The sequence below is a fragment of the Acanthopagrus latus genome, chromosome 8, assembly GCF_904848185.1.
Source record: "Acanthopagrus latus isolate v.2019 chromosome 8, fAcaLat1.1, whole genome shotgun sequence".
Taxonomy (NCBI): Eukaryota; Metazoa; Chordata; class Actinopteri; order Spariformes; family Sparidae; genus Acanthopagrus; species Acanthopagrus latus.
In genome coordinates, this window is record NC_051046.1 from 13,386,206 (window position 1) to 13,674,563 (window position 288,358).

The window sequence follows — 288,358 nt, forward strand, 5'->3', positions numbered from 1 at the left end:
CAGAAATGTTGATATTGCATGTCGCCTATGACACATACAAATGTGAAGGTATGAGGAGCAATATTCATCACATGTGGATAACTTCTGTGAAAATGAACCCACGAGCATGTTTTAAAGAGAGCCAGCAACTGTCCCCCTCAAGATCCGTACTGTATACTCTCTGCTCCTGGTGTTCACGCATGCAGTGTTGGTTCATGCTGCAGACACTCTGCCAGTCAGTTGACTGAACCTGGCTCTCTGAGCTCGCGTTAACCAGCAGCTGTTATGAGAGCTGGAGAACCACAGTGTGTGCAACGAAGTAGCTGATGCATGCTGAAAAAAGTCTTGTATTTTCCCCTTTCCTGTAAAAGTTAACAGTATTTTCCTTTGTTTATCCTGTGTTAATACAGCTCACAGCAGTGCCCTGGTTACACTGACGCATAGATAATTTCACGTGAAAGCGACGGACACAAACAGAAGATAATAATAAACAACCAGAGTGCAGGCTCAGTTAGTAGTATAGAGTGTTTTAGTTACAGAAGAGCGTTTTGACTTAAGTGTGCTTACAGTAAAAGCAGTCTCTCTCCTTTCTTCTACAACGGGCTTCTAAAGAATCAGCCAGTTGAAGGAGCGAGTTAAGTATGGACCAGAGTTCCAAAATGAGATATAAGATGGCAATTTTCTGATGGAAGCCTTTTAGATAAATAAATACCAGTGGTTATTACGTCTCTCAGTCAACCGGCCTTATCATATAAAAGTCAGTGGTGAATGTTGTTATTATCTCCAGTAATGAACTTGAGAACAGACAGTAAACTGGACCTCAGGGCATAAATGTGGACAAGGCATCGTGTTTATATAATCATGTCCCCATAATTCAGAATTGAGAGGAAGATGCTTTCAATAATCCTCTTTTAACAACTTAAAGGAAAGCTGCCTCTGTTTATATAAAGTTTTTTTTTTTTTTTTTTTAAAGAAAGTTTACAATTAGTTAATCTTATGAATTGTAAAAGTCATCTTTTAGTGTGTTTAGGTTGAAGCACTTTCATGGTTTTGCTGCCCATTAGAAATGTTGTCATAATCATAATCCATACATGGATACATGGAAATTACTGTATTATGGATCTTGGGATACGCAGAAATGCTTTATCATTTTTTAAAATTATTTATTTGAATTGAGACTAATAAGAGCCACTTGGCGTGCAATAAAGGAAGGCAAGAGGCAAGTTGTCAGTCAAAAATACTTATTGATACAAATCAATTGCACAGTATGTATGATTTTCACCCGAATTTATGTTCAGGTATGAAGAAGAAGATGTGTTCCTCAATGGTGCCTTTGAACAGATGTGACTGTTATTAGTGATGGTATCATTGTCGGTGTAAATAGTGGACAGAGCGTCACTTTCTTAAAAGAGAAGCCAATGCAGAACGTGCCTTACTGTGCATCTTAATTCTTTCTAATGGCCAGCAGGGGGTGCAAAGGAGTCACATTATATGTAAGCTTATGAGAAAATGACCCTAATTCTAACTTGATTTATTACCTCCGTAAATAGTTGCCTAATGAGTTTATGCTCTCAATCGCTAGTTTAAAGTCTACTTCAATACAGCGTGATGTTCATTTTGTGAGTTAAGCTCCCATTTAGAGTGAAATAGATGACAAAGGTATGCTTGAGAATGTGGCTACCTTGTGATTAACAATTCTCTACCACAGTGTGCCCTCAGGTTCTCAGTCACATTCAGCTCCACCCCCTCGTCCAGACAGGGTCAGTTTTAGCACAGAGAAAACCAAGATGGAGACGCCCATAATGTCAAACTCCATACTTCAAAACAGGAAGTCTAAACTCAGATGGGTACATTACAATAGGCAGAGTTTTTATTTACTTCTAAATCACAATTAGGACTATGTGTAATGCCTTTGTACTTGCATTTGTGTATGGCAGGAGTGTATGGATCCCATCTTTTCTGACCGCACTGATGTTGAGCTGACTGTGAGCTCTTTCGCACTCTTGACAGCGAGCTGCATTTTTTGTGCGCTTTGATTGAGAATGGTGCCGACATGATCAGGATACCAAGTGTTTCTGTTACACCCCTACAGGCACATCTTTTTGACCTGACCGTCTTCAAAGTGTCTTTGTAGTTTGTAGTATGTAGCTTGAATTCAGGCACAAGGAAGCACCCAAAGCTTTCAAGTGCACAGCTGACCGAAGTTGTCAGAGCTTGTGCTCGGCCTGGACGACTGCGATTTGCTCCCGGCTAGCACGCCTGCATGTGCTCATGAAGTGCAGCAGCCCGGCTGGTCTTCTGCCTACCTTTAAAAGAAAAACAATGCTTATTTTCTCTTATTCCACGTTGTCGCATGTGAATCAGTTCAGCATATCTGATGAAGTTTGATGTACGTGCGTGATCCCTGCAACTGTTGGCCTGTATCCTCATGGCTGAATGCACGTATTATACTGTAAGTCTCTATGGATAAAAGCGCCAGAGTAAGTTCTTCCCAGATGGTTTGCCAAACATGACGTGCACGTGCTCTCAGCTGCACATACAAACAAATAGAAAATGCTCTCACACACATGCAAATATAGCTGCAGCTCCCGGTTTGTCACGCACATTCATGGGTGCATGCCCACACATCCTTCCACGGGCATATGTTCCCTTAACTTAATCTTTGGATTCCTGAGTGGTTAGTTAGTCACAGGCTTATCTAGGGGCAACGTCAGAGTGCTTGTGTGGAGGAGGGAGCACTTTCCACATGCACCAGAATAATAAGAAGCTGTGCAGGTTTTTTTTTGTTCTTGCCGAGCGCAGATTAGATCAGAGCCAGGGCCTGATGGTTTGGTCTTCCTGAGTGCTCCAAGACTTCAGCTTTTACCACTTGGACTATGTGGAGGCCCTGTCCCCCGGGGAACAGTCCAGTTGAGGCCAAGCAGAGTAGAGTGCTGCAGGGACCGTCCAAGTCCAACACACAGAGGTCTGCGCACCAGGAAGTACAGACAGGAAATGACCTGGGTCTTTGGAAGTCATTAAACCCTTAATCTGATACCACAGGGATAGGACACACTTCAGCAGCTCCCACTGCCTCCTGTGGATGTTTTATTCAGTCTTTCCAGTGAATTTTTCAGTTTTCAACTTGCTGCATGGTAGAGTGTGTTTGTTTCATTTTATTTCTAGATTGACAATATGATAATTAAATCCATTAATTTAAAAACAGTGTGTCATGGACAAGTCAGAGACTTCATTATAAGACTAGAGGTTGTAAAATTCTAATCAAATTGTTTTATGATTTTATTATTTTATTTTGTGTCTTTTGTTTTTTTCAAATCCCACTTTGTGTGACAGCAATGTTATTCCTTTATGTCATCTCTTCAAGTTTCCTTATGACATATGCCCCATGACCATCAAATTAATAGGACAGTGAACAGGAACACTACAGTGCACAAGTCTGGCAAAAGGAGGGCTGTTTAAATTTTTAAACGTATGCCATTTTAGCAGTTTAATTATTGAACGCCCCCAGTGAGGCGTGAATAACTTGTGCATAATGCAAAGCCAGAGAGACGTTTCAGCACCATATACTCTGAGACATTTGGCTCAGGTCGGCATAAGAGTTCCCTGTAAGAGGAAAAAAAGAAACAGTCAGGGGTTGGTTACGTCACAGAACTTGAAAGTCAGCTTAATGTTTGGTCAACATGAATACAAATTCATAGCTGAAGACGACCTTGACTTAAGACTTCCTGATTTATTCATCAGGCCTCCTGTAGTTGAGTGGAGACCATTGTAAACGCGTCGCGCTGATAGAAAAGCATGTCGGCACAGATTACAGAAGAAACGGAGGAGAATCCAGGTGCAGCTGCTGCCCTTTGTCCCACATCTACTGACTGTGATGTCATGTATGTTGAGGGGAGGAGCACACGATTTTTAGGGGTTAAATTTATGCTCATTGACATTAGATATATCGCACTAGAGCTGAGATGTTTTGAATGCATCACAGACTAAAACAAACGTCCATCACTCAATAAAGTTGGCGATATGAAGAAAGTGGCAGCTGAGCACACACTGCACACAAACGTGAAGATGGAAGTGGACCTAGTGAGGACAGGTTATTATGGATACAACTGCCTTCTCTTGCTGATATTGTTTAGTATCAGAGCCCTTTGGGTAGAGAGAGTCATGCCATCTGCATTTACTCCAGTGGAACATCGTGGAGCCTCTCAATACTTTGTGGAAATTATCAATTAATCAATCAATCAATCAATCAATCAATCAATCAATCATGCATTAACTATGAACTGGGGAACACCATGCTTCTGTCTCTCTGTATTCATGCATTTAAATTGCCTGCTTAGAACTTCGTGGAACCATCTGAAGTCTCTGTGAATCACGTGACGAACAGCATCTTGAACTTCCGTTGTCGTGGCTCTCTCTAATGGAAGATGGCAACCAATCAGAGGACGTCTCTCACACGTGGAGTGTGATGTCATTCTCTGTTCAGGACGGCATTTATTCCACTATGTATTTACATAGCAAATAGCCGTTTGCTGCCAAATTAATCCCCATGTTTGTAGTTTATTTCAGATCTGCTGATTGCTTTTTTTTTCAGGTTTGGGGGGAAAACTGAGACCACAACTCAATGTGCACACCTCTTTCTCAATCATTATTTTAACAATAGCACGTATCTCTGCTAGTTTTGCCTTTAAAGGGTAACAGGGATCTGTTGGTACAAAGAGTCTTGTGTATGCACCCGGCTATTATAAACACTCCTGACGCGGGCTAATGTTCAGTGTATCCTGGGGCACACACAGCGCTCTGTGAATTGTATCAAATCTCTCTTGCTCTAAACAAAAAAATGAGTCAGACGAAGCTTATCATCCAGTCAGAGGGAAAGAGAAATATTACAGCTTTGACTGAAGATATTTAATATTTGTAATTTTATGCCTTTAAATATTGAAATCAAATCAAGGCTTTCGTGGTAAATTAAACACACGTCCTCTCTCTGCGCCAACTCTGGAGCTCTGTTTAAACAATGTCAGTCAGAGAGATCCCTATTACCAGCAAAGCACCACATTTATAGATTAATCCAGTGCAAATGCTTCAGCTGAGCTGCTGCTAACTGACGGTATTACATTTATGTCAATTTCCATGGCAATCTAGTAAACATGTTCAGGGGTTTAGTACTGACTGAGAGCGACTTGACACGAACATGCAGAGAACAAATGTAGGAAAACGCGGGGAGAATAAAGTGCTTCGGCGTACAGGGGAAATGTTTGCATTGTCACCGCCATCAGTTTGGCATCGTGGCCCGAACGTCTTAAATGTCTCCCTTTTCCTGGGCAGCACCTTGTGGGTTTTGGGACCAGTAATGCTTAGTTGGCAGAAAATGTGAATATGGGAAAAGTAGATTTTTCAGGAGAAGCAAAACTTTGCTGTTTTTCCTCATGGAGGAAATATGAACTAAACGGAGGTAAAAGCCCTTTCTCTCTCTGCTCCTTTTCTCTTCAGCACATCTGGATTATCAAAGCTTGTTATTCATATTTTACTGCCGGGGTCTGGCTTTCACTTATCTCCGCTCGGAGACTATAACAGGGTGTTAGGGTATTATGGAGAAAGAAGAATGTCAAGTCTGTGTTAAGACGTAAATCATCAATATCTCTCCAAAATTCTGCCTCATTAAAGCTCAACATACAGCACATATTGTAGTCTGCAGAGGCTCATGAGCAGCAGCGATCATGTACGATTTTTTCCCCCCAATGTTTACAATGCTCAGGCTTAACAGAATGACAAGTGTAAGCTGTTAGAGAGGTCTCTCATTTTTGTCAGTTTACTTAAGACAGCCCTTCCTCCATTAAATGACGTCAAACAGCCACTGGAAGACTAAATAGGGCTTTTTTTAAAGTCTGTTGCCGTCTACACAACTTGTCCTCACGCTGTTCTTAATGGGAGATTTTAAGTCCCTCCTCCTCGGTTTGATGAAGGGAGAAAAGTGAAGGGGCGAAGATGCTTTATATTCTCAATTGAAGAGGCAAAAACGTTGCCTTAAAAGTCTCTGTTTAGGGTATCAACCGTGTAGGTGTTTCCCATAAAATCTTATTGACAGAAGAGGGATCAAGTGTAGAGAATGAGAGTTTGTAAATGGAGGCCTCGATCTGCCAGCTTCCTCTTGAGGGACCACACGCTTTATGGATCGCTTCCTCCTCTTCTTTGGTCCGGGAGCGGCCTGACGTGTGTCGGCGCCATGCTCTGTGATGGCAACCAGGATAAACGGCACAAACAGCGGGGGGATACATGGCAGCTTAAAAGCCTCTGTCCCAAATAAAACTTACAACAGGAAAAAAAGAAAAACAGAAACAGGCAGAATGGGGCTGTCAGAATCTAGAGATAAAGACCAGCCATGTGCGATGCGAGCTGATTGGTCGGAGCCGGGACGAAGCCGAATGTGCCGCCGCTGCTTCTCAGGGACAGGAAGTCTGCTGTGGTGTCCTGTCTTCTCTCCGGCTGTTGAGGTGCCAGTTCGCCTGTCTGCCGTCTTTGTCTGTGTGCTTTTTTTCTGAGCGCCAACCCTCCGCAGGTCAGCCAGCATCGGCCCGACTGTCTTTCCTTTTCATCACAGGGCTAAATCGTGTTTTACAGTAAATCACCTGACAAGCGATTCAGAAAAACTGACTTTTATGAAAGTCTGCTGGAGTTTGTAGGATTTGGCTTCAGGAGAGGAAAGTTGACTTGCATGCTTCAGTGAAAGCCCGCAGCTGCTGGCTGATTCCGAGTGGTACCCTAAATTGTTCCGTAGCTTTTCATCCTTGATGATTGTTTGTGTCTGGCATTTATAAGACCAATAGCATGTACTTCAGATTCCTCTGTGTATGGAGTCCTCCCTAAGCAGCCAGACACATTCTCCAATAGCATATTTACGCCCCAGGAGAATAAAGTGGTCTGCCAGCCTGCAATGTCACTAAATTATTACATACAGCCTGGAATCTGGCTTTCTCTCTCCTGATACTGATTCTGATAGCTAAACGCTGGGCCAGACAGAGAGCTGATACCACTGCTCACTTTCTTCCCAAATTAAAATCTATAAACTTCGCTGAATGCCTTGTCTACAAGTGCTGCATGTTGATACGCCGCTCACCGTCCTCTTGGCCTGAGTTTAAACTGCATAAACTGATGTTGTGGCCACTCGTGAAAAGCTGAAACAGGCTGCAAACCTTTCAAGTTGACATAGATAAACAAGGTAGCAAACTGTTGCTTATTTACACATCCGACAAGACATCAGAAGGCAGCTGGACTCGCAAGATCAAGTCCATCCTGCCAGGCTTCAAGCTATTTGCTCGTGGCCAAAAACACAAGAGAATCGAGCGGCACTGACAGCTTTTCTCAATGAAAATTATCCTTTTGGCTCTTCTCTTGTCTGGCTTTGGTAAGGGTTTGATTTACCAACTGGCTACGGCGGTGGTACCACTCAGCGACTGTTCAACTGATTTGATGACGGTAGCCATAGAAGGTGATAGACATATGGTTAATCCAATCACCTGCCAAGTGTTTTTGGAAAGTGTCTGCCTTTTTTCCAAACTGTTGCCAAACAGTTTCCAAGGACCGAAGGTTGGGAGCAACACTATCATTCATTTGGAGTCAAGTTTCTGTCTACCTGGCGAGTCCAATAGTCGCTCTCTCCCTCCTGGTACAGTTTTTGATCTCAGCCGACTCTTCAGGGAATATCCGGCTATTTAGCTGATAAATGCTCCACTGTGCTCACCGGCTAGACTGCCAGTCAGTCAAAGCAGCCTCCTGATGCGAGCAGTGAGAACCAAGGCAGTGAAGTTGTCATGCAGACAGTCATTAACGACTGCTTTAACAGTACAGCCTGCGATAGTTCATGACTTTGATATACTTTGATATGTTTGCAAAATATCAATTGGAAGTAAGTAGCTGTAGCATACAGGCAAGCAGAGGAATATACAGGGGTTTTGAAGAACTTTGATGATGAGCTGATCAAATGCCATTTTTGCATGTTGCTAACACTGAAGATTACCGGCCGTGAATTCACTCTCGACAGTTGTCTCCTCAATTTACACGTGCTGGTCACACTTAGGACGAGGGAGCTGGCAAATAATGCAGACATTTGTGCTCACACACACAGCTCATCCAGGTAATAAATCCAGAGTTATACTGCATGTGTTAATGGAGCTATATGGTCCCGAGCCCATCTGATGTAATAAGGCTGGTATCGGATCGATACATCCCCACTTTTATTGCCGTATGTCTATACCCAGCAGACTGTGAATGTTTCTAGGAACAAAAATGCTGTTGTATAGCAGTAAGGAAGGTCATATTTGCCAACGCCAACTATAAATGAGGCATTTGTGTGTTGAACGGGGTCTCAGATGATCTTATCAATCACATTTTGCTGCTACAAAGTGAAAACTTTAGCCTCCAAAATGTCAACCGCCCGAGGCCTGAAAAATAGCCTTGTTTCTAACCTGACAGTGGTGCATTTCTGACTCCATCCAGCTAGCTCGGAAAGAATTTCATCGGCGCACTTGTCATGGGATTTTGTCATCCCATAAAGCTCCTTGTGATCTTTCAAAGCTGGAGTCGCATACTTTCTCCCAACACTGACAACTCCATTTCGGGCTTGTTTCCTGCTAATTAGTTATTTAAACATACAGAACAAGGTCGATGTATGTTGCAGTCAATAAGAATCTGTCTGATTGTTGTTTGTGATTACTCTTTTTGGAAAAGGTTGTCCATTACCCCCATCCTTTTTCCTGACTGGAAAGTTGCCGTGAAGCACTTTACCCATGACCCCCTGTTTCCCTGACAAGTGAATGGAGCCTAAGGATCTGTTTCTGGGCCTGAGCTCCCGACAGCATTCCTCATGTTTAGGAAAACATGTAAACTGACGTCGAAAAAATAAAAGTGAGCAGTCAGCTCCCTTGGCCTTTCTCGCCTGGCCCAGATGCCCATATGAAAGCTGACTTTTGTGTGCTGGACAACTCTCATACAAGGTGGACGACCGGTGTTTTTCCTGGCAGGTCTTGAACAAACACAGACCAATTACACTGGACTGCCTGGTGTGTCAAGTCATGATCTACAGTTTTATTTTGCATTATTTGAAAAGGCTTAGGAAGTAAATCTGTGCTCCGCAGAACAAGAGAGACAGAGATTTATAATAGAAGTTCCTGCAGTTTCCCTGGGTTAGCATAAATCCTGGGCTCAAGCAGATATCTAGTGTCTAAGACAAGCAACGCGTCCCAAGCCAGCTGACTGGCACATGGTCTGAGCGAGCTGCGGTGGCAGAGCAGCTTCGACATCTTTTATCTGAAATATTCCAAACTCTTACATGCAACTTTTCTAACCCCCTTGCATATACATGTATATGAGATAAAATGTGTGGCTCCTTTCCCACTCAGACCTTGGGATTGCATTATTCATCTAAGGCAGTGTTTCAACTTCCTCTCTTGCTCTGCCGGCAGAGCTGCCACCCACACCACTGAATTAACTATCCGTCCTCTCATTCATCCTCAGAACAAGGGGGCAGGCAAGTCTCCAGAAGGACCGCTAACTGCTGCTGCCGTTAGCTAGTTGGCTTAGTTAGCTAAGTTAGCTGTGCAGCAAGTGGTCCTATTAGCTGACACAAGTATGCGCAGGCTGTGAGCAAAGGAGCCTAGGACAGCCGAGGCTAGCTAGTTAGCATGCTAACATCAGTAGATGTCTCGTCGGCACAAAACATAGACCTCTCTGACATCACCTCAGCACTAATATTTCTTCACCTTCTGTTGACAATCTTCATTATTTTTTTAATGTGTTACAGTACAATTCTTACATATTGCAACTCTGAGTAAAGTGCAAATGTGCAGGTACTTAGATTGCGCCACTGATTGTATGCGTGTTGTGTGACTGGACTGAAGTGGAGCCAGTTTGACCTTCATTATGTTGACAGCCATCATCATAATAAAGATTTGTCTTGAAGCAGCTTTTGCTTCACTGTTTAACAGACTTTCAGCTGCTGTACTTTTCAAATACTGCTGTACTTTTCTACCACAGATAAGAGCAACAGTTAAGAAGCCGAACATCAAAACCAGGGCAGCTACAGGCAAGCTTGTTTTTATCGGAATCAGCCCTCAGAAATCCATCTGTCAACCCCCTGTGTGTGTACTGCGTATGGTCACTTGTTTTGGTTTGACATTATAACTCTCTTAGAGTATGTTACATTCAGAGTCAGCAGTGGTATTTACCAACAAGCACTGAAGGAGGGTGTCAGACAGAAGTTTGTCCTCTTCAGCAGTGGGCCGTAGCGAACTGTAAGCAGTCGATTTTATCCATTTTCTGTATTATTTCAGCCATCATTTGGGTCTTTAAAACCATTTACAATACTGCGAGACTTTATTGCTTATAGTCTAATGTACTGTCGTCAACGATCTTGTTCTGCTGTTCAACAGCCAAAAACCTAGATTCGGTTAACGATAATGTAAGACGAGGTAAAGCAAAGCTGGGACCGTACCAGTTTCCATTTATAGTATTGGCTTTGTCTCATCAGCTTTGACTTTAGCATTTTAAATCAATAGCTTATAGCATTCATGAAATTATATTGAGACAACTACACCCTGTGACCAATAGATCCCTTTGGGATTGTACAGAGCTCAGACTGGAATATTGATGGGAACAGTTTGGCAGATGTAGAAATCGGTGACCCAGACTCATACATAATTAGGCTCTGCTGTAGGTTCCTGCTCCATTTTTGCCCTGATTGTATAAAACAAGATTGCGTGGACTTATCGTGGCTATTATTATACATGGCTTGTTGATTCCTCAGGTGTCAGAGGGTCAACTGCTTGCAACTGTGTGGACACACACACACACGCAAGCAGATAAATGGCTGTTAGGAAGTGTGTGCACGTGCATGTCTGTGTATATGATGGTGCTGGCATTTGACTGTGTGTGTGTGTGTGTGTGTGTGTGTGTGTGTGTGTGTGTGTGTGTGTGTGTGGAGATGGATGTCCATAGCACCTCAGTGGAAACTTGGCGGCGAGCCGACCGTTGCCCATGAGGGCTGGTAAACACTCCGTGATGGATCTCACTCTGCACACAAGTGCCAAACATAATGTAAACTTGTTTCCATCACTCCATTCAGCCTCACGCTCTTCTCTTTTTCCTTCTGCTCCTTCTGTGTCTCTTAACTCTGAATCGCTCTGTATTTGATGTGTAATATGCAGAAAGATGCATATAACATATTGATGACATGCCTTCTGTTTCCCAAGACAATGCCCAGCGAACATCATAACAAAGACAGCTGCTCTTGGTATATTCAAGACTATACTGAAAGCTGTTTGCAAGCACGTTAAGTCATCAGGTCATTTTCATGGCGGAAGCGAGGAGAGCATATAGGGGCTGCAGGGCCGAGTGGTTTGGCGGTAAACAACTCCGTAGGTAACCAGCCTTTGACATTCACACTTCCTGATTATACATCAGATCTGTCAGCCGCAGCACCAGGGGCTGAGCGAGGTCACATCAGATGACCGGCCCCCCATGCATCATCCAAACCAGATGTCTGATGAATAGCTCCTCATAAAAGGATTCCTCTTTTACAATGGGCCGTGGCATTGCCTAATAGGGTAATATTCCCCCCAGTTGTTAAAATTCTTACGGGTAATTCAGAGTGGCCCTCTAGACGTGTTTTTAGAGAGAAGATTTCACAATGACCTTGTCCTGAGATGCGGCTGCTGCTGCTTTGGACTGTACTGATTTATCTCCACCACATCTAAACTACAGAGCGAAGCTCTTCATTGGGGAAATACGCACATTTTATGACAAGTTTCATTCTTTCTGGCCATTGACAACTTACAGCTGCTGGTTTTCATATTTGATAGTCCACATCTGGCACAACTGTAGTGTTTCTCTTGTTTTCCAGGCTATAGCATGATCTGCATTACATTACCACACACAGATGTAATTATTTTGGATAATCTTTTGCCCTCCGTGTGATGGATTTGCCTCTGAAATGTAAAAGGGGACAAACGATGTCACAACATGAGAGCACCACAGTATCCTACGGGTAAAACGACTGCCTCTGTAACTCTTGTTTTCTGGCTGACTTCAGCTCCTTTCTCCTTTTGTCTGGCTCTTATCTTCTGTTTTTGAAGAGGGAATGTTTCTGTTCCTGTCTCCCATGGAATAAACCCATCAGATGAAACAATCCACTCTTCCAAAGAAAAAAAAGTTAGCCATGGGCTCCGATAAGGTGAAAAAAAACAGATGTTATTGCAAAAAAAAAAACCCTGCTTGCACTCGGAGGCGGCTGCCGTCCTGTGTGACACGCCGCATTGAAAGGGATGTCTGGCATTCAGGGAGCATGTGCTGAGAGGTGATGGACAGGACCTGGCCTCCTCATGCTCCTATCGCTCTGTGTTAGCGCTTCTTCTCCTCCCGTGCTTCCCGCTAATCACAACTGACAAGGGGGACGCAGGACTCTGGATGGAAAGAGTCGTGCTGACCTGTCTGGGGGAATGAGCACAGGTAGAGAGAGGAGAGACGGGTGGGGGGGGGCTAAACAGCGGTTTCAGGAACATCAGCACCACAGTCCTGCTAAATATGCTGCCTCTCTGTTTCGAAAGGCTGCAGGATTTCCATAGATTAATGAAGGATGTGCGGCTGCATAAAAAAACAAAACAAAAAAAAACTTGAGCCTGGCATGACAGAGCAGAACGCTTTGTCTTTATTTAGGTGCTGTGAGAAGACCAGATGTTTGAAAGCCTCAGGGTTAAATGTACAGTATAAAACAGTGTGTGTGTGTGTGTGTGTGTGTGTGTGTGTGTGTGTGTGTGTGTGAGAGAGAGAGAGAGAAAGGAGAGCTGCAGAGGCTGACGACATGCTCAGTCTGCACGTCACCTTACTCTTTTGTGTGTGCATCAGCAAACGTGAGCGAGTCTGCATGTGCTCTGCTCGGCCTATACGTGCAGTCCCATGAGAGCATCGCACGGACATGTGTGCCTCCTGGACTGTGAACACAAGTGCTTATGCATGGGGGGGGGGGGCACATCTGCATGCTGAAACATTGATGGAGGCCTGTGATGCAACACATCATCAGTGACACTTAGAGTGTGATGAATATTTCAATGACCCGGTGGAGCGGTGGACATTAGGAGTCAAACTAGAGGGCAACCATGGGGCCTGTTCTGGGGGTGGCGTCACTGCAGGAGAGTTTGAATGCAGAGCAGCCGTTTATTGTGTGTGTTTCTTCCACTGGTCAGCATCTCGGGACTCTTCTTCTATGTTAAAAATGAATTAATGTCGAGGCAGTTGGTCGCCCCTGGTGTTGTTCACGTTGGGATGGTAGCCTCGCCTCAGACCAAAATACTGCAAATGAAAATGCAAGCCCGCTGAAATGTTTGCTCCTAAACACCATGTTGTTCCATTCAGAGAGGAGCTCAGCAAGCAAATATAGGTCAACTACATTTATATAGAAAAAAAGGGGGGGGGGGGGGGTTGCTGCAGTTTGAATAATAACAATAAGAAAAGATATTTATGAAAAAAAATAAAGGTATTTAAGGAATTTTCAAGAGACAAAAACAAAAACAAAAGTCTGATCTGGTGAGGACAACGCCTGATGGGCTGGCTGAGGAAAGATCTGGGGGGTTTCACTGCGGCTGCAATATCTTGCTCCCCTGTGTGGAGTCGGAACTCGGGGGTGTGAATGAGCTGAGACTCACGGCTGGTTGGAGAGCTGGTGACAAACACTCCGGATTTGCCCCCCTCCAAACGCCGAGCAATAACCTGACGGACACTCACTGAAACAGCTTTTAAAAAAAAATCCTCAGCAGTGCTGATCCTCGAAAGTACCAAAGAAGAGGAGCCTCCGTGATTTTAAGGAGAGACCGGGAAGGGACCAAACAATGGACACAGGGAGCGCGTTCCATCGCTGTATGTTCACGAAACGGGACTGACGTTTCGCTGCGCGGACCGGGCCGCGGCGGAGCCTCAAAGCGAAGGGAAGAGAAGGGACAGCAGAAGTCAAGAGAGAGACGACGCTCAACAAAGCAGTGCAGAGCGGGACGCGTGTGTGCAGGGAAGCGGTGCCCTACATCTGTAACATCTGAGTAACTCTGTCACTCAGGCTCCTTTCACGCCGTGTCGGGCAGCACTTTTCTCAAACCCCCGCACCTGGAAAAACAAAGATAATGTGTTCAGTGGCAGCAACATCTCCATGCGTAAATGGAGACGCATCGGTGCGTATTCGCTGTACTTTTTCATTATGCGTGCAATAAATGATGTTTGCTTTTTGTGCCACGAACTCGTGCCTGTCCCATGACCACGCTGCTATAGATGCATTATAGACTTCCTCATACTTCATATCTGCCATGAGTGATGGCGATGCCTGCGGAATCTGACAGCGCCGGTGCGCAAAGCAGCACTCGTGAAAAAAGCTTCGGCGCACCGGATCGCAACGGTTATGTGAAAACATGTGTCGTCCCACTGTGCCGTGACCGAGATTACGAGTCGTGGGTGAGGCTAATGTTGACGAAAATATGGAGTTCCCAGAGACTCCGGAGTGCGGTGTGTGCGGGGTCGCTCTCGGTTTTTCTCGCTCTGTTGGTCAAATGTGCAGACTGGAGAGCTGGAGCCAGCAGCAGCAGCAGCAGCAGCAGCAGCGCTGACAACAGACTCTCGCATTCACCGTCCCCACTTCACTTCGTCTCAGGCTGCGCGGCGGAGCTGTTGCAAACTTGCTGGAGTGTGCTCTCGCCATTGTTCACCCTCGTATGTGCCTTCTTCTGGGTCGGGGTCTACCTGATCCGCTGCGGGGTCCTCATCCAGACCGCCCTCTCCCTCCTGACCTTGTGCCACCTGGGCGAAGCGGCGGCGTGGTCTCTCCTGGACGGGACAGATGAGCAGCTGTTCTCGTTCACGACAGCGGCCGCGGTCGTGCTCGTCTGCGTGGCCACCGGCGCACTCATGGTAGCGCGGCTGAATCAGGGCATATCCGTGGTACTTTTCATCAGCATAGTCAGGACTATCTCACTTTTCTCGCTGCACAAGGTACGGGCCACTTGGAGACCGTACGTAGCGTACCTGGTCGGAGTGCTGGGCATCCTGCTGGCGAGGTATGCTGACAAGCTCCTTCCCAACCAAGGGAGACACAAGGAGGGCTGCACCCCCGTGACTGGAGCCAGGGAAGAGATCCCTGTATTTAAAAGGCGCAGGAGGTCCAGTTCTGTGATAGCCTCAGACATGGCACACAGTCAGTCCAACAGTAAGTCACATCGCCGGACCTCTCTGCCATGCATCCAGAGGGACCAGGTAAGAAGTTTGTGTCCCATTCCACTTTTTTTCCCCTTTATTTATTTATTGATTTATTTATTTATTTATTGTAATTATTTCTGGCATGTTTTCTCTCTTTTGAGTTTCATGTTTGAGGCGAAGAGGAGAAAGGAGGGAGCAGTGAAATGGCACTGAAATCAGGAATGTTGGCCTTCTAGGACTCTGATGAGAGTTTTCACGATTATTCTACTCTTACTGAAGCAAAGTATATATATATATATATATATATATATATATATATATATATATATATATATATATATATATATATATATGAAAAAAAATGAGGATCACAGAGTTTATTTAAAAAGAAAAACACGTGTGCAGTGTAATACACAACAACAACATCAGCAGTATGAATACATACATGTTATTATAATTATAATAATACAAGCTTACATGTTCCGGTCCTCTGGTTGTTCGGGTGTTTTTGTTCTTGTTGCCTGGATCATCTTCACCCTGATATCTTGTCATTCTATAGAGCCACCGACAGGAAAACATGCAAATATAACAAATAACAATATTTTCTTCTACATAACCTTCACAGTTGTTTATGGTTAAAAAATTAGAATGTTTTTTCTGAAAGCAAAGAACACACTCATCTCCGTCTAAGATTATGAGCTTTCGCCAAAATGTTCCACGTTTTCTCTCTGAAAAAACACTGCACCTGTCAGACCAAGGTGATGAATTGTCTCATGCAGACGCGCACAGTTGAGTTGCGAGTGTTGCTCAACAACAAAGTGCCAAATTTGGTGCTTTGTCGTTAGAGGGGTGCTATTTTAGAGACAGCTTTTAAGTGCTGATGGGAAAGGGAGGCTGATGATTTGATGCCAGTGATTCATCTCATTCCAGTTTATATATGTCAAACATTTTCCCCAGAGGATCTCCGATCATCGCGGTGTTTTCGGTCTTCCTCATGCCCTGGTACTTTAACACCACTTGCTCCCTCATGCTGTCCCTTAAACCCCAAGAATGTTGCATCTCTGGGCACCCATACACATGCGTACCTGTGTTGAAAAGAGGGGGGCGAGGGGCGAGGAGAGAGGGGTGTTGGTCGTACAGGCAGACTCGTATCAGCTCTCCTTCAGCCCCCCTTGTGGAAAATCAATGACCGCGCCGAGCATGCGAGTGGGAAACAGACTTTTCGGAGTGATCAAAGCTCTCGTTGTGACCTGTGAGTGCGCTGAGGTGGGGAGATGAGGGGCCGCACTGTCGGCCCCGGCCACTTGAAAGATGCCCTCAGCTCTTAGGGCTAGTTAGCGTTGTAGTGTGCTTGTTTGTTTTTCTTTGTGGTCACACACACACACACACATACACACACACACCAAATATGAAAAGGCTCTCAGATATTTTACAGTTTACACCTTATTCAGAAGCAGGTTTGATGTGTCAGTGCTGCAGCGGTGGAGCGGGGCCGCGTCTTTGTTTCTGACGGCGTGATGAGCTGGAGCCTGGCCGCGACCTGTGAGCGCGTGGCTGTAAACAGGCGCGCGTGCAGATGATTGTTTTGCAGAGCTCGGTCCTATAATGTATTTACATTAAGGGTGTCACGATTTTGTGATATTCACGATAACCTTGGGGGGTGGGGGGGGGGATAAATATTGATATTGTGTTTATGATGCATGTGATAATATTTAAGAGTCTATAGAGGGATGATCGCTGTAGCTCATCTTTTGTTTATGAGTTCACCTGGCTGCCTTTTTAAAAAAAAAAAAAAATTAATTGCTCTTTTTAGAAAATTTTTTTTTAAAGAGTCACGATAACAGTTGCTCTCTCCACCTCCCTACACTGGTGTTTTGAGGGGAAATTAATTTTCCAGAAATACAAACAAAACGCACTGTAAACAAATTTAAATATAGGTTTGATTGCCAGCATTAAAACAAAAAAAATAAATCAAATTTCTATAGACATTGGTAGACATCAGTGATTATATTGTCACAATCCTGTAGAGAAAATCTGATATCCTGAAAGTGTTGATTAACACAAATACACATATGTATACATTTTGTTTATATCATTGTTATTAGCTTTTTTCTGTGTGTTGTTGCATTGATTAATGAAGTTATGACATTAAAAACAAGAAGGAAACTGTATAGGGAAAAAACAAAACAAAACAAAACAATGAATTTTTAATATTTTTTCCACATCACAGAAAAGCTTTTCGATATTAATTAATAGTGGCGAACGTAGACGACAGAGAGCCGAGCTGTCAAATCGCTTCTTTTTTTCGAAAGACACTAAAAGCACAAGGAAACAGAAGAGAATGGATAACATTACACTTGGATTCAGGCTCCATTACTTTAAGACAATCAAGATGGAGTTACTTAGAGAACAATAAAAAACAGCCCCAAAATCGAGACATTAGTCGTAAACAGCTCTCACTGATGCAACTGCGGCAATAAACACGCTTTTGTCTGCCGTGTCCCAATAAAATCTGAGCAGGATGGAACTACCAGGCAAACAAAGCAGGCAGTAACAGGCAAAATGCAAACTTTTACTGCATGTCTCCCTCTCCTCTGCTCTGTCAGCTCGGCCCGGCTGGAGCCCTCTGCTGAGAGATCATCTCTACTGCATGTTTTTGTCGTCGGCCTCACAGACAGCAGTCCTCGCGCTGTCTTGATGTGAAGGTTCAGAGTACGATAGATTTTGTGTGTTTTCACTCTCATCTCTGGCGGCGGTGCTAAGCAGTTGACCAGTCATGGCCTGCCTGTAATTGAGACACACATGGCGTACACATGCTGTCTTAACCGTGTCTTGTCTGTGTGGTCTGTTATGTGTAAACAAGCCCATGCTGACCCGCTCTAGTCATCACCTCGCTCACATGGGGCTCTGGCCTCCCTGAGGGAGGTCAGACGCACGTTTTGGGGCCGCAATGCAACCGCCACATGGTGACGGGAACGGCAGAGATGCCAGACACCGTGAAGTGTCTTAACTGACTCTGCCTGGAAGAGGAAATACAGGCTAACAGTGATAACAACTCAGCTGTGATTTTCCAGGTACGACTGGTACCTATCAGGATGACCTTAAGAGGTTGAATGATGTCCCAGCAGCTCTGCCCTTTTGCTGTGTTCACCAGAGTTATGATGTTTTTAAGAAGCGGTAAGAGCGCCGTGACAGGGAGCAGATCTGCACTTTGTTGGAGCGGCGATGTTTGCATCAGCACTGTGCGTCTGAAGTGTTTGAAGAACAGCGCGCGGCTGGATGAAGGATTACAGTTGATACTTAACTTTGTTTTTCTCAGGAAGCTTCTCCCACAGACCTTCGAGTTCTTATATAAAGGCCCTTCAGACTGATAGTCAGTGTGTAAAAACTGTTTATCCCGAATATAAATAGAGCGAAGAGGGATCCCTCTGTCTCTACTTCCAAACAAGCCTTAAAAGCTGCCATGCTGCCCTCGGCCACTGTGCCAAAGCCATCCTCCGAGGCAATAGCTTCAATCTGCATGACTGTAGATTTAATAAACAGCCATTTCCCCTCCTTTTTGATCACAAATTGGCTGCCAGCATCTATCAGCTCACTAAGTAGGTGCATTTCGCAACACTGGGGTCGTCCTTCCCATCATCAGCTTAATAAAAGAAAGTCATTATCAGCTGATCTGATAGCGGTTAGAGGGGGCCTCTGCGGGACAGTTCCTTCTTCTTGGGTTAATACAAAATGACAGGCTGGTCTTCTGTATTTCAGCTGGGGATATTGAACTGGAGGAAGAGGTGTGGAGTTGTGGTGTGGATCGCTTTTCACAGCGTGTAAGGAAATTTGAGTCCGAGGCTCTCCTGCTGCAGACATCAGCGCTGTCATGGAACTTTCTCTCCTCTCCAAGCGCAGGAAAAAAGCAGTCTGCCGTGTCGCCAGCGCACATCAAATGTTTTCAGCCCAAACCCACCTGAGCTGCAGAGAGGGCATCAGCACGATTTTCTGCTTTTTAAAAAAAAAAAAAAAAAAGATTCTCTCTACGAGGTGTTAGAGGCCACTCCCTTTTCCGTCAGTAACTCCTCCCCTCCTCCTCACAGCGCTCTGCTCTCTGTCCTCTCACTGACACCAACACAAATATTATCCCAACCAGAGGAGGAAATTCTTCCTCAACTTGGCTGATAAAGATATTCTTTAAATCTATGGTAATGACTTCCTGTGGAATGGGATCCAAACACAATTACTGTTGCAGTTGTAAATGTTTCCTGTTACTCTATTTTCGCTGCAGCGTCCATAATTGAATTGTATTTTGGATGGAGGAGGTTGTTGATAGCCTGCAGGGCAGTGATTTACCACTGGGCCACTGTGCACTCTCATCCCGAACAGCTTGTTTGTATTCTAAACACATAGCCTCGTGGGATATGATGTTTTTTTACTTTTTTCTTTTTTTTTTTTTCCTGTGTGTGTGACTGGACTGGCCTCTGGGTTAGAGACGCTCTCATTGAAAGCCTGCCCCTTCATTTTTGGAGAGGAAGCTCATATCTGTATGTGGCTGTGTGTCTTGTGATTGGCTGATCCGCTTCACACTTCCAATCCCCATTCAGTCCCAGTGTATTAGCGGCGCCGTGCATGTGTGAGGAGGCAGAGGGGTTGAGGAATTGGGGTAGGAATGAAAGTAGGTCATTTGAGGTTTTGTTTAGTAGCCAGGCAAAACAGCAGGCTTACTCTTACCCCCCTGAACGGTGGAAGAGTCCTGCGTTTGACTGATGCAGCACAGCAACTCTAAGCGTGCTTGTGCTCCAGATTTGTTTGTGTTACCTCTGCCATGTTGGCGAAGCAGTGTGAAGCCACATTACACAGGCTTTTTGGTCTGTGGCGGCATAAACAAGAGCTTCTTGGCCGCATTATTTTTTTTTGTTTCACCAAACAGACAGGTTCTGGACAGAGTGCTGCGATGGCCAGCTCCCAGCTGTTCAAAGAATAATTTGGGTTGATACAGCCGGGGTCTTATTTTCATAGTTTGGCCAATCATTTCAATCTGTTATGATAAGGTTTGGTAGCGTGGCGACATCATTACAACAAAGTGTGACAGGGCAGCGGTCAGTAGTCAAAAAAAACGATGAGAATGTTGTGAGAGAAATTCTCAAATGTCCCCTCTTATTTTGATATATTGTGCTTACATGTGAAACTGATACAGTGCTTCCAACAGGGGTTATGTCTTGTGATACCTATGTGGTTGCAGAGTATGAATGGATGTATTCATGTATTGTATGTGGGTAAGTGTGCCATGAAAATGAACATGAAGGAACTTTGGTGAGGAGTTCATCCTGAAGTGGTTGATGAAGCCTCTTCGGTGTAAAAGTGTTTTGATCTTAGGGTGACACATGACACACAACGATGGTCAAAGTGTATAAGAAGTGCATGTGTATCATGAGATGGAGGGGGAGATGGTTGGAATAGTGTTTCGAGGGAGATCATATGTAGTCTTTCGACTGTTACAAATTGAATGTACTGTCCCTAATTATTAGAAAGGCTGAGGAAAGACCACCACTCTTCAGTCAACATCTATGCTCCGCCGGTGTGTGACACTTGCTTGCAAGCAATACAGAACGTCTAGGAGAAATATTGTGTAGGAGCTTGGTGTTTGATCAATTCTCATTTGCACTAGACATGTGACTGATTTACAGTTGCCAGGACAATGTGAACAAAGCATCAGTTTAGTCAGATTATCTAAACCTCTGTGTTTGTGTGGGAACACCTGGAATGCTGGTAATAATCCCTCATTGCACAGGAAAACCAAGAAGTCATCTGTAAACTGTGATAAGGGACATTTCAGGTGACAGTGTTACCATTAGCCTTTATACTCTCTTCTTGTTTAAAGGAATAGTTTGACATTTTCAGGAAATACGCTTTATTGACTGCTCTGCAAAGAGATGGATGAGAAGTAAAATACTCGTCTCACGTCTGTACAATAAATATGAAGCTACAGCTGGTTAGCTTAAGTTTGGATAAAGACTGAAACAAGAGAAAAAAGCAAGCCTGGCTCTGCTCTCATTTTGACACATTAATTTGATATTTATATTAAATGTATATGAATATATATATAATATATATACATTTTATACATATTCATTTTGAGCTCAGCCAAGCTAGCTTAGTTGGCTAGCCTGTTTTCTCCTGCGTTCAGTCTTTATACTATCTCAAGTTAATCCTCCATTGGTTGTAGCATTTATGACATTTAAATCTTGACAAACAAAGGAATGACAGTATTTACAGTTAATGAACTGTTCTACAATTGATATCCCTCTCGCAATTATGCAGCGAACGTGCAGCTACAGCTGGTTGGCTTAGTTTAGGATAAAATCTGAAGCAGGGGAAAGAAGCTAGCCCATCATCAGAGTGAGCTGTTTTTTCTTGCTCACTGTCTTTGTGCTAACACAAGCTAGTTAGCTGTGAGCTGTAGCATGTATGCCTTTTGAATCTCAACAAGAAAGGGATGAGCGTATTTCCCAAAGATTAGATTTATTAAAACCTGATCTATCGTCTAACCACCCCCTTGTGGCGCCATCTGAACACTGAAGGCCGTATCGCAATAACAGCAGAAAAATGGTGGCTGATCTACAGTGTGAAGATCTGAGAAATCTGCCATAACTGATGAATTTTACAATATAAAGTAAAACATGGTGTTTTGACCTATCTGATATTTCTGCTATACTCACTACTACTTTATGTAACATGTTGCTTTGCTAGCATCTCAGATATCTACCCAACAGCGCCATCTTGGACTAACTGCTAGTTTAGGATAAACGGGTTATTAGGTCTCAATCTAATCTTACTGAGATATGATAATGTCAGTTATTCATTTTACATGAAAAAAGACAATGGAATAGTATGTAAACTAATGCATGATGCGAGGATAAAGGAAGCAGAGTTATCCTTTAAACTCTGTATTACATTGCTCACCCATCTGTGTCCAATTCTTTCATTGCCTTCGTTTCCAATGAGAGCAGCTCATATCCTGGTTCTTGCCCTGCGTCTCTGATCACCTGAGCCAACCAAACCAGAGGTCCAGGACTTAGCTGAGCACCCCTCTCCCCTCCGCCCCTGGCATGACCACGATCTGGCCGACTACTGATTACCATGGAAATTATGGAAGGACGTCTGTGTGAGCATGTGTGTGCATGTAAGAGCGCGTGTGTGTGTGTGTGTGTGTGTGTGTATGTGTGTGTGTGTGTGTAGCCAGCAGCTTGATGGCTGCCAGCTGCTGCAGGCTGAGAGGTTGAATCCGCTCGGAGAAACACGGAGGGCCTCAAACCACAGACACAACCCAACGCAGCTGGAACTGCTAGACAGGCACAGGCCTCCAGTCCTGACACACAGCACACATATTAACACCTCGGGATCCTCATAACTGCTGCACATTTGAATAGAACAGCAGAATCCGAAGCGAGTTGTGACTTCTTCTGTGTGTTGAAGAGGCAGATTACACGCTGTACTTTCTTTCTCTTCTGCTGTCTGTTCTCGACTGAGGCAATTATGTCACTCAAGTTTTTCTGTGTTACCATAAGAGACCGACTATTTCAGTGATGGAGGTGAACAGAATGTTCCTGGCAGAAATGTGTGTACGCGTACGTGTGCGTGTGTGTGTGCGCTTGTGACTGTGTGTGTGATAGAGAGAGGAGAGAGTGTGTGTGTTTGTGAAGCACTTACATATGCGCATATGTTAGGAGTGTGTGTGAATAGAGCCGCGCATTGTATGACATTCTCTGATACTCTATATGTTAACTAATGTGATACACCAGTTTTGGTAGTTTGGTAGTTTTGGTAAGTCTTTATTTAAAGTCTATTTCAGGTACATTATGCCTGCTTCAAATTGTCCTTACCTCTGAAAACAGTTAATTACGGTAACAATGACAACTTTAATTACCAAATCAATTATGATTATCAAATGTAGTCAGTTTAAGTAAATATTTGCACCTTTAGTAACAGAATATTGCAGCAGAAATGCTGCTTATTCAAGCCTCGAAAGACGATATTGCTTGTTGTGGAATTATTTCGATGGGGACCTTTTCCAAGTGTGTTTCTGCAAGTTCAGACTGTGTGTTTCTTTATGTTGCAAGCCACAACTTAACATGTCTTTAGGTTCAAATGTTCTACATGAATCTTGTCACAACGCTGTGCTTATGCTCTGGTTAGGTTTAGGGACAAAACCATGTAGAGGGAGGCATCATGATTTGGTGAAAAATGCCTGTTTTGGTAACCGCAAACATGGCTGGAAATGTCTCGAGGTCTCCTTAAAAACAACCAGTTCTGACGCCACAATTACAATTACAATTACATCTGGATACTTTTGGTAAAAATATATCCAGTGCAGTCCTCCTTGCAAATGTTGAAAACACTGTGGTTCCTCATCACAAAACATCCAGTTTTTTCACCTGCAGACTGAAACTGCCATCACCAGATTTGTAACCTTGTAGCCTGTCACTCCGCTCCACATCCTGATGTCAGGTAGTCAGGTAGTAAACATGTAATGTCATGTCATGTCTGGCTAACGTCACTGACATTGCTGCCAGGATTGAGCAGCACCAGAGGAGGTACTGCGTAATTCATTAGCGGCACATTGCTAGTCTACCAAAGAAAACCAAGTCACTGTATCTGCATCTTGAATCCTCCAAGGTAAATCTGTTGCAAGCCTAGAGAAAGTGAGAAGCAGCCCCTAAATAAAGAGGTTTCCCCAAATGTGACACTGATCACCTCCAAATCCATCCAAAATAATGGAGTTCGAGTGTGGGGGAAAAAAAGCAATGTTTTCCGCTCTTTAAAGGATGAGCAGGTTAATAGGTGCCAGTGCGCATCCGGTGCAACGTCACTTTGGGGAACTGAGCGCAACACATTTGGCTTTCATCTCTATTTATCCTCCTGAAGGGCCTTTTCAATCACACACAGGAGCTCACCTTAAGACAGTGATCCCTTACATGAGGGGACATTCCTGTGCTTGCCCCGGCGCTAAATGAACTGGAATGTGCAGGTTGAGCAGACCCTGAAGGACAGGCCTGTGGGCCCGTTCACCCAGCCCTCCCCTTCCCGGACCCTCCTCTCCCCGCACACCCTGACCTGAGCCAACACCACCATCCTGGGCTGTCACCAGGTGTGCAGCTGGCCTCTGCCGAATGAATAGACACTCTCACATCTCCCCGGGAAGTGTGTGCTCCAGTGTGTGTGTGTGTGTGTGCGTGTGTGTGTGTTTGTGTGTCCATGCATGTTTTTGAGAGGGAGGTAGAAGCAGGGAGAGGGGGAGAGTAGCGCGAGACGTAAATAGCAGCCGTCGGTAGAACGTGTGAAAAACAAATGGGAGAAACAACTGCTAATCTCCGCTCTCGGAGAGCTCACAAGCACATTTGATACAGCGGTGTCCCAATTGTTGATCTCATGGTCTTAGATCGGTGTCCGGGTTCAGAGAGGAAGTGCAGCTAATCCCTCAGGTCCAGTCTGGCCATTGTGTCTCTGCTAGAAACAGAGCTGATCACAGTCGCCACTGCTGCTGCTGCTGCCTCAGCCATGATTCATTTCACAAGCAGGAACATTTTGAACCCCTCTGACTCGGGCTGTCCAATAAATCCAAACATGGTCAGCTATTAATTGATTATATATTTCGAGAACATGACAAGGAGGGCTGTTTTTCACTGATGGATGGTTTGTATTTAGTAATCCACTGCCTGGCTACATATTTTCGAAGCGACTGCATGTGTTTTTATTCGACTCAAATTATTCATGCCACATACATTTTCCTCTAAACATCACAACCTCTCCATTTCACCACAGGGCTGTTGCACATTATTTCCAAAATACCAGTGGTAGAAGAAGTGATCGGATCCCTTGAAGTAGCATTACAACAATATGAAAATGCTCAGTTGCAAGTAACAGTACAGAAATTTTATCAGCTGATAGTCCAGTATGAAACACAAACAATATCTGTTATGCAGCATTTGAATTTGGCACCTAGTTTGATGAGTTAGAGATGATTTTTAACATGGTATCACTAACCCTAAGACAGTTACTCTGTAGTAATGCATTATTTATTTATTTTACTTTGTTTTACAAATTTTACTTGATGTAATGTAACTGAGCACATTTACTCAAGTACTATGCTGTTCTTTTCTTGAGGATTTTCATTTTCTGCTACTTTATAATTTGGGAGGCAACTGTACTTTTTACTCTACTATATTTTTTTTCCATAACCTTAGTTTCTTGTTACTTTGCAGATTACATGCTGCATCAAATAAAAAGCAGCACATTTTTTGAATTATTGATTTTTATCTGTGATTGAATTTAATACAATTATATATTTACATCATGTATATCATAATACGAAGTACCATCGTATAGAGTATATAAAGACATGGAAACATATGTGTAATTTACTTTTACCTGTACTTTGATACTCGAGTTCTGTTCATATTGGTTACTTTCACTTTTACTCATGTAACATTTTAATACTATATCTTTGTTTTTAGTTAAGCATCACTTCCTTTCAACAACACTGATGTTTTGTCTAAAATCCTGATCTGCTCGGTAAATATTGGCCGTCACTTGAGTGTTTTGGAGTGTAAAAGTAGAATATTTCCCTCTGTTAGCAGGCTGCATGTCCGTCTAGCTCGGCGGCGTGGTACGAGGAAATGTGTTATTGTAACCTCTGCCTGGTGAGCCCTCCCCGTCCGTCCAGCCCGCTGCCTCACTGGCTCGCCATGAGCCTGTCTGTCCCTGCAGCCAACAAGGCTTCTGCTGTTCCCAGCTCAATGCTATGTTTTACTCTCTAAATATGTTTGAGAGAAAAAAAAAAATCTGTCTGTACATCTGTCTGTCAGTCAGGTTATTTCACCCGGTGCAGGGGCGAGAGTCTTAGGGTTTGGGTTAAGGGCTGTTTTTGCACAGTCACTTTCAATTAGCCGGATATTAAAAGTGCAAATGTATGGCTTTAGTGCTGCGCTGAGGTTGCATGGTGGTGTGTGATTTAGATTTTTATGGACGCGCCGTGTACGAACAAATAAGAATGTTGGAATGCTGGTCATGATGCAGCGTGAAGCCATTTATGTTCCACTTTGGTCACATCTCTGAATCCACCGTGCAAACAGAAAACGCTAATGGTCAGCTCAAGGAAACAAGTTATTTTTGTTGATCAAAAATAGTAATAAATAAGGAAAGAAGTGAAAAATTTGAAAGCAGTCAGTTGTTTTCTTTTTAAGTTGGAATCATCTTTCCTGGTAAGGTGCTTGAGTGTCTCTGCTTCATACAGATACTTGCATTTTAATGTTGTGTTTTTCAAGGTTTGAAAGATGCTTGGATTTTGGATGAGGTGCTTGAAACAGAAACATGAAACTTTCTTGTTTTTCACCACTCTGTAGAATTATACCATGATACACAATTTTGGTTGTTTAAGGACCAATAACATCTGATTTAAAGTGATGAGGTAAAATAATAATTTTCAGTATATATCTGTATATATGTATGTTATTTATCACATACGTCAGTTGCAGGAAAAACTTTAAAATGCTCCTTAAAAGTGCTTGAAATGTTCTTGAATTTGGGTTTGCAGCAGGTGTAGAAACCCTGTCTATTGTCTAATATTCCTTGAAGAAAACGGTGTGTTTTTGTGTGTGTGTGTGTGTGCGTGCATGTGGAAAGTGTGCGGAAGTTTATCACTTATTAATGTGGGACGCTATGAAAAGGAACATTTTTTCCCTTCAATGTGCGAGGCGCAATCAATATTTAATCTTATCTTTAAAGTTACGTGAGGTCGTTTCAAGTTAACGTTCACTTGTTAGGTACGTGATGAGGACAAGGCATCCAGAGGGCATTGAGATATTCCCCACGCTTTCAAGAGTTCAACTCCACGCTGTATTATTCAGTTTGAAAGTGTGAGTCTCTGCTCATTCGAGAATCGGTGAGACCAAGGCCGGAGTTGTGGCTCGTCCTCTGTCGGTTTTTTCCAAAAGAATCCCTGCTCAGTGCTTCAGATTTCTGTCCGTGGAGTGTGATGAAGTGATGTCCACCTCCAGTGCGTCTATTCTATACACTGCAGATACACACACACACACACACACACACACACACAAAGACACGGTCCAGCAGACTGGCCAGGCAAGGTCTCATTGATTTGTTGCCGCTATGCTCTGCATTGCCCGGAGACACTAACAATGTCAGGGCTGACGTGTTCTTGTGTAGGTGACATCCGTTTATTCTCAGCTACAATTGATGGCTACGAACAGCAAGCTCTTCTGTGCATATGTGTGTGTGTGTGTGTGTGTGTGTGTGTGTGTGTGTGTGTGTGTGTGTGTGTGTGTGTGTGTGTGTGTGTGTGTGCGTGCGTGTGTGGTCAAGACACATCCTGTGTCGTGCAGATAGTGGTACCAAGCGAGCACCTCTTTCTGCCCAAGCTCACCAGCTAATTGCTTCACGTAGCACAAACAAACCCTGATCCACTGAACCTGGTTCGTGTAATGTCTTCTTCTGGAAAACAAAAAGTGAGAAAAGACATGCCGCGATGACACGTGAGCCTCGTTGATAAGACGCATCGCATTGTTTCGGAAAACCTTCAAATGAGTCCCCCGTCCGCCTGGATAACACATAGTCTCACGCTCTGTGTAAACAGAGGGAGAAAATTGAAAATGAGGCTCACAACTATGTGTTTGAGGTCAGAATAGGCGCACTGAGCCTTTATTTTAATGTGCATGTGCCTCGGGGCTGCCTCAGATTTCCCTCTCCAGAATGTTTTCCTTTAGCTGCTGTTCCATTCATACTCTCGCTGATCCCTGTGTTGTCTCCGGCAGGACTGGACAGCTTTGGTGTCTTCTCTTCCCTCCGTTTTTTTTTTTTTTTTTCTCTCCGTTGGCAGCGTTTAGTGTCAGGTCTTCAGGTTCAAGGCAGTTTTAGATCCAAAAGGCTCAAAGGGCTTCAGACTAACTCTTTTCACCATCCCGGAACCGTCCTGCAAACCAATTTTCACCATCTTGAAGTGAACATAAACCATCCCAAAATCCAAACGCCGTTTCTTTACTTGGTAATTATCATCTATAGTTATTGGTGAAAAGTAGCCTAAAGACACTATCCAAAGTGTACTGAGCTGAAGTACTAAAGTACATTTATTGACTGTAAACTTGTGGCGTTGTTGTATTAAACTGCAAGTCACTTTTTTAAGGCCTCATGATTGTCTGAAAAACTCACACTTGCCAATCTTGAGACCTCAAAAACAGGGAGGAAACCAAAGTTTCCAAATTATTTGAGATTCAAGGACTGTGCAACCGCATTTTTTGTGCAAATAATTTAAATTTTTCACAAAACAACACAGAAAAATTCACCCTGTTGCGTCAACTTGTATAAATCTGTGGCATCAAGTATCATTTATCACTTTTCAATCATTCGTTTTTTGCCACTGCCCTGTTTGTCGGTCTCTCAATGGGGACTGATGTAGCGCAACTTTTTTTCAGGTCTTTTGTTCCCATGGAATGTCTCTGTTCATTCAAAAGCATCTTCCCTAGTCAGGACGGCAGCAGTCTCGAGCAGTGCAGCTGACATTGTCCATAATTCGGCAACTTTTTTTTGCCTCCATCTTATTGGTCTCCATTTTGAACAAATGTTATGAATATTTGCTGAACTTCTTTTATTATCACAAATCAACCTCTCACCTCATGTCTGTCAGTCATGGTCAGACCCGCTCCCGTGTTAAGACTTGAGAATTGTGAGAGGTCTGGCAGGTGATTCATCAAGGCTTTTGGAGAGAGCGTTTCCATTATAAGGACGAGGAATGGCATGTGGTGGTTTTGGCAATGCTCCACAAACTGGAGAGGCAGAAGGACTTTTGACGTCATCGGGAAACGTGACCCACTTCTCAAGAGGCGAGGAGCCTTGGGCTGGTTGAGCAGATGTTGCACAGATGAGCCTGCGTTCACCCACACACACACACACACGCACACAAACACACAAACACACATGCGCGTGTGCACCTACCCCGCATGCACACTTTCTACTCCTGCCTTTATTTTCCATTAAACTACCCGCAGAAAGAGAATCAATGGTGCAGGAACTTTAGCCGGGTCTCATTTGGGTTTGTGGGCGTGCACAGGCGTGAATTGATGTGGCCGTCAGAAAGAGGGTGCAGCATGACAAAAGGGGGCGGCGTTAGTGGGTCATTCAGGTCATATCTGCTCCCACAGTACACTTCAGCTACGTTGCTCCTGTTATGTAAGGTGGATGTAGGGAAGACAAAATGATGGTGGGCCCAAGAGAACCACTGGTCCGCTTCTTCTGCCGGCTCCATTCGGCTCATCAGCCAGGGGCTCCCTCTCCTTTCTGCTGTCACTCTGCAGCTTTCAGACATTACATAAAGCTTTTTTTCTTTCTGGTCTGTCAGTTAGTTAGATGTGTTACAATAGCAATAGGCTCTCTTTTTTTCTCCCCGCAGTGCTCACTGAAACTGTAAAGATGCCCGTTGAGGTGCTCGGGTGAGATCGGGTGGATCACACAGCTCCGCGCTGAGTACCTGCTGGAGCAGCACACAATGCAAACTAAAGCCCTCTGAGTTGTGTTTCTCTCTGTTTTGCACAATTTAAACGGTGACGATACAGCAGGTCAGTGTTGTATTAACACAGTTGATTTTCTTCTTATTCTTATCTTAGGTTTTCTTTTTAGTCGTTGTATCGTTCTTTTCGTGTGCCACCACGTGGAACTGAACTCAGGCACTCTTTGGGAGATGATAATGTTTCATCTAATCTGATTTCACTCTCTAAACCCGATACATAAGTCACGATTTGTGGTGTAACTGGTCATCTGCATCATTTGTGGTAATGATGGGAAAAAAAACAACAAAAAAAAAACTCACTGGCATTTTACAAATTTTAGTCTATGGAATCACATCACAGATGGAGTGTATTCACTATGCTTGAGGCAGTGCTTTGTCAGAGCAAGTAGCTGACAAACAATCTGGCCGGCAATCTGAGAGTTCATGTGATTTCTGCGTGAGTTGCCCTCTGATTCATGTTCATGTTCCACTGAATCTTTGGAATACTGGGGACACTTTGAGAAGATGTTTTTGGATTGCATCTGTAGGTTGTTTAAGTTTCTCTGTCTCTATACGGTCAGAGCATTTTAAGATTTTCTCTTCCATTACTCAATTTTCTATTGAGTTTTTTAAAGATGTACATAGCACATCAGCATCAACACAATAAATAATAATAATAATAATAACAATAATAATAACAATAATAACAATAATAATAATAACAACAACAACAACAACAATAATAATAATAATGATAATAATAACGTAGATGAATAATAGAAAAAAATAAGAATGAGTAGTTGTCTGGAAATCTGTGTTATGTCTCATAAAAATGTTCACTTTGTTTTCTTTTAAAATGTGACTCTCAAAAGGTATGTCAGCTTTTTCCAAAGCCAAAATGTCTTGGACACTGTTCCTGTTTTGGAGTTTTGACATCAAGCCAGTTTTGGCAATGGCTTTCTTACTAGCTGCAAGTAAAACTTCAAGTAGAACTCTTCCCTCACCACACAATCCTAAATGTCCCCAGGATACATTAGCCTACAGGGCAGGTATCTGGGACATTAACATCCCAAAACAACTGCAGCAGCTGCGTTAATATTTCCCCCAATATGACCATGTTTTTCTTTGTCTTGTTATAATTCATGAAACTATGTGGGTTGTCGGCCTCTATCATTCCACTCGGCCTCTGACAGTGTGGTCGTGCAGCATGTTGCCTGATTTTTTATTTTGGGTGTTATGAAAAAGCGAGCGAACATTTTTCCATTTCAAAAAAAACTTACATCGCTGCGCTACCTGCCAAGCCGCAGCTGGCAGTCACTTCCCAATTTCTGAGAAAAATCTGCCAAATTTCCCAGATCTTTGGAAAAGGCACACACCAGTACCTATTGATCTAAATCATAAGCTTGGCTGTGTGCTATTTATATGTAGATATAGTTTCCTTTTTAATCTTGCTCCATTTTGGCAGTCGCTTCCTCTTCATTTGTTATTTTCCCCCCAGGGACGAGTTAGAGTCTAAATCATTTCAGGCAGATGTTTGGTCCTTTTTTTTGTTTTTTTGTTTTTTGTTTTTTTGTGTTCAGAATTCATAAAAAGTCCATCAAGCAAAATGGTGGCTTCTCCAGCGAGAGGCTGCTCGCACTGTCTGTGACAAGCTCATTATTTCTGAAATGTCAGTGGTAATGAAGATTGGTCACCTTCAAGAAGCAACTCAATTTACTGTGACGGAGGTCTTTACGTTTCTCATCATGCCTGGCTCCTCACGCTTGTAAACTCTCGTGCTGAGGGACGGGCGAGCTGGAGAGCATACCCCGACAAGATTACGTGCTTATAAAGATTATTCCTGCTTCATTTCACATGCGGCGATACTGTCGCCTGACGCCAGGAATGCGCTTGGATGTTGAAGAAAGTGCAAGTAGACAAACATGCATATACACACACCTGCATAAAAAAAAAAAATAATAAAAAAAAAAAAGGCCCTGCCTGGAGCCTGCATGTGATGTTGCCACAGATGTAATAAGCACTCATTCATTTCCATGTTGGCAGAATGTTAAGATTGATTCAGGGGCCGGTAGATGAAAAGGTCAGTGGGCTTGTTTTGAGTGAGTGTAAGATTTCCATCATCACGCCGCACGCTCTACCAGGCCCAGTCCAAACTACACAAACAGTGTCTCTGAAGCCCTTGACAGCCTCGATTCTGCCATTAAGTCAATAATCTGCCCTCACTCTCTCCTCCTCCTCCTCCCTCCCTCCCCCTCCTCCCCCCTCGCGTCTGACCCGCTGTTAGTTTACGTACTTCCCTTTTTACTTACCCTCAACAACGCTTGTCCAAACAGCGGCATAACTTTCCCCCTTATGCGTTTCCCTTTCTCCCACCGTGCCATTTTCCACAATTTATCCACTTTGTCTCCCCTCCTGAATTCTCTCACCCAGCACCTTTCATTGTTTCCAGACAGTGGTGAAACATATTGAGGGAAATGTGTGGAACGTTAGAGTCTGTTTGCACGGAGAGAGACAGGGACACACAGACGCACACACACACACACAGGAGGAACTGTTCCAGGAAAGTGGCATCTGTGCAGCCCATTAGACAGAGATTCAGTGGACCTGTGCGGGCCTTTTACATATGGTGGTCAGCTGCTGGAAAGGAACTGGAACCAGGGTCACATTTGAGAGAAAACATTAGGGGAGATGATGCATGTTGGACACACACACACACACACACACACACACACACACACACACACACACACACACACTTCAAAGCACTGTATTGCCCTTCACCGTTGCCCCCCGTAGCATTAACCTGGCCACGTCGTTCATATCCGCAGGGCCTGGCTGCAGGTCGCAGCAGACAGCCACCCTGCGGGCTGCAAATTAACCCTCACACTGCTCCGAGATCTGGAGCCTCAGCAAATTCTAACACTCATCCCCTCGTGTCGTAAGCCGTGAGAAGTTTGACATTTGTTCTTAGGAAGTCTGGGGATCATGAGAACAAGGGGGTGAACTCACAGAAACCTCTCATCAGTAGCAAAACTGTTATTATTGCAGGGGAAGTCCAGCATACTGTAATGATTGCTGAAATGTCTCTCCAGAGGTCTGCGTTCTTGACTTTACTGAGGGAAGAGGAGAACGTGTGGAACAAAGGAGAGGAGAGTGTTTTCGCAAAGGTTTTTTTTTCAGGAAAGTAAAGCAAAGGAAGAGGCAGCTGTGATTCATTAGTTTATTTGTATTGCTAGGTCTGAGCTGACCTAGCCCAGACCAGGCCCGGATACTTCCTACCAGGCCGACTGTTCTGCTCCTATATCTTTGAACTTTTATCAGTCTGCATGGAGGCATTTCTGTTCACTGTGTAATGCCTGAAACATGATTGTATTGCACTGTATATATGGCTCTTACATCTTACTTTTCCTTTTCCCCACATCCTCAAAAAAACAAACAAACAAAAAAAATTTGAAAGCAAAAAATCCTGGTGGAATCAATTTATTACCATTCAGAGCAGAGGGATTCTTTAGTTTTGCTGCTTTTTTCTTTCATTAATTATTTATGATCTTTTGAAGGGCTCTGACTGATCATGTTAACAATGTCTTTAACAGGAGGACACACAAGAGGTTAGACTTAAGATGAAACAAATCTAATAGTAAAAGTACAGATAAAAAAAATACATTAATAATTCTGTAAAAACAATTTAGGGCGGCTTGTTGCTCACGTGGTAGAATAGGTTTTCCATTAATGACCGGATGCTTGGTTTGATCATGGGTGCTCTTGTCTGCATGCCAAAGTGTCCTTGAGTAAGGTGCTTAAAGGTCCAGTCTGTAGGATTTAGCAGCATTTACTTTTGAGCTGCAGATTGCAGCCAACTATTTAAACCCCCCTTGCCTCACCCTCACCTACATGAAACATGAAGGTGCAAATATGGCTCTGTGGAAGAGGATCTGCTCCCTGTGTAGATATAAAGGACTCATTCTGAAGTAATGAAGACACAGTTTTTAGTTCAAAATGATTATACGCTAATGAAAAAGATCCCCTTCAATCCTACACACTGGACCTCTAAAGGCCAAGCTGCTCCCTATTATTATAATTGTTGGTATTATTATCATAACTAATAGCTTCCTTATATTTTTAGTATATTTGGGTATATTTAATCATGTATTTTGCTTTATATGCTGAACATGGAGCCGGGGAACATGAGGAAGGACTTTGGAACTATGGCGCGGTTTTGTTTCGGCTATCTGATGCTGTGACGTTGCTGCTGTGATAAGAAAATGTCTTGTGAGGTGACTCATGGTGATGTTACAGTCTTTAGCTGAGCAGATGTCTGGCTTGTCCATCCACTGGTTTATGATGATAGTTCTTCAGAAAGACATTTTGTCTTGAACGCTCGACCCATAAAAAGCCATGTGCAATAATAATACATTTTCTGTGCAACATTTCTTAATGCATTTTCAAGGAGAAAATGAATTTGCTCTTGCTTTAAATCGCCCGAAAAAGAGATGCTGTATATGCAAACAAAGGGCCCTGACTAAAGGTCGCAGACATAACTTCACATGTAATGAAGTCACATGACTTAGTAGTAGTCACTGGAGTACCTTGAATCATTTTACTGCCATGAAATTGGAGTAGATTGCGCATTTAACTTAATATGCCACATTTAGAAATGCAGTTGAAAGCAATTTGATTATGTGCAATGTGATTACACTTTTCAGAAGTTAGTCAGTAATAAATTACATTTGCAAAGTAACTCAATTACCCTGTTTCTGATCATGTTCTGAGAGCCTCCCTTGTTTTTTTTTAAAGGGACTTCTCGTCAGGTAGTGTCATTCGAACCAAGTTTTTGAGAGAACTGCTCCTTCTGGGTGGTATATTGTCGGTCACGGTGAAGTTACGAGGGCTGCGGCCCTCCGGGAAGATCCTACTCACGTTGTTTGAATATGTGTTGTGTCGGAGCACCTGGTCAAAGCCTCAGGCAGCGGATGTGGCTGCACATGCTGCATGAATACGAGACTCATTAAGTTCACCGGGCTGCCAGGTGGACTGCAGCTTGTTTCAGCACATACACACACGCACATGGTCCACACACGCCTCCCTGAATATACACATGTGTGCTCGCTAATAGGGGCGCAAATGAGACACGTTCACACACTTTGCAGGGATGGACGGAAGGAGGGAGAGGGGGAGCTATTGGGCCTCTAATCAGATCAGCTCAGATATGGTATCATCGTAACCAAATTAGTGATGCTACAGAGTATAGTATATCATGTTTTGGCCAGAGCTCAGTCACATTTGTAGCAGAGAAGTGACATGGAGCACTTGTCCCAAATGCAATCACTGGACTTGCGTCATGCACATTAAGGACAGGTGAAAGTAAAGATACTGCAGAGGAGGGCTGACGCTGGATGTGGCTCACACGTGCAACTTTATTAGCGAAAATACAGAGTGACGGATACTTCTGAGGTCACTCAGCTGCAGTCACAGCGTGTCTTATGATCAGCGCTCATCTGCCTCACTCACAGCAAGAACAAACAGCGAGGACTGTCACAACAGAGAGAGTAATCAGTTTAAAGATCTGATGTGTACATTTATAGAAAATAAAGCTCATCGCTGGAATAGCATTTATGTCTTGGCGAGACATTTTCTCATATTTATAGCTCTTTATTTTTATCTTATAGTTGAAAATGGGAATGTTTGACCGTTTCTTATAAAGCAAAATAAGTTTTGATAACCATCCATAAAATCCTCTTCCTCGTTCGTATTGTTACTTTTCAGGTCACTGATGTTCTCCAGCAGTGGCATCACTCCATAAGCACCAAATACGATTAGCATTCCCGTCCTATCAGAATAAACCTGTCATGGAGCATTTACCTAATGGATTCTTTGCAAAAAAAGTACTGTAGCAGAGAGATGATACATGTTTGATGCCTGAAAACATCTTTGCGTAGCTTTATGGTTGTCAAGGAAACGTAAGTGTGCCGCTGTTTTATTGATTGATTTATTTAATGTTATGTTCTGTGCATCACAAAACCTAAAAGTCTTTTTCACCAGCGATACAAAAGAAACGTTTTGGATGAAAAAATAAATATGAGCGCTGCTGAAACTACTGGAGCCAGTCTTGACTCTTTGACTTCTGGTGACTTGCCCTTTGTCTGGACTCACCTAATAGTCTTTGTGGTGGGAATGCGTATGGCCACAGTAATGGAGTCTGGATCACATGTTTGTCTCGACATACTCGTCTCTGATAGGCCCGTGGTTCTTAATTACCAGAGTGACTGTTTATCCACAGTGTTTGCCTGGATCCTTATCAGCCCTAACAGTGTTTTAACTCCCAGTGGAGAATGTGTGGGAGATGGCGAGAGGAAGTGTGTTTGTGTGCGTGTGTGTGTGTGTGTGTGTGTGTTGTGACGCACAATAGTGTGCATGTCAGCGTGCACGTTTGATGTACTTTGTCAGACATGGGTCAGAGTGTGAGGAATGCAGAACACGCAGATTCAGCCTGTGATATCCTGGTTGTGGTTGTCGCTGATGAGGTAGTGTTTGCGCTCCTCGCTGTCGGGACGGCGAGTCACGCTTGTGGTCCGCAGTCACTGAGAGGCCACTCGTGTTGAGGTTTCAGCGCCGCGCTGTTCAACGTTATTGCCTTGTTCAGCGCCGAGGTTATCGGGCAAACATTGAGGCTGCACATTTTGCATTCCAACTCGGGAGCACTTGTAAAATTGTGACGAATTTCCTGAGTCTAGATTGTAAAATTGTTCACGCAGTGTGTAATCCGTCTGCTTTTTATTTAAGGTGGCGCTTCTAGAATGACTTTGTGTGTGTATACATATGTTTTTTGTTTGTGTGTTGAGCGTGAGTGTGTGTGTGTGTGTGTGTGAGTGTGAGTGAGCATGTGTGTAACATGAGCTCTGGCCATCTCCCTGTGTGTGAGTAATGGTCCCTGTTTTATTGGCCCGCTCCTCAACAGACTCTATGAGTAATCACATAATGCCTGCTCTGACGTCAGAGCTGTTGCCATGGTAACACAGTGCTCCCCACTCTGGGGAGGTGCGTTCATTTTTTTTTTTTTTTTTCCCTTCTTTCCCCCACATCTCGTCCTATGTGTGCGCTCAAAGCTCCGGCTCCGGATGGAGACATTACTCCTGGAGCTTAAATCACCTCCCCCTAATCTATAGTTTCACATGATTAGAGAACCTCACTTTGCTCTATTTTACCTTCTTCTTCTTCTTTTTTTGTTCATTTCATCCCCGTCTCTCCGTGTCTCACTCTGAGCCTCTACCCTCTCGCACTTCGCTGTCCCTATTTTACTCATCCTCCGTCTCTTCTTGCCTCCCAGCTCTGTCTCTTTCATGATTAGCCCCCATTTCACTCTCTGTCCTCTCCCTTCCCGTCCCCTTTCTTCTCCTCTCCAAACTCTCTAATGCCCGATGAACCACCTCTCCTATTTCCATGCCAGATGTATTCATTTTTCTCCCTGCCTTTCATGCACTGTTGAATTCCACTGAACGGCCGACCCCTCTCCTTTCTACAGGCTCTTCCTCTTCACAGTTTTGCCTTTTCCTTTCTCTCTCCTCGCTCTGGTTGAGACGACAGGCTCGGGTGAAAAGGAAACACGCTCGTTTGTGTGTCTGTGCCCCTATAAGATTAATGAGGCTCCATCCATCCGTATGGTGCCGGGACAATGAAGCAAGTTCAGGTTTAGTTTTGTTTTTAAAAAGTAGTATCATGAAAAATTATTGTTGCTGGATTTTACAGGCTCTATGTTAATTCATGTGTAATAAATCCTGCATTAAATCAGGTACATTTGGATGCACCTCCCCAATAACTAGTGTAATTTAAAGTACTGCAAAAGCTTTTTGAGCACCGTCAGAGTCTGTGTTCCAAGCGTAAAACACCATCAAACTGTCAATAATCAGGCCAGCCTCAATCTCTCGCTAGCAGCGGCCGGTCTGTCTGTCTGGCTGGCCAAACACTCTCACAGTGAATCCGTTAATGGCTCTGTGTTATGTCTGTTGTCATTGCTCAGAGAGGCCGGGGCTGAAAGCATTACTCTGCCCATTTCCAACCCATTTCCTTCCCTCATTCTGAGTAGTGTATCGCCACTGACGAAAAGGGGTATCGCTGTCTCCCAAACCGGCAGTGATGTACCGCCGCCTCTATGTCATGTGGATGCTCCGTCACTCATCCAGTCAGGGCTGTGATTGGTGGCCAATGGCGAAGACTGACTGCTCGTCCGCGTGATGTAGTCGGGACTGGAGCAGGACCGCCGTAATAGACTCTGCGTGTCTCATTAATCAACAGGGCTTGGCTCGTACAGGCGTCCATCTTCATTTTCCAATCAATTATACCCCAGTGGAAAACAGGCCCGTCTGACACAGGTGTATGTGTGCGTGGAGTTTTCTCTGCGGATGTGTGGATGTGTGCGAGAGAGGAACACGAGGCAGACAGAGGACACACAAGTTCATGAGTGTGTGCGATTCTGTACGGTTTGCCAGAAAGGCAGCCATACCAGATGACGGCCATAAAAAAGTGCCGCCTTGTAGCTCAGCCTCGAGTCATGGCCGGGTTTCTGGCTGACTTGGCCCTTGACAGAGCCGGACCCATTAGTCAGTTGCTGCAAATGACTGGGGGTTTGACCCGAGCCCCTGGGAGCACTATCGAACCATAACCCAATGAGCCTCGGTTGAGGGCGTAATCGCCTGAGGCACGGCCCATTTTGCCAGCAAAGGTCCCCTTATTGCCCGCAGTTTCTCGTGGCACCGCCAGCTCAGCAGAGGGATCGAATTCAGTCAAGGACGAAGACAAGGTGAGAGTCTGAGCCAGGCAGGGTGGATGCAAAAAATGTTTGGAATCATTTTCAAAGAAATAGTTTAACATTGTGGCAAATACAGTCAGAATCAGAATAGATGTCATTCATGTATGTGTGCACATATAACAAACTTACATTTCTCTCAGAAATAGACACACAGTGAGAAAAAAGGGCAACAAGAACTGGGCAATTAGTTTAAAAATGCAAATAATGATTAATGGTGCTTGACAGAACTGTACAGTAGCATTTGCACAAAAAATAGGTGCATATGCAGTGTTTCTGAACAACACCAACCAATTCACCTATCCGTTGTTCGCCCTTGTTGTCAAGAGTTAGATCAAAAGATTAATAACACTTTTATATTGAAGATGATGCTATGGCTAGCTTAGCTTAGTATAAAAACTGAAAACACGGTAAACAGCTAGCCTGGCTCTGTGTGTTTACCAGCATCTCTTCCCTCATTTGTTTATTCACACAATACATTTACTTATTTATGCTAAGTAATGATCATGTACTCTCATGCTTTTTGCCTGACAACGATTAAGCCTCTGGCATCATCGGCAAATAATATCCGGGCCAAGGCCTTCCCCTTCCATGCACCGGTCATTGTTGCTGATCAAATTAGCAATTTAAGATGCAAGAATGGTGTTGGAGTTGAGACACACCTCTTGACTTATCTGCGTTTGAATGAAGATCCACTTTTGAAAAAGCTACAAAAAGCACTTGAATTTCTTTCAGTGCGTCTGATCTGCACGCAACCAAAGCCAGCTCAAAGGTGATTGGTCAATATTACCCAGACTACAAACAAACTACAAATGGAAACCAGAATGTTGCCAGTACAAACATCTTGTGTCTTGCCTACAGTTTTGGCATTATTTGCACAAATAAGGTTTATCTCCCAGAATACTGAACTATTCCTTTAAGTGGACCCCCCCTCATCAGCAGTGCCACCTTGTTACAGCCCATCAGTGTTAATCTACGAGTAGATATCACAGTGTATAAAAGACTGGGATGAAATGTGACACATGGAAAATGAACCGTTCTACTAAAACAATCTCCCTCACACCTGACAGGCGTCATTTAGCCGTTGGTCTCCAGCTTCTGACAGCTCATAATTGTTGCTGTGATTAGTTCTTTTAATCTTGTGATCGCGTACAGTGAATGTGTTGGATGCAGATTCAGGTTGCGTTGAGGACTGCCTGCGGTTTATTCCCTCCACTGTATGTTCAAGGTTTTACAGCAGCAGCGGTGGCCAGATCTGTGAGCTCTCCGTTCTTACCCACCCCCTCCTCTTTATCTCCGCTGGTTGTCAGCACCAGATCCATTAGGTTCAGGCCGTTGCAGCTGTATTAATCAGGTTATACGGGGGAGAACTAATTTGTTTCGGGGTCTGTTTTCCATTAGATTAATGCGCACATGCAGATAATAAACATGCAGATTTTTCAGATGGGGGGGGGGAAGAACATTTGCACAAGTTTCCACTGTTTTTTTTCCTCAAGGGTGGCCATTTTGTATTTACAAGTCCCATACAGTAAAGCCTTATCAACCGTGCAGTTGAAGCTGTTTATGGCTCAGTTTTACGATACCTCTCTTCTAGTCTACCTCCCTAATTAATTGAACTACTTCCCATTATACAGGATTATCCTTTCCAATTGGGCATTTTTTTGCCAGCATTGTGAAAACAATCCTGGCTGATGGACGTCATTTATCCAGAGCTGCAGCAGACGTTATTTGTTTCTGCTTTTCCATGGTCTACAGAAAGTGCAATTACAGCAATTGCAGATGAGGAGTCACACTCGCTTCGGGCTACAGACCCATTTTATCGGACGTACACGGGATGTGAATCCATGCCGAACACGATCTTAAAACCAGGATTAATCATTCTTTTCGTTGTTTGATTAATTATCCTGCCATCATTACTGATTGGCCAATTAAGCGAATAACAAATGAGGATTTGGACGGTGTAATGAGTGAGTGAGGTTAAACACAGCCTCCATCACACTCTCTCCGTCGTGTTTTCTCTGCTTCTTCAGATGGTAGCAAGATGAGCCTGCTGCTCTGTGGTGTCTTTGGACCGTGTCGTGGGGAGCAGAATGTGAGAGGCAAAGGTTTCAGCTAATTGTTTCCTCAGCTGTGCTGCAGAGTTCACTGTTTGGGGTGGGCTAAGAATTCAGAAGCCCATTTTTAGAGTTATGTTGTTTTAAACTTCCTCTGTTGTGAGAGTTTTTGTGGCTCTCAGCAACTGGATGTAAAAAGTATGAAGCCACCATTTTGTAAAGGAAGTTATTTTCCTTACAACAACAAAGTGACACTGTGTGGGGTTTCCTGTGGTCAAGGGCATAATCCGATTTTGCATTCACATGCATCTGACTATAAAGCAAGACATCTCTGTCTGTCTGTCTGTCTGCTGTTCACATATCTCAAGAACCGTTCATCCAAACCACTTTACACTCAGCAGGTTTGTTGCTGAGGACCAAAGGAAAAGCAATCTTAAATTTGGTGAAATTTGGAAACATTATTAATACACTTTCAATGAACAGTGTTTTGTGCAACAGTGGGGGCCTGGCTTCAGCACTCCAGCTTCATGGCTGAAGCCTGTGATTTCATGGGGAAGCAGACATAAACAAATTGGGGATTAGTGTTGCAGTAATGACGCGTTGCAGTGAGGGTAAACAAAAGTGGAAGGCTGAATGAGATCGGATAAAATCGGAGACGCGGTTTTCTATTCTTCAGCAAGAACTGGATGTGAAATGTAAGGTTTCTGTCAACAACAGTATGCTGTAGCCTCAAGAGCAATAACGTTTGCCGTTGTTTGGCAGCTCTGTCAGCTGCTATGGGATGCCTCTCTCATTGTTTTTTTTTTGTGGTCCAGCCTAGAAAATGCCAGTGTTAATCATCTAGATTTTAAATTGTAAAGTACGAAATGGGCCTGATATCATTGGGGTGGCCCTGGATGAGTCTTTGTGTGGTTCAGGAAGCTTGAGACTGGATCCGTAAACCCCTCAAAGTACCAGATAATCTGACATAATAGACCCTTTTCACAGCTGACATTTGGATGTTAAAAATGTCTCCATTCTGGTCTGGTAGTTGTCGAGTAGCTGTAACTGTAACAAAAATGTTCGCCGTCCTGCTTGCCTTGGGCATCTGGACAGTTTAGTACCTCAAGATTTATATACTGTACATTGCTATACATACAGTGCACTGTAGGATCCTCACTGCCACTGGTGTCCTCTATAATACAGGAGAAAATTAATTCAACAATAAGTTCCAAGCTCCACAAGCGAAAGCACCAAAGAAAACATACTGTAGTTTAAAGCTGAAGTATTCATGCATATTTATGCAGTGAGTTGTTTGTATCCATCTCTTGACGGCAGTTTTGCAATTATTTATGGGTTCCACGTTTTAAGTGGAACAGGAAGGCTATTTCAGGCGATGGCTGTTCACGAGCGCACAACTGCTCATGAAAACGGATGGCAAACACAAAGTAGTGCTTATTTCTTTTATCAGGAAGAGATAAATATAGCAAACACAGGCCCCGGTGAATGATTGCTGCTTTTATAATGCATGATCTCTGCTCCCTCTGTTCCGCAGCATCTGAGACAGTATCAGTGAGAACTGAGACAGATGAATGTGTGGAATGTAGTCTGACGTCACTGGATGTGCCGTAGCTTCAGTCACATGGCTAGGTAAACACAAGTAGCCTTTTGCTATGGTGTGTGTGCTTGTGTGTCCGTGTGTGTGTGTGTGTGTGTGTGTGTGAGTGTGTGTGTGTGTGTGTGTCCGTGTGTGTGTGGGTGGCACCGGTGGCTCTGATCAATAGGGTCCAGGAGAGTTCTGTGTTGTTGAGTGTGAAAAAAGAAACAAATGCTTTGAATATTTTAACTAGGATTCCTTCCATGTTCAAACAGCAGACTAACAGTGTTAACAAGGTTTTTTTTTTTTTTGTTAGCTTGTGGTTGGCCTTCATGCTGTTCCAGATCCTGAGCACACATGATTACATGGACACTGCCTACACATGGGTAAACACAAAGACATATGACGTAAACACACAAGACTGTTATAAAGCCATGACACCACATTTATCGGACACCTGCATTTAGCTACAATGAAGATCAGGATTTTGTGTTCAAAATGTATACTACAATTATAAAGACAGATGCAAATATTCAAAATTAGCCCCATATCAATCACAACTATCAGTGAATCAGTAACAAATAATCTGATAAAATTTGAATTTTGGAAACACATCATGGTGCCACTTATTTCATCTTCTGTTGCAATGATCACAAAGTAAACTGTAGACATTGGAATTGGAATTTGTCGCCCCCTCCCCACAGTTTCTAAGTGCAACACTGCTGTCGTAAACACAAATCCCACGTCTGTGACAATTTGACAGACATAAAGTAGCTGCTAACTGTAAGCCAAACTCATTACATTGTAACACTGTCATCTCCCTTGTATCTCCACTTGTATCTTGAAGTAAAATATATATGTAATGCCGTGATCCTACCCTCTCACTGAAGTCACATAGTGCAAGTAAAATTGACAGGATGGCGGAGTGGCTTAATATTTTTTTGTATTTAATCAATGCAGTTTGTAGGAATAAATATAGACAGTGAACGTTTCTGCTAACCATGGATATGTTGAAACTTTCTCATAACTCTTGTCTCTTAACTTCATTGTCATCCCCTCTACTTCCTGACATGAAGATAAGGTCAGAAAAAAACTGTAAAGTAAACATGATATGACAGATTTGAGTGTGTCAGTGGTTTGCAGAAACGTTCATGGCCCCATTTCATTCCAGTGACAGGGCTGTGATGATAGATCACATGGCTTCAGGTAATGCAGAAGGTGTTGTTGTTTGCAGTGAAGGACCCACAGAGAGTGACTTCCTGACCTTCCGCAAACAAGCTCTGATAAAAACACTGTGTGCTGTCAGCCAAAAAACAAATGGCACACGTAGGAGGGGAGAACCAAGCTCGTGAACGCGGTGTAGCGCTTGCCAGGTGTAGAAACCAATATCACCCCCAGAGGTTGATGAAGACCAAACCGGAGCAAAGAAGAAAGAAGAGTGAATGTTATATCCATGTCGCCTGACGTGCATCAAAACATGGATCCAAACATGGATCCAAACATGGTTCTCCGTTGCTAATGTTGCTCCCTGCTGTGTCTGCAGGGTGTTTTAAATCTGCGGCTGTTTTTTAAACACACATAAAGCATCATCCACTCGCACATTCACAGTTTGGAGCAAATGTGACTCGGCAGCGGGCCTGTGAATAATCAGTCTGGGTGGTCCAGTCACAGAGCTGTTGTCACTTTCCAGTAGAGCTCAGCTGAAACCATACTTCATGATATTCCTTTGCCAAAGGCGTAACTGCTGCATGACACAGTGACAACATATTATTACTACAGCGTCTTTGGTTATTATCACATCATATATCATTTAAGCAAGCCGGGCAGAGAGCTTTAAGATACTATATACTGTATAGTGCTTGCTGAGCCCCAGCGAGGGTGTGATCGAATAAGATAGTTTTCTGTCACTCATGGAGCCTGCCGGCTATTTCCCCAGAGGACAACCGGCATCTCTATCTTATCCCCCTGTTTACTTTGCTCTAAGCCAGGTTTCCAGGATGGCTATCGGCATGATGGCTCATTCTTAATGGCTTTGTGCCTTGCCTCATGGAGCAAAGCCCACCAGAGTGTGTGAGGGAAGGCCATCTCTTGTTCCCTCTGTACCGTTATGGTCCCTGTAGACCCCTGCATTCCTTCTACTTGGGGAACTAGAGCCCTCTGTGAGTTTCACTGATAAAGCAAGCGCTTTAAAGGGTAATGGTGGAAAACCTGCCCATGGGGCTGACCTGAACCTCCCCTGGGGGCACAGATTCTGTAATGCAAATCCTTCCACCTGCAAAAAAAGAGGAAGCAGAGATTTATGCCCCCACACAGGTGCACATGCTGTTTATTAGAGGTCGGCAGTCACACACTTTCATGCATGCCCACACATGCTTTGAGTACATCAGTCGGCACATAGGTGCTGTCCTGACTGTACATTTATGTTTCTACCTCAGTGATTTATAAAGGATGTAGGGATGTGATTTAAAGGCACATGCTTGAGCGGGCAGTCGCTGTCTGTTTGTTGACTGTAGTCCTGTGGGAATCTTGATGGGATTGTAAATGTTCTATGTGTAGCTGAAATAGTGGGGGAGATGTGTGTGTGTGTGTGTGTGTGTGTGTGGTCCTCTCTCTGATGAGTACAGACAAAACACAGAACACAGACGTTGCTGAGTCATCCCTGTGAATAAACGATTGAATAATGTATGCACTGGAGGCAGCATGCATGCACAAATTCCCATGCTACTTTCATAGCAGGGCCTTTGACTGAACTCTGCGTTATTAGATTCTCATTTCCTATTCTATGAATTATCTTATCACAGACAGACCGGTGTTATCAAAAAGCAGATTTCCACGTCGCTTTTCAGCCAAAATTAACATAATTTATGGGCCTCATTTATAAAAACAGACTCACAGTTTTTTTTTTTCCAAAGCATGACTTCTGCGAAAACAATGTATAACCTTACTTTGATGTGGAAATGATCTTATCTTTAAGCAAAGTCTAGACTTGACTTAAGTGATTTTCCTGCCCCTTATATAGGGATATTGCAGTTTAGGACACATACAGTATGCACCCAACTGACCCAACCCTGTGGTTAACTTTGCACGAGCTTAATGAACAGTGTGCAGCAGTGGCACACTCTGACGTCGCTTGTTTGTCTTTGTTTCTCAACCCACTTTTTAGTCAACTGAATAATATGTGTCCCCTTGTCTACCATCCCTGTAATTTTTTCTTCCAAGAAGTTTCGTTTTGTCTGGATTCATCTGTTTTCCTGATTAAACCCCTTGGTTGTGCTGCATTACATGCGGGGAATAGCAAGGCAAGGTGTGGTCAGTTTAAGTTGATTTAAAGGAGACACATTTTTTGTTCAGTTTCAGGTTCATAATTCTATTTTGGGTAACTACTGGAATGGATTTACCTGCTCTAATGCTCAAAACATGCACCTGTCTGATACTTAATGTTTTAGCTCCTGTCTCTGAATGGGCCTTCTACTCAATACCTGGTTTCTTCTGATCGGTCAGCTGACATATGCCAGAGCCAGCACGGCTCACTACATCTATAGTCAGCTCAGCCCAGTTTTCAGCTACCAGTTAGCTTAATTGTTAGCATGAATACAGGCATATATTATGCAAATGTGTGACACGGTGATATAGTGTGATGTCACAAAGTCATCGAATTAAAGGTGAAATTACTGACAAGGTGCTTCAGGAGCAGTGTCTGATGTGGGAGAGAGGAGCTCCCGTTGGCGTGGATGAAAAAGCATATTAGTTCTCCTTTAAGTTTAAGTTACAAACGGGATTCCCAGAACCTTTTTTTTTTTTTATGCTCAGCATCGTTTATGAATCAAACTTAAGCACACGGTTGGAAATGATCTTAAGACTAAGTTCAAGCATAAATCCTAGAACATTTTTTATTAATGAGGCCCCAGGAGTGAAAGTGTGTTTGCTTCAGTTCACATGTCATGGTAAGGTCCAAATGGTTTTGTTATTCAACTGTTCATTAACTTTGAAAACCCCTCCTGACGTAGATCGACTCCTCCAAAAGAAATATTGCCTCCTGTCCCAGTCAGACTTATGGTTTCATAAAAACATTTTACAGTGGAACTGTAACACCCAGCCCTGTTGTCTGAGACCTGCACTGTGCACCAAACCAGCACAAATCTCTCCATTTTTCATTGCTTGAATAAGTCCTGTGGGAAACAAAATAGGGAAAAATGTGGCTTAACCCTTTTTATCAGCCTGCACTCCTGATTGCCTCGCCTTTCATAATTTAATTCATAAACGCTACAGAAAGTCTTTAAGAAGACATATAAATCAATATTACCATTTCCATTTTGTGATGAAAGCTCAGCTGGAAAATACCCAAGCGGCTCAAGCAGACTGAAGGGCTGAATCACCGCGTTGATGGATGATGGGGAAATGCACTCTTTATCTCAGTGCTGTCTATCTTATTTGATGAACATAAAGCAAGGGCTAGTAACACACAGAAAGCACATACGAGGGATCAGGCTGTACACTAGATGTGGGTCTAATTAGCCAATTAACAGGCAGGCTTAGTCACCTTTGGGGAAAACGTATCGACCACAGGATGAGTGACAGCACAAGCTTAACGTCTGAATTTCAGAGGCAGGCAGGTTAGCTCAGATTTATGAAATGAATTGCGGTGTCAGGGCCTATTTATTCTGACATAACTCTTCCAACCAAGTGCCCATAGAGTAGCGGCTGTTGTTGACACACTGTACATCGCCTGAATCGACTGTGAATTAAACCACACAAAGCCCACTGGCACCTTGCAGACTGAACAGAGCGAAAGGGCTTGTAAAACAAACAAACAAGTGAGTACTGTGTTCCCCTTCTCAGCTCTCCAGGCCCCGGCAGTAATCCTGACTGGACCATTATACACTAATGGCGTTGGCATGCTGTTTTGAGGCGGGCTGCCAGGTCTACCCAGCCAGATCCCCTCTTTTTCACCCATCTTTATGTGCGGAGCTGGGAACCGGACAGCTCGAGAAGGAGTCGGCCAGAGCCCACAAACGAAAGGAGCAAGAAAAAACACTGCGTGTGCGCAAAAGTTGTCGCCACAAAATAAAATGTGATGCTTTTTAATCGTGAAACCACGTGGATGAGGCTTGAGGGATACTTGAATACTATCCATATAGGCTCTTATGAAGAGATTTTCGCTTTGTCTGTGACACTTTTCATGCCACCGCGTTTGATAGTTTTTGAGGTCAGAATATGGGGTACTCCCACTGAGGTTTGCTCTGGGCCACGGCATCCTTGTGGCCTCTGCTTTCGCCCTGGGAGGCTGACAGATCTATCTCTAGCTGAGAGATACGCTGGGTTTCCTCTAGGATCAGGCTAAGTCTCTCCCAGGAAACGTAAAGACGATAAATCCAATTAGTCACACTTCAGAAATTAGAAGAGTCTTAGTGAGAAAGTGTGAAGAGTTGAGGAGGGGTAAACAGAGTGCAGATTCAGTGCTGGTGTGTGAAATACATCATGTGTTCTTATTTGTGCACCGTAGCCTTTTTTTTTTTTTTTCTTTATGCACATGCAAGTGAGATTTGGTCATTAAGTGTGTGTGTGTGTGTGTGTGTGTGTGTGTGTGTGTGTGTTTGTTTGCAGACAAAGAATGTGAGAGGGTGCGGATGCCAAACAGCTTTTAGGTGTGCGTGTGCTAATCTCCGCACACACACAAGTGTGTTCCTCATTCGCCGCGCACGGCCCCCACCGCTTTGGCAGCCCACCTCACTAGTTCCCTTCCCTCCGGCGATGACGCAAATGACCCACGATGACTGACCCCCACGGTAAAACCTGTAAAACATTAGCCAGCGTGAATAGGAACGACTCTCCGTACTCTCCCCTCAGCAGGCGGGCAGGGAAGGATTTATGAGTGTCCTCCCAGCGGACGGCTGCCGCGCTCGGGGTGGATGTGGCGGAGGAGAAGGTGCGGCGGAGTCACAGGGACAGAGAGCCAGACAGTTTGGGTCAGAAAATGTGTGTCTGCCTGGACCCGAGCCTTTCCACACTCTGTTCCTGCAGTTTTACTGTATACAGTACACACCCCTATTAATTCTTAGCACTTCTGTTGCCCTGTGTCCAACTAAAATAAAGGACAGTTTATGAAGATATTTCCAGGAGGAGGATGACAGTATAGTTAATGAAAATGGGAGAGAAAAACACATGTGAGAAAGTAAATACATGGATTAGAAAGAAGATTACTTCTCATGTCCATCTACTTTCTGCGTCATTGACTGTTTAGATACAAAATGTCATGCTAACTCTGTCAGGCTGACAGTCCTGAAGAGAGTCTGTATCTTTCTGCTCATCAGAGTAGAAATAAAGAGCACCAGGTAGATCCCAGGCTTATCAAAGCTTTCTGTGCTCGAAGCTTAGAAATGAAAGCAGATTTTTACATTCCAACCAAGCAAAACTACATTTGCCTCTGGTGCAGCATCATTCTTCCATTATACGTGAAGGAAATCTTGTAAATATACAGCACAATGTCATTATTCTTGAAAAAAATATCATCATAAAATAAAAAAAAAAAAAATTAAAAAACACAGCTTTCCAAAGAGGAGCCCAAGAGAAAACAGCTATATAACACTAATCATGAGAATACCTCCACCTGGGGGTGCAGAACTAGATTACAGCTCATTCTCAAGGCCGTGATGAGTAACACAGAGTTTACTGTGGCTGTATCGCCCGTGAAACGGAGTACAGGGATCTTTGATTGTTGCCTTGATGGCGTCCTGACGAATAAGCCGCTGTCATTTCTGAAGCCTTTACACGGAGAGACTTAGCAGCATCTGACCTACTTTCTTCTTTCTTTTCTTTTTTTTTTTCGCCGGCTGAAATGAAACTGAGCGCGGGGATGTCTGAGTCAAGCGCAGCAGACGTCAGAACATCTCTGACAGAGAGCCGCGATAAAGGAACAAAGGAGGAATAAGTGAGAGAAATTCGGAGACCTGGAGGCAGCCGGTGTGAGCCCGGGTGCATGTGTGTGCGTGCGCTTAGCAAGCAGGCATATGTGTGAACTCATGACTGTGCAGGCCCGACTCTCAGCGCGAGAATAGTGGGTTTAATTAGACCAAGAGGTGGTGCGCAAAAACCCTTGGGTCAAGCTGATTGGAAATCCTGCAGTGTGATCTCCTGGCCCCTTCCACACTGCCTTAATTAACCCAACCATACTGTCAAATCAGCAATCTCTGTTTTTTTGTTTTTTTTTCTTCCCCCAAACAGAAGATCTCTAGTCCGCATTTCTTGCTTGCCGTGTCCTCAATGGACACTGAGTTTGAGTCAGAGTAAATCCAGGCGCTAACAAGATAACGCCGCAACTGAATATCCGAGTCGACACACATCAACTCCACTCGCATGAAGCCAGTAATGAGGGACAAAATAGGACGCGAGAGGCAGAGAAAGAAGAATGAAGGCCTGATCATGAATGAATGATTAAGAAACACTGCTAGCGGTTAAATCGCACCGAGCTATATTAGGACAAGGCAGTTTCCGCTTCTCTCCCCAGACAGATTTAGAAAAGTACTCTGTAGTGAGCCGATGACAGTGGGTCGGGCTAATTACGAGGCTTCAGGTCGATCGGTGTGAAAGGTGAGCTGCGCTATGGGTGCCGCCGCCGCTGCAGCTCCCACCACTTCACACCCACAGGGAAGTGGTTCTCAACTGGTTATTGGTGGGAGCAGGTCAAAGCATATTCCAGTTAGTTTGTTTGTGCTTTGACACCGTGGTGTTTACCCAGCACCTCAGAGGCACAGCAGCTTGCTGTGGGCTGTGGCTCGGAGCCATGGTGGTGGACAGGGCATGGCTGCATACTGGCATCCACACTGCTGCCCTCTTAACACTCTGGGTGAGAGGAAGGGTGGGAGTTTACTTGGCTGGCACTGTTTTGAGTCATGAGAGTGCAGCTCATTTGCAGAGGGCAGTGGATATGTTATGGCTGGCTGCTTTCTTTGTATCGCTGACATTTTCATATCATCCGCTCACGAGCGTCCCTCCCGTTATTTACCTTGAAGCAGAGAAATGTTTCTAAACAAACTGTCATCGAGCCGGACAGCACGAGGCAGGATGTCTTACGCCCAGAGGTTCAAATCTACAGACTGTGATACATTCACATTTGTACGTGTCAAAGGCTACATACCATTTTGACATTTCAATAAAAACGTGTCCTATCATGTTCACATTACGTGTTCATGTGTCTGGAGGTGGAGGGAATTGTTACAGGCAGTAAGTAACATCTACAGCCATGTTTGTGGCGCCAAAACCGGATATTTTTGATGAGACATTGTGACATCTCCAACCGTGTTTTTGGTTACAGGACTAGCTGTTTTCCAAGAGACCGCAGGACAATCTGCAGCCATGTTTAGGGCGACAAAAACGGGTGCTTTTAATAGACCTTGGGACATCTACAGCTTCTTTGCAGAGACAAAAACGTTTTTTTTTAACAAGACTTATGGACAAGTTTCAGCTGCAGTCGTGGTGTTCAAAACAGTGTTTTGTTTTTTTTGCCTAAACCTAACCAGAGCATAAACATAGTGTCACGAGATAGAAATAGAAATTGCACGTAAATAAATATTGCATCCTAAAAAGAAAAGTTACATTTCAACATACCAGTGGTTTGCAGAAACACAGCCAACATTCATTCTGGCAATTGGGTTGTAACGTTTCCAAGCACTGAATCACATGATGGACGGTACGAAAACGCGAAGAACCGAAGAAACACAACACAGAATATCGCCACGTCGTAATAAACAAGCAGAGCAACGGAGCTGAACACATGTAACATTTGGAAAACACTCACTCTAACTTGGCTAACATAGAGTTAGTCTCCTTCTAGTTAATCCAAACACACACAAAAAAGTATTTCCTCGCTTACTTCTTGTCGCATCCAGCCCGGAAGATATCCGTTGACGTCGAAATTTACGTCTCCATCCTGTTACAGCGAGAGTGAATGGAATTTTGTTTTTGGTTCGAATCATTCTAAATTCAACAGCAACATCTCTTTCCAGGAACAATGTGACTCTGAATGTTCCACCGGCCTCACTCGGTACGGGCTTCATAGGTGGAAAATAGTTCCAAAGTAAACTGTTGACAGTGAGGTTTGTGGGTTATCCACATTGTTCCTGGAAAGACACATCACAGTCAAAGTTTTTTTTTTTTTTTTTTAAATGTGATTCCATTCGTGGTTACGGTATCGGGGTGGAAGCACAAATCAAACAGATGTCTCAAAACCAAAACCCAAAACTATCTGCATGGATAGAAACCAGTTACCGGCTCAACAAGCAGATTACCACCTCAACACCATGCGCTGAGATCGGTGTTTGAATTCAATTTATCGATTCAATCGTCTTATTTGTTTCTTGAGAGGATCACTCTGGATCGTGAAGGTACAGTTCGTGTCCAGAATGTGTTCACAACGGAGCCAGAGTCCCATAAAAATGCCTCAGACCTTATTGAGTGTGTCATGTTACTCTGGTAGCTGCAGCGCGGTGATTGAAAGACTTCCACTTTCAAAGACACAAAGCATTTTTTCCTTCTGAGGACTGCTTTCAGTCTCTTTATAAATCACAAGTATTGCTGTAAGTGATGGAAAGCCACTGCTCGTCCTGGCTTATTGTGAGTTACAGGGCGGCATAATGAATCTCGCAGAGGGTGAAACAAAGGGCATAACTTCTGCAAAGTTGTTATTTTTCCCAGTGGGTGCACTGGAGCTTCAGGACAAAAACAAATCCATTTGGAAATTTTACTGCTTCGGCTGCGTAGTGCTGCCTGGAGGGCATCCATGAAAAACCAGGAGATATCTAAGAAATCATTCATGTGTGGTTTTAACTCTTCAGACATAATATTGACAGTGAGCTGTCACATGTTTTGAGTATAATCTTACGCTGTTCTGCTCCGTCCTGCCGAAACAAAACAAGGTCATAAAGCTTGAACTAGTCTCCTCTTGTTTTTTTTTTTGTTTTGTTTTGTTTTCATTATTGTGTGTTAATGATCAACTGGCTTTAACAGAAGATGTTTAACCTCTTTGTTATGTTTATGTCATATGAATTTTGATTTCAGTGTGTTCATGTTTAGCCTTTGTGAGGTTAAAATCTAGTTCTGTATTTGGACCAAAGTTGGAGCAGTTTTGTATGGAAGCCCTGAGAGGCCACTGAGAAAAACAATTGTGATCATTTTTAATGTTTCATTTTTATTTTTATTTTTTTTTATTGATGGTTTGTTGTTTGGCTAGTTGGTCCAGAATAGACCCCATAAACTTAGATCCGGAAACTTTTTCCCCATATTCTCTAACACTGTTTAAAGAAAATGCAAGATTTTTTTTTTTTATTTTTTTTTTTACATTTGCGTGGCATATTAAGGGAGTTTGTATCTATGAGTTAGAACAGTTTGTTGCAGATCCTAATGAAAATCCAGATCTAGCAGATTTAAATGTGTATTATTTGATACTGGATTACAATCATATTGTATTAAAGGGGGCTTTCGGGCCCTGGGATGGAGGTTTGTGCTCTACAGAGTGCTACCTTGTGTTCAGAGTGCATGGAGTAATGAAAACTCACCTGAAAGAAAAGAATACTTTTAGCGATCTTTAAACTCTAGTTTGTCTTTGAGTGATTGACGGTTGTTTGTGGTTCAGCTATTCCATGTTTATTCTAATGTCGGTGGTTTGAAGTTTTAAAGAACCAACACCAACGTTTTGTTTCCCAATTTTCCACTTCTGGTTAAAAAAAACAAAACAAAACAACAAAAAAAACAGAAACAAACCAAACATTTGAATACAGTAACACAAGACTGCATCCAGTGCGTGGTTTAGTGTTTGCTGATCGAACTTTTTGAGCGAGTTTTAGAGGAAAGAGAGCTCTGCAGTCCGTCTGTGCGCTCGAATGTTTCATGCCCGGCTTTGATTTTGTGTGGCTTTTTTTTTGTTTTGTTTTTTTTTGTGTTGGCACATCAAAGGGGCGCATGTAGACTTCTGTGTAGTCTGGGCCTGTCTGTCAGAGTGTGGAGATGAAAGGTTGGGTTACATAAGACCATAAGTCGAAAGGCTGTTTACGTGTGCGCGCCTGGAGAGCCTCACTGATACTAGGACCTTCTAATGGAGCAGGACTGTGACCACGGCGGAGCTGCTGCCAGCTCGTTTACTGAAAAAGCAAAAAAGCCCTGTCATCAGATCAGTGACGAATAAGACAAACTGCTCTCTGCCTGGCTGATGCTATCATTTACAGTCATTTATATCCAATACACAAGCCTTTTACACAGCCGATTGCTCGTTGACGTCCTTCCCCGTCTAGTAATGCATGAGAAGCTTCGCGCACGCTTGATGGAGCTTTGAAGTGACTCACAGATATTATCGCGTGAAGGATCAGAGAAGCCAGGCTCTTTGTAGCTGCAGCCCGAGTCCAAGAAAATGGAGGATGAGAGAGTGAAGATGCTCGTTGAGAAAGGGCAAACCCCCTCGTGTTGCTCCTAAATGTCAAGCCGTGGAAAAAAGCGGTCGCACTTAATGAATGGGTGTGCGTCGAGATGTGCGAGTGTTATGATGACGACCTTGTTCGCGTTATTGTCAGGGCCACCGCGTTCCGTGGAGCGTCACCCATTGTTGCCAGGACCTTGACCGAAGGATGAGGTGTACAGCAATCTTCCCACAAAGTTGCTGACAGACCAGACCCGTGTCTCCTGCGGCCCAAATGGCACACTTAACGATCAAAAACGAAAAAAAAAAACACACACACACACACACACACACACACAGTCTTCACCTCAATTCAAACCACAGGATTTCAATCTGCTTTGATTCCCAATTTAAACTACAGTACAGCTTAAGGCCTTTAAATGCGTCAGAATGTGTAAGAAAGAGCTTTCTTTTCTGCAAAAGTTGGAACAGTTGGAACAGGTTTCTGTCAGTCTGCTCCCGTTTTTTCACCGGAGAAAGGGATTTTTCAAACTTTAGCAATATTTCAATGAAAACAGGCAGGATGACAGCTGAGGGATTCTTTGTTTATGTCAGCAACTGCCAGTCAGAAATGATCAAAGCATGCCCACACAGTGCAAATGGAGCTCAGATTTTGATTGTTATATACCCAATAAACTTTTTTCCCTCAAATATTAGTTCACTTTGTTGCTTTTTGGTTGATATTTACCATTCAAAAGTGCCAGGGATTTGTTTCGGTTTTGTTCATTACTTATGTTTCTGCGTATGTACGTTTTGGTGCTTTAAGCAACACAAACGCATTTTTCCATTCACCTCCATTGAATTTGGAGTCGGGGGAGAGACAGCGGAGCCAGATATCGTAAAACCTCAGCTCATAAAACTCTCTGCGTGGTCAGACACCACCAGAGGTACTGTAAATGAACCACAAAAAACCCCATTCTGCAGTCTTCGATTTAGTATACAGTACAATATACCTGTGTTTTTTAAAGTGATAAATGTACATGCTGAACAACCTCATATTTACGGGAACAGTAACTTTACTGTTGTGTTTGTTAAGAACGAAGCAGCTCTGTGGGAAAACTCTCTGCGTGACAACGCTGCTATCCAGAAGACCCACTGTTTCCCCAGTGTTTTCACTCGCAGCGTGACCCAACTCAATGACCTCCACTGACACAGTAAATTGCACCTGAATTATCAGTTTGGCTCTTACGCTGAGCCCCTTGCCTCAGTGTGCGCAGCAGCAATTTGTCACGGCGACATGCTGGGTATCTCAGGGTTTCTCAGTTCGGGGCCAGAATGCTCCAACAGAGGGCAGGGAGGGAGGACGGGGTGTTCAATGTTGACTTGGCTCTCCTGCAACGCGTGTGCACCCAAAATCGGTGACAGAGCTGCAGTGATGCATTCGGTGACTCCCCGAGAAAGTGGAAAACGGGTTTACGAGGCCTGTGGGAGGACACAGTGGCTGGTAATTAGACAGCATAAAAATCCTCAGCCTCCACCAGCCCCTTAGGCGGTGAATTGGAGCTAAAGTAAACCAAAACCTGACTGTGAAATTGCATTAGACGTCTGCGCTTAATGGAAAGTGAAAAAAAAAAAAAAATAGACAAAACCCATTTCTGCATTTATGAGCGTTTCCATTCCCCCCCCGACACACACACACGTCCTCGAGTCTTTGCATTGCCACTCCCGCTCCTCCTCTTTTCCCGCAGTATATCTCCATTACGGTGTGGCCTTCGTGTAGAGGCAAAGTTGTGGGATGCTAACAGAAACAGGATGTGCAGGACTGTGGTTTCAACATGTCTCTGTCTCTGTTTCCCACAGATGCTCCCCCGCTCAGACTGGGACCACAAGAGAGGCTCCCGAGGATCACAGGTTAGCACAGTGCACAGAGCACCGCAGACACACCACTTATCAGCATGTTTTATATACTTTTTGGAGAAGCATGGCGAAAAATGTTCATATGGTTTGAGTACAGCGAATCGATTGCCAGGCGCTGGTACACAGCTGACAGGAAAACACACGCACCAGCTTCCTGATTTCTGTCACTCGCCTTCACATACACACCTTATAAATGACGCAAATAGCAGAAATCCTACCACTAACAGGCCTGCTCAGCCGCTCGTTTTAGCCGTGGTTAAACAGCATGTCCAGAGGTGTTACTTCCCACCAGAGTCCTTGTTGTACTCTGTGAGTCTAAAGGACGCAGGTCTGTGATTTGGCTGTAAGGCTCTGCGCAAGCCATTAAAAGCTGGGGAATTGAAACTAGAAGGACACGGCACAGAGGGCACAGCTTGCAGAGGGCAGACGCACACAGCCACATCCTTCAGATTACCTTTCCCATCTTTGAAAGAGCGTGTGCATGTTTGCGAATTGATGTATCGGGCCGCAGTGGAGCCACAGGGCAGGACTCCGGAGTACATAAAGAACAAACAATGCCCTTGGCGTTGGCGTGGCCATATACAGTATGCGTGCGCTGCATGCGCTGCTATCAGGAGGATATCCTTTAGAAATGAATAGACAATGCCTTTGCGCTGACAGTGTATGCTCGGGTAGAAAGAACTCCAAAAAAAGTTGTGGTTGGAGGAACATTAGGGGATTTTTCATGAATAGTGATCCTAACATTGCAGCGCATGATTGGGCCTGAAATCGAATTACACACTAGATGATTTCCTAGAGATGTGAAGATGCACGGCGGTGGTGTATCAGTTCCTAAAATCAGCCGAACAGAATTATGCCCTCAGAAATGTTCTAATGGCACGTTACCATCCTGAAATTTTCTCCAAGGCTCATATCAATTTGTTATGTGGGGTTAGTAGGCAAGCACATATTTTTTGATTGATGCGTTCCCTAAGCTGCCATTTAGACTCAGTGGTCAGCTCAGTGTTTTTTAGTTTTTTTTTTTTTCTTCTTTTTGTGCTGCGCGTTCGTCAGTGGAATCCTGTAATAGTCCAGAGACTGACAGGACGTGTAAGACGCCGAGGCTTATGTTGGCATCCCTCTCCCATCTCGTGGCTGTTTTCCCTTGGCTCTGCTCTCCTGTTGGTTCCGAGAGGCTAGTAGCGCCTCACAACGGTGCGCATGGCACCTTGTAGAGGGTGTAAATCACACGCCCCGCTCTTTAGCCAGTGACCGGAGCGCTGCTTGATTGATCTCTACGGTGTCGTATTCGCCAACATGCACACATTAGCAGGCTCATTTTCCAAACCACTTTTTTCTTCTTTTTTTTTTTTTTTCCCCCAGTCCAAAGCTTGCGGTGGATGTTTTAGCTTAGGAATTGACAGTGAAGTTATGTATGGAAAGAGCTATTTAAATATTTGTTTTCGACTTGAAAACACATTGGTTTTGGAACATTACCCGCAGAGATTATCGGAGAAAAAGGGTGCTTGTAGGCCCGGATCTGGTGACTGTTATTCTGAATTACAGAAAGGCTGGAAGAGCAGTCTGTGAGGCAGACAAGCCGTGACATTGCAGTCATTTTGAAGATTTCTCAAAATCACAGCGAGCGCTTCAAACACTCGAGATCAGACTTCCTAAAACTGCGGCTTCGGGAGTCGCAAAAGGTCGCCGGCCTTTCTCTGGTTGGTCCCATCATGGCAGTCGAGTGGAGTATTTTCTCATTAAATTGGGTCCTGTGGCAAGACTAAATTTATGGCTGACTGCGACTGAAAACACACTCTTTCGACCGTCCTCAGCCCGGGAAATAATTGGATCTGCCACAAATGATACGGAGGCATTAGCAATTTTCAAGCTCCTACTCTTTTTATGATGTGCAAGCAACAGTAAAACACCTCTGAGCTGGTGTCATTTCTCTGAGAGAAAGCTGAGGAGTAGAATGACACTTTAACTCGGGTTTTATTTATAGTACGCTCATTCAGTTAGTAAGACTCATGACTGCGCCCGCTGCGGCGCTGATGCGGTAAATCCTCGCCCGCTCATCGGCCGGCATAAGCCATCTGTTTTACCTCATGCATCCCTTTTGTTTGCCCTGTACTTTATGCCAGCATATTCACGCTTCTCCACCAGTCTGTTTGTCTATCTCTGTTGGTCAGATGGGATGGTGGCATGTTTGGGGTCAGTTGTCTTGACCTTTCCCAGTAAAACTTTAATGAGGCAGTTATTCCTTTTTGTTTTGTTTTGATCCCCCCCCCCCCCACCACAACACACCCCCTTTTAATAAAATGTGTAATAGCGCGTAATTGTATCCTGGCTGCAGCCGAGGACCTGGCTCAGCACGGCTTTGGTCTGAGCTGACGGAGGTTGTGAGGGGAGCTGGGTCGCGGTGGGGGAAGTGGGAAGTGCTGCTTGGGTGTAGTTTTGGCTTTCGGAGCTGAGGCAGGGAGCGAGGAGTGTCTCTGCGGAGTTTTGTGTTACTGTTCTGCTGTGATTCGCACCGTATCACCGCTCTGTTATTTTAAATAGAGAGCATCGGCATCTCCCGGGCTCCTCTTCAGCTAATCCATCTCGGAAGATGTAATCGGGCCCATTACAGTCACTGCACTGCCACTGAAATATAAAGCTGCGCAGTAATGATTTTTTTTTTTTTTTCCGGGGGTTCTGTGTAAATTCAATCGTGAGAAAAAATGATGGCCAACCCTGAGTGTGTTTTTTTTTTTTTTTTTTTTTTTTAAATATATCCCTAGACGTCTTGCTCAGCGCATTCCTGCATTTCTAGGAGTGTGAGGATTAGGACGAGGGGTTAATTTCAAAATAAGCACTGGATTGTGTTTATCTGTGTGTCTTATGAAGAGCCAGAGTTGCTTACTATAGACAGCTTCTTAATGGACGAGTTCGCCCAACATATGAAAATTCACTCATCATCTACTTACCCATGTGGCGATAGAGAAGTTGGGTATAGTTTAGTAATCCACCAAAACATTTCTGGTGTTTAACAGTAAATTCCTGTCCCAGCATTCTCCATAACAGCTAATGAAAATAGGGGCTTGATTTAAGAATGTCATTGTTGGATGAACTTATCCTTTAAATGTGAGGATTTGCTGCTTTTCTGTGACATTTATGATAGTAAATGAAGAGTTTTGGACTGTTGGTTGGACAAAAGAAGCAGTCTGAAGACGTCACTGCAGGCTCGGGGAAATTATATTGAGCATTTTTCACACTTTTAATTTCTTTCCTCTTTTTTTTTTTTAACATTTTATAGACTAAACGGTTCATAGACAATTGTCAGTTTCAGCTCCAGAAATGTGTTTACTAAGACGATGAAATACTGTTCTTTCCTTAGTTGGCCCTTGAGGCATTTGTCCAGTCTGAAGCTCTCCTCCAGGATACATTATATTCTCACCATTGCACAATTTAAGAAGCCCACATATCACTGCCCTTTTACTGGAGGCTGAGACGACTGTATGTTTAGACGAGAGAGCCGAGGGGTTAAAAGTGCACCAAGTGGACCGTCTCAGAAATTACAAAAATGTGACCTCGGTCTGTGTATCCCATTAATAATCATCATTAGACAGAAGGATCAGGGTTTTGTTTGTTGCATCAAATGTGCTCCATCTGTCCTCTGCACAGTTACTGGCAGAAAACATGTGGACACAGCAGGAACACCAACAGTCATGTTTCCACTGCTCAGTGCTGTTGCAATGGTTGATGGTGTTGTTTGTGAAATGTCTCGTGTGACAAAGGTACGTTTTGTGCGAACACAGATCTGACGTTCATGGGTACGGTTAAAAAAAACCTGGGCAACATTTATTATGTGTGTTTTTTCATGTCATGGATGGGTTAGGTTTGAAATTCAATGTTTCTTCATCATCTTGAACGATATCAAGATTTAAATCAGCAGTCATTTTTTGCAAATAACTTTTTGGTGCACATTTCTGAGCCTAAAGCTACACACAGCTAAGTATGGTCTTGAGTGCAGAGACGCTGTGTGGACAAACAGCTCTTCACTCTTCTCTGGTGATTGCTGGTTTGTTTTGACTGGCCCTTCATTTGGTTTACATGAGCTGCTGCGCGGGTGTTAATCTATGGCATGTCTATTGATGTACTGATCCAAACAGGCAACTAAGACCATTGATCATAAACGTCGTCGTTTTTCATTGTAAAATGTCATAACAGAACGTTTGAGCGTGCTTTAGTATGCGACTTGGCTCGTCGAGGAGTCATAAAGACTGTTTATTGATGCCGGTAGTCAGTTTTATCAAATGTAGGATGTCGACAAAAGCTGGGGGCTTGTGACCAAATATCACATGGATTTGTGGTAATTTTTGTGACTGGGCTGCTGGCACAGTGGGCCCAGCTTAGAGGGATCAGTGGGTGTGTCAAGGGCTGGCATCAGTCAAATCACGAAATTTCCTCCTTTTAAAAGCAGCATGTCTCTTGCCAGTTAAATGCAAAAGTTTGGCACACCACAAGTGACCTCACTGTCACTGTGACCAGCTCCCCTCACAACACACACACGTATATATTAAATAATTAAGTATAAATTAAATCAATAATTATATTATATAAAAACCCACTGAATTGACAGGGAGAGTGTGGCCGTTTGTTCTCAGTGTAACAGGCTATCAGACGAATGGGCCTTCTGGTCCAATAGCACATCTATCAGACTGTCACGGTTACATGATGGTGGCATGGCATCTTGCCACAGCCAGGCTAGCTGCTTTCCACTGTCTCCACACTTCACGCTAAACTAACCGGCTGCTGGTGTTTGCTTCACACTATTTACTGTAGAAGCATGAGAATGGTATCAATCTTTTTTTATCAAGCTCAAAGTAAGAAAGCAAACAAATGGATTTCACAAACTGTCAAACTACTTTTCACGCTGTTTTACTTTCTTTCAGTTTTTTTTCTAAAATCTCTCAGTGATCTCATCCAGTGTGCCAATGAATTAACCAGATGAGGGTTTGTCAGTTTGTCACTTTTCCAACAAGCAGGCCTGCTGCTGTTTTCATGGCCACCGACCGTGTGTGTGTGTGTGTGTGTGTGCGTGCGTGTGCGTGTGTTTGTGTGTGCGTGTATGTTCCCTTTTAAAAAGAATTACTGATCCATCCATTTCACTGATCCCCTTGGAAATACAGGAATGATGAGTCATTTTCAAACTAAGGAAGCTGTTGTTTGGGTGATCAGAGACGTGACATTTCTCTCGTTGCTCTGTGATTTAGAGTAGTAGCTCCCGTGTTCACACGACTCTCCGAGGTGCTGGATCCCTCGCTAATTCTGAAGGGCGCGTTTCTCAGGAAAGTCTCCACAGAGCTAAGTGTGAGCTTGTGACAGACGGTTGTTGACAGTTCCCAGATGTGAATGTGTGCTACTATTAATGTGATGGGGGGGCAGCAGTAAAAAAGGAAAAACGAAAAAAAAAAAAAAAGGAGCATGTATGCTTAGGGAATCGTTTAGAAATTAGTCATAAAAGACATATACAGCCTGACTGGGAGGTTAAAATATGATTTTAATCACTGCCTTTAATGGAATTTACAAACACTGCAGATGTGTCCAAGGTAAGAACGTCTACGCCAGCCGCGGTACTTTCACAAAAATATTAAGAGTTTTGAAACGCTCCATCATAACATCTGTCCAGTAGCTTTTTTTTTTTCTGTAATACTCTGCGCATTTTCCCAAGCAGGGGTCACAATGTGGGGCTCGTCTGAGATATATCCTCTTAGAAAGTGAGGCCCGCTGCTACAGAGGTGGCCACGGCTGATGAATGAAAGTGATCATCTAACCTGACAGGAAATGCTTACATAACCTGATGATATTATGTAACTCGCAATTTGATCTGTTACAGGATGTCTATTGGTGATTCTTGAGTTTTAGGTTGCGGATTTTTGGAAGATTAGAAAAATCAGAAACTGTCTTCAAGCCGAGATGAAGGGAAGTTAGACGCTTGAGCCAGGGATGGTCGGGACTTTGCGTCCTTTCTCTCCCCTGCAGTCAGCTTCGTTTAAATGCTCGAACTCTCATTCCTCGGCTCACAAACATGTAGAGAGGCTCAGAGGCAGGGTTTTTAAAGGTAGATATATTTTAACAGCACAGTATTTCTAAGGGTAATGCCTTACATGTGGCCGCAGACAGGTGTAGTCATTTTTTTCAGGTCAATATGAAGCAAATTTAATGAAAGCAAGATCCCCGCTGCGTCCCAAAGCTCGTGTCTCAAACGCTGGCCGTGCACCTGGAGCCGCTCGCCAGACTTTATTTTTCATGTCAAGTTTTGGGCATTAAGTGGCTTCCTCCCAGTGCAAAATGAAGCCCAACACATTCATCATTCCCTCTACTTTTATGGTCCTCTACAGGCTTGGGGTTGGTCAAGCTGAGTGACACGATGCTCAACGTCGTTTACCTGGGTGCAAACTAGGGGTGTCACGATTTTGATTGCAGGATCATCAATTCTCCTCAGTATGTTGTTATTCCCCCTGACCTGGCCTATGTACGTGCCTCTGAAGAAAAAAAAACAAAAAACTTCAAAGACGATACAGCTAACTTAGTGGTAGCCAGCAGCTGCACTTACTTTTGCTTTCTGAGATCCTTTATTAATTTGTTTGGGAAGGGGGGTTTACATTTAGGAGGAGAACTGAGCCGAACAGAAATGATGGCAGCCAGGGATGATTTATTGCTTCGTTTGAGGAGAGGGGTTTACTCCGGACAGATGTGAGAAACAGAGCTTTTAAACAAGCTGAATTTCTATCTTTTGTTGTTTATTGTTGAATCCCGAAGCGTGGTACTTTTGGTGACTGTTTTTTCAACTTGCTCAACTCAAGCTGCAGTAAGTCACCAGGATCGAGTCTGGTGTATGTTGTGAAACAGCCCCGTCTTTCTGGAGAAGAATCTGTGAATATAGATGACAACTGTCAGGGCATAAACCCAGTGATCTTTTCATATTTACCAACTCCAGATGTGTTCATTTGACAATGGCGAACTGTTGGTTTGAAGAATTGTGACACCACTAGTGCACACACCAGTCTCTGTGCTGCGTGCTCAAGACGATGCCAGTTTGATTAGTTTATGTCCCAAGGTATATTTACATTGACGTCTTTGTGAATGCGACTGGTGTTTTCAGTTTTGAGTTGGCTGTGCTTCGCGAACAAGGAGTAAAGTTTGTAAAAGTCACTTTGTGTGTGTGTGTGTGTGTGTGTGTGTGTGTGTGTGTGTGTGTGTGTGCGTGTGTGTGTGTGTGTGTGTGTGTACACATGCATGTTTGTTGACACTGAGATGAGCCAGATGTTCTCCAGCAGCTTCGTTCTTCTTCAGCCCCCTCTTTAGAAAAGCTCCTAAATCAGCCCGTAAATGAGTTGAGAGACAGGTGTTTACATCTTATCCTCACAGCATGCATTAGAGCACAGTATAGGAGAGGGGGGAGGGACGAGGAGGAGAAGAGGAGATTTGAGGGAGAGGAGGGTAAGAGGAGTACAATAGTCGTCTGTCCAGACATGCTCCGTCGGCCGTCCCCGCAGGACGTCTCCTTCTCTGTAAAATAGATTGGCTCGGTCCCAGTGCTGGTCATGTGACAGATTTATCAATAAATGCGTGTCACCGTGAAGGAATGCCCTCACACTCGGCGAACACACGCCCTTTGTATTTTTGCAGATCAACAGGAAGATTGTATAAATACAGCAACTTATCTGATACGACTGGGAAAATAAAAAGCGAAACCCTCACTGTTCCCACAAGTGGAAATGCATGAAAGGCGCTCACACATGTGTTGTTCAGCTCAACCTTTTGCCACTTAGCCAGTGTAAACAGAATAATTCTGGGTGCCTGGCAGCTGGTGTCAGAGTCAATGGGACATTGGGGGAGAAAAATCTGATAACATTCTTTGGGGGGAAAAGGGAACTGGTGAGCTTATTAGATAAATTCGCTGGCAGCCAAGACTGACCTGTGTTTAGTTGTGGTTTGTTCCGCGGCTCTAGGCGCAGCAATTAAGAGCGGGCTGTGAACTTTTCACTTAGCTCTGCAAAAACAAAGGCCCGGCTCACACCACGCTGGTGCCTTCAGAGCTGTGGGGCAGACGGGCAGAAACAGACTGCGGCTGTTGACCGTCTGAGGGGTCAGGAGCGAGGAGGTCCAAGGTCGGAGTCCAGCTGAGACGCGGCTAATGAATCCATTCATTAAAAGCATCGAGTACAGCTGCACAGTGTCGTTCAGAGGTCTCAGACGGTGCAAGTATGTCAGCTGCTACTACTGTGGCGCACCGCTCCTCGCTCGTCTTCATGTTTTTGCTTCCTCTGAGCTAAAAGGAGCCATATAAGGTATAGAGCAAAGCCTTTGATGTGTGAGTGGATGGTAGCTTGTGTGCAGCTTGATGTGATAGCGCAGACATAACGCACTTTACACAAAGCTCCTCAGAATCTCGGTCGGACCCGTTAACAGCATTGCAAAATCAGTTTTTAATTTGTTTCATTTTTTTCTTGTTTCTCGATTGTTCTGTGGGTGGCTTTTTCTTTCATTTTGTGCCATATTGTTGTTTTCCCCAGCTAAAATCACTTTTGAAACATGATTTGGTTATGGCTGTGTGTGCTTGTCATTGTTCGCATACAATGTGTTCTCTGTTAACATGGCGCAAAGCATTTGATGGATAATTTTAATCAGCAAAGACAGACAAGTGGTAAGAGAAGTATTCAGATCAGTATTAGACGCAATAGAGCAATGTCAAAACAGTTGTAGTTATAGGCAGAATGGCCCTCATCAGATTTCTATTATTATATAATTATATACTATCATATTTGATAGTTACCACTTGCATTAATGTGTAATCTACATTTTTTGTGTAACTTAATTTGCAGCAGAAACAAAAAGGCTAGCCATGCGCTATATGTTGGTGCTGTTCCTGGAAAATTATAATTAATGATTCTCCAGGACCATCATTGTAACTCAACAATCACATTTTTGTAACGTCATAGCTTAGTGACTCGGGGGAAAATCACGAGAGAGGAGCGGAGTTATCCTTTCAGACATCCAGACCGTGTTTTCTTGAACGTAACCAAGTATTTTTGCCACCTAACACTAACCAAACAGTGAAAGAAAATGGAAAAGAAACAGAAATGACGAGTGAACTCAATCATAATTTGTTCCAAGAGGGATACAAACTCTGGTGTCCTGAGTGAGAGTCCTGTACTTATCCCAGACTTCCTCTGAACACAGACTTCATCACGTTTTCACAAGTTGACATTTTGTTCCTGGAGTTGAAGCTCACCGGTTAAGCATTTTTATACACTGCTGCAGTCCAGTAGAGAGATTAGATTTAGAAAGTAAATCATTAAATTAAAACATTAAAACCTGCATTGGTCTCTCTTTGGCTCCTTGGGGGCAAAACAACAAGTTCTATAATAATATCATAATAAGATTATTAAGTTGTTTCTGCTAACACATTATCTAAAAGTGGCCTGTTTTCATATCATGAAGTACAGAAACAGACTAGAACAGCGTGGACCTAAATCCTTTTAGATCAGTTTTGGTCTCCACCCTCTGCTGAGAAGAACATCTGGCCCCCATCGGCTAAATTTGCCTCCGTTGTTCAGTCTGTGTTTTGGTGCTGCGTACAGTGGGTTTACCTGCTGTCTGCCTGTATGAGCAAAACTTTCCCATCACATTTCCCATCACACATAGCAATTCGAGCCATCACTGACCTTAAGTTGACTGCAAATACCTCCTCAGAGCTGAGTAAATACCATTTGTCAGTTTCCACCAGTGAGAAAATTGATTACTATTATTATTTGATAAGAAGTAAAAGATAAACTAGTGTATAACAGACACAAGGTTTAATGTGCAGCTGATAGGAAGTGATGCCAATATCACCGCTCAGCTTATTATATCCTCACATCGGAGCTGCTGACGTGGTTTACACACCTGCTCTTCACGCCTGCCACCCGGAAGGTGCATGCGGCCGTGCTGTCATACCCGGCCATTGATGAGCATCACCTCCCATTAGCCGCAGCAGCCGTGATGTTTATTTCTCGTTTCTCTGTCTCCCTCTCACCCCACAGTCGTCAGGCACCACCGTCATGGTGGACATAGCGGTGATGGGGGAGGCCCACGGGCTGATCACAGACCTGCTGGCCGACCCGTCTCTGCCCCCCAACACCTGCACCTCCCTGCGGGCTGTCAGCAACCTGCTCACCACCCAGCTCACCTTCCAGCCGCTACACCGGCCACGCCCTGCTCCCCTGCTTAACCCCAGCGATTCCTACACCCTCTCCGACTCAGAGGAGGGACCCGAGAAAGGAGAGAAGACGTCCATCCACAAGGTGAGCAGATGAAAGACCAAAGACCATTTGTTGTGATTTACATTTGACAGTGAGGATATTTCACCCAAGTCTCAGAGCTGTTAATCAGGAGTGGTCACGAGCCAGATGCATAAAATTTTGTTTTGGAGATGGCTGGAAATAATCCTTAGATGGAGATGCAGTCCAGTTTATCGCAGCCAAATGATTTACACACCGCGCTGCGCTCCACACACGTGTTAATCTTTCAGCCCATGTTTCAGCTAATGAGTGCTTCCTGCTTTCAGAGCTTTTAGCATCAAATGAAGGAGTGTATTTTCACAGAGTTGAGTGAAGAAAAATTGAGCGCGTCTACTGCTCGGAGCACTGTTCTCTCTTTCATAGCCACAGCTGTGTCAACATGACAGATGTGCAGAGCCAGACAGTGTGTATGCGCACATGTGAGTCGAGTAGAAGAGGAGAGGCATGGCGAATGTGAACTCGCTGCTCAGACGGTAACAAAGACGGAGGAGTGTGTGTCAACAAAACTGGACCCCCACCGCGATCACTACGGTTATTCATCTGGGGAAGATATCCATCGAGTGCGTGGTGGATGGCTGCCACGCCATTGAGCCAGTCGCTTGGCTGACAGGTGTATTTTCACATCGCCTGAACTTTGTAAAAGTAGCTAAGACAAACTGCGCCCGTTGAGTGGCAAGTGAGGCTGCACTCATTAAGGACTCTGCTCCCCAGAGACGCCGTGCCCGCCTTGTAGCTGCCCGGGAGGAGAATAGCAGGAGGAGTGGAGGTGGTTAATGCAGGAGTGGAAAGCCCTGCGCTTGCTTTTCTGCCTCCTGGCTAAGAGTTTGATGTTCGCCGTGGTGCATGCTGATGCCTCTCAAGCACTTTTCCCCAAACTCATTTTCTGTCCAACACAGGGCATGTTCTCTGCACCGCGAGAGAGCCGCTGCGTCAGAAGCACGCGCGGCGCAAAACACAAAACACAATCTTATCTCGACAGTTAAAGGGCCAAGTCCAGTCACAGATTTGTATCTGCGCTGACAGCAGCAGGGATCAGCGTTTTTCGTTCTCCTTTGTGTGAGGATGGCCTGTTTTTTGGTACTACGAGTGTTTTTCTGGCATGTGTGTGTTTTTTTTTTCTTGCTTTTTAGTGTGTCTGCAGGGCATTCATTAAGGAATGGAACTACGGTGCTGGAAAATCGTAGAATAACACTGCTGTTCCAATTTCACAATCGGGACTTGAACGCGTATTTTCATGCATTAGTAATCTGCGGATCTCGGGCAATTTCATGTGCATAAATGTGTCATCGCTTGAAGTATGCACTGATTGCGCGCCGCTCATTCGGAGGCATGTGTGTTTTCTTACACTCGCATTCAAAAACTGGCTAATCTGCAGCTAAAGTCAGCACATACTTAAATCAGAAGCGTTCCACTGTGAATGTTGGTCAGTAAAAGTGTTCACTAAGGTGACCTAAACCCACGGCGTGTATGAGTTTGTGTGTGTGTGTGTGTGTGTGTGTGTGTGTGTGTGTGTGTGTGTGTGTGTCTGCTCTCTCACTTGGTGTATGACGCCTTGCTGTGAATGGACTCATTCAGGATTCTGAGGCGATCTTTTACTAGGTCACCCTGCAGAAGGCTGTGAGAGCGAGAGAGGCTGCCATGTTTTCGCGCTGCTGTTCCAAGCTGCTGCTGCATGGCACTGAACAGATGGAGGCATCACAAGGGCACAGACCACTGGGAATCCCAGAGAAAGAGCAAAGAGAAAAAGGCAGATAAAGAAAGAGACTGGGAGACCGAGACAAAAGAGACTCTGGGAGAGAATTGGAAGCGGAGAGGCTGAATCTCGATGATGAAATGTATCAGTGCAATGCAACACCGACATTGTGTCTAAGAATAACCACGAGGGGCATCGCCGGCACAGCTGCCTGCCAATATCCTCCAGTCAGTGACGACTGCAATGTTGATTCTCTCTGGATTCTGTGAAGACAAAGATTAAAGTGCAACCAGTCATGAAAATTGTTCCAGGTTATATTCTGGAAAAACAGCTGTCTCGACTAGAAGATCCATTCGACTGCAAACAAAGCAAATACACATTAACAACATGTTCTTGAAGACGATTAAATGCCAACACAATTACAGCCTTGTTTTTTTAATATCTTCAGTTAGTTATGGACAATGTTTTTATTAATTTATATAAAAGAAGAAAAGGTTTTTCCAGGAGTGTTAAGGAGTGTTAAGTGCCTCTTTAGTCGTAATTATGCTTTTACACGAAGGTATGACTCATATACATTCACAAAAAAAGCCTAGGTTGCTTTTTGGCAAGACTTCTACTTTAACTGTGCACATGTACTCTATATATGTAGCCCACTATGCCCAAATGTTGGGCACAAATGACGATTTTTTTTGTGACAGTAAGCCCGAGTGCACAAATGGAAGATTTGTGTCAGTGTACATGAATCCTAAAGGTTACATTTTGTCAGTATTTTAACATACTGGTTTTAAAGGTTCACTGGGTAAAAATTAGCCAACTGTCCAATTCATTCTCGGAAAAATGTGGAGCCGCATATTCCCAGAGTAACATCGAGATGTTGGTGTTTATACCTTTAGCAAGGAAGCTTTGGACTGGGACTGTCTGGGGCTGGCTGGTTAGCTTGCTAACTTCAGCAATCTCTGCAACACAATAGTGTACCTACATTAGACGCCATAATGTGAAAACTGTTAGTGCTTAACAATTTGTTGGCAATTTTTTAGTGTTATCGATTGAAATTCTTACATATTGCTTCTTTAAGGTCCAACCAATACTCAATAATCTTTCATGACTCACTCACGACTGAAAATGTGTTTTCCTAACCTTAACCAAAGTGCTTTTGTTGCGTGGATACAAACCCTGGACGTGGGTGTCATAATCTTGGACTTTTGTACGTCCACCATCCACCCCGACCTCCTCCCTGATGACAGTGTGGTTCATAAATGTACTGTTTCATTTAGGGCAGGCATAAAATGTAGTCGTGTTCAAAGTCAAGAAAAAAAAAAAATCAGTGATTAGTTTCACGACCTGCTGTGATACAATGTTGTTATTTTATATTTTATATATTTTTAACTTTTCTGTATGCAGCGTCTGAGGCGGAGTCTCCACCCTGGTCTTCTGAGGAGGATCTCTTCCACGTGGACCACCACCACCTCCGCCACAGGCCTGCCCACCATCGAGCCCGGGCCCGTCCGAAGGGACCGCAGCGCCAGCATCAAACCGTACCATGAAACACTCACCTGCAGGTACCCCAGCTTGCACAACTGAACATACTTACTTCTCGTTCTTTCACTCATACTCTCACTTGTCCTTTGTCTTTTGCTTGCCCTATTATCCCCGAGGAGTTATACAGGAAAAAGATTTGCTGTGTTCGAGGCAAAGTCGTAGAGTTTTGTGTTTAAATATACTAATTGGATCCCGCTGTGTGACATTGTACCGAAGGTATACACAACCGCGGTTCAAACGCTTTAATGAGGACTACCACAGTATGACACATCACTCTGAGGAGGTTTATTCTCAGCAGCGTGGCTGTAGTTATACCAAAGACATCAGCGTGAGTGAACAGTAATGGCACAGCAGTTCGGAGAAGGATGTGTGTGCAATGGGAGCCAGAATGGAAATATGCCCCACAGGCGAACGCATTAACCTGAATAACTAAGACACACATCAACTCTCAGCGCATTGGAGCTGAAGATGGCATGAGACTCAGGCTGCACAGAAGTAGATCTGCACGTATGTGGGGGTATTATGAAAGTAGGGTAGAGAAGGTTGCCGGTTCTTTCAGAGTGCTGTTGCATTCATGGGTTAAGTGTGACAGCATGTATTTATCCGCCGCGTTCGTTTTGGAAAGCTGGTGAGAAAATCCGGCCTCAGTGTGTTCAGATAGGACATGTAAAGACGGCACGGTCCCACGTAGTTGCGTCAATTTCGCCTGTGTTTTGTTTTGCTAGTAAATCTCATCAATGCCTTAACCCTGAATAAACACAGGGTCTTCATTTATTAGAGTAAACATGATTGCTAAGAGAAATATTTCTGCTTAATTTACTGTGATCAGCACGGAGATTGCATTCCTCACAATTACTTGGTGATTACTGTGACGTTGTGTTTGGATTGTTTTAGCGCAGCTCAGGGGGAATGAAGTTTTTTTTGCATGAATTTCAAAGGGGTAGAAGAAGGAGATTCAGCTCGAAATGTTTTCGGCCATGCTTGTTTGCGCTCGCTTGAAATATGAGCTTTCGTGCATACAGTGTTCCTGCGGTGTGGGTGTACAAGCAGTACTAGACGGCACATGCTGCCCTGTCCCTGAAATATTAACTACGCCTCGACAAGAAAGAGTCTCTTCATTTTTCATCTGCTTTATTCAGTTTCTTCCCCCGTCGAGTTTGTGTCACGCACACGAGGCAGCGTTTGTCGGCAGATCCAGACGCTCGTGTGTTCTCGCTGACGCTTTTGGCGTGCTAAACCAGGGGGACAGTTAGAACACAGAGTAGGTTTACATATACGGCTGTGTGTTCTTGTTCAAAGTTTGTTTAATTGTCAAGTGTTTTCATAAGAGCATTTTTCCGATCTCCAAACCGACGCCTGAGATTAACTATTGATGTGCAGCGGAACTTCAGATGGACACGTCTGATGTCTGACTCAAAGGCGCGCTGAAAACAGACGGCATGGATTCAAACGGTTTTTCGGCTGATGACAAGCTTTGTGTTGTTCGGTTGCTGTGCTGTCATACGGAACAACAGCAGACGGGTCTTGCTTTTTGCATTTTTGAGACTTATTGTGCTTTTCCTTTCCTTCAGTGTGTTCTATAGGTTTTCATGCATGTAAAAAGTTCCTGAAAGTTAAAACAAGTCAAAGTCCACACCAACAGTAGCTCATCTCTCCCACAGAAAACACTGTTTCTTGAACCCCTCTTCGGTTGTCCCACCTTTAATACTGTATAACAATAGGTTAATGCCTAGCTGCTAGGTGGGGTTATCATGTTATCAAAACCTATTCTACTAGTAGCCCAAAATCAAATTATGAACCAGACAATGAGCATTATACGCCTCTTCCGTAAGTGCTAGTATTTAGTAGTCTTCCATTCTAACACTTAAAGATTTGGCCACAACCTAAAGACAGATAAATCCTGTGAGCTTAGTTTTCACTGCAAGTTTTATGTTTCAACTTGAGATTTGAATCAACTCGACCTGTTGTTGAACTTCTAGATAAAAAAAAAAACGAAGTCAGTTCTTATGCAAGCCACCTGAAACTAAACAAATGTTAAAACTTGGTATTTTAAATGTAAAATGAGGCGTGACTCTGCAACTTCACGGCCTATTTCTCACCTCTGATTAATTTAGAAACTAATTTTGGTAGCTTGAATTCAATTACAATTGATGTTTCCAGAAGAATTGCCATGTTATTTCTTTCTTTTTTTTTTTTTTTTGTAGAGCAGATACAAAGACCAATCACAGGGCAAAAAGTGGTACGTTTATCTGGTATATACTGTATACTCATGGTCAGTTAACTTGGTCTGATGTTTGTCTAACGTTCAGTCAGACGTTTTTACCAGAAAGAAAAAAAAGCCAGCCAGTATTTAGTTTTATATTGTTTTCTGTTGTGAGGGGAATTGTTTCATGATGCTATAAATTAATTCTGCATGTACTGTAAAACTGAACAGTTCCCGTAAAAACATGTGGCTCCTGTCTTCCAAAGTTTGAGCCAAGCTGCCTGGAGAAACATGTTAACTAGGCCAGCCAGACAATTCCTGCTGCACATAGTAAAAAGACACGGGACAGTCTTTGCTCAGTTTATGGCCATCGTCTGACATCGATGTGGTTTTAGATGAACTATTCACAGGTCAGTGTGTTGCTGCTTCCAACAGGATGGATCAATACTCATACCATGAATATATTATTATAGCAAAAGTGTGTGGGCATCTCTGTGTCCCCTCACTTTTTTGTACATTTTCAGTTGAAATATGTTTCCCCCTTTCTTCCAGTTATAGGAAATACTAACATACAGTGACAATTCAGAGAAGTGAGAGTTTAAGATAAGAGTTCATACTTAAAGAAAGACTCACACACCTACTTAGTAGTATGGTAAAGTCTGATAGAATATGAAAAGAAAATAATGTTTCATCAGACAATAGGTTTGCAAACTTTGGTTTGTCTTTATTCAGTCATAAACAATCAATTCATAGCAACATTGTCCATGTTTTCACAAGTGAGAACTAAGAATACCACAACAAAAATGAAATCCATGATTAAAGACGTAATATGGAATATTTTTGCATTAAAATGTCTACAAACGATGAGTGTATTATTATATATTCTATCGAGTGCTGCACGTATATTATTCCAAATGTTTTCAACAATGTTCAAACCCAGAGAAATCTGCCATTTCATTCAAGGCAGCAGTGTGTTTCGTTTGCATGTTCATTTGTTTAGAAAAGGAGAGGGAGGAAGAAAGTGAGTGTTTTGACTAAACTTAACGTGGATACAAATTTTAAACATTGCCACATCACATAGATAGAGTTCCGTCAACAGCAGTATTATTTGTTTAACAATGAAGATAACAACTTTCGTGATCCTTGTGCCTTTTGTTTTGTTTTCACTGAGGGACCCCTAGTGGTAGAAATGATACTGTCTGTAACAAAAAAACAAAAGTGCAAACATATTGCCCACAGGAGGTGTTAAGACTGAAGCATGACAGGATAAAAACACCAAAAGATAACGTCAGTTGTCTCCTGAGAGGCCTTCCTCAAATCATGATAATAAACCTTGTGACATGCAGTATGAAAAACAGAACTATAGGTATTCGTCAGACAAATAGTGCTAGAATACTTTGTACTTTCACCCATCTCCCTTCTTTCCATTGCCTTAAATAAAAAGAAATTTTCAGAGTCCTTCTTAAAGATGTGATCATCCTTACAGTGTATTCAAATTGTAACATCAACCTAATAAACCAGAAAACTTCATGCAGAAGTCTACAACTAATGGCTCCTGTGTATCTAACCTTGGATTGTAATTTATAATGTTTACTGCACAGTTAACAGCACTGTGAAAAAAAAAAGTCTGTTGTTTTGTTTTGTGTCTTGAGCCCTCTGAAGAAGTGTGTGGGCCGCGTCTGTCAGTGGCTTGTTTGGGTCTGTTTGCACAATGACAGTGTGATACTTGAACGAGTTCTGTGAATGTAAGCACACCGAGCGGTTTCTGTACACAAAGCCCTGTCGCCTGGTCCTACCGCTCAGCCCCGGCCCAGCAGCGGGCCCCAGCTATGGCCACTTATGGTGGTGTGAGTATAAACAAACACCTGGGCCTCTCCCCAGTCACCAGAGCCCCACAATTAACACACACACACACACACACACACACACACACACACGCACGCTTTGCCACACGGTCACAGCTGTTTCTTCTGGCAGGGGTTGTGCAGACACAATTGGAGAGAACAGAGAGTCCCTGGGTTTAGTTTATTGCAGCTGAGAGGGCTCTCCTCTGAGTAACACTTTATTTAAATTTGGTTTTCGGCATCTGGCTCTTAACCAGATGCCTGAAATGAAAAAGAGAGCTGGTAAGGAATCGGCGTCATGCTGCTAATCTACTCACAACGACTTCAGAAACCGGTTCAGAAACCAATTATGTTCCAAACACACATGAAATATTGTGATGGTGGATTTCAACTTTTAATTGACCAGTAAACAGTAATAAAAAGAGGATTAAAATACCTTTTTAACTACTTTGGTGAAATATTGGATGTAATCCAGATGTCATGGATAATCTCAATGTCAGTGCAAAGAACACCATAATACTAATAAAAATAGATCATCTTTAGACCATTTAACAAAAAACACAAGCATATATTATTCCTCAGTGCCTCGCGGTCGGCCATGATTGCTTTAACATGGGGTGTGGCTCCACTGCAGTCCCCTTGAGATGACGTGTAACACTGTGATTGGTTCATGGACATCCAATTGAATATGTGCATTTAGATGGAGTCAGTTGACAACAATCCAGACATTCTGTAAAAGTTATATGAATCAAATTGAACAGGTTAACATTGTCGGGGACTGAACCTGTGGTGGTCTCGTAGCGAATGGCAACTTGACAACACATTTATCATTCAAGTTTTGGGGAGTAGAGTGTTCTTGTAATTCATGTTCTGTTAACTGTATCTATTGGTGTTATCACTTTTGAGGGCTGGCCAGGACTTCAGTAACATATTCATTAATTTACAAATCACATAAAGCATCAGTAATCACTACTGATAGGTAATGAGTCCGCTCAGAGAAAGTGAAATGGTCGGGAGGAGGAGGGAAGGGGAGGGAGAGAGCGAGCACGTGGAGGGGAAGCTGGGAGAAAATGAACACATGGCTTCAATTGCCTTCTCTCTGCTCCATCATCAAATCTGTACAATCTTAATTAGGACATTAGGCTTCTTTTTTCCCTCCCGCCGTTTTTCCATCATGTCAGCTTTCAGTGACGTACAGCGTTAAGAAGGAATAACACCAACTTCAAAGCTACAATAACGCTTTTTATCGGACAGGCCGGGGTATAAAAAGAGGCCAATTGAATACCTTCCATTTCCCTTAGCTCCGGCCACTGTGCTGTTATCTTCTTCACGTCATCTGGCTCCAGAGTAGGTAGATTACTGGAAGCAGAAATAATGGCTGCAGTGTTTATCGTGGCTTGGACACTGTCCGTTTAGGCTCCGAACCAAAGGTAATCTGTCAACCTGCTGTAAGTGGTTGAGTATAAAATCTGGGAGTAAACGGCAGCAGAGAGGGGAGCGGGCAGAGGCCAGTCGGAGCTTACTGCACGGCTCGAAACATTTAGATAAGCGGCATGGGTGGGGGCGAGGCAGCGGGGCTGTTCTCAGAGAAAGTAGACAATGTTGCAATTTATACAGTATTTCCTATTGCAGGATAATTAACTGGACTGAGGTTTATTCTGGAGAATGCTGCGGTGCGTTCGTGTGAGCGTGCGAGAGAACAGCGGTGATTTTTCCACTACAGAGGAAAAACTCCCAGTTGACCTTTTACAAACCTGTTTTGACCTTTGTATGATCCTGTCCTGTAGGAAAGCACACAGAACTGAACCGTTTCCAACAAACTGTATTGATAAAGCAAGTTCGTACGACAGATTTCACAACAGCACATTTTGTTTGCCATTTGTTTTGAAGGTTGCGTTCAAAGGATAAGTTCCCCGCAGAAATACAAATGCAGTCATTTTCATCTCAATCGTATGCTGATGGAATGTCGGATGAAGTTTCGTAGTGCGACAAACATTTCTGAAGCTTCACCACTCAGGAAGATGGGGACTAAATAATGTCTTTTCATGTCGATTCATGATCTTGAAGCTTCCAGAGCCTTTGAATACAGAGTGGAGCGCTGTTTATTTCTTATTTATTTTGGTTTTGTCTTTAAAACAAGTCCCCATCTGCTTTAGTTGTTTGGGTTAGGGTTTAGCTCCAGAAATGTTTTGTGGGCTACAAAACTTCACCCGACTTTCTGTCCATATGCAGCTGCAAAGGTATCAACTGAATTTTCATTTTTGGAGGAACAACAAGTTTTGGTTTGGGTTGAATAATAGAAAAAAAAAGCCAACTTGAAGCGTGAGACAGAGCTTTTATTTTTTCAATATTTAACCAAAACCATGATCCCTTGAAGACCTCAACCAGAGTGTTTGCCTGAATCTAACCTTACCAAGAGATGCCGGATGTTTACTTGGCTGAACTAACATCACTGCAGCCAGCAGTTGCATTCTTCCCAAAGGTATCAGAGAAAAATGATTAGTGTATAAATGTTATTTTGAGGAGACAGGGCTGAAACAAAAACAGGCTGGAATGTGTACTTTTGTGTTCCTACAGTAGGTCTATCTCGCTGGGACAGTTAAATTACTGTAACTACAGTGCTAACTGCTGTAACTACACTTAAGAGGTTTTCTGTGATGAAAGCAGCGTCACTCGATCCGTGACTGACAGAGTCCTCAGGTGAAAATGGACAACCTCCTTATTTACATTCTGCGCTGAAGGCTCAATGTCAGTGGCCGAGGCCATTCTGCTGCATTAGCAGAATAGGAAGAGTGTCTGCCAGTTCTTCAGCTTTCATTAAAAGTAAACCTTTTAAGCCAAGCGCTGCTGCCTGCCCAGACCCCCCTGACAATAATATACTAACTGTTCGCCCGCCAAACTATCAAACTATTTTATATTCCACACCTGCTAGGCATTACACACAGTGGTCCAGCCCCGGCCACGCAAACACAACAGAACTGCCTTTGTTGGGGCCTCAGGACCATTAGGCAGGGCGGGTACAGCTCGAACGTGTTCAAGAAACAATTTATCAGACGGAGATAGACACACTACAAGCCTTTGTGCTCCCTGTGACACCATGCTCTAGCGGCAGGCATTTCCTGCCCTGAGAAGGCAGGTTTTACAACATTTAGGGAGAGGTATTTTAATTGGAACCACCTACAGCCTGACGGAGGCCTCGGTGGAGAAACATGGAAAAGCTGTTGAGAGCGGCTCAGGAGGCTCCCCCGCGGTGTCACACAGCTAACCAGCCAGCAGGCCCGGCTCAAGGCTCCCTCTGAACGAGATAACGCTCATTTGATTCATAAACCAGTCAATAAATGTGAACGTTTTAATCTGACTGTGGCGCACATTAAGCTGCTCCCGTCACTGACTTGTCCCACGGCTCAGAGAGGGCGGGCTCAGTCTCTAATGAGTCTATACAGTGGAACAGCGGCTGTTTGGAATTTGTTTTGTTGTTTGTTCTCTTTGCATTGCGTTAATGTGTGCATCCATTAAGTTCATTAATGAGAGTTTTTTCTTCGAGCGTCTGTACAACGTCTGTTTCATGTGGGGACAGCACAGTAGGAATCCCATTAAGTCTTTTTTTTTTTTTTTTTTCCTCGACAACTTCTGCAGACTGGTTTCGACATCAAAGACAGATGTAGTGAATGGCATTACTCCCGATCCTTTGGCGTAGCTACAAACATACACGCATATACCATTCTGACTCCCAGTGTTTAACAATCTGCTCCGCCAAACAAAACCGATTACACAGATTTCTCAACATAATGATTAGCACCAAATTTTCTCACAAAAGTAATTAAGATTTCATCTCAGCCTACAAAAGCTGCAAAACAGATTGTTGCAGTTGATCAGCAGATGTTCCGGTGCACATTTGGATGTAAATGTCTGCGCTGTGGATTTAATCGACACATTGTGTTCTGACGTTTAACGTATTTTCAATAGTCTCTAGAACTGATTGATTAAAATTAATGAAACTGATTGATTCCGACATATAAATTTAGCAGTCAAAGCTGCAAATATGACAGTATTAGAACAGGGAGTGTCATATGCTACTGTGGAGTTAAATGGAACACATCCCTTTTATTCACTTCATCTCTAACCTGTTTGAAACCCTCTTTCCTACAGCTGTGGGAGACCATACATCAAACTGAGCCACGGAGAGGGCTCAATCGACAAGGGAGACAGGATACCACGGTCAGGTATGTCCTCACTCTTTCTTTCTGTCTTACATCATTACCACTGTCTTGGATTAACCTCGACATTGTTTTATGTGAAACTGAAATTGTTTTAAGATAATAATCATTTACCCATGATAACCCATGGTAATCATCAGATTTTGGTCCCAGTCACTTTCAGTCGCAGACACTGAATGGACAAATGGAATGCAACTAGGTTTACTTAATCGATCCATTTTCTGCTACTTTATTCTTCACTCTGCTACATTTTGGAGGCTATTATTGTACTCTAAATCTGTTACATTTATTTGATAACTTAAGTTACGTGTTACTTGGCAGATTGTGTGCTACATCAGAGCCAATCCATTGCATTTTTCACACAGCATTGTGCCGCTTTTTCTCCTAAGAATATCACTTTCAAACTAATTTTAATGGTACAGTGTCTTGTATCAGGGTGAATGATTATTACTTGTTTCTGCACTATGTAACTTCAGTAAGAAGTTAGGGAAGGAAGCATTATATACATGTTTACTTCAAGGTACGAGTTGTCAACACAGAACATTTTTATGACGTTTAATGATTTTTGTTTGTAGTTGGCACGTACATTATGTCTAACTACTGGTTACACATCTGGAATTTGTATTTACAACAGTGGTGTTGGACTCAGAAACTGTGGGGAGCAATTTCTACATAATGTAGCTTTCACATTGATGTATCTTAGAGGATGAAATTAGAAGAATGCTGAATGTCAGATCCGATCATCGACAAGGTAAATAATTGGTCGACCCAAAGTATACAGTATACACATATATGTAAATGTATAGTTTTAGTTTTACTTGCATGATTTCCATCATAACAAAATCACAAAATCTGTTAATGCTGTGCTCCTTCTTTTCAAACAATCAAAAAATCATCAAAGGCCACGAAAATCACAAAGAAAAACAGGCAGATAGTAAAAGGAAGAAAATAAACAATGAATGATCAACAGGGAAACCACCAGTAACAATAATAATGATGGTACCTGTATAATGTTACGGATGTGCCAGGGAAGTAAATTCCGCCCTAAAATAAACTTGCCGATTTGCATCAGCTTAAGGGAGAGTTCATGGTGGATTTTTAGGCCTCGGTTTGACATCTCTTTGTTTTTTTTTCTTTTAATAGCAGAGGACCAAGTGGTTGTGTCATCAGACTATGACAGCACCCACGAAGCCAACCACAGTGACAGCAGTGATGTAGCACATACAGAGGAGGACACGGAGGAAGGGAAAAACCCCGCCCAGAATGTCATCCTCCATCCACTAATACCTCCTGAGGTAAGGCGAGGCAGAACGGCTCCAGTGTGACTCTATCAATGAATGCGACGTTGATGTATTATAACGTATTCCATAACTGTTGGCCACATTTCATCATGTGTTACAGGACAAACCAATTTTGGCTCCAGAGCCATTAATAATGGAGGACTTGGAGCCTTTGATGAGTCAGCTCAACAATTGGAACTTCCCCATCTTCCGTATGATGGAGATGACCAATGGGAAATGTGGACGGATCCTCAGTCAGGTGGGCACGTCTGGGAGAGGTCAGAGGTCGACTAGTGCGTCATCAGTAAAACTAGGGATTATTTGCATAATGACACATCAGAGCTGAACAAAATGCTTGAAAGTAATACTGAGATAACAGCTGTCTATGTATTCATAAATCAGCAGACCCACATATAATTGTATAATTGTTTATTGGCACGACTGCATTTAATACAGTGCCACAAAAACCCAAACTACACAATTATAATAAACAGTAATAAACAATTGATGAACTTCCTTGTCTTTATATTCTACAACACCACAGTCTGAGCATTTATAGATTGAATTATGAAACCCCTCTTACATGTAATATGTTGATAAAATACTACATGACTCTATTTCCATCTCAATTTTAAAATGCTCTTTCGGCACAGGAAACAACTGTTTACATCAGCAAAACAAGTGAGAGAAACAACAACAAAGAAAATGGAAAATGTGCATTTCCAAAACGAGTGACAAAAACTTTTTTTTTTTTTTTTAAAAAAGCGAAAAAAAAATATGTCTAATACCAAAAACTGTACAACTTTGCAAAAGAAATAAGACTCTTGACATTCTGATTTTTGTCTTTCAGGTCTCCTACAGGCTCTTTGAAGACACCGGCCTGTTCGAGACCTTCAAGATCCCCGTCAAAGAATTCATGAACTACTTCCACGCCCTTGAGAATGGTTACAGAGATATACCATGTAAGCTCCAGTATTTCTCTCCTTCTTGTGTTTCTTTTTTCTTTTTTTCTTTGCATTTTAACCGTTTTTGCAGCTGTAACAGTTAAACCAGCCACTAGAGGGAAATGTTATACCGTCTGTCCGGTGTTCGTCATATATGACTGTATGCAGCCTTTATGTTGTTATGAGGAACATAAGCTGCCCAACAGTGCTCCCTGGTGGAGGAGATTTACACACACTTGTCTGTCTCGACCCAGATCACAACAGGGTCCACGCCACAGATGTGCTACATGCAGTCTGGTACCTCACCACGCAGGCTGTGCCCGGCCTGCCCAGCCTCATCACTGACCACGGCTCAGCCAGTGACTCAGGTGTGTCCTTTAGTGCACGCATGCAGACATTCGCACCACCTGTTGTGTTGTCGCCGGTGTGTTTAGTGAAGTTGCCACAGAAGAACACATGACCTTTCAATAGCTTTTTGTTCAGTTTTTCAACTTGTGTTAATCCATTTACCACCATAAAGACCGTCTATATGCGCGTCCACACTTTTTTTTATGATTATTTAGATTTTTTTCACCTGCCTCCAGCGTCACTGTGAGCCGCCTCATTAATGTCAGAGCATCAAACCTGCAGGAGTTTCTGTTCTTATCCTACTCACAGTTTGTCTTATCTCTCTCGGGGCTTTTGGCACTTGAGTTTACGTACCAAACACTATTTGAAGTCTGGAACGGCATGAAATCGCAGGCAGATTAGAGTTCCCTCTCACCCAATTTCCATAACCTCATTTGTATGCCTTACTAGGGCTATCCCTTTGATCCACATATAAGTGGATTTGAGTGTGTATTTTTCCGTGTGTGCTCCAGAGTGCATGTGTACACACATGAAAGTAGTACAGTATGTGTGTTTGTCTAAATTCTGCCACCCTGCTCTTCACCCTCCTCACTTTGTCTGTCCCCCTGCGGCTAGACTCCGACAGTGGAATAACACACAGTCATATGGGCTTCCTGGTTTCAAAGACCTACACTGTGTCAGAAGATGGATACGGCTGCTTGTCAGGCCTCATACCTGCTCTGGAGCTCATGGCCCTCTATGTGGCTGCCGCGATGCACGACTACGACCATCCCGGGCGGACCAACGCTTTCCTCGTGGCCACCAGCGCCCCACAGGTACTCGTGCTTCTCAGCCTAAAGTAGAGAACAGTATCTGATTAGGATCAAAGTAAGTAGGAGTTCATTTGGTTGGTTTACTGTCACACATCAGTGTTCCTGTTTGTCTTGGTATTCAACATACAATCGTTTGAGTGGAGATTATATTGGAATTAGATCACCAGTTATGACAACACCTCATTGTGTGTAAAGTCTTAAAGATCTGTCTCAGTGTATTCTTTATTTCCTGCCTAGAAATATCTCCTAAATTTAGTCTAACAGGCTTTAATGATACTGATACAACTCACTTGTCTATCAAAGAGTCGCAGTGTAGTACAGCGACCTCAGGTTCCTTGTCAATACTTTAGAAGCTTCTCTTTAGTTTTGTCTTAACGTCCTCGTCAACATCCGACATTTAATTGTCTGCTGATGGGACACATCCAAACGAGAATCTACCTCAGCTGGCATGTACCTCAGATTCGAAGAGAAAAATTAATATTTGAATGCTCACATTATTTGGTTGTCTATTTGAAAACTACATTGGCTAAGTAAGACATGTTGTGGTTTGTCTCACACACAAAGATGTCATTTACACTGAGGCTGCCAGGAAAAAGTCCCATTCATATACTACCGACATCTTTTGTACCTGATTATGTAAATGTAAAGCGTCTGTGCATTTGCAGGCAGTGCTCTACAACGACCGATCCGTTCTGGAAAACCACCACGCTGCCTCAGCCTGGAACCTCTTCATGTCGCATCCAGATTACAACTTCCTCGCCAACCTGGACCATGTGGAGTTCAAGCGCTTCCGTTTCCTGGTTATTGAGGCCATACTGGCCACTGATCTGAAGAAGCACTTTGACTTCCTGGCCGAGTTCAATGCCAAGGTATACCTAAAACTTTACTCACGCAGATACAGTGGGTAGGATTTAGAGAGATCTATGGGCATAATTGGGAGATAAGTGTATGATCACCTGAAATCAAGAATCCTTAGAATGAGCCTTTTCATAACTTCAGAAGGAGCACCATGTTGCTCTGCCATGTTTCTAAAGTAGCCCAGTTGACAACTATATCAAATCCTGCATACCAGAACTTTAAGTATTGAGAAGAAAAGACTGTTAGATCTGAAAATATGGTGTTTTAAATCTTTGAAAATGTTAGTTTGACAACATTGTGGAGCTACAACTACTCTGAATGCTTACCTACCTTTAAGCTTGGCAATTTTGTGTATTTTTGGGATTGTGGGCCAGTGCCAATGCTGCATTATGACCTGTCCACAGATTAAAAGTGAAAAGTTGATATTTTGATAGCTGTCTTTGGTGTCTTTGGAAGGCTGAATAATGAATCGCCTGGTGAACTTAAAATCTTACCATTATTATTCAGTTTTATGAGTCATACGTTCACACCTCAGCTTGTATAATGTTGAAAAAAGGGAAATGTCAAGTGGTTTTTGGGTAACAGGTCTGTTTGTGCAGAACACCGCGGCACTTGCAGTGTGTAACACAAAGCACCCTGCTGCTTTTCAAGAACTCATTTAAGCACAGACACAATGTTGGCTTCAGATTTGAGGGTCTCAGTTTTTTCCTTTGTGAGTATTAGTACAGTGGTGGTAGTCGATGGGCACGGCCTGTCAGCCAGCGTTAGGCTCGCCGGCAGGGTCTTCCACTGCCATGCACCCCGTGCTCTGCTCTTCCTGGAAGCAAATTAGCTTTCTGTGAAGTACCCATCAAGTTCAGCACTTGATCTCCCCTGCTTCCTGTGTTATTAGGTTAGAATGATAAGTCGCTGGGAGTCTGTCAGATCTGAATCTCATTAAGCATAACTCACAATACTGAATCCAAAATTCAAACAGTGTTGAGATTGTGCTGCTGTGTACATAAGACGATAATCAAACATCTAAAAGGTTTGATTCAGAAGTGACCTCGACGTTTTGAAATATAGCAAATCATCACAGGAAAAGTCGGCTTGTGCACCTCATGATACAAGCTGACGCTGCAATTAAAAGGTATTTTGTCATTCACAGTGTGTTCCAGGGTTGCTGTACATCCTCTCCCTGATTAATAAACACTCTTGACATTGATATGAATGCACAATCTTTGAGCAATCTTTGAACAGCACAACATTTAAATAACATCTCCATATTACAAGCCCTGTCTGCCAACACATTTCAATATGTTAAATGACAACATGCTGGTTCTGTTGTTCTCTCATAGGTGGGTGATGATCCGTCTACAGGTATCGACTGGTCTAATGAGAACGACAGGTTGCTGGTGTGCCAGATGTGCATTAAACTGGCTGACATCAACGGGCCTCTGAAGTGTAAGGACCTGCATCTGCAGTGGACAGAGGGCATCGTCAATGAGTTCTATGAGCAGGTGTGTGAACCGCCGCTGACGGGAGATCAGACGTCGTTTGTTTTCGCTGAAATACTTGTCAGTGCAGTGTCACGTTTGCACGTGGGGGGACACAACATCGCAACCACCCACCCAGTACGATACACTACAATCTAATACAGTAGTTCTGCAGTACTAAATCACACATTTGTGTGTTCCTTGCAACATTCCTATTCTAACATAAACTCACAATGATACACATACAAAACCTGATTGAGAATGCAACCAAAGAAAAAACAGCCTCTGAGCCTTCACTTTAATCAGATCCAGCAGGAAGTGAGAACATCCTTGCTATGCAAAATCTTATCACTCTTCAGATGTAAAAGTCTAACTAGATGCACACACACACACACACACACACACACACACACACACACACACACACACACACACACACACACAAACACAAAACATATTTCAACTGCTTGAATTTCTTACAATGTTTTCTCTAAAAATCAAGCTGAGGAGCAGTGCTGAGTGACTCCTGGTAGCATGCTGTGTGTTTCAGGAAGACTCCCTCTATTATTTTTTTCCCCCCAGAACTCATAGAAACCACTACAGAAACTGAAATGCAGTCCCCCTCCTCCTCTACATTTTCTTTCCTCCACATAGGCTCCAGTCTTCTGGCTCGACTGAATTCGGTCCCTCTAATGCATTTTTCATTCAGCTTCTCCGATGTGTGTTTAGATAGTAATGGCCGTGCTCCTCTTTGCTGAGCTGTTATTGTGCCAGGCGCTGTCATATTTATCTGTTTAATTATGCATTCTGCTTTTAAATTCTGACTATACATTATATTCACATGTAAGCCAAGGGAGCGGTAGATACAATGGAGGTTTTGCTGCACAAATGGGCTCTTATTCACATGCCTGCCACGCAGCAGCTGCAACAACTTCCGTAAATTCTGCCTTTGCGAGGTTTATGGTGCCCCGTTGTTGTTGACAGCGTCACTGTATGTATACATTTGATTAGCTGTTCATTACTTAGGTCATAGTTAAAAGTGGTACTCGACGACATGATGTTCACAGGTGTTTGTAGTCTTTTGTCGGAAGTATTTACATACGTGACGGGGGCAATATATTAGAACAATCAGAAAATGGTGCCATCCTGTACAACGCCACCATCATCATTAAACATGACGTTTATGCTGTAGTTAGACCTAAAACAAGACATCACAGGCATCATAAAAGTAGAAGTTATGTCAGAAAGGTTGTATTGGATTGCAGCAGATACAAGTATGCATGTTAAAGCAGCACTGTACACCCATTGGTCCCTTTAACAAATATACTGTAGTCAAGCCTTCAGCCTAAAGCCACCCTCAGTGACCTTTGTTACAGTATGTCCCCTTGGCACTGGGTGGCTGCTAATCTCTGCTAATTGCCTATGTTTCGAGCTCAGACCCTCATGCACCCTCCCGCTTCAGCTCGGTGACACAACCATCTTGTTACAAGCCACTCTGGCATCTACAAGTGGACATACAGAGGGAGAAGAAATGCTCTTCAGTGACAATAGTTTTAGTGTTGCAGGATGTGGTGACGCAAGCAGGGTGCCCAGGCAACTGTCATTCAGGTGGAGCAGTAGCCTGTGATTACACAGGCAGCCTCGAGAGACCAATGACCTTGTAAAAGGCAGCAAAGCAATACAACTCATCTGCTATACAGAACGTGTTCATACACTGTCATGAATCACAAGAAATCATGTTGAAGGAGCCTTGAGGATAAGATTTGTTCAATTTGCCATGAGGCTTTATCAAATTGATTATGACGTGTGAACCAGGATCTGGGTGACTCGAATCTGTAGCATGTTTAATCTCTGGGCTTACAGGCGCTCACACTTAAAAAAGTAGCGTAGGTGTTACTCCCAAATATAAGCTTGCGTTTATCATTTATCATCACAGATGTGATCAAACAGCATTCATCCGGGAATACTTACATTTTCACGCCTCTGAACTCGCTTGTCAAGAGATTCCATCGAGCTGCAGATTCCCTCTGAGATCCCACCTTATGATGAGTCTCTGCGTTGTACATTAGCAGCAAGCGGGAACAAAGGCATTCTACTGTACAGTGCACAGGATGCCACTCAGGGTCAGTCACCAAGGCAACTAGGAAACCTCGCTATACTCCAGCTGCTGTTCATTCACATCCATATGGACGTCACAGACATGCTGCTGCCCCTCAGCCTTCTCACTATCACCTCATACCCTTTAGGACTTTGTGTAATATTGTTTTGACATATATATTTACACAATACTGGATGTTTTTATGTCATCTTGACACAGAAACTATATTACTGTTAAGTCTTTTCTTTATCATGATTTCCTGGAAAAGAACTGGAATGTAATGTTCACTTCTAGGAAGGTTCCTGGAAAGGGATTATGTTCTTTATATGATTAATTCCAGTTAATATCTAGCTTATCTGCCTTAATCAGTGCACAGCAGGTCAGCTGAACATGCAGCAATGTTGTTCGACAGGCAGGTATTCAATTTAACATCCACAGATTAGCCACAGCATGACAATGGCAAATAAATAATGATCATCCACTAATTACACTGCATTGTTCTGCTGGCAAACTTTGGATACTGCACTCCCCGATGGCAATGCTAAACCCCCCATGGAGCAGCAACAGAGGTCCCATTGTGGATCAGATGCTCTGACCTGATTCAGGACCTCTGGTTTGGCGGGGGGGTGGTATTGTGCTGTTTGGATCCTTCGAGTCCTGTTGGTTGCAAGTTGGGACTTCCATGGATCTGACTGGTTCCAGCACATCCTCTGGATAGTGTTAGGCCTTTCTTGTTACGGCTGATAGGTGTATAGAGAGGACTAAGTTTCAAATAATACATAAATACACGAGCGGCAATAATACTTTAGTTCAAATAGGGCAGATCTGTCAACTGGAAAAGATACCAAGCTCAGAACAGGCCGTTTGTGTCAGGTGATGAGAGTCATTACAAACCTGTCAAATGTCTCCCAGCACAGGTTTGGTAGCTGCTCTAAAATCAGAGCCATATGTTTAAAAGAATGCTGTGCAAACTCACATGCTGCTGAGCAGGATTATGTGTATATTTTTTACACCAATCGAGACATCACCATGTTGTGTTGGTGCTATTCAATTTCAGTGAGGCTATCATGTGATCAGGCGGGAAGTACGTCTTCTCAGTTACATTTATTTATAGTACGGGGGCTTATCCTAGTGGTTTTCTCATCCCAGCTGTAAAGAAGTCATTGATTAGCAGGCTGGAGTCAAAACAGATATGACTTTGAGACTGCTGGTCTGTGTCCAGTTTTAAGTCTCCTTCTTTTGTTCCTCCTTTCCCAGGATATGTTTTGAGTGTGCACAGTCCCGCAAATAGTTTACTTCGGCTTCTCCTTTCTGATGCAGAAGGCGCCAAACGTCACATCGTTATGACTCGAAACCATTTATTGTTGTGAAACAAAAAATGTAAGGCTTAACAGAGGCTTTGACTCTTATTCACTCTGGCCTGAATGTTCTTTTGCAACAGTGTGTGTGGCTAGCTGTGACTGTGAGTCAAGCCACGTCTTTGTATTCATTCAGCCGTTGATGATTTTGCACTAATGTGGCTCATACTTTATGCAGGGTGACGAGGAGTCCAGCCTGGGCCTTCCCATCAGCCCCTTCATGGACCGAGCGGCGCCACAGTTGGCCAAACTCCAGGAATCGTTCATTACACACATCGTGGGACCGCTGTGCAACTCCTACGACTCAGCCGGTCTCATACCTGGACGATGGGTGGAGCCCAACCCAGAGGCAGACGAGCCGGAGATCACGGAGAACGAGGAAGAGGAGGATGAGGAGGACACTGCAGAGGAAGACACGTCCACCAGCTCAGAAGCATCACGTAAGCACCGTGGTCTAAAACGATGCTGTGATAATAATAATTCAGTTTTGCAGGAGTTGTGTAACATATTATCAAGCAGTTTAAAGCCACCTATCAGAACATACTGTGAATGCTAATGACAGCTCATTGAAAAGCCTAAAGGGAAGTGCTGTTTCCAGTGAGCCTCCACACCAGCTTGTACATTTAGTGAGTTAATCTATAATTTATACAACATATCCATCCCGCCGAAGATATGATACATGATTCCCCATTAAATGTAAAAAAAATCTTTTTTTATATATGCTGTTATTTGTGTACTTGAATTATCGGACATTTTTCCAACAATGTTCAAGAGAAATTTTCCAGATGATAAATCAGAGAGTGAGGCAAATATGACTAAAGCTAACATGAATAAAACTTTATTTAAAATAATCTCGTCGGTGTACCTGATGTCTTTCTGAGTCATGTCAGATAGATTTTCATTTGCATTGATGGTTGCTCCCATGATCCCATGCTACTTTCCAACATCATTAAACTATCTTGGGGGTTTTTGTTTTGATTTAGAGATCCCTAGCAGCAGAAATCACATACTGTGTGTCTCTATAACAATTCAAAATGTCTCAATCTAGTAATGGTAATCTGTTTGAAAAAAGGTTGAGACAACAATACATGAAAAAATGGGGTACTAAAAAGATCAACTTTTATTCCATAGTGTACTTAAGTGATTTTCCTCCCATTCTTCATCCTTTATTTTCAATGAAATACTTACAATTAAGTTATTTCTCTTTTCCCTGCAGAGAAAGCAGCTCCCAAGAGGAGGAGGAAAGCCTTTTGCCAGATCACCCAGCACCTGATGGAGAACCACGAGATGTGGAAGAAGGTGATCACAGAAGAGGCACAGAAACAGGGCCAAGGAGCCGAGTCTGTCCATTTAAACAATGTAGCTGAGCCAATCCTGGCTATTCACGAGGAGGAAGAGGAACCGGGCAGCAGAGAGGAGCTAGTAGAAGGAGAGGATCCGGAGGAGGGAGTGGAGGAACCCGAGTGGCCCGTGTCTCCGCAGGAAGACTCTAAACCTCCGGAGGAACTAACGGAAGGGGACCCACAGTGAAAACAGCCCATGGGATATATGGAGTCAGTCAGGGCAAGGACATGAAGATGATTTTTTTTCCTCTTATCAGCTGACTCCTGTTTTTTGCCAGCACATCACTTAGACACAACACTGTAGATGTTTGGGAAATGTGTGCCTATACAGAAAAGAAAACAGAAACAGGGTGGGAAAATTTGTGCTTTACACATTTTATTTGAATATCTGGTTTCACCAAACATTTAACGGAGCTTTCCATATTGCAATACAGGATCATTTGTGTACTTTGGGATACAGACTCTTTTGCTACTGTCAAGAGAAGAGGAAGACTGGTTGCACAGACCTCAACCCAATGCGGTAACACGGGACTGCAGAAATTTGCTGCCAATTTATACATAATTATTTTCTGAATGCAATTATATATAGACATCACAGTAACTTGTACTTGTGTTTCAATTTTAGCACGAGTTTTTGAGGTCTCACACGGGCCATAATATTGTTTTTATATATATATATATATATATATATATATATATATATATATATATAGATATATATATATATATATATATATATATATGGATTATAAAGGGAGTCAATCAAATGAGGAACATTGGCGTATCTTTTCCTCCTTTCAACTTCTGCCAAAAGTACCTGTAGTCTTTAGCATACTAAATCAAATAACTACACATTTTATGTTTTTACATTCGTTGCCAAATTAGGTACTTTACACCATCAGGTGTAGCCATATAAGTTTTAAGGGAAGAGATTCGAGGCCTGTTACTCTCTGTATGTGTGTGGGTGAGTGTGTCTGTGTTTTTATTTTAGTCTGCTCAAATGGACAAATTCCTCTGCAGAGGACACAGATATAGTCAGCAGATAACCTGAATATTTGTGCCATCTCTGGTTTCCAGTCCCAATATGATTATAGCGGTCATTGTGGGTTCACTGTGCTAAATGTTGTAGTGTCCAGAGGTCTGCACTTACGACGCAACAGTGGGATGTTGGAAATACGTGTGTGCTGAATATAAGACCAAAAAGGGAAGAGAACATGCACTACAGGGAGAGAGGTATGATGAGGGGGAATAAAAACAGATAAGTAGGCATTCGTGAACATTATAAAGAAACAGGAAGCATAATCTGTTTAAAAAAAACTGCCCAGACAGGGCTCCAGACGTTGAGCTAGTGTGCCTCACTTCTTCCTTTGGGCGCACCAGCACGTCTTTTAGGTCTGTCCAGTAATACATTTTAATTTACTTTCATAACACATTATGCTTATGATTGCTAACGAGAATGAAGGTGCAAAAACATGTTTTTCTCCGTTTAGATGACACACAGCAAAAAAAAAGTAAACGCTAAATTTTAAGCTCACCAGTGTGGTATGTAAACATGTTGAGTTGCACTTCGACAGATTTTTTGGCGAGTGTACACCCAAAATAGTTGTACCCATGAGCCCTGCCATCTAAATAAAATGTATAATTCTTTGAAAATGTAGACTTACATCTGACACCATTTTTGGAATCAGTGCATTGTATAACACTCAAACAGGTCCTTATAGTGTAAAAGCCTGCTAATTACTGTATGCTGACATTAAACCCTCAGGAAATCTTTAACTGTTGAAGTTCAAAGTAAACACTTGTTTCACCTATGAGGACTGTACATTTAAATATACAGGGAACACCAGCTTGTTTAGAATAGGTTCATAATAGACTTGGAGACTGAAGTCTATGTCACACACACCCAACTTCTCTGCATCGACCACCACAACATACATCAGTCTGAATACTTCTCCTGGTACCTTGGGGAGATTCACAGTCAGTTTGTCTAGAAATCAAACCTTATAAAGCAAATAATCACTGTGATAACAGAGAAATTATTCAGGCAATGTGAGTTGGTAATTTTTTTGTTTCATATTTAAAAACAATCATTTAAAATCTAGTCAAGGTTGATTAAAGTGAAAGCTGTGGTGGCAAGTTTTCAGCATCAGTATTTCAGGTCACCTGTCCTCTGCTAGAGATATTCTCACAACGAGCTGCAAGACTACTTTACTTCTGTAGCTGTTTGCTGGCAGTAGAAAATATTGTTCTTTCTTGTAGAAGTTACCTTTTAGATAATGGCCATGATGACAGTGATGGCAGAAGTATGTGATATTTAGACACACATGGTTGTGTTTAATACTGACCTACATCTGCAAACACCAGCAGCGAAAAGATTGGCTGTTTTTATTTGTTATTATTATACTAAATTCCTACTATTAGGTCAGAGTCAGGATTGACGTTGTATAAGTCATGAAATTAAAGAATGTTTTATGGCTGATGGCTAAGGATGAACTGAGCTGCCTCGCGGCCTGAGGAAGGATTCTGCTCTGTGGTACAACAGTGAACACCATATCAGTTATTTATCTTAAATATCCACAAATAAATACATTGACTCATCGCCATGCATCCTACAGCTGTACTTAATTCCAAAGTTGCTTATTCCAAAGCAAAAAGCACAGGCTATCCACATCAAACTCATCACATATAGGGCAGGGAAACACATACAATGGAACATAGTGGTCCTGAGTATGATAGTTCCAGCGCCAGACATTAAATTGTTGAAATCAGTGACGCACATACCATAAAAGAACTGCTCTCCAAGAGCTTCTAACGAACATAAAAAGCGCTGCTTGCAAAATGTAGCTTTTGTCCTTAATAGCATGACTTGTAAATGGAATTTAACAGAATAACATTACTGCACAGAATGTGATAATATTGTAAAGGTCAGCGTACTGTAAGACCATCACATGACAGGTCCGACTTTCAAATGAGAAAAAAAGCCATGAGGTAAACTAAACACACAGCCAAATGCACAGTCGTTTGAGTGGGATGCAAAATGTCTCTCCTGAATATCTGCCTTTGCTTTAATAATTCACATTTAAAGAGTAAAGTGTTTGAGAGACCATAAGTAGATCTTGGTTCGAATAAGTTAAGTGCTCTGCACTGATTTGGCGGGTCACAAGCGAGTGCACTGAGGCAATATGAAATGAATTATCCACTGCTAATCTTGCCCAGTTCTCATGACCTACATGCACATCTGAATCTCCTTTGCACTGGTATCTCATCTCATGATTTACCACTTCTACTCCCTCCCATAATCCCATTTCTTTAAACTGAACAGCACACACATCTCCCTGTAGTTAGGATATGATGAAGCAACTGCATCATAAGACAGCGGCAGGGAGAACATCATGTCTTTGTATCTTGGCAGATACAGCAGAAACGCACTCTATTAACACACAATGTTCCTGGCTGTGCTGAACTGTGTACTACATCCATAATGGCCTGTTTACTGCTGTCCTGACTCCGCTAACGTGCGGAGGGGGGAATGGGATCTACCGCAGCTCAGGCCACAAGAGTTCAAGATAATTGGTCGACCGTCTGATCAGAAAGGCATTAGACCAAGAATATTTCCCCCCCCAAACCCCTATATCAGATGAAAATTGTTAGAAGCCACTGAATCAGTACAACTTTTGTTTGTTTTTTTTTGGGCCACTAATGACCGTGTTTGCCTCACTCATTGTATGTTGTTTACAGCATGCCCACTGTTTCTGTATATCGCCTGCGATTCATCCCTAATGAGCAGTCATTATCATATAGTCACAATGGAAACATTTGCAACACAGAGATCGCAACTAAAGTGGTGCAGAATTAGGGGAAAAAACAACATGATTTTCTATTAGTCTTGTTTCTATTTCAAGCTTCCAGCTTAAAGGGTAACTCCACCAATGGTACACATTAAAAGGTTTCACAGGTCTCTGGGAGTACTACTGCATAGTCAAAAGAAATCCCTTTGTATGTCCAAACGAAGCTGCCTATAATCTGATACATTGCCTCCAGTAATGGCAATCAGCGTCTAAGTTGCATTGTGGGTAATGTAGGTAAGTCTGACCAATTAAAAAATAGCAAAATCTCTGGTTCTGCTGTTGATTTTGATCACTCCTTTTTAAGATATTCATAATAAGTGTCAGTGTTATGGGAGTGTAAAAACTTGATGCCTACAATGCCCACAATGCAACTTAGCCACTGAGTGACATCACTGAAGTCTTTTCATTATGCAGCTTCCACTGGAGCCACAAAAGGATGTATACTACTTTTTCACATACTGTTTGCTGTAGTGCACCCACAGACCAGTGAGCACACTTCAATGTGAGCTACCCTTCAAAGTCTACAGAGCTCCTGCTTTGTGGATGTATAAATAATATACAGTGTGTGTGTGTGTGTGTGTGTGTGTGTGTGTGTGTGTGTGTGTGTGTGTGTGTGTGTGTGAGAGAGAGAGAGAGAGAGGGAGTGAGTGTGTGTTTGTGTCTATTTGTCTTTCTGAACTCTTCCAATGGCCTCTCTAATGTGACCTGTATTTGGCTGGCTTTTACAGCTAGTAGCGAGAGATGCTGCTTTCCTTTACGAGTAGAGACGATGAAAATAATGAAAGGGTAAAGTGATGCAGTAAGTGGTTCTTCATTCTTCTCTGAAATTGTTATTCCTTTAGCATATTTCTCCTTGCGCTTCCTCTTTGATCTGCCATCAACTTAGCCCGCAGAGCCTCACCGGCAACAGCAGTAACGCATTCATCACACAACCTCTCTCATCTTTAAAGGTGATCCACTAAACCATATTCACTCGGCGGCCATTTTCCTCTAATGTCAAGCTCGAATGCTGGGATGATGTTATGCTGCTGTGTTTCAGCAGTGACTAAATGCAGGAACTCAAATTGTTGGTACTCGTTGTCTCAAAACTCCCTGATTGTTTAGCAACTAAAAGGACGGCAGATAATGAAAAATCTGGGGTGACGTCAGACCATATTTTAAAGTGAAACAACATATCTTATAGCCTCTGAGCTAACCATAGCATTCAACCACTTCCCCGCTAACATTAACGTTAGATTACATCATGTGCGTTTATCTTCTGGGCTTCTATAAAAGTGTCCAAGATATGGGTTGGTATTTTAGAATGAATTTACATCTTCCCATTCATATCTTGTGACACTATCAAACAGCAATGTCAGCTAGGAAGCGGTTGAATGCTAACATTAGCTGTCATCCGACAGAAGCTAATGGGCTGTCAAATAAGTTGTTATACCTTGAAAGTATGGCCTGATGACACTCCAGGTTTTCCCTTTCCATTGTCTTTTCAATTGCTGATGAATCAGAAAAGGTCAGATTTGAGCTTCCCTCTCTGCCTGTGATGTTAGAAAAAAAATGGCCGCCATGTGAATATCCACTCCACCAGTCCACTCTGTTAGTTTTCCTGGCATCTTGTTTGCTGTCAGAGTGGACTACGTATGAATTTTTGCCCCCAGTCACATCGGTCTTAATTCAACACCTGCATTTGAGCTGATTTTGATATGTGTATTTTTCACATCTTGATTGGTTTTATTTGTCATACTTTATTCACACATGTAACATAATTGTAATCATGCGAACCAAACTTAGCTTTACGATTATGTAAAGATGAAAAAAAAAATGAGATGTGTATTTTTATATAGTTGACACATGATTTAATAATTGCTTTCTTCTCACTAGTACCTTGCACTTACCACATGTACTATTACTTACACAAGGAAGAATATGTCCAAATACACAGTATTTGTGGACGTAAAATAATTGATTTTCTTGCAGGTTGATGCTCCATTTTGTACAATATACATATATGCTGTACAGTAAAGAAATTTTAAAACTACAAAAACTCTTTTAGATAAACATTATTTATTTTTACCATTTTGTAATTTAGACACTATACTGTAGCTTCAATATTGCCAGACTTACTGGAAGTGCCTATATTGGTATTATGTATCATACAGTGAATATATTTGAAGATCATTAGAAGTTGTCACAAACTGAACCATGTGGATGTTGTAATGTGAATACATTGAATTACAAGAATATAATTTCTGTGGTATCCCCGTGTCTGTCCTGTGCTTATTTATCATCATTTCTATTGTCATTGAGAATCTGCTTTATATTCAAATCTCTCATTGTGACAAAATGTCCGTAAAGTTCGAGGTGCTGTGCTTCACCCAGACAGTTTTATATCAGTCATTTCTACTCACAACATAAGAATTTAAATTGGTGAAAGTGTCATTTTTATGAAGATCACATCCAGTAGGCCTGTTCTCTGTGACTTCGCTCAAATTTTACCTGCTATCATAGCTGATTCTCATCGAAATATATTCAGCAACGTGTTAAAAAAAAAAAAAGCCTGTATCATGTTTTTTGTTAACTAATTATCAAGCACAACACACTGTGGCTGGCTGCAGCTCTAAGCATTTGAACCACAATGCAATTAATCACTAGAGAGCATCTTAGCACCTTACTGCAGCACCAATCCTGCATCTCACCTCGGGTGCTGAATAGATTATGTTAACTGACCCATGTAGCCATTGAGAGAGGTGTGGGCACGTTCATAACAAGAGGGTGTGCTGTGTATAGAACTGTTATCCCCATAGCAACCAGAAATGAGGTCTGACCACCTGGTGTGTCAGTAGGCTCCACAGGGGAAGTATGACCTTATCTAATGATGCATTTTTATTAGGGGGGAACACATTTAAGGCACACTGATACCCTCTTGTTTTTAAAATGTGTTATTGTCCTTTCTTTTGTGAAAATGCCACATTGGGCTGAGTTGAGGAAAATTTCAATAAAAAAAAAAATCTATTTTAACAGCAGCAACCATCTTCAGTTAGATTCTCCATCTGTAATGCATAATTTCATGTATCTGACTGCTTTACTTTCATGGGACAAGACAATTTTAGCAAATAGTGAACTTAACTTTTGACTCTAGTATGTTATTGTATTGGTTCAGACGAAATAGCACCTGCAGAATTTGGAATAATCTATTTGATCGTGGTTCATGATGCAAGATGGTTAATTAAACTTATCGATTCATTTTCATCATGAGCGGATAGTTTAAAGACCCAGATGCAGTCCATTTAACTGGAACAACATTGGCAGTGAAGACAAACTGGAAGAATCATACTTTTTCAGTTTACATGTGTCCTTATTCTGTGTGTGAGCGATCTCTATGATAAGGTGTTATCATGTTATTCTTATCTGAGCCATCACTGAAAGCTGTAACCACCACATAGATAGAAGGGAATCACTTATCCACACATGACACAATGGCACCGCTTTCAACAAGAAGGGGTGATTTCAAGGGACCACTTCCTGCCCTTGCTTGTGAAATGTCATACGTGTATGAATAAGCATCCAGATGTCATTTTTTGGTAACATGTGAGGCAAACTCTGTGGCAAGTTGAAACCTCCGTGCTGTTACAGCTAGCTAAACAGTGGCAGACAGGGGTGGGGATGGTCAACTACCAATTACCACCAAGACAAACTTTCCCCACCAAATTACAAAACCTCAGAGAACAAGGATTAGGACTGGACAGCTGCCCCATGTTGGCTATCAGAGCAGTCAGAAAGTCTTCCGTGCACAGTTGACTGAGGCAGCACAATTGTATTACAGACTCAGTTATGATCAGGAGCAGGCTAGCTGGTAGACCTTAGAAGGAACTGGTTACGAATGTTTGTATGTCAGTATTTTAAAGGTGTTGTTTCAAGAATAAGGCCAGAATTCAAAGGTCACTTCAAAAACAAGACAACTGCTGCTCTTTAATAGATACCTTTAGCGATTTAGCTGATGGCTCAGTAAGCTGTGGCGCCAGCGGCATTTTAGCTCGTCTGGATCAAGACTTCGGATCACAGGGGGAGTCACCACGGGCGCTGTGGCTCAACTCAACTGGATTTGGCAGCCTGAGCGCGAACACTGCTGGACACAGGACCAGGACTGAACACAGCCTCCAAGATCGACGGAGGTCAGTACGACAACAGTGGATGCATGCAGAGGGGATTTAGGTATCCTATTCAGTGAATCTAGGATTTATTTAGCCCAAATCAGAGGTGACTGTGGAAATACAAACCAAGAGAGTTACATTTAGTTTATGATGGGTTTGAATAAAATGTCTTTTACAAAGAGTTGACGAGGCAATTAAACTCCTTTTCGTCTGCTAAAAGAGAGAAACTCGACTTCAACATTTTCTGTTTAGTAAGGAAAATAGAAGTAAGAATATCTAATATCTTGACATTTTGTGAGCTGTTCATTTATCACAAAAACAACTAGCATGCGTGAGGCTGTCTACTGCCTCTTGGAGGTACAAAGTGGTCAGGATGGGCCGAGGACATTTTATTACAAGACCCAGCCTTGGCTCAAAATATGACAGTGAAACGAGTCGCAGGGGTTGTGACACTAAAAATAACTTATCCATTGTTTTGTCGATGCTTCTTTCAGGGTGTTTGCTTATAGGAACACATATTTTTGGGCCGCAGTGCATCACGTGACGATGTATTTACACTGTTTGGCCACTAGGAAACTGTTTTCAAAGTCAGGAACTCCTCCTCCGGGCTTGTGCTGCACAGATGAGATGTCTGAGACAGAACGTCAACACTGATGTTTCGTCACACTATGTTGATAATATTAGTTATTCTAAAAAACAAAATAAAATAAGATTCTTGCCACAATTTAATAATTGATCCTTTAGTGTGTCTGTGTTCAGGTAGAATACTTTTTCTAAACTCTCTTTTAAGACAGGAAGTTTGCATAATTCATTTTATTCGGATCCATATTTTGTGGTGTGGGCTGTTACAACTCACCCCAGACTGCATTGCTGCATTGTTATATGTAGAGGACAAATAAAAAGGGGCACTTCCAAAGATGTCAAAATCTGAGATCTCCGGTGCTCCAACCACCCCAGGGCTCCCCTACATTCTGTCAGGGTGTGAAGGATGATTAATTAAATGCGGATATCAAAATCATGGCTTCATGTTGTGGGTCACGTACTGCAGTTGTTTGACAAAGACCGTGTCACCGGAGCTCAGTGCTTAAAAAAAAAAAAAGAAAGAAAGAACAGAAAAAAAAAAGGTGCGATACTCTGTGTCAAGCAGTTTCCTCAGCCGCGCGGCGCGTCACGTGTGCCTGGCTGTGAGCGCGGCGCTTCAGTATCCACCCTGTCGCCTCCTCTGAAACACTCTGTTCTCCAGCCGCCCGCCCGCCGAGCAGCGCGTACAAGTATGAGCAGGTGACTTGGAGAAGAGAGGGGAAGGTCGTCTCTGTCCGTGGAACAAGTGGATTCTTACCGCCTCGATTTTGTTCTCCGATAAGAAGTTAAGAGACACCTCGAAAAGGAAGAGGGTTAAGCTCCGAGTTAGGTAAGTATCATGATGTTCCTTTTTTTTTTTTTTTTTTTTTTTTCCCCGAAAACATCATGCGGATTTTGTTGTCTGTACATTGTGTATGTTTGTCAGTGAGGGGATCCAGCGGAGCTGCTGCAGCGGTGTGATTTCAGAGCATGCACAGAATGAAAATATGCCAGTTTAAACTCATAACCGCGCAAACAGCTGACACTTTAACGGTGTGGTGCGCACAGCTGCCCGTGGACACAGCGCGGGAGGGAGGAGGAGGGGGGTCCAGACAGACAGACAGACAGACAGACAGAGCTTATCTGGCGGCCCAATATACGCATTAATGAATTTATAAATTAACCCGAGCGCGTGTGGCGTCCTGTCGCCGATAAATCAACAGAGATCACGTGATTGTTGCCACGTTTGTTACTGGCAGCGAGAGCAAATCCCACTGATATTACTTCAAACTCAAAAAAAAGTAAAAGTTTACTCTCTGTTTTGTTTGTTTTGTTCATTTTGACATTAATAAGTTTTCATCACATAGTCCGGCTCTCCTTGAAATATGTCTGTTTGGCTTCATGGCCGTTGACCACACATTCACTGAGTCACTCTTGACAACAAACCAGGTTATTTTATTTTTTATTTTTTGACATAGAAAGTGATGATACGATCGTTTTATCATCCACATGTATGAAGGCCACGCTTAAGAGTGCATTATGTGCATTGTCCTCTCAGTGATATTAAAGACACACTATGTAGTTCTGGGGAGATTTTAATCAGAAGACAGAGATCTTCATTGACAGATTTTTGTTTTTTAAATGTATGCCAAAACAAACTAAATTAACAAATTCTGAGTTTTTGCCATTGACCTTTAAGGACAACACTGTTTGACTTTGCTTACATTTGCCACCATTCTAGCCTCTAAAAGTGTTCTTGAGACCTCATGTTCCTCCGCGAACAGCTTGTTCATTACCTGACATTACCTCATTTCTGTTATTACCTGATTGATGTTATAGATATTGAAATTCTGAGTTTGAATCTCTTCTCCAAAACTACACAGTGCCCCCCTTCAAGTACAGTTTGAGCACCATGACGCCACGTGGAATGAATTGGATTCAGAAAAACAGAGCATTTGTATTTGTGAAGTACACCAATCATTCCCCCCCCCCACACACACACACACGGACCTGATTGTGCAGGCTTGTCTGAGTCCTATACTGTCTCTGGATAGACGCCAGTATAATTGTGCGCATACAGGGAACGTAGCCCATTAACTGCCTGTCTCCATAAGATACAAGCTTTAAATCAAACTGATGTAAGTGGTTTAGAAGATTGTGTAAAAAAAAAAAAAAGTGAAGTCATCGCTGTCTTATTACGTGAGACAAAATGAATGGCTCTTCTTTCTATGTGCATCCCTAATTGGTAGGTCATTTTTTTTTTTTTTTTTAAACTAAGAGCCTCTTTCATGCATAAAAGAGAGACACTGAGGCCGTTATTGTTTACAGCCTCGGTGTGCCAAAATTCTGTTCTGCTGAGTGTCTATTAAGGTTAGACAAAACATGAAAGCCCTTATATCATCAGCTACAGCTACGTTTCTTGTAGCAGGGTTCAAAGCTGTCTGTGTGTGTGGTTTGGTGCATGGAGGACGGATCCATAGGGAGTTGTCATGTCTCTGAATAAGCAGTCTGGCTTTTAAACAGCAATGCGGCTCTGCTTTTTTTTTTTTTCTTTTTCTTTTTGCATTTCTTTCCCTCGCTCTGATTCTATCATGTCATGATTCACATGCACCGGCCCAAACAGACTCAATGCAAATATCAGTTATCTTCTTGCAGCAACTCCCTTTTATTTTGGTTGTTAAATGTCACTATGTTTTCTTCTTAAACCGTTTGCTGTCACTTTATCGGTCAGAGTGCTTTGCAAAGATGTTTTTTTTTTTCTTTTTGTAATCATAAAACAGAAACTATTATGGAACAATTGACATCATCTTGCAGTTGACTTCAAACTTAATATGAAACCCCATCATTTGCAGCCCAGTCATGCCACCGCAGTCATTACAGAATTCTTACAAGATTTTCTTTTTCTTTTACGCGCTTGTTAGTCACCTGTCACTGAGTTTTATCATTCCTCTTAAAAGTAACCATCACAATTTCTAAAGATGACTTAGTATCATCGTTGCTATTGAGGACTTAATTCTAAGGACTGAAAGAATGTTTTATTAATTACTCGTCTCCTCAGTATGATACTTGCCTCTGGTATTGTGTTTTAGGTCAGTGATGGGGGTGACAGACAATTAGAATTTTCCAGTTTTTACATCTAAACAAGTGGTTCTTGTACACTGATAATAGTCCACACAAAGGCATAGTTGGTCACTCAGTTAAAAGGGAATTCTGGTATGATTCCCACCTGGGCCCTATACTTACATGTTCGGGTGTGTAAACCATTCATACTTAGCAAGAGTTTTGGAATCAGTCCAGTTGGCAGCCACGACAAGACTGGAATGACTGCAACCCAATCTTTAGGGGCAAATTAGATCATCAATGTTATGACCAGTTAAAGTGCTTTTTTTTGTCAGTGACAGGCTGAGGATGTCACTGTAAGTCTCTGACATTATTCCAGTAGAAATAGACCTTTTTGTATAAATAATGGAGGTGAGATCAATACTTGCTGGCAGGTTCTCTATGTAGGCTCCAATGTCCTCCCTTCAGCTCTGATTCACATTTCTACTGTCGCACTCATGCAACAGCTCACACCTCGTGCGATTTCAGAATGAGACGTCTCCTTGAATGAGACCTCAACCTGTAAATATGTCTTTTTGCTGCACTATTGTTCTCCCTACAGTCCATCACTACCTCTTTGTCAGCTGTATTCAGCTCATCTCCAGTATGAAAACATCAATTTACTATATTCACAAGCTATCCATTTACTTGTTAAGTCTTCTAAAAAAAAGCGCTAGCACTGTAAACACTAATGATCCCCCATGTCACCGAGCACCCAGTCCAGACTGTTAGCTGCATGGCTAACTGAGCTAACGAACTTAAGGCTAGTCCAGTTAGCAGCAGTTTACCATTAGCCATCCAGACACAATCCCCCTGTTTGTTTTGAATTCGACAGGTGGTCACTTCTTACATATTGCACTAGATTGCATTCATGAGATTAAGCGTTTGAATTTATCTGTGATGTGCACATGATCGGGTTGATTTTACAAATGATTTCATATGTCAAATGTAAAATCAGTGAAGCTGCAGCAGTCTCTTACATCACTTGGTACACAGTGTACAGAGTGCTTCTATGTTGTTTAACCTTACTTCAGTGGTCATTGTTAATATGTAGGTCTATGATGAAAAGATGTCCTAGATGAGTGCAGTGATTGTTGTTGAGCAAAATGGATTTGACAGATTTCTCAATCTCTTTTCCTCCCGGCAGGTGTGAGTGAGGGAAGCCATAGTAAACCACCCAGCAGCTCAGGCAAGTTACCCTCGGAGGCTGCCATGAAGAAGATGGACACCTCAGCCACTGGCAGCTGGATGCTTAATAACAAACCTACCTCCTCCGCAGTGAAGAACTCCTGCCATCCCAATCTGAAGGTACTACACTGTGCGGAGAACAACAGTTACACAAGCCAATGGGAACAATGTCATCTACTAGAACACTCATAAGAACGTGATGCAGTGTTCAGAGTCCTCATGTGTCTGTCTTATTCAGAGTCAGTGGACTGGTTTGGAGGGAAACAATAAAATACCTCTCAAATGACTGGGACCATATATATGTAAGAAAGAGTGTCACAGAGTTCATATGTTGGTTAATGAACGCTCTTGTGTGTGTGTGTGTGTGTGTGTGTGTGTGTGTTTAACGTATATGGGGAGTAGCCTAAAGCTATTGCTGCAAGCCTATCTGCAGCACGGTGATGTATTTAGCATACCTGCCAACATTCCTGATCTTAGAGGTAGGACTTTCCCTAGTTTAACCCTGTCTCCCATCGAGCTTCTGATTGGTATTTTCCCCTGTTGTCCTCTAAATTTCACAGTGATACAAATCACTATGGTACCTGGCAACCCAACCCAAAAGCTCGCTCAAGCTCTCTGCTCCCCTCAGTTTTCTGCTGAAAATGGATAACACAGGTCCAAAGAAGAAGACATACATTTACAATTTGTTCGCCACTTGGTGCGAGACCTTACTGACATTAACCTTCTGGCTCATAGCCTCGCCTTGTTTCACTCTGCAGTCCATAGTCCTGCATCATTTAACCCTTCCTCTTCTCCTTTTGAAGGTCTATATGGCAGTGATGGCTCCTGAACACACATGCACACACCCTCACAGTGTCAGATGTTGACTTTTGGTTGTTTTTTGTTTATTCTCAGGTTGATGTTTAATTCATTTTACGGTGAGATATGACTTAAGGCCAAAAGAAAGTCATTTTAATTTCACATCCTTATCATGTTGTGTTGATATATGGAGCGTTGAGGTTACCCAAGAGAGCCTCCATCTCTTTTTCACAGCCAGTGTTGGCAGATAAGCTGTATGTGATTTTAATAAGCAAATTGTATATGCATCACTGCTAAATATAACCACTCTAAATCCCACCTGTTAACATCGATGCAAATCAATGACTGAACACCCACTGAAAGTGAGTTGAGCGTGCTGCATGTGTCTGGTAAGCCTGGCTGATGACCATGAAAGGTGTTAAATGCAGAGGCCTTTTGCACTGGGTATTAAGTCGTTGTGAAAAATTCCTCAGACAAAGTTTGTGCTTCAGTTGAAACAGGTCAGAATGGAGGGTCTGTACCTCTTTATTGGATTAAGAAGCACATTGGACAATGATTTCAAAGCTGCTTAGTAAAATACTTGCAAGGAATTCCAGTCATGCTGCCTTTTTTGCACATGTGTGTTTTCCTTCTCTGTGTCTTACAATGCACTTCTCAGTGTGGTGCTTTGATACAGCATGAACCTGTTAATTGAGATATTTTTATATATTTTTGTCTGTTTGTAACACACCCATATTGCTGATGAGAACAGAATTAATTTCAAGTTTGTGAAGCCCACACTGGGATTGTCCTACATGCTGCACATGTATTCAACCTCAGGTGAATATTGTGAGATGGGGAAGTGATACTTTTTGATCTCTTTCCAGGATTTTTCTTTTAAGAGTTGTAGAGTTTTCTTGTTTGTTTGTTTGTTTGTTTTTTCAAAAGAAAAATAATGCCATGACCTATACAACATTTGATTCATGTAATCACAAAGAAATACACTTTTATCAATAAGGAGACAATAAGTCACAATAAGAAATTTTGCAAAACTTTTCAAAAGTTAAATATCTCTCTCGTCATTGGTGATAACTATTATATCAAAGTAACTTGATTTAATACATTTTATTTCCTCAATATGTCCTTAAAACAAAATATAAACAAATAACTTTGGAAAACCACATCGTGTCACCTAAACTAAAACAAAGAGCTCTTGAGGACTTTTATTGTTTTGTTTGTTTATGATTGTCTTCTAAAACAAGGTTAGAAAGTAGCTCAGATGGATGTCAAATAAGATGCAAATCTAATTTAAAAACAGAAGACAATGCAACAGAAAAAAAAATCAAAATTCATGAAAATAAAATACATTTCCTCTCCAGCTCCAGTCTGCCGTCAGCATTACAGAACATAAACACCCAAATACGCAGTCACCTTTGCAGATCACTGCTGCAGCTAGGTTAGCTGGGTTTTTATTGCTCCAGAATGTCTGAAGCTCTCCACTTTCTCTTTCAGTGCCGGTCAGCTCTGGGCAAGCTGGGCAGCTGAGCAGCAGCTCTGCCCTGCAGCTCCACAACATAAATAAAGAGATAAAGAGATCTGGCAGCAGACATAACACAAAAGATATTGTGCCTTTTTATTTTGATGACAACATTGCTTGTGATAAATAAACAACTACTGAAGTATTCATATCAGCGCTTCTCTTCTTCCTCAGCCATCTTGTTAGCTGACCTCGTAGTTGCCACCAAATTGACACAAATTAATCTGAGGGCGGCTGGCAGCTAGATGGGGATACATCTGACTGGTCAAATGTTGCGTACTGAGTGTGAATGCATGGAGCATGTCATTCTACTTTAATTTCCTCTAAATGGTTAAATAGTTCTTTGTGTCTTTTTTTTTTTTTACTCCAGAGGTTCAGTGGCCTACACTTTAAATCTGAGTCACAAAACTAAGCAAAACTGGGTTTGGAACTGTTTCACTCAAGATGTGTCATGACTTTGTGCATGTTGGTGCTCACTGCATGCAGTTGGTGACCTTTTTTTGCCTCCTGCCTCTTAGCCAGCCGGAGTCTGCCACTGATGAGCTCCTCACAGATTTGAGAATCAATCTTCTTGCTCTGAAAAACTCCATGTTAAGGGAGACTGCTGCTGCAGGGAAAGGATAAACCTCTTGTTCTCTCTGACTGAACAAGCTTTGGGTCAAAGACAATGGGGTTACATGTCACATGACCTAAAGCTCCACCTTGTGCTACTGCAACACTCACTTGGAATTCCCTAATAACACTGGTTTCCTAAGGCCACCCTAGACACAGACTACTAAACCCAGCTCAGGCTCAGGTTCATTATATACTGTTGTTCAGGATCTACTTCTTCTATGTAAATTTGAATATGCCAGTATCAGAGAGCCAATAGTATGTGTGGTTTACTGAAAGCAAAGCAGGGCATTTGTGTTTACACTCGAGGCCACTGTCTGAAAGAATGGCACCAAACTTACTGCATGTGTGTAACTGGACATGATTTTCACCCTCACCAGAGAAATCTGCTCAGCTGACAAATCAGCACTTGTTCAGTATCAGGGAAGATTACAGTTAATAAATACATTGGAAAAATGAGATAGAATAAATGGGAAATCATTTTGTTTATGTCCCCGGCTGCTGAGCTTTTGAAAGCTCATTTGTAAATGGAATTTGTGTATGCATGTGCGTCTCTTCTGAGGTCAGGCTATTTCCATCCCTGAGAGTTCAGGCTCTCACCTGTTTCCTATTACGCTGCATGTTGGTCAGCCTGTCAGCTCATAGTGCAGTGGATGTGTCTGTGTCCTAGTGGGATCGGCTTCTCTATCTACCTCGCCTTGCCTCGCCTTTAATCCTCCCTTTGTTGCTGACTGTCAGTGTCCACAGGTGGCCCAACAAAAGGAGGAGGGTGCTCAGTAACACTCTCCGGCCAAAACTTTAACAGCACATTGCTTTCCTGTGACGAAGATGCATCTGCACTGCAAACACACACGGCTCAGTGATATCTGCTTTTTATTCTCTGTTTTGTTTTACTTACTTAAACTCTTAAGTTCCCTTTTCAGTCCAGCTTTCAAAATTTGACTTGGAATTTTTCATTTCCACTGTGGCTCCTCTGGCTACTGATTATTGGCCAAGTATGTGAACACATACAAGGAATCTGACTCAGTTTTTTTCTTTGCTCACAATGTACATAGACTTGAACATAAACATAACAAACATTCAACTAGAAAGAACAAGAACAACAAAGAACAGTAAGTTAAAGAATGAAATAAAAATAAATAAGTAAAGTGTTCAGAGGTGCGGTCTATTACATACACATATATATATGTCTATTACATATATACACACACACACACACACACACACACACACACACACACAGCCAGTTCAGGGGTTCACTGCAATGTTAAGGACATGATAAAAAGAATTTAATCCATTGAAATTCAAAAAAGAAGTCTTCTCTGTCTGTGTTTTTGTAGATGTTTCTTGCGGCCTTGTCCTTTGCCTACTTTGCCAAGGCTTTATCTGGCAGCTACATGAAGAGCACAATTACACAACTAGAGAGGCGGTTTGACATCCCCAGTTACTTGATCGGCATCATAGACGGGAGCTTCGAAATAGGTGAGTTTCCCAAAGTCCAGTTTGTCTGTGTGTCTCTCTTGTGCGACGTGTTTTTGTTGCATTTAGATGCTAATGCAAGCAAGCCAAGTATGTCCTCAGCATGTCATCGAGTTTGACACTCTAGCATCTAAGCATCCTCTCTGAGCGTTGAAAACACACTGGTCTTACTTTATTGTCTTGAGTAATGAGTGAAAAATCCTTTGAAGTGACAGCATGTAGGTTTAGAAAATCGATGGATTTTGTATTCTCGTACAGTTACTCAACAAACCGGACGCACTGAATGAAGATATTGCAATACTGCATATGCCTGCCTCAGATAAATCTGAATATTGATACAAATTCACCTCGCAGCGGTGGTTGGTCTATTCTCTTCTCTTATATGTAATGCATTTTTAATGTCTCATCTCCGTCTCATCTTTTCTGATCATCTCACCCCTGTAGGGAATTTATTGGTGATCGCGTTTGTGAGCTATTTCGGTGCCAAACTCCACCGACCAAAGATCATAGCGATTGGATGCGTGGTGATGTCTTTTGGGACCTTTTTGATTGCCATGCCTCATTTCATCATTGGCCGGTAAGCAGAATATTTGTGTCTGTGTGTATATATATAGATATATATATATATATATATATATATATATATATATATATATATATATATATATATATATATATATATATATATATATATATATATATATATATATATATATATATATATATATATATATATATATATATATCTCTGCATGCATTGCAGTTGAGAAGTGTACTTTCTGATGTATGCATTTGTGCTTTACATTGTGAATATCTAACGATACCTGATGCTTTCTCCCTTCCCTTGTTTAACAGTCACATTGGTATTTTGTACGCAGCTATAAGATCGAAACATCCGTCAGACAGTCAGTGAATTCAACCAATAACCTCTCTCCATGTCCAGAAAGCTCACCTGAGTCCACCAGGGCAGGTGACAGACCCTCTATACTGCCCTCTAGAGGTGAGATTAGGAGTAGTGTATGTTGTTAATGCCATTTTCAGTTTGGTGAAGTCTTGATTCATAAATTCTAATCCCATTTTACTATTTGATTTTGAACTTTAGGCTGTGAGCGAGAGTCTGGTGTTTCGATGTGGATCTATGTGTTTCTGGGAAACGTTCTGCGTGGGATCGGAGAGACTCCCGTGCAGCCTCTGGGAATCTCTTACATTGACGATTACGCGCAATCCGAGAATGCTGCACTCTATATTGGTAATGTACCTTACTCACGGCCTATCTTAGCAGCTTTACAACTTGAATTAAGACAATTTATTAGGATATTTTTTTATTGTTGCACAACCGTTCAACAGGTTCTTATTTCTTTATGTCTAAGGTGAATGCTAAAAAGTGTTGTGTCAATGTGAATGACTCCTATTAGTCCGTCATTCAGTATATATGCTTATGTGCTAACAAGATGTTAGATGATTCTTTCTGACTACATGTTTAATAAATGCAGGCTTTTGACAAAAAACAAATAAAAATACATCTTAAAGCAGATGTATTATGCTCTTTCAGTTTTATGTAGGTTCTTGTGAATGTAAAAGGTCTTGAAAAATTAGGTCAAAAAGCTGCAAAAACAGAAGCGCCTCCCTCCAACAGAAAACATTGCTCCTCGTCAGTAGTGTCACCTTCGACTCTGTGATCATACTACATCACACATTTGTATAATTAATGCCTACGCATCTAGTTTGGTACGTAAGAATAATTTTTGTGAGGCTGCTTTGTTGTTTTAAGTGCTGCTTGCTCAGGCGTGTGCGAGCTGACCTTGAGACAGGAGCTGGAACAGAGTGTTTCAGACAGAGGGTGAATACAGTGCTGCTACACTGGACAGTATTGGAAAACTGATGTGTTCATTGAGCTTTGAAGCATGTGAGGCTGTTCTAGTAGTAACCCAGAATTAACTTATGAATGTGGAAATGAGCATTATATGTCTTCTCTCAAAAATTAAATGAAGCATTGCTGACCTGAGACAAAACACAGGATATTGTATTGATAGGTGCTGAGTGTGGTTAAGTTAAAGTCTGATTCTGTGTTGTTTTATTCTAGGATGTGTCCAAACCATATCAGTTATTGGTCCTGTCTTTGGATACCTACTGGGGTCGCTGTGTGCCAAGATCTACGTTGACATTGGCTACGTGGACATGGGTGAGTAAGCTCTCATCTGGCTGATGAATTATGACTGATTGAATGACTGTGTTGTGCTTGATGAATTGATTGTGCTGTGCAGAAATGCCCCCACATCCCCCTGTAGATAGTTGGATCCATATAGTTTTTGTTGTACATGACAGTGTTAAAGGTGCGTAAAATACAACACCTGCCACAGGGAAAGGAATTAGGGCAGATTCAATCTAGTGATCCAGTATGATCTAAAGCAAAAAACATAAACAAAACTGTGATCATAGTAAATGATGATCAAATGAAACAAAATGTTTCCACATGCTCTCTACACAGAGACAGTGACTATTGCACCTGATGATTCCCGCTGGGTGGGGGCATGGTGGCTGGGCTACCTCATCGCTGGTACCATCACCCTCATGTCTGCTGTTCCTTTCTGGTTCCTGCCTAAATCGCTGCCCGTGCCCCTGGATAAACACGATACCAGCTGCACTCCGGAGCAAACCAGGTTCATCAAAGACTCCCCAACCATGGAGCACAAATTCAGACCCGAGGAGCCTGCTAATTTACATCAGATGGCCAAAGGTTTGAATATTGTCACAATAAGTTTTGTACCATACGGAATATTGAGTTTTGGCTTCGTAATCTGTATGCATTCAGTGGAATCTGCGACGCAAGCGGGTGTCAGCTTGACTTGATTGTTTCCTTATTGTTTCCTATTGTAAACATGCAGCTGCGGCGTGCTACTTTTGAGCCCAAAGCCCTGTTTCTATTTCCATCCCCGTCCCCTGTGACAGAATGCATATTTAACAGACTCAGTGTGGGCAACGAGTGTTCGACATCACTTCCTATCAGACCTCGCATGCAGTCATGACACTGTGTATGGGCTGTCACAACTTTCTGTTCCACGGGTTTCACCAGTGTCTTTTGCAGCATTTAATCCTTTATTGACTGACTGACCATTTTCTCAGATTTATGCCTCAACTGCAAGTTGCAAGAAGCTTTATTTCGTCTAATGAATTGAAGTTTTCCTCAGATCGCAGAAAAAATTTTGTCAGCAGTTAACTCAATTATACACACCTGATTCCCAATAAGTTGGGACGCGATGGAAAGCATAAATTAAACAGATGATTTGATTATTCTATTTAACACTCAGTTTGAAATGACACACAGACAGTGGGCCTTATCATGTGCCCAGCACTCACATTGTGTAAGGAGCACATGTACTCCCATCTGAGCTCTCATGGTTGTGTAGGTGTAGGTGAGGCAACAGAAAGCGTTTGTGCCTTTGACCAACAAAAACCTGGTCTATAGGCGATGGGAGCTGTATTTTTCCTGCTATCTAAAGGGCATAATTGATAAGGTGGAGAGATTTGCCCACATATAGTCGTGCACTCTGCTTGAATGATTATGAGGCTGCTTTCAGACATTTTCATGGTTTTCATATGTGTAACATCAGTGTGGCCAATATAGAGGCAAATTTTAGAAGCAAAACTAAAAGCTTTAATTATAGACCTGACTGGACAAAGGAAACTCTCCAGATGAAGTAAGCTAAACTTGTTTTTTTTAATGGTCATTTATGATAGAGTTCAGATTGATCAGGAGGGCGGCTGCTCTAACAGTTTTGATCCTACTTGATATTTTTCAGAATAAAAATTGGGTTTTGTCATTTTAAACATGTTTGTCGGTCTAGTTTTGAGCATCCTATCCTTGTAATAAATGCAGTATTATTCAGTGAATTATGAATAAATCAAGGGAGCCAAACAACAAATGTTCATAATGTGCCGAAAGAGGTAAAGCCCATGCTTGAAGTGGTATTCATAAACTTCCCCACACAGATTTCCTGCCCACACTGAAGAATCTCCTTTGGAATCCTGTATACATCATCTACCTATGTGTGACCATCGTTCAGTTCAACTCTCTTATCGGGATGGTCACCTACAAACCTAAATACATTGAGCAGCACTACGGCCAGTCAGCATCAAAAGCCAATTTTCTAATGGGTAAGCAGAGGACTTCATTTCATTCATACTGTTTACCTTGTTGTGGATGATTTCTGTTGGGTCATTTTACCTTTTAAGATGAGTAACAAGCTTGTTCAAAACCTGTGCTGCCTCTCTGAATGGAAAGTATTTAAGGATGCAAAGTGATGTGAGCCAGACGGTCATCATAAGTGTTTCATGAGCCAGCTTTTGATGAATTTTTTATGCTTCAGCTCCCACATCCCTCTTAAGTAAACACCGCAGCTTAAAAATGACAACCAGGCTTCCCCTAAATCGTCGGACATCCTGTAATGACAACGATTGATTTTTTTTTAAAAAGCACACAGATTAATTGATAACAAGCCAGATGGTATAGGAGACAGAGAAACAGCGAAGCTCTTTGAATCCATATAACAGAGCGAGCTGAAGACGGTGCTGGGTGATGGGAAATGCATCCCATAATCCTCTCCAACCATCAAAAGTCATTTTCATCTTTTCACAACTTGACTTCAGCTCACTTCACATGAAATATGAATGAGAGAGTTCTGATTTTAATCCCAGTCGGGGACTGGTGTTGCTGCCTAAAGTGGCCTGTCCCTCTTCCCTCCCACCCCCTGATAAGAATTTGTTGTCTTCTGCCGTTTGGTTAGGCATGATCAACATCCCGGCTGTGGCTCTGGGGATGTTCTCCGGAGGGGTCATCATGAAGAGGTACAAGCTGGGTATCATGGGAGCAGCTAAGTTTGCCTTTGGGACCTCCCTGCTCGGCTACTTCCTGTCGCTCTTTTTCTTAGCTATGGGCTGTGAGAACTCCAAGGTAGCAGGCATCACAGTTTCATACACCGGGTACGTGATGTCTGGATATATTTCCCACACGTCTCAGGTTTAGGAAATTCTGCAATTAATCATACAGCTGACACACTTTCCACGGTTTATTTGACTTGGCCTTTCCTTGTCTCTGTTTTTATATTCCATGCACTGAAATGATTGCGCCTTCTCATTTGATCAATGTTTCAAAAGCTGTCAATAATAAATGCATTTTTCTCATGTTTGTCACACGCAGAGTGCAAGGCTCGTCTTATCAGGAGCCGTCGCTCTTCTCCGACTGTAATTCGGGTTGCTTGTGCTCGAGAAGGGAGTGGGATCCAGTGTGCGGAGAGAACGGGATCACCTACGCGTCCCCGTGCTTGGCGGGATGCACGTCCGCCACTGGCTCTGGCAGAAACACGGTCAGGTCACGCGTCAGGACACACAGCACGGACTTCATGACACACTCATATTTCTCAGTTGACTCAGAAACACAGCTTCACATTTAGCCTTCAGCTTCAAGTTTCATTCATATCATACATCAAGTGTTTCCTGCTTCGCTGCAGCTCATTTGTCATGGTGAAACAGATTGTTTTCCTCTTTGTTTTCTTCATATTTTTCTTCCTTGTTTTCGTCTTTGTCAGGTGTTTAACAATTGCAGGTGTGTAGCGCTGGCTGATACACAACCGGGCAACCTGACGGCCGCCCTGGGCCAGTGTCCGCGCAGAGATGGCTGTGACAGGATCTTTCCTTACTTCCTGGCCCTGTCCGTCCTCAGCTCCTTCATCATATCTCTGGGAGGAACACCTGGCTTTGTGCTGCTTATCAGGTCCATTGAAAAAAACCGCCACAGACTCACATGTATCTCAGTGTTGAAGAAGCAATACATCATCTTGTCGTTCTCGGCATTTTACACTTCCTGCTCTCAACAGGGAATTTCACACAACAGATGAAAAGGTTATATCAAAATTAAACAAAAAATAATATTCGTTACCAGTTGATTACTTTCATTTTTTTCTGTTTTACAAGTCTGTGAAATGTTTTGTTATGAAATATGTGCTAACTAGCAAACATTTTCCGGAAGAAAAGTCTGAACACTGGATAAAGCCAAATCTCTTGTTTCATTTTGTTGACATATTAGGAGCCAAAGCTTATTACAGAGGCAATTTTAGCACTCCATAAATTAGAAAATACTGTCATAACAGTCACAAAAAAATAATCAGTTTTGCCATCTTCTTAGTAATAAATTGTTGTATAAATATATAAAGCCTATAAAAGGCTATGAATGATACACAAAAAAATCCCTCAGTAAAAACATACATATAGGCAAAATATTTACTCCCATACAACACCATGAAACCTCCCCAGTTGAAATACATTAAGACAATTGCTTAATTTATTATGTGCTTATTTGCATACATTTCCAGAACAGAAATCTGAACTAGAACAGCACCTAGTCTGAAAGAAGACATCTTATGGAAGACAAATAGCCCAAAGTCTCAAATGTTTTTACTTGCTGTTTCTGACCTTAAAGCATCTTATCAAAGTAATGTTCATTTGTAGTGTATAGTGTCTTTTACATCGTTATGCTTTCACTGTTGTGGGATTCTTCTTTAACACCTCAGTCTTTTTCCCTATAGGTGCATTAAACCGGAGCTGAAATCTCTCGCTCTTGGAATCCACACGTTGGCCACACGCACCCTTGGTGAGAACCATTTTTCTGTTCATTATATTTCAAATTACGCAGTATGAACATCAGTTGCACAGAAATCTCTCAAGAGCTAACAGTCACTTTACTATATGTTGTAGGGAGCAAAATTGCTTATTGAAATCATTTTTCTTGATGCTCATTCCTGGATATTTCTTAAAAAAAAACCATGAAAGATCCTCATTAAACATCATTATTATAAAACTTTAAGTACTGGAATAAAAGTAATTACATTATGTGTCATATTTGATCTGTTAATGATAGATGTCTCATTCCTGAAGCCAACCTTCATTTGCTCTTTGTTTGGACTAACAAGTCTTTTCAAACCCTACCACAGCTGGAATCCCCGCCCCTATATACTTTGGAGCCATAATCGACACGACATGCCTCAAATGGGGATACAAGATGTGTGGAGGAAGAGGAGCATGCAGGATATATGACACCTCAGCTTACAGGTAATTCAATCTGGTGGGGCTTGTGTTATGAAACTCCACATATGATACCCCACAGGCTGTCTTTAAAACTCAGAGAGTGCTCTTTGAAATGAGACAGAGCGTCTGTAAGCATGCAGGCTGTAATTCTTATCAATACAATGATTAGATTGATGAGAGGGACAATATTGCTGGCGGTGGTGTTTACAAATATTTCTGATTATTAAAACTCGAGACGGGAAATGAGACTCGCCCTCAGGGACTTGTAGCTCGACTCTTTCCTAGTATGTCCCCTCACAATAAGGCTTTCTTCATCTTGCAGGATCGTGTACCTGGGCCTTACACTAGGTTTGAGGACGGTCTCCTTCCTCCTTTGTATTTCAGGCTTTGCTCTACTCAAAAGACATGTAAAGAGGGAGGAGAAATACGCTCTGACCAATGGCAGCGCAGAGCTGGAGACGCTTAGGAAAGAGGAGAACAGCTCCGTCCACTGTGAGCAGTTTATACCGGCATCGGACTGCAATCCCGACAGAGAGACTCGCTTGTGAGCCTCAGCACAACCTCTCCCCTTCTGATGCAGGTTCATGGAGCATTATCAGATGTATAGAGGAAGACACACACACACATACACACAAACACACACACACTGTGCACACTTTTGATAGCACACAGAGTATATATTTGTACAGGATTTGTGTAGATGGACTGTACGATACCTGAAATGAGAGTCATTTTAAAAAAAGAAACTACGCTGGAATGTAAAAAAAAAAATAAATTAATGTGTTTTTGTTTTTAATGAAGACTTTTGTAGAAAAAAGAATGTAATTGTGATGTATTTTCTATGTTGGTTTTTATGATTAAACTTCATGAAATGGATATTTTTGGGGGAGATTCAACGTATGTTAAGGTACCTGAGTTGGATGATTTAATGCCATCGTGCCAGTTTTTTGGGTTTGTGGCTTTGCCTTCGGTTCCGGAGGTGTCTCAACCTGTGTTGAACGAATAAGGTCAAACAGATCAAACGTAGAGGCAACACAGAAACGGCAGCGCTTTCAGGGATCATCCCATTGGCATACGAAGTTGAAGCTTCCACTTCCTGACTAGGTGTGACAGCAACCATTTCTTCAGTTAGATTATGAATTTATTCCACTTTGTAGCTTTTATAATCAAACTTCCCTACATTCTTTTGAACCTTAGCAAGCTGACTCTGTTTTTAGGTCAAGAATGAACTGTCAAACTTTATGTAAAGAAGCCATAGAGTCGCTTAGAGTCATGTAATGTATGAGCATCCACAGTTTATGATACTGTATATGAAGGGCATGAAATATGGTCAACAGTTCCTGAGCAAGTGCTTAATTGTCCACCGTTTGGGATGTGGTGACTTCTAGCAGTCAGGTTGCAGATAGCAACCTACTGAACATCACTCATCTCACCATCTGCTATGGTCCTCCCATAGACATGTGAAAAGCTCTCTCTTGAGTCACAGTTAGGTTTGTCATTTCTGGGCTACAGTTGGAACACGATAGGTAAAATTGCAGAGGAACTGCTCCATCTGTAGATATAAAGAGCTCATTCTAATGTAATGAAATAAGGTTTCTTATTTTCAAGCAATTAAACTAAAACAAAAAACAAAATGACAACTATCAAAGCTATAGTCTGTAATTATGTTTTGGTTATATTCGCTAAAATTGTCATCATGACCTGAGAGTAGAATAAGATACAGGTCAGCTGTGTAAAAATCCCAAAAAATCACTGTCTGTGGCTCCACCCAGTGGCTGTAATTTGATTTGCACGAGTCTACCGCTCCCAGCTAAATACAACCAATGAGAGCCAAGGAGAGTGTCTGAGAAGTGTAAATCACTCTTGTGCATACTGTTGGCAGCCCCCCTCCCTCATGAGCATACTCGGCAGTGCCCTTCCCCTGTACAGGTGCAGTGCCTGCTCTCACCTGGTCAGATACTCTCATGCCCAAACTGTAAACAATGGCTGAGAACAGATGACAACAATAACAGCGCCGAAAAATGCCCCACCGTTGCCCACGTCGAAGAGAAGAAATAAGAAGACTGCAGAAAAGCAGTGCAAAAACAAAGAATTGGACCGAGCCAGAGAGAAAACTAGGATAACTATGGAAGCATGATTTCAGAGGTGGAGGAGCTGCGGGATTTGTAAGGACTCAAGAGCAACACAGAGTTAGCTGCTTTTCTGCTGGACAAGTAAGGACCCCTGCTTGATACATGTTTCATTCTATGTTTTAGCCACAAGGCTGTGGTGGCGGTGGTTACAGTAATACTCACAATAGCATGTATGTTGCAGTACGATGTTGCGGTCGAGCTACGTAGCTTGTTGCTAAATCTAGCTTGTTAGCTTGTATGCTAAATCGAGCTTGTTAGCTTGTATGCCAACTGCAGTGTTTAGCTTTGTGTTTATGGCTACTGGTTAGCAAAAGTGTCTTTCCAGTGACTGGGCAGTTAACGTTAGTTTGTGTTCAGACTGAAGTGGTTGAATTGGTTTAGTTTTATAGTGTAACTCATGCTTCAGAGACAAAATGTTGCACTGGGTAATGTTTAGCTGGTGACTTTGTCAACAGTGAAGTGAGGAATAGTGAGTTGTTACTTGGGATATATACAGTGATCTGCATGAGGCACTCGTCATTATAATTTAGTTGTATTGGTCAGAGGTTGAATAATCAGGTCTTATGTCGTTGGCGTCCTCTGTTACCGTGGTTACAAGCTTGCTCGAGCACAGGCAGGTTTGAAGGCAGGGCGGCAGCACAGCAGAGAGGAGAAGGAGGGACCTGGTAGCTGTATCATTCAGATATTCAGTCTAAGTCCACTTTTTTCTCAAAACTCCAGACTGCAGCTTAAAATGACATTTCTGTCAATACTGATGCCTAAATCCTGCACACTGGACCTTTAATTAAGCCTAGAGTTGTGATTGTTTTCCATTCTTGACTGAGTCAGTCATAATATACAGGACTATAATTCACTGTATTTACCATTATTACAAGTTTATCAATATTGTCTCTGAGAGCAATATAAGTTTCATGAATAACAAAACACCATCATTTATATGTAGGCCTAATGTATGTTGTGTTTCTGTATTGATCATGAGGCTCATTACAAACCCACAACATCTGCCTAACTTGTTCACTCCGCCTTATTTTGAAGCCCACTGCATTTTTCTTTTTTTGGCAACATATGATAATATTTTCTGGCACTACGTTACTCTATGATTGATCCCTGGCACTTTTGGCAACAATGAAGACGCTGTCTGGCATCTTGTCTCGTTTATTTTTCACGTACACACCTTTGTTGTACAACAAACATACTGATAACATTACAGAATACAAAAACAGCCAAGCCGTCACAAATCCAGTCAGTCAGGTTATAGCTATTGAGGTTAGAAGGTAGATGTACAATTCAGGATGCTTAACAAAAGACAGTTAACAAATACGTAGGTATTAATCATCACTTAAAATTAGCAAGTGAGAACATTAGAAGTGAGCATCAGCCCGGAGTGAAAACTTCAATTCATTTGTGCATTCTTCTTTTGTAGCATGCAAAAAAAAAAAAAAAATGCAACCATTTGTTGCATCCTTTAGAGGTGATATTTGTAAGAAAAGCAGATTTTTGAGTCTCAGTCACAACTAGTCAAATAATGACACTCTGGGTTTCCCAACTTGTCACACCTGATGTTTTGGGATGATAGCTGACCATTCCTACAATCCCAAAGACTCGAATATCAACTTTAAATATCAACTCAGTTTAAATTAGGAAGAAAGTTGTTTAAAAAAAATGCTACAAATGTGGCGTGTGGTTGCTTAATTCATAAAGTACACCATTCTAGTGTTATGAGAGGAAACCCTAACCCGTATCCATGAAATGAACAACACATGAAACCAATTCTTTGCTGTATCCCTGTGGTTACTGATCCTTTTTGTCTTCCGCACTCTGGAGATTCTGTGGATGAAGGAAAGGGTTAAAAACAGAATCACTCCAGTATCAGCCAGGTTTGATTTACAGTCAGTGGTTTTGTGATTTGGTATTAGCGTGCACACATAAAGTTCATCTATTGATGTGTGCATTTTACCTGGAGTTTATGGTGCTCCGTCAATAGTCTGTCATACTCGTGTGCCAGACCTTTGGCCTGCCTCTTCATGGCCTCCACTTCAGCATGAGACTTGTGCACAGCTAAACACAAACACATTAATGCCCCTTAAAATTAGGGCCGTAGAATTTAAGCTTGTCATGAACATATTAGCCTACTTTAAGAATGGTTCCTTGATTTTAGAGGATGTGACTTCAGATTATCCAGTATGAATGACATGATGATTACCCACCGTCCTCAGCAGCCTTCACTTGATTTGTCAGCTTTTCAACCTCCAGCTTCAGTTGCTGATTTTTTGCGAACATGGATTTTTCCTCGTCCAGGAGAGCCTGAACACAAATGATTCTCCTTCATTACTGACAACAGACTACACACGACAAATACAAATACTTTATATGAAAGGATAAGTTTAAAGATGCAAATTTAATTATCTTCTCAATGTGGATGGAAAGTCGTGGGAAGTGTGCAAACTGACAACTGGAAAATCCCAATTAGGGCATCCAGAGACTTGAGTTGCATTGGACAAGCTGTACTGAGCCACTCTATGTTTCTTTTTACAGTTGTTTTTTTCATGTTTTAAAAAAATTAGTGCCTGTCTACTTCAGTTGTTTAGCAAAAGGCTGTTACACTGTTTAGCTGTGAGGTCAACACACTTTAAAAGGGGGACATTAGTCACAAACATTTTGAAAACACACAATTATGTAATACAAATGGTGCAGGATAAACTACAGTAGAAGAAAAGGGAAGGAACAGGTTCAGGCTCACTTGTTTAAGCGTCAGGTTGTCTTCTTGGTGCTGCTTGGATGCTTTGACAGCATTGTCCATTTGCGCCTGAAGACCCGCTGTCGTCTCCAAGGTGACAGCAACCTGGTTTAGCAAGGTGACAACCCGACGCATGATACTGGGATGAGTTCACAGGACAGGAAAGATGAGAAATGGAAGATAAGACAGAGACAGAAACTCAGAAATGGAATTGTGAGTAAATGGACAGTTGCTTGAGAATTTGAAGTCCCAAAGACATGATTCTGTTATTCTGAAAGAAACAAATGACACAAACAGCCAGAGGAAGAGGGAGAAGCCGGAGATGTAGAGGTTCCTCTGGGATCTGAACAGCTTCATGTGGATGTGGTCGTATACAGTCGGGTTCACCTTGGCATCCTGCATGGGCTGAGGCCCCGAGTACTTCTGAACCTCACGGAGAGCATCTGAGAGTGGGTGAGGGCACAGAAATGTGACTGATGCTGAAGACATGCTGTCAGCGTACTCACTGGTATTTAATGTCTGTCTCTCACAGGTGATTGCTTACCAAGGAAAAGAACAATAAGAACCATGATCATGGTGAAGAAGCACTTGTTCCAATAAGGAGACAACCAGTTCCATATTCTCAAGTTGAAAACAGAGCGCCATCTACAGAGGAGGTTAAAAGGATGTGTGAGTGTCAGAAAGGACATGGACACACTCTGCTGGTGAGTTGTGTGAACTACTTTTGTCAATTTCCTTATTTACAATTGTGTGCACACACCCTTTTTCGATAGATTCAATGAATGAACTTTCGAGTTTTGTGTGTTGAGCTTCGGTACCTCTTTGCTGATATGAAGGGTATACACAAGATTAGGTTGACCGCAATCTCTGCATAGAGAAAGAAAGCCACAGCCGTCCACTGCAGAGTCATTGTGACTGGGATTTCCTGAGGAGATTAGCAGGTTTCATGAGCTCCATGCAAAGTAAAGAAAGTCAGTGAAGAGTAAGAGTGTAAGTGAAGTCATTCACTTTTTGCTTAATCAATTTTATACAGGATATACTGCAGTACTCTCCTACTCTTTTATACTGTAGAGTTACTTATTGAGCACACACATGCGTCTCTGTGGGCCTACTACAAGCCTTCTGTAGCAGGCATTCATAGCCCATTTTCTATTTATAGGCTTTTACCTCTAAGACTATTCCAACTCTTCAGCATAAGTATCGTCAGCTGTCCTTTTGTTTAAGAGCAGGAGGTGGCCAGTCTAGTCCGGGCGATTAATAAAGTTGTTGGCTTACCGGGCAAAGTTGAGCGATCAGCAGAAAGAGAAAGTCCAGACACACATACACACACACATTCAGTAACACACACACTCTCACAACAGCTGCTGGTGAGCATCTGAGAAGCTACAACCCCTAAATAACACCCTGCTGCTCAGTTGACATCACCAGTCGGCCCCTTTGGGTTTGTTAAACAGCACATTCACACTGACAAAACTGAGCAAACGTGAGTTTTTAGTCTACTGAATGAGAACATGATGAGTTTTTTTCTTTTTTCCAGTTGTGTGTTTGTGTGTGTGTGTGTGTGTGTGTGTAAGCATGTGTAGCTGTTGCCACGGTGCAAAGTAGTCATGGTACACAACACCCTGCCTCTATCCATCCAAACTTCCAAAAAAAGAGTCAGTATTTTTACTCGGACTATCTCTTTTGATATGTCGACCTCTCTGACTGGGCATTTTTCTTCACCGAAGACACCATGCAAAGGGCCACAAGGGGGCGGTGTTATCTAACCATCTTATCATAGCCTCTGCACACGGACAGCAAGAAGGAAGTCTTGTGTCTTTTGCAATTACTGCAGTAAATTCAATCCAAATATTCCCCATGTGTCATGGAGATATGCAGACAGCCAACAGCGTGGATAAAAGGCTCGGTTTACACACCAGCTGTCACTGACATGGCGGATATAGGCTTATTACAAAAAGACTGGAAAGGGAGGCTCTTTTTTGTGTTTGTGCCTTTTCAAAAAGGAACATAAACATCTTGGCTTCCTCGTAAACACATGAATTGCCCGGGTATTGCACATCAACAAAAGCCGCTGAGGGAATTCTCGAACGTGGCCTTCCGTACACTCTTCCTCCATTTAAATAATGAGTTTTCTTTTGCCGAATTCAGCTCCCAAGAACTGTTCTGTGTGTTCTGCCCCTCTCCACCGCATTCAGCTCGCAGGAGTGTATTCACACGGGCTTCCTCTGTGAAAGAGACTGATAGCTGCTACCCTCTTTGACTGTGTGTCTTGGGAGTGCCGAGGAGCAAAATGTTTACAGCTGCGCCCTGTGATAGCTTTTTGAGTGTGGGCAAATGACTGTGGCAGAAGTGAATACACTTTGATTGCTCTCTTCTCCTCACCATCTCAGAGGTCGCAGCTCAGGAGACTGGAGAGTCATTACAGCAAAATGTCTGCAATAAGCAGATGGTCAGGCCGCGGTAATGGTGTGCATGATGGAGTGTCGCAACCCAAGAGCACCATCCCTTTTATTTATTGTCTTTCCATATACACTGTATACATTTCTGTCATGGTAGGTAAAGTTAAGAACGTGAAAATGAATATGGGCTTTATAGATGCTTTCTTAACTGTTGTACAAGGTTGTTTTCTTTAACATTTCTTTTTTTTCTTTTTCGATCCAAGTGAATTTGGTCAAGCATAAATTCCTGTCTGCTTTATAGACTAAACTGACTCGCCAGGTGAAAGCAGGGTAAAGCATAAGCTGACCAATATTTGTTCAAGGTCGGCAGGCCTTTGCTCAGTGATCTAAGGGATCTGTCCTCTGTGTCATCAGTGAGCGTATTAAAAACATAGCAAGGAGCTGAGCTTTTCAAATATTTTAAAAAACAATACGTGTATTTTAACTCGGTCAAGAGACCCAGTTAAGTTTTACAGGTCCTATGAGAGTTGCTGGTGTATATTTGTGTCTACACTTGGCTGTTTGTACCCAGAATACCTCCACAGAGAGGCATCTTCAAACCTGAGTCTCTCATGTATATCTCCTGATGAGCTCCTCACCCTGTCCCTGAGGGGTAGAACAGATGCCCTGCAAAGGAAACTCATATCAGCTGCTTGAATCCACAATCTCATCATTTCGGTCCGACCCATACGTTCAGCCATAGCTGAAGTTTGGGACATAAATCGACTCATAAATTGAGAGCTTTGCCCTCAGGCTCAGGTGCTTTTCTTCACTGTAATGGCGTGGCATTCTCAATGTAACCTTCATTTGTGAACAAGTCAGTCAGCTCAACCCATGCTGGCCCATGTGACCCAGCATGAGCTTCGAATTGGTCCCATATTTATCTCCCCATGTGAGTCACTAATAGTGTCAAGAGTGAACCCTCGGGCACCATAAGGGCGCCTTTTTCTGCTCACTTACCCTGGATCTCTATTGGCATAATTGCCTATGGTTGGTTACCATGTGGATGAAACATGGTGTTAGAGGTACTGATGTTAATGGAAATGCAGGTCACAGAGTCACAGGTCGCCTCGTAACATACTAGAGGTCAAGTGTTGAGACAACCACCCACCTACCAACAAGATCTGTCCCTGATGCTACAGCACTATTGAAGAGATCCAGCAGCCCAATAAAATACAGGGCACAGAATCCCACTAACTCCACGAACTTTGCATAAGTAAAAGTCGGTTGGTCTTAAATGTTCCTACAAGGTGCAATTTTCTGCCAACTTTATCACCTAAACTCAGTATTTTCCGACCTCTACTGAACAGTGCCTGACCAAAGCCCGACCTCACCTCCCTGAGACATCTTGACTCTGACCTTACCAACAGCTTTTTGTTTCTCTTTTGTTTTCTGACATGTTTGTACTTTTGTCAGAAGACTTCACCATCTCCAGCCTGATCCTCTACCGGTTTGTGAGAAAAGGGCCTGGGCCACAAAAGCTGAATAATGAAGCCTCACTGATCAGATCAGCCAGGCCATTACCCCAAATCACCCAACGTTTTCCAGCAAAGACTCATTAAGTGTCAAAATGTCCAGTTATCGCAAACCTACAGCCTCTACCAAGTCCGGAGACACCAAGTTACATTTTTTGCAGATCTGAAGCTCAAAGCCCAAAATCACAAATCAAGGCTAAGGAAACCAGACCATCATCTCCCTGGACAATGCAGGGTGACTTACTTTATATTTGGTCTTTTTGAGAGAACAGAGAGTAAATTTCTCTTTGACTGGAAACTTGCCTGCAAACAAATTTACAAGAACCCACCTAGCACAGAAACACTGTAAATCATTTCTCGGTGGTACAAGATTTTAAAAGCAGCAGTGCTGCTACATCTGCTGCAATACCTTTCCTTGACTGTTGGTTGCAAATGCCAAGATAGTGCAGGTGGGTCTGAGGTCAGAAACTTTTGTAGGACTTTACCTGCTAAATCCTAAATGCACAGACCAGACATGAAGTTTTGTCATGCTCTTAGCTCTGCATCATGGGAATAACCTTGGTTTCAGGAACTTTACAAACATTAAATACAACAGAAGAACTAAAAATAGAAGACTCAGATTATGCATCTGAATTAAAGCTCATCAGGAAGGACTACAAATCCACATAGGTTAGTGTCTTCACAGTCTAGTTCTTCAGGGAATATTATTTATTTATTTACTATGATGTGATGCTGCTGCTACATATGCTAAGTTTCAGTTAGCATCACACTAACTATCTCGCTACAGGATCTCTGATATTATTATTATTTAAAAGTTAAAAAGTCAGATGAAATTACTAATGGACATTACACAAAACTACTGCTACTACTGCTCAGTAAACTACATTGTCGAGAGTAAACGCACATCACCAACACCAACATGTCCACCAACTTGGCACAGAAAAGATACTACAAAAGGATGAAAATCATAACAAATCTAGTCTTGTAGTCTTGACAATGGCAGTAATGTGAAAGCTAAGCTAGTCAATTCTGTGCGCTAGCTAATAATCAGGATCAGGTCTACAATGTTTAAGTCATGGGATTTGGTGACCGTTAACTACCATACATAGTTTTTCGGAATTAAGTTCCCATGGAGCAAACCAGAGGGGCTTGACTTCAGTGCTCTCTGGTAGAAGGACGTATGTTAAGGCATATTTGTAGTGCAATTTCATGTTAGTTAATGGCCCACATAAAATATATGTAGATAAGCTATATCTGTGATGCACTAATATCAGTCATTAGTCACTTAAGACTTGACTTGGACTAAAGAGAGAGTGATAATGACTTATCTCTGGTATGAGCCTTAATCTAAATGAAAGACATGAGAGACCATGAACATCTCTGTTTGTCTTGTCAGGTATTTATTGTGGTAGCAAAACAAATCCTTAAACATTTCCATCTGGTTACTTTATCTGTTTGAAAAGGATCATGTAATGAATTCAACATGTGTAAATTTCTCTAGTTAACATTTACAACATCAAATCATTTCTTTAAAGAAAAAGTACCCAGTCAGCCAGCAGTGAAACAATTCTCTTTGAACCAGTGTTTCAAACTTCAATAAGCTACATTAAACTATAGCCACATATAGAACAGACCATTAATCATGTTTCGTTTGAATGCTTATGTAAAGTATCTCATTAGATGTGGAGGATATGACTTTGATACTGAGGCTGCTGAGTCCACACTTAGAATCAACCTACTTGCAGTGGGTGTAACTGTACAAACAATGTCTCCTGTTTAGATTATGATATATGGGCATATCTGGCATATTAATAACTCTGTTTGTTGAATAAGAGAATGAGGCCAGATAATGAATTCACAGTATATTAGCAATTGCTGTGCTGTATAGACTGTTTCCCAGCAACGCTATTTCAAGATGAGGAGTTGAGGGGGAGTTGTTGTGCGGTTAACTGTGCGAATCACAAAAAATGATGGGTGGAAAATGTTCAATATCAAAGAGGTTAACATTTATATCAGCACAGAGTGCATACTTCTGTGCGTCTAGGGATATGGTCAGATCCCTGCTTCACAATGCGGAGGAACAGCACCTTGTTTATGATGAAGCAGCATACTGTTTCACTGTGTATCTAAGGTTAAGGTTGGGGAAAAGTTTGTTTGTACTTAGCTGATCCATATACAGCAAGAGATATGTCAGATTTTATAGAGGCAGATTGAAAACTTTGGATGGAGGATGAATCAGCTGTCTGTATGTGGTGTGCCAGAAACGAATGAAGTGATGATACATGTCAAATAAAAATGTCTGCTGTAATATTAACTAGAGGAGGCCAGTAAATCATTTAATAATATTGATTATATATTTTATCTATATAGCACTTTTCATGATACTCAAAGACACTATAGGAGGTCATAGGTTGTATGTTGCAATCAAGAACACTGCCTGAAACAGTAGTTAGCAAGTTTCTTTGAAATTGACCTAATAACTGAAAGTGAAATGATTCAATCTGCTGAATGTTAAATCAGGTTTCTACCAAGTGCGATGTGAAGATTCAACTTGCTGTTGGCAGCACAACGGAATTTTAAGTATGGAGCGTGGTGGTTTTGTGAGGGGTTTGGTTGTCATAGAGGCTGTTCACATTTGGTATAAACATCAGTTCCCGAGTGATCGGATCACAAGTGGACAGCTCCACTCAACTGACATCCTCTTTGTGAAGCAGCAAGAAGAAGCAACAACAACAACAGACAATGGATTACACGCTGTCTGATCTCCAATTGGATCACTGATTAACTGTTTGGACTCTCTTAACCTGCCATTGTTCACAGCAGATGCCTGTGAGCACATTCTGTTTCAACTAACCTTTGAACTAGTGGCTGTATTATCCCCCGACTCCCTTACAAAATCGCTTAAATTTAAAAGTTGTTGAGTGAGGAATGACTTTAATAACTTTGCATAACTGTGCCATGACAAATTCAAAATGATTCATGCCTTCCTGTAAATTTGGCTTTAAATGGCACTACATTGTGTTGTTTCTTTCCTTGTAAACTGTGTTAGTTTGTTACAGAATCTCTGTACCACCACATCTGCTTCAGTGTTTTAAGAGCGTCATACCTCCCTTCATTTAGCAGCTGGTCATTTCCACTAAATTCATGAAAAAGACACCATTTTGTTTTAACTGGATCCAGTGTAGGCAACTTATTTGACACCCAAGGATAAAATACCCAGACTTTGTAAGTTATGGAATCAGGATGAACTTTATAAATGTTGTAGAATGCTGTTAACAACAAATTCTTCATGATGTGGGCACTCTTGTTAATACAGCAAGTGCTATACATGAAGATTTTTATTTGTGTAAAAAAACAAACAAACATCGTATTTTGTGTTTATTTGCATATTGTATGAGGAAGAGAGGATCCAAACACAAGTGGCCACTCAACACACATATGGAGATGCATTTTAATGCCAGATGTGAACTGACGTGCTGTCTACACATATTGATAAGAAACATGAACAGCCTCACACTTAACTCCTTCTATACGCAGGCTAGTATCTTGTTAAATTGTCAGCTAGTGTTCATCTTTTGCGACGATTGTTCAACCATAATGGGTTTCAAGACCATCCAAGCCTGACATTGCTATGCAAAAAATGAATGGGACATTTACTTTTGGAGCTCTGGAAACTCACAATTACCTCTGCTAGTTTGCAGTTCTATTGTGACATGAGGACTCTTGGAGGAAAATGGAATCCATTTCAAATATAATAGTCTATTTTGGCTTTAGTGAATACAAATGCTCACCATGTAGTGTCAGACTCCAGCTGCCAGTCTGTGTTGGTGAGCTCTGTTGTGATGGCCCCATTCATATCTTTTTTTCATGTGGAGAGAAGAGTGGTGGTATAATCACCAGACAGTAGTCATCACTGTGAGGGGAGCTGGAGGGCAGCAATCTTCTCTCTGCCGTCTGTGCCCCTCGCACACGCAGTGGTTGACACTCTGTCACTGCCTGATAAAACAATTCGACTGACACGCGGCTGCACGCGCATACTGTAGGGGCATAGCTGCACATGCTGCAGTAGGCACCTACAAAATACAGGACACACACATTGCGGAATAGATGCATGGACAAACACAGACACTGACTAGCAGGCACACACATACACATACACAGACACACACACAGACACACACACATACACACACACACAGGAGCAGGCATGCAGCCATTTCGGCACAAAACTTCTGACTTCTTTTCGTCCTTAACATTTTTGGTTTAGAGCGATAAGAATATGCTAGTCGGTCCTTTTGTCTGAGCCACATTTCTGAATAGGATGATTAAGATTTTCACAGAACAACGGCATATTTTGTCGAATGTAAAATTCTTACTGGAAGCATGCATGATGTGATGAGCAGTTCTTGTGCTGTGGCCAATTTGTCTTCATATGAAATCCATGATTGCGTTATAATACCTCATTATTTCACTACTTAAGGATGGATTTGAAGATGATTGTCCCTGTTTACCCCCCAGGATTCTTTTGTTCTCAGGTATAGAACAAAAGTGGATAATAAAGGAGTGCACTTTGTGTGTCATTAAACATCTGCTCTCTACTGATAGCCACAGAGAACCACATTATACACAGCATCGATTTAAAGGCAGACTGGTCTGTTATTTTTTTCCAATACCAGACAATGATGTTGGTAAGGTCATAGCAGGTAGAGGTTATACGCCATTGTATCTGTCTGCCTTTCGATTCCTTGTTTCCATTGGAGGCTAAGCCTTTCTTGTACAGAGATTATAGGTTGTATATCAGAGTCATATGTCTTCCAACTCTATAAAGTGTCCTTCCATCTCTCGAAATGTGGCTTAGTGAGAGTAACATTTGGAAAATGACCACAACGAGCAATTTGTCAAGCTGTGCTGACTGGTGTGCTCAATTCAGTTTCTTCTTCTCTACGATAGCAGAATTACGGCTGAGTGTTCGCTGACCTAATCCAATAGAGGCTCCATACGGACGGAGTAATGTGATTTCCCAGGCTTTTATTCTGTGTCTGCAGCTGGATAGAGAGGGGCCCCGAAGAGATGGCATCTGAATTGGGGACGGCTGCCTAAGAGAAGCAGCCCTGGGCGAGGGAGAGGACAGGACATAATGTATGTGACTGGGACTGCAGCCATGACACAGAGCATAGGGGTGAAGGAAAAGGACACGCCAGGGTCAAGTGATTCTAATAAGGCTCACAGTGAAGCATCAGTTCACCTCTGCTATTGACTACCAGTGTATTGACCTATTTTTTTCTCTTCAGGTCACCTGAGGTTAGAGGTGTATAGCAGTGGCCTGCTAACCTATCCGATATGCTAATTAGTTGACCTTGAGAGATTTGCTGCAAATGTCACGTCAATAAAACTGGTCCTACATTGACTAAAGACATGAAACTACTGGAACTCAATATAGTAGCATTTCATAACAATAAAGGTAGATGACACGTTCTTCAGTTAAATGCAGAGTTTTAAGACTAAATAATGCTTGAATCTCACAATGTTGTGTTTCCAGAAGTAAAACGACAAAGAAAACTCACGACAATGCTTTTGTGTAAATTAGCCTCTAGTAACAGGGCATGTTCGTGGATGTCGCATTGCTTTTAGGATTCATTAATCTATATTTTTGCTAGTCTATTTATTTTGTCATATTTAAGCAATGTGTCCCTGTAATAGAAAGATAAGCATGATTATGTGAATACTTCTTTGCCTTTTGCTTAACGCAGCTTTAGAATTAAATTATATTTTAATTATATTATATATCAATAATTCATATTCATTTCATTTACATTTTCATTATAGATTGAGATAGCAGATCATTGCCCAATTTCCACTTTTACAATATACCCCAATGCACTAGATAATATTGGGTACCTTGTATTTAAGCTGAATATTTCAAATGCATCCTGGAGCACAATTTGTACAGCTATGTGACAGAGTGCACTTACAAATAAAAGTGAATCTGCTCCGATTTTGGATCTGTTAGTTGTGGCCCGGCTCCAGGCCCGCATTTAATATCTTGTGTTTGAGAGCTCTGTTGTTTTCCCCCAGATGGAGATGCCACTGCGCCAGCCTGTCATCGCCTTTATAGGTAGGACCAAGGTTAGAAATGTCATCGAACTGTGCCAGAGCCAGAATCCAAACAAATATAGCAACAAGCATTGGTAAGAAAAAAGGTGGAGTTTATAAGCCTGTGAAATGAAACTGACCAGAAACAACACTTACGAATGGCACCATGTGCTGAAGGCATCTTGTTTTTAGATTAAACTAGAAGAGACTTTTAGATATTATGAAAATATGAAGATTATAAATTTGCCTTCTGGTACATGAGGAAATATAAGATGAGGAATAAGGAGGGATTCAATATTTATTCTTGTTTCCCCCTCAAAGGCATGAGGAGCAATGTTAAAAAAGCTTTACAACCACGAAGCTTGGTTTGACAATGAAATGGTAAATAGTTCAATCAGCTTTACTCAACATATGACAAAAACATCATCTTACATCAATGTACATGATAAACTGGAAGTTAAGTGGCCCCACTAGTACTTGCACAGCTTCAGTCTCAGCTGAAATGGATTAGTGAGAGCAAAGTTCCTCCCTTCCCACACAGAAAATGACTAACAAGAAGTGAATGTCGGACTGAATAATGGCAGTTCAGTCAGATCAACAGTCTATGTTCGTTGTGCTTGAGAGACCTTTTTTTGGCTTTAGTCAGTGTGGCTGCACCTCAGGATGGAAAACAAACTGTGACCTCAAAATAATAGTAGTGGGTGTAATCAGTATTGGTCTTTGAGAGGTAATTTTAGAAGGCAATCGATACAAATGATTTTTTCCAGTAGCACTGATGAAGTTTGGAATAGTACCTGACATTTGAGCAGAGGTCTAAATTATCTGTCACCAGGACTGGAACACAGCCGGTAGTTGTGAATCATTGCTATGGCGGTAACAGAAATACGTCTGTACATTCGTATATTGATTCCTGACCGTTAAAGTTTCCCCTCTCAAAGTTGGATTCATATACATATTTGTTAAATTTATCCTGTGGCTCAGTTTCTCATCTCGTAGGTCATTTTCCCTCCCCCGTCGGCTAATCTGTTGCTGGCTGTGATTCCATCTCCACTCTCAATCACAGACATGCCCTCGAGGCACCGTGACATGCACGCTGCCTGTTTACAGCAGGGTCATAAAGAACCTTGCCTGCATCAATATTCCCATATCAGTCCTCTCTGTTGTGCTACAAAACCACACACTGGCAGTCAGAGAGGCATCTGATCGAGGTTGTGTAATCGCTCTGGTAGCCAACAGCCCTGTGCTCCCAGGATCTAAAGGGCTCTTCAATTTTCTACTGTACCTGAGACAGCAAGGGCGTAATAAGCTCATTACTGAGATATACTGCGGAGCACAGTGTGCATATACATTTGTGTATGTGTGCCTTTATGTATGCATGTGAGTTCCCCGTATCTGTCCTGATCTTGGATAGAATCTAATCCTTGACCCTGGGATTGTAATGAAGAGAGCCGACAGGCTAGCTAAGCATGGCTTTATATGCTAATGTATATCGTAATCTAGATTCACTGTTAGAGCGCGGACTGAGTGTCATAAGCTGACAGTTTTTCCCTTTTTCGGATTCCCACTGCTGAACTTCTTCTGCAGCTGTGTGAATAAATTATTCCAACTTATTTAGGGCAAACTTGGTTTGTAGATATATTGAGCTGAACATTCAAGGCTGGCTGCGTTATAATCTACCAGTAACAGCCACCTGGGAAATACAATTTCACTGTCTCATTCATTGACAAACAAAGGAGAACATGCACTATTGGTAGACGTGCACAGGCAGCAAAGAAGAGCTTCATTATGTGTTGTTCTGTGTTGTAAACAGAATCTTTTATTGGGTTATTGTTAATTGAAAAAATGATGTTTTTTTAGGCTTTAATAATGTTTTAATATTTTGTGCAGTTGTTCTTTATTGCAGTTATGGATTTTCTTACTTGTAATGTAGAGCCTCGTTGTTAGGCTGGTGTTATTCGAAACAGACACCCATTCCCCACCTTTCCCTTTAGTTTGATTTAATAACTTCTCTCTAAAAGGTAACATCTAAGGATTCTGGTCTTGTTTTTTGAGAATTATAACAATATTTATTGTTTTCATTGTGCTCAGTGTGAAGCTGTCCTCGTCACGGTCCCTGTCCCACCGTGAAGTCAGGCTCAATTCATCATACCAAAATAAGACAGCTGTAGATTTTCCATTTGGCTCACAGACGTGACTGTTGAGGTGAAGCAGACTAGGCTTTGATTACATCTGGTTTACGTCAAACGATGCGATGAACCATGGTGTCCTGTTGTGTCTGTGGAATGTAAGAGTTCTTAAACTGTAGGAGCAGTGATCGTGAACAGTTCCCCCATAGCTTTTTTAGTTATGGCAACATAACATACACTGCTTTGCTACTTCCTTTCCATCTCTCTGTGTTTGACCTGTCTGTCATTGGTGCATCCTCACACCTATAGTTGTATTTCAGCGCGAGGGCCTTCCCTCAGGGGGCTCACAGACAATAAAGTCAGTGGTCACTCGGGATTGCAGGGTCTGCTGTCAGAGCAAGTGGCATTGTGATGAATGGGAGTAATCTCACAGCTGTTACAGAATCACAAACACTTGGGGGAGGGGAGAATAGGACGCCTTTTGCCGCGTTATGTGAGTGAACACAAAATTTATTATAAATATACATATACATAACAATTCCTACTTTCTCTCTCTAAATATACCTTGTTTACCCTAAGCTGTGCACATATTATGTATGTACACAAAGTACTGTATGTTGCTACCATTACAAAAAGCCATGCAATATCTACAGTACAGTATATGGTGTGTCTATGAAACCTACATTTATTCTCAATAAATAGTAATAAATTATCCACTTTTTGTTTTTGTACATTCTATTGCACATATTATTTACATTACTGCTTTGGATTAACATTTTCCCTTTTTCATCATGACCTGATGTCAGTTTTAGCTGCTTTAATTGATCCTAAAGGTAATGAGTTCCTCTACTCCACGTCCTCAGAAGACAGGCATTTCTGTCGGGCATCTTTGTCCTCAAATGTCACCTTTTTGTTCCTCTTTGGGTCGATCCAGGAGTTGTGGATAATGGCATTGTTTGGAGTAGGATCCGCCTCAATGATCGACACCACTCGCTTCTTCATCTTGCTTTTCAAGACTTTCTGGAACTTCTGCCTTGTGAAGGCATAGAGTAGAGGGTGAAAGATAGTGGTCCCATAGGCCATGACCAGGAAGCCCAGTCTCAACTTGACCATTAGGTCACTGGGACCCACACTCAGGATGACTGTGTTGAGTATTGTGATGGGCGTCCAGCACAGCAGAAAGGTAGACACAATCAGGAGGGACATCCTGAAAACCCTCTTTTGGCGCTCTCGCCTCTCTCTGTGGCGCTTAACAGCCCTGCGCAGGGCGATGATGACAGACACAGAGGTCCGCATACCCAATGTGGGGTTGCGGCTGCCGCTGCTTTGGGATCCATCCGTGGCCTCTTGCTGCGTTGTCATGGCCGTCATGGATGGTCGCTTTTTCCTGCGAGCCTTCTTCTTCTGTGAGGCGTGGAAACGTGTGCCAATGCGAATATTGAGCGCCTGCAGGATCTTTGAGTAGGTGATCAGCATGACAACGGCAGTGAAGAAGAAAATAGGGATCTGAGCAAGCAAGTGGTAATAGAGGCCAAGTTCTGTGTAGTACTGATTAGTGTGGACGACATTCTCCACCGCTGTCTGGTTCAGGTCAGCATGGCCCTGGGCAAAGAAGCCCACCTCAATAAAGGGTACGAGGAAACTAATAAAGGATAGCACCCAAATGGCAGCCAGCAGGGCCAGGGCACGGCCCATGGTCAGCACCCGGTTGGCTGGTTTAACTGAGATGTCGTAGCGATCAAGGGTGATGGCAAGCACATTAGCAGCAGTGGCGACACTAGCGAAGGAGACACAGGCTTCATGGAAGCAGCAGACGAGAGCGGTGTCTCCCTCCAGGGAAAGCAGCACCACCACAATGGTGAGGGGGATGCAGCACACACAGACTAGCACATCCAAAACATGGAGGTTCATAGTGACAATGTTACTGACAGAACTAATGAGGTTCGACTTCATACAGTAGAGGGCAAGGACAGTGAGGTTAGAGCTCAGGCCCAGGAGGATTTCCAGCATGAGGAAGCCAGTCAGGGAGACCTGAAAACTGACAGGATAGGGATACGGGCTGGGGGTTGCCGGACTCATGGTGCGGCTGATGGGTTCAGTGTTGTCGGTGACCGTGACGTTGCTCATGGTGGCTTCTTGTTCAGGGCTGGGAAGGATATGCATTATCCTGCGTGTGGGAAGAAGAGAGAAGAGAATTTATAAGGAGAAAAAGGACGAGAAGAGGTCCGCCTATTTTACATTTCTCAAAAGCAATAATGAACACACATTCTTAGAAATCTAGTCAGACGTAATGCTGCTGGTTATAATGATGAGAAGGCCTTTTCGGTTTAAACAAGAAATTCTGAGAACAGACACTTTAATAGTGATGGCATTTTTTTCAGAATATCCCACCACACGAACAGCATGACTAGCTAATAACTATCTCGCCTCAATCAGCTTCGACTTTTGTTATCGCCAGCCTTCATCAGACAGTTGCATCCACAGAGGAGGCTCATAATAGAAACACTTTGAAGCCAATTAAAATCTTATAACCTCGTAGCTTTAATGGCTTTGGTAAGAGTGGTGGTGGCTTAGTTCCCTAGCCTCTGTTGAACACTCCGTTAAAGTAGATAGTAATATTGCAGGACGGGGGTAGGTGATAAAATACTGGGCCTTGGTCCTTAGTCACCAAACTTGACATTTCTGGCAGCAATTTAATCATTGTCAAAATGAGGAGGTGATTCATGATTCCCATAATGTTCCCCTAGTGTGTACCTCATCACTAGCAGGTGTCCAGCACTCAGAGGTGCCATTCAAATACAGGATGTTTGTTCAGGACTTACATGATTGAAGGACTAATGAGTGCACCAGAAACCATTTGGTGTTTGGGACTGTAATTAATGTTTGGTTCGGAGGAGCAAAATCTAATATACTTCAACACCAGAGTTAATTAAAAATAACTGATTAGCGCAAGCAATATTTGAATCAGCCATCTTCATAGACAAATACACCCAATCTGAACAGGCGTCCATATGAGGTGGAGAACAACAAATGGTATTTTGTAATATTTACCCTTCCCTCCAGCACTATCTGAATTCCAGGGCTGTGTAATCAGGCCATAGAGTCCATGTTGCATCCGCAGAGACAAACATCACATCCAAACATAGCCTTTAGAAAAGTGTTTCCGCTCCAGCAGAGACCCCCAGCGAGGCCTTTCCTTTCCTTTCCTTCCCGGAGAGGCTGACAGCCAGAAAAGCACCTGTCTGTCTCACCAGGGACTGTCAACGGGCTGCTAGCTTCTTTTTCCCCTGACCTCAATGGCAAGAAAAGTAAGGAATCAGCCACCTGCACCCAGTGAATGTTAAAGAATATAGGCTAATGTTCTCTACAGTGTTTCTCAGATTCTTCCTCTGTTTGTTTGGTGATGGCGCGAGCGCTGATGGATGAGTGGAACAGGGCTAAGATGTCGGAGCCACCTCCTGTTTATAATCTCATGATATTCCCAGGCAGGAGAGACGCAGCCAACCAAGAAAACAAAGAAACACAGACTCTTTCCCCTGAGCAGGACTGGAATGTACTGCTCGTAGTACGATCCAAATCCTCGCTTTTTGCTTTTTTTTTTTCTTCAGTGAGAATAGTATTGTCAGATCTGTATATACAAAAAATCGTTACATCCATTAGCTTGTACTCCAAGAGGGCAGAGTTTGTCAGGTAGATTCCCCAGTTTACACCATAGTAATGTCCAGAAACTGTCCAGGAGGGGTCAATGCGTCCGAGCAGTGTCCAGGCCCATGTCTCCCCTGGGAGTACTAATGGAACAGGCCTTCACTCTCCACCTCTCTCATCAGTCTCTGTACGCCTGGCTCCAGCCGCCATTGACTTGTAAATCGAGCATAGGTCTCCAGTTTGCCCCTCAACATGCTGAACCCTCAATCACTGGGGGGATGACATGAGCAGAGCAGATTATTACAGTGCACGTGTGTCCAATCGCGTGACATGTGTGATCGCCGTGACACTGGTGATCACTCGTGTTTATGTGTGCACGGAAAATGGAAGGGGGGTTGATTCAGCGATTCAGCGGAAGGTCATCCTCAGGAGGTAGTGGCAGGGAGTTCATGAGGCAGAAAGAGGCCGTCGTGTAGATTTTGCAAAAAAAAAAAAAAGAAGATCCCAGACAAGAACTGGACTTTAGAAAGCAGGATCTGCATGTAACATCATCCGTCCGTCCTTCAGTCCGACATCGTTCTCAGAGTGACCTGAAGAGAGAGAAAGGATAGGGTAATGGGTGATAGAAAGAGGGATAGAGGAGGAGGAGTAGGAGAGGGAAGTGTGGGGGATGCGTTAGTGATAATAAACATATCCTCTGTAGAGAGGCGACAAGGAAACTCTCATTAGCATAGCAACAAGCCTCTGATGTCTTATCGTGTTCCTGTGCATCGCCTGATGCACTTTACATCGCCACTAACGCATTAACATAACAGCAACACTAATAAAGGACTTTCACAAAAGCAACTGGTATTACATCTCAGCCACCCATTGTCAGACTGAAGATTGACTGGAGTAATATTTTTGCTTTTCTGGCCGAGTATAGTGTGAATTATTAAAGGAAAAATGCTCGGTGTAATATGCTGTGTGTCACTTGTACAGCCACAGCGGGGATGCTAGTGTCATACAATTTTCATGACAGGGCCGACTGGATGAGAGCTTTAGTGCGGTGTAATTCCTGGGGGCACTTGTCATAAAGAAACAGATGCCCCCTTGCGTGCCACTAAACGTGATCCATGTAATCTCCTCGGAGGAATATGTCGGTCATTCTTCAAGGTTGTTTCAGGGAGGGATGCCATACTTTACTATGCCTCAATGTCAGCAGAAAATGAGCAACGGGTCCTGCGCTTCTGTACCCGGCAGGAGAGATGATCATACATGTTAGAAAGATGCGTGGTTGCATATCAAGTTTCTGTTGTTCATAGAGAGCCTGACAGTTTGGATTGTGTGTGTGTGTGTGTGTGTGTGTGTGTGTGTGTGTGTGTGTGTGTGTGTGTGTGTGTGTGTGTGTGTGTGTGTGTGTGTGTGTGTGTGTGTGTGTGTGTGTGTGTGTGTAGCAGTAAGACACAAGCAGATATGCACAGTATATGTATATACAGACATTGGATTGCATGAACACATTATCAAAAACCTTTTAGAGTGTGATGCCTACTTGGAATTCAAGACAGAATGTATTTAAATCAGTTACTGAGATGGTTTCACTTGAACCATAACCCTGTTTTTTTTCTCTTTTTTTCATTTAAAGTCTTACAACAATGGATCATAACTGAAGTTATTCAGGTAAAAATGTAGTCGATGGTCTCTGATCTGATGCATTTTGTTGAGATGTTCAGCATTTAGTTGTGTTTGCTGTCACATACGCTGTGCTCAGCTGAGTGCTGTAAATCAAACCAATAAGTAGAGTGCCCCATCAAAACACGGCCAAGCTCACCATGCAGGGTAAACACAGATGCTCCGGTGCTGGTCCACACACCACGCTGTACAAACAATCTAGGTCGACTGATAGAAACTGCCGGTTTATCTTCTGCCCCCTCCAGCAGTAATCCAAGAAGTGGGATTGAATATTGATGAACACACGAGGGTCACACAACTGACAGACGTTCTTTCCCTCCTGAGTCCACAGAGATTAGTCCTTACAGGGATGCTGATGGGATTTTTCTTTTTCTCCCTTTGTCGCCTTTTTCTCTTTTATCCATCCATATGGACCGGTTTCCGAACACTCATCATCTCACCAACTCTCTGTTGCACTCCCTCCCTCCCTAACTGCCTGGATAGGAGTGCAAACCATCACACTCCTGGTATCTCTCTATCTCCCGCTTCGCTCTCCTCTCTCTCCCTTGTTCCCTCTCTCTCTCTCTCTTACTGCGGAGGTTTGCAGTGCTCCCCCAATCCTGATTGGTCCTCTGTAATAGGCTTAACCCTTTCCTCTCCAGCGAGGGGAGGTATTTCCTTTTGTTCTGACTCTATCCTCTCCTCCCTGACAGTGACTGTGACACCCCGTGTGGGGCTGTAGTGATTTGGAGGAAGAAAAAAAAAAAGCTTCTACTACGCTTTTGCACAGGGGCTTTAAGATGTCACTGCGCTAAACACACAACCTGCTGCAGAGTCGGCGAGGCAGGCTGGAAAAAACAGCAGAAAATTCTGCAATGATGTATTAATTAGCTCTGTCACGATGTAATGAACACGTAATGTGTTTGTGTACCATAGAGGGGACGATGAGGATGGACAGGCAGCAGAGAAGCGATATCTTTCGCATCGATTTTGCGCACACACATGGCTCTTAGTATGCGCGTGCAAGTGAGCATGAGAGGCAGCAGTACTGACAGAGGGGAGATAAATTCTTGCAGCTGTGAGTGGGAGAAATGGATTATGCAGGAGAGAATGCAAGTCAGAAAAGAAGAGATAGAGGACAGAGGCTCTGATTGATAGTTTCAATTAAGTTGCTCCGTCAGATCAGTAAGAGGTTGACCACCCTCCATTCTTTTGTCAAGGCTCATTTGTCAGGTGCAATTATTGCCACAGGGCATCCTGGTACCTGACAACCTCCGGTGAAGAAGAGGGGGGCATCTGCTGCCACGGCTCTGCCACCTGATAAACTATCAATTAAAGCCCACAGAAAATCCATCAGGTGGTGTTAGTCTGACGGTGACAGCCTCATAAGGACGCGTTGCCGGGCAGATGTTTCGGTTAGTTTTCAAAGTCATCAAAGTCGACTTGACACACAAGAGAGACCAAAGATGTAGCAGGGGTTGTAAACTGTTTCCACCACTGGAAGGAAACACTCTGTCAATTAATCGATTAGCTGATCGACTGTTACAATCGATTTAGTCGTTACAGTTCCAGATCTTCATATGTATGGATTTGCTGCTTTTTATCCTCCACCAAGGTTATTTATGTTTCCACCTGCGTCTGTTTGTGAGTGGGTTGGTTGGTTTGTCAGCAGGATTACAAAAAAAGAAAAAAAAAAACAAGAAACAGATTTCCAAGAAACTTGAATGAAGGATTGGTCCGGACCCAGAATAGACCCCATTAACTGTGCAGATCCAGATAAAAGGGATGGATTCTTTGTCACTTCCTTGAACATGGTGAGATAGGAGGGTTTTTTTTTTTTTTTAATTCGATTTGGGGGAACTTATTCATGGGTCTTATTTAATGGGTTGGTATCTATGTGTTTATGCACTTTGATGCTGAACCAAATAAAAATCCATCTTTCACCACACAATGTACACTGGGCATTGTTTTGTCGTCTGAGGTGTTGGCTGGCAAACATTTTAATAATGATGTTTTGGCACAAAGAAATAACGAGACGAAGGTCTTTCTGCAGAAATGCTGTGATTTGTTTTTTTTTCTGGTTGTAAGTGTAGTGGACAATGTGAGGGAGTTATTTCTTTGACACAGTTTTTTTCAGGAAAAATGAAAACTGTGGAGCAAAATTGATTATTCTTTACTCCTTCATATCTAAAATATGAAACACATTATCATAGATGAAGCTACCAAGTGGTATTTAAAGTGGTTAAAACGAACTCTACCATCCCCAGCTGCAACATTAACGTGACATTCATGCATCAATAATTTCAATCCAGGATTATTTCAAATTGATTCATTTTGTTTGCAATTGGAAAAATGCTCAATGACAGATACCACAAGTGGCCAGGCTGATTATCCATCCATCCAGAGAAATATCTGTCAAAACAATCACAACATGATTTTTTCTCTACTGTGTGCAGTCGTAGCTGGTATAATACAATCATTGTGAGGTTTGTCATTTTGGGCTCTGAGGAACTTAGAACTGTATGTTTTAGTTCTGTGAAAAAACACATTAATTGATGAAGACGACAATCACCGCAGCTGTGCATCTTGCATGATGAGCTCTGCAGTCGCAGCTTACTGAGTTTCTGTGTGGAATGTCTTCCTCAACGCTGTACTTTTGGCAAACCATGTAATCTAGAACAAATTGAAGGTCAAGGGGGGAAACCTCAATTACAATCTGGTAATACTGAGGGCACTGGACACCCCTCATCATACAGAAACACAGTACATGTTTGTCTTCCAATTGACACACGAGGACCACTGCACACTGGAGGATTAAGATGAGCAAATACTTGCACGTTTTTGAGCCCATCATTAACTCCAATTCTCACTTGATCTTCACACTGAATGATATGGGGCTCGGCATGTGTGTCGAAAGTACTTGTGTCTGTCTGTGTGTGAGGCTGTGTGTGGATGGAGGAAAGATTAGAAAGTTTGACAGATGGGTGGGGGCAGAGAGAGCTTGTCTCTTTGGTGACTGGTGTGTATCGGTTAGCGTAGTGTGAGCAGCTCTTTTGTACATATCAGTAGGTTTGTGTGCATGTGTGTCCTCAAGATTACGTGTTTGTGTACCTCGATGTATGTACCCGACGTCAAGTACCTGCTTCCTCCACGGGATCCATCTGCACGCCTCTGGCTGTCAGACTATAATTACACAGCAGTGCCAAGCAGCTCCTCTGTCGCTCCCTGCAACTCAAGGCACCGCACGTTTCATAAGACGCATCCTGAGGAAAGGGGAAGGTGGACACATATATCAACGCTGGACTTAACACTTCTCACGGTCCTTTGGGAATCTTTCTCATTTTAAAGAGTGGTAAACATGCTACTGCAAAAACCCCTGCATTCCCAAAAACCTCAGAGTTCAATAGAAGAATGATGTTAATATTTCATTCCCATTAATATTTCATCCAGATTTTTCTCTGTCCCCAGACTCCACTGTCTGATATTCACTACAGTTTTTCTTCGCTTTCACTCTGAGTTTCTGTAGATGGCCATGGATATGCTGTGTACATGTGCCTGTCGGTACTCCAGTGTGTGCATTGCTTTTGCTTATACCACACTTGTTGTGTGTTCTCACCCTCCATGGTACAATGTGTGGGTGTGTGTGTTGTGTGTGTGAGGAGGACCCTCTCTGGCCTGGATCATCAGGTGAAGAACATGCAGATGCGCCGTCGCTGGCCATCTTATTTCAAGTCTGTGCTTTGCATGCCAAACATCCGCAGGCAATCGAGCAATAGTGGGATGGAAGCGGGCAGGCCCAGAGGACCCAGCATACAGACTTTTATCTCCTCCCTGCAGCAGGCATCCTGCACTTCCATTTGGTGCCACTGTGATTTGCTCCAGATTGCTTCAGAACAGAGTTAGCTCAGTGCAAATGGGGTGGCAGGGTTTCAAATATTGTAGCAGTCTGCTGTCGTCTGATCAACTTAAATTGCCCTTTTCGTAAACCCAGAGGAGCTCCCAGTCCATGGACCTGGGTGCTCACACAGAGACGGAGAAACACAAATAATGTCTCTTGAGCTGCTCTTGTTTTTGTTCCTTTGTTACATTTGTATTTCTGTATTTTTCTTCCTCGATTATTCCACAATTTCACCCACTTCCTAAACTATCCATAGAGCGCCGCAGTGAATTTTGCTGCTTAAAGGATGTTGGCCAAGAAAGAAGACGAGTAGGAGATGAAGAGAAAAAGAAACATTCCAAGGTCTTCTGTTTTTGACCACAGGGCAGTCTGCTTTGACGTCAGTCCTCGGGTTCCTCCATGCTCAGTTGGTAAGAGATGAAAGTCCCCTGGATCAAGCAAGAAGAAGAGGAGACGAAAAGAAGGCCACCCCCACGTCCTTCGGTGTTAAAAAACTGGAGACTGATGAGCAGCAGCTGGCGACAAAATGCAACCTCAGTCCTAGAGGAAATGTTAATGTATCCTCTTCCATCCTCGTACAGGTCCATTAGTGCTGAAGTGGCTTCATTTGTACGTGACATTTAGCAAAGTATAGTGTGTAAGGGCTTTCGGAACCCTTGGTAAAATACGACTAATTTGGGTACACAATGGATTACAGTCCTCAAATTGTTGTGTAATTATTTTTTTTTAATTATGTTCCACTTCTAAAATGATTATGGGGAACAATGTAATTACAAAGAGTGACAAAACAAAAAAACACACGAATAAACTCACAACGATTAATGGAGACTAAATATTGCATCGGAGCAGAAAAGGTCCGTAGGTGCAGTTATTCTCGCATTTTGTTTTCCTCTGATGTTGTGCAGACTCTTTCGTGAAATTAGTTTTCCGCTGATCACAAGACAGTTATCTGTCCGACGGTCATTTGTTTTTGCCTGATCATGAAATAATTATTTCCGCCATCTCGACAATCCAATTGCAATCCCAAATTGTCTGCTTGTGAGCAACAGATAACGCGCACTAAAGTCTGACATGGTAATCATCTATTATGAGCAATCATAATTCATTCTCTTAATGTCACTGCTCACATTTGACATCAGCATGTTATTGCATAATGCAGCTGCAACCTGTCATACTCTGTCTAATGCAGGTATTACACCACGTTAGATCGGCACAATAATGGCCTGACCTACCAGGTGTTGGGTGTTGGGATCAACAAATGCGCATCGGGAAAGACAGTTGCTTGTTTTATCACGTGCTAAATATTGGCAGAAAACAAAAAAAAAACAGCATCTGTGATTCCTGGTGACATCCGACAAAAAACTACCTTCCCTAATTTGACATCTGTGATTGTTGTGGCATGGACCCTGGCAGGCCGCGGGAGTGCTGTGACTGAGAGGAGGAATCATGTCGGTGTTGGTGGTATCTCCTTTCCAATCACTTGTGTACATGATGCAAGAAAGATGAGAGATGGCAAGCTACGATTGCTGCGGAACAAAAGTAATGTGTAGTGTGATGCCGGCAGTACATTACTATAGTATTCTTGTAGGGACTGATTTTTGTTCCTCTGTTTGTTCTGGAGTGGCTGAATTGAGGCCTGCTGAACTACTGGAAATAATCACCAAGAAATAAAGATACATTGTATTGCACAATTTTTAAAATGAAGCAAAGTCTAGGTTTGCTGTTGTACCATAGTAACATTACAGGTGGGTCGGTTTCATTTCAAACCACCGAGGCCGGTGCAGCTTTGTTTCTCCTTGTCACCAAATCTAGCAAATAATGCTGCTATTGAATTTCAATTTTTTCGGTGTTGTGGGAACAGAAGACTCCCATAAAGTGGGACTGAGAGATACACAAAAACAAATCGCACAGTGTTTATTTTGACAGACGTTAGGACTGTGGTGTGAGCCACCATTTCAGTGGGAATTTGTTATCACTGATAGGTAATATAAAATGATAACTACAGCATGTGATTTTCTGATGGGGTCTACTAAAATAAGCATGTTCCCTTCTGTCTGGAGAGTCCAATTTGTAGCTTGGAGCATCTGTGTAGCACCACGCTGCTTAATTTTATGGCATGTGTGTTGTGACACATTTTGGATATTACACTTGGCCATATTGAGACTTTGATAATATTTTGATCAATGGTTCAGCCCCTCCCATAAGTACACTTATTATTTATATTATATATAGTATGCTGTTTGTTTCAGTATTCTTAGTTCCTGTCATTTAAGGATTTTTTTTTTTATTATTGTCACTGTCCTACAACTATAAGTCAAATGTTGATTATAGCAGGTGCCACAGTTTTGTAATCTTTCTCTCTCTAGCAGTGTCTTCCTCTCTCCCTTACTCGTCCTTCCCCCTCTCTACCATTGATTTACAGTCCTGGTTGTATTGTGGGTCGGTAAGGTTAGAGCCGTAAAGTCGAACTAGGCGAAGGCAGCTGTTTAACCCTGACAGTGAGATCAGAGATTGCCCATGTAGACTCTTCAATCCCGAACATCCCTTACACACACACACACACACAGATTCCTTGCTGTTTCCTGCCGAACAGTGACCCCCTCACTGTTCTTCGTCACGGACACGAACAGCTTCTTTTCCATCAGCCCCCTCAGAAGTTGGCCACTTCCTGTCACGGCGCAACATCTGTTTACGTAAGCCATGTCAAAGAGCGGCAACCAAGGCGTGGGAACGCAAAGGGAGAGCGTGGGGGACCCCACACTCATCAGCGGGGAGGTGCGATCCAGCAGAGGGCTGAGTCTTGGGGAGGGAAGCACGTAGACGTCAACCACACACACTCTGCGGAGACACAAATGCACACATTCATGCTCCTCCCTATAGGCACCCGGCCATCTGAGTGCTCAGTGTTTGTCATCATATTTTGTCTGGTCATGCTGCTACCCCTGGGACTTCCTGGCAAAAAATCTCTTTTTTTAATTTCTCCTTCAACAACTAGTTTAAGGATTTGGTTAACAAATATGTTTTTTCATCGACTCACTTGGGGTAACTGGGTCAGCAGGATTTTGATAACATATCTGGAGAAATTGATTAGTTTCCATGCATGCTTTGTACAAAAGGAAAGTTTTCACCCCTGAGGCTGTGTACTGGTGTGTGTGTTTGTGTACGTATGTTTGTGTCTGTCTTGGTAACTTTGTGTTAAGAGTTGAGACTGCCATGCTGTCTGTGGTCTAATCTGTCTGCCCCATTGGCTTTCCTGACTGTCTAGTAATACAATGCTTTATATCAGTATTTAGTAGCCACAGGGCCCCAGTAGAGAGTGGAATCCCCTGTTGGAAGAAGTGACTTGCTTAAGATTACAAAAACCATTAGACTCTGAAGGCCATGGCAACACAGACAAAGGACCTCTTAATGGAGCACAATGGCATTTACTGCCATTGTACGCTATTGTCCCAAAGTAGTGTGCCATAATGGAACTTTAGTTGGCATTTCCTTCAAGTGATTTGTCCATGCTGGCTCACTCATGAGAGAGGTGGAAATAGAGCTAGTTTGATGTTAGCTCCAAGGACCACACTGAGTCTCTTGCATAAGTATTGGTTATGAGGCTTCATTGATGGTGACATATAGTATTTGTTTAGTTTGAAGTGGAGGAAGAAGATCTTAACATCATGTACATTATGTACAGCAGCATATGTGCTGATGAGTGCGCGCATTAATGTAAAGGAGGCTTTGTGGTTGGAACAATTTGGCCTTACAGTGCTTGTTTTTCTCCTCTGGAGCTCCTTTGAGTCGGAGTCTTTGGGGGGATAGAGGGATTAACCTCAAATAGATGGGCCTGTGAACACCAACAGGAGGCCCGCTAATAAGCAGAGTTACTCTTCCTCATACACGTACGCATGTGTTCGCACACACGGCCACACACAAATAAACAAAAGGAGTTTGCATTAGGGATGCACAATTAATCGGATAAAATCCCAATATGACCAAATTGAATAACCAAACTGCAAGAAGCTGCAAATGCAGACAGTGGGAAAAAAAACATCATCATGATGAAGTACTGTAGCGCTGCAAAAATGTCCTCGGTAATCTAAATCTCTCCCCTCCCCACATAAACACACACACATCCTATTATACATTGTTGATTTGCATTAATTGGATTGAATCTTCTCTCTAATCATAATACCAGTATCTGAGTGACCTACCTAAACATTACAAAAACAGAACATAAATCCCTCTTCAGTCCATGATGACGTGTGTTGTTACATCCAAAAATACAGCAGCTATAAGGCATTTAAAGCCTGTCTGTGCTGCACACACCTCTCTCAGGGTTGGACAGCAGTGTTGACAGCGTTCTTGGCTGATTAGCTTGGCTCTCTTATGTTTACAGATGTTAGCCTCAGGTGAAAACGGCTGATGTAATTAGATTGTTATAAGGCAGCTTTTGCATACAGCGCGTGTCTTGTCTGGTTTGTGCTTGTGAGTTCCAGTGTTACGCCTTGTTGACATAGACAGTCTTTTTTCTGTTATTTCCTCCCTCAAACTGCCATTTTTATCCACCCCTCGTCTTCTGCCTTCCCCCGGTTCCTTCCCTCTTGCTTTCCTTGCTAGCACCTTACAATAATTAGCTACCTGTCGTCTTCTGCCTGTCCCCAGTCGCACCTTGTCAGCGAGGCCTCTCTTGTCGGCGACCCACCACTAATGGGCCACTGCCTTGGCTCTGACAGTCGGGATGACCCTTCCTTCCCTCAGCTGCTACCTCTTCATTAAGGCCTGCCTCCAGCTACATTGGCACAAAGATCAGCACCTCTGTCTCTGTGTCTGTCAAACCAACTGAGGATCTTCACAGTACCACACTCTTCCTACCACACATGTCAATATCTATGTCCCGATCCGCACAACACCTCAGCGCTCGTGCACCTGGCGGGATGGTGGCGGGTGCCTGGATGCACGTCGCCTCTCCTGTTCAAAGTGTCTGATGCCTGATTGTTCTCAGTCATGCAGAAGCGAAACCTTGATGACAGTACAACTTCTAAACCGCACAGCAAGATGTCAGGGTATCTGGATGGATGCTACAAAATGTCTCTTTTCCTGTTCCTTCTCCACTGTTTGAATGGAAGGAAATAGATGCCAATTACATGTAATTAAGAGTTAAACGCAGCACTAGGCTGCTCATTCTTGGTCTGTGTACTGTGCTGAGGATGTGTAGCTGTAAATGGAGCTCTTTATTACACCTCAGCGTTCACAGCTCAACCTTTGACAGGTGTGGAATGAAAGATAATTTATCTTGCCACTTTCAGAATTAGACTAATGGCCCAAAATCACTGCAGATTATTTAGCCTGTTAGAGCATCGCAGACACCAGGTGCAGTGTAGTCCAGTCTCCCATGCGTCAGTGGGATGACTGTTGCTCAGGAGTGTGACATACTGCGTGGGTGGCAGCAGTAGGGTGCTGGCCCTGCCTATGGGTGTACCAGGCTGTTGCCCTTGATTGTCTGGCACAGGGTCAAGGTAGCACAAGGCTGGTCACCACCGTCAGCACTTCTCATTGTCAAGGCACACACCATAAGACCACCGGGATCTGCATGACCAAAAGTATGTATCCACGTACGACGGAAGGCGCTGTAAGAATGTTGATGCCATTTATGAGTGCTCACGCTATGAGTCATGTTAAAGCAGACTGCCAAACTCTTTCTATATAATCGATGCGTCCTTGCCGATGACATAGTGGCTGAGTCATACCGCACTCTGACATGTACGTCCTGTGGTTTGTGCTTAATTCCATCTGGGTGTGTCATAAGAAATCAAGCACCAGTTCACTGGAGAGTAGGAAGAACCAATAATGTTATTCAGGTCTCTCTGTGTCGTTGAGTTATTTAGTGATCATTTTCCATTAAGAAATGTTTGCCTCCACTGTGAATTAGTCTCTCTATCAGCATGGAGGATGCTGCTGCTCTCGGGCGCTTACTCATCTCAGCAGAATATGAATTGATCGTACTTTATCCAGGCAGAAATCCAGGCAGGGCGACTTGGAAATTGAATTGAGAGGGGGACAATGTGTGATAGCAATGGGCTGAAAGGGGATGTCTCTTTTTATTCAGAATCAAAACCACAGTTCAAACAGGAAGGAAAGTCAGATCCTACCCATCTGAATTTAAAATGCATATTGTGTATGATCACAACAGGTGAGAAAATGTCCTCGACAAAGGTCCAGAGCTTCATAATGTCTAACTCATGTTATGATTCAGTGCGTTATACCATATATTGAGGTAGCGTGGTAGTAGTGTGCATTTATTTAATGTGACCTTATTTGAGTGGATAGACTGCCTCGTGTCATAGTGGCACTTCCCATTGCTGCTTTTAATAATCACCACAGTCATGTGAGACGTTCAGGGTTTAAAAATGCCCGTGGGAAGAATGAACATGTAAGAGTTAATCCATTTCTTGATGATTTCATTGTCCTCTTTTCTCTTTTTATAGCACAGCATGCAGAAATTCCTCCTCTTTCGTCTGACCGTTGTCCCGTCTGTCCCCTGCATGTTAATTTGCAATTTTTCTCTGAAATAAACAGTTCTGATTGGATAGCGACACCCTGTATATCATGATACAGTGAATTTCGTGGAAAGCCGATGGTGAGGCTGTTGGGAGATAAACTAGATGTCCTAAACTAATGTCCTTTTGGGCATATCCAATAATAAATGACATTTCATCACATTGAAACAAAAAATCTGGTGAATCTAATATTGTACAGAGGAATGCGGTTCATTGATTCGTCCTCACTAGCCAAATATGAACAAAAACACTAAAGGAATAGTATGTATAATGTTTCGCATTGCATATCATCATATCGGCTACTCCTAGAGTGATATCATATGCGACACCTTTAATAAAATAACTGCATTTTCCCTGGTTGCAATATATGATTAATATTCACTGAAGCTAGAACGTGATATACTAAGTCTATTTTAATGACGTCCCTGAGACTGATAGATACGTTCTCGGGGGTATTTAAATGCTGGATGTGATAAGCTATGAAAAGCACATTGACTTCTAAACAGGCTGTGTAGTGGGGCCTGTAGAAAGGAGCCTTGTATCATTAAACAAACAGATTAGATTTTGGTTCCACTTGACAAATTGAGTGTAATTTCTTTTGCTGGCTGGATGATCGGTAAAGATTGGATTTCTGTTGGGCTCTGTAAGAAATTCACAGGAAGGCATTAGCAAAACAAACATCCAACAACTGCTCAGTCTTGATTCAGATGCTTTCTTTCTTACTTTTTTTTTTTTTTTTTTTGCATCACCCAGAGACTTTCGAACAACTGCATGAAATGAAACAATTCGGGGGGAAATCCCAAATGACACTATCTGGCAACAAAGTTTTATTTCTTTGCATTCTGAAACATCAAGACTGATTCACTTTGGAGGAAAGAATAGACGCGAACATGATTTTGAACCGATTTACGTCGATGGACTGATAAGCTGACAGGAGTGTCTGGGTGAGTAATCAATGGTGTCCCCAACAGGAGAGATTTCGAACAGGAAATACATGCTCTGGTGCCAAACATGGCAAGCAGATGGCAAGCAACAGGGCCCTGTCAGTCCAGTGTAGGGTTGTGGGTTTGGAGGAAAAAACAGGAAGAAAAAAAAAAACCCAGTCAGGATGGATGATATCAGGCCATCTGTCTGCCTTACAACAAGGTGTCATTTTTAAGAGGGTGGAAAACTCGCTCTCACTCTTTCTTCAGATCTGGTCCTCAAAGCAGCCAGAACATCACAACTGTCCGTATTCCTCCTCTGTCTTCGAAATGTTATATAGGCCAGTGCCACCATGGCAGTTGCATAATGATGTGTTTTAAAATGTTTCAGTTGGTTTCAGGATACTGCATAGTGACGCTAATTTTCTCCCACAATCTCTTTATTGTAACCTTTAGTCTGCCTTCCCTTTGGGTCTCCGTTTTCCTTTCATCCCCCCACTCTGTCTGCCTCCCTCCACGCGTTATCTTCCTCTGCATCGTGTTGCATTGTGTTTCGTGGGGGGTCGGCCAGAAGCTGATGCTATTAAATTCCCCATCTCGGTGGATGATGACTGAGGCGTACATACGGACGAGGCTGCCTGGAGAAGAGGCGCTGAAGTTCACACACATGTAGGGAGACATTCCGGCTGTTACCAAGTGGAAAGGAGTGTGTCCGCCTACACACTTAGAAGACCAGGAGATGTGTGTGTGTCTGGGCCTGGCTTCAAGGCTGCTGGCTTGCTCTACTGTAGCAGGTGGTGCACATTTTCCATTTACAAGAAAACACTAAGTGTAGGCAGCAAAGAGGAGGTGCTGTCATCTATTCCTGCACCGAATACAGCCGATCTGAACCACTTTGTGGCAGCACGGATGGTCACGTTGTATTGATGCACTTGAAACTGGCTCAGTTTTTTGTACTGGTAACATTTCCAAGATTACACAATAAAGTGAGGGTGGGAGAACATTTTAATTCACATTAAAATCCTGATTAGTATCTCGTAAGAGTCTTAATTGATTCACAAATTGGGAAAAAAAAAAACATTTAAGGTTATGTCGACTGGAAAAAACTCAACAATGAGAGCACAGTGTGACACTTGGATTGTGTCAAGTGTGTACATGATGAGGCACAGAAAATTATTGGAAATAATCTGCCATTTTGTTCTGCATTGCTGGAGACACAACGTTGGTAAAAACCCAGTGGAGCACTGCCAAAGTGAATGTTTTTTTTGCACAAATGTCCCTTTTATCTCTTTATTAATTAAAAATTGGGAATTAATTGCCAATTAGAGCTGTGCGACAAACATCCCCACTCCTGTTTTGAAAGGCCTCTTTGTTTCTGCACCACATGTCTGTAACCCTGCTGTGTCCTGCCTCAGAAGCTTGAAACAATGTTAGCCGGCTAACTAAACTGAGGAAGCTTAGGTAAGAAGACGCATAAATTAACAATGGCACTATTGAGAGAAACAGACTAACGGTGATCCACAGAGAAGAAGCACAGTTAACATCAACATAACTGATCATCCTTGGTTCACCTTACCGACCTGGTCTGATTAGAATATAAATATAGGGGGAATTGGGATGTAGCATAAGTGCACTGATCAGCAGCAAGGACTACTTCCAACATGTCATTAACACCAACATATCTTGCCATACAGCAACTCTCATTGAGCGAACTACCATTTTGGGCTCTCTGCCGAGGCGCCTTTTAATCACGCTGTTACAATGAATGTTACAGGGCTCAGTAGTCAATGACTGTCTGACTGAATGACATTGTTTATCGGTCCAGCCCTATTACCAATTGAGTTGTGACCAATCAAATAGCGAGACTGCCAGATTCCCACCAACCAGTATCTTTCCACTGTCGAGACGCAGTATTGATTTACTCTTACTCCAACTACCCTTTATCTTGATGTTGATAGAATTCCTTTTTTTGTAGAAGAAGTTGTCATGGGATGATGAACTTGGCTGAGGAGCAAGGAGAAATCGAAACCATTACAAAAGGGAGTGTTATCTCTGCTGAATAGTGGTGTCTGTCTATAGACCTGTATTCCCATTTGAGCCACGTGGCCTCATTGTGATTTGTGAATGTTTGGTGTCAACGTAAAACGTTGTTCTTTCTCCTTTAGAATTTCTTTTGATCGACAACAGACAGAGACCTTTTATACATCCGGCATGTGACAGTCAATGGAAGCCAAAATGTCATGCAAGACGTTTTTCAAGCCGTGATAAGAAACATGGGCTCAGTGTTGGCTCTTATCATCACGACCTAGAAAAGTCAAGGAGAACTCAGGGGGGTTTTGCCCTGATTTAGTCATATTCTACATGCAGGACCGATGGAAGGATGAAAGGGCGAGTAAAAACGAGGAAATGGAGGAAATGCATGGAGATGATCCCTGCATTCATCCATCAAATGCAGAATTGGAGATATTATGTAAATTGCGGAGATTATTCAGCCAACCATTGGTTTTCACAATTAGGATTAAGGTGGGACTTCTAGGGATTCATAGTTTTCTGAGCGCTGCTTCTACGAGTCCCTGATTGGCTGAACAGTTGACAGAAGTAATTCAAAGTTAAAACCTTGGTTGCTTTCAACCGTTGCACATCATTCAATGGTATTATCAGTGTTCTGAGCCATGCTGTATGTGACAAACCCCAGCAAGCCTTGCAATGCAAAGTAGACATGTTGTGTGTGTCGTATGGGATTATGCCTATAGGTGCCAATTGTGAAGCAACTGAAATACTAGAATACACCTAATCTGCCAGAGGTAGACAATATGTTCTATCACATGAGCTGCATGCTTTCTGAGTACTGAATACAAAGTTTTCTACCATCCACCCAGAGAACAATGTGCTCATGTAGGGACTGTACAGCGCTGTAAGTGTGCGACTTAGCTGCATGTTAGAATGAGATTTGCTATGGTTTTTCTTTTTTAAGGTTGTGTACTCACCGAGAAGCTTCCCTTAACTCCATCTGAGACCAGCTTCACCATCATCACCACAGTCACAACAATATTTCAGGGATAAATTGTATAAATGCAAATGAGGCAGCAGTAGAAGGATGGCACAGGCTCTTCTGTGTGCCCCCGCGGTTGATATTTACACTAAACTGAACACTGATGCTGAGTAATGTTTGATGATGGGCCAAGCTTGTCCAATTCCCAAAATGTGATACGCTCCAGTGGCTCAGGTCATTATACTCAGAGCCGGCATGCTTTAGAAAGCACTTTTAATGATAGGAGTTCTGTAATAAACTGCTACAGCCAGACGCTGCATTATCATCACGCTGAGTTGTTGCCACTGGTTATTTTCTTACTGAAAAATATTATTTAGTCGTTGGTGTCACCGCTGAATAGCTTGGCTGATTTAAGCCATCATTTAAATACATCTGCATTTGAATGTGTGGCCCTGTCGGTGCTGTAGCGTGACAGTTGTTCAAGGATGAAGACTGTGTTTTACAGCGTGAGACAGCGATGCATCTTTGATCCAGAAATAATTGCACCTCAGAATTTCTTTTGACCCTGAAAACTGTTTGATGAAGACATTTGATTTCTTGCTATTTCCGGAGCCTATCGATGTTGACTCACGAAGCATCAGTGAGGTTTACCCAGGCAGGTATTTGCCTCACACATTGCTCAAAATGAGGGATTTCTCTGTTTTGTATCTCTCTTTCTTTTTTTTTTTTAACCTCTCATCCCCCCACCCCCTTTCTTTTCACCCCCACCCCCACCACCTCCCCTTGGGCAGTGAGAGCTGAGAGGGAAAGAGAGATGGATGATGCTGTTTTGAACTGTGGCACGTCTCCATGCAAGTCATTCCATTATTATTCATAAATAATTGGCCAGGACCGACTGTGGGAGCTATTTATGGAGCTGATTGCTGTTTTGCCAAGGAGTACAAAGTCTTGGAGCTTTATTTTCTTCCCCTTTTGTGTTTACCCAACCGAAAAAACCCTACCATAAGGATTAGATTCTGAGAAGCTTCTTATGAAGCACTTGACCTTAGATTTCGTTTGCCCCCAGACTCTGCTCCGATGCTACAGTTTGCTTGTGTGGTAAATTGAGATAGATGTGTAAGATATTGATTCAAACTCAGTCATCTCACCTGCTTCCAGCTGAAGTCTCTCCAAGAGTGCAGAGCCAGTGTTTAAATATATCTAATTCTGTCACTGGCGGCCAGAGATATTAACTCCATCTCTCTTCTGTGGATCTATCTTCCACTTAAGTTGAAAATCAATAGGGACCAGTGAAGCCAGTCAGTTATACTGGATTAGACAGGAGCACTGATGCTGCTCCTGCAAATAGCTTGCAAACACATGAACCACTGTTCATTTGTTCACACTGGCCACAACATTACAAGCTCCATTAGTTGTGTGTGTGCGTGCGTGTGTGTGTGTGTGTGTGTGTGTGTGTGTGTGTGTGTGTGTGTGTGTGTGTGTGTGTGTGTGTGTGTGTGTGTGCGCGTGTGTGTGTGTGTGTGTGTCTGAAGGTACCTGTAGTGCTTCTCATGCTCTGTTGAATCTTTAACAGTGTCCTTGAAGGTTGAAAGCGCAGATGACGAAAAGACAGAGCAGGAAATCAAAGCGGTGACGGGGGAAAAAAAGAAGGAAATAATCAGATTGGGAACAAAAGAGTGGATTATTTAGCCCTCATGGTTAATCAGGATAAGCCCACAGCCCTCTGGTGAATATTACATGAGAATGTTAGATTAGAGCAGATGAAAGGGAGAACACTAGCCCAGCCAAATTGCACATAAACACACTGTAGATTTAATTGCACTTTGTTTGGGAGACACAGTTTAGATTGGGACATCCAGTTTGGGGGGGGGGTGGAGTGTAAAGTGAAACAAGGAAAGCAGCTGCTGTCGATGCACCAAGCAGGTGGAAGTGCTGGCTGAGCTGGTGGACTTTGAAGATCACCTGCCTCCGTCAGGTCACTGTTTCTGCTGAATCAGCATATTGGGGAGTGGTATGTTGAACTTGCTGAAAAGACAAAAAAAAAAAAAAAAAAAGACAGCATGACGCTATTAAAGCCTGAGCCTACCTGCACGACAATGAAGGATTCAAATTCAAAAACAAGGCGGAGCGCTGCGCCTGCTGCATTAACGCATCACCTCATAAAGCGCACCACCGCCACTGCAGCATGACAGCATGAGAACATGGCTGGAATGCGGGATGACAAGGGGTGTGTGGTAGAAACAGTCGGCTGTCATTAGTATGCAGCACAGACCCGTCTTGTCTAGCCGGACCTTTGCGGAGAGTCTCTCCCCTAGAACAGCAGATGAATTGTCTGTGGTGAATAGAGCAGCTGAGGCAAATCTGTGCCCTTTTCCACACAAGGAGATTTCTCCTGTGTCGCTGGATACGCTCCACATGCAGCAGTCACAACAGCCTCAAATATACAGGAGCTGTGTGAATAAAAAGGGGTCGGAGTTTAACTTCACTGTGATATAGCCCTGAGAAAGAGAAGCAGAGAGACGGAGAGAGAACCTTATTAAGACCCGTGCTCCAGCGGCTTAGCTCTCAACTCCTGAGTGAGTTTTATCAGAGAAGGCCCTTCAAGCATGACCACAGTAATGAACCTATTAGCCATGAAATTGACTTTTCTGATAAATAAGGGGCAGATGAGAGTTTAGAGGACCAATTCCGCATTTCAGCCCTTTTGTTTGAAATTCATAATTACATTTGAGCATTAGTGCTTTTTTTGTGACGACTGGATTTGCACATGTGCACAAAAGTCTTGCGTCATCAAGTTTTCTACTAAGCTGCGTCTTTTAAGTATCGTGCAGAATAATGACGGGACCAATTTTCTGGGAATAGAATCAACCCCACACCACCCCAGTGTTTAGAAAGTGCCCAAACTGTGTAAATAATGGATCATTAAGTTTGAAGCAGTATATCAATAAATAGATTCAGTCAGCAAATGCAAACTTCCTGAAATAGCATTTTGATCAACTGCTGTGAGTCACTCAAACTTTACAACCTCACAGTGCAAATCTCTTCGTTCTGCCTTTCTTAGGCTCAAAGATGAATGTGTTTTTATCTTACTGCATATTCAGGTAGTCATGTGTTGTCACCTCACAAGCATTATGCTGCCTGTAGGGGTTACAACACAGGAGTATACTTTGAAAGGCAGACAAGAGGTGACAATGGGCCTCATGCAAGCATCACTTGTGGTCTAAAGCAGCACTTACATATGAATTGAGAGATCTTGTGACATTCAGGAATTTTCTTGTACTAAAATGCGAAATTAATCTTGTCTTCACTGTATTATCGTCATCCTGGCTTGCCAATTAACAGTTTATTAGTGACTCAGTCCATCAGCCCGGAGCAGCGGGGATTTGCATCGGCCATTACAATATGGCTGCCTGCTTGAAGGTGTGTCTTTAACTGATGATGCCCTCGTCTTCACTAGAGGTCAAGGGAGCGGCTGTTAACACTCTTCCTCCCCGTGGTATTATTGAAGAATAACCGCCAGCAAAACTCTGCCCTTTGAGTGATAAATGCACTTCATTCCCTATAAATTCTTCACACTAAAAGTCCCCTTTTACTTGGTTATTTTAAAAGCCTTTCCTGAGGCAGCAACAATCTGAAAATCCTGGGTTTTCAGCAACAATACACAACTTCTGAAACAGCTGAAACTGAATCTGATTCAACATTAAGATTGGAAGTACACTCAGGCACGCCGGATAGAAACTTAACTACAAAACCATAGAGATATACTTTGAGGCTACAGAAACACTGAGAGCCGAACACACAGTGACCTTTTTAAAACGTTTACTCCTGCACAGACATTTGTCTTGCAACATGCACTCAGGGGAGAATGAGGGTTTGTCACAACTTGGACGATGTCACGAGGCACCATCAGCCCGCTTAGACTCTGGTCGGCTGCGCTTCGGCCCACTGGTGAACGACATTTTTCCTCCCATCTCTGTGACTGTCACCTGTCCTTGACCGCCTCTGTTCTCGGTTATGGATCACATTGCTCAATGTTTATTATCATCTAACGGCACATCAAATCGTTTCCTTTCTTATTCTGTTACAGTACAGCGCTGCTGCAAGGACATGTTGTTGGCAACTGTACTAATATCCTCTATTTGTTTTAGTACCCCTAATACAACCACTGACATTGCTCCGTTTGTTTTGTGAAAACTAAAAACACACTTACGGCATTCAGAGATTTTTCTGAGTCCCACTGTAACAGTCATACAGCCAAACCGCACAACAAAGTAAGAGATGTTTGATGGGAAGGACATGACACATGTTGACTGTTACTGATCTGCGTTCATGATTAAAATTACATGATTAAAACTTCCGGTCACTGTTTATTTCAAAACAATTGCACAGTTTGGAGACAGACGCTTTTAGGGCCTCGCATTATTTCGACCAAACCCGCGCCATCGATTTGGAGCGCAGTCAGGTCTTCTCTGAAACAGGTGGTTTGGGTATTTCTTTAGAATACCAATGAACTTCAACTGGCACTGGTGTGGAAAAAGGCTCCGCACAATCTCGGTGCATACAGAATGGCCCACAACACTTCTCTATTTGCATGGATATCCTGTGACATCCAATCAACATATCCCATTGTGGTGAGTGTCAGACCCCGGGTTGATTGATTGTAGTTCTGCTTTGCACCCCTCTGCTCAGAGCTCAGCCCCGCAATGACAGAAAGGACACACAGATGAATAATGCATGTCTCTATCAGCCCATCTTGCAAGCACAATGCTCGGAAAGAGAGAGAGATGAAGAGATAGAGAGAGAGAGGGACAGATGGAAGGGGAAAGTGAGAGAGATATTCCAGAGTTGATCAAGACGGGCACTGTACGTGAAATTAGAAAGTCACAATGACACAATCGCACATAAAGTGTCCAACATAACAAGTGCAATAAGATTGCAGCATTCAATCACTTTCATTAAGTTAGCTGCAATAAAACGAGATGACTGCTCCTCTTTAAAAATGTCACTGTGAGACTTTGAAATTAAAAAAGCTTTCCGAAGGTGAAGAACCCACACTAGCTGATCTGATTAAAGGTCCCCTTTTATTCTTTGGAGGTCTTCCTGTTGCTGTCAGAATTTACAAACCGCAGGTCAAAGCCATTACGTGCAACTTTGCTCTTTTTCCGGAAAGGAAACAGAATCGCTCAACACTTACGGTTATTAAGTATTAATTCTTGGAAGAGGACTCCCTATTGTTGAGTTATGCTCTAAAAAAGGGCTTCATAGATACTGCAGAAAAATATCTTATTCATTAACCTGGCAACGAGCCACGCATGGCTAAGGGTCGAAGGCCAACATATTGAATTTGTATCAGTGGCTCGCTTGCTCTTTTTTTGGAAAGTGCTTAATCACTCTGCAGCAAAAAACCCTCATACAGACCAGAAAAACAAAAACAGTTCACTCACTTGCTTCTGTTACACTCCTCTTGTTATTTTTGACCATTATTTTTCTCTCTGGTTTTAAACGCGAAGGTGGTGTCATGTGAAGTGGATGAGAGGGAAATCGAAAGAATAATAAGAGGAGTGGTCTGACATTTAATTGTGTGATCTGTCTTGTGCGATGGGTTCTTATTAATTAAGGCTGATTAAGATGCATGACTGGTAATCTCAATAAATTGAATGTCAGTAGAATGGATATGCACATGCACAAACTGACTGGTAATTAACGACGGGACATTTAACACATTTTCCATTTTTTAAGCATAAAAATGAAACTAAATGTTAAATGGGTCCTGAACATTCGGTGCCTTGAATAATGGGATGCCCCAGATTCCTTTATTTGGAGGTGAGTTCATCTTTTATAACGTGGAGGTTCTTCAGAAATATTTTAATGGTTCCACAACAGATTATTATAGCCTTGTCGGTATCAACAGGCACTCTCTTTGCTCATGCATAGTGCTCACATATATTCCTCTTTGAGAGGAGAAGAGAAGGGAGTGGAAGTAGAGGCTTAATGCATAAGACATGAACCATTTAGTTTTTGAGAGAGACGGAGAAGCAGGAGATGACATTAAAAGCCTGTTCAGCCTTTCACCGCCACAATTTTTCTAACTTTACACAGTTACACAGGCTACTAGATAGTAGAGATAGAGAGAGAAAAGTGGATGAAAGATCTATATTTATGAAAATAAAGAGATGTTGGCTTTACAAAGAAAATACAAATATCGATCAATATCTGCCGGAGACAGATGAACGTTGAAAACCGCCTGACTGATACAACTGGTATGTTTCTGCTAATGCGTTGTCATTTTTCTCTGCCATGTTTTGTTGCATTTGCAATCAACTCCTATGTTCCAGTAACCTCGGAGTTTCTGAGCAGAATTGTATGTTTATTCACTTGTGCTGAATTAGAAATTGTATTTCTCAAATTTCAATAGTGCGCACACAAGGAAGGGTAATAACGGATAACAAAGTTGAGTGTGACGGCATTTTTAATTCCATTTTGTGAGCAAGTGGGAGCTGCTGCTTTTCAGATAAATTGGGAAACTTGCTTGAGTTGAGCTTATTTGCATTTGTTCTTTAATGGTTTATCTTGACAGTAAGCTTTGAGGAGCAGTCTTAATTTCACTGGGTATTTTCTGGTGCTAACAAACACAACCAGCATGAAAATAAATCCTTTATAGAGCCTAAATTCAGAAATCCTGGTACAATTTCTAAATACATACAGTGTGAATCTGGTATTTAGCTGAGAGAGATTGACCACTACATGAGAAGCGCAGACAATAATTACTTTTAAGCCAGCGATTGTTGCCAATTGCAGCAGAAAGATTTGAATATGACCCAGTTTGGGAGATTACTTGTGTTTTGCTGACGTCAGTCTCCAAAACGCTGGAGGCCTGACAACTTCAGCATGAAGCGAAGATGCCTGTTAAAATTTCAGGATCCCTATGCAGACTGCAGCGTGGTGTGAAGAATCCGTTTGAAGTCTAAATCCTCCTCGACCTCAACAGCAGAATAAATGGAATGTAACTGATTTCAATGGACGCTGAACTTTAGTCATATTTTTCAAAATCCTTCGGTCAGAATATCTTGAACAGGCCGTGTTAAAGGATCAGTGATTGAGAATGGTCGGGTCGCAACATCACGTCTAATCTGATTATGCGTCCTTTCACAGAAAGCTCTGTCGAGATGGTTACAGCGTCCTTTACTGTTCACATGCACCTGCAGTTTTATACAGCATAAAACAACACAGCAGTCGGGCAGACGCTCATCACAATCAGCTAATAAACATTCTAAATAGGTAATTGAAATATCAACACATCTACCGACAACCTTTTCCACCGCGCAGTTACAAACTGTAATAGACCTTGTTTTCTAATTAATTCTCACAAGTCATTAACCAGGCTGTTTTATTTTATTACAATGTGATGATTACTTTTGTTTGCACACTGCGTTTAATAACCTATTGTTGTAATTATTGCGGCCCACAATGTCTGAACCTGCAGCTGGCTTTTTTCGCGAACGGGCCGCGGAGCTTGTTGGTATGATTTATAGCCCTGGGGGCAAACGTTGCTTTAGGAGCAAAGCTCATGGTAACAAATGTCCTCCTGACTGCACTGACAAGAAGAAGGGCCTCCGGGCGCTGACACACAGGGCCAACAGTCAAGCGCCTGTGAGAATCCTGAGGAAAATCTCTGTTCATCCCGGATGAATCTTTTCGATCGACCCTGGTACACTGTAAGCTTTTGGGCTCTGGTCGTGGCCAGTAGCCGGTCTGCCTCATACGGTCAATATCTGCACTGATGATACTGTAAAGGAAAGTGCATCTCTGCTGAAACCCTGAAAATTGGCTTTTTCCACATCCCTCCTGTGACTTTCCTGAAAACAACTCCTCTAAGGAAACTGTGTGCTGTACACAGGCAACTGGACCTGCTCGAGTTTCTAAAAGATGTTTCATCTCTCATCAAAAAGGATTCTTCGGGTCAAATCTAGTGTAGTCCTCAAGAAACTCAAGTGAGTCCAGATGCCTCTGTGTAGTACTTAGATATACCATGACCTGGTTGACAGAGAATCTTCACCAGTGTACTTCTAAGGCAACATTTGCCCCAAAGCTGTAAATCATACAAACAAGCTCTGTGGCCTGTTTTGGAAAGCCGGCTGCAAATTCAACAACTGTGGGTCAATAATTTTGATAAAAGGTTTTCAGGCGTGTTAGATTTTGCGGTGTGTCCCACACCGTTGAAAGTAGACAGCCCTTGTTGGTGGCTTTTTCGGTCCACTGCACATTTGGAATCGGTGGTAGAGCCGGTCCATGAGACAAGAATCACTTGGATTGGATGTTCAGCAAAGCAAATCAGAAAGGGAAAAGCCTCTTGAGCCTGACGTGATAGGATCCGTGATTTCACAGATTTAGCTCCATTTCTGTGTGATCGTCACAGATTGCTGTTATGTTAAACTAAAGGATCTTGACTGTGATTGGGGCAATTTTTATGTCACTAATTAATGACTGACTACATCTCATAAAGATCACAGAGGTCCGATCTGCTTGGTGGCCTTCATGCCACTCACTGCTCAAAAAGAAATCCAACATATCAATTACAGTAATGGCAGTCTGCTCGGTGAAATATAAGACAGCTTCCTGTCCTTGTAAAGTATGTTGCAGCTTGATGGATTTCATGGTGCATTCTTGTCCTTGTACACTGAATCCTCCCATTTCCGTCTTCCCCTGGGGCAGCAATTAGCCCTCAGTCTGTCAGTGGCTAATGGCTTTCTAATTGAGTCTCCACAGGTAGTGTACCTGTTTGTGGAGGTTAGACCGGAGTGATGTGGGCAGGACACCAATCTCCACTGCGCTGTTGTTTTTATTCTTTTTCTCATCTCAAAGTGAGCAGCAGGGAGCATTGTCCTCAGTCCATAAGTGTCATGCTCTCTGTCTGTCAGGTTTCCACCCCACTGCTTCACGTCCAGCATGCTGTCATGTCACGCTGTTCGGCTCTGACATCAATTTGACTCCACTTGTCCACAAAAAAACGCAAAAAAAAAAAAATTCATCATCACAACAGATACACACCCAAGTTTCTACAACATTGTGATTCAAAGTAATCTGCTACGCCCTTCTCACTAACAATTCATAGGTTTTTAAAGCACATCTAAATGTGATGCATTAAATCTCATGAGACATTTCCAAATGAACAAAACAAACTTTAATTCACGGAATCAGGTTGTAATTTCTGTATATTTGGATACATTTTATGTCGCACAACTGCATCGCTGCATTGAAACGCCCTTTGCCTTTGCACCTCCTCATTCTTCTTTCATTTCTCTTAAAGCCCCTCATTCTTCCACACTATATTTCTCCACACCCTGCATTTTACCTTGCCTCTTACCAACTACAATCTTCTTTCCAATATCCCTCTCCTGAGGTCCATTTTCCACTTTCCATTATCATTCCCTCACATGGCTCTCTTTTTGGGCCCCACTTGTCATCTCCAAAGCCCATCTATAGGCTTCTTTTTTAAAAGCTTTTTCTGAAGGACACCAGTAACATCACTTTATATCGCAAACTATATTTTTTCCTACTGATTCTAATGTTTTTGTTGTCTAATCATTCTCAGCCAAATAATTAAACTAACTTCCTGACTCTGTTGACAAGGTCACACCGCTGCAAAAGACCCAAAATAAAATCTTGTTTCTCATCTCATCTCTCCCCTTTATTCAAGTCAGTGGCTCTCTGTATTGATCAGAGTGGGGAGTGCATTAGTTCCTAAACATGGAGTCTCACTCTCAAGCTGGTAAAGCAATAAGGGGCTATCGATCTCACTGCTCATCTGACAGCTGTCTATTTTGTATGAGTTGATGCATCGCATCAATAATATCTCCAACAGAACCAGGGTTCACTGCTTTGCTTGCTATTCTAAAATGTCGTTGTAGTGTGAAGAATTAATGTTTTATCTACAAATGAAGAGCATAGAGATGCGAAGCCCCGTCGATTCTGGAGTCACCCCATGGGACCTCACTGAGAAGGAAACGTGTTCACTATAGTCAACAGCAAGAGACAAATAAATTTTTGAGCCTATTTGAACCGTGCAACAAATTACATAAATTAGATTTATGATTTTAAAGATAATACTGTAAGTCAAGAAAGACAGTTTGTCATAAAGATAATAGAATAGTAAAATACCATTTAGTTTTTTGTATAATTGCGAAAAAACGCAATATTTTTATAAATATTGCATGACTACATTGTGTCATCACCAACACCAACATGACACCAAACATCTCTTTGTATCTATTTAGAAAGGTGAATAATGCAACAAGTCGGGCCACATTGACAGCTGCAGGTAGTTGAGTTGATAGCTGATATACAGAACAGTGCAAGGTTTCACTTATTGGTTTTGGTGAGCATCAAATGAGACAACACCAATTACATAACTGTTGGGTATGTAGTCTTTCCAGATTGTCATAGTCTCTTCTTCTAGATACGTTTTAAGAGAAACTTTGACCCGTCTCGAGCTGAAAAATAACCTTTTAAATTGAACAACATCATATGTCTTATATTCTTTCTAAAATAAGGTACCAAGGTCCTGATCCTGCCATCTGACACTTCTTAGGAGAGGACAATTCCAAAACCAATTCATGGGTTTGGCAGTTTCTGATCCAAATTGACCCAGAGACCGATCCTTAGGATCCTCTCATTATTTATCCAACACATCGCTCATCAAAGCCTGTAGGGTAGCACGTTATTACCATAGTGAATCACCAAAGTGAGTCTCATGCCAGCACCTTAAAAATTCTGTGATAATTTCTACTTGATGTTCGCAGCATAGTAATTTACTGCATCCTACATCGGACAAGCAGCAATACGTCGGGTATAGCTGATATAGTACCCTCTGCTAATAGCCCATTATTAGAAAGTACTCCGTAGAAATTTCTGAGGACATGGCCAAGTGTTATTCAGGTTCAATAACATTCCTGTCCTGAGTTTTTTCTTCAGTGTTGCGCACAATGTCCTCATGCTGTCATTTTACACTAGGGTTAATACTGCTAATTGCCCACTCTCTTGTCCAGCGCAGGGCTATTTGTCTCCCTCTGTAACATCTATTAATTAAGACTAAAATGAGATCTCGTAGTGTCCGTGGTCATTTTTCACCTTCGATTCACAAAAGGTCTATCCTTTGGGCTGCTTGTTACATTGTGTAAGACTAATATGCAGAGCCTGGACTCTTTGACAAAGAAAAATGCTTTGAATATCTGCAACACGGAGCATTTTCTGCGCAGGTGTTTGGCCATTATGTGCGTTTGATAATTTTGTTTCTCTTGAAGTGGTTTTTGCAAATGGAATTCAAACATAGAACAGCCTGATTCTGTATCTCTTTCCCACTCATTTTGCTCTGAGCGGTGGAGCAAAATGGAAATGCACTGTATTGTGTGTGTGTGTGTGTGTGTGTGTGGGCGTACGTACTTGCGCGTGTTTGGTGTGGGTGTCATTAAAGAGATAAGTGAGATAATGCGCATGTGAATTATGCAGCACTTTCTGGTGTGGTTCTGGGACATCGGGCTTATTTATTAGTAGTGGACAATCTAATCACGCTAATTTGAGGGCGTCATTTAAATTTTACAGACTGTGCTTCACAGGACTCTTTAATGATGTCGAACGTGACGGAGGGGAGAGAGCGAGCACGTGTGGACGATGGTGAGAGAGGGAAGCAGAAAGGCAGAGAGGTGGCTGACTGTGTGTGTTTGGAGGGAGGTGAGAGCAAAGGAGGAGGGTTGTGAATCCATGATTAATGCAGCATTGCCCTTGTATGTTTGGGAGAGGAGAGAGGACGGAGGTGAACCGAAACAGCATTAGCATTCTGTGTGTGCTCCTGGAGGAGTCTGCTATGCCCCTGTACAGATGCTCCACTGCCTCTCAGATTACTGAATAGACACTTCACAGACACTTCGGCTTGGATGCACAACAACCAGCTGTTTTCCAAAACTGCTTTAGGTCCACTGTGCACTTGTCTGAATTGACTTTATGAGTTAATATACTTTGTTTATGGTGCGTCTGCTCGTCTGGTCTCGGCTCTGTTGTCTCTTCATAACTCATTTTTAAAGCTGTCGATGAATAAAAGGACAATTCTGTTTTCAGCCACCTCATTTTTCTTTTCACACCCCTAATTCCAAGTATTTTATTTTGTAATGGTACAGGGGAAGCAAAATAGTTTTGCCTTTCAAGGGGTATTGTAGGATTTTTGAAGTTGGATTGTAAAGAGAGGATCCAAACACTAGACACACAAGCAGGCAGGTAACTAAACAACAAGCGAGCTCCGATGAAAAAAAAAAGCTGAAATACAAAAATCTATGAAATACAAAATGTAAAGACCGAACACAAAAGCGAAACAAAGTACAACCTAAAACAAAAAGACTAATCGGAAACAGAAGATGGGAAAGGGAGACACATGAGGGCAAAACAGAACAGGAGACTCAAGGAAACAGAACAGAAGAACTGACAGAGAGACAGGAAGACAAGGACTAATATACACAGGGCTGGTAACTAATAGAAGACAGGCCTGGAGCACAGTGGGTGGGAAAACAGACAAAGGGTGGGAGTAGAAAGTGAGACATGACACAGGAAATAATAGAACCACATAGTTAGACCGTGACATGTATGAGATTTTTATCCATAGTGTGACGGCTGTACCTTGCTGTGAGACAGACCTTTCCTTCAGGACTTTATTTTTGTCAGCCATAGTCCTTGACTTCAGAACTGTCAACCGGGAGTTTCAGCAGTTTACGGAAAAGACAACAAATACATGTAAAATTATGTAACCAAAAGATGACAATCAAAAAAAAATTATTATGACGGCAACAAAGCAATGCTTCTTTTTCTGGAGTTGATTGGAGCTGCTGTAAATCACCTCTGTATTGTCTTCAAAGTGGCATCTGTTGGTCTGAGGCTGAGTTGAGTCCCAGTCTGGTGGTCAGCCAAGTTCACTGGGAGGCTGCCATTACTGGTTGACTGAGCCCCGTTGACCACAGTGACTGTCCCCATGATCACAGGTTATGGTGCGGCAGACTCCTGTCAGCTGAAAGGCCACTTAGCCCCACGGCTAACTGAGCTAGTTGCCAGTGGCAGCTAGTGGCTACAAACTGGGTGTGTGCTGACCACCACTTACTGCATGTTACACATCGGCTATGGATGAATACAACCTCACTAAAAATCTTAACTCTCCCTTTAAGTGGCGAGGTTGTACAAGGGCCTGATTTTGAGCTGACTTCAAACCTCATCATGTATTTAAATCCTTTATGCAATGCTCTGCTGCCAAAACCTTTAGGGTGTTATGTGGAGCAGTGACAGCAGGGTTACTGGCGCTTGAGCACATAAAAGGAGCTACAAGCCTGACGGTGCAACTTTTGACATTTCTGGTACTGTACTGCATTACAATTTAAAAATATGAGCACAGCTTCCCGAACAGCAAACTCCTTTCCAAACTTAACTTTTGTTCTGCCCAAATGTGCCCTAATTTACCGTTATTTAGCCCTCACATGTGACACAGATCTAAATGTGTGCAGCAAAAAACCTGAGAACAGCTTTTCCTTCAGCGTGAATCAGGACAGATTTCGTCATAACCTAAAATACAGAGGAAGTTCTTTTTGAACTATTTAAATGTAGACATTTATAACAATGGTTCATCTTAACACATTTTAAACACCTATAATATACACATGTGTTTCTTGTTTGTTTATTGTTTAAAAACTTTTATACCAGGGTTTCTAAACTGTGTTTTCTCAATGTGACAACTAAACATTCTCTAGAGTCTGCTGTATGTTTAATGTGTTTTTTACTTCCTTCCAAATCAGTGTGTCTCTCAAAATGAATCAAAGTTATTTGATAAGTGACACCAGAAGCAAATTCACACTTTGTAGACAGGGAGGCATGAAATGGATTTTAACATTTTCTGTACTAGACACTTCAGTGCCTCAGTGCAAGCTCACAGTGTGACCATCTCCCAAATGTTTGTCAGTGGAAGCGATTGTTTTGTGTTCTAGTGGTGGCAGAGCTGTTTAAAAGTGCCGTTTTGATCCATAGAGCTGAGATAATCACAGCTGCCATTGTACCGATCGATTCCTGCGTTTGTCCTCCTCCTCCTGTTCCTCCTCCACTGGGCTGAGGAAATGTTTGCACACACAGCTTGTTTGGGTACCTTAGTTATTTCTGCTCTTGCCTCAGGTCAGATATCGAGCTGAACCTGGCAGTAATAACTTTTTCCACTGTGTCTCAGACAGGTGCTGCTGATGGTCTCTGGCTTACTTTTTGTGCTACAGGCTGTTTTTGGCTATTTGCAAAAGCTATCATTCATAAATGATAATGAATCAATATAATAGTAATTTTGTGTATACTTATTATGTAACTCAAATTGATTAGCTAGGACACACATTTGATCAGTTTTCTAGCAGTTGTAACAACTAGCCTTGGCTGATTCATTGTCTGGCTGATGATAGATACAGTATAAAAACATAAACTTGCATATATTTAAAATTATTTCAAAACAGTTTACATTGCATATTATGTCATCCACAGAGCACTGAAAAGTATATTTTACAACTGCACCATACATTCTGGTCACAATTCTGATGCATCATTAAACTTGTTTTGACTATTGAATATTAAAATCAGTGTCAGCCTCAAATATCCAATGTGGATCTACCATTACCAAATATATTGATATATTGAATGGTTAAATCATTAAATAATGACATCTTAACGAACCAATAAATTGATTGTTTGTTTTAAAATAACCAGCAAATAAATCAGTTTCTTAAATAAGTTTACGATGGGTTTTGACATGAATTTGCATCTTTTGGTGAATGCATGATGCAAAAGATGAGTCCTCCATCCATCACCCTTCTTTTGACTAATTTATAACTAATAAAACAATGTTAAATATACTGATATACAACACTGCAGTGGTCACTGTTGGAAAAGTTTTTTTTTTTGTTTTTTTTAATGATGACAACTCAATATCCACTTTTGAGAGATGTTGTCAGTTTATTGCTTTACATCCCAGTTGTACTACAGTATTAGTAGTCAAGATAGTCAACTCTGATCAGACCACAGCTGTACTGGTTGTCTGTAAATTTTGCACTTTGATAACAGAACTAATACGCTGGAATGCACTCACATCGTCACACGTGGAAATAAACCCATTTGGATCACACTGTAATATTTGATGTATTTTCACACCTTTGACACTATCGTCCCTATCTATCAAGCACATTTTATATCTGCATAATGCTGTGGATGGTTTGTGTCTGTATTGTGGGATTTATAATCATTGTTGGCCTAAACAGTGTGTCAGCTTGCTTGAGACATAATAACCATATGTTAAGCTCGGTTATTTTCATATGCGTTTCCCATAAATTATGATATATATCTCTAAAGCCTTGCCCCACCATATTGTAGTTGTTTAAACTGTTTAAACCATTTTTATTTAAGATAATCAAGACATGCCAATAATTCATTGTTTCTCACTGAAATTCACCAAACCTGAAAACAATGACATTCCCTTACAAACAGGTGTCAAACAAAATTGTTTTTAGTTTTCAACAGTAAAGTGATGACGTTCCTTCAAAAGCACTATATTTCATGAAAAGGAAGAGCCTTCACTTCCTGCCTATTCATGTGTTGGACTGCCTGTCTGAGCAGTCTTTGTATTGGCCTCTTTTGCACACAGACCAAGTATTTTTGTTGCCCTCTGGTTCAGTGCTCTGTGGAAATAGATGACAGTGTCTATATAAACAACACTGCGGAGTTATGCACCACAGACTCTTGAACTTCTTTTCTTTTTCTTTTTTGCCCTGCTTTGACTTGTGCTCAAAATATCTCTTTGCAGTTGCCGAGTCTTTTTTACACACCAGGCTCTTTGATTACAGTCACTTTCGATCCCCCTTCACTGATTTGATTTAATCAGACAATATTTATTTGGAAATGTATTAATGCATTTTGCTTTTACTGTAGTTGAAAATGTACTGAAAAGAAGCTATTCAATGCAGTATGGCCTCCTCTGAGAATTCCTCATGTAAAATGGAATAAGCTCAGGTGAGGCGGCAGTGGAGTTAAAAATAGAAGCAAGTAGAAATGTCACACAGGTCACCCATTAGTGAATGAGATTCTCTGAGAGTAAAACCTGTTATTGGTCCTGGCCATGACTCTCATTTCCAAGCACCTGCACACTGATGTGGAGTTGGTGTGCGATGAAGGAATTATTTGATGCTTTTGTGTTTGATGCAGCTTTAATTGGGTTACCTGTGGTGAAGAAGTCAAGTCCTCCACCTGCCTTTGGCAGATGACACGTTTGCTCTTCAGATAACATTTCCATATGATTAGTGATATATAGTCATAGTTCGCTTTAAGTAACTTCCTCCCTGTCACCTTCAGATTCACATGCTCTGCACACCTGTGCTCCTTTTTTTTCATCCAGCTGTGTTTTGTTGCGCTGAATTCTCTGCAGAGTCTTTTGGCCTGAATTAGGAATATTTGTTGTAATTAAGCCTGTGTGAAAGCTGTAATGAGGATGAAGCTTTACAAAGGTTCATACATTAATCAAAAGGGCAATCATCTCTGTCCCACAGTGCCTTTATGAAATGGAGTCAATGTTTCTCATAATGTTTAGTTACAACCAAAGCCACACAGATACTGACATTCTGAGGTGTTACACAACAAATTTGTTTCAGTCATTTTGAGTGAATATATTTCAAACTATGCAGCCACCAGTCTTGATGCTAATGATATGAATTTTTTCCTTCTCGCCTCTCCTACTTAATGTACATTACCATATTACCCACTGGAGTGAGATGATGGATAGTTAAGGCCTGGGTGCCAACTTGGGATGAACATTATTTTTCTACTTATCCCATTCCATACCTCTCCTCACCTCCTAAACCTAAATTAATGAAGGATCTACAGGATGTATTCCTATAAACAGTGCACACAAAGTCAAAAGCGCAGTCAGGTGAGCTCTGTCTATGCATATCCTGTACACTGATTCATTACGGCAAATTTCAAAATCCCTGTGCTCTCAGACTGGGTATTATATAAATGTTTTTTTGTAAATCGCTGTTTCCCTCCTGTCAGATCCCACAGCTGATATTGACCAGAGCCAAAGCCATGCTTGGATTATTATTCTTTGCTCCTGCATCTCAGACCATCAATGATTTTCCCTCCTGTCAAAGTGTAAAATGATTGTATGTTGCAAATGATTCACCATCACCGTGGGTAAGGACAGAGCATGCAAAATGATGTTCGTAGCGCCCCATCCATCTTGACACGTGCAAATGTGCGCGCGGATCCTGTGTTGAACCGCAGCCACGAGCTAGGCTTTGTTTAAGTTGTCTGCTGAGCTGTTTATGCTGAGCTCAGTAACGTGCTTTCTCTTCTGCTGACAATTACTGGTGTCCCACTTGAGGGTGTGACACCGCGCTTCCTGCTTATCTGTTAACCCGAGCCATTTCTGCATCTCTGTGAACGCTGTCTGAACTCTGTTCACCTAATCAGTGCTATGGGGGTTCTTAATGATGTATATATTTCTTTGGGGCTCAGGGCGATAAAACTGCCATCTATAGTAATGTAAATACATTACAGTCCAATCTTCCCAATGAGATTTCATTTCTCCAGGATGCATAGTGTTTTGGTGCTGTAGGACCCAGATCTACCCAGGAGGCAGCTCCTCCATTCCTTTATTTTTCATGGGGCAAACAGTATATTATGGTCCTTCTACTGTGCCCCAGGTTTGAGTCTGTGGTCGTCATTAATTCTGTTCTCAGCACACTGTTGCTCCGACCCATTACAAACCAACACCTCCATCTTGGCTCTGTGGTGATACATTGCTCTACGCCTCTCATTAATAACCCCCACTGCATACAGCTTGGTGAGGTAAGAGACAGGGAAGGTGGGCCACAACAGAGGATGAAGCCTACAGTCACCCGGTCCAAATAGACACAGGGAAGCAAAAGCAATTAATGGCACATCATTGGAGGGAGTCCTAGGCCACCTGCAGGAGCTAATCATTGTGATAATCCATTTTACAGTAGCTATTTATTCTCTGCTAGTGGTACTGGGAGTATTTAATGGGGTGTAAAGAGGTTCTGAGGTATGGCTGAGCACTACATGTGACCTTTTAGGAGACACCGGTGCTGGAGAAGAAAATAGAGTCCAGGTCCCCCCCTCCCATGGAGCATAAATGACTAGTGTGGAACTATTGTTTGTTGTAGTGTGTGGGGAAAGAAAGATTCCCAGTCTTATTAAGAGAGAATCCATTTTGCTTTCCTGCGTGTGTTCCATTTTGTTTGGATAGGAGTTTGTCAAAAAACAATAGCCTAAGGTCGATCTAAAGTAGGTCTACCTTAGTGCTGAGTAACTCTAATTTCAAGTTTCAACCAAACCCAAAGAATCTGTGTTATGCATGACCGTAAGTAAAAAAAAATATATATATATATATATATATATATGAGGTGACACTGGAGAGACAACACATCATTTCCAAGTGATGGACGCGAAGCAATAGAACAGTAATTTAAAACAGTCAATAATGGTTGCGTCAGGTGCTCATCAGAGGTAATGGAGCATTTATTCCATAATTGATTGATTTTATGTGGCAAAATAGGCTCTGAACCTGAGGGTATTCCCCAACATCTACAGTAACAACATCCTTGACTTGATACTAGTTGACGTTGCCCCTGAAAAATGTACATAGTGTATGAAGCTTTGGACTAAATGCCCTAAATGTAAACGTAAATGTAAAATCTTTTGTACAGCCTCTCATACTGGAGCTGTTTTTTACGACCTCCACAGCTGCCAGTATATTTGTTTTAACACTTATTAGATAAGGGAGAGTGTTCATGATTCATGATTCTCTGTCAGGTTGGAGAGCTTTGATTATGACAGTTTTTTGTAACATGTCACCTAAATGTTTTTTCAACAAGCTGTTGCATACCATTTAAAGGTGTGATATGTTTAAAAAAAAAAAAAGTTAGTTAAAAACATTACAAAATGAAGATAATTAATTGACGGATTTGATTACAGTAATTGTTTTGATGTTATGACTACTATGCATTGTGTCTCATGAAGGGGCAAAGGGGCAGATTTTTCTTTCGATTGATGTTGGCACAGGCTTTATTATGTGGATTATAATACTATACATATTACAATTAGATCTAAGCCGCTGAGCTAAATCGTTGCTAAGATGTAAAGCCAAAATGCCAAGTATCAAAGCTGTGGTGTTGTCATATTTAATCCCACTTCAACTGGACTCACTGCAACATCGAGAACAGTCTGAAAGCATTAGGACACAACTTGTTTATCCTTGGTTTTGCTTTAACATCAGATGAACTGCTGTATAAATAAATATAAAAAACTCTGATAAACATGAAAAATTAACCCATCCAAGTATTTTTTGGTTTCAAATGCAGAAACAAAAGAATACATATGTACTTTCATGTTATTTATTTATTTATTTATTTAAATTTCATTAAATTATTCATTTGTTTTTAGCAGGTAGAGGTGCGCTAACTCACAAAAGTGAACTGAAGATAAGTCTTGTGTGCTGCCATCTTCATCACTCACCAACTAACTAAAAGGCTAAAAAAGCCTTGCCGCAGAAACATATTCCAAATTAATTCCAAATCACAAATTTTGTCCTCGGCCCTGATTTTTAATGCTGTTTAAATTTGCAGTGAATAAGCACTTGGCCGTATGCCTTATTTGGTTAGACTCACACATATCAGATCTGGGATAATTGTTGAAGAAATAATACGAACGTTGCAGGAGACAAATGAGGTCTACAAATTTGTTGTAGGTTTTTTAAGGTCATGTGCAGAGAAAAAAAAGCATGAGGGGTTATATGTTGAAGATAACAAAAAAAAGTGTGTAGAGCCACTTGTAAGAAAAAAATAAAGCATTAAACTTTCCTTCACGTCCCAGTTGTTTTGGATGGTAATCTCTCCACCATGTTGTGTTCCATTTTCTTTTCCTATTATCTTTATCTCCGCCTGAATCGCTGGGGGACGGCGTACCTGTGCCAGCTTATTCTGTATTTCTTCAAATGCAGTCCTGTCAGCTTTTCTAACTGAAGTGGGGAGCTTTTCTTTATGCTAATCACAGCATGTGTCACTTGCCACCAGGGTGATTGGGAAGCTCCATAGCAAGGCAATTTGGCAGAGCACAGGCCCCAGAATTAACAGTGTGCTGAGTGGCCCTGCCAGGCCTCCTCGGTGGGTTCATCACACTGTCACTGGGTGGAAAACCCAGCAGCTTCCTCGTCGATTCAAATCATTACGACAAGACGAGCCTGTGCCACCTGTTATTTTGATATTGTCTTTAAGAATCACCTCATATTCACCAGATTGTTATTGTATTTGGTGTTGAATCCAAAAATTGCACAAGCAAACGGTGCACTTGACTGTTTTCTGTGCCCTGTTCTCATATTTTTGCAGTGCCCTCCAAGCTTTTCATTTCGTGGCACATATGCAGTTTAAAATAATGTTGGCAGATTGTGTTTACATTTACATATAGGCACAGAAAAATGCCAAGAGATACAGGGAAGAAAATAAACAGAAACGTCATTATTTCAGCTGATCATTGTGGTTTTCAGGAAATTCCCTGGGAAGCCTGTTTTTCATATGGCGTTGTGGAGTTTTGGATGGGGTCTTACAGTTTTGAGAGGAGCTTCAGTCTCTGATGAGGAACTTGCAGCTAGACATTAAAGCATCTGAAAACAGGGCGTCACGAATTTGTGAGTTTTTTGCTCAGGAGATTTAAAGAGTGTGGATTTAAACTTGCAAAGATGGAAACATGCTTTTTGCCCTCCTTTTACCTCTAACTACTCCAGTTGTCTGTAAAGATTAACTTGTGAAGTACAGACATCTGGGGAGACTTCCTCAGCAGCTCTCAAACAAGCCACTTGCTTTTGACTGCCCATACACAGCAAACACGATTAAACTGAAGAGTTTCTCGAGTGCCGCCACTTACGGCTGATAGTTAGATCGTCACCTATTGTAAGTGTGAAAGTCCAGACATATCGCTCCATCTGTTGGGAGGGAACGCTGATTATTAGCTTGTGTTAGAGTTCTTATCGCTGCTCAAGCCGCCCAAAAAGCCATGTGTTCAAAGATGAACCGGCAAGCGGGGCGGATTTATGCGCCCGTGTGAGGTGAGAAGAGCTCAGAGGATTGTGTGTGTGCTTTTCATATCATCGTCCCGAAAAAGCGGCCGCTGACCACTTGAAATCCATTTTCCCCAGACCAAAACCAGTTGCTCTCAAAATATCTGTGGCCTTGTTTGTTTGATTGTGATTGCAGCAGCAGTAAGAATCAGATAACAAGCAATGGCGCCGATACACTCTCCTCGTCTGTCACTGATCTCCCCCCCGCCAATCCTTCCCGTCTTTCTTATCCCCAGAGTGTAACTTTCATCCGCCATCCAAGCTCAGTTTCTTAGTTTACAAGCTCTTCTTTCCTCGAGTGCTGGCGCTTCATCTTTCACCCCCCTTCTCCTTCACAGCTACGAACTGGGCAACCTTTAAGAGAAATGGTGGTTTGGGAGCGGCAGTCAGAGTTGACCTCTTTCTTAAGCGGGTACAATTGTGTGTAGTTTTTCTCAATGGACGGACATGAGTAGTAGCAGCCTTGTATTTCTTTGTTCCCCTCGATCATTCTTTGGGCTGGAAAATCAAAAAAAGGAGCAGTTTGTTTATTCACTCGGTGTAAGAATAGACACTTACTAATTACTTTTATGAAATGTAGCGTGGGAAGCAAACACTGTCAACTTTTAATGATCATCAACAGATATAAGCAAAAATAACATAACCAGCTAAAGCCGCAGGCAGTGTTCACACAGTGTTTTTCACTAAAAAAAAAAGGTACCATCTATTTTATTTGTCATTATACAACACAAGGTTCTGCAAACCAAAGTGAAAGTTTGTAAGCTCCTTCACACTACACAAGTTACATAACATATATACAGTTATTTATATACAAATATACATAAACACGTAGTGCATCTTCTGAATCTCTGCCAGGGTGTTTGTGAACAACAGCAACAAGATGGTGATGGTGGTGTGGTCGGCATCATCATATCCAAGGTTTGACATCAGCGCATTAACTCAAAACTGTGGTTGAGCACCAAGCATCGATGTTAGAAACACAGAGTCCACTGCTCCTCATCCTGCATTCTGTCGGCTCAGAACACAGTCTGTCCGTCCGGTGAAACAGCATGAGCCGAGATGCTGTGTTGGAGACAGGGCTCTGTGGGCACAACAGTCTCTGATTTCACATTGTTCTACCAGCCTGAGTCCCTTTTTTGTCCACTTCCTTTTCCTGCAACCAGACATTAAACCAAGCTGGATTAGTGAGGCTCTTATTCCGACTCTCTTCCTCCCTGGGGTGGTCCAAACGGTCAGTTTGGATTGTGGAGCGGTGGAACACACAACATTATTCTCCAATGATGATGACAGTATTTCTGCCATAGGCAGTACGTGATTCGGCAGTAAGGCCGACAAAAACGACGGCCAGAAAAGACTAAAATGTAGAATAATACAGAGGAGCTACCAGCCGCTGCATCTTCATGTGCCACCATTGTCATAGCAAATCACAGATAACAAAGCAATATCTGACACCACACTGGAAGTTTTGTTTATTTTGCTGCTTATCGTCGCCTTTTTCATGCATGAAAATCTACTTTGCGCGTTTGGACCGAACAGTCCGACAGATTGTGACATAACGCTCTCTCTTACTTACATAACATGTCGAATGCACCAGAGAAGAGACTGGAGCACGCTGATTCATTCGCAACTATTAGTGATGCAAATGTTACGACTACAGTTTTTATTAGTCAGAGTAAAAAGTAAGATGGGCTCCCATCCGCTTTCCTCTCTGGAGTTTTCCCGACCTTGATCGAAGCAAGATGTCGTTCAGCTGCACATTGATGAAAGCGAGGAAACCTTTATTTATGTAATACACAGCCTTCAACCAGTGGCGTTATAAACAACGATAAGAGACTCGCAAAACCTTCTTTAGCAGTCTGCAAAATTTTAACAAGTTACTTGTAAGTGCTTATTGCTTTATAATCCAACAATAAATGTGTCCATGATGCCACTAATAAAACCTTTATAGCCTTATAGCACAAAATGTTAGTAAGCATCTAAGAAAGACTTATTAGGCCTTATAACGTTTGCTTTGCAGTCTTTTAAGCTTGATTACTTGCATGGACTGTAACAAAATGTTTTGTTTACTGCTGCTCCTTGTATTGACCCATGTATGTTGATCTACCGCCTCTGACATATGACTACCTCTCTGTGGGCTTATGGAGTTGTGTGTTTGGACTGGGTGACCTGCAGATGAATTGTCCCTCTTGAGATCAATAAGGTTGTCTGAATCTGAGTGAAAAATCAATTTTCTTCAGAAGTGAATGTCACACAGGTTGTTGACCTTCATCTGTGACCTCAGAAATTGAAGGGAGCGGGCCCACGTACATGAACGTACACAAGACCTGTCTCTCTACATCACCTCATTATCAGTCGTGTGTCTGTGACTCTGTGAAAACTGTGCATCCAAAATTTGTCTGAAAACCTTTTTCCCAGGCATAAAAAATGCGTTTTGAAGCATCAGTATATGGCTCCAGAGAGAGGTATTAGCAACAGCGAAGGTGAAAGGAGGTAATGATGCTATGGTTAGCAGACAGCAGAAGTAGTCCTAAAGAGCCAGTATGTAAGATATTGCCAGAACAAATTCCACCTTAAAACGTGTCTGCCCTAAGATTTAAAAAAAAAAAAAGTGTTAAATGTATTCATATCTTTAATTCCACATCCATTTAGGCTCCTTGCTTGGTGTAGTATCTGTCCGTGATTATATCAGAGATGTGCAAATTTTCTTTTTTGAGCCTAATGCCCATTCTGCAGAGCAAAAACCTGATCCTACCTATTTTTTCCCCCCTTGATGCAGCCAGCAGTTGCTTTGTCTGCATTTTGTGAGCTTTAGGTCACTTCAAGGAGTCAGGTCAATTCCCCTTTCATCCTCCATGTTGTAATGACACCAGAGCTTTCATCAGAGTCTGTGAACTTGCAGCCCATCTGAATAGTGTCTGATTTGAGTCTGACGATGGGGTTCTGACAAATAACAGTGATAAATAGGCTAGCTGAAGTAGCGTAGTGCCTCTGTAAATGGATCGCAGCACATCTGGTTTGAAACAACACAGTAACAACACGGCAGCAGAGAGATAATGACATACCTGCAGCTGTAAGTGGTGCTACAATTAGCTGACATTATCAAATTAAGTTGAGTGTTGTCTTTGCCACTTTGTCAGGTTGTAAAGATCTTAAGGGGAATAACGAAACATCCTGCAAGTGGTGCGTTACCACCAAGAAAGTGATGATAGTACAACCTGCAGCCTCTTAACAGTCCTTGTTAAATCCTGCAGAGACCACATGTCAGCCCTTATCTCTGACAGTTAGAGCAGCACATCTCTTGGTATTTCCTTCACGCTTTCACATGTTCATACGAACTGATTCTGTTGATAGAAAAAAAAAAGAAAAAGAAACCGGGCCAGTCCCATGGCACGCGGCGCTCCAGAAATACCTGCAGGTGATAACTAGCTTAGGTTTTCTAGCAGGTGTCCTGTCACCTCCGCCATCATGCTTGCATCATAACTGTGGGTGGAGGTGGTAATTAACTGTTGCTTTGCCATTTTTAGAACGTTGCCATGACAGCTCTCTCCGGGTCTCTTTCTTCTCACCTTAACCATCTCAATAACTGTCACCTACTTCCTGTGTCTCCTCCTGTTCGCATGTCTGTTCAGCTATGTGTTATCACACTTTTTTCTCTTTCTTTGTTTTTTTTTTTATTTTTTTTTTTAGACTAATTTTCCACGTAGTATTTCTTATGTAGTGGAATTTTTGCAGTTGACATAGAATCCTCTCACCTGTCATACCTGGCGTGTGTCGTGCTTCCGCGTGTGTTCACGAGTTTGGGGGGTGGTCCTGACAGGCTGACAGAGCCATCCATCACGGTCAGATCAGGTCGCAGGCTCTGCCCAGTGCGCTGTGGCCTGCAGGTAACAGCAGCTGCAGCGCAGCGGCTCAGCTGTCATCCATCCACAGAGCATCAGTGTGGCAAGAACTGTCCACTTCAGTCGACGGGGGTTCACAGGACATGGCTGCAAATAGAATGACTGGTCTCTTTGTGCTCCAAACCTGAAAATAAATTGAAAATAATTATGATAATTTTGTAGCCTGATTGACACTGATATCAAGGCCTGTGGCAGGTGATTTGTTGTGATGTCAGTCAACACTGTATGTGTGTTCACCACATTTAGATTTTTTGTAATCTACGTTTCAAACCAGTTGTCCTTGATATACTTTTTTTTTCTCAGGGTTTTACCTTGTTAAATGAATACAACTCTATGTCTTTCTCACATATTTGCAAAAAAAAACCCTGAAACATGTCAGATTAGTTGATACACACTTCAGTGTCAGAAACTGACTCACACAATACAAAAAAAACCCAATACACTTTATATAAGTAGTACTCATTTCAGTGCTATTACAGTAGATTGTCTCACGTTTTACTGGTGTTTCCTTTAATGCGTCCGTCCGCTGAATGTAGCAAGTACACTTTGTCACATTGAAATGATGATGGTCCGCTGCCACCGCCGCCTGACAAATTGAGTAATAAAATGAAACGGCTGCCCGTGGTGAAATATTTAATAACCAGGATAGCAAATATTAATGTTGGGAGAGTTGAAGTGTGATATCATCAAAAGGTGAGCGTTCGTTTAAGAGGGAGATGACATTTGAGCGATGATATCGGAGGTCTGCGAAAGCTCTTCTGTGTCTGTTATTACACTGGAGATGGAGAACAGAGGGGGAGTGTAGACCAGACATGCCAACATTCAAATGCTACTGTAAACCGGTCAAGCTTCTCCCTTTTCACTGGACACACTGTCACCATTGTTCCACGAGGCCCCGCAGTGTCCAATTGTTTCTTCTATTTTGATTACATGATGTTTCACAGCCATGCAGTGCAGAGAGATGAGTCACAAGTTCAGCTTAGATGTCAGAAGTATAACATGACGTCAGCCTATGGGATGATAGATGTTCGGCACTACTAGACAGCGTAAAATGGTGCAAGGTTGCGTGAGGGCACAAATGTCTCTGAGATGATCAACTCGGCAGTCGTGGGTGTTTTACTGAATTTGGCACGCAGCACCTGGAGGACTTCATAATAACGCAATCATGTCACACACACTCTCAATTCTTTTTCGTTTCCAGTGGAAGTAAAACAGTTGGTCGATTGGCGGTAAATGAATCACTACCACACTATATTCACGGTGTGAAGACAGCAAAATACTGTGTGACAATAGCAACAATGTTATTTTCAAGATTTACATGCTCCTCTTTGTCTTGCATGATAGTAAACTAAATGTTTGGGTTTTGTAGTGTTGGTCTAAAAAAAGAAGATGCTGTCAATGTCACTTTGGGCTTTGGACATCCCATATAAAATCATTGAATTGAGATAATAATGAGTAGTAATAAGATAATAGCTGCTAATGAAAATAACTGTTAGTTGCAGCTCTAATTTCCCAGTCATCTCGAAACACTTACAGTGGTTAAATCGATTAAAATCTTTGTTTACGCCTCAAAATCATGGAGGTCGACGTGGAGAGACTACACAAAATGACGCAGTTAAAACATTTCAAAAAGACAGAAGTACGTGAAAACAGTTACACACTGAGTGTTTTTAGATTATCGTCTTTGAGATCATCGGTTTTCTGCCTGTTAAGAGGCAGTTTTCTTCTTGACACTGTTGCCAAGTGGTCGCTCGTGGGGGAAATGTTGGGCCTCTGACACAACGCTTGTTGTGAATTGAGATTATACAAATAAAGATCTACTGATTGAACGAATGAACAAACTGTCAAGAACGAACAAATTATCCAGCGTTAGTGATTGTGCCTATGGTGACAATGTTTTGTGGGTTAATTGCACAAGAACTACAACTTGAAGCGTAAGACAATAAAACATGAATAACAGTAAGTCTGAAGTATGTCAAAGACTCAGAGAACAAATCCTCATAATGACAGCTCGTCTCCTGCAAAACCTTTTTGTTTTACAGTCTGAAATTGCAAACGGACGAACACAGTACTGTTAATTGAGAACACAGTGCAGCCAGTGCTTCTGGACGACCAGCATTGGATGTTATACACACACGTGATGGGCAGACTAGATATCAGGGATTTGGCCGTACCACAGGCAGGCTTAGAGCAGCAGAGATTAGGTTTTCATTGATGTCTCCAAAGATTCAATAATGGATAAGACGCCCAGATCCAGAGCAGTGCTCTGCTTACCTTCTTCTGTGTCCTTGGCACAAGCTAATTCTGGCTCATGTTATGGCATATTTATGGTGTGAAGCACAAGCCGACTGCCAGGATACAGAATTCACCTTTTTTTGGATTTGATGTGGGGAAAGTTCAAACGGCACTTTGAATCGGGGTTGGCTCACGTAGAACAATAAGAATTCATTCATTCATCAGAGGCTTTTTGTTTCATTTTTGATACTGTGGCATCTAACCCTTCAGTGTATTTGTGTTAGCTTATTGTGGGCAATGTTGCAAATCAAGGAGAGGAGCTACTTTATGACTATATTACAATTTGTAACTCAAATACAAGCTTATGTAACGATGTAATGATCATAGCAGCGTGCTGTACCGCCATCAGCTCTTCTGCTGCGGTGGATGCCATGTTAGAACCGCTGGCTTCTGCGTCTTGATGAATCAGTCGACTGCATAATTTCAAACACCTTTATTGGTTCTCTGGATATCACCGCAGCTCACTTCAGGCGATCAGCTCAGACCAGCAAAGGCTACTGAGAAAATGAAAACACAATCATCAGATATGGGTGCAATGGTGAGTTAATGACAACAATTAGATTATCTTTTAATTTATCCTAAAATATGTCAGCAATCAATTAATAGTTTCCTGTTGAGATAACCACAATTTATTAATGCCCTGAAGAATAAACAAGGTTTTTTGTTTTGTTTTGTTTTGTTTAGTTTTTTAGCTCCCCTTCACTCTCAGTATATCACTGGAGCCTAATGGGAGTAGAGTCAGGTGTCCGTGTCCGTCTCGGTCTCTGTCTCCGTCATGTCTTGATATCTCATTAGCGGCGTGCTCTCAGGTTATTGATCTCTGGGACACGTTAATTACGTTATCAAAGCTTGAATCGTATCCTTCAATATAGTAAACACAGGAAACGAGGATCTGAGGCTGATTGTGTTTACTGTTTTCAGTCATGTGCTGGCCTGAAACTCCGTCTGGACCCAGAGTTTAATTTCTTGGAAAGATATTAATCGATTAATGCATGGGAGGTAATAAAGGCTCCCCGAATCTCATTTTATGACCACTTTTCCCAGAAGTGATTGCTTTCGCTTCCTCACTTCCTCCACACAATTTCCGTTATATTAGGGGCTGCAACAAACAGTAATCTTCTTTATCAGCTAATAGGACTCTTATTTTTGTATTAATCATTCAGACTATTACCATCACAGCTTCTAAGGATGCATCAATCAAACTGAACTAATCCAAGTACTCACGCTCTGGTTATCTGCTGATACTGTGCCTAGCTAATACCAGACCTAAAGTTAAAGGTGCTACAAGCAGTTCTGGAAGAAGATAGTTGATCAGTCAGTCTCATGCCTAGGTCAGCAAACACAGTCCTTTGGGTTGGTGGGTTGGGCCACTCGTGAACGCAAAGTAACAGTATTTGACGGCCTGGAAATGAGACTAAATAATCAACTGTTTTGCAGATTGCACTTAAACGCTGCATTTTATTATGAATGTGGCCATTCATACACCATCATCATTTCTGGGATTTGGGAATTGGACTCAGTGGTCCCCTGACTTTCTCTGTGGTTTTACCTGCTAAACATCAGAATGATTGGAGTGTCATGTCATTAACTTGATAATTAACTTAAAGGTCCAGCGGGTAGGACTGAAGAGCAGAAATAGAATTTAACATTAATTATTGTGTTTAAATTTCTGTATAATCACTTGAAACTAAAAATCACTGTGTTCACGTTACCCCAGAATGAGTTTGTTTAATTTTTTCAGTGGCAAGCGTGGGTGAGGGTGAGACGAGGGGTTGGTGGTAATCTGCAACGTCACTGCTAGATGATACATGGATACATTTTCTGTTCATAAAATGATTAATTAAGTGGCTTTTAGACTATGTGATATTAAAAAGTTATGTCACACAACTGTGACGCGACTATCAGACTTAAAAAGCAGTCACCTGGAAAGTGAACGGGCCGGGCGTAGCTGGTCGAGTGTGTGTCTACATTAACAAGTTTGTAATCAGAGGGCAGCATTAGTGTGGATTAGTTTGCCGGGCAGCGGTTTTGTCCCCAGCTTCTCCAGAGCTTTGTTTGACTCTGCCGTGATTTCTGTCCTCTTTGCTGCTCTGCTGTTCTGCTGTTCAGCTGTCAGACCAAAGTGCAAATTCTATCAGCAGGGGTTTATTCACTGCAGCTCTCGGATGCCTGAAACCTGTGGACCAAGGAAATGGAATGATTTTCCCCCCTTTCAGAGTGTTCACACACCATCCAATTAGTGCTGCGAATCACAAGGGAGAGAGCAATAGGTAGGCAGCGATGTGGGCAGTATAAAATGGACAAAAAGAACACCGGTGCTGTGACAGGTTATAGAGTATAGTCGGAGAAAGGAAGAGACAAAAGTGGAGGGAAACGCGGTGCTTGGATACCATCATACTAGCCTTCATACAGTGCGTGCTCCGTGAAACTGAATCTATGTATCACTGTTTTACTCGGTCACTGTTGATATTATCTCAACTTTAGTGTGCGTTTTCCACTGTAACACAGAAGGAGAGAAGTAACTGTGCAATCATTTCTACATTATGTAGAGCTCACAAGAGCACTCACATGTTTATTCCACAAATATAAAGGACTCTCATTAAAAAATTAAGTTAAGACACCGTGTGAAACTTCTGGGATTGGTGAAAGCCATCTATACGAAGAGTAAAGGTCGTAAAGTGTATAATATTAAATGTAAGTATCAGAAGTAATTTTCTGCCGATAAATAGTAAAAGTACAAGTAAAAGAACAATTATCAGAGTCATTACTCAACATTTTTCTGGAGATCAGAATCGGTGTCTTTTAGTTCATTTTACTTAATTATAAACAAAATGTTGAAAGAAGGGGAAAAAATTGACTGCCAATAAAAAACATTAGTATAAAAATGTGAATCTTTGGCGCTGATGCGGCATGTACGGAAGCCCTGAGGGGCAATTAAAGAAAGGCAAAGTCCAATCTAAATTGTGTTCACTCCTGTATTCATGACTTGAAAATAACCTTCCTAAGTTCCTATTTTTGTTTTCCATCTGTGAAAACATGACAAAACAATTCCGAGGAAATGTTTTGTTCTTTTGTTTTGTTTTGTTTTGTTTTGTTTTTCTAAAAAATTTTCAGAGGAAATTATATTTTCACATGTGAAACTAAGTGGGGAGAAAAACATTTTTCAGAAGATTTTTTTCACATGAAAAACTGAGTGAATTTATTTATTTACTCAGAACATTTGTTTCATGTTTCTTTGTGAAACAAAATAAAAAAAAGAGAATGTTTTTTTGTAAGGCTCAGTTATGACAGTAATATTACATAACCTTCTGAAACACAGTGGATGTATCTTGTGCTTAGTGTGGACAGAGAAATCAAAACTCCCCTGGAAGAAACGTGAATGCTTTTAGTCTTACTCAGAACACGGGGCAGTGGTGCACTTCAGCCTCTTGTGGTCATAAACAGAATTTCAAAAACAAACACCTTACCACCTTCTTCACACATGAAGAAAAAAAACAATCCTCCAGAAAAAAAAAAAGTTTCACACATGACAAAAAAAGTATTTCTCCTGGAAAAAAAATTATATAATTCTTGTTTTCAGAAACAAAAATTCAGTTTCACACAAGCAAAAGTACACTTTTTTTTCCTGATCTGTTTTCACTCAGTTTTACACATGAAAATATTCTACTTAAATATTTTTTTCTCACTTTTGACAAACAAATCTTCAGTTTCACACAATTTTCTTCCCTTGAATTATTTCTTTCACTTTTGTTCACACATGTCAACATATTTTCTTTCTTCTGGTTTTGTTTTTCTTCACTTAGTTTCACACATTAAAAAAATAATATCCTGTGAAAAAAAATTTAAATTACCTAATTTCACACAAGCAAAAGTTTTGTTGTTGTTGTTTTTAGTTTTCCTGGAAAAGAAAAAAAAATGTCACCAGTCCAAAGAAAAATTGGAGGAAACCTGTTTTTAAGTCATAAACACATGAGAGAAAACAACCTAGATCAGACCTAGAAAACGGATCACCAGAAATCGATTCATCAGCACAGCAAATCAGCAGCAACAATCCTCTGGGAAAATGTTGAGTGGTCAAGTCCAGTATGTGATGTGTAGCATGTAAAAACTCTGAATCATTAAACAGAACTACTTTTTCTCTGTGTAGCTCACCTTGTAGAGAACATAGCCCCATGTACAAAGGCTAAATCCTGACTTGTAGCCACCTGGGCTCCTTTCCAGCCAGAGGCCATGCTGCAATCTTTGGGCTGGCTGTGGGTGAGGAGGTAGGTCGCTCGTCAGATCCCCAGATACCCCAGCTGCACATAGAGGTTCCTTTGAGCAAGATACTGAACCTCAAATTGCTCCCAAAAGCTGCGCCATCGGTTTGTGTGTGAATGGCTGAGCATAGAAATATCACAGGTTGGGTTTGGATAGGGAGCGCAGCATCGCGCCTGATGAGCATGTCAGCACCTTTCACGGCAGATAAGGGGGAAGTGACAAGTGTTGAAGAGCGTTTTTGAGTTGCAAATATAAATTAAAATGTAAATTTAGCATTTGCCACCGCAGACTGAGTTGTTACCTGACAGACAGTAAGTGACAGGATAGCATTCACTTCTCTTTGCTGGCCTCTAGATGTGCTCAACAAATCCTGACAGAAGAGGAGCTGTCCGTCACACTTCACATGCCAAAATCTCAGTGTGTACTGGGTGTTAAGAAAAAGAGAAAAAGCACTGACACAGACTTGTCAACACGACTACTGTGGCAGTGCATTTTGAAGTAGCAACACTCCAGAAAGCGTTTAGGAGCCTGTTTCAGGCCATTTGGAGTCCATCGGTACCTATTTGTAGTGACACTTTTTTGGATCACGCTCAGGGCTGGGTTAGAGGCAGAAGAGTGGGATGGATCAGAGGTGCAATTTCAGGGTCGAAATTGTTCCTCTAGAAAGTGTTTAGGAGAATGTTTAAGGCCATTTGGAGTTGATTGGTACACTTTTTTGAATCTCATAGTTGGAAATAGGTTAGAGGCAGAAAACTGAAGTCGCTCAGTGACCGATGTTTCCATGAATAATTGTGAGTTTTCTTTGAATTATTCATGAAGAAAAATAGAAATTCCAATGAAATCCAATGAAAATAGGCATGTCTCATGCAACCCATCTCAGAGGATATTGTGGAATTCAATTTGGGTCAGTGAGTCAAATGACCTGAAAGTTATTGAAAACAATTTGTCGCTATGCAAAGTGAAGTATTGCTATATGTTTCAACAGAGTTAGGGAGCCAGATACATGGACTGTTGAAGTTCATCGGAACGTAAATGGCACAGGATTACCTTTCTTTACATCTGACACAATTGACAACCCACTGAACCTGCAGAGGTCTTCAGCTCTTCAAGTGTTACAGCACAGCTGTGCTGCCAGTGCAGTGAGCAGGAGAGAAAAGAAATCTTCTTCCTTATGTCATTTTTTCCCTCAATCAACACTATCTCACAGAGTGATTTGAGACATACAAGCACAAACACAAAGAGAATCTCTAGGTACCAGAAGAGTGGTACTGTATGAATCACCCTCCAGCCCCGTCTTTTCTTTAAAACGAAATTACACATAACAACAGTGCAGGAAGTAAACGATGTAATGTATCTGTAACAAAATGCCATTTAGAGATGGCTGCCAGACACAAACACGTTTCTCTAACAGAGTCTGCTAGCGCTCAGTGAATTACTAAAAGGTAATTGCCCTTAATTAGGAAGCCTTGATTAAGGTGCAGCTTTTGATTTAAGAGGAAGCCAGCAGTGATCACTGTCTCAGTTTCTCGCCATTCTAATTGTTCATTTTAGTATTCATCCCCTCTTTAATTGTTCCTGTCAAAAGACCTTATGCATAAATGCATGTCATTGGTGCCAAATTACACCTTTCTCTGTGGATTGCTACCCAGTGACCTTAAATGATTATCTCTGCTGCCCTGAAATCCTAAATATACAATTCTTTTATGGAAAATTATTTTTGAAATGTAAACTCACCACAGCTTGAATTATGCATTGCTTGTTATGCACTAGATCTGGGGTTGTAAACCTTTTTTTTATATTTTAAAATGTGTCTTCTTATTCTGTGTACAATATCCAATATAACTTTTACTTTGAGTTCAATCATGTACTTTGATGAAATCTTGATCTCAAATGGATCTGACTTATTTCATCAATAAACTGCTGCATTAAGTCCAATTAAACTGAGATGAAAAACATCTGGAGGCAGGCAAACACATCCATTTCTCTGAACTGCTCCACAAGACACATTTTTGACCACACAAACAAACAATTGATACACTGAGATTTATTTAACTTTTTTTAGTCCCATTCAGAATATTTGATTAATTCTTACTTTAAGATCTCTTCATACTCCAGTTTGGTTCGCTGCTTATTTTCTTATTTTTAATCCTTCATTCTCACCCAACTATTGGGAAGCCTCATTGAGGCCACCAGTTCAGACTGGACTTAGCTTTTCAACAAAGCCTAAATCATTTCATGCTTTTAGATATTTTGGACATTATTCAAATGTTTCAAAGCCAACAATGCACATTTAGCTTCAATCTCTCAACAGGGAGCATTCACAACAATCCGTTTAATGCATACAGTGATATAAAGAGTACATTTCCTAACATTTTAACTATATTTAACTATTATCTTTTCATTAATTTAAGCCAGAAATTCCATCTTAATATTTAAATGTTCCCAAAAATTGATGCGTTGAGATTTATTAATTTTTTCAGTCAAATTCAGAGTATTTGATTCATTCTCACTGTAACATCTCTTCATACTCTTTTCGACACAAATTCAAGCCAGCATTGCGGTTTGGCTCAAAGCTTAAATTCTATTTTTAATGCTTTATTCTCACCCAACTGTCAGGAAGCGTCATTCTCTTCAGACAAAACCACAAATAAATTAAAGCCACCAATTCAGTTTGGCCTTAGTTTTTCAGCAAACAGTTTTTAGATTGTGGACACAATTCAAAGTTTTCAGAGCCAGCAATGTGCATTTGGCTTCAGCTTCTCAAGAGGGAGCATTCACAACCGCAAGTTTTTCAGAACTTGCCTTCTCTAGTTCAATATGAGAGGGCTATACTGGAGCTGCCGTTCTTATGAAAACATCCACATTAGCTTGAAATCATTCACCCTACCAGCCCTCCACCAATCTCGTGTATTAGCAATAAACATACTCTCTGTGGTTATGTATTAAATACACATTTAAGTATGAATTTTTTTTATAGTTATTTTTATATGTTCTTTATCTTTATATGCGTTGCTGGCCACAGTAGCATCTTGGTACATTTTCCCCCTAAATTAGATCTCAGTACAGCAGCCATTTAAAATCAAATGTGTGAAATGCTGTGTGTAATTCCAGCGGCACACTATGTTCTTTTACTGTGTCCAAATGGTTAACTTGCATCCATATTGTGTAATCCAGACCATGACAGTGACGCATTGTTTTAATTTTCCAAACTGGGACGGGATTTTAAAAAATGTTTTTAATTTCTGACCGCAGTAGCAACTATATTCTTTAGCTGTCCAGTTAAACATACGATAGTGCAGAGCCAGAAGCACATACAACACAACTTTTCCATTTCCCCAAATACTCCATAAAGTATTCAACTCGATCACTTTGGAGTGGCCTGTTATGGATATGCTATAATTAGATTCCTATGCTTGAGAGGCTTGCAGGGTGTTGATCATTGATATTTCATGAGGAAAGCAGTGCTATGAATTTCATCTTTTCATACCAACCATTTTCTTCTTGCAGATAAGAAGGCCCCTCAAGATATACGTAAACATAAAATAATAACTTCCAAATGTCCATGAACCATTTGTGTTTCATTTTATTAGCTTATAAGTACACCAATAATTATGACTATTTCTTATGAAACTGCAATGTGTAACAGTTTTCTATACAATGGATGCAGTATTGTGAATGCAGTATCTACGATGATCATGTAATCATTTAAGAAAGTATTGAAATGGGAAATGTTTCTGTCTTGGGAAAATAATGTCTTCCACTGAAGAAAAATGGAGTAATGGCGCCCTCTGGCTCTCACAATGAAAATGAGCAGTTTTTGTCATGTCTTTATGCCTGCGCAAGACTCAGGCAGTGGAGTGAATTAGCAACTCTTGTACATGTGATTATGTCATTGGACGTTTTGTGAAAAATACAAGTATTCCTTGTAAACATCTCTTGTGAAAAGCTTATGATAATATATTCTTTCATTTTCATTTCCTTTCAAGTCCTTTTAATCTCCAGGGGAAGAGGCCTGTGTATCAATAAGTACAAGATTCAATTAAAAGCTTTTATGTTGTCCTCATTCAGTCCAAGAGTGAACAGTACAATTGCTCCCCGGGAAGCTTTTGTTAGCATCTGTGCGTGATGATTTAGATGTGGGAAACCAGCATAGAAACAGAAGAACAAGACACACTTCAACCGTGTTGTTACCTGGAAACATCAGGCTTTACTGGTTGGACGTTTAGTTCAGCGAATATCGAGAGCTCTTAAAGCTTGAGATATAAAATTTGCCTGATTCGGCGTGTTATTTAAGGACACGCTCTTGTTCACATGAGGAAGCTGATAACAACTGACAGAAGAAAAAAAAAAAGAAGAAGAAACAGGCAAAAGCAGACTGTGTAATCAACCACAAAGCAATGCATCCCCACATATTGTGATTACACTTTACAGTTGATTAAAACACTTGGATAAGATGGAGGTTTTTTCTTTTTTTAAAAAAAAGTATTTATAATATGATACAAGGATATTTTGTGCAAGAGGTTGTTAGGGCTGTGAAACCTGTACATTATGAACAAAGCACTTAAAATTCAGTGACAACCTGAAAGCTGAACACGGCTAGTTGGCCATGATTGTGTCAAACGGCTAACTATCAAGATACTAGCAGTATTATACAAATGGATTCCACCAGTATACAATGGCTGTATATGATTAGATTACATATTTATATAAAGTGCAAAAGAAACAAGCACTCGCAGCTAGGCCTGAAGTGCTTTGTGACTGAGTGTAAACCCACCACCACATGCTTACAGCCTTCTCGTCATATGGCCAGGTGGCTGGGCAGAAACAATCTGAAGACTTGGCAGGGCGGTATGACAAACTGTTGGCTGCAGAATATATACTGTATTACAAAATGTATGAAAGGGTTACCAATCTGTGCAATATACTGAATCTTACAAATATAATCAATATGGACAGTTGTGAAAAAAGTTATCTAAAATTCCCCTTTGTACAATAATAAATAGACACTTGTTGTATCCTGCTCCTTCTTCTCTGAAGCATAGCACCACAGGCTCATTTTTCAACCTTGAATATGAAATTACCTGAAATAAATGAGAAGGTTCATTCTTATTTCGGGGGAATAAGACATCTTCGACATTAAAAGATATAAGAAAATATATGCGCTGTTAGTGACTAGATTACATGTTTTTGTTTATAGTTCATAATTCTGTTTTTTTTCCCTCTAATAATGTTTCAAGGTTATACAAAGCAGGTGAATTCAGCATCACAGTTGAGTCTCAAGAAAACAGGAGAGCGAAGAGGCATCAAGCGGTCCGTCAGACTCTGTCCAGCAGCTGGGGATTCTGGGGGATTATCTAGGTCTGCTGGGAACCCTGGTAAAAGACAATAGGAGGTATCGGTATACAGTATGATAGCTCTAACTGCACAATGTTGTGAAAAGAACGATATCAAATGATACAGCTGTTGATTGTCATCCTTACTGAGTTGGTTCTTTTACGCTTCCAGCAGTCTGGATTGAGTCTTTTTTGCTCCTCAGCCAGAGCTTTGGCCTCCATGGTGTACATCCTCCTCTCCTCACTCTTCATCTTCTTCCACTTGTCACCAAGGATGACACTAATGGCTCTGGAGAGTAGGGTTAGAGACAAATTATCAATTACTTTGCCTATCATGAGATTACTGTCATGTAACCAAAAGCTACCCTTTGGTTAAAATTAATACAAGCTATATTTTATCACTTTAGGCTCTGGATAGGTTATTACAAGGTGACTACAGGTATCAGACACCTAAATGTAAGCATTCTTGAGACCTTTTCAACCACACCAAACTAACTAAATTTCAGTTTATTTTTTTGACATACCATAATTTTCCTATTCAAACAATGCAGGGTAAGTCTAAAAGTAAGTAGTGTATAAATGTTCTTGTGCAGAGGTATGGTTTATGAAGGAATGTAGTTATTAGATTGAGTAAGGATTAATGCACATTTTGCCTACAGGTAAGAGCAGTTGGTTCAATGAAAAAGACGTTACCTCCTCTTTCTAGGCTTAGTGTTCCATTGGACAGAAGTGAGAGTGGCATAAAAGTTCATTAACCTAAATTTGATAATTCTGCTTTACAAAAACGGCAACTAAAGGGGTGATCTCATTGAATTTTGCATACCTGTTGTCCTTGCCAGGATACATCTGTGTGTACTCCACCCTGTACTTCTTGGCAAAGAGCATGAAGGCATTCATTGGCCGTTTGCATTTTGTAGGCGTGGCACCACTGGCTGTCCCTGAGGTGTGGCTCCTGTTTGATTTGCTTGTGGAGGATTGTGGGGAGCTGGAGCGCTCAAGTTTATCACAGTCTGGACTGACAGCACCCCCACTTGACAGGGAGGTCCTGCGCTGACGAGCCATGCTGCTTAGAACGTAAACCGCTGAAGAATCTAGTGGGGTGAAGTCGTAACTGCAGGACAAAGGAAGAAGGAGAGAGACATGAGTTAATTGTTTTGTAATAAGTCAAATACTGTCTGCTTTTTTTTTTTTTTTTTTTCAAATTTGTTCATGTGTTTTTTTTTGTATCCCATAAAGCCTAAAAATGTCACCATGTCACTTTTAAGTGCAACCTGTGGATGTGACTCAACAATCAATTATCTTTCTCCAGGGGGTTACAGCTGTTGCTTTAACTACATTAGTTATAAGGGTACCTTCTGAAAGTGTCAAAAACCACGGAGTCATCGCAGTTAATGGCATCTGGGTGGTTTGGTGGCAGGCAAACATCGCCCAACTGCATCTCATAGCAAGGGATCCCATGGTGCACCACAGTAAGGCTCGGATAAAAGGAAGACCACCCTGATAAACACACATGATAAATAACAGATTAATTTGATCATAGGTGTTTGATTAAACAAAAAATGTAATAAACTGTATTTGATAAACAACATTTAGTCAGTGGACACTTCTGTTTGCAAAGACAAATTACACATATTGCTATAAAATCTGTTTTTGGTATGATTTTGCTTTAATTTCTTGTCAATGAAGCTCATACTGATCTTACAGTTTTGTTTGGGTGTTTGTGCTTATTATGAACAGAAATATTTTAAGAATCTTTTACAAATATATTTATTTTTTACCTTTATTTTTGACAAAAAATGGGTGATCCAATCGGCATTCAGCCGTTACCAGGCCATCATCGGATGAGCCAGGATCAAAGGTCAGCTTAAGAACTGCCTGGCTAAAAGAAACTGTCTCTTCGTGGCTCACCAACTTCAGCCCATCAGATCCGTATCTCTGGAAATGAAGCACACAAGAAAAAAATAACACTTAGGAGGAGATTTTACTCATCAGCAGGATGAGCCTGTTGAACTCACCACAAAGGGGAAGTGGCGTGAAAACAATTTGGTGTCTACTGGTCTGAAACTTGTGTTTTTATCATATTAAGTGAGACCACTACTTCAAAAAGTGAAGGATGTAATGTGCTTCAAAACTCATGCGCTCAGTCACTCACATCCTGTCCCTCCACTGTTACCCAGGCTGCCACCTTGTGGCCAATACAAGCCACTGTAATGTCTACTGACATAACACTGAACTGAATCATGTACGGTACTCATCTAGTCAGCAATGCAGCAATACTACATTTAAGGTCTGCATAGCTGGAGTTTCTTATGAAATATATCACAACATATTTAACTCACTATTTGTTGCTTACCTTAAGAGAGAACAAGGATGGCATCATGGTTTCATCATCTGAGTCGTCATCAGAATCCCCAAGTTCATCCGCCTCCTGCCACTCAACATTAGGACCTCGGTGGAAGCGCAGGCGAGTTCCTGAATATCAACATAACAATGCGACATGATGAATAAGCAGATGTGTGTTGGTACTGATCAGAGAATGCTGGAAAAATGGATGCAATACTGTTGTTTGGACACAGGGCTCAGAATTTCTTTACAAATGTTTGTAATTCTGGCTTATCCTGGTAAAGGGAGGATCCTTTCACAAAAGCGTAAACAAAAGATTAGTGTCAGCACCTCTCTCCTGCTTCTGTCAAAAACAGCCTTGATTGCATGTCTGCTTGTCATCAGCACAATTTGAGAGAGGAGCGGTTAAGCAGCCCTTCAGTACTGTTTTGACCACATAAATTACAGGCTGTCAAGAGTTAGACTTTAAGATAAAAAATGAAAATTGTGACTGATCGTTTTAAAAAGGGTTTGTTTTACACGTGTGTTCAAAGGTTACTGATGTAAACAAAGGATTAAAGAAAACATAAAGGAATTACTTTAGTGTTTTCTCATGGGGAGTTCATGTTCTCACTGGAATGTGGATCTGCCTCTAAGCTATGACACAATTCTCAGAACCATTTTTTTTGTTACAAGAAATTCTCAGAAAAGCTCAAGGTTAACTTCAGTATGTTTAAGTCAAGGGGTTGTCTGTATGCGCATGGGTGGATGCATTCAACATGTGCGAGTGTACGTGAAGGTACCTTTAAGGAAGCAATGCCAGGCTGTGGAGGGCCAGGAGTGAGACCAGGCCATGTCTTCATCATCAGAAAATGAGGAGGACATTGAGAAAACTCCACTCTCTGATTCACTGCTGGCCTGTTGTTAAAAAAATAATAGAAATAAATAAATAGTCCAATATCAGTATGCATGTCATGGAAATGATCAATGGGTCAACAGGATTGTATGATTATTAGGGTTTCAGAAGTGAGAGATTACCCTGACACGCCTGCGCTCCCTGAGGTGGCCTCTGGACGGGGTGGGTGCACTACTGGCTAATGGGGGACGGGCGTAGGAATGTAAACTATTGCTATTGCCAAAGATGTGGACTGGAGATGATCTGAAAAACAATTTCACAAACATATATCATAGTCATAAATGCACATATTAGTGATACTGTACATTTTTAAAGTAAAATGAAAAAATACGGAGAGACGAATAAAATCCTGCTGTTTATCATCATCAGCAACAACAAATCATTAGCTGGCAACGTTTACTGTGAAATGGTTTTGCAACATTCTGGTATTAACAATGTTAACATAACAAGTCATTAATTGATTGAATAATTGCTAAAAATCAACACAATTTTGTCTTAATGTAGCTAACTTGCCAATCCTGCTGAACTGAGTCCCCCCACACAAATACCACAAGTCTGTACTTGTGTCATTGCATGTGTTGTCACTTTCAGTTTGAGCTTGGCTGACTGGCACAAACCTCTTATGCGGGGCATTCTTCAGTAAGGGGCTCTGGGGACTGGTGGCAATGTTGGCCAGTTCAGCGAGCCAGTTGGTGCTGGGGGAGCAGCTGAGCTCCTGGTGAGACACCCCTGCCCCGACCTGAAATAACCCTGGAGACCTCTGGTCCTCTTCCACCTCCTGCAGCTCTGGCATGTCATCTGGGGAGAGGTCAACAGGAATATTCATAATTAATATGTGGAAAAGCTCAGTTTTCTTTAATGTAGAATGTGACTTCTTTTAGGACTGCAATATATGGTAAAGAAAAACACTGTTTATTTTTGACAGATATTGCAATATGATTCACAATTAATTGTGTCATTTCAAAATATGCAATTTTTGGCAATTTAAAGGGGGGGGGTCATATGAGATGAAATAGATAATTATTGCAGGAAAACGGCATGAAGGCACAACAACATTCATTTAATCTCAGCTATTATTTAGCAGTTCTTGGTGTAAGCTATTTTTTTATAGCAAATTCATTATAATCAGGTTTTCTCACACTTTTTAACTTCATCAAAAAAATTCCAGCTTCTTGTGATTTGGATATTACACTTGGCCAAAGTGCTATTTTTTATCATTTGTTTTTTTTAATTGTGCAGCCCTACTTCTTATTAAAGAATGTTACCATAATCCATGTGACACCCAGGTGAAGAAGGCAGGTCCTCGTTACACTTGAGTGGATCAAAGGTCTCGTCCATTCTCACAATGTTCTGATATTTCCTCTTTTATTGTTTTTTATTAGTCTTCTGCTCAGTTCACTCAGCTTCCATCTTCAAATTCTGCCACATCAGCTGGTTGTATGCAAAAAGACAGAGAAACAGCATTAGAGTGTTCACAAAGTGAAACTGCTGTGCAGGTCTATTTATGGTACTGTTTCGATCAGATTAATACACTCTACCAGACCTATTCAACTGGCGGCCCTTCAAGAATGTCATTCCTGCACTTTGACAATTTTGTTAGCAGGCTAATTGGGGTAATTGTCTGTTGTTATGCAGTGAAATACTCTTAATTCATTCCAACGTTTAACCCAGGCTGTTTAAGCAGAGGAAATTTTCAAGAAACAAACTGACAGCCTACTTAAAAAGTGTATTGTTTTTTCTTGTTCATTTGGACATGTAACTTTTCTTTTTTTGCTTATGAAAAATGATCAAGACAGAACGTCAAAAAAATGCTCTGTTTTAACACACTTAAATTCCAAGCCAAGGGAATATAAAAGTCAGGCCCCTTGGATCTTCACTTTTTGTAGCCCTTCTTAAAAAAAATGTTTTAAAGTAGCTGAATAGGCCTGCACTAGACTATACAATAACCACTGATCATTGATGAAAATGACTCCATACATAAAGGAATGAATGACGCGTTTTTATGACTGAATGAAAAATCCTAACGTAAAACTCTTAATCCGTCATTGACTACTGATCACAGCAAATTTGAAAATACGAACAATATTATGCTGTCATTGCAAGACATGTCATGTACTGCATCGATATAATGGCAGCAGCCTTACGGGAATCCTTTGTCTCTGAATCGACACAGTATAGCTCTATGACTGGTCATGTGACTCGCTGCGTGGAGGCCTTGTTTATAAACTTAAAAGGGTTTGGCGCATGCGTACCAGAGCTCATTCATTCATAACTGCGTAGCAAAAGTGATAAAAAGCAAAAATAAGGTTTGGAAAAGTGGCGTTATGCTACACGAAAACATGAAGTCAGGAAAAAGTGAAAGAATAGCGATGACAGCGTAACATTTCATGCTGGGTTTTTTTTTTAATGTGCTGTTTTGCGCCATGTAAAGTCAAATAAAATCCTTAAAAATATATAAGGTTTGAACGTCATATATATCGCTTATATAGAATAGCTAACCGTTATTTGTGCTCTGACAACCCACCAACGGCTGCTACTCGAGCTCTAACGAACCGTTGCTTCGACTTCCTAAACGCGGATATACGAACAACATACTGTCAGTAAAACGCTTCAAAAGTGTTGCAGTGTCCAAAAAGACAGGTTGAAAGACGGGCCTGCTGTTTCCCCACTCCTCAAAAACAGCAGCCGTGTCCTCAGTTCAAACCCAGAGGCTGTCGGGTCTAACACTGTAAACAAAAGAATGTCAACAAGTTGAGGCATGACGCAACCTTTCTGCCCCGTTAAAAATGAATGACACGAACATAAGAAGCCTTTTCACGACGTTCACAAAATCTTCAAACATATTTCACCGAATGAAGGACTTGTCTTGATGCACGAAACTGCACTCGGGTGGGCTTTTTGTCACCAAAACAACAAGCGTCACCACGAAAGAAAAAAAAAAAAAAACATTGTCGAACACAACCTGTCGTTCGCCGTCAAAAAAACGCGTGACAACCCCGCTAAAACTCCAACTTATACTCGTAGAGACACGGGTGACCCAACGCTCAGATTAAAAATTAGTTTGAACCTTTAATTTATTCGGAAAAAAAGGAATTAACTTCCCACTTACCAAAGCTATCGCCATCGACTAAACTCTCTGGCATTCAGTCCAGGGGTGGGAATGAATGTTTCGAGAGAACGCTTCCTATTGGTGGACAACAACGTCAAAAACAAGAATCCGAGTGTCCTATTGGTCAAATTCGTTGAGAAAAATACAGAAGGCGGGGCCTAGTTTGTTGATCATCGTATCATTGGATGGAGGTGCATGCCTGTTACTACCCAGTAACAGCTGATTGGCAATAACAGGAACAATACATCAGTTATTTTTTATCTGCAATGTTGCAACTACAGCAAAAAGCTCAAAGTCACACTGCCTTCTAGGTTGATTCACTTTTGCCTTGTAATTAAATCATTGTTTCTAAAAGAAAAACAGCGAATAAACAAATGAGTATGTAGGAAACATGAATGAATGAATGAATGGTGAATGAGTGACTGAATGAAAAGCTTTGAGTGTGCAAATCCTTTGTTGTAAAAAAACCTTTCTGTGACAGGCAAATACAAAAATGTTCTTTATTGACATGAAAAGTGAAACATACAGTACTTTCAGCCATTATCATGGATTTGCCTTCAAAACTGATCAGTACTATTTGCACAAAGGGGGGAAATAAATTCTGAATGTTTAAATGTTAAACCAGCTATAAACAGTTTAAGCTGCAGTAAACCACAGATCAAATACATAATACTTCAATTATTAATTTCAAAAAGAGAGAGAGAAGAAGAGAGAGAAGACCCACTTTCGGTTCCTGTTGAGAGGGAACATCAAAATATGTGTTTCCAAACAGTATAAGTTGTTGGCAGAGGTAGACAGCAATAGTGGATGTCATTATCATTATATATGTTTCACCGACACAAAAACAGTATGACTTAAGTTTTACATTAAAACACAGGAAAAGCAATTGTCTCAAGACATTGCCTATAATGACTACAATCTAGGAGGGCAACTTATTAAATTTAAGGTGGGCCTATATAATAACAGTAAATACTCATTTTCAAAATGTACAGCAATGTGTTCTTACAAAACTATCAGCCATCTCTCTGAAGTTTGTCTGTTTGTTTTTTGTTTTTTTTTTGCAAAAGCATAGTATTAGGCCAACAGCCACGAACACTAACCAACAATGATATAGCCTATAGTTAACATGTAGTCAAGGAATGAGAGCTTAAGATGAACAGAAAACTATTTTGTAAAAAAAAAAAAAAAATGTTAAAGTACTTCCAAGTCTACATTCTGCTGTGATTGAATGTGAAAGATGTTATTAAAACACAGAATCAAATCGACTTCCTTTACAAGTTCTTTATCCGTTATCACGTCGGAGCACCCCTGTACCAGTGCACCTCATGCTGCCAGTGTTAGTGCTCTTGCCAAAAAAATGACAAGAGAATGTGGTTCATTTGCTCACAATAACCCAGTAAGAAATTAGCTTTGGCATCCGATTTGAACAAACAATGTTTAGAAATTTACAAATGGCAAATATACTGTAGGTGTAACTATAACACTGCAGGGAAAAGGTGAGCGTAAACAAAAGTGTTCAAAATACAAACAAATAATGTGTCTGACACTGACAAGTAAAATGTACACTTAGGTTTTTAAGGGTTAAGAGTCGTGAGCAATCTAATTTAAACAAGCTTTAAGCAACTCTGCTTTGGCTTAATTTACGTTCGTCACTGCGCTCTGCTGAAATAAACCTTGCCTCATATGGGAATCTGACGTAGTTTCATTGTTCTGACACGCAAATGTGGTGGATGTTCACATTTCTTGTAAGAAAAGCTGTTTGAGTGAGTATTGGGGGTGGGGAGGGACATCCGCACAAGCCTTTTTCTTTTTTCATCCACTGATTCACAGTCAATTGAAGCCATCTCACGCACTTTGTTGCTCAATCTCAGTGCTACTGCCAAACAGGGTCACAAGCTGCTCCTCATAGTTAGCAATGTTTCTCTTCATGATGTCCATGCACGGGCCCAGCAACCTCTCAAAGGCTTTAACGTCCATGACTGACAAAAAAAAAAAAAAAAAACAAAGAACAAAATAAGCAGACAGTTCAAGGAGAGTAATGTAAAATAATGAGAAGCATAATAGGAAATTGACATGATTTATGAAGGACTGTATAATTGCACAAAAAGTACCCAAGCATTTGACGCTCCCCACAGCATAGGCTGATGCAGCTCTTGGTTTGTTTGTGACAAGTGCCAGCTCCCCAAAGTACTGGCCCCTCGAGCATGTCGCGATATCCACCTCCTCTTCCTCCTGGTCTTTTTTCGTCTGGCAAAAAATGAAAGAAATGCACATGATTAGATACCAGATAACAACAAAGTTTTTGTTGTTTTTTTTTACTCTTAAAGACGTAGGGCAAACATACCCTGCTTCTTTTCATGGTGATTCTAACTTGGCCAGACTCAACGATGTAGAAACAATCTGCTAAATCACCCTGTAATGCAAAGCGCAAAAATGTCAGTGTTTATAAAAGGTCCACTGCAGCCAAAAAAAAAAAAAAAAAAGATCAATCATAGAACAAAAGCCATTCATCACCTGAGCAATAATCTGCTGTGAATCACTGAACGCCTTTGAGGATATGACATCGACTACTTTCATTCTCTCTGAGAGCTGTGGATGAAAGGATATCTGGTTGACAAAGTTGCTCGCTATAAATGCACACACCACTTTCTAGCACTGGAGGACAACGCTAATATTAACCTCTAATGACGTAAGCAGTGGCAGCGTTTCGATGAATGCCTCGTACAGCCTCCTCTTCTTGGCATTGTTCTTCACTATGATCCTCCTGAATGTCAGACGATCCTGAAACACAAATTTGAAGAGAGGAAAACATATTCATGTTTAGAGATGCAACATGTAAGTATTTACCACCTATCAAGTTCATATTTGTACACCAAACAAACAGGGAGCAGCATATCCCCAGGGTAACCGCTACCTGCTTTAGCCTGCCATCAGCTAGTTAGCACAGCTAGCCGTGCAGCTAGCGCTCCCATCTGCCAACTCTGTCCGGACTGGGAGCACGGAGCACAGGGGAAGTCCTGGTGCTATTTACGATCAGATTGCCTCCTGAGGTACAAAGTGGCTCAGGACTAGTGTGTTTAATTAGGTAGAAATCTCTGCAACACATTTAAATGTTTCCCCTGCAGTTGTTTTGTAGCAGTGGTGGCAGGGAGTACATTTTAGTATTCTTTTTCAAGTCCTTCCCTGTTGGTCTTGGCTCTGGATGTGGTGCTCTAAGTGACTGCAGCACTATTGCTTATACTTATCTGATCATGACGAAAGGGCTAATTCTATGCATTTTTTGACAAATGGTCAAAACTGTTATTTCATCACATTTTGGAATTAATTTTAGGTCTTTTTTTCATCTTAATTCAAATTCTATCATATTCCACCTTTAACAACCTGCTATAATCCTGTGTCCCCGTGTAGTTCGTTACTATGTGTATTTAACAGCTGCAACGACTGGTTCATTAATCAATTAGTTGTCAGCTATCAAATAAAAGCCAACCTTCTCATTGTCAAAATTCTCAGATATATTTAATATCTTCTGGTTTCTTTGTTTCTATATGACAGTGAACTTAGTTATCTTTGGGTTTTGGACAAACAAGACACTTCTTGTCATCTTGGCCTGCAGGAAATACTAAGCGATGTTTTCATAATTTTCTGATATTTTATGGATGAGACAACTCATGGATTAATAGAGAAAGTTACAAATCATTAATTGAAGCCCTAACACATAATGGAGTTATAATCAACAGCTTTACTTTGAAAGTCAGAGTGGCTGGGCAGCAATACATATTTACATTACCCCACAGCTCCAGACAGCTCTGGCACACTCGTTTCCAAACTATAATTCACATAACACAACAATTTACAGTAGGGGTCACTGTGAAGCAGATTTTGAGCTGTGTAACACCACTCAGGATTTTTCAAGCGGCAGCATCATCCATGTGCTCGTGTCACCCTGCTGATTTTGGTGATAAACCTTTGGAAGCCTCTCAGTTGTGTGTCACATAATTAGAGCGCTTAGACTCAGATAATGGCTAACAACATGTTAATAGTAGATGTTTACATACAGAACTGTAAAACAGTGATAGCTACCAAAAGCGCCCTCTACCTACCAACCAAACAAAAGAAAGCATGGCTCTATCCCTGAGGCCAGTAAGGGTCGGTCCTGGGCCCTACAGCACTGTAGTGTAATCTTCACAACCTCAATCCTCGACTTTAAGCAAACGCCCTACTACATGGTTTTCTTTGAGGCTCTTCAGCAGCACTTTCCCTCGTCGCCATCAGGGGATTGTTAGTTGAACAGGACCGGCTGCTTGTTCACAGACTCAAACACACACACACACACACTACAAGTACCCAGGTCAACAGGGGATACAGCTGCAACCCGTCCGGTCTGCACAGGGATGACATAACACAGCTGTTACCTGCAGTTAAAGGACACAACCCTCCCTGAGTCATTAATAAACAAGCTGCTGCATGGAAAGAGTATCAGATGAATACTAACAACTCCTTGTCCGACCTAAATTTATCAAACTCTTGACGCTGTTTCACAAAAATACACTTTAACTGGGAATTCACCTCAGCCATGTCGAGACTGAAACTGTTTTCACCTTGACTTGTGTTTTCTCCCTGATGGAGTTGACAGCCACAGTTTCACCATTTGGATAATTTATAACATCTAGAGTACTCTCACCACTGAGGTTCATCTGAGGTGCGTACTCCTTAAAACAGACATGCTTGGCCCTGTTTGTCACCAAACTGGCCACAAAACGTTTTCATTCAGTTTGAGCGCTCATTCGCTTTAATTATGCTCCTGTTCTGCACATGCAAGCAAGGACGCATTTTGCACGTTAAAAAAAAGGTAGACAATAAAGTATTCTCCAGTCTATTTTAAATATGTGCATTAATAAACATCAGGTGCACGATCGGTGCTCTCTCACTCGCATTAAGTGGATTTTATTCAGTATTTTATCTCAGTCAGACAACATGATCTCACCTATGGTACCTGGTACTAACACTGCCACAGACAACCAGGAATATTTACTCAAAATAAAGACGACTGACAGCACAGCATGTTATAAAAAAAAAAAACCTGAGCGCGGAGCCAACTGTGTTCTTGCATAAGGATTTAATGGTTTACTCACTAGGCACCAAAGGGCTCCAGGCGAGGTGGCGATTATTGTGGCTGCCCTGGGGGTGTTGTACATCAGCGCTAGTTCTCCGAAGCTGCCTCGGTTGTCATAGCAGCCTACCAGCTTGTCCGCGCCATCAGCCTTCACGAAAATGTTAAATGTCCCACTGAACGAAAAAATATAGAAGTAAAATAGAGAACATTTGAACACATGGCAGCCATATTGGAAGCATACGTTGATTTTAAGGATTTAGTTAATCACCTTTCAATGACATAGAAGTTGTCCCCGTCATCATCTTGATCAATGATGTGCTCGCCTTCGGTGCAGAACTTCTCAAACATGGCATCAAGCACCTGAGACATCTCCTCCTGCGATGGCGTGAAATATCAGTCAAATATTGTTGAAACAATCCTGCAGAATGCACTCAGTGTGCCGTTTCAGCTTCTTAAAAACAACCCTCTTCAATAATCATGCATAGTGCACTGAGCTGTCGCAAAACGCTCCTGGCCTCAGGCCATGTTCTCCTTTGTGTAATTTAAGAGATGGCAGAGTACAAACCAGAGGAGCACAGAGTGCTTATGGAATAATCCACTCACCGGATCCAAATTCTTGAACAGAAGAATGTCCCTACATGCTTCCTGTAGTCTCTGTCTCTGCTCATCGGTTTTTGGATGGGTGACCTGCAAATTGAAACACAGTCTTGTAACTATAAACGCCTACACATTAAATTACATACAGAAGATTCTATACTGCCAACAATTCAAACCGTGAATATTAAGATATATATATATAAAACAGTGTACCAATGGCTCTTTATCCTCTTCATCTTCATCAGGGTTGAAAGCCTCAGCACACACTGCAGGACAAAGATCAACAAATGAATGAGCCAGACAGCAAATGTACCGATCAATTCAATTCTAACCCTTTGGGAGCCACACGATTCTAACTCAAACATTAAAGACTAAACTTTGGCCCAGCAGAGAGCACAACTTTCATCCCGGTCTGGGATGACACAGCAGAATTTCATGCAATTAATATTTCAACACAATTTTTCTCAACCCAAGTGTGGAGCTTTTGGGGGCATGTGGTGATGGTGGTGGCACTCAAATTTCCTTCCTTCTTTCCAGTACTTTTATAGACTTTTACATGATTTAACCGAGGTTCTCTTCAATCAATTCATGTCCTCTAAATTGAAAAATGCTGTATATTTCAAATGCCAAATTTTCTTCGATATTGTAAAAAGATGAGTTGTAATGGGACAGTCCACCCCAAAATATAGAGTGCTGTAGTAATGATGTATTTTTGTAGGCTACCCCAGAAGTTAGCATAGCTCTGGTTCCCTCAACAAAAAGCCTAATAATAAATAATCTCTGTGGCTAACAGAGGTTTATGATACTTAGATGTTTTGTTCAGCAAAACACAACTGCTAACTGATTTCCAGGTTTTAGGAGTCAACACTACACCACTCTATATATCCGTTTATTCATTGCATTTACTCATGGACAAGAGGCTAATGCTTGTGACAGGGAAGTATGGAAACATTAATGGGTTTTTTCTTGGTTGAACTGCAAAGTTAGCTAGTGGATCGAGCTTAGTTGGCGACCCTCTCATCCATGAGTAGATGCTTCTGCTTCCTTCTGCCCAGTAATACAGTTGGTGGGTGTATATTACATATATCTTGGCGCTTTGAGCACCACAAGCTGAGTGCCATCTAGATCCATTATCATCAAAGGAAGGCAGACATTTCGATGGCCGATATCTCCAAAACATGGCAGTTCACGCCAAAACAATCTAGATGGATTAAAAGCGCTACAGCCACAAAAATGCGAGTTTTGGATTTATACAAGTACATGTTAATTGATTTACAGTTTCAAGTCTACGACTATTGTAGTACGTTTATTTCCCATCTGAAATAATAAAAAGGACACATGCTTCCAGTGTTATTGAATACTTGCACTCGCTCATTCTTTCCATTCTGAGTGCCAAACATGCAGATATGTGGTTTTTAGAAAGTCTAGTAAATCAATGCTATTGCTAATAAGATGAGGACAGTGAGGAAAGACAGATGGAAAAATACTTCAGCACTGTGTGTCAAAGAAGTGTCATATGTTTTGAGCACAGACACTGTCCAGAGTTCTCCCTCTTGACATAACAGGCTCGAGCAGCCAATCACAATGACAACTCACCTGATGCTCTTCTGATGAATCTGTTTATCACTGGTGCTGCAGGAGGATAAAACGACACATATTACTAACACGTTGAAATTCATCATGAAGAAATGCTATCTAACAGGATCAGATTAGGTTTATGCACCGTGTTGCTACATCTCCAGTTGTACATGTGCAGTGGAGCAGCCCCGTGCTCATTAAGGATCCATTTGGGTAAAGCCTGAATAAGGACAGCTGCTTTGAAGTGCATCTGAATCCAATTTAAATGAGAATCAAATTCAAATGTAAAACACTGAGGAGAGTGCCAAGCTCCAGCACAATGACACGATATGAAATATACATTAGATAGGAGGCCTCATCCATTAATAGCCTGACAGCAAGTGTTGTCCGAGGAGGATCAACGGAATATCACCCAGACAAGACACTCGAGGCGTGATGGGACCCAAAATATATATATATATATATCACCAGTGACTTTGATGACTGAATTTGGTGTACTTGTCCTTATGTAACCATTTGCAGCCAGCCCCACAGACCCCACCACTCATTGGGATGCTGTGTCAGAGCTCTGGGTTGCTATGCTACTTGCTGCACCTTATGGTAAAACTGCACTGGCCATTGTGCTCAATATGAGCACAGCTTAGGAGGCACAAATCAGATCTGGGGGGGTGCGGAGGGGGGGTTACATTCACATGTTGCCTCACTTGCATCATAGCAGGGCTTTAGTTTTCCACCTTTATCTGCTCTGTCATATTTTTATTTATTTATTTATTTATTTTTGATAGGCCATATAATCAGACTAGGCCATGCACCTGAGACTGGAAATATTCAAAACACCAAGAGGTGCAGACACACACACACAAATACACACACACACACACACACACACACACATAGACAGACACGAGCAGACGGTCCATGTTTTTTTTTTTTCTGAGGCAACACAAAGCATTTTCTCTCAAAAACGTGCCCAGAAGACCAAGACCGTCAGCCTCCATGACCATATATGGCAAATGACAGAGCCATGGAGGATGTAAGGTGGCGAGCGCCGGAGCATCACCGCGCTCCGCGAGTCTCCTCCGCCGCCGAGCACAACCCGAGCACGCAGACAAACATGTCCACATTTCTGAATAAATCCAGCTCATCCGCTCTCACACATGCCCCTGACACAGAGCAAAGAAATCGGCCCACCTATGAATTCCTCGTCATCGTCGTCGTCCTCCTCCTCTCCGTTTTCCGAATCGATCTGCATCGCTTCGTCAATGAAATTGACCGCTTTTCCAGGTCGCGGGGCCGAATTTTGGTCATTGCCAAACGAGGCCTCTTTGGTCTCTTTCTCCTTCAGCTGGGTGAAGTACTGTAACGCGAACTCGAGCAGGTCCCTGGGCTGGTTCCTCAACACTTCCACGGTAAAGCTCTGTAACAGCTCCGTCAGTCCTTCAGGAATTTCTATACTCATTCCTGTTATCAGTCTATGGATGTGGACAAAACCGGTTTGCTGCGAATCCGAGACGATCAAAAGCATACAGCTGAGGTGGAGGAAGTTACAGCGGGAGACGGGTGTAGTCCGGTCGGCGAGCCGTCCACAGCGGATCCTCTCTTTTTCTTGAATGAAAATGGCTCTGGATTTTTGGTCCAAGCATCTTCTGCTGCTTCTGGCTACAGGAAACCCACGCATGTGACCCAGGAATCCATGGCAACCACCTATCCAGGGATTGCGTATGAGCAGCAGCAGCGGCGCAGAAACTGCAGTCAGTCTCGAAATACTAATTATGAGAGAGAGAAGCCCTCTGATAGATGAGCGAGGATCGATGTTCACTGAGAGAGATCAGATGAGACGCGTCTGTCCGATGATCAGTAAGTTTATTAGACGTGTCGTTTTATAGCCACTTATTTTCGTGTTTTGTATATTTCTCTATTTAAAAAAAATCTAAACGTAATGATGAAAATGGGCTTATAAGATAAATACATTTTTTAAAAAATCAGTCCTCTTAGAGAAATCATATTCATCGCAGAATGATGAATATGATCAAACAGGTGCAACTTAAAACTCCGTCTTATTCCCAATTATTAATTAAATCTATAAACTAATAGCTGCAAGACAGGGGCTCATTATAGATGGGGGGACTGTCCCTTTAATAGCACCAGCAGCTTAGATCCCATTTCTTGTTCCACAGGGAGGGAAAAAAAATTAATAAAAATCAGATGCATATTTTAATGTCATGGGACCTTTGAGAACATTGTGTGACTCCCAGGCAAACACTGCACGCTGCCACAGAGAAAGCTTCATTACAGAGTTAAAGTTTCAGGATCTGAGGAGGAAAAAAAAACACCTGCTGTGACAAAAATATTCTTGGCCTGAAACTAAAAACGTGACAATCGACACACTTCATATCATCTGCAGTTGCATGAAGACAGTGTGATAAGTGATTCAATCATTTAGGTGGGTCAATTATTATTATTATTATTTTTTTTTTTTTTTTTTTTTTTTAAACAGCCACTTTAAAGAAACTAATAAACAGAATTTGGATGATTCACATCTGCCGTTGAACCTTAGAAACTGCGAACTCACTCCGATTGTGCTGAATGCATTACCAAATGGGGGAACAATGTCACCGGAGTAACCGCTAACTGCTGCCAACTGTAGCTGCTGCCAGCTAGTTAGCTCTGTTAGCTGCTGCTAGCTAGTTAGCTCTGTTAGCTGCGAAGCTAGCGGTCCAAGCTGGGAGCTCAGTGTTTATGCCACTTTGCAGCACAGGGGCTTTGAACCTGGCTAGCTGCTTAGCATGCTCAACACTAACAATGTCGAAGCTATTATTCCTCCACATTCTGTTGAGTCTTTAAAGGCCGCTGTGTGAGGAAGTTAACTCTCGAGTCTCTTTCCCCAACTCGAAGAGAAGGAGGTGACATGAGAACTACACATTTAAAGGTCCGGTATACCCAATTTGTCAAATAGTGACCCGTTGTATGGCAACCGGCCTGAACTTCAATCTCAAAGTATTTGACAAACTGGGTATGTTGCACTTCTAAATTTGTAGTTCTCATGTTTCTCAGCTGATCTGGGAACAAAAGACGGGACATGCGAGGAAATATAAAATAAAAAAAGGGCATGTTCATGACAATCATCGAGCTTCAGAAGAAATACTAGAGCAGATTAGGTGAGCCTTAAAAAACAAACCCAGAGACTGCACAACAACCTTGTGTGTGCTATATTTCAGGGATTATCATGTTGGAATCTGATCACAGGGAGCAGAGGTCAAACAGAGATGAAGACATGGTTGGCAGTGAGGGAATCATTAGAGGGGGGGAAAAAAAAAAAAAAAAAAATGTACCAAAAGAGCACAGCTATTATCTGCCATGGCTGTTCTCCACCCTCTGCGCCTCTGCTATGAGACCCCTCCCCCTGCTGCGTGGCCCATATCTGTCACTCGTTATTAAGCAGGCTCAACATTTTCTCACTCAGACGAACCATGGGAGCACGTCCATGAAGTGACCTGTAATGCAACACTGCTGCTGCTGGCCTTCGACCTCACCCGTTGGAGACCCCACGGGCTGTGGAGCTGTCCACCACAGGGGTTTTATTTGGACTTCTACGGTTCAGCCCCATCCACTCGTGGCATCTACTGTGAGAAAAGACAACTGTTTGAGGAGAAGAAGCATCAGCCCTGCTCTCTGAAGCGTAGATCCTTACGATTGTTACTGCTCAATGCATCGCAACACAACAGTGACGCTTGCTGCAGCTGTGGAATTATAAGAATGTAAAGAGCTGCTGATTCGTCCTCAGCATGCAAAAAGCTGGTTTACTGTACATACAAACAGGAATTGGGCCCTGTTGACATCTGCGATGAGGCTCAGTATATTTTATACAAGGTAACAGCAGGCAGTCAATCTACGTACTGTATTTGAAGATTAGATTAGATTAGATAGAAATGATGATGACAAATAAGAATATACACCAGCAAAAAAAACTAATACAATCTAATACAAGAAATCTTATCCCACTGAAGGAGGCATGACAATATAGGTATGGAAAGGCCTTAAAGGGTAAGTTCAGCCAAAAATTTTAATTCAGTCATTTTCTACTCACGCCCATGTCTCACGGTCCGAAAAAAAAGGCACTAGCGCTGCTAGGCACGCTAACCATTTTAACTTGCTAATGGAAGCTACAATTAGCAGCAGTTAGAGGTGATTCTGGTAATTTGCTGCTCCCATTTTTGTTAGGTGGCCAGTTGTTACATATTGCACCCTACTCTCATTTATTGTTGCTAATGTTGTCCTGTTATGTCTCACTTGCAAAAGAAATTTTAACCTCATTGTGATGGTGATAAGTTAAATAAAGGTTGTATATATTTAAGATGAGTTTGTGGCGGTGGTGTTGAACTGTTTTGCATTGTCGTTTAATATCTAACCTCATTGATACAAATGGGGTTCAGAAAATATTACAAGCACCAGTCATTTAGCATACAGGTGAATTAACACTGCTCAACAAGGGATATCATGACTTTTACAGGTAGGATTTGTTGCAGGCCTTGTCTATTAGAAGGCATAAGTATCCAAATGTCATACTTGAGTAAAAGTAAAGATATCGTATTAAAATATTACATAAATAAAAGCCAAAGTCTGCCATATTAGTAATACTAATAGTACTAACTAATAGAGCATCAAAAGTCATTTACTGGTAATTTAAGTTAGTCAGGTATCAAAAGTACATGTAATAGTAAAATCACATACACTGAGTGCCTTGGGTCAAACAATTATTGGATCTGATATTCTGATTGCCTGTATCAGGTTTTTTGTTTTTTTAAAGTAAATTGATTTAGAAATTAGCTACTTTGGCTCTGATGCAGCAGGTAATCTGTAGTTACTGGTTACTAAATTTAACTAATAAAATGTAGTGAAAGCATAATATTCGCCCCAACAGTGTAGTCGAGTGTACGTAAGAAGAAGGAGAAAATGGAAATACTCAAGTTAGTAGCTCAAAATTGAACTTAGATATTGTACCTGAGTATATGTACTTAGTTACATTCCATCACTGGTATCCCTGATGACCTGGCAGCTGAGTGTAGTTGCAGCCTCTCCTGCCTGAACACTTCCATCGTCTTTTTTAGAAATACTTCAATATTTAGGTGACTGTGCCATCTACTGGCCATGGTGTTTAAACGTTGAAATTCACACTTTATATTTTCTGATGTTGGACAGTTGTGTCAGATCCTCCATTAAACAATGGTAACAACATCTAGATCCATTTCCTGCAGCACGGTGTGCTGGAAGGAGCCCAAGTTGTTCACCAAGAGACACTTTGAGCACACGAGAGAACTGAGACTGGTCACTAATCAGATCAGTGCTGGAAAGTGGTGAACACTGATGCTCATCAGGAGATTCCAAGGAGAAACACTGGTATATGTGGCATTATAATAGAAAAACAAAATAAGAATACTGATTTATTGGGACATCTGCAGAAACTTCGCTTTTGGGTTGCACAACAGTTGTTTTCTTTTCAGTGTCATGCCAACACAGAAGATAAAAATGAGCAGAAATATACGTGATTGCGAGTTTATTCTAAGGATACATTTTTTATGAATATATAAAATAATATTTAAACTTGAGTCATTTTTGGTTGCTTATTGTGTTTTCTGGCAAGTACGCTTTGTAAACCCTGACTGGGCCTTGCTGAGCTTCATTTATGCCTTTCAAGTTTTCACTAGAGATACTGAGATAAGTCCACACAATTCTGTCTTATCAGATGTCAGAGTTGTTACCAGACCTCACTCTATCATTGCTGATAAGAAATGTCAGCCGCGCGGTTTGACTGAAGTCACAACTGTTACTTGCTGATAACGAATGTGCTTGGATTTAATCAGCTGAGATGAAATTCACTTGTTTAATTTCTTGCTGTATTTTGATGCTGTATTGATAGAACTGTTAATGCAGCACAGCTGGCACATTAATGGGCTTTGTGTTTGTACTTTAATAGCTGATTTTTGGATTCATACTCGACAGTTATAACACCAAACAACTGTGCAGCAATCCAAGTCTTACCTGGAAAAACTCCCTTTCCACTGAACACAGTGTTGATCAACACATCACTAAACTGCAACAAGCTGAATAAAACTGTTCAGTGAAGTCATGAAGGATATACCCCCAAGCCTTATGGTAGGATTTTTTTTTTTTTTTTTTTGGAGGTGCTGTAAAGCGACCACAGGTGATCTATCTCATCCAGTTGATTCCAAGTGTTGGGGATTTCAAGTCTTTTAAAATATTGTAATATACAAAGCTGAGAAACACAAAAGCAGGAGGAACACCCGTCACAGCAAAACCGAAAGGAGTGATGTCACAGCAAAATTCAACCATTTAAACTCACTGCTGACAAATCACCACTACATTAAAAAATAGTTTCCATACCAACAGCTCCCTTTCCCTTCTCATGTGAGCATCGGGTACAGAGAAACAAGTACAGCAATGGCCCATGGGAAATAATGAACCATCAAGGCTGAATGTGCATCCAGTTGGTCATAAAAGAGGACAGTAACAGGACTGGAGGGACAAATGTCCGATTGTTTTTTGTAGATTGAGAAAGCCATTAAGACTATTTCTGATGTTTCAATTAACGCTGTAAAACTGGAAATCTGATGGAGTGGTGTTGATTCAAGGTTTTTACCTCAAAAGAGCCATTTGAATAACATGTTTTAGGCTGTGGAGGAAATTGAAACTCCTGAAATGCATTATCCAGAGGTTTTCTTTGAAAGATTGAAAAAGTAAAATACTTTTGAAAGTGAAAAGCCAAACTGTTGACGAGGGCGAGCTGTTTACACTTCTCATTTTAACTGCTTCTTTATCATTTAAGCTTTTGTATTGTTTGTGTCCCCAAACATAGCACAAGAACCAATCTGAACATCATTTTCAGTTGCGTTCACAAACCCGAAGCGCTTCTCGACAGACAGCTTTTTGTACCTGCCAAACTAACCATACAAGCACTTGCGCAAGTACATATTTCAGTTGGCTCCAAGTGTCAGTCCTTTGTCATGCATTACACACACACACACACACACACACACTCCATTAACTAAGCAACATCCCGATTTCTCTCCACCTTTACTGCAAAAACATCTAATTTACGTCTACAAGTCAAAGCGACTGCAGTATTGTGGTTAACAGTACAACATGTGTAAACACCAAACAGACACAGCTTTATCCTTTTTTTCCAGGAAACATTTATTCGATCGAGAGACAGGATCGCATCTTTCCATAAACAGGTCAGTTAAATATTAACAAATTTACAGTCATGAGGAATGTAATAAAAAAAAAACAAAAACAAACAATGCTCGCCTTAAAAAACCCCACCCCAGGGACCCCACCCAGTACATGTCGGACCACGGTGGCGCTGGAACAAGAGTCACCTCCATGTCCAGCTGCGTTGTTGTTACGTGCTCTTCTTTTCAGTGCTTTACAGTTCATCTTTGTCTGTTTTTGTCTGTAAGAGAGCAAAATAGAGTTTTGAAGAAGCAGCCAGAAAAGACAATACTCCAGTATCTAAAATTCTTTACATCCTTAAGATGCCACAACATGTTGAGTGTTCTCACCGATTCATCATCGTCTTCCTCATCTACAATTTCATCTTTGTCTTCAGAGTCGTCCTCTTTATCTTCAGAATCGTCCTCTGCAGGCTCCTCCAGCTCCTCTTCGGGCTCCTCTTCAATCTGTCAAACAATCATTTTTAACATTACACACCCACAATCTTAAACCATCACTGAGCTGACACACTTAAAAATGACCCAACTGGTATGGATGCTTAAAACTATTACAGGGACAAAAAAAAACAAAACAAAAAAAAACAAAAAAACAAAGGGGGGAGTAGAACCATTTTGAATGCAAACCTAAACCAGTTTAATCAAGACAGATGAGAATGTGTTCACTGATGGCTGAAACTGAAACTCTCTATGCAAATGTTTCTTTACTGATACAGTATGTAGCAGCTGGCATAGACTTGCCTGTTCGTCCAGGCCCACGTTCATGCTGAGTCGGAGCATGCGCTCTATCCTGTCTCCGTAAGCCTTCGTGTCAGCCAGTTGGTAGCCTGAGCGCAGTGTGGCCGTCTCAAACAGAACCACAGCCAGATCTGATGCAGTCTGGTCTTCAGCATCATCCTGAAGAACATGATTGAAATGATAATCACTAACAGAACGACCATGTTACAATATTCATCATGTTACACGTGCTGGCATGCTTAAGATATGCATTACTTGATGTGAATGACGCAACATTTATGACTTAAAAGCATCAAGTTATTTAATAAATGGCATAATATGGCGACATTAAAATACTACATATACAGCAAAGTGACAGTTTAGACTTACAGTGATTTTCTTAAGCATCTGTTTGATCAGAGGATGTTTGGGGTTGATTTCTAATGTTTTCTTCTGGCTGGCGTAGTAACTGAAAGAGAGGAGAGCAGAATTGCCATGTAAGCTCAGGAAACATTCAGGCAGGCCACGGCATGCGTTACATTTGCATTTTACAACCGTGACAACTGGATGTTACTCACTTTGTGGAAATGTCTTTTCCTGTCTGGTAAGCCTGTGCCTTCATGATCCTCTCCATGTTTCCTGACCAGCCATACTGACTGGCAACCAAAGCACAGGGTGACTTGGTGAGCCTCTGAGAGAGGACGGCCTTCTCAATCTGTGGGGAAGACAGCATCGTAGTAAATAATATGACTGCAACCAAACTGTATCACCTCTGCCATTGCGGTTTATTTCCCATGACATAAATATTCCATAATAACCATCTCTCTACCTTGTCCTTCAGGGCCTTGTCCTTCAGCCAAGTGGTGAGGGGTTCGTACTCCTTCTCCAGAGCCTCTCTGTTCTCCTTTGCCTTGTCGCTCTCATCAAATTTGACACCCTCCTTTGCCACGTTCTGGAAGCGTTTCCCGTCAAACTCAGGCAGAGCCTGGATGCAGTACTCGTCCACGGGCTCTGTCAGGTAGATCACTTCATAGCCCTTCTTAAGCAGCCTCTCCACGAAAGGAGAAGACTCAGCCTGCAAAGGGAATGTAAATCACACAGACGATCCATACCAAGCAATGAAATTTTATGACCTGAAAAACATGGTATAATTTCAGCACAAATACATCCACTCACCTCCTTCCTGCTGGTACCAGCCATGAAGTAAATCTTGTCCTGTTTCTCCTTCATGCGCTCCACATACTGCTCCAGGCTGGCCAATACTGTGTCGCTATTGGAGGTCTGGAAGCGAAGCAGCTTGGCCAGACGGGTCCTGTTGGAGTGATCCTCAATGACACCAAGCTTGATGTTGGTTCCGAACTCCTTCCAGAATTTATCGTTGTACTGTTCCTCTGCAATCTTTTTGATCATGTCCAAAGTCTTGCGCACCAGCTTCTTGCGGATAACCTGAACAGGGAGAAGATAAGAATTATGTTTTTTGTAACTTCACCTTTACATCAAGTCTAGTCCCGACTCTCTTTATTTTATATATATTTTACTTCAGTTTTCTATTTTACTTCACTTTCCCCTTTTTCCTTCCTGTCAAACAATTTCTGACTTCAGAAGTAGCACTTTGATATGTGCTACATACACATGTAAATAAGATAGCTTTCCTGCTTGCTTATCAGTAATATTTTTGCATCTAATTTACAGGGGCTCTGTGGAACTTCTGTGTCCATTTCTAAACTAATGTTAGCTACTGTTGCTTTTTGTTAGAGAAGCAGAGACAGGTTTTAAGATTCACACACACACACACACACACACACACACACACACACACACACACACACCTCGTCGATCAATTAATAAAGACCATCATGAATAGAATATCAAACTACAAAAGCAAAAAAGAGTGACTTAACAGCTGCTGAGATGGTGTCATATTCATGTTGGATGCTAAGCTCACCTTGAGCAGTTTGTGCTGCTGCAGAGTCTCTCTGGACACATTCAGGGGAAGGTCATCAGAGTCAACCTAGCAAAATACATTTCCATTAATCACAGTGCAGGTGCCATCTGAGCAAAGGCAGTTTATATATAAGCACACAATTGTGTCTCCACTAAAGTGAGAAAATCACTCACCACTCCCTTGATGAAGTTCAGATACTTCGGCATCATGTCATTGAAGTCGTCTGTGATGAAAACTCTCCTTACAAAGAGCTATTAATAAAAAACAAAACAAAAAAAAAAACAGTTAAAGGAATTCATTCATGTCATTGTATAAACATTGTCATATCCTTTAAAATAAATTCAATTTAAGGGACATACCTTGATGTAGTCATTCTTCTTGGAGCCATACTCGTCAAAGAGGCCACGAGGAGCTGAAGTGGGAACAAACAGGATGGACTTGAAGGTAACCTCACCCTCAGCCATGAAGTGGATGTGGGCCAATGGGTCATCACTGTCCTGTTAAGAGAGAGGAAATTTGTTTGTGTTGGTTAAATCAAAATTTGTTGAACCTACGATCTGCTTGGCTGTTTGACAGAGCACTTCTGTTTAGGTGCCTACCTTAGAGAAGGTCTTGTAGAAAGCTGTGTACTCATCCTCCTCAACCTCCTTAGCTGGTCGCTGCCAGATGGGCTTGATATCATTCATCAGTTCCCAATCCCACACAGTCTTCTCAACCTGCAACAAACACAACACATTTAGCCCCAGAAATATTCATTTTTAGAAGAATGAATATAATAGCGTCAATTCAGGTCTGAGGCATAATCATATGTTTTGTACAACCTCTCCATACAAATCATATAATGTTCTTTTCAGGAGACAAAGGTCTCAGTCCAAATGTTTTAGCCATCTAGTTCACAGCTTTAAAAAAAAAAAAAAAAAAAAAAAAAAAAAAAAATTATATATATATATATATATATATATATATATATATATATATATATATATATATATATATATATATATATATATATATATATATATATATATATATATATATATATATATATATATATATATATATATATATATACATACATACATACATACATACATACATACATTTATTCTATGGGAAAAAATGACTGCCTTAACAAAAACATGGGATGAATATTTCAGCAATACCATTTTTTTCTAAACAAGAATATTTCTCCAACTTCCCACCTTCTTCGTCTTTGGCTTGTCCTTTTCCTTGTCATCCTCCTCTTCCTCTACCTCAGCCTCCTCTTCGTCAGTCTCTTTCTCTGGTTCCTCTGTTGCCTCAGCATCTTCATCGATAGGCTCTTCAACTGTCTCAGTCTGGTATGTTGAGGGGAAGAAATGATGAAACACCCATTTGTAAATTACCCTGTGTGGCAGTTTCATCAAATAACTTATACTGGCCTCAAGTCCGAGTCAAAATGAGGAGGGAAGTGTCTTAAGTAATAACCTTGCTGGCCCAAACGTAGATCGGGAAGTTGATGAACTGCGAGTATTTCTTGACAAGGTTCTTGATGGTCTCCAGCTCCAGGTAGTCTGAGGCCTCCTCTTTTAGGACCAGACTGAGGTGAGAAAGATTTGAGAATTTATTTACGAAGTCAATACTTATCTAACATTTGACTAATAACAGAATAACAGCATTTAAAGGAGGCAAATGAGTGAGTGTTTCATAATACAGTAGACTAAGAGGTGTGAATAGCAGTATGACTCACAGTAGTTGATCACAAAGGAAAAAAAGGTAGCTAAAATTGCTATCAGTGACTTTAAGGTGAATAACAAACAAAATTTAAACTCACGTGATGGTGGTTCCTCTGCCCAGTGTGTCTCCACGGGGGTCCTCGATGACAGAGAACTGATTCGAGTCAGACTCCCAGATGTGCTGAGTGCCATTGTTGTGTTTGGATGTCACAATGACTTTGTCGGCAACGAGGAAAGCAGAGTAGAAACCCACACCGAACTGGCCAATCAGCTCTGATGTCGACTGGCCCTCGGTCTGCATCTCTGTCATCTTGTTGAGGAACTCGCTGGTACCCGATTTAGCGATAGTGCCCAAGTTCTTCACCAGCTCCTCTTTGGTCATTCCAACACCAGTGTCAGTGATGTGGAGCATGTTCTTCTCCTTGTCGGACTGGGGATTAGAGCAATACAGTGAAGTTACAAAACATATTGAAAACTATTAAACAACACAAAGACTACAAGATGGAGTAAATGTACACCACATCCCCTTTCTTGGGCATACTTTTATTTTGATGGTCAGCTCTTCATTGGCGGCCATTGCATTCTCATTGGTCAGAGACAACAGGCGGATCTTATCCAAAGCATCTGAAGCATTGGAAATCAGCTCCCTGAGGAAGATCTGAAACAGATAAAGAGTCATTGGATCATAAGTTCAGCCTTTCCTGAAGAGGATGTATCATCATAGGTGGTGCCAGGAAAGCACTTAGTATTTTTTTAGCAAACAAATGTTTTACTGTCCATCAAACAAGGCAATTTTTGTACATGAGCCAATGTGTTTTAATTTGAATGGCCCGCGAGATAGTGCAGATTAAACACAGAGCAACTCCTGTCAAAGGCAAGTTTCCATGACCTGACTGTCAGACAACTAACATGACAAAGTAAACACAACTTGGGACGGCAACTTCTACAAAGAACTGTGCCGTAAAAGCGTCAGTCCAGTTGGTAATTTAGGCAAAACTGTCAGCAGCACATTTACTGTGTGCACATTGTGTGCCTACATGAACGTGCATACTGTTTATAATATATGGACACTATATTAAAAATCTCTCAGAAAGCTCAACAATGTGTTTAAAACAGTCTTGTTAATGATGAGAATATTGATTCTTAAGCGCTGAAGTCCCTGTCTGCCACAATTATCCTTCCTTGCAGTCTAAGGCCAATCAGCAGACCCACTGGCTTGCACCCTTCCTTGGATCTCAAATGAGTGCCTACCAGTGTTTGTTCAAACCTCAATGCCATTACAGTTGCGAGATGTTATTTTGGTAATCCTAATGTGTGCTGGTGGGTTTCTTTTTTAAAAAAAATGACAGTGTTGGCAAAAAACAAACATTCAAATGCTCTTAAAATGTAGAATTTGTGGCAAATCCGTTGTAATAGATTACATAAAATTGTACAGATGTACCAAAAAAGGAGTGTGTCCGTTTTTGACTATTAACAGTATGCCTGAAGTAGTACTACTACTACTACTACATTAAAATCATACATAAAGGACATATCCTTATTGCCATGTGTATTGATTCACAAGTTACCCTCATACTCATTCAAAGACTTTAGGGTTAATGCGTATCATACAAGACACACAAAAAAAAAACAAAAACAAGAAAACATACAATCGTCTTGCAAAATGGATTAAAGTTCATTAAAATGTTAATTATTCATGCTCACCTCCTTGTTCTTGTACAGAGAGTTGATAATCAGCTTCATCATACGGTTGACTTCAGCCTGAAATGCATGTTTTTCAGATTTTTCTCTGATTTCCTTGATCTGAGCTGCATTCAACCCTTCCAGCTGGATTGCCTCTTCCTCTCTAAGGACAGACAGGTGCACACAGGTGAGAGCAGGTAGACACACAACAGCAAATCTTAGCAGTCAAACAACATGAGAATCTGTTTTCCCTCAAGGCATCAGTATCCAAGCTGAAGCACACAAGATCCCCTACTTCTAATGAGGGAGGCGCAGTAAGGCTTGCAAAGCTTTGTCACCACTACAAATCAAGGGTTGCCAAGAGCCTTTGTGTGCACAAGCTTGGTGACATTGACCTTGTGCTGTTAACTTTAAGGTTTAGTCGACCTTTCCTGATCGGAACAAACACAGTTGACTTAACAGGGACAACATGAAGTTATTCAAAGTGACACCTACCTCTGCACCACCTCATCATCTGTTCTGGAGCCATCTCTGCTTTTACCAAGGTCCTCTTCTACTGTCCCATCGACGTCAACTTCATCCTCTGCCCTTACAGCGGCTACCGAGGGACAAAAAGTAGAATTATACAAAATATATTAATATATTAGACGTGATTGCAGGTGTATCCGGAGAAATATTCAGACAAATTCATGTGTAAGGAGGCTCAACAAAGACGTGCTGTAAATCACTAAATATAAAATGTAACGTTAGGCAGGCTGGCTTTGTCTTATCAAACATGAATTCACATCTACGCAGTAGTAACGTTAACGGTTTTTCATGGGTATGTTAGCTAGCCTCAGATTAATACATGGTGTTTCCACTGGAAACATCTAGAAAGGCATTCGGGAATAACATTTATCGTTGCTCCTAGAACTGTTTCGAGTCCAAAATCATTCATGTTGTCTCTCATTAAGAAATGAGCTCAATTAATCCTGAAAAACTGCGAATATCTGAAGGCTCCAGTCATGAACGAGCAGAGCAGAAGCACAATCCCAAGTTAACGCTAGCTCCGGCTAATGTTAGCTGAAACGCTGGGTGATAAAAAGAAAAGTGAGACGAGATAGCAAATCCTTCCGCTACTCACCAAAGGCTAGTAGTGCAAAAAGAAGACCTATCGCCCACACTCGTTTCATTTTGAGATACTGCTTGACTGACGACGTGTGTCTTCAGCTCCTGAGACAAAAGCCGGGAGATCAGTGCACGCAGCGCAGCACTGCCTTTACAAGAGAGACTGACAAGCTACCGCTCCCACCAAAAGAGCCCACTCTGTCAAACCCGTGACAACCGGCCAATGGCTGCGCACCACGCACAACCTTCGACCAATCACGGCAGAGTCTACCGTACATGTTGCCCAATCAGGTTCCTCAACATAAGTCAATACCCTAAAATCGTGGCTGGACACCATTGGCCAAGAATGAATAATCAGCACATCACTTCCTAAAATTTACCTCTCACAGTGAAAAACAATCTCAGTCAACACCTCACATAAACTTTGAATATCTTACGCAATTTCACAGCCAGGGGCACACTGAGTGCTGATGACACTGAAGATAACAGCACGACTATTATATATAGGTATTGTCACTGACTGTAGTAGGTCCATATCAACTTGTTTTAATACATGTCTTACATGTCTTTATTGTAAGACCTCTGTCATGTATGGTGTTTACTTTTATGGCATATGAAATGTGCTATATAGATAAACTTGACTACTATAGATTATGTTGTTATGTTGAGTGTATGTGTACAATATGTGCAGGCTATACGGAATAGTATTTAGACTATCTGTATACAATTTCCTTCAAGGGTGGGGATGCATTATGCTTTGAGGATACATTGAACTGTGAGTACATGTGCACCGCTGATCTTTGTCCACGAGGTGGCCCTGTTTAGTTGGTGAGTTAAACATGCACATGAGGGCAAACAGTCTTTTCTTGTCAAACACACAATCTGACCACTGTGTGGAAAACTGAGATTGTGTCATACCAGTGTAATAGTAATAGTTGGATAAAAAGTGAACACAATTATGATACAAATGTGCACATTGTTGTGTTGCTTACCCAGCCTTTCAGATGACGAGCATGTATCCGGTCATGTGGGCCACAGGATCAGACTACAGGTGTCATATTACAGTTATAGTAGCGTGTGTGTGTGTGTGTGTGTGTGAGAGAGAGAGAGAGAGAGAGAGAGAGAGAGAGAGAGAGAGAGAGAGAGAGAGAGAGAGAGAGAGAGGAATAAGCAGGTCATGGTAATGAGACAATATGTCAAAATCTTATTTTCAAATCTTTGATCAAAATCTTGCTTTAAAAAGACAAACCTTTGATGAATTATCTCGTTTTTATAATTTGTTATCTCATAGTTGTAAAGTAGTAATGAAAAAATATGTCATAATGTCGACTTTCTCAGGCAAACTTATAGAAAAGTTAGTCAAAAAGAGATAGTCAAGAAATAGTGGATATAAAAAGTAGTAAAGTACTCAGAAAGAAGGATTATATATTGAAGCAGTGTTCTGGGGATCTTATTTTCTTCCAAAAACAGCTTGTTTATTCAGTTATGGAAAAAATAAACATTACTCAGTTTGTATTATTACCTGTATTAGATTCAGTTTAACACTGGACTTTAAAGTCTAAATTTGGACACAGTATGATTATATTTAGTTTCTTACATAATATTTTGTCTCCACAGAAACTCTGATATTTACAGAGGAGCCGGTCAAAATATGATTTAGAATCGTAGATCATAATCTTGTTTTAAAAAGTCATACTTCAGATAAATAATCTCATTATTATGTTAGTAATTAGTAGTATATTAGTACATCAGTCTTGAATTAGAAATTATGTACTCATACAGTTAACCTTCTCAGGCAAACTTACAAGTTAGTCATGAAATAACTAGATATTCAATTTCACTTTGGACTTTTAGACTGAAAAGTAAAAAATCTGACTCCATATGATTCTATGTAGTTCTCTCCTAACATTTTTGTTCTGCAGAGGGGCCTGTATGTCTTTTTTTATTTCCACTGTCATTTTAATTTTATTTAAACGCTAGAGAGAGAGTAACTCTATACAATAACTGACCATGCATATTTAATACATGTATCTGGTAGCCCATCGCATCTGTTCAGTGGACAGCAGGAAGCCACTGAGCTCCAGACGCACCAGCCTCTGATTCGCTGGTTGGCTGGGACCTTGCCGAACGCGGAAGTGACGTCAGAGTCACCGTCCGGGGACAGTTTCGGTATTTACAGACGAGCCAGTCAACTGTATGCAGTCTGCAGGGGTTTCGCCGCGACCTACACAGCCATGGCGCCATTGTCTCTACCCCTGTCGTCCCTTCTGAGGCACAGGGACTGTCTGCAAAAGGCGAACGTCTTCTCCAACGTGTTACGCGGTTTACAGCACCGCTCGGTCAGGTCTCGCGTCTGGAAGCGGAATTTCGGCGCGGTGGCACATGGAGTCGGTCAACTGCTGTCAAACCAGCCCAGAGCCCAAAACTACGCCGCATCTGTTTGTAGCAGCTCCTCAGACGGTCAGGACATGACAGAGAGGCTGTGGTCCGTATACAGAGAGACTAAAAGACAGACAGAAGGTATGGACAGCACTAACAGCGACCAGTTCATTCATTAAGATAAAGCACTGCGTGAGATACAGGACCGTTGTTGTGTCATGATAACCCTGTTATGACTGATGTTTGCAACAGATCGATGCACCATATCATCTCCACAGCCTCACAGCAGCCTCTCAAGCGATCAGCTCAGCCTGCACGTATGCTATCGTACTTTGTTTTACTCATAGATAGACAGACAAAATAGCATGAACACCTGAACAGGCAAACTGTAATGCAACAGTGCGTGAATCCACAGATATTTTTTTGTAGATTGTTGTGTTCCTGAAGTGCATTTTGTTTATTTTTTGGGGGGGATTTCTAGTATTTTGTCCAAACCTCTAACCACTCATTCATAACCATCATGTCCACCAGCTTCTTTGCGCTTGGTACTCAGTAATATAATACATTTTAACTTGATTTCTTTACACATTGTATAAATGATTGTAAACTGGGGAAAAAAAGGATGAAGGTCACATGCAACCTAGGAAATGCCCTAATTTTAGTTGTTGATAAATCTAAAGTTGCACTTTTTGCAGATTTTTGGGTGCATCTCAAGGCGTGTCCGAATGGGAAATTGGCCTATTTTTTGCCCACAACAACTGAACTGTGCACATTGATGTTCTCGAGCAAGTAGTGACAATGAAAAGTAGTGCGGGTTCTCCAAAGCAACTTATACATAACCTTTAACAAATCTGGATATCAGATGTCCTTCGGTCCTAACACAGTCCTGTCTGTCCTAGCAGGTCTTCATGTTCCCAAATGGAAAAATAACCTCATGCTTTTCTCTCCTCTTAGATTTGATCCCAGTCATTTCCACCAACTCAGTTGACCCCGACACAATTTTTTCCAACAATGAGATGAGCCTGCGAGACATCGAGATCTACGGCTTTGACTATGACTACACTCTGGCATTCTACTCCAGACACCTCCACACCCTCATCTTCAACATTGCACGGGACATCCTCATCACTAATCACAGGGTAAGTGTGCAGGGTGTGATTCTTGTAAAGCCTGGAATTTTAGACGCATTCCTGTTCAGCGCACCTTTGGAATCTTTCGTAAACGAAGTGAAGAGAAAAAGACAAAATACTGTCACTGTGCCGTTGAGCAAGGCATTTAACCCCTCAAGCATTACCAGTAGTGACACAAAGAGGTTGGTTGTAGGAACTTGTGTTTATGACTGAATGTGTTTTAAGAACTTTGGTGTTAATAAGCAGCATAATTGACCCAGTGAAGGTTTGAAATTGGCTACAGCTGTGTTGCACCATCAAGAATCATTTTCACCTTCCTATTTGCAGTATTAGCCCCATTCACAATGCCGTTTGCATGTGGGGATCCTGCGCCAATTCTCCGCCTCCTCCTCTGTGTGAAAGTCTCAGATGAAGCGAGGGGTGAAATTTCGCTCCGGTGCTGATCCAGTGTGAATGGATAAGCTGGCGGCGTTGAGCGGGGGTGTGTTGATCATACAGTCTGATAACCACACAGGTCCCTCACTCAACTTAATAAAAAGAAATTTCCCACAAAGCAACATTACAGGACCAAACAAAAGTAACATAGTAACTGTAACTGTCTTTGGCAACTTATATGAGGAAAAAATATACCAAAGCTGTACGAGGGGAAGCGTCCGTCCTCCTGGCTGTCCTCCTGGCTCTTCCTCACATTTCACTGTGTAAAAACGGCTATTGATTTTGCTTTACTGTTTTAAAGGGACAGTTCACCTCAAAATTAACAATACATATTTTTCCTCTTACCTGTGGGCTATTTATCCACCTAGATTTTTTTTGGCGTGAGTTACCAAGTTTTGGAGATACCGGACGTAGAGGCACCTGCCTTCTCTCGAATCTGCTTGAAATAAGATGTCGAAGTCATCCAGCTCACGGTGCTCAAAACCAAATCATGAACCAGTTACTCAAGGTATTACCCAGAAGTAACCGTACATGTACTCATGGACAAGAAGCTCATGCGACAGTGTGAAGATGTAAACATTAATGGTGTCGTCTGCGTTCTAACACAGGCTAGCTCAGTTAGCTGTAGCCTCTTGTCCATGTGTAGCTCCCTGAGCTCAGCAAGTCACACCAAAACAATTTAGATTGATAAGTAGAACTACTAGGACAAACGTCTTTTTTCGGGGGGGCGAACTAGAGCTAAGACTCAGTATATCTAATGGCCTGTTTTGTTGTCACTGAAAATCTCAAACCAACTTGTTAATTTTCTTTTGTCTTAGTATCCAGAGGGCCTGCGAGAGTACGAATATATTCCTAATTTTGCAGTAAGAGGACTTCACTATGATGTTCAGAAGGTGAGAAGGTCTTTGCTTATTTAACTCCAAAACTTCTGTTTTATATTTAGGATCTATTGTAGCAAAGGCTCATGGGAACATTGCTTTTGTGGTAATATTGAATGCTTTGTAACAGGCACTGCTGATGAAGATAGATGCATTTCACTACATCCAGTTGGGAACTGTCTACAGGTAACTATGCACCATGTAACGTCTCACACCACTTGGTGATAAATATGAAATTAACTCAGCATTTTGTGATTATAACCTGATGGGTATGAATGACATGGTATGAGCTATTCAGTTCACCCAAAAATGTAAATACATTTTTACCTTCTCATCCCAGTGCAGATGGAAAGTCAGGTGAAGCTTTGTTGTCCACAAAACATTTCTAGAGCTTCACAGCAAAACAGTGTTCCAGCTGGAAGCCCTTAGATCCAAAATTGATGTAAAGGACTCAGTTGCACCCCTTTTAAAGCGTTAGCACACGGGGCCCAACCACTCCCACACACCAAGGGTGTCTTTTCATATCAATTTGGGATCTTCAGGGCTACCAGAGACTTGGATTGTGGTAGACGAGTTGTATGGAGCAGTTTATGTCCACATAAAATCCCTGTATATTTCAAATGCTGTTTTGCTGTGAAGGTCCAGAAATGTTTTGTGGACTGCAAAACATCATCATACTTTCCATCGGCATCAGGGTGAGCACATAATGAGTGAGTATTCATTGTTGTTGGAACCTATCCTTTAATGACCACATTTTTTGTGTGTCCTCTACAGAGGTCTTCATTCAGTTCCTGATGAGGAGGTAACCGCCATGTACCAAGGCAGTCACGTACCTCTAGAGATCATGAGCGACTTCTATGGCAAGGTGATGATCACTTCCCTCCTTTATCTTTGACGAGAGAGACACTGCAGAAACACAAACAGCAGAATCTAATGATGTTAGTCACTGTCCTGCAGAGTTCCCATGGCCACACCATGAAACAGTTCATGGACATATTCTCCCTGCCTGAGATGACCCTCCTGTCCTGTGTCAATGACTTCTTCATGAGGCACAACATCGACTATGAGCCGGTCCATCTCTACAAAGACGTAAAGGTGCACTATCTCATTATTCTACCATCTTCGATCAGTGTGTCAGGGAAAGACATTAAACAACATTTGAAATAATCTGCCAAGGTGAATTTTCACATTTATTGTATCTCCCACGGGCCACTGTGTGAAAAGATCTTAAATCACTCTACACGTAAATCAATGCTAGTGTTTGTAGCGTGCTGCGATGCTCTAGCCATTCAATACCGTCTTAATTTTAGCTCTGAAAACTGGTGTCTAATTTTAGTCGAGCAAGCCCGCCTCCAGCCATCTGCGTCTGTTCTCTGGTGGCTCTGCGACTTCACAGGGAGAGGGACGAGAAAATCAGCGCCGCGTTCTCCCTTTGAGGGCAGCTGTCACGCCGGTTCTGTCTATTCTGCGCGACACTGTGTTGTTCTTGACAGATCGCTGTCATTAAAAAGCCCTCACACACACTCTCTGTTCCACGAGTGCCTCTCATATCTTTTCAAGGACACCCTGCTCAAATCTTTTTTTTCCCCTGCCAAGCGTGATTTAGTATTCAGCATTAACCCGGTCATTTTTCTTTTGACTTTTTTTGCACATCAAATAATCTTTGCACATGATAAAGTTCTGTTGAAAGTTGCCCTTAAATGTGCAACTTCGCAAGGTAGAGTCTATTTACTCTTTCACTGAGTCCAAAGCACAAGTCACTCTGTTGAAAATGTTGTGGAAACTTTCTCCCCGTGTCACCAAAGTAACTAAACTCCAGGGCTCGCTTTCTTCATCTTCAATTTGTATTCAGAGTTCTCCCGTCTTTGTGCTTCCAAGTCAACCGTTTATGTACGGAGCAAAGTGCTGCTACTGGAGCTGAATGCTAACACTGTGTCACTAAAGTCATGACTTCCTGCCTGAGGGCTGTTCACTTCTCCCTCTTCACAGGAAGCCATTAGAGACGTTCACGTCAAGGGCATTATGTACCGAGCCGTGGAGGCAGACATTGGTAATGTTTTTTGATTTATATTGCTTTGTTTGAGAAAATATAGCAATTACACAGCCACATTTGTGTTGTTCACGAAAAAAATCAATTCAGTTTTGATGAGACTGTGATATGCAAACTAAAAGCTTTGTTTGCTTTTGGTTTTGTCAGAATCACCCACCCAGCTCCGTCTCTCTATCCCTCTGTTTTTTTTTCTCATTTTGCAGGGAAATACATTTGCTATGGTGAGCAGAGCCACGCTGTGCTGAAGAAGCTGTCAGAGCATGGAAAAAAGATGTTCCTCATTACCAACAGCCCATTTGACTTTGTGTAAGTGCGAGCGGACAGGGTGCACGCGTGATTAATTAAAATCGCCGTGTGTCCGTGTACTAATATTTAATTGGCGCCTCTGGATAATGTCTAAACTTTCATAGACGGGCAACCACACATCAAAGGGCCTCCTCTCTGCGAGTGTTTGTAATTTATTGCAAGTCATTGACTGTGAGCCTCTTTTGAAGTCAGGCTCGAATGCACAAAATGGCCAGCTATGCGTGTCCAACCTCAAAAGAGCCTCTCAGTCTAAAAGCTTTCAATCTACAGTATGTCCTTCATTTAATACTTTGTAACATTCAGTCAAGAGGCAGCCTTTTTCTATTACTTGTTATTTTTTTGCCTCTGTGCCATTGATGGCCGTGGTAAGTTGACGTCGTGTCTTCAGGTTGTCTTTTCATCCATCCGTCCGTCACATTCTTGTGAAGGTGACATCTCAGGAGTGCCTTTGAGGAATGCCTTCAGAATTTGGCACACGTCCCCTCGGATTCAAGGAGGAACTAATGAGATTTGATTGGTCAGAAGTCAAGGTTTATGTGACCTCACAAAAGAACACAGGAATTCATATAATAATTACAATAAAAAAACTACATGAACGTCTAATAGGATAAATGATGAAGTGATAATAATGTTCTGGCCATTATACAATGCCATAGCTCAGGAAGATCAACTAGCCCGGTGCATGGAGGAATATAACTGCAAGGCTGTCAGATATTTAACAAGGGAGACCCGGCCAAGAATAGCAGAAAGACAAGAGTTACAACAGGTTTGAGTTGCAATAAAATGATCAGATCAAACATTATTACACAGAGAATACAAAGGGATTCAATGTTTTCAGGTTTAAGATCTGTTTTATTAGGTCGTGGGTGCAGAAAACCCCAAACGTTCTTTCCCAATTCACTCCAGACTTTGGCAATTACAAATCAGTGGTGTTCAGCCTGTCCATACGCCATCGCAAAGTCCTTGGAGGTCGAAAAGACCTTGCAGATATACTGCCCTTTCAAGTTTTTGGGGAGTTTGGGTCCAGAACTCCATTAAGAATCTCACTGTTGTTTTGTAACCTCTGGCAGTTTTATTGTTTCATTTAAAGTCAAACTAACATAGTCAAAGATGAACAACTCTAGTGTTTTGTTTTGCCCTCATGATGGGCTTTAAGATGTCGCTGACTAGGTTGTTCCTTGAATCTTTGTCCTTCTCAGGGACCGAGGAATGAACTACATCGTAGGGAAGGACTGGAGGGACCTGTTTGATGTTGTGATCGTTCAGGCCGACAAACCTGGTTTCTTCAACGACAGGAGAAAGTAAGTGTGTTTGCGCCTGCGGCTCATACTATATCCATGCAGTGCCTCTTTCACCCCACTAGGGGCCTCATTGGGTCACACCAGCCAGTGGTCATCAGCAGACCATGTGCACTGTAGTTGCATTCAATCAATCAATCAATCAATTTTTATTTATATGGCGCTTTTCATACAGAAAAAATATCTCAAAGTGCCTCACAGAAATAAACAACAGCAGAAAAAGAGAAACAACAAAATTGTATAGCTGCCAATGTTAAGTAGATTTTGTCTTTGTGTATATTTTCCGCTAGACCATTTAGGCGAGTGACAGACAAAGGTGCGTTACTGTGGGACAGGATTCACAGGTTGGAAAAGGGGAAGATCTACAAACAGGTATTGTGAATCACCTCAGCGCTCCAGTTTACCATTTTCCTCTGGATGAGAGGCACGATTGATTTATCTAATGTGTGTTTGATCGCTGCAGGGAAACCTTTATGAGTTCCTGAGACTCACCGGCTGGAGAGGTTCCAAAGTGCTCTACTTCGGCGATCACATCTACAGTGACTTGGCAGTAAGCAGCATCCAGGCGTATTTGCAAACAAAGGGCTCATTATAACGACACAAAACACCGTCGCGCAAAATGATTAAGATGTTGTGAACAGGGAGGCGAGCCCCGCTTTGACCATGATCCATTTAAGATGAGCACGTTCCGGGAGTTAACCCTATGTAACAGTATAAATCCTAATGATCTGTCTGCAGAAGCACAAAAAGATGCTGAGTGAATGTTCGAAATAGAAGAAAGACATAAAAGTAACTGGGTTGCATTAAACCACAGTTACAGAGTTTGGTTGACAGGCATTTTAATGAGCGTCACTGTGTCTTGATGTATTACACCTACAGCATCTGCAGCAGCGGGTACGACTGCACCTTATTTACCTTTCTAGCTTTCCGTCACCTAGCAACTCACCAACAGCTGCCCCTCGTCTGCGCTAAACAAACTAACAGGCATCATTTTTAATTATTTTTTTCCTCTTTACCGCGTCGCAATGAGTTCTAACAACCTGGATATATGAGCGTGTCTGATCAGCTCTAAGTGGTGATAATGAAAGAGAGAGTTTATATCTTTGGCATAATGCCTCACTGGTAGCAGGCGGCCGGCTGTCAAACATGTCGTCTTGCTTATTTAGGAAGATGGAACGTGGCGTGTGTGGTTTATACCCGCCACAGCTCACAGTCAGCCTGAAGACGAGATCATTACTGCAAAGAGGACACAGAGCAGAAGCATGTCAGAATTGCTAAGGAGTTACAGGGGTGGGGAGGATGGAGCAGTATTTTATTTCTGCCGCACAGAAACACACAGAAGAATACCCCCCAAATGCTCTCACTTCCCTGGATCCATTTCAGCAGGGTCGGTCTTAACTGCAGCCGGAGGAGTCGAGGCTTGAAGTCTATTTCTTTTTATCTTATTCTTACAGTTACATTAGGGCTGAACACATAATTGAAATATTATGGAAATGGCAATATCGCCAGGAGTGGTGCTCGAGAGATGCCCCAGCTCACAAATCACATTCTCCACACGTAAGAGAGCACCATTTTTTGGTAGACACCCAAGCGTCATCATCATTTTTTACATTTTTGACGGTGAAAATGAAATGCAAAAAAATTACCATCCCCCTTAAATTCATGAGTCACACCGCCATATCTGTCAAAACAAGTGACAGCCCTGAAATATATGAACTGAGTTATATCACAGTTTTCTCAAAAATATGAGTATGACATATCATATATTTTCTGATATCACAGAGTTGGTGTTGCTCCTACGGCATCATAAATGTTAGTCCAGGTGTTTTTGTAGTTTTATGACTTGTGTTGGTTTTGTCCTGTTTTAAACACATTATTGTACTTTTTACTTATTATTTCTATTATTGTGTCTTTTTACTATTCTGTCTCTGCTGGGTTATGTTTAGGGGACTAAATTTTAACATGTTTAAAGGGAAAACTTCTCCCATGTGCGTATGTTTCTGTTATTTTTCCTTGAGTTGCAAAGCTATGGTGGTCCAGAAGACCAACATGGCAGTATCAGATCAAGCGGGGTATAACAGCAGCAATTAACTCAAATTCAGGCTGCACTGTACCCTTTGAATTTCAAGACTTTAACTGAATTGTATCAGGTATAGCACCCCCTCTTATTTTTTACTTGACTAATCAATCTGTGTATGGTAGTTTGGGTTCAAGACTGGTCGTTTTTTTGCAGGATCTGACGCTGAAACACGGCTGGAGGACGGGCGCCATCATTCCCGAGCTGAGGAAGGAGATCAAGATCATGAACACGGAGCAGTACATGCACATGATGGCCTGGTTACAGGCACTGACTGGGCTTATCGAACAGATGCAGGTCAGGGGAATATTTAAAAATTATTTGGGTCCGTCTTTTGTTTTTTGCACCATTCTCAAAGTTTAACTTCTATGCACCGCTCCCAAACAGGTCCACAGGGATCCAGCGTCTCAAGCTGTCGTCGATGAGTGGATCAGAGAAAGAGAAGCTATGAGGTAGTAATTACTTTGGCAATCAAGAGCAGTTGTGATCATTCTTGAGGAAGTAGTTTATCCTAAGAAGCTGAGCATGGCCGTGCTTGCAGTTATTTATTAATGCCATTCTCTCAAAAGAACAAAGCTCGTTTTCTTGTGATAATGGGCTCATTTGTCTCGAAAGAAAGGTTTCTCGAGAGAATTTAAAATGAAGAAATGTATGTTTTCTGGAGATCAAGGCATAATTATGGAGAACTCAACAGGTGTCTCAAGGCTATATGGAAATGTTTATGGAAATTTTTAAGGCAGCACCATGATCAGCGGGGTGGGCTTGCAAGTTGCATGGAAACCTGACTTTAATAACGTCGTCACCCCTGCCATTGTAATAAGCTTTATTTGAGCAGCTGCTGGTGAAAGCAGACAGATGTGAGTTGGTCGATGTCTTATCTTTGTCTGCCATTAAACACGATTGACGTTGCTTCAGCAAACAGTACCTCAATGATGCCTTGATTTTCTGTTTAGTTAAGAAACCTCCCTGGCAGTTATGAATTGAGTCCTCTGTAATTATCCCGTGATCTTGAGAGAGCAAAGTTATTTTCTCGTGGTAAATTATCTTGTCATCTTTTGTTTTCTCAAGATAAATTAAACTGTCATCACCAGAAAAACATTGTTATGTCAAAACAATACTCGAGATAAGAGAATTTAAGAAAATAATTGCAATCACGTCCATTCTCGGCTTGCCTAATAACCTCACCCTGATGGTACGACTGTGTGCTCCTGACAGGACGCAGACAAAGGACATCTTCAACAGCCAGTTTGGGAGTCTCTTCCGGACGTACCACAACCCCACCTACTTCTCACGCAGGCTCTCGCGCTTCGCTGACATCTACATGGCCTCCATCAGCTGCCTGCTCAACTACGACTTCCAGCACACCTTTTTCCCGCGCCGCACTCCCCTGCAGCACGAGTCCCCCTTCTGGCCCGAACAAGGTCCTGCTGGCATCAGGACGTAATGATCTCCATCGCTTAGTTTTGAGACATTTTAGGAGACCTACGCCGCATCCCAAGATGTGCTGGCAACAATCATGCAAACTGTCGATGTTTATGAAGCTTTAAACTAGTTTACTCTCTCAGATGACTCGGCCTTTAAGAAAAACAAATGTATTGCTTTTAATTACACGTGCTTCTTGTACTTTACATTTTCATCACACAGAATTTGGAACATTGAATGGACTGTTTGGGGTTTGCATGTGTTCGTGTTTCAGTCGATCAACCAATCAGTCGGTCTTTATTTGTCATTTCTTGACACTTGCATAACCATACACCTTGATTGATTTATTTACAGAGATCCAGCTCTGAGAGCGACCTTGAGGGAGAGTCAGCGTAGTGAGATTATACAAAGATGATGCAGTTACTCAGTGTGAACAATAGGGGGCAGTCACACATCAAGTCTTAGACGACTCTTCTGTGTGGATCTTATAGCTGCCTATCATTGCTTTATATTTTAAGCTCTGCTTCTGTAAGAGACTGTCAGATGTGACATTTACATCTCAGAATGTGTTGCCTTAATCTTTACACCCCTGCAATGTATATATTTTTGTAACAGCTCAATATGATATATGGAAATCAAGCTTTTCAAACTTTGCCAGCCAGCATCTTAGTTCACTCCATTTTGAACTGCACTCGGTGACACAAATTGCACAATTACGCTCTGAAATGTTTGTATTTATGGATTGTAACCAGTTCCACACAACAGCAGCTTGTATGTGTCATTTTAGAAGTGAGAGATGTTTTAATATTTGTCAGGGGAAAAAAAAGGCATCTATATTTAGCCTGAGTGTTGCTGTTTAATCTGTGAAGGCAGCGGCGGTGGGTTTGACACTTTTCTGCAGAAAATGTGTGAAATGTTTTCTCACGCTCTGGGAGGAGAATATCTTGGATGTGTAACCTGGAATCTTTGAGTTTGTAATTATTTTTGACAAAAAGGGAAATTCTTACATACAAGTGGCTACAACCGAGACCTCATTGTTGCTTTATCAGTGTTCCTGTGTGCATATTTATGTGTCTGTTTATTAAAACTGGAGCTGGTTTAACGATCTTGCTGAGTGTTTTTGTGTCATTGCATTTAAAAAGCAATTTACCTGATTGCATAAGTGTTCTGTAATTATGTTTAATTAGCAGGTATGTGTGGTAATTCTGATACCATGCTTGTGTCCCCTTTTTCTATCAGCAGTGTAAACAACACAAAGGAAGAAATGTTTCATAATTTGAAAATTAACTTAGAGGACTAATTCGTCACTCTCAACTTTCCAATTACCATTACAGCAGCAGTGGGTTTATTAGGAATAATCCCCTCCAAATCGTGTTAAGGAGCAATTTCCCATATTGCATTTGGGGCTTTCTCCATCAGACAGGTGCACAATCTGACATCTTGGGAGAATAAGAGGAGGGGAGTGGTTCGACAGGGGATCACAAATGATAAGCTCGATGACGCCGCGTCCCGAGCTGAGCACACTGTCTCTGGCCTGTCACCACAGCTGGACTTCATTTTGGCACCATGGACAGCAACAGCACGCCGTGGAGCTCCAGCTACCCTCCGTCCATCCACGCCGAGGCCCTAGTGACTGCGGCGCCCACCATCTTCCCCCGGGTGGGCTACAGCATCATCTCCTTCCTCATGTTCATCAACACGCTGCTGACGGTCTTCAACAACGGCCTCGTCATAACCGTGATGCTGAGGAACCCGTCCCTCCTCCAGCCCATGAACATTTTCATCCTCAGCCTCGCCGTGTCTGACCTCATGATCGGCCTCTGCGGCTCCCTGGTCGTCACCATCACCAACTACCAGGGCTCCTTCTTCATTGGACACGCGGCCTGCGTGTTCCAGGGCTTTGCGGTCAATTATTTTGGTGAGTGGTGCTGTGAGAGAGCAGTTTGTATTCTGTAGAGATCAATTTTGTCTTCTGTCTGAGCCAGGAGGTCTGTTGTTGTTGTCACAGAAAACTTGTGAGGTTGAAACACTCATCCTTCACTGCATCTCAGAATGTGTTCTAGACTCAAGGTACTCTTTCAGCACCATCTCACCAGTTCTCTCAGACAATGGAGTTTGCTCAAGGGTCATGGAAATATTGTTAAATCTTCAATAAGTCCACCGTGGGCTTTTATTTTGTTTATTACGCTCTGTGTCCTAGGTCTTGTCTCCCTCTGCACCCTGACCTTGCTGTCCTACGAGCGGTACAACGTGGTGTGCAAGCCCAAAGCCGGTCTGAAATTAAGCATGCGCAGAAGCGCCATCGGGCTGCTGTTCGTCTGGATCTTCTGCCTGTTCTGGGCGGTGACCCCGCTGTTTGGCTGGAGCTCCTACGGGCCAGAGGGAGTCCAGACCTCCTGCTCTCTGGCCTGGGAGGAGAGATCCTGGAGCAACTACAGCTACCTCATCCTCTACACACTCCTCTGCTTCATTTTCCCTGTTACAGTCATCATCTACTGCTACTCCAAAGTGCTCAAATCCATGAATAAGGTAGAGTCTGCGATGGCTCCTGCATATTTATTACACATTTACGCCATTAGCACCAGATTTAAAATTCACACCACCATCCTCTTCTGTTTGCAATTTACCACCTACAGACTGAAACAAGTTATCAGCTTTTAATGGGTGTCGAATTTGCTTTCTGCTTGTGCAGCTGAACAGGAGTGTGGAGCTCCAGGGTGGGCGTTCCAGCCAGAAGGAGAATGAGCACGCCATCAGCATGGTCCTGGCAATGATCATAGCTTTTTTTGTGTGCTGGCTGCCCTACACGACATTGTCAGTAGTGGTGGTCGCGGATCCAGAGCTCTACATCCCTCCGCTGCTCGCCACCATGCCCATGTACTTTGCCAAGACCAGCCCTGTCTATAATCCCATCATCTACTTCCTTTCCAACAAGCAGGTGAGCTTTCTAAAGAGTCAATCTGCCGTAAAAACTGAGCTGCAAATGGGTAGGAGGCTCATATATGCTTGCTGGTATATTTCCTGACTGATTCCCTGATGTGTGTCTATCCCCAACAGTTCCGTGACGCCGCCCTGGAGGTGCTGTCGTGCGGCCGCTACATCCCCCACGGGCCCACCTCCGTCAGCATCAACATGCGCCCCTTGAACAGGGGGACCCGTCTGACTTCCTTGAGCAAGAGCGTCAACACGCACAGCAAGGTGCTGCCTCTGTGACTTTCTCCAGCAACAAAACAAGAAGCCGCCATGGCTGTCAAGTGTTTATCGGTGCCTCATCAAGGACACAGGCCTGCACAGGTCTCCTAGAAAGCTCCTCAGTGAGAACAGAATCGGCTCAGAGACTGACAGCTGATATTCAGAAGGTGGACAAAATGAGTGGAAACTGACACAGTAATGTATTCCAGTGCAGAACAACTGAAAAAGTGCTTGTTTTGTTCTCTTTTCCTTGAGATTTTGTAAGAGATGTGTCAATTCATCTCCTTGTTAATTTGTTTTGCCATTTTTATTAAACAATACTTATCCTACTTTTTAAAAAAAAATTTTCCTTCAGTGTTTTACTTTCGTGTTTATGTAAAAGATCTTAAAAGTTAAAAGGTCACAACAACAGACGCTCCTCTCTCCCACAGACCACACTGCTCCTGAAACGCCTCGCTATTAGTCCCGCCTTTAATTCTGTGACATCACACTGCGTCTCCATGTCACATGTCATTTGCATAATTTATACCTAGAAGCTAGAATTCATTTAGCACAACTGCTCTGTTGATGTTAGCGGCGCAGGCTCAGGCGTTTACAAATCGACCAACAGGGCGCACTGGCTATTTTCCAAGGGGGGCGGGGGGTCCTTAAAGAGACAGGAGCCAAAACAGAGTGTTTCAGACAGAGAAAACTGATGTGTGATTTTTTGTTGTTGTTGTTGTTGTTTTTTAGCATGTAAACCTGTTCTAGCTGTAACCCAAAATAAAATTATGAACCTACAAATGGGCACAATATGTCTCCTTTAAATGACATTATACTGAAAGTTGTTCCTGTAGTTATTGGTTATCCATTTTCTTTTCCTTTTTTTTTAAAAAATCTAGAACTTGCTCATTATGATGGTTTTGTTCATGTGATTTGTTTAGGTCAATAAACTGACAAATAAACTAGCCAAAAGGAAAGGATGGGGAAGACTAAAAATGAATGTGTTGCGACAAATGTAGTTTGCAATTGTAAATTCTCCATCTGTATGCATTTTTAGTGGGATTAAGCTGGTCAAGTACACCAGAGAAACAGACTGTGAGGCAGTGAAAACCTTTGACCCTTGTCCATAAATAAGATGCGCTACTTTCGCATAGTCTGAGAAGATTGCTGAAAATCCCTTCGATGTGTAACATTTGTCAGGTTATTGGGTGAAGCATCCTGCCGGGCATGAAATATTGATTTATACACTGTATACTCTGAAACCCTTTTTTATATCACAAGATCTTTTTCCACCTTTTTCTGGAAAGATTTTATGTAAGTTATGTACACACACTGCAGGCGTCTCCTTCTGTGTAATGTTGTAAATGTAAATAAATGAAATCAATGTCAACTGTGGCCAACTCCATTCTGTCATCAACACTGACAGCCAGGCCAAGTGATTTTATTCTTTGTGCGTTATGCAATATATAAGTCCTGCTTTTTTCCAACAATTGCACCTCCCAGACCACACAAAATACATAATATCAGATTGCTGCAGTGTATACAGGCTTCATCTTACTCATAAGCACTCGTGTGAATACAGGATTTGGTTTATTAGTCGTAGAGAAATTGCAAAGGCAACATAAAACGCTCTCCCTCAGATTGCTGCTGGCCATGTACATAAAAACGCTGCAACGTGCTTCGGGAATACGGGAAATTTGGGTGCACTTGTTAAGCGAGGCCTGCTGCACGCTTCACCTCGTGCACTTTGCAATGGGAAGTCAGTCAGGCAGCAAAAACACTTTCATTTCTCATGGTAGGACTTCTCTGTGGTCGGTCAATTTCTTAGTTGAATTTTTTTTTTTTTTTGTTCTTTTTCCATCTCTGTGGCCAGTTCAGAGAGGGATTAGACACTTCAGAGAGGGATGACATAATGACAAACCCAGGACATTGTGTCTTATGTGGCACAGGCCTAAGCCCACACTGAGTCACCAGAAATGAAGATTAATATGCATCACTGAATAAAGATGAAGTAAAAGGACAGAATCAGAGCGAGGTTTAACTGTCGAGTTGACCGATATGCAAGAGCTACGATGAAATGAACCGCGAGGTTTGAATAGATTCACTCTTTGGTTATTCAGTCTGAGCGGGGAATTTTTTGATTGGCTTATTTTATAAACTGGTTTTAGTGTTTAATGTTTTTGGGAGCAATAATTTGATTGTATTCATTAAATTAAAATACAATCCAATTCAACAAACAGATGAGAGTATTTCTGTGTCTCCTGAGCAAGTCCAGAGGTTCTGTCAGATTGAAATCCAGTCATCCAGTCATTTCACTTTGCTCAGCGCTCTGCTCTCTATAATGTTTGTGTTGTTCATTGAGTTTGTGATTTCTATTACTGTACATACACCAGGTTAGTGGTGGGTACCTCTATGAGATAAAAAAAAGGGATCTTTAATTATTATTTATGATCCTTTGTTGTTATTCTGAGAAGTGTCTCATTATTTTGGGGTTTTAAGTCATTATTTTTAGATATTATGCCATCATTCTGAGATACTTTCTCATTATTTTGAGATTTCGGTCATTACCCAAGCTGTTAAGTCATCATTTTTAAGATACTATGTAATTAAATTGTGATATGATGTGATTATTTCAAGACACTCATAATATTGAGAACATTTCTTATCACTTTGAGTTACAAGGTCATTATTTCGATAACATTTCTCTATAATAATGACTTTTTTTCCTTCCAAAGATTTTTCTTCCAGACAGTTCTTTTTTGTAGACATGCTTTTTGAGTGGTTTGAGTTTGTTGGTAAAAAAAAACAAACAAAAAAAAAAACAGTTGAGGTGAATTTTAATTTTACTGCTTGCACCTTATTTTGGCAATCCTGATTAAAATGATGGAAACCAGATTCCAACTGAAATTATTTTCATTTGCAGGGTTCTCGTTTGTCTCTTTACCTCTATTTTAGAAAGGTTTTTTATTACAATCACTCTCATTATTGTTGAGTCGTTTTGTTTCACCACAGTCTTGTTTTCTAGAACTTTCTTTTTTTCCCTATATGAATTGAAGATACATTTGATCAGCCTAATACATAGGGTGGTCAGACGGAACGTGTATTGTATTGATCTAATCCCAGATTTGGCATAGTACATAAGCTTATACATTTGAAGCAAAGAGCATTTCACACTTTATCTGCAAACAGGATTACAGAGTGTCATGCTATAATCCAGCAGCATGGCTCCCTTTATTTCCTGAGCCAATTCAAGAACTCGCAAGTCATCCATCTGGCATGGTTAATGCAAAGCTTTTAACCTTTGTGAGGTACTGTATTAAATAAAATGGACAGCTGTTCACTTCACACACACATATTCATATTCTTTGCGTCACGGTGCCATGATAATCATCATTATTGCATTTCATCTCACAGCCCCTGCTTGGCCTTTTAAAGTTCTATATCAGGATTGAGACAATGGTGACGTAGCCACTTTTCAATTAACTGCCATCCTGTTTTTTGTTTTGTTTTTTTCCAGTTGTCTCTGCTGTGAATACACAGCACAGTTTTTTTTAATGAATGTGAACAGCGTGGATTCCCAGGTGACCTGCTGCTGCTGTGAAGTGATAATGAAAAAGGGCGGATACTTGGTCCAGGCTGCAGGTTCATCCGTTTTATAATATTATTCATTCAGCGATGAATCTTATCCCGGCGAGCGAAACAGGCTCAACGCATGTCCGGTCAGCATGGAGAGAATGAGGATGCAGAACTAAACATGCGGACTCTTTGAACCTGGAGATGGTTGGCGAGTTTGCACCTGCACGGGACTCTGGGAACAACACCTTTTGGAAGGAATACACCGACGTCGCCTTTGTGATGGCAAACAGCTTGATCCTGGTGATCACTTCTGTCGTGGGGATTGCAGCGAATATTTTCGTGATACTGGCAGTTTATCACCAAAAGTCACTGCAAACGTGGAATAACGCGCTGGTGGTGAATCTGGCAGTTATAGACATACTGAGATGTTTGATTGACTGCCCCATTCTGCTGACCATCGTCATGACTGTGTACCAAAGGAGACCTGTGGACGAGTTGATCTGTGACACACAAGTGGCCTCTTTCTCTTTCAGCTGCTGCATACAGCTCCTGACGCTGGCCTGTATAAGCGCTGAGAGATACCAGGCCATCGCACAGCCCTTCAAAACCAGCCAAAGGCGAATACGGGTGATGGTGCTGATTCCTGTTACGTGGACTACGGCTTTCGTGGTGGCTGTTTTTTGTCTGATGTTTGTGAAGGACTCGCCTGTGCATGTGAAATGCAAAGGATTACAGAGAGAAACGACAGCCTCTTATGACACCTTCGGACTTTACATGTTGTTCCCACTCTGGGCAGCTTGCTTCGGCGCCATCATTGGATTTTACGCTCGCATATTTGCGCACGTCCGATCCCATAACCGCAAAATATTTGACAAAGGCATTCTCCCGTCTTCGAAAAAGGACAAAACAGAAGACGAGCTGAAGACAGAAAAAAACGCAGCAGTAGAGAGTGGACATGAAAAACCCAAGCAAGACCAGACCTTGAGCAGAAGTGCTGCTGAAGTGGAAGAAGTGACGAAAGCTGAACCTGACTCATCCAAGAAAGATTCAACAGCTGCTCTGCTGACCTCAACAAAAGCGCCGCAATGTGTCTCCCTCGGTTCAGAGAATAAAACAGAATTAAAAAGTACTGTGGAGATAACTGACTTGGAAACAGAACAACCCTGCCCTGCTGCAATGCAGGCTGCAGTGCAGACCGAGGAGAAGCCTTTGAAAACAGAGCCGCCCAATCCCTGTGCCAAGAAAGTTGAATCCAAACTATCAAATGGAGATGCTGTCGCTTGTGTTAGGAGCTCAAGCACAGAGCCACAGAAGGTGTCGTGCAATTTCGACACAGAAAAGCAGTCCAAAGTGCGAGTGAAAATCGACAAAGCACCCTCTGAAATGAAAGAGAGCGGCCCTCATGAAAACCCTGAGTCCACTTCTGTTTTACTGATTGAGCCAAAACCCCCTAAGACCAACAACGGAGGGGGAGCGCTGCCAGTTGATACAGTGGCTCAAGTGTCTTCATTACCTGCGGCCTCGAGTAATGTCCCCGAAGCAGATGCTGCGAAAGACATCGGGCAGGTTGAAGGCGCCGTGTGCATGATGCCTTCAAAAGCAAGTAGAGAGAGAGCGAGCAAGAAGAAGGAGAGCAGAATGGCAAAGCGTGCCGGCTACATAATTGTGTCTTTCCTCTTGTTCTGGCTGCCACTGATCACGACCATCCTGGCGAATTTCGTCGTGCACAAAAGCAAAAACACACAGGTGAGAAGCTGCAGAGGTAAGAATGCAACTTTGACCAAAAAAGCGTCAAGATGATTCTAGGCCTCTCAACTCTTCCTGGCCCGTAAACTCATTTTTTAGCTTCCCAGAAAGTCCTTACACAGGCACACACAACATTGATGCAAAGATGAGTATGATGTGCTTTAAAGTTGTGTTTTCAGGACAAATATGCATATCATGCGACTATGCGGGGACCTCAGTGCTGCAGGTTGACAGGCATTAAACTCATGGTGTCTAATGTTCTCTAAAACCTTTTCATTTTCCCTTTATTGTTTCAGATAGCAATCATTTGGGACGTGGAGATTCTGTCGGTGTCTATCGCCTGCATCACGTCACTGAGCGACCCAATAATATACGCCGCGGTGAACCCTCAGTTTCGGACAGAGTTCTACAGGCTTAAAAGCAGGGTTGAATCCATATTTAATAAGAAGTGATAACATTTCCTCATCTGTGTAAATTGAGTCTCGAAAGACCAAATGACCATATTCAACATTCCGTTATGCAACTGAATAATAAAATGGTTAACATTTGCAGAGTCATTGTTCAAATATCTGCTAAATTAAACCCCAGACGTCAAAGCGTGAACTTGTATTTGGGTAGACGGAGCCTATTATTTTATATGCCGCTGCGTTATATATTAGATTTTTGTGCCTGCCGACGTCTCAGTAGATACTAAACACCGCAGAGCAAGAGACGCGACACGCTGTGAGAGGCGGCCTGGACCAGCGCAATCAGCTCAGCGGGAGGACGCTGCTGAGTTTTTTTTGTTTTGTTTTTTTCTTCCTGTCACACAATCACAGAGGAGCTGCTCCTGTGTCTCCAAGGAGCCCACAGTCAGGACCCACCGCTGGGCCGGTCAGGTCCTCACATGTCCTCCAGCAGGAGCAGCAGCAGCACCTCATTATTATGTCATCTGCTCATTAGTGATGCTCATTGAGAAATCAGGCAAAAACATTATGAAATCCATCTAACTGTGTTCTGGTAAATTAAAAAAAAAAAAAAAAGACATGGATGTTTCAGTAGAGCTACAGTATTTATTCTATCCACTGCACCAAATGCACAATGTATGATTATTTTAGTCCCTCTTTTTCCTTACCCCCCCCCCCCCCCTTTATATGTGTACTCCATGACAAGACCTGTATTTCATTAAAAGCAAAGAAGAGTTGCAGAATTTACATCGTAACACACCGGCCTCATTGTGTTTTTCCTTCCAGTCGATTTCACTCTGACTTGACAAACCTCCCAACAGGACGCAGGGACATACTTTTTAATAAAACAGAATTCTGCAGTGACAGCATGCAAATCCTTAATTCAACCAGGTAACAGACAGAAATAGTATGTCAACAACTGTCAACTAAATCTAGAAATAAGAAGAGCCAAATTCGAATGCAGCTGATTAAGAGCTAACCAAGATATTTACAGTATGAAAAATGTACAAAATGGCCTTTAAACACAGTGACATCTACCAAGTCTCGCTTATGAATATTATACTTAATTTAAGAGGAACTCAATGGAGCTGATGTTCTACCCTCTGTCATGTGGTTGTCCTGGTCAATACTATGTGTCCATGTTAGGGTTAGTATTAGTTAAGTGTTGCGGCGAACGTTCACTCACAATTTCTACCTTTGTGACCTAACTAATATGTACCCTGTATAGTTCTCAATATCGATTGTTAATCAATGACAGTGGCTTTCAAACAGATCCATAATCAGAATGTCAAATATGTAAGCTAACATAAATTTTGTCGTTTTCGACTTTCACTTGCACATTTCACAAACATGTCAGGATGCGTAGCATTTTTTTTCTTTTTTTTTTTTTCCTCATCAAACGATGACACCAACCAGTTAATGAGTCACTTAATGAATATTCACAATAGGTTTCCATTCCAGCTGATGTATGTTTTCTGAATTTACAACAGTGAGGGGGACTATCGGAAGCCAGTTAATCGAAGGGGGGAGGGGGTTCAAAAACATTTGAACTGGGTGGTGAGTGAGGCGAGTGCTTTTAATGTGTAAGTGGACTGATTCAGTATTCACAAAGATGGCGCTCAGTCCATGAATATGTGTGCTTTGTCATCAGAGGCCATCAAGTTGACCTTTTAAACATCTGCCTTTTCCTCCTTTGAATCAGAAGACAACAAATACAACTACATTACATATTCAAAAATAAAGTTTTTTTTTTTCTCAGTAGTTTTAGGCAACGACGATTAACCACGCAATCCCAACACTTTGCCTTGCTCTGCTGTGCTTAATGGAGCAAGATCTGCTGGTTCGCTTTTCATCTCCAAGGCAGCCGTCCATTCATCACTCTAATACCATGCAGAGTTTGACATCAGATGAGATCACTACATCAAAAAACCCCCAACTTCTGCTAATCTTATAATCCCTCTAGATTATGGCAGGTTGATGCTCAGTGGTCCCTCTCCTCAGCATCTGGTGCTTCTCGAGACCAGTTAGCTGATCAGATAGGCATGACATCTACAAGGCAGATACTCGTACAATGTTGCTCTGAGAGTATGCGGTGGTGGTGGTGGAGCCATGGCCGTCTGATGAGGTCATCGCCGGGGCAGATAGGCTGACCATGGAGGGTGTGATGTAAGGTTCGTCACATTTCAAGGGCACGGTCTCGTCGAGTTTGGCATTCAGGCTGGAGCGACTGTGAAAGGGATAAAAAAAAAAAAAAAAAGGAAGTAAAACACAGGATGAAAGAGGGTGAGAGGCCTGACCTTGTGAGTGTCTCACACAAAGCCTGTACTACAGTCAGTTCTTTTAGACTTTTCTATACTGTACGAAAGCCTCTGGGGGGGAAAAGCCACAGTTTTTGTAGAGATTGAATGTACAATTTAGAAGGAGTTTAGGCTCATGTCACTCCTTAATGTATTTCAGGTTTCAGTCTGGTCTACAGATCACATACGAACCATTTGAACTATTTCTTTATCACATTTAATTTTTCCATCTTTAAGTTCGATTGATGTAAAAAAGCTCATCACAATGTCCCAGAGCCCAAAGTGATGTATTTTTGTTCATCCTCTTCTGTCCAGCCAACAGCGTGAAACCCAAAGACTCTTCATCTACTGTCACAGATGATAAAGAAAGCCACAAATCCTCATATTTAAGCAGCTGCAACTCCAAATATTTAACATTTCTGCTTAAAAAAAGGCTGACACAATTAATCGGCTGACAAATAGTTATAAAATCGTCATAGCAATCTTCCGATGGCCAAATCAGTTTATCAAGGTTTTACTGCAGCACTAACACATCCTGTGGATCTAAAGCCAAGGGCTGACTCTGACTATACTGTATATCCTAAATAACAATCTTTTAACATGCTCTCCATTTGGAGCAAAGACACCAGGTATTAAATATATATTGTTTTATGCATGTGAACACAAAAAATCCCACTGTCTTAGTGCATGTGAGTCTCACACAATCAATGATTATATCATGTACAAGCATGCTCATGAAAAATAATTTCTCAGCTATGGATGATGTGTTTCAAACCAAGATTAATGGGCACATTTCCTCAGTAACCCCTGTTGTGGGCTACAGCGTCTCCATTTGATGGTTCTGATTCAACTGTCTTGGCACAGAGTTTGGACAGCTCTGCTTTCAAAGGCTTCACTTCAGTCTGCACAGCAGCCTGCGTTGCAGGAGGGCAGCGTTGTTCTGTCTCCAAGTCTGTTATCTTCACTGTACTTTTTGAAATCCAGATTAGAGTTTAGGTTTTACGATACTCCCCAACGTTTTGAGATAGCTCTGACAATTCTGTCGCAGCATAATGGAGCTGAATGTCATGTCATTTTTGTCTTATTCATTTGTGGGTTGTTTTTTTTTTGTCTTTTCCTCCATTGTTCCTCCTCAGTCTCTATTCCCTCCACTCCTGCACTCACCTTAGTTAGCCGAACCCCGTTCTCAGTGTTATATCTGCATCAGATTCATCCCTGTTCACTTGGTTCCTCTACTCTTTTTTGATACCTGTGTTTCTCTGCCTTTTCTCCACCTGTGCCTCATCCCTTTGTTAGTTCAGTTTGTATTTCAGTCCAGTTATTAGCTCAGTCTCTGTCAAGTTCTCTGTCGTGTTTGCCTGATCCTGCGGTTGTGTTTTTGCCTGGTCCTTGTATTCTCTTGATCCTGAACAAATCCGCCGATCTTCCCGCCTGCTGTCTACTGCATTTGGGTCCACCTTATCTGCTCCAGTGTGACAGTGAATGTGAATTTTGTCTGTGCTGCTTACAATATTGAATCATTTCTTTCAACAGCTCCTTGCAGATACAGTGTTGTAGGTTTTTGCCGATAAAATCTGTACAGCAGTTTTCAGAGTGAAAGGACTATTTCTTCAACAACAGAAAGTAGTCCTACTGAGGTGTGTGCTGCCTGCAGATGAGCCACAGTGAAGCTGAGACTGTCGGACATTTGTATACAAATTATGAGTTAATTAACAAGGTAGTGGAGAAGTGGTGGGATTAATGTGTTTACTTCTTAATAAGCGTTCCTTCCAAATTCATGTTTTTGTTCTTGACTTGGTTTTTCTTTTTTCAGCTTTTTTACTGCCTGTTCTTTTGTTTTTACACGTTTGATATAAAAATAAAAGATAATCAATCAAATCAAAAAGATAATTCTATGTTTATGAAACCCAACATGTTGAGAAATCACACAAAGTGATTTTACTCAAATTTATCAAGGAAAACTCATTACCTCAAAATTACCAAGTAACCTACAGCAAAAATGTTCTATAGCTTAGATTTATAGGTGACTTTACTTGGTAATTCTGATGTAATCAGCTTCCTGGCTATTTCAAAAGTTAAGTCAGTTTTTCAAAACTGTACAGTGCACATGCTTTTGATTTTGTGTTCTGTAGGTAGCAGCACTACCTGTTGGCCACTGGCCTCTCTCTGATCTGGATGGTGCTGAGCTCCTGGTTGTTTGTGCTGGGCAGACTGAAGCTGCTCTTCTTCCTGTGGCGCCGAGAGCAGCACGAGCTCAGTCCGTGTGGCGACGAGGACAGCGAGGACGTGCGGGAACCCGACTTGTTCATCACGGAGATCTCCATGCAGTTGGACTGAAACGTCTGCTCGTCCACAAACTCGTGATTCTGCGGTGGGGAGAGATGGGGGGGGGTGAAATGTCGCTTGTGAATCACTCGATTACACCGATGATTGGCTCGGCTAAACAATGAGTGAAGATGTTTCACAGTAAAGACTAAACAGACTGAACAGAATCCACAGCAAAATTGTTTAATAATTGGAAAATGAATCATCAAGGGAGCAGAAATATATTGGCCCAGATGTCCATATTAAGAGCCATCTGCGAAAACATTCACAACTGTTATCCCTGTGACAAATGAGCATGACTTGAAGGTCAGGCTCCAAGTGCGTTTCAGGTTCTGCCAGCAGGTGGCAGAGTGACACCGCGCCATGCTCCTGATGCCATGGCCCTGAATCATGCATCCCTTTCTTATATGTTCCTTCTGTCAATCCTGCAATGCACTCTGCCATCTATAATGTACGCCATGAGAAGCCTGGTGTAAACATGTGTGCCGCCATCTGAATACCATGAAGCCTTTATGGAGCTTCTCCCAGACGACTGGCAAGCCTTTTACTGGAGGGGGGGGGGGATCATCTACGAGGAGGCACACTGATTTACTGCCTGTCCATGTCTCCCTGTACCGGGGTTTAGAGCCGCAAGTGTAAAACTCGTGTCACAGGCAGGCATTAAGGAGGCTCTTACATCTCTGAATTATACATAGTGTAAAATTAAGTATGCTGGTTTGTTTGAAAGGAATAATGTCACTGCCTGGCAGTCATGTTATCTTTAGCATGTTGCTGGAGAGGGGACCAAATGTTTCCCCATCCCCATTTATGGCTATTTTTAACTCGCGCTGCATATTAAATGACTGTACAGTTTGTGCATGGATGAAAAAACTCACTTTGTTTCTATTTGTAACGCACTGTAACCAACTGGCACTGCTGATGATACAGCGCGGGCTGCAGAAGTGATGCAATTTTGCATAAAAGGAGTTGTTTTTAGCTGTGAGCTGTATACAGTCTGTTACCAAAATAGTAAGAATGAAAGACGCCGAAGTGAGCTTGTGTTTTCCAGCGGACTCAGCTTTTAAGTTTTAGGTAGAAAAGGTTGTTTTTTTCTTTTTCTTTACCGTGGTCTTCTCCAGGCAGTGCAGCAGGTGATGATGCTGGCTCTCAAATGGGGGGTGAGGGGCCTTCCCCACCAGGGCTTGTCCTGCCTCCTTGGCGGCCTTTAAAACAGACAAAGCAAAGCCAAAATGAGCAGGTTGAGACTTCGCATCGGAACAGAGTTTCAGGCAACAGCTAGCTCGACGATGTTGTGGAGAGTATGCAAAGCACTGAGGGGTTGAAATGCTGATCTGTAGCACGGCAGCCAATCTACTGAGAACCTAGTGAAATGGGGATGCTTTAGAGATGCATAGAGACAGCGGCTGATTACAACATGTTACACTGATAGAATTGTGTTTTTTTGCCATTCTTTCGCTGATTTGGTGAGAAGGACCAGAAAAGTCAAATTAGAACTGGGCTCATTTCAGTGCAACAGCAGTGGCACACCTGGACACAGATCGGACAGATTGCACCAAACACGAGTCTGGACCACAACAACAAACTACACACGCTGATGGAGCTCTGCACGGCACTGGGATGGAAGGTATGTCGTGTTAGTCTGCACTACAACCTGGATGCTTGAGAAATAACACACAGAACACACAGCAGATCAGAAACAGAGTTTAGAGGAGATGCAGGCTGAGCACACGCAGCCTCCATGGGCGACCTACTGTCCAGTAAGCCTCCGGTTCCCTCCTTCCCCTCCAAACCCTGTTGGACAGACATGCAGGGCTTGGTCATGAGTCAGTGTGAGTGTAATGGCTGAGATCCACCAGAAGGCAAGTGTTGCCGCCTGGCCCTCCTGCTGTATGGACAGAGAGAGAGTGTCGACGGTGCATGTCAATGCTGCAGCCGAGAGGTGCGATGTAAGAGAGGCGGCGGTCACACTGAAGCACTGGAATGACAGCAGCCCCTGTGTTACAGCATGAGAAGCCCCGCCCACCACCCCACCCCACTCCCTCTCCCCTGTGTGTGGTGGCATGGCCCCCGAGCAGAGCGGCATGCAAGCGTCAGCGAGGCCCCGGTCAGTCAGCCCCCAAGCCGCTGCTTGGTCTCGTTACCTCCTCCAGTGAGTCGATCAGGAGCCCATTTTGTTTGTAGCGCATATAGGCATTAGTGCCTCGAATCTTCGCAGCACGGATTCTAGCAAGCCGAGTTTTCTGTTTGAACAAACAGACCTCTGTTTTAGCCTCTGACGGTTTGTCTGTCACACTAATTGGCTCTGTCTCCCTCTGGCAGTCACAGTATTTAGTAGGGAGAGGCCACGCTCAAATCTACCATTAGGAAATTCTGCCTTAGCAAACACTTTCAGGAAGAAATGCACATATTGCTATTGAAAAGCTGCTGACACCATACTCTGAAGATCATTTGTTCAGTCATTGTCATTCCCTCTCTTATTCCTTTCTCCCACTGAAATACACTCAAGCAAGTTCAGCCCACCCAATACACACATACACAGAGAGCACAATAAGAGATTAATATTCTGGAAAGATAGTGTTTGCCCTGTCATTCTGTTACGTGCGGATAAGACAGGGACAGAGAAAAAGAGTCAGATAGAGGCAAAACAGAGAGAAGATAGAGAGAGAGAGGCAGGAAGAGGGAGGCAGAGGAAGGGGATGGGGGGTGAGTCAGTACCCTCTGGGCTCGTCGCTTCTCCGCCCGCTGGCTTTGGTGGTAGATACGGCTGAAGTTTGACACTATGACAGGGACCGGCAAGGCGATGACCAGCACCCCACTCAGAGAGCATATGGACCCAAACACCTTCCCCACGATTGTTTTTGGCACCATGTCCCCGTACCTGCAACACAGAAAAACAGACAAACAAGTCAGCGCGCGGGGTGGAAAAAACAAGGAGGACAATAACCCCTTTTTAAAAGAATCGGCTCGCAGGCTTGTTTTTATCATGTTAAGCTGTTGTGTGCTTAATGTTATTTTTACCAGTCTTGAAATAGTTACAGTGACCTTGGATTATTTCACAACTTCAAATAAGAAGTCACACATTTGAAGCGGGTGAGGAATAAATAGGACTTCTGTGAAGTCTCTTGTGCGTGGCCTACTTCTCTTCGTGCCGTCGTGATGTTTCTCTTTTAAAACCCTGTTTCATATATAATTACACACCTGCTGGCACGGGCTAATGCTTTCACGTCGTGACCAAACGCGCTACACGTCCCCTGTGACCTCGGTTAGCCAAACAGCTTGTGAAAGATACAGGGTGTAGTATCACATTGGGTAAAGGCAGAAGGGGGATGGGAACAGTCAGCGTGATGCTGCACCCTGGAGAAACTCGTTTTAAGTCGGTGGGGCATTTGTGTGTTTTGTTTTTCCTGCACGCATCAAAATGGACCCTGAATATTGAATGTAGATAAACGGTGAAACCATACTGAACATGTTTGAGATAAAGCCAACAAGCAGCTCTCTGTGCAGCGCTGATCTGATGGTGCACCGCAGCACATGCATGTCATTTTTCAACATCACAGAAATGTTGCACAGGCCGCATTCGGCATGAACAGATTAATGGTTGTACATATGTCAGATGGAACTGAATCATCCCCATTAAAGAGATTAATGTGCCTGTCTTCTATCAGGCAATCGGACCTGTCTGTGCTCAAGGTAAAGCCAGAATCACGCTGTCTTCACGATCTCGCTTTCTTTGCATTAGCCGTCACCTCTGGCACCATTTACAGGATGTGGAAATAACAAATCATTCGGCTGTATTTTTAATTGTGTTCAATACAGTGTGAAGATTTGTATCCACTTACTATTTACACACTGCAGAGTGAACAACAGCGATGTTTAGCAGAAAGAAGTGGCGGAAAGCAACTTAGTCCACTTGTTTTATTTTACTGTTCTCTAGGACAGTTTTCAGGTACTTTCACTCTAATATTTCCATTTTCTGTTTCTTACACTCCAAGAGGTGAAAAGTGTACTTTTTACTCCACTTTGTGCATTTGTAGACTTTAGTCACATGTTACTTTGCTGATTCAAAAAAAAAAAAACACAGAATATAAAAATACTGATACTGACACCATGAAGAAAACCTGACATGACTTTGAGGGCATTACATTTTTAATATTCACTAAAAGATAAGTATAGCAAGGGTTATGTACTGTGCGATTTTAGCTTTTAAGGTAATTGGGTGTGAGAAAGGTGGCCACTGCAGCAGTGTGTGTGTGTGTCGGCTCACTGTCAGAGAGAGAGAGAGAGAGAGAGAGAGAGAGAGAGAGAGAGAGAGAGAGAGAGAGAGAGAGAGAGAGAGAGAGAGAGAGAGAGAGAGAGAGAGAGAGAGAGAGAGAGAGAGAGAGAGAGAGAGAGAGAGAGAGGCTTGTATCAGTATCCATACTGTGGAAAATGAGTACATAACCCTAACCCTGGCATGAGACAACTTTTTTTGCTTGAACTTATTCTGAAGTAAAAATGTGTGTAGTTTGGCTCTATGTAAACCCTTTGCTTTGCAACAAAAATACAGGTTGAATTACAGCACAAAGGAGACAAGTTTGCCAGTGCACAACCAGAACAGGAGGAGGCATTGTTTACCCTGGTCACTATCCACAGGTAACAGTGGAAGAACTGGAATAACCTTGGAAAAGAAAAAAAAAAAAACAAGGTGATGGAGGAGGCCAAGGAGGCTGAGGAGGTGAGGAGGGATAGGGTTAATGACAGAAAGCAAGGTAACACAAGTGTGAATGCCATTTGCTCAATGGAGAGCGCTCTGGCGTTGATACATGTTTCCTCTGACCACTTGGACTCAAGACGGTTCAAAAGCTCTATTCCCTCTACAAGATCAGAAAGTAACTAAGCCTGCATACTTAATAAAACAACCAAGTGTTTAACTCCTTTTCATAGCACTGAGATGAGGGTTTTCAGGTCAAATATGGATTCTTTACAGTTGTTTTTTCTGCTTTGGACAGTAGCCAGGCTGCCAGCGACAGCGGTGCAGCACAGTAACACTAGAGGGAAATGCTATTTCTATAAAAGTCACAATTTAAATGCATGGCTTTTTCCTGCAACCGGGTACTTTTTACACTTTAGTGTTGCTACTTTCACTCAAATTCAAGATCATACACCTCTGTCAGTGAGTTCAGTGTGTGTCTGGTTCCATTATGTTCGGTCCAGTACAAAACTGGACTATACGGACTCATTTTATAAGGTTAATGTCTGAGCAGCCAACTATGTGAAACAGAGTCGTCATATCTTGATTGTCTCTGTGACTTTGTGGTCTTTTATAAGTGCCTGATGAGGACATAACGTACAGACAGTAGTGACTCAGTGAAGTCATTTCAAATTGAAGATTTGCTCTTGCATGTACTACACTATGTACTACCAAGACTAACAAACTAAACATTAAGTCACAAGCTCTGTGACACTGTGTTGGTGATAATCATTCAATATCGTTATCAGTCATTTCTCCCGGGCGATTAAAAGCACTGGACAAAAAAACCTGCAAATTATACCCACAAATCATTTGAACATAGCCTGCATGTTCATTAACAGCTTTCTGCAGACACTTCAGGGCACAGGAAGCACAGGGATTTAAGAAAAAGACGAATGATTTAGAGCGTGTTTGTTTTCCTTGTCTTTCTAAACATCCCTCTACATGCTGCAGAGGACCTGCAATTCACAGGATCCACAGGATTGCAGGTGGGTGAGATGGATGATCGAGAGCCTCATGCGCAAATGACCTGAGAAGACCATTACCTCCTGAGAGTAAGATGAATGCAGGTAGGAAAGGACATCAGCATTGCTCAGTGGCTGTGACAGCCGCGCGTCTCTCAAGTGAGGCAGGGTAATGTGAATGTATCGCTACACGGGAGGTTGACTATTTCATAAATGAAGTTGTCTAATGCCCACGGCCGTCTGCTTGAGTCATTAGCCCCAGGTTTCCATCACGTTGGGCCCAACAGCCTGGGCTTTTACAGAGCTTGGGCGGAAAGATGTAAAAGTGGACATTTTAATATCACGCTTGATGGGACTTCATGTACAACAGTTTGCTTTCAAGTTGAGTAATCTCACGCAGATGTCATTAGTTTTACAGTTCATTACGGGTCAAGCCATTTTCCTATGTAATCACCGACGGAGCCTGACAGCAGGTGTCAATTATAGATTCAGGATGTACTGTTGAAAGCCTATTAAGAGATCCGCATAAAAAATGCAGGGCGACACCCCCCCCCCCCCCCGCATTAAGCGTGTGTGTTATTCCAACAGGAGGAGTGTCAAGATGCAGCTGGATGTGAAAATAAGTCTGAACAGTCAACTGTGGAATATGGCGTGTTGCATTCCTTTCAGCGGCGAGCATCGCCTTTTGAAAGCAAAGCATCGCAGCGAGCAGGTGAAAAAAAAAAGAAAGGAGCACTCGGGAGAGAGGCACTAACAGTGATGGATTGTTCATAAGGGGGAAGCTGAGATACACAAAGCTCTGCCTCCTGGATGACGGCAGAGGCAGGAATTAACAGCGGCGAGAGATTAAAGTAATGTTCCTGCTTTGTTCTTGTTGTCTCTGACTACCAGGTACCCACGTTTGCTACCCCGAGCTGACATGGGTGAGACACAAAGATGGATGGCCAGATTCTTATCCACCCCGCAGAGGAGGAAGAGGAGTGTCGGAATGACTGAGTATCAATTCCCCCGTTCCACCCACCTGAAACCATGCTGCGCACGCACTCGCAGCGGTCTTAAAAAACAGCGCATTGTGTAGAATTGTCCTACAGTGAGATGACAGCATTGCAGATGAAGCCCAGTGCGGTGAGAGAGAGCAAAACCGGGGGCTCGCCTCAGATGGCGTAGGAGAGGAGAAACTGTCAGACTAAAAGGAATATTTGAATTCCAGAAGCGGGGCATGAATGTCCCCGCCCGGCTGGGATAATAGACCAATCAAACATTCATGAGTCCCTGTATCAACCCTGCGTGGCAGGGTTTGTGCGGTTGACCTTAAAGGCGGTGCGGTATTCCATCAGGGGGTGCTCTGAGACAGATTTCTGTACATGACCTCACCGCCTCACAGCGAGCGCCGACACCCAATAACATGGACACGCCTGGACACACACACACACACACACGAGAATGTGCACTCGTTCATGTGCGTGCGTGTGCGTGAAAAAGGCCTTTAATTTGACATCTAGTTAAACCAATCCCCCTTACTAAAAAAGCAATCTTGTTCCTTGATTGTCTTCCAGAACCCTGTGTCTGAAATCTGACTGCCATCTGGTTAGTGGGAAGCGAGAGGAGGAAAAAAACAAACAAGATATCTGGATGACTTTACAGACACGTCATTTGTTTACTTACCCTCTCGGAGACCACTTGGGTCTTTTATTCTCAAATCAAACAAAATGAAATTAAGTCTTTCCAGGTAAAACGAGCCGAAACAGTGGAAAATCTGACCTCTTCCGGTCATTTTCACCGCCGTGTGCTTCAGCCTATTAAAGTGTTTGGGTCTGTTTGGCAGGACAAAAAGAACACTTACATAAAAACACCCCTCTTAAGCGAGAACAGGCTCAAGTTTGTGATGTAATCACAGAGGTCTGAAGCAAGTCCTGCTGTCCCACCAACTGACATGCCGCTTGAGATCCCCGCCAACAGCTTAGCAGTGCTGACAATTAGGATCCAAGGAGGATTGTGGCAGATCGTTGGGCTGAGGGGGGCTTTGTCAACCGAGTTCAAATCCGATCATCCACTGGCACCTCTGTCACGGTGCTTCTGGCTTCCACTTCCTGGGTTTTACCGTGAAACTAACTCGCCTCTTTGCTGAAGTGACTGCAGTAAAGTGGCATCATAAAAGCAAAGGGGAATGAATGACGCTTAAACGGCCTCACAGAGTTGGATTCCACTGATGTGAGCGATCAAGGTCAAGGTGTTCAAAATGAAGAGAAAAGCCTGTGATGGAGATACCGGAGCTGCTGGACTGTGCGCGCCCATCCTATTAAATCCGTCATGGTAAAGACATTGAATCTCATCAAACTGCACTTTGATCTGCTCCACTTTGATATTTCAATGGGAGGCAATGGAATGGAGCTAATTTGATTAATACATTAAGCATTTTGATTCGTCAGCTGATTAGAATCGAGATGAATTTAGCGCACGCTCCTATCTCGCGCGCCAATCTATCCCCGTTGTTTCATGCCAATAATTACCGAGCGGCCTGCAATCGGATAATCTGAATCTGAAATTAATTTCAATCTCACCTCCCTTCCCAAGCTTCCACGTCCCTCTTGGCGTTTCCCTGTGTGAGGCGCACTCATCGTACTCATTGGCATCCGTTGCGCGTGTTGAGTCCCAGTGAACTTGTTATGAAATGCTCTTTGAGATGCTAAAACAAGGCTTTCATTTGAAAAAAAAAAAAAAACACCTAATTGGCAGGAAAAATGTCAAGGTCATGCAGGAATTAGCATTTTCTATCATTTCAATGAGATGAGATTGGTGGATTCCAAACATGCTCTCTGCATCGTACGTCCTCAGCACGCCTTTCATAATTCTGTGAATGCAGGATTTTCTGTCTGACCTTCGCCGACCATCCCATCGCACACCCAGCTCCCTATCAGTGCTTCCTCGGGTAATTCACTCACTCAGTTTCACAGTTCAATGGTTTCTACAGCAGAGGCAAGCCCTCCAAACCTGAGAGACCCGAACCTGTCAATTATCCTGAAACGCTGATACCGTCGCTAACTGTACCAATCAAAAGTTGATAATGACAGAAAGAGGCGTTAAAACTGTGCATGGACAGCGGGACAGTGGCAAGGTCGGGAAGTATCAGATATCCGTACAGCGGTGACATCTCCTGCGGGCGTGATGTGAAATGCAAAGCCACGGCAGACGATCATAGAGTGTCAGAGTGGACACAACATTAAAATCTTATCCGAGGAACATGACACAGAGGTGATGAAGCCTAACGCTGACTGACCGAAGAAAGGGCTCCATATTTTACAAGCCTTGACAAGGAGCAAATGGAGCAATGCCCCGCGACAATACTGTTCTATGTACCTTCTCCACAAGGCAGAAAGAGCACAATATTCATCCTTGCTGACAGTTAAATAATAGATGTACCAAAAAAAATGTAATTTCCCTCCTGAACTCCATCATGCTCATACAACTATGAATTCAGAATCTCCAGAAAAATGGATTATACCGCCTGCATGCCATGGAGGCATACTAACATGAGTGACAAGGAGATATAAATTTTCCGGGGTGTAGTTGTGAAGACCGCAGGATTTATGGAGTACTGCAGAAGGAGGTCTTGGGGGTGGTTATGTCAGAGTCCTCATAAAAAATTTAGTTCGTAAAAACAAGAAAGGAAAGGCTATAAGATTGTTCTCCTCTGTGCCAACAGGCATCATGAATCTGACCACTGAGTGAGAAGAGAGGAATGCAGCAAACACGGACTGCTGAATTTTACAGAAAAACAAGTGTGAGTGGAAGCCAGGCAAACAAAAAAGCAAACTCTCTCCAGTGTACCATACATTTATATTATTAATGAGCGAAATGTAAATCTGTTTTGTGTTTCGGTCAGCGCGTTAAAATTTTAAGCACATTCTGTGTTTATCTGTGCTTCCACCATGAGCAGACTGTGAAATAAAAAAATCTCAGAGAGACTGGCCCGCAAGATTTTTCCTCAGTGCAGCCGCACACAGCTACAGAATGTACCACTGCAATGCAATCCTTGAGGGAGATACACCACAAGGTCTAAAGAATCAGAAGCACAATAAATGAACACGATCTCCAACATGATCCCTAAACACCTCGTATCATTCCTGATGTTCTGCGCCGCGTCCCTGGCTTCAGCCCGGGAGCACAACATCCGAAAACGCTCCCTCTCTTGGGTTCGGACACCAAAGACTGATGGGATTAAGAGTGTGTGGGCTGATAGGAGGCTCTGCTCTGATGCTATCCCTCAGATATACATCATTATAGAGGGGGGGAATCCCACAGGCGCCGGGATTAGCCCGCTAGATTTTCACTGCAGGTGATAAGGGAGAGAAGGAGAGGCTGGCAGAACTACACAACATAATGGGGAGATGGGAAAGCAGAGATAGGAGGGAGGCAGAGGACCGCACTGCCTGGTGTAATGCGTGTGGAAGGGAAAAACAAGAGCACTCGAGTATGAGTTACTGCGAACAATAGCTACAGGGAAGGACAACTTTGAGATAGGTGAACATCTCCGACTTGGTGGGGAAAAGGAAAAATGCACAGACTGCGTCGCTCGGACTGGATGCTGGAAATGCGGCAAAATGAAGCGTGGAAGCAGATGTGTGGAGAGATTGTTTTTGTATGCTGCAGCTGAGATCCGGTCTCTGCAGATTTTCACGAAAGGCGATGAAGGTTAGCATGTGAAGTTCAAGGAAGGCAGCCGTGGCTACATGCCAGTCGGTGTTAACGCATTGTAAATGAAGACCCTGTGATGCAGCAGTGTCAATGTGGCTTTGATCCTCAGGCTGAACGTTCACCCGGGAGTCTCAGGAACTACACAAGCCCAAGAAAGGCCGGTGAAATTCCTCTCTCTCTTAGCCGTGCCGACACAGATAAACCATATAGAATAATCCCTCACGTATATAGCTTTGGCAAAGGCACCTCAGCTCTTCTCTCGCTCACATATCAAACATGTATTCCCTCAGCTCCTCCAAATCCCAGCTTAACCCTCACCCCGCGAAACCAGGCGGCTAGTTATCACCGCGGCTTTGACATTAGCATGCACGCCCTCTCTCATTTGGGAGATCTTCTTAAGAGTCAGGGATGATAAAAAGCTTTCCTCTCTACCGCTCTTCCATTCCTGACTTTGACTCACCCTTCCTCTGCCTGGACCTGCCTGCCTCTAACTATGAGCTGGAGATGAAACGCTTCATTCTCTCTTCCCCTTTCTCCTCCTTTTCTATTATCATGCGGCGCTAGCGCAGCCCTGCTTGACATTTTTCTTTTTCTTCTGCTCTTCTCCAGTTTGCCAGTCTACACCTGCTGACACTTGAGAAACAACTGCTGTCCTATGCAAAAAAGCACCCCCCCCCTTTTTTTCACCGCTATTATATGCCAAGTCACCTCGGCTTCGGCGCCTCGCCCGTCACGATTATGACCGAATCCTTGCGGCGATTTCTTTTAATTGCGAGATGAATGGCCGCTCTGTATTAATAGAGTTTTTTACGATGGTTAAGTGTCCGCGTGGATCCATAAAAAAGGATGCTATTCCGCAAACACGCAAATGTGAGAATGGCAATCTGCGAGTGGCGTGGGGGAGGTCTGGGTGATGCAAGTCTTCAATCGGCTGGGGCCATGATGAAACCAAGGTAAACTGACTCAACATTAGCCCTTAATTCCAATTTGTCATTCTATGTTTAGATTGCTCCCCATTACATTACTTGAGAAAAGCCAGGGGCTAAAAGTATATCCCCGCAACATCAGTATAACACTTTGATAATGCAATTACACTGCTTCGTGGCTGAATGGGGAGGGCAAAGGAACATGAAAGAGGGGGTTGGAAGCATGAAGGGGCGCCGGAGCTATGGATTATGGGTGAACGTGATAATAAAATGAAATCATCAGACACTCAAGTGATTATGCTAATGACCTCATTCCGTATTCATCATAGGTTAATCGGCATGTGAGCGACAGAGTGGTGGCATTTTTCTTGAACACAGAAAGCTTTAGATGGAGCGGGCAGCGAGTCACCTCACCTCTGCTGCGTGAGGGCCTGCGCTGAGGTTAAGGGTGAGAATGGGGAACATTCTGAGATGACCAATTGTGAACAGTGTTTTTTTTTCATCTTCTACACTTGCAAACTTGTTTAAACTAGTCTGATCTAGATGAAGGGATTGAATGTAGGACGCGGGGGTGAGTGCAGATGCTAATTTTGAAGCTGCCTGGAAGAACAAGAGGCAGCACCTGTCTTTTGACCGAGATGCTTAACGACGGGACAAAACCAAAAACAAAATGCACATCTGGACACACTTTTTATACTAAGAGAAAAAAGAAAAACACAACAGTAACCTGATGAAGTGCTTGCTTTGCCTCTTCCAACCTCCAAAAGCATGCTGTAGGTGAAAATGTGGTTAAACAGCCGCTGAGAGTAGTTGTGTTAATTTTTCATGTATGACGTTAATGTTTGATGTTATGATAATGACTTTAAGTGATCTTGTAGCAGTTGGACTTTAAAGAGCAGCGCCAACCCTAAAGGTAACACTTTAATCTCAAGTGCAATTGATAATACAATAATTTAAAAATACAAAAATGGACATTAACTTTAACTCTAATTTATTGACCTGATACTGTTTGGGTTTTTTTTGTAGTTTTACTTGAGGTAAGTTTCTAAAATGGTAATTCTCATTTTGACTTGAGCCTTTTTTTATGGGAGTCATTGTGATTTTACTTGAATACAGATTGTCTCTTGTGATCTAGCCACCAATGGCTGTTTGATCTGATTGTTTGTGTGCGCTGCGTCAATTATTGTGATCATCTATGTTATCAGGGCCCAATGCTCCATAGGATATAATAGTCCCAACAACAAGCGTGGCCTGCTCTCTTCCCTGACTTGTTAATGCTTTTCAAAACAGTGCACAAAAATATGCAATGTTTCTCAGGGAGCGAGTGCTGATTAAGGAACGTCCTGATATGAATGAGTCGTTAATGAGTAACTCCTGAACGCTTGTGACATGAGGAATTTATAGTTGATTATGACAATGTGACGAAGTAGCTACTGACTTTCTGTGAACTCCCAGTGAAACCTCAGTAGCTACTTCTAATTCAGAGGTAATGACAGAATTCTTAGCAATTACCAAGTACAGTAAGATGTCCTTTACTTGAGGGGGCACAAAACTAATGATCACATAATTAGTGATTAATGAATCGGCACTAGTTTCTCAGCGGCTGGTTCATAGTATTGATGAGCAAGTAAGCTATTATCTGTATCTGCCTGCATGTTTTCAACCAGCTGAATTAACCTCACCTATACTCGGGATGGGCGGGGTTTGAACCGGAAGTGGGTCATACCAACTATAAGTTGTTAATGTAAGTCTGAAAATTGATATGGGTTAATCAAATGTTGCTGTATTTTTCTTTTATTCATTAGGAAACTAGAGAAAAGCCGGCGGCACATCCCATTTCTACGACTTCTGATTTCCACAAATCAACAATAACAATGTAAAGCCATCTGCCTAGTTATCTACCAAGACATCAATAAACCTATTGCGATTGTTTCAGTCTGTCTTTATAGGACTCTCTAAAGAATCCATAGGTTTCAAAATCCTGCTGTTGGTTTATAAAACACTTGGTTTCGGGCCAAAATACATTTCTGATCTGCTGCTACATTATGATCCATTCAGACCTCTGAGGTCGTCAGGTACAGGTCTGCTTTCAATCCCTAGAGTCAAAACTAAACACGGAGAAGCAGCGTTTAATTATTATGCACCACATATGTCGAACAAACTCCCAGAAAACTGCAGGTCTGCTCCAACTCTCACCTCTTTTAAATCAAGACTGAAGACCTTTCTGTTTGCCAATGCCTTCCATAGAAGCAATTTATTTTATTTTCTGGTCTGATCTCTTTCAAAACTTTTTTATTTCAAGCTTACTTTCCTATTTCTTAACTTGTTTTAATGTTTTGTTTTCTTGATTTCTTCCAACTTGTTTTTAATGTATTTTAAATGCAAATCACTTTTATGCCCCTGTAAATCAATTTGAGTTGAGCCTTGTATCTGAATTCTGCTTTACAAACAAACTTTCCTTGCCTTGCTTGTTGTAAAGAGAAGAACCATAATATATTGAAATTGACATTATATCCCAAATAGAATCAGGATATCTTACCACTCTACATGACTGCGCACAGTGGAGGGATAGGGCTAAGTGGTAGGGGTCTAATGGGACTGAGCCTGATCACAAGAACGTTTTTTAATATTTTTGGATAACCTTGGATGAACAGTCAGCTACCCAATGAGGATTTTCCTTCATAACAATTGCGGATATTGACGCATTTTACTCTAATGCTACTCGCACATTATCTGCGCCAGATCCTCGATCCAGCCGAGAGCACACTCAACACCAGCTCATAGTCAGTCAGTAGCAACTCATGAAGAAAGTGATCAGCATGCTGATATGCACATATTCAAAAAGGGAATCAAAGAATCAATATTGAATGATTTTACGTCCAAGTCCTCCAATCACAGAAAGGAATTACTCACACTTACACTATCGGTGAACGCGACTGATGTTACGAACACACCACGCATCTGAATTTACCTCCCAGTTTATCGCCTGTGTTACATTACATTGCGGGAAAACATGTACGTACCTGAACAGTAATAGCATCAGAAACAGCAGGTTTTTTTGTTGTTGTTTTGATTGTTGTTTTATTGATTTCGGCAATGTGAAAACACAATCAGTACGCCGCTAGACAAAGACACAATGGACCAAACTGCACTCTTAATGGCATGTACTGTGCACGAGGACCTGTGCAAAGGCTCCACTGGTATTGATCACATGAGATTTCAAAGTGACCCCTGTGACCTTTGTTGTGTGCTCAGGTGACGGGGAAGTGGAAAAAACGTGAAAGGTCTTGCGGATTAGTGCCTGTGTGCTGGAAAGGGGAACTGGTCCAGGAGCCTCATCACACTGACAGCAGATTAGTGCTCCGCGGCACCAGAGCAGACGGTGCAAGATTAACTTTGATGTGCGATTCCACACAGAGCAGCCGCTGGATATCAGCTCCCTCCACCAAATGGCCCCTTAACTCTGAGTTTGCAGCATGTGCATTCACGAGCTACAATGTCTAAAAAAACAGCTTATTCAAAACGACAGAGAACTAGGGTCGCCCCATTTTTTTTGGCTTCCTGCCACGAAGAATAATTTACAGTGTTGTTGTTTACATCTGAACATGTCAGTCATTATTTTCAGTATCAATGAATCTATTAAATGACCTTTTGAGCGAAGCAGCACACCAAAAACTTTACACATGAAGACAGTTTTCCTCATCATAAGAAGTCTACTCAGCCTGCAAAAACAGACAAAAAATGTCCTCCAGGGCTCTGGAGGAGCTTTGTCAAGTCCATGAAAATAACCTCTGAGGATGTCAGAGTGGTGTCATCGGGGCTGTCTGTGCTTGGGCTTGGATACTTCAAACTTAAAACATAAATCCTGACTTTAAGGACTAAAAAGTGTGGCATTTGAGAGAAGTGGGCACAGGGATGGTTTAATGAAAGATGCTTTTGAGTTACATCTTGGGAACTGTAAATCTCAGTGCTGAGGACTATATACAGTATCTAGACTAGATATCTTAGCCTCTTCTCTTTCGGCTAATCGTTTTGTCTCTGACAACTTTATGGAATTGCAATAATAAGTGAACTCTTCGGTCTATTACTAGGTTCAAGGTCTTTCTTTAATCTTGAATTACTTCTAAGGAGGGATTAAAGGTGCTCCAAATTCATGCAACTTTGCACGAGTCATACGTCTTTTTTTTTTTTTTTTTTTTTTTTTAATGGCTGTTTGGGCAGTTGGTCGAGGCAAAATGGCTCGTCAGTGCCCCCTAAGGGGCGGGTCCCGCTGATAGATGCATAACAACATGTAACACACTGAGCCATGACCTAAGGAAATCCAGAAGTCAGCCATTTTTAATTTAGTTCTTATTTTTGGCAATTTGCGTTAAAGCCTAAAACAGATAAGAAAGGAGCAGCAGCTTCTTCTGAAACTGAAACTGTTACATGATATAATCAGATATCGACTATAAATCAGTGAATTGAACCAAATCAAAATCGTATTGTGGCAGACTTTGTGATACCAGCAGACATCACTGTTGTCCTAAGAAATGATATAGTTTTATATTGTGGTGAAACTCCACAAAACCGCTAGACCACTAGGGGTCTCTCAATCTAAATAATGCAAACAAAAGATGTAGTTTGGGTTGTTGTGAGGTTGCTTGTGATCCGACGTGACTCAGAAAGCAGAAATGTTCATGGACGTGGCAATTAATTGAACGTTTATTCACATTATATTCAGTAACGTGAATACAATTGCGAGGTATCATCTGATATATCCCCAGTAAGTTACATTTGAAGAAAATCGCGTATTTCTCCGGGACCGTCTAGTCATTTTGACATGTTTAACTGTAGAAGCGTTACATAATTTATCATTAAGTAATAATTCTGCAGTCTCTGTGAAGGTCACTTTTACAACAAAGGCTCTAGACTTGAAAGCACAGCCCAGAGGGACAAACATATTTCGAGATATCTGGAGGAATGGGCAAAGTCTGAAGATGATACATGCTGTTGGGGAAGCATTGATTTTCCTCACGATGCTCAACATCAGAAAACTTCTAGATTCTGTTTGAGGTTCAACTTTAAATCGCCTAAATCAGCGTTTTGCACCAAACAGCTGCGGCCCCTCGTCTCCAAGTTTGCTTCCTGTTCAAACAAAAACAGGATAGTTAGCGCCTCATGTGGGGTAACGTGCACCGGTGTAGAACTCATTGCAGATTTACTTGTCAAAGCAGTGAAAAATCCATTTCTGCATCCCTCAGAGAGCGTCTTTGAAACAACCATCAAGGTACAAATTCCAGCCATTTAAAAAAAAAAAAAAAAAGACAGAAAACAGCTGCAAGTTCAAAGGAACACTTCAAAATCTCGGAGTGAAACTGAGGGGAATAGCGGAGGTTGGGATGAGACAGAGAGAGTGGTGAAGCGTAAAAATGTACTGAGCGCTCCCTCTCAGAGAGTGTGGACAGCAGCCAGGCTGGCGACAGCAGTGAGCCCTGATAACAGCGAGCACCAGGAACCAGCGAGGAACCTGTGGGGGAAGTATTGGGAAGAGCTGCATCTCCTCTAACAGCTGCTGACTGGCCCCTGGGGCAGGAGCAGAGCTGCTAGCTGCAACCGTATCCACCATCTCCCCACCTGCACTGCGCTACTTCGTGCGCAACGGGGACGTCATTACTTTTCCCATTTCACTCCACAAGACTTCTCCTGTCAAATCAAAAAAAAAAAAAAAAAAAAAAAAAAGACACAAAAAATAATAACTCAGGGGCATGAGCGGAACAACAACAACAACAACAACAACACAACCGAAAGGTCACTTTTGCCAATGAAAATTGGTCTTGCATCCACGCAATCTATCAGTCATCAACAGGTTTACCGCCGCACGTCTGCTTTTTTTCACAGCGGGAGTGGCTGAAGCCTGAATTAAACTGACCCTGGGCCGGCGGGAGAACGCATGTGCTCTTTAAAACACAACTCCCATTATTTATCACCTCAACATCTTTGTCAGCGCAGAGGACAGGCCTCCTGATGAATAATGATGTTAAGACAGGCGGAGTAAAGACACAGCTCCACCACCCGCGCAGCACACTCGAAAAACGTACCGTTACCAATCGTGACTGAATGAAGGTTATTCATTTTAATCACACTACAGCACGCCCTCCCTCACATTGTCCCAGGGGGTTGCTATATTTAAGCACTTTTTCATTTCTTCTCCTTTTTTTGGGTCTTGGCTGATGGCAAGGCAATTGCTTTGTGGGACGTCTGCCCTTGAAGAATCAGACAACAGAAGGGGATATTTATACATACTGTAGATGTGGAGTGAGAGCAAGCTGTATCAAATTCAACGCTCCCCTCTTTGACTGCATGCCGTTAAGAAATCGAATCACAGGCACTTTTCCTTCGCCCGCTCGCCGCCTTTTATTTCTCTCTCTCTTTTTTTTTTTTAAACATGTTTTCCCTCCAAAACACAAGTGATGTTGGTTTTGTACCTGTACGCTAAGATTAGCTGTCTGTCCCCAGGGAGAGAGAGAGAAAGAGTTGGAACGCTCTCCCATTCCTCCCATTCATCCGCCCGCTTTTCTAATTGGACTCCTCCATCTGTTGAGGTCTACAAATTGTCTTCTGGGGATGCTACTGCTAAAACATCCCATCAAATGCACACATACATCAGGGACAGTCTTCTTGGAGATCTGCCATGCCAGGCACCGAAAGAGTAGTCTGTGTATATGTGTGGTGTATAATCAGAAGTCCAGCAGCATACAGCCTGGAGATAAGTAGATATCCGGTGATGAACTCTGATTTGAAGCCAGCAGGGTTGGCTACTCTGAGAATTTATTTATCTGCCACACAGCAGATCTGTCGGCAGCCGGTGACATACTTTAATAAGAATTATTTCACAAGATGACAATGTTGATGGGTGGCTGAGACGCAGTGCCGGTGAGTATTGACTGCATGTCTCGTGCATTCCTGATAAATGTTCCTCCTCTGCAGTCCCCCGAAGATGTTGCGCAAACAGACGCAATTTTGAAATTTGGGAACAAGAAAAAACGTTTTTTGGATCCTCTTCCAATTTTCACTTAGAGTCGTTAATGATATGGGAAATTGTGTTCCTCACGCTTGTCACTCTTTACATCCCATTGACTGGGAGTTGAATACTCAGGAGCGAGCAGTGGGACGTGTGACAGTGTATTTGTGGTGATGATTACAGCCCATTAACTTTGATGGATGCCATTTCATAGAAAAGACGATGGGAGTTGGAGACGGCGGCGACGCAGCTTGTTTTCTGTCGCCAACATGTGTACACACAAAAATTGTGGGGAAGAGCGCCGAGGAGCAAACTGCAGCAGTGCCCATGCAAAATTGATTTTTGGGAATCCGAATGAGACCACATCAGCTTTGGAGGTAATTGAATGTCACTTCAGAGAGGCTGATCCTGAATATGTCTCCCAGGATGCTCGGGCATGATTCCCCGGTGACCTCCAGAGGACAGCGAGGACCAGAGGCTCCAACATCAAAACAGCAGATGCATCAGGAATGTAAATCGTGTGTGTCATGTGTGTTCAATGCACGTGGGAGCGAGTCTGTGTGTGCAAGTAAATGAGACTAAGATGGACCTGAAATTGATTGCAGTGTCCGCCTTTATTAACGCTAACCGTCCGCTCGCTTCTCTGCTTACTTGCTTGCTCGCCTTTGCCTTTTGGCCTAAATGTGTGGCTTAGTCAAAAAGGGACACACACCGTTTGTCTGTGGCCGTTATGTAAAGATAAGGCATGCCAGAAATCTAACTCTTAAGCTCCTCCGGGGGGATTACGGACAATTGGCTAAGGGGAAAAATACAAATAATAATCAACTGTTTACGGTTTTCCACTAATACCTTGAAAAAGAAGCGAAAATCCCCGCATGGAAATGCAATCCTTAAGCAGTTGAGATACCCCTGTGTGGGGGGACGCCTGCAGAGAGACACGCAGGCAGGAAATCCTCTAGGTGGGAGCTGAACCTGTGCCTCAATAACACCTCTCAAACATATCAATCTACAGTCGCTATCATTTATCCCATTCTCAAAATAGCTTTTAAATTGATGCTGAATTTCAAGTCAGTGAAATCCAACCAGAAAGCCAATGAGAGAATGGGATTAGGATTTGTCATTACACTTTTTTACTCTCAACTTTAATATGCCTACCTGCTGTGACCTTGTTAGTCGTTAGCCTAGCTCACCCCCTGGAGTGTGCACTCGCTGACTGCATGAAGGCTTTTTTTTTTTTTAAATACCTCAACTGAACACTCAAAGACAGCGTAACTATAGTGTGGGATCAAGTGGAAGGAGGAGTCCCCGTCCAATTAAAAATGTGTGTTTCTTCTCGTTCTTATAGCTGAATGTTTGAGCTTAACTCGGAAAGAACGGTGTACGAGCTGAGTGTGACACCCTGCTGCCGTCTTGTGTGGAGGGGATTCTCGAGTATGTAACATGTAACAACCCTGCAAGCATTCACAATTCAAAATGGCCATTTCGGATTATTAGGATATTTTTGTTACCTCTGCCGGTAAGGAGGTTAAGTTTTCATCCGTGTCCATTTGTTGGTTGGTTTGTCAGCAGGATTACACAAAAACTACTGAAAGGATTTCTGTGAAACTTGGATGAGGGATGGGTCCTCACCCAGAATAGACCTCATTACCTTCTGTTGACCTGGATAAAGGGAGGGATCCAGGAATTATTTTCTCACTTTCCATGAAATGGCAAGATTTATTTCTCAGGGAATGATGCCTGAATCTTTGTGGAAAAACATCAGGTGTTTTTGGTTGTTGTTATTAATGAGAGAATACAATTTGATGCAGATTTTAGATCTGGTGAGTTTAAGGTAAGATTCAAAAGTTATGATTGAATTAAAGCACTGCAGACAAAAATGCAAGTAGAAATTTAAATATGATTTATTAGAACTGAAACCATATTCTAATGTCTTGCTCTGTAACAGTAAAGGGTAAACTGATTATGTGATTGTGATGGAAGGAACTCTCCAGAGGTGAAGGAATTGAACTTTCAGCTTCTGAAATGACTATTTTTTGACAGCTTTGATGGAGCACAGTATTCATCAGGAGGACAAAGGCTCATTTTTGTAAAAACTAATAGCTGGGATCTGTTATGGTTTAATGTCAGGTTCTGTCATTTGTGCAAGTGCAGTTTCTGTGGTAACTCTCGCAATACTCCATTAATCATTGGATGTATTAGTCTTAATGTGACTCACCTGCTGGTATACTGATTATTCATGTTCATGCAAACAAAGCTTTAGTTGTACACATTACATTTTCTTGAGATTTTTTGTGGACCCCAAACTTAACGTTCAGACTGAGCCTTCAAACTTGGCCTAGCTAATTGCTAATTGGCACAGAGTACAGCTGACCAGATGATGGATCTAGATTAAATGCTAATGGATCACTCAATTAACAATCACCCCGATGAGAACACGAATGCAGCAGTTTTCACAGCAAGCCATCCAGCAGTTCAAGAGACATTTCACAAAAAATTGCAACAAAACACAATCTTTCAGTCTGGACCAAAGTGATCGTCCCTGCAGCCGACAGAAAGACATGGTCGTTCATAAAGCCTTGCCGCCAGTGTGGATTAAAAAAAAGGAACAATGCAAAAACCTGGGAGAAAAAAAAACTACGTTTTATCACTGTGGCAATAAATTACACTGGAATGCGGACAAAAGACAGACACTGATATGTGCTGCCTTCAACCTGTCATGTGACTGCTCTGAATTTACGGTGGACGGGCACAATAAAAGCATCATCACCATTTCCCTTTGTGAAGATTTAATGCTCGATCCTTGTTCAGTCTGTGGCAGCGAAGTGTTGATTTAACACTGTGGTAATTCTCCCAGACCATAGTTGGTGGTAATTCAATTGCATCATATTGTAAGACCATGTGTGACTGAGATTCTGACTAGCTCCATGTATAAACCAACATCTTTCCAACACAAATTACACAAACACTTAAGGACAGTCACAAACTAGTGGTTATTGCGGCACTATATGCTTTTTTCCTGTACAGGTTTTATTGTGTCCACCGCGAATATACCCGGAAGCCTAATGGTGTCTGTAATAATAGGAACTGGCAGCTGTGTTAACAGTGTCAATAGATAGCAGAATAACTACAGACAGAAGAGGGATGAAACAAAACACAAACACTTTGTTTCAGTACTTAAAGCTAGGGTCTACTATCCTGGAGAGCCAGCAAGCAAGCTAGCAAGATTTCAAAGTGGTCCTCTAAGTTCCCCCCCCATCTCGTCGGTGCTCTGTCCAAAGCCACGCCCCCACAAACTTGAACGCGCATCTGGCAGTGGGACTCAGCAGGGAGAAGGAGATGCCGGAGCACGACGCAGCAATTCAGCTGAATTTAGCACGGAGCAGACAGGAAGTAAAGTGCCTACATAAACAACATCCGGTTGCTTTTCAAAATAAGACGCACACGTCGTGAGTTCAGTTGTCTACCATACTGCGCCATGGCGGACTCAACCCAACCGGTGGGGACTGCCGGAGGGCGGAGCAAAACCGGATCGGAGACGCAACGCAGTGGACCATATCCAGTGGAAACTGGGCCGACTCATTAGCCATACTTATGGCTAAAAACAACACACAAACAAGCTAACGTTAGCATTGGGCTAATACGAGCTGCAAACGTAGCCAAGTTGGCAAACCTTACATATTTCATGAAAATAACAAATCCCCCAGAAACAAAACAAATCATTACCTGTCCAGCAGAAAGAGAGCAACCACTGTATCACTTTTCAGGCCCTTCACATGCCCCGGTTGTATCCACCGCTCAAACACAGCACTGATGTTGATTCTGGTCTGACTTCTTTCTTTGTCCAGAGCTTATTTCGTCGCAGCCATTTCTGCCTCAGGCTTTCTTTTGCCTTTTTAGCGGGGTGAGTTGTTATAAGTAAGGCTGGCTGCATTTTCTCTGCCATTGTAACCAAATGACCGTCTTCTCCTGCAACTCCTTATTTCTGGAGCAGTAGTGTGCTGAATATTTCTGCATCAGTGAAACATGAAGTGTGCACGCGTGGAGGAGGGAGGGACAGAGGGGGGCGCAGGCAGAACGAGACATGAAGGCATCTGACCAATCCGAGCTATTCGGGCAGAAAAGCAGGGATTGGTCAGCTTTTTCTCAGTCCTGCAGCTGCCACAGAGGTCTGATTATTTTCGCTCCTTTTTCTGAATACATAATATATTGACTATTCTCAGGATAGCAGGACCATTTCACCCAGTATAACAAAATGAGTTTCTGAACAACATTACAGACCCTAGCTTTAAGCTTTTAGTATTTTTTTAGTTCTGTTCTTCACTTCAGCATTTATTTTGACAACAGTTTACTTTTACTTCCTGCATTTTTTAGATGCAACATGCAAGAATTTTAGTTCAAGGCATTCAGAAATTAACTATAATCATGAACAGAATGTGAAGTAATAGCAGTTTAGTTGTCTATGCTCCATGTTGATGAGGTATTTACTTAGGTTTGCATGCTAACCAGCTAGCCCCAAGCCTGAAAACCTTTTACTTTCTTTAGTGTAAATGCCAGCATCCTCCTGGCTAGCTGCACAGCTAACTGGGCTCACGAGCTAACAGTAGCTACAGCCATGGGTGCATAGAGAATACATACAGTTGGCAGCAGTTAGTAATGACAATGGTTACATGTTGCCTGTTTGTTGGCAGTATGAATTCAGTAAGGGATAAGAGAGGTGTCCATAATCAGGAATTAATGGACGACGCGGAGGAATATTTGTACTTTCTACTCCTTACATTTTAAAAATAGGCTCGTTACTTTAGTCTTATTGTGGTTGCATTTGAAGGGAATTATTGATCATTGATTATTTACAGTACAATGCTTTGTCAGTCCAAAAGGTTGGTATCTGATACGAGTCTCAACAACAACTCTCTTTCTGAAGCGTTTAGGAACAGCTTGGAGAAATCCTACAGATTCTGCCTTTCAGTTATAAAAATAGTCTTTCAGAGCTTCAGTTAGTTCACTTGACTAAAGAATGTGTGCGCTTTTGCCGCTTCTGGTAACAGATATATTCATAGTATTTATCTTTAAATGATCTATTTCTTCAGATGACCAGAAATGATCAGTGTCTTAAAGTCTGAACTTGACATCAAATGATGCCACTATATGATTGTCACTTAACACAACCATCAATCCACCTGTGACCGCGTGTAGACAGTTAAAGAAGAGGAAAAAACAGTGATAGTGGTAATTCACCTGGACATGAGAAATTAGTTTGAGGTGAAAGCAAGACAAATGGCCTCAGAACACGTGCCCTGTTTAGTTTCGGTTTGACCAAACGGCCTACATTAGGTGATATATTTAGCTATTTATAGAAGCTGGGGCAGGCAGGAAACAGCTGCCATGCGTCAGGGTGACAGGCTGACATCCCTCATCTCAGCAGGACCTCCCTGCCAGGCAGACGGGAGGAAGCTCTTTATATCTAAACTGAAATGGGACATAGCCTCTTATCATTCACAGTGCATACAGAAACTAATAATCTATGGAGCCGGTGGCAAAGACTCAACAATGAAACTGGGTTAACAGCGGCGGGTATGGGCAGCTCCATTCCAAGCCGCACTTGCACCCTGTACAGAGATCTGTATTCTGCCTTTACAGCCACAAATGTGGATTTCATTCAAGTGGGATCGGTATTGATCGTGAGGAGCTTTCACTGTGGTATCCCGGTGCTGTGAACCGCCACCAGATTCCGGAAAGTGAGACGGTTCATGAACGGTGAAGCAGAGCTTTAAGCTGACAAATGGGCTGAATCAATATTCATGACTTTGCCGCGGCGCTGCTCACGTTCAGGTATTATGAATGGGCTGTAAACCAAGTTGCAATTAATGAGCGAGCGTCAAAGTCTCTCCGCTCCCTCTGAATCCAATGACGAGCCCAGCCCCCTGTTTGTCTCTGGTACATAAAAAAAGTCCATATTGATTTGTACGCTCTCACAGGATACTAGAAAAGAACTGGTGTTAGCATTACACACTATCACACAATGAAAGTGAGTCACCATGAAATAAATGTATGCTACACGGCATTTGAGTGTAGATGCTTTAAAACCAGGATAACTGTCAGCGTAATGGATTTCTCTCATTTCACCCCGGTTCATGTTTTTGCTGAGAGGCTTTAAAAACGGCATAACTTTCTGGTTAAACTCGTATCTACAGTGACATCAGATCGCTCTTCAAAGGAGGTATGACCCCAGCAGAAGTTACATCACTCTTTGAATCTTTTTCTGTTTGCCTCACACGGCAGACTGATGATTGCTGTTAGCTATAATCTCTGAATCTCTGCTGATCACAGATGTTGGCTTGTTGGCTGAGAGGCATTTTTGATAAAGAGACAAATGTCAGGGGGAGGGATACTCACACTCTGGCATTATAAAAGCTGGCACCGTTTCAAGATATTGTGTTTGCTATGCTGTCCCTCGCGCCTGACAGAAAATAAAAAAAAATAAAAAATGAAGAAGAAAAAAAAAAACAGCGCAAAGAGCAACACACCCCGCCCAAACTCATCTCAGCGATGGGCGGGATCATCGCCTTCCTAACATCTTTTTGTTCCTACATCTGTGCTGCAAAGCTGGATTTTCGAGGTCAGGAAGGAGGCAAAGGCTGGTTCGGGTCTGCAAAACGCGGCATAATGAAGGCTAGATCAGTGTTTACCATAGTGACAGCAACGTCTAAAAATAAAAGAGCAACTGTTTCTCCCTCAACCAGGACTCATGACATGCCAGTGCGGGGAGTTGCTGGTTGTTAAGACAGCCGCCACTGACACGTTGCAGCTCTGTTCTCTCCATGTGTCCATTTTGCTCAACTGTTACCCAAAAGTAAAAAGTGCATATGTTTAACTAATTTATTTATTCATGACTACTTTTTCCACGATGCTCATGTGACCCCGAGAGAATTACTTGTATCTATTCATTTCTCTGTTGTTTCAGCACTGTGCTGGGCGAATAATTAGTTTTCTGACCTTACAGTGAAACCTTGAGCATGAAAACAGGTGAGTGGTAGTCACTCTCCATGGAAACTTTTTTTTTTTTCGGTTGCCGGTCTTGAACTAACAAAAAGGGTTTTCTGTGCTGAGCTGACTCAAATGAAAGGGTGTGAATTTACACAGAAAAATATAAAAACCTTCAAAAAAGAAATGCTGAGAATGAGAGAGTAGGCTGAGGCAACAGTGCACTTCGTCTTAACATGGCAGTTGTCAAACTGGCATAGGGAGAAGGGGTTTTACAGGTTTTCTCGGCTTGACGTGAGGACGAGAATCGGGGATGCAAACTAGAGCTTGACAACATATTAACAATACACTACAGCGAATACAGAATTGCTGCAATTTGTGTACAGCATAACGGACATCACCAGGGGACACTGAAAAGTGACAAACCAAAAAGGTATCAGTGAAAAGTGTAGCTGTAATTCGATGTAACACGATGTATGTGGTGTATATTGTGAAGTGCGAAGACATTTTCTTCATTTGACTTCTGTTACTTTAAAAAAGTAATTAGTTATAGTTACTGGTTACTTCTCTCAAAAAGTAACTGAGTAAGTAACTGAATTACGCCACTATAAAAGTAACTAGTTACCAGGGAAAGTAACTATTGCATTGCTTTTTTTTTTGTTCTAATTATTTTAAGCAGGTTTCACAAGCCAGTTGCATAGAGTAGAACTGCGTTCACGTTCACGTTAGCCACACCTGGCCTGCTAGCATCATCAACAGTGTCAACAACGGTGTTTTTGGCCACTAGTTCTGTAGAAGCGTGTGCCGTTGAGAGTGACGTCATTAGATTAGAGTTGCTTACACCGGATGTGGACAAACACTTCGCTCTGGGTCATAATGAACACTTCACATGTACGTTCTGGCCTTTTACCTCAAGGAGATTGAAGTAGTGTCTGTACTTCCACTCTGAAAATGCCAGTGTGAGGCTGCTGTGTGCGTGACGCGTGTGGTTTGTGTGTAAACGGAACGCTGCTTCGGATTGGCTTACAAACGCTTAGGTTGTTGTAGCCCCTCCCTCCGATGGCTGAGAGCCAAGTCGGATGACAACAGCTTCAACAAGTAGCTTCAGTTTAGAACGCGCCACATTTAATTGTCAGTGTCGGTAACGGCGTTGTAACAGTGGAAAAAGTAATTAGTTAGATTACCCGTTACTGAAAAAAATAACGCCATTAATAATGGCGTTTATTTTAATGCCGTAATTCCCATCACTGGTGACAGGTTGCTGATAAAATAGATAACTGTTCCGCCCACATCTGGTTACATATATAAAGAGTATTGGCCTAGATTGATTTGCAAAGTAACTCGTAACTAAAGTTATCAAATAAATATAGTGGAGTATAAGTATGAAGCAGCAAAAGATTGGAAATACTGATTTGAGGTGATTCAAAATTTCGACACTAACATTATTATTTTTTTTTCTTCCAGTGTACCAAGTTCCAAACATTGGTTATTGGTGTCATGGATAAGCGATCAGCATCAGCCCTGGAAAAAACACACTGGTCGATCCATAGAAAAATGAATGCATGATGATGTTGCTGATGACAAACATTCAAAAGCCGCCTATTATAAAAGGTCTCGGTATCAATGGATTGAAGACAGATTTCATGATGCTGCTCATCCCTGGAGCAAACAACTAAAACAGTGCGCACCCTGGTCAATAGAGGCATAGTGTTAACGGTAATAGTAATAACAGGGAATGACAGTGTTTAGAAATAACGAGCTTTCCATGAAGTGTATCCTGAAATCTTGTCTAGCTACTGTGATCCTAACATGATAATTGCATGGATCAAAAGCTAAGAGAAAGCACTTTGAATACATGTGTAGATTTCAACAAAGTGATGAGGAGGCATTATGTGCGTCTGCATAACAATTTCCATGACCAGACGGGCCATTTTCATCTGTATGTTAATGCTGGGTATGTAAATAAGCCATGCAGCACTGGGGGGAGGAGATAGCTGCTGGGCCCCGGGTTTATCATTTGCACGCCATTTGATCCAGTGATCTCATGCCGTACACCACAGCCGATATCTCTTACAACATATCAGCTTTCAAGATAGCACATAGTCACAAAATAGGCAATATTTCCCAATTTCATTCATTCACTCCAGCTGGGTCAGGGTTTTCTGGGCCGTTAGATTGGATGGAAGTGGAGCCGGGGCGAAGCAAATGCTTTCTAACAACAATCAAATTGAGGTGATGTGTTTTCTCACATATCTCCTTATTTCCTAATGCAGTGATGCTGCATTCGTTCGGAGTAACTTTAATCTTGTTCTGGAAAATTCCATTAATCTTTGACGTTGCTCGCAATACAAAGAAGATGAAAATGCTGAGCGGTGTAAAAAACACTGATCCCATATTTTATGTCCTCACACTACGTTACCCAGGGCCCGAGTGCAGAGCATGCTAGTCTATTTCCCTGCTTAATGCGGCACATTCAAAGTGAATTAATGAAAACCCCCTGCGTGGAATGAGTGTTATTGGCGCTGCCTCGAAGACGGGTTGTCAAAGAAATCGAATCAAATGGAGGGACAGCCATTTTGTCCTTGCCATATGGATTATTTATCAATCTGACCATCCGCAGTGACGCATGCCTGCTTTTAGAGTCAGTTCACACACACAGTAACCTCACATCATCCTACCAGCTGGCCACAATCTGTTTTTCGGCTCAGGGTTGACTGACCACAAATACATTCTCATTCTGACATTATATTATTCAACATAAAAAAAATATATACACCATCGTTAAAAATGCCATCTCGGGGGTGCAAATGAAAGTCTTTGAAGTTCTGACCGACGTAAATACAATGTAGTAAATCTGTGATATATGAACGCTGGTAAAGTGATAATCATTCCACTCACACACCTCCACAACACCCCTTTGAATCCCTGGCTGCAACGTGTGAAACTGTTTGTGTGGATGAAAACAAAGAGCATTAAAAAAAAAAGAGAGAGAAAAATACAGTGGTTCTTCAGTTTAGCGGGAAAAAAAAAAGAAAAAATACATTTCTGTTCACAATGATCTTAATCTCCAGTGAGAAAAGGCTGCCTGTTTCCCCCCCGTCCCCTCGCTTCTCGCTCCTCCATTTCGCAGTCATTTGCATGGGCAAGAAAGGAGCTCGCACCGAACACATTTCAGTGCCAGGTTCCCCTCATTAAGTCACCTGTCACTTCAGGACTATTATACCAGCCTCGTATTAGCACCACCTCTCCTCCTCAATGAGGCACCTGGAGGGGCGCTGTGAGCCTACAGGCTAATGGCAGCCTACACACATCCCACATCAGCCACTTCTGCTTTACACGGTAATACATCACGTCGGCCGTAATGGATTGCTGATTTCCATAATGTGCATAACATACACAATGCCAAGTGGTGTGATGTATTCTAAGCGAACACAAAAATTACACTCATTGCGGTTCATAATCAAACACGCCGAATGTTCTCGCTTGACTGTCGCGCTCGCTCGAAAAAAAAAAAAAGAAAGAGAAAAAAAAAAGAGTGAAAATCCTCTGCATCGCCTGCCAGGGGCACGGTAACTTATCCCACCACGCGAGTATAGTACTCATCATCAAGAGTGCGTTTGTTATCTCTTGGGTACAGATATAGTAGAAGGCCCTCCAGATTGTTCCTGTATATTTCAATTACATTTGACATGCAGTGAAGGGGGTTTGGACTTCAAAAAGCTTCTTTTTTTTTTCTCTGCGCCACGTCGAAGCACGAAACTTAACGCTTTTGCATTGTAGGGCTTTGATAGCCCTGGGGTTGAGGCGTCAAAACTGGCAAGCCTGATAACGGCAATACTCGTGGTGCTTTATGGGCCCTACAGTGACCCTCCTGTCTGTTAACCTTGCCTCCTCTGTCTTATAAATCCTTTCCCTGAGAGGTTTATAGGGCTCACTTGTCAAGCCTTTCCAGTCGAATTCGGTGGGCGGAGCGGTGGCACGGACAAACGACGACGCGGTGATAAATTCTGCGTTTGTTGAGTAACGACAATGTACAGCGGCGTCTGTTTTCAACGCGGGACAGTGCACGCGGTCAATGCTGCAACAAATCAGTAATTGGAACGATCTCACCACTCAGTATTATGCGTAGGCAAGGGGCTGGAGGATGTATATTGAGGCGAGGGTTGGGAGATTGAAAAAGTGTTTGTGTCTGAAGCCGCGGCCTGTCCTGTCCATCAAAGGTAATGTCTGTTTGTGTCCGGGGGTAACGCGTGTGTCTCTTCGCCAGACTAAACCCTGTCCTCCCCGCTCCCCTTCCCTCGTGGGTTGCGCTTGACTTCCACCGTTTTCACAGCTGCTCTCAGCAGTGCACTCCATTACACCTTAAATCACTTAAAAGATCTGAAGCACCAAAAAAACTCCCTCTGCAGCTAATTCACCCTGACTGTGTGGATCATCGGGAGAAAACAAGAGCAGGGAAACACTGCGACATCTGAATCCCAGGCTAACAAAGTGCAACGCTATCTTTATTTTTGGAAGCCTAGCGGACAGTGTTAAATCAAGCCGCACAATTACGCCCTCAGACCGTGGTGCGGTTTTCAAAGGCGCTGCAAAAGGCAATACCACCGATAGAAATCTAGCATTTTCCACCCAATTCTTGAAAGATCTTGGCAGCGGCATTCTGACAGAGGCAGATTCCTCTTTGTAAAACAGCCACAGAGATTAGGTTCAATAAATAAGGAGGGATAAGTGGGTCTTGTCCTGTGTTTGGTGGCACAGAGCAGTAGACACAGAGGTGTGACACGCAGCTGCACAGTGCTATTGATTCTCCGCTAGTCTCCAGGCACCCTTCCCTTTCATTCAGGCTGCCTGCCAAGTGCCTCCGAACAGGAGCCCCTGCTCTCCCAATGTCTGCACGTCTGCTTAAGCACAATCAATGGGCCATCAGCGGGGGGAAGAGAACGCATGCCACTGTCTTTACTTCCACAGGGTGTGCGTCTCGGAAATTGAAAATATATGTAGTGGAAAGGCATCATGATACCGTGCAGGCATAAAGCATCATTGACTATCAGAGTGAAATCAAATGCTTTCAAACGCTTCAAATGGAGGGTTCCAGCCGGTAGCGCCCCCGTCGGTCTTTAAAGGGCTTATTTGCAACCGAATGAAAAGACCACCCCCATTCATATCTGACTCAAATCACTATTTGTTAGGCGCGGATCGATTTTTCCTGCATGCTGGGGTCTGAAACAAACCGTCAGAACACCTCATTTCCCCTGATCAGATAAGCATTTTGAAGGTGACTGGAGGAGCACAACAACAGATATTCTCCTCACTTCAGTGTCTTCGGCAGGGAGCGACAATCACAGCTCGGCTCTACTGTAACTCCAGGTGCCGCGTGAGATATGTGTGGTTGTTAAAAGGCGCACCTCAAGACAATGATGGATCATGAGAAGGGGCCGACTTTGTCTTCCGGTGATGGGTATTCAGCCTCTCCGCCGGTGGTCCACTATGCAGCATTCTGCACCACTGCAAGGCTTCAGTACAGGTTGCAGATCTGTCAGCCCGGCTGTCACGGCGCACAATGGAGTGACAGAAACGTTCCCATTATCAAGGACATTTCAGTTTTGTTCTCGCACCACGGAACATCTTTTTCAAATCCGTCTTAAGCAACACAAAAGGGGATCCCGAGCCGAATGCAGCAAATATCTTTGTTGCTCCCCAAAGATAAATAATGTACCCTCTTACACAACTCATCTTTCATCTGCGCTTTGAATCTGAATGGAGAGCTCGGGGAAAAAAAAAAACAAAAAAAAACGCTGCATTACGTTTGAGGTGGCAGCTTCAATCAGCGGACTGTGCATATTACTAATTATGCAGTCACTGGTCATTTTGAGGATGAGTGGTGGTTCGACCAGTATTGAGTGAGAGCCGGGGGGGGGGGCCTCTGTACACTATTAAGAAGACAGGAAATCCACTAACTCAGAGTCATCTGAAGCACCATGGCGGGTGGAGACAGGCCGGCGTGGCGACAACGATTAATAACAATAATAATTCCAACAACGGCAACTATAATTGTTGTCGCCTGCAGAAGGGTAAGCAGGTGCAGAGTGGCTGCATCGATGCAGATACCAGCGAGAGGGTCGACTTCAAACACATGAAGAGTCAGCGAGCATAAACAGTCGTAGCTCAGTGAAACCAAGAAAATAAAGAATAATCTGAACTTTATAGTCAGAGATTTATGCCACACACACACACCTGCAGACACACATTCAAGCATGGACACACACACAAGCACAAACAGCCAGTGGCAATTTGTTTTGCGACGTTTGATCCGCAGTGTCACGGCTCTGAAATTAAAAGACAACACTATTTCAACAGGACCTCATCTCTGTGTCAGCGGTGAAGAAGAGGAGGAGGAGGAGGAGGAGGAGGAGGAGGAGGACCAACACTGGCTGAGTGGCTGCTGCTCGACCTCAGAAGTGCAGCAGCAGTGAGTAAAGAAACAAGCAGGGGTGTTTTCACACACTCATTAGAAAACGGCCTGATTGTTATTTCCAGCACAGCCCACATTCATTCCATCCATTCAGTTTAAAAAAAAAGAAGGAAATTGCTCATTGACACAACTTTTCAGCACCTTGGAGAGAGAGAGAGAGAGAGAGAGAGAGAGAGAGAGAGAGAGAGAGAGAGAGAGCGAGCAGACCCACAAGGCTGAGCTGGAGCTGATAGTGGCAATATTTACAATGATAATAATAATAATGATGATGATGATAATAATAATAATAATAATAATAATAATAATAATAATAATAATAATAATAATAATGCTAACCCTACCGGAGCAGCTGAGCGGTTGGGTGCGCTCATCAATACAAATTAATTTGATGTAATCGTCTTAAAGCGCGTTTAATTATTTTATGCCACATCAGCACATTGTGCAGCTGACGTTGTTCACGAGCATGAAATTAGCGTTCAAATATTTACTGTAGCTCGTTAAAGAGAGAGAGAGAGAGAGAGAGAAGAGAGGATGAGGAGGTGTGTGTGTGTGTGTGTGTGTGTGTGTGTGTGTGTGTGCTCCCTTTAATTAAATCACTTGTGCCTCAGTTTGGCCTGTAAATGCAACATGAGGGATCATTATTTTTGCTGCGAGGTAGGATTTTTCTTGCGTGTTGATTGGCTGGAATCCGTGCGCGTGTGTGTGTGTGTCCCTCGCTGGTTATCTTTCCAGTGCATTCCCTGTTTTTAAAACAGGCCTAACCTTTGCACCCTGCCTTCATATTGGCTATTTAATGTGCCCAATAAACGCACACCTGTGGCCTGAGCAGTGGCGCCACTCAGGGCTCTCTGTGCGCCGCAGACACACAAAGAAGAGGCTCCTTTCGTGGGTTTGTTTTTGTTTCGCTATCAATGCCGCCCTTTCAAGAGGGCTAAGCCAGCCGGGGTGGTGATTTATAGAGAGTTACAACAAGCGCGGTAAAAGGGTTTTATGGACTTATATGCAACCACCTACCCGAGTGTTGTCATGGTGACAATGGTGTACCAAAACGCCGCAGGGATACTGGTGAACTTGCTGGCTGTGGAGCCTTTTTCTGCATAAAACATGACCGTCGCAAAGATAATGATGGCCATGGTGAGGGAGAATAGTAGGAAGCCCAGTTCGGAGGCGCAGCTCTTCAAGGTGTAGCCCAGGATGCGCAACCCCGCGGAATGCCGGGAGAACTTGAAAATCCGAAACACCCGGAAGACTCTCAGCGTGACGAAAGCGCCGCTCACCTGGTCGTTGTCGGTCATGACCAGGCCGATGTAGTAAGGCATGATGGCGACCACGTCGATGACGCTCATCACACTTTTCATGAACTTGTACCGGCTGGGAGCCGCGATCAGACGGAGGAGATACTCGAAGGTGAAGATCATGACGCACGCAGTGTCCAAACAAAAGAAAGCCAGCGCGTAACGGTCCCCGCAGGACACCTCCTTTGACCTGTTGGGCAGAGTCCCGCACGGAACCGTCTCCACCACGTTGGCCATGACTGATATGGCAATGAAGAAGCCTGTGACATAGTAGAAGACCAGCGCCAAGGTGCTGGTGTGAGGGTTTTCAAAAGCCCGCCACAGGAACTCCCGGTAAGTCAGGTTCACCGGCGTGACGTCATTGCTCATGTCCATCTCCTCGTCGTCCTGAAGCCTCTCCGCGTTCTCGCGCCTCCGGTCCTTGTACTCCTCATAGCAGCAGTCCCCGATGATCTCGGGGATGATGCCGAAGAAGGCGAGCTCCTCGTCGTACGCGGATATGCACTCTTGGCGCGGATAGTGTAGTTTCCCCGTGCGGTAGAAATTGAGGATATGTCTGAAGATGTCGGGGTCACGGTCGAAAAAGTACTCGTTCGTCTCCTCGTGGAAAAAGAAGTCCCTCTCCGTGCTCCCCAGCAAAGTGTCCGGGTACCTCTCCAAAGTGGTTCGCCACGTCTGAAACTTGGTCCCGCTCACGTTGAGGATGATGAGTCCGTCCTTGCCCTTCTTCTTGTCTTGGGGAGGGATGGGCATCGGGGTGCTCGCCACGGGCATCCATCCGATGGCCGCCGCTCGGGCGAACGGGAGCCACGCCGCTACACCTGCTGCCATGCTGACCTGTAGTGTTCAATACAACCCCGCTCCGGCTATCACAGTGCTACGGCTCAGAGATGAATTGCATCTGCAGGAGGAACAGACAGAGACAGTGATGGTTAGGGTTTGAAGCGGCAAAAAGGGGGGCTCGGCAGACTGTCGGGAAAAAAACCACACACACATCCATTGACTTATACTGATCCTGGCGCATAGTGCCACTCTCCAGCCCCCCTTTTTATTTTTCTTCCTCGCTGTAACTGTTCAGTTATGGAAAGCCTACTTTGCGGCAGAATATGAATTGGATTTCGAAAAGAAAAAAAATATAATAAAAAAACGTCACCCATCAATAAGCGAGGGGTTAGATTTCTCTATGAAAAAATCCAAGTGACGGGAAAGAAAAACCACCCACCTTAGGTAAGGAGCTGCTCTTTAAACTGCATCCACGGCGAGTTTAATAAATAAAAAAAATAATAAATGGGGGGGGAAAAACGGAAGGAAACCTATCCTCGGATGAGCACACTTGCGATTCCGCCTCCCATCTATCTGTCACCGCAGCCCAGGCGACAGAGATGGGGTGGAAAAAAAAAACAACAAAAAAAAAACAAAAACAAAAAAAAACCCAGTAGAAAATCGTCGCATCAACAAGTTAAACAAATTCAAGCGGCAGTTTTCTCAGCACGGAGCGGTCGTTCCTCCCCCCTTTCTCTCTCTCTCTCTCTCTCTCTCTCTCTCTCTTCCTCTCACCGTCGGTGAGGCGGCTTCAGAGCTTTTGCTTCACTCGCATGCGTTTTTTTCCCCTCTCCCGTTGCAGCTACTCCTCAATAAAACTCCTGTTCCTCTCCTCTCCTCTCCTCTCGTCGACTGCAAGACCACCCTCCCCCCCTCCTCCTCGCCGCCGCCGAGCCCCGACTGTGGAGAGAGAGGAGAGAGAGAATCACACGCAGAGAGAGAGAGAGAGAGAGAAAGGGAGAGAGGAAGAGAGAGGAGTGGTCCTATCTGCACCCAGAAATTCCTCTGCTGCCTCGCTCCGGGGGGACTAATCAATGCGTAATGGTCGTCTAAGTAGGCGGCATCTCCAAAAAGCTCAAGTTACCGCGTAATGTGTGTGTGTGTGTGTGCGTGTGTGTGGCTGCATTCAACTTACCCCGAGTGCATCATGTCGTTTATGATACTGTGAATATGGTGAACAATCTTAAATGAGCAGAGATTTATTTTTTATTATGATTCTGTGGAGGTCGTGATCAGTTTTCTCTAAGCACATTCATGCACAGTTCTTTTGAAGTGTTCCACCTTTTAATGTGTCAGAAGAAACCTTTATAATAAACAGAACAAAGATGATCACTGTGGACTGAGTGCGATGTCTTTTGTTTTCTTTAATACGGATTGGAACTCTCACAGGACGCCATGCGCATTGCTCTCGGTGAAATGTATCGATTGCAATATTTAGACTTATTGAGTTTAAAGAGAAATAAAAATAAATAAATAATAATAATAATAAAAAACGGTTTCCAGATCTGCAACAAATTGTGATCAATATTGTTTCTTGGATTGCATCGTGCTGCGATGCCGTTCAGCGGAGTTACACAGCTTAAAAGGTCAACATCATCGGGGCTACACTGCCCCACTGACATTTTCCAAAAATAAGCATAATCAATGAAATGTCTCTCTCGTGCTCCATAACACAACCCCGGCGGCTCCGACGGGAGTCCGGGGGCAGCTGTGCCACTGTGGAGCCCCGTGCTGCAGCGTGGAACCATGTGAGGACACGAGGAGCACGTTTCCCCTCTCAGCCCTGTGCGGATTTATTTATTTATTTATTTATTTATTTATTTATTTATTTATTTATTTTTTGATCTGTTTTTGTTTTTCAGCACCGCGGACAGCGCCACAGCTTTCAGCGTCCCTGCAGACGCCTCCCCCTCCCCACGCCTCCTCGGTGCGGCCGTTTCCCCGGCTTGTCTTACTGTAGTCAATCAGCTGAAGATCTCCTCCAGCTCCAGCTAAGCACACAGGGGTTCACAGTCATGCTTAAGTACACACAGCTGCTGAGCTTCTAGAAAATGGACGGTCTCTCTGACCATTAACCCAGACTCCCAGCCCCAGCCGAAATGAGGTGTGGATTTATTCTCTTTAGCAGCTGTTGCTCCGAACCAAAGCGCTGCGCTGTAATTTTGCAACAAGTGAGAGGGGAAGTGTCTCGGTCGTCTCGCTGAAGGACAGTCTGTCAGGCTGCTGATGGACACATTTGATGCTCCACAGTCCCGACTTGTGGCCTTTTGTTTATCCAGATCTTCCGCCAGTGCTCTATATTCCCCACTCAGCCTCTGGTCCCCTCTGGCACAATGCTGAGTTTTTTGTAGGATGAATGCGCAGGACTGTCAGAAGTCCCATTAGTGTATGCTGAGCATGTCAGAGCGCACTCAGTGTTCGGTTTGAGCAGTCAGGCCCAGGGGCTATGTATTCATCAGGGCATTTAAATATTCCAGCGGTTGCCAAATGGCACCTAACACAGGCGTCCCAGCTGAGCTGAGCTGGATGCCAGAGTAGCTGCAAGCTTGTCTGAGCACAGATAGCCACTGTGCTTTAATTTAAAAGGTGGGCCGTTTTTTATCTCCCGCGCCTCACATGTCCATTTGGCTCTGGTCTGTAAATTCTCTTAATTCATTACGAGGCTTTACCAGAAGCGAAACCACAGGACTATCCTGTGTAATATCTCAAGCCAGCCCCCCCAAAATGTATTTTTCCTCTTGTTCTTGAATGTTTGAGAGTCACTGTGTAGGATGATGTATGAGCAGAGTTTGACACTAGAAGGCTGTTTTTGCATTCATTCTGAAAGTGTACATTTTACCCTTGTGCTTGTTGACGAATCAGATTTGAAGAGGAGGGCCTACGAGCATCGTCCGTGACATCACAAATATTTGGAAGCCAATAGAGGTGGATTTCATCGTTCGATGTCGAGATTCAGTTCCCGGCGGTCAGTTCAGCACGAAGAATCGTTCATGTCATTTGTTCGTTCGCTAATCATGTGATGCACAGTTCTCAGCTCCACGTTCTCAAACAATCATGCTAACGGTCAACAGAACACTGTAGTTCAAGGCAAATACATAGCTGCAACTTCATGATTACGTGTACTTTTAGACAACACAACAGTTAACAGCTAAAGCCTGCTAGCCAAGAACGAGTGACTGACTGAACGAGAACGCAAGGAGAGGAATCAGTGAACGAACGAGAACGATGAGCTATGAACAAAATGAAATGTTTTTTGTTTTTTTTTTCATTGAAAAGGTTGCTATGCTTTCCTGTTTCTCATTGGCTAAAATTCGACGACAGTGTCCTAGTTTCAACATATGATTAGCTGGCTCTCAGTCCTCCTCACCATTCTGATAACTAAACAGTGAACAACACAGCGACTGGTCTGTGAGAACGAACAAACGAACGAGAGAGGATTGAAACAGGGAATCAGTTCAGTTCGTTCGTGTTATTGAGTCGTTCCTTCAAATTGATTCATTTGCGACGGACACATCACTAGAAGCCAGTTGTGGTTCCAGTATTCACCGTATGCAAGTGTGATGCTGAAACTTGGAGCCTCCAGTGCTCAGACAGTGAGAATGGACTTTATGCTGTTATGATGTTACATTTGTGAAATGAAACAATGTGTAACCGCATTCAGCAACACTTTACTGTGGCTGGTTCAGGCAACCCTTTGACTCTGCCTTGTGTTAAGAACAACGAGCGGAAGGCTTGTTTATCTCTTTATCATCGGAACAAGAACAGAATACTTGCTGGTCAATCCAGCAGTTGGCGGCTACACACAGGACACTACAAGAGAACAGCAAGTCATTTTAGCACAGTGGCTAGCTAGCTAACTTAGAAAGAGCGTTATGTTATTTGAACGTTTCCGCACTGAAAAAAATACAGCAACCCAGTCGAGACTCTTCTCGTTGACAGTTTGTAAACCACATTGTATATCTGCTCATACCAAAGGGGCATACGGTCAGAAATACACGTTATATGTACACAATGCTGCACCGGACAACCTCACACACGTCTCTAGTTAACTGGCAATGTTTCAAAACCCCCAACAGCAACCGCCCTTGAGCTTTCAAATCCAACAAATACATCAATATCAAAATATGGTGATAACGGCACCCTGACTCACACGCTACACAAAGTCTGTTACACAAGCTAGCCTAACTATATGATAAATCCCTGTGCATTACAGTGAACTAGCCAGCTGATGTATTATTGAAACATACTGGTCGGTCCTCTGTATATTCGTCCCACGTGTGCAGAGATTCTTGTGAGCCACGGTGACTTTGACATGCCCTCCACCTCACAAACCACCAGAGAAAATTGCAGTTGGTGAGGCTAACGTGCTTAAAGTCAGCCATGGTACAGTGGCTGCTGAGTTGTTTATACGCGGCACTACAGGCTTCAGCACATGTTATTGTAGGGAGTTCAATATGCACCGGGATTTTGTACAGTATACATTATGTTGTAGGGCCTCGACCCGTCTCTGCATCAGTTAAGGGGTCCTTGGCCCTGGAAAATGTTGAAGCTCCCTGCTTTAATGCAAGTGTGGAGGGGATCTTTAGAAAATTGCTGTATAGGATTTTTTTTGTATAGAGCTGGTCTGCGGTGGGCTGGGATGGTCAGAATGACAGCCTCCAAGGTGCTGACACACTTTACAAGCACGCTCCATTTCAAGAAGTTCCAAGGTCACTTCAAATGATTGGTGTTGACACAGAGCCGTGCAGATGATTTAATTACACCGTCTGTGTGTTTATGGATTTACACTTTGGATCAGGTAATTAGCATGCGTCCTCAACAAGGTTGAACGACTCATTTGACGTTTTTTTGTGCTATTTTTGTGGCACTGCTGCACGGACATCAGTTCAAAGATGGGAGCCGCTGATCTGGATTTATAAGACACGCATAAATTTGATTAAAAAAAAAAAACTTTGCAGACGTCGGGGTTAGCGGTGGCTTCCAGTAATGATGATGCATAATCAGACTCTTGTCTAGTCAAGCCAGATAGAGCCTGCTGGCGTTCTGAACTTGTACCACCGAAGCTTTCCGGATTAGGTTGTGTAACTGGATACATTTTGTAAACAGGTTCTTAAGTGTGTTCAGTGTTGAAACGCAAAGGCTTGTGCCCAAAACAAACACACACACTGACTGACCTTTAAACACTCATGTGGGCTCACACACACACAAACACACACACAGCCATCTTTTTTATTTATTTATTTATTTTGCATTTGATCCACTGACAGCAACAGTCTGTCCATTGTAGTACACTAGCGCTGCCCACACTGCGGCCTGTTTTTCTGTATTCTATATTTAGTCAGGTCCAGCTCAGTGATTGAGATGATTAAACAGATGAGTCCCCTTCACTGGAGATGTGCCAGGGCTTGTTAAGGAAGAAGTGAAGGGGCAGCCGCTATTTGATTCGGGTCATCAAGAGAGAGGCTCGAAAATATTAGAAACTATTGAAGCGAGCTTGTAAGTTTAAGCCAGAAATAACACATGAGCAGAGTGAATCATCTACAGGGCAAATATTTGCTTCGATGCCTACAAGGCCTTTAAAGACAACCGTATAGGCGCAGTGCTCTGATGCACTGGCTTGGTAGTGGGACGGAGGTCTGGCTTAACCTCATAATAAACCGCGCTTTTATGGACCATTTCGACGAGATGCAAAGTTCATGACAAGCGATAAAAGGGTCATAAATAAAAAGCCAATAGGGTGAGCAGTAAAAAAAAAAAAAAAAAAGATCCCCGAAAAGGAGAAAAAGGTTAGAGACGAATAAAACAGGCAAATTACACGCGGTACCCTATTTCAGGCCTGGAAACACCCTGGCATGTTTTATGACATGCCGCTAATGAAGTCATGAATCGTCCTCATGACCTCTGGGCGCAACGACATGCTGATATCCTCAGGTGAACAGCCACACACAGCCCCTCTGCAACCACGTCATCTCCCTCAGCTGCCTCTTCCTCTCCCCAGCTCTAATGAGTTATTGACCCCCTGCGGATGTGTAAAATAGAGAAGGTCTTCTTGTTTCTTTATGGCAGCTGGTGTGTTTGTGTCTCTGTGTCTGTGTGCATGTGTGCGCACAGGCACGGCACTCATGTGTGAATCTATTTATATAAGTGTGTCCATTTGTGTGTGCGCAGGCTGATGTTTATTCCGGAGGAACGTATGACTAGTTTTCTCCCCGTCAGGATTGCTGGGATAATCTGTAATTTAACAACTGCTGGTTGTCAGAAAGCCACAAACAGGCCATATGGGGACGTGTGGTTCATATGACTGGATACGACTAATGCTAGATAGGCTTCCTTATCATTTAAAGGGTAATTCCACCTCATTTCCACATTAAAGGTCAAATTGATAACATTTCTATATAAACAGATATTTAAAAAGTGTGCTTGTAGCACAGTGCAGAGTAAAAGGTAATCTTTTCCTGAATAACATTATGATTTTGAAGTAATTTAAAAATGATGTGATATAATTGTATGTTACGTGTGTTTAACTGATTTGCATCTAGTGACGACACTCAGTGGCTGAGTTGCATTGTGGGTAATGTAGACGGCAGATTTTGATAAGGAAAAAGACTGCATTGAATAAAAATGGCAGTCTCTCTGATGATGCTGTATAGATTTTGATCATTTGTTGTCCATTCTGAGTCCAACAGTGCCATGTTACCAGTGGAGTGCTTTTCAACACCTGGTGCCTACATTACCCACAATGCAACGAGACACTGAGCGACATCATTAGAGGCAATTCATCCGACTACACGCGGCTTCCTCTGGCACCACAAAAGGCTTTATACTGCCCTTTTCTCATATGTAGCAGTACTCCTCAACACCTGTAAACACATGTCAATGTGTAAATTTGGTGGAGTTGCCCTTTAAGGCATAGTAAGTTTTGTAACTTCGCTCTCTGCTGCCACTCGAGACAACTCAAATGTGTTCTAGCCTACGTATCCAGCCCCATCGCAGTCTGGCAAAATCTCAAATCTGCAGTTTAAATATGGCCTCTCTCATTAAATCATTCTATCATTTCTGCATTCTGAATGGGAAACAGTGAGATGGGGGATAAGTGTTCCACCCACTGGCACTTTTTTAATTGTTTTTCACCTAGCTCCTTCTCACTGTGTCTATAGGGAAAGTAGCTCTTGTCATCTGGTGAAGAGGTGTAGAAGGGATTAGAAGAGAAAGGGAGGTGTCTGTCACCGTGAGTGCTTGTGCCTATAGCTAAAGCACTCACACTGCAGCAGTGTGTCTGGGGCTTTCGAGAACTCCTCGAGTACATCACTGCAATATCAGCCGGCAGTCCCCTAACCACCGCTGCACACACACCGGCCGGAAAATGTAAAGCGCGGCCGTGAAGCTGCGCCGCATGGCGCTCTCACCTCACCTGCCTTGACAGTTCAACCTTGATGTCTCTTGGCCTTGTAGCCGTGCAGAAAAAATACAGATGTGTGTTTATCTCATGTGTGTAATTAAAAACCAAAGACAGCACGGCACCCAACTGGCAAACCGACAGTAAAATAGTAATTCTTATCCAAGGACGTTGCAGTGTTTACCCGGCTCATCTGTTGAGCACAATCCCCCCATTGCAGAGGTGCTGAGCAGATGCTATGTGAACATCTAAACAAGAGGCTTTTTAACAAGTTTACACTGTCTGTGCAGCCGCAGCGCCCAAATTGAAATGAAGCTGTGGCAAGTGTTGAAATCTTTATGTCCCTGCTGCTTCTGTGAACTAAAGCGAAGGCTAAGAAAAAGTGAGAAATAAGCTGTGGAGCTCAGCACAGCAAACCAGACAATATTCAGCACATTCAGAGCTCAGTGCCCACAGTTTGTGCACGTTAGGTCTGGGCAGTATATCGATATAATATTGTAATCATGATATTAGACTTAGATTATATTTTGGATATTGTTACATATATCGTGACATGGTATAAGCGTTGTATCTTCCTGGTTTTAAAGGCTGCATTACAGCTTACCAGACTGCCCCACTTGTTCTAAGACTTGGCATCAGCCACTTGGTCATTATATCCACATTACTGATGATGATTAAACAAAAATCCTATTCCGTTAATTTTATGTGAATGGACCGAAAGCCATCCCTAAAATATTGTTGCAATGTCAATTTTATAGTCCAACCAATAAGGGAGTAAAACTTCAGATGTAAATATAAATCGGCAGATATAGGTAAATGTTTTTACAGTAATCCCTCAAATGTGGTGACCAAACACAAAAGTAAAACGGAGACAGAGCTTGATACAAGGAGGAGAAATCTGTGAGAACTGATATGAATTTTAGACCGGATTTAGTAATAGGTGGGGGGCATCTCCGAAAAGAAAGGCGTCATATCAACACACATCGGACAGCACGTAAACTGACGCAAAAATAACTGTGATTGGTCATATCTGCCGATAACACTGGCCAACTGACACTTTGAGAAGATCAAAAAAAAAAAAAAAAATGTAAGGATATATAGCATATCATAACTGTCTTAAAACATTGCCTTATTTATTTGAAGGCCATGTGGCCGAACACTAGAGCAACTAGATTTAAATAACAATTATGTCAAAGCACTTGAGATTTGCAACCAAAAGAAGAAAAAAATCTAATCTACATCTGCATTACAGTCACATTTGTCTGTCAGATGTGTGGTTAAATTCTATTGGATCCTTTTCAGAATTTCACCACGATCTCGCCTGATTGATACTTAAATGTCACTGGCTTGAATACAGCTGGCACGGACGCAGACGCTCAATCTATTCTGTTGGATCTGCTTCCCGTCGTCCTTTAGACGATCAGGCTGCAATGACAGTCCATAAATACCCGTAATCCAAGGCCGTCAGTGTTTTCCCCACAAAACTTCTCTGTAAGCCCTAAAGATATATTATACTTGTTTTTAAGGATTCAGCGTTTTTTTTTTTCCGGGAAGACTGTCGCTCAGCGCTACGCCAGGATAAGCCTTAATTCCTAGATCGCCATCGCCATCATTACAAGCAAATGACAGTGGGGCAGAGGGGTCAGGAGGGGATCGGACTGGCCGGCAGGGTTGTTTGTTTGGGCAGTGACAGTGTGGGCCTCTCCTGACGTCATTTGTCGGGACTTGGCATTGGCTGGCCTGACCAGTGACATTTGCTTTCCCACCATGTGGCCCCTGTACTTTGAGGCCAGATGGCAGATGATGCCTCCAAAGCAGACGACACACAAACACCCGTGCGAGCGCATCCACACGCACACACACACACACAAACACACACACACACACATGCAGGGGCACATTTACATAAGCACAAGCACGCACACGTACTGCTCATGAGTTTCCCTTCACTCAGCAGAGAGAGGGGCAAAGCAGCAGATCGATTTGTCACCCAAAATAATTTATAAAGTCCTGATAGAATGCCAGAAAGTAAACTTGGGGAAAAGTGGATGTATTATGATTGGAGCCAGGTAGATCGATGCTCTCCTCTCTCTGTGAGGCTCAGCTTGTTTGTTCAGGGTGAAATATCGTCATGGAGGCACGGCACACAGCTCTTCCACCTCTCCTTTATCTGGACCACGAAATTTGTTTCTCTTCATCTCGTGTCACCTCCTCTTTTTTTTTCTTTTTTTTTTGCTTGTATCCGTTCCTTAGTCCTATATGAAGGAATCGTCAGTCATCTGTGAACGGTATTCAGTGGAACAGCCACTGAACTGAGATTTGTCATTGAACCAGATGTCTTGTGATGTATTTCAGAGGCCAAGAGAGACATGGGTTGAAAGGCAAACTGAGCACTTTGTCAGGTGTATATAAGTCTGGCCTATTAACCCCGCCACGAGGAGGCAAATCAATTTACTCCCTTTCAAAGTTTTTTTTTATCAATCTTTAGCATCGCAGCCTGGAGGAAGAGCAACTGATGGTGGTCTCTCTCTAAATACATCATATCAGTAAACTGCGATAAGTATCAGCACTCTAATCTAAAGCTTCTTCGAGCTGGTTTTGTAAAAATAATTTCCGCTTTACTAGAAAGCACACACACCGCAGAGGCACAGGATTTACAATTACAATTATATGGACAGAGAGGCGACAAACGGGGGAACGGTGATCAATCCATAAAGAAAGCCCAGCGTGAGCCGCTTCCCTTAGCATATTTCATTATTTCCACTTTCACTTCCCACTGCTTTGGTTGTGTAACGCGCCAGACTATAAATGAACAATTATTTTCTGTGGGGAATTGAGCCCGAGCAATCCTGCATTTGACCAAATGAGTGCACATGGCGTCACATAAACACTGTGCTGAGGGGGGAGGAGGTGTGATGCCTCCTCCAGAGACAGTTGAAGAAAGAGTTCGACATTGTTGGGGAGAGCATTTGTTCCCTTTTTCTGGCAGAGAGCTGGATGAGGAGATCGATACTGTTCTAATAACAAAATCCACCTCCCAGCATATCTAAAGCTCCCCAATTAAAAACACTGTGTCTCTTTGTTAATTTGTATAAAAACTGAAGAGCAAAACCAAGGTTATGTATCACGCTGCATCTTAGCTGGGAGCAATGACCTCCTGTAGTCTCCACTGCCGGCTTAGCAACTCATCACAGCCAAGAAATACTTCGGCAAGTAAAAAAGTATAAATATCGCTTTAACAATTCAGTTTTTCTACAGATGAAACAAATATGTCCAGGGCCATGTAAGCTATTTCCGCCGAGTTCCAGACTAAGTTAAGATAACCAGCTGCGGGCTGTAACTTCATATTTAATCAGTCTTATACAAAAAGTTGACAAAAGCGTGTAAATCCAACACATTGGACACGAAAATTCCAAGTGAAAAATAGAAAAATAGGGTCTGCAGAAAAACATAATGCTGACGGGATCATCTATTACCATGTGATGTTACTGGTACAGGCCCTTCCTCCTACATGAATGGAGCGAAGAGAGGCTCCTGAAGAAATACAGACTCTGCAGCTGCAGCAGGACGTTTCAGAATGGTTAGTTTGTCTGAATATGTTAGTTTGTTCATATGTGTGATTACATTTACTACCATGTAGCTAATGACTAACAGCGAACAGCGAAAGCCGTGTTTGTCTCCAACACAGTCTCCAAACTCTTGGACACTGTTAGCATTGTCTCTGTCTCCAGTCTGCACATTTCCAAACTTTTTACTGTGACAACCAAGCTCCCTCATAATATTATTAACATTAAGCTCGCTTCAGATGCCATTGCATAGCAGACCGAAGCAGAGCTATCTAGTCAGTAGACATCAGTAGACATCTGTTTGTGAGTGTCTCAAATTCTGGCCATATCTAGCAAATTGTCGCTTTAAGTACACTTGAGAAATTGAATTTAGATGGTTTTAGAAAGACCTCAGTGGCCATTTCTAGAGTGCTATATTAATGAGAGACCTTGTCAACAGCATCATAGGCGATGCTGGTGAACACATTGAAAAGTGAAAAGATCAGTGTGGTAGATAGGCCATATGTCATAAACTCAATTGAAATTGCACCCGGCCAACGAATGTCTCACCCTTTAAAGAAAATCTTTACATGGAACAGCGTGATACAAAGATAATGATGTATTTCAGTCTTGCAGAAAGAGCAATATTGCAAATGAATGGGTGAGCTGCAATGAATAACGAGATAACCTGCCTATTAAAGATAAAGGGGAGGTGTCGAGGTCATCAGCTCCGGAGCAGCCGCTGCTAGATGGCAGTTCAATTTAAGAGGGGGTGGGTCCTCCTTTGAGAGTTTTGTAATTAATCAAAGTCCCTCTTTTAAACTCAACTATTTCACGTTCAATTTTATCTGCTCGTCTCCCACGTGCAAAGCCCTTGTGTGATGTGAGCCCATATCTTAATTACTCTCAGATCACTGATACCCCCCCACACACACTGGCGGTATCTCTCGAAGAGACAGAAAATCATTTTACAGCTGAGCAGATAAGTCCCCGTGCTCCCTTTAACAGCCCCCCTAGCCAAAGCACATCTGACAGTGTTGTAATGACAGACAGGCAGCGAAGGCCCTTGTTCCGATAATTCCTCGGCTACATACTAGTAATGAGCCCCCCACACCCGTGATGGATTTCAAAATGAGCCGCTGCAAAAATATTATAATTTCAAAGCAGACATACATCGTTAATATGTTATTAATGGCAATGGCTGCTGCAAGTGGCCCCGCCGCTGTATAAGTTTTTCAAGTTGAGTGAAGGATCATTATCGACTGCGTGTTTGGGTATGTGCATTCGGGAGCATTCACTGGAGATGTGTCCTGCTTTATTACTGACCTATACTAAGGCCACTAATCACTGCGTCTAATTTGGTGTCATGTTCTACTTAATGCATCGTTTGATCGCTTTCGGTCGCCCACAACAACAACAAAAAACAGTGGAGTCACACTCCATGTATTTTTTTTTTCTCCGTGTCAAGTGCAGATCAGTCACCCGAAGCGCTCAAGATGTTTTTTGTTTTTTTCCCCTCTACCTCTTTGTTCTTTTGTTCTGCTGCTGTGATGCACTCAGCTCCCTTTAAAATGATCAGAGGAACGCTGCTCAAATGTGATCCATGAAAACTTTTAATGTATGTTTTCATGGATAATTAAAGATCTGTGCGCCTGCGAGGAGCAGATGCAGAGGCAGTAAAAAATAAATAAATAAATAAATAAATAAAAGTGATTGCAAAGGTGTGTGTTAGAAACTCATGAATATCTGAATGAGAAAAAAAAAAGTTTGGACAGGGAGAGTTATTGAAATTCCACAAAAACACTGTCAGAAGTGGAGTCCCGCTCACATTACACAGTGAAGTGCCTGGAGCTGCTTGTCAGATATCATGATGGCGAGTAGCACACGCGGGCTGTAGAATGGATCCAGCATGTCTTTTGATGTTAAAATAATTATAAATCCTTAGCACTATAAATAAACCTGCCACAATAAAGTGCAGTATTTTTGATATGCTAAGCCAGGGGTGTCTTAATCTGCAAAGGGAGGAGAAGGCCAGAGGGCGATGCCGGGGCTTTGAGCATAGCTTTGGGGCTATGCCGACATCACAAATATGCGGTTAAATTAAACAAGAGACTGAAATAAACACAAGGTGAGCGACCCCGGCTGAACTGCCGATATTAAATAGATTCCGACTTTCTGATCTGCCTGAGCAGACACAGCCACCTAAAAGCAATTCCATTCCACTGTGCCTTGGTGTGCCTTCTGTGTAAATTAGAGCAGTAAAACCACATTTTATTACAATTTAAGGTTCTCGTTATGGTCGGGCTTACCACCGCAAAGTGTAAACATCGTTAGAGAAACTATTACTGCATAAAGCAACACAAATATTCACCTGCAGTGGTTCGGTTTCTTTTTCTTTTTTTTTCCCCACTGGCTGATGAATCAGCACGCAGTTGTCTAATCACCTCCTTTCACTCTTTCAGCTTGTTACTGGCTAATCATGCTCATTTAAATGGCTCACATGTGTAATTACCGCCGTCAAGCAGTCCCCGGCCCAACAGGTCAGCTTGCTTAGAGGGCCAGGCCTATTATGGAGACGTTAAGTTATGATCACAGCTGTAGGCCAGCTGTAGTAATACAACCCCGGGGAACAAACGCCAGCCCTTCTCATTGGGAAAATAAAGTGTTTGTGTACCATAGAGCGAGGTATGTGTGGTGTGCGGCTTCGATTAGCATAAATGTCCATAAGTCATTTATGGCTCATCAGTGGCTGCTGTTTTCCAATCAGACCATTTCAGTGAAACTCAGCAGGCCCTAATGATGAATACAGTGACTTTGTGCTTGTGTTGCTCTAACGGCATAAAATAAAAAAAAAAAAACCTAATTGTGTTGGTGAAAGCTAATGATGGCCATGATGGAGCAGAGCTCGTGCAGTTGACTGTTAGTGTTCTTTTTTTCTTTTTTTCTTTTTAAAGGCTGCGGTGAGCAACAGAGAAGAGAAGGAGGCGGGACAGAGATTGTCACATCCCAGGATGTGTCTTTACTCGCCGCACACATAAAAAAAAAAACAACACAAAAAACAAGGTACTTATTTAGGATGCGGAGAGTGCAGTGACACTCAGAGGATTAGCCGCAGCGTTTTCCATAAAGCGAAAGCGCTCTCAGGACACCTTCAAGTCTTTCTCACTTTCCCTTCAACTCCCTGTTTCTTCCTCTCACTTTTTCCTCCACTCCACCGCCACGCTCCCAGGAGGCGAAAGAAATAAGCCCTCGCTCTCCCAACCGCTGGGAGAGGGGAAGAGGAGGAAGTGAGAACAGGGTGAAACATAAATTCACGGGGTGTTTTTCCCTAAGATGTGTGTGTGTGTGCCCGCCGCATGGGTGTGGGGATACACAGACAGACATCTGGGGATGTCATGGTTCCTGCGGGCGATAAACCAATGCTAAAAAAGCAGCGCAGATCCGCAGCTGAATTGAACCAGTGTTATGGCTGGTTTATGGACTGTGCCCATCCAATCAGTGCTCTAATTAAGCAAGAGCAGTGGGAATGGAGCGAGCGTAGCACCTCATAGCCCTCAAGATTGTTTTGCTGTTTACTAGAGCCAAGAAGACTTTGCACCGTGTGGCTGCCGCAGCGCCATGTTGACACGGCTGTTTTATTATGAGCAAATACTGTTGTTTTTTTTTTTCTCTCCTGCACCTCCTCTGCTTAAAAGAGTCTCGGCGAGGCGGACCCAGGAGGCTGTACCTTCTATTTCATTTCCATTTGAAAAACAGTGCAGTGGAAATGAGAAATGTGTGAGGCCTATTGAGGAGCCTTCAGGGCAGTAATGTAAATAACAGAAATTAATCATCTTCCTCCAAAGAGGGGGAAACACGCCTCACAGTCACTACAAAGGTCACAAATCCGGCCTACGACTTCACATCTTCCAAACAAGAAATGACAGACTTCTGACACGCCACTAATGTCTGACTGTGTGGTCCATGCCTCACTGTGTGTGTGTGTGTGTGTGTGTGTGTGTGTGCCTGCGCGTGTTTAACGGCACGTGTGTTTTTCACATCTGCGTTCAAGCGAATGCGGGCGTCTCTCCGTGAGAGCTGTTTTGTGTGTGTGTGTGTGTGTGTGTGCATTCCTGAATCAGCCCTTTGAATTCCTTTGCTTTATTTGTTTACGAGTGCGAGGTGGCGCGTGTGCATCCGCATTGCACGTGTGCATGCGCTC

General features: G+C 42.4%; 11 protein-coding genes and 2 long non-coding RNA genes across 25 annotated transcripts; 7 read left to right on the forward strand and 6 right to left on the reverse strand.

Moving 5' to 3' along the window:
- The first annotated feature begins 13,647 nt into the window (after window positions 1-13,647).
- Window positions 13,648-88,441, forward strand: LOC119025155 (cGMP-inhibited 3',5'-cyclic phosphodiesterase A-like). Of its 4 annotated transcripts, none has more exons than XM_037108551.1 (14): window positions 13,648-15,258; window positions 55,414-55,464; window positions 65,523-65,783; window positions 68,875-69,032; window positions 77,209-77,282; window positions 78,420-78,571; window positions 78,678-78,815; window positions 79,407-79,518; window positions 79,755-79,868; window positions 80,464-80,663; window positions 81,326-81,529; window positions 82,856-83,017; window positions 86,628-86,889; window positions 87,666-88,441. In XM_037108551.1, exons 1-14 carry the CDS (start codon window positions 14,326-14,328, stop codon window positions 87,977-87,979), a joined length of 3,135 nt encoding a protein of 1,044 aa, XP_036964446.1. In that variant the 5' UTR covers window positions 13,648-14,325; the 3' UTR covers window positions 87,980-88,441. The 4 variants fall into 4 exon arrangements, with proteins under 4 accessions (XP_036964446.1, XP_036964447.1, XP_036964448.1 ...); XM_037108552.1 differs by having other exon boundaries at window positions 78,423-78,571; XM_037108553.1 differs by lacking the exon at window positions 55,414-55,464.
- Window positions 88,442-96,792: 8,351 nt separating this feature from the next.
- On the forward strand, window positions 96,793-112,994 carry LOC119025083 (solute carrier organic anion transporter family member 1C1-like). Of its 3 annotated transcripts, none has more exons than XM_037108420.1 (15): window positions 96,793-97,196; window positions 100,593-100,753; window positions 104,900-105,041; window positions 105,483-105,615; window positions 105,917-106,038; window positions 106,141-106,287; window positions 107,122-107,220; window positions 107,527-107,775; window positions 109,029-109,193; window positions 109,823-110,018; window positions 110,236-110,401; window positions 110,624-110,808; window positions 111,620-111,684; window positions 112,025-112,142; window positions 112,503-112,994. In XM_037108420.1, the coding sequence occupies exons 2-15, from the start codon at window positions 100,658-100,660 to the stop codon at window positions 112,582-112,584; spliced, it is 1,965 nt and encodes a 654-aa protein (XP_036964315.1). In that variant the 5' UTR covers window positions 96,793-97,196; window positions 100,593-100,657; the 3' UTR covers window positions 112,585-112,994. The 3 variants fall into 3 exon arrangements, with proteins under 3 accessions (XP_036964315.1, XP_036964314.1, XP_036964316.1); XM_037108419.1 differs by having other exon boundaries at window positions 96,795-97,196; window positions 112,441-112,994; XM_037108421.1 differs by lacking the exons at window positions 96,793-97,196; window positions 100,593-100,753 and having other exon boundaries at window positions 104,907-105,041; window positions 105,894-106,038; window positions 112,441-112,994.
- A 1,015-nt stretch (window positions 112,995-114,009) lies between these two features.
- On the forward strand, window positions 114,010-138,833 carry LOC119025177. 3 transcript variants are annotated; one of them, XR_005076717.1, is made up of 4 exons: window positions 114,010-114,331; window positions 117,266-117,440; window positions 117,520-117,691; window positions 138,676-138,833. It is a non-coding gene; the product is annotated as an uncharacterized LOC119025177 (long non-coding RNA). The 3 variants fall into 3 exon arrangements; XR_005076718.1 differs by lacking the exon at window positions 138,676-138,833 and adding an exon at window positions 126,976-127,261; XR_005076719.1 differs by lacking the exon at window positions 138,676-138,833 and adding an exon at window positions 125,946-126,385.
- On the reverse strand, window positions 115,405-118,425 carry LOC119025176 (B-cell receptor-associated protein 29-like). 3 transcript variants are annotated; one of them, XM_037108590.1, is made up of 8 exons: window positions 118,155-118,425; window positions 117,806-117,938; window positions 117,532-117,632; window positions 117,283-117,430; window positions 116,991-117,126; window positions 116,458-116,554; window positions 116,208-116,308; window positions 115,405-116,077 (listed from the first exon to the last, which is right to left on the reverse strand). In XM_037108590.1, exons 2-8 carry the CDS (start codon window positions 117,895-117,897, stop codon window positions 116,042-116,044), a joined length of 711 nt encoding a protein of 236 aa, XP_036964485.1. In that variant the 5' UTR covers window positions 117,898-117,938; window positions 118,155-118,425; the 3' UTR covers window positions 115,405-116,041. The 3 variants fall into 3 exon arrangements, with proteins under 3 accessions (XP_036964485.1, XP_036964484.1, XP_036964483.1); XM_037108589.1 differs by having other exon boundaries at window positions 117,806-117,912; window positions 118,263-118,424; XM_037108588.1 differs by having other exon boundaries at window positions 117,806-117,912; window positions 118,155-118,424.
- On the reverse strand, window positions 127,445-134,950 carry LOC119025174 (G-protein coupled receptor 22-like). The gene is made up of 3 exons (XM_037108587.1): window positions 134,575-134,950; window positions 132,171-133,354; window positions 127,445-131,286 (listed from the first exon to the last, which is right to left on the reverse strand). The coding sequence occupies exon 3, from the start codon at window positions 131,280-131,282 to the stop codon at window positions 129,966-129,968; it is 1,317 nt and encodes a 438-aa protein (XP_036964482.1). The 5' UTR covers window positions 131,283-131,286; window positions 132,171-133,354; window positions 134,575-134,950; the 3' UTR covers window positions 127,445-129,965.
- A 45,753-nt stretch (window positions 138,834-184,586) lies between the features above and the next one.
- hbp1 (HMG-box transcription factor 1) lies at window positions 184,587-192,219 on the reverse strand. The gene is made up of 11 exons (XM_037107331.1): window positions 192,088-192,219; window positions 190,244-190,409; window positions 189,596-189,776; window positions 189,101-189,221; window positions 188,866-188,980; window positions 188,094-188,212; window positions 187,519-187,675; window positions 187,093-187,237; window positions 186,564-186,851; window positions 185,888-186,029; window positions 184,587-185,779 (listed from the first exon to the last, which is right to left on the reverse strand). The coding sequence occupies exons 2-11, from the start codon at window positions 190,314-190,316 to the stop codon at window positions 185,762-185,764; spliced, it is 1,359 nt and encodes a 452-aa protein (XP_036963226.1). The 5' UTR covers window positions 190,317-190,409; window positions 192,088-192,219; the 3' UTR covers window positions 184,587-185,761.
- A 907-nt stretch (window positions 192,220-193,126) lies between these two features.
- Window positions 193,127-201,187, reverse strand: LOC119024487 (cAMP-dependent protein kinase type II-beta regulatory subunit). Its single transcript, XM_037107330.1, has 11 exons — window positions 200,567-201,187; window positions 199,394-199,429; window positions 198,011-198,063; window positions 197,804-197,887; window positions 197,469-197,575; window positions 197,220-197,373; window positions 194,767-194,868; window positions 194,602-194,676; window positions 194,432-194,500; window positions 194,199-194,334; window positions 193,127-194,066 (listed from the first exon to the last, which is right to left on the reverse strand). Exons 1-11 carry the CDS (start codon window positions 201,051-201,053, stop codon window positions 193,933-193,935), a joined length of 1,437 nt encoding a protein of 478 aa, XP_036963225.1. The 5' UTR covers window positions 201,054-201,187; the 3' UTR covers window positions 193,127-193,932.
- Window positions 201,095-203,731, forward strand: LOC119024489. Its single transcript, XR_005076483.1, has 2 exons — window positions 201,095-201,232; window positions 202,839-203,731. It is a non-coding gene; the product is annotated as an uncharacterized LOC119024489 (long non-coding RNA).
- Window positions 203,732-206,815: 3,084 nt separating this feature from the next.
- On the reverse strand, window positions 206,816-213,854 carry hsp90b1 (heat shock protein 90, beta (grp94), member 1). Its single transcript, XM_037106978.1, has 18 exons — window positions 213,806-213,854; window positions 213,178-213,280; window positions 212,704-212,845; window positions 211,541-211,657; window positions 211,098-211,429; window positions 210,752-210,863; window positions 210,487-210,621; window positions 209,884-210,000; window positions 209,644-209,781; window positions 209,458-209,535; window positions 209,285-209,350; window positions 208,516-208,785; window positions 208,169-208,414; window positions 207,918-208,054; window positions 207,730-207,808; window positions 207,364-207,519; window positions 206,956-207,072; window positions 206,816-206,846 (listed from the first exon to the last, which is right to left on the reverse strand). Exons 1-18 carry the CDS (start codon window positions 213,852-213,854, stop codon window positions 206,820-206,822), a joined length of 2,421 nt encoding a protein of 806 aa, XP_036962873.1. The 3' UTR covers window positions 206,816-206,819.
- Window positions 213,855-215,870: 2,016 nt separating this feature from the next.
- On the forward strand, window positions 215,871-226,870 carry nt5dc3 (5'-nucleotidase domain containing 3). 2 transcript variants are annotated; one of them, XM_037106980.1, is made up of 14 exons: window positions 215,871-216,309; window positions 217,123-217,307; window positions 218,552-218,626; window positions 218,742-218,797; window positions 219,386-219,476; window positions 219,569-219,706; window positions 220,601-220,661; window positions 220,865-220,967; window positions 222,167-222,268; window positions 222,556-222,637; window positions 222,729-222,815; window positions 224,499-224,639; window positions 224,730-224,794; window positions 225,558-226,870. In XM_037106980.1, the coding sequence occupies exons 1-14, from the start codon at window positions 216,024-216,026 to the stop codon at window positions 225,784-225,786; spliced, it is 1,701 nt and encodes a 566-aa protein (XP_036962875.1). In that variant the 5' UTR covers window positions 215,871-216,023; the 3' UTR covers window positions 225,787-226,870. The 2 variants fall into 2 exon arrangements, with proteins under 2 accessions (XP_036962875.1, XP_036962876.1); XM_037106981.1 differs by lacking the exon at window positions 215,871-216,309 and adding an exon at window positions 216,316-216,485.
- A 447-nt stretch (window positions 226,871-227,317) lies between these two features.
- parietopsin lies at window positions 227,318-228,977 on the forward strand. Its single transcript, XM_037106689.1, has 4 exons — window positions 227,318-227,682; window positions 227,965-228,293; window positions 228,457-228,702; window positions 228,822-228,977. The coding sequence occupies exons 1-4, from the start codon at window positions 227,331-227,333 to the stop codon at window positions 228,975-228,977; spliced, it is 1,083 nt and encodes a 360-aa protein (XP_036962584.1). The 5' UTR covers window positions 227,318-227,330.
- A 3,738-nt stretch (window positions 228,978-232,715) lies between these two features.
- On the forward strand, window positions 232,716-235,389 carry LOC119024172 (dopamine D2-like receptor). Its single transcript, XM_037106690.1, has 2 exons — window positions 232,716-234,260; window positions 234,557-235,389. The coding sequence occupies exons 1-2, from the start codon at window positions 232,716-232,718 to the stop codon at window positions 234,710-234,712; spliced, it is 1,701 nt and encodes a 566-aa protein (XP_036962585.1). The 3' UTR covers window positions 234,713-235,389.
- Window positions 235,390-236,076: 687 nt separating this feature from the next.
- On the reverse strand, window positions 236,077-274,084 carry LOC119025046 (potassium voltage-gated channel subfamily D member 2-like). 3 transcript variants are annotated; one of them, XM_037108343.1, is made up of 7 exons: window positions 273,617-274,084; window positions 272,114-273,295; window positions 242,044-242,206; window positions 241,470-241,568; window positions 240,432-240,530; window positions 239,149-239,369; window positions 236,077-236,933 (listed from the first exon to the last, which is right to left on the reverse strand). In XM_037108343.1, the coding sequence occupies exons 2-7, from the start codon at window positions 273,223-273,225 to the stop codon at window positions 236,756-236,758; spliced, it is 1,872 nt and encodes a 623-aa protein (XP_036964238.1). In that variant the 5' UTR covers window positions 273,226-273,295; window positions 273,617-274,084; the 3' UTR covers window positions 236,077-236,755. The 3 variants fall into 3 exon arrangements, with proteins under 3 accessions (XP_036964238.1, XP_036964240.1, XP_036964241.1); XM_037108345.1 differs by having other exon boundaries at window positions 273,952-274,064; XM_037108346.1 differs by lacking the exon at window positions 241,470-241,568 and having other exon boundaries at window positions 273,617-274,082.
- Window positions 274,085-288,358: the final 14,274 nt, after the last annotated feature.

Excerpts from the sequence above, each read along its gene's own strand:
- LOC119024487 (XM_037107330.1), bottom strand. The coding sequence starts at position 201,053 with ATGCGTGGGTTTCCTGTAGCCAGAAGCAGCAGAAGATGCTTGGACCAA. Across the intron at positions 198,064-199,393 it reads ATTCATCAGAAGAGCATCAG|TGTGTGCTGAGGCTTTCAAC; the intron begins GTGAGTTGTCAT and ends TTTGTCCTGCAG. Across the intron at positions 194,501-194,601 it reads CACAGCAGATTATTGCTCAG|GGTGATTTAGCAGATTGTTT; the intron begins GTGATGAATGGC and ends TTTGCATTACAG.
- parietopsin (XM_037106689.1), top strand. The coding sequence starts at position 227,331 with ATGGACAGCAACAGCACGCCGTGGAGCTCCAGCTACCCTCCGTCCATC. Across the intron at positions 227,683-227,964 it reads CTTTGCGGTCAATTATTTTG|GTCTTGTCTCCCTCTGCACC; the intron begins GTGAGTGGTGCT and ends TCTGTGTCCTAG. Across the intron at positions 228,294-228,456 it reads TGCTCAAATCCATGAATAAG|CTGAACAGGAGTGTGGAGCT; the intron begins GTAGAGTCTGCG and ends CTGCTTGTGCAG.
- LOC119025174 (XM_037108587.1), bottom strand. The coding sequence starts at position 131,282 with ATGCATATCCTTCCCAGCCCTGAACAAGAAGCCACCATGAGCAACGTC.
- LOC119025083 (XM_037108419.1), top strand. The coding sequence starts at position 100,658 with ATGAAGAAGATGGACACCTCAGCCACTGGCAGCTGGATGCTTAATAAC. Across the intron at positions 107,221-107,526 it reads CATTGGCTACGTGGACATGG|AGACAGTGACTATTGCACCT; the intron begins GTGAGTAAGCTC and ends CTCTCTACACAG. Across the intron at positions 110,019-110,235 it reads ATCACAGTTTCATACACCGG|AGTGCAAGGCTCGTCTTATC; the intron begins GTACGTGATGTC and ends TGTCACACGCAG.
- hbp1 (XM_037107331.1), bottom strand. The coding sequence starts at position 190,316 with ATGGACGAGACCTTTGATCCACTCAAGTGTAACGAGGACCTGCCTTCT. Across the intron at positions 187,676-188,093 it reads CATCCTTGTTCTCTCTTAAG|AGATACGGATCTGATGGGCT; the intron begins GTAAGCAACAAA and ends CTTCATTTCCAG. Across the intron at positions 187,238-187,518 it reads ATTTTTTGTCAAAAATAAAG|GGTGGTCTTCCTTTTATCCG; the intron begins GTAAAAAATAAA and ends TGTGTTTATCAG.
- LOC119025176 (XM_037108590.1), bottom strand. The coding sequence starts at position 117,897 with ATGACTCTGCAGTGGACGGCTGTGGCTTTCTTTCTCTATGCAGAGATT. Across the intron at positions 116,555-116,990 it reads ACAACCTGACGCTTAAACAA|GCTCTCCTGGACGAGGAAAA; the intron begins GTGAGCCTGAAC and ends ATTTGTGTTCAG. Across the intron at positions 116,309-116,457 it reads AGTGAAGGCTGCTGAGGACG|CTGTGCACAAGTCTCATGCT; the intron begins GTGGGTAATCAT and ends GTTTGTGTTTAG.
- LOC119025155 (XM_037108551.1), top strand. The coding sequence starts at position 14,326 with ATGGCGATGCCTGCGGAATCTGACAGCGCCGGTGCGCAAAGCAGCACT. Across the intron at positions 77,283-78,419 it reads AGACAGGATACCACGGTCAG|CAGAGGACCAAGTGGTTGTG; the intron begins GTATGTCCTCAC and ends TTCTTTTAATAG. Across the intron at positions 80,664-81,325 it reads TGGCCACCAGCGCCCCACAG|GCAGTGCTCTACAACGACCG; the intron begins GTACTCGTGCTT and ends GTGCATTTGCAG.
- nt5dc3 (XM_037106980.1), top strand. The coding sequence starts at position 216,024 with ATGGCGCCATTGTCTCTACCCCTGTCGTCCCTTCTGAGGCACAGGGAC. Across the intron at positions 219,707-220,600 it reads ATCTCTACAAAGACGTAAAG|GAAGCCATTAGAGACGTTCA; the intron begins GTGCACTATCTC and ends CCCTCTTCACAG. Across the intron at positions 220,662-220,864 it reads AGCCGTGGAGGCAGACATTG|GGAAATACATTTGCTATGGT; the intron begins GTAATGTTTTTT and ends CTCATTTTGCAG.
- LOC119024172 (XM_037106690.1), top strand. The coding sequence starts at position 232,716 with ATGGTTGGCGAGTTTGCACCTGCACGGGACTCTGGGAACAACACCTTT. Across the intron at positions 234,261-234,556 it reads ACAAAAGCAAAAACACACAG|ATAGCAATCATTTGGGACGT; the intron begins GTGAGAAGCTGC and ends TTATTGTTTCAG.
- LOC119025046 (XM_037108343.1), bottom strand. The coding sequence starts at position 273,225 with ATGGCAGCAGGTGTAGCGGCGTGGCTCCCGTTCGCCCGAGCGGCGGCC. Across the intron at positions 242,207-272,113 it reads GTCACCATGACAACACTCGG|GTACGGGGACATGGTGCCAA; the intron begins GTAGGTGGTTGC and ends TCTGTGTTGCAG. Across the intron at positions 240,531-241,469 it reads TGATCGACTCACTGGAGGAG|GCCGCCAAGGAGGCAGGACA; the intron begins GTAACGAGACCA and ends TCTGTTTTAAAG.
- hsp90b1 (XM_037106978.1), bottom strand. The coding sequence starts at position 213,854 with ATGAAACGAGTGTGGGCGATAGGTCTTCTTTTTGCACTACTAGCCTTT. Across the intron at positions 209,536-209,643 it reads AGAAGAATGACTACATCAAG|CTCTTTGTAAGGAGAGTTTT; the intron begins GTATGTCCCTTA and ends TTTTATTAATAG. Across the intron at positions 208,786-209,284 it reads AGCAGCACAAACTGCTCAAG|GTTATCCGCAAGAAGCTGGT; the intron begins GTGAGCTTAGCA and ends CTCCCTGTTCAG.